The sequence below is a fragment of the Monodelphis domestica genome, chromosome 3 (assembly GCF_027887165.1).
Source record: "Monodelphis domestica isolate mMonDom1 chromosome 3, mMonDom1.pri, whole genome shotgun sequence".
Lineage (NCBI taxonomy): Eukaryota > Metazoa > Chordata > Mammalia > Didelphimorphia > Didelphidae > Monodelphis > Monodelphis domestica.
Window position 1 is genome coordinate 68438982 of NC_077229.1, and position 240229 is coordinate 68679210.

General features: G+C 39.3%; 4 protein-coding genes and 2 pseudogenes across 6 annotated transcripts; all 6 read right to left on the reverse strand.

The window, feature by feature from the left end:
• Positions 1-1377: 1377 nt before the first annotated feature.
• On the reverse strand, positions 1378-11991 carry LOC103104340 (mucin-16-like). 2 transcript variants are annotated; one of them, XM_056820630.1, is made up of 10 exons: positions 11906-11991; positions 10054-10220; positions 9099-9137; positions 7706-7830; positions 7539-7606; positions 7014-7186; positions 6017-6052; positions 3664-3726; positions 2042-2153; positions 1378-1712 (listed from the first exon to the last, which is right to left on the reverse strand). In XM_056820630.1, the coding sequence occupies exons 1-10, from the start codon at positions 11911-11913 to the stop codon at positions 1592-1594; spliced, it is 912 nt and encodes a 303-aa protein (XP_056676608.1). In that variant the 5' UTR covers positions 11914-11991; the 3' UTR covers positions 1378-1591. The 2 variants fall into 2 exon arrangements, with proteins under 2 accessions (XP_056676608.1, XP_056676607.1); XM_056820629.1 differs by lacking the exon at positions 11906-11991 and having other exon boundaries at positions 10054-11833.
• A 1454-nt stretch (positions 11992-13445) lies between these two features.
• LOC103102022 (mucin-16-like) lies at positions 13446-140994 on the reverse strand. Its single transcript, XM_056820605.1, has 22 exons — positions 140858-140994; positions 99452-99579; positions 99262-99329; positions 98001-98173; positions 97265-97300; positions 89915-90028; positions 83248-83375; positions 83087-83133; positions 81401-81573; positions 80653-80685; positions 75172-75843; positions 72421-72548; positions 72234-72301; positions 70956-71125; positions 70199-70237; positions 54247-54354; positions 52463-52590; positions 52276-52343; positions 50996-51165; positions 50192-50230; positions 41124-41237; positions 13446-13479 (listed from the first exon to the last, which is right to left on the reverse strand). Exons 1-22 carry the CDS (start codon positions 140898-140900, stop codon positions 13472-13474), a joined length of 2655 nt encoding a protein of 884 aa, XP_056676583.1. The 5' UTR covers positions 140901-140994; the 3' UTR covers positions 13446-13471.
• LOC130457923 (mucin-16-like) lies at positions 16424-31817 on the reverse strand. The gene is made up of 6 exons (XM_056820672.1): positions 22787-31817; positions 22594-22661; positions 20945-21117; positions 20231-20266; positions 16703-16827; positions 16424-16581 (listed from the first exon to the last, which is right to left on the reverse strand). The coding sequence occupies exons 1-6, from the start codon at positions 22841-22843 to the stop codon at positions 16510-16512; spliced, it is 531 nt and encodes a 176-aa protein (XP_056676650.1). The 5' UTR covers positions 22844-31817; the 3' UTR covers positions 16424-16509.
• LOC100016295 (cathepsin B-like) lies at positions 128859-130398 on the reverse strand (annotated as a pseudogene).
• A 30219-nt stretch (positions 140995-171213) lies between the features above and the next one.
• On the reverse strand, positions 171214-174784 carry LOC130457906 (cathepsin B-like; annotated as a pseudogene).
• Positions 174785-203381: 28597 nt separating this feature from the next.
• Positions 203382-232926, reverse strand: LOC130457901 (mucin-16-like). Of its 2 annotated transcripts, XM_056820637.1 has the most exons (10): positions 232042-232926; positions 230395-230511; positions 225178-225216; positions 213379-213506; positions 213183-213250; positions 211912-212081; positions 211119-211157; positions 210476-210553; positions 208267-208383; positions 203382-203647 (listed from the first exon to the last, which is right to left on the reverse strand). In XM_056820637.1, exons 1-10 carry the CDS (start codon positions 232085-232087, stop codon positions 203415-203417), a joined length of 1035 nt encoding a protein of 344 aa, XP_056676615.1. In that variant the 5' UTR covers positions 232088-232926; the 3' UTR covers positions 203382-203414. The 2 variants fall into 2 exon arrangements, with proteins under 2 accessions (XP_056676615.1, XP_056676616.1); XM_056820638.1 differs by lacking the exon at positions 210476-210553.
• Between the last annotated feature and the right edge of the window lie 7303 nt (positions 232927-240229).

The following is a 240229-nucleotide window of genomic DNA, read 5'->3' on the forward strand; positions in this document are numbered from 1 at the left end:
CTTGGCTCTGGACCCGGAAATTGCAAATTATATTTAACAACATTGAATAGAGGCAGCTAAATGAATCAGTGGATAGAGAGCCAGGTCTTGAGATTTAAAAGTCTTGGGCTCAGGTCTGGCTTCAGACACATCCTTGCTGTGTCTCCCCATTAATCATATAATCCCAAATGATTAGCCTCTTCCTCCCCCCACCTTACAGCTCTTTTTCCTTGGAGGTGATACTTAGTTTCAAGTTTAAGACAAAAGATAAGGGACTTTAAAAAATAAAAGCAAAAGCATTGAATAGAATAGGAAACTGATGTACAAAAAATCAAGCCATTCTCCAATTGATAAATGGACAAGGGACATGGATAGGCAGTTCTCAGATAAAGAAATCAAAACTATTAATAAGCACATGAAGAAGTGTTCTAAATCTCTTATAATCAGAGAGATGCAAATCAAAACAACTCTGAGGTATCACCTCACACCTAGCAGATTGGCTAACATAACAGCAAAGGAAAGTAATGAATGCTAGAGGGGATGTGACAAAGTAGGGACATTAATCCATTGCTGGTGGAGTTGTGAACAGATCCAATCATTCTGGAGGGCAATTTGGAACTATGCCCAAAGGGCGACAAAAGAATATCTACCCTTTCATCCAGCCATAGCACTGCTGGGTCTGTACCCCAAAGAGATAATGGACAAAAACACTTGTACAAAAATATTCATAGCTGCACTCTTTGTGGTGGCCAAAAACGGGAAAACGAGGAGATGCCCATCAATTGGGGAATGGCTGAGCAAATTGTGGTATATGTTGGTGATGAAATACTATTGTGCTTAAAGGAATAATAAAGTGGAGGAGTTCCATGGAGACTGGAACAACCTCCAGGAAGTGATGCAGAGCAAGAGGAGCAGAACCAGGAGAACATTGTACACAGAGACTAATACACTGTGGTATAATCGAACGTAATGGACTTCTCCATTAGTGGTGGTGTAATGTCCCTGAACAATTTGCATGGATCTAGGAGAAAAAAAAAACACCATAAGCAGAGGATAAATTGTGGGAGTAGAAACACCGAGGAAAAGCAACTGCCTGAATACAGCGGTTGAGGGGACATGACAGAGGAGAGACTCTAAATGAAAACTCTAATGCAAATATTATCAACATAGCAATGGGTTCAAACCAAGAAAACATGTAATGCCCAGTGGATTTACGCGTCGGCTATGGGGGGTGGGGGAGGGGGAGGAAAAGAAAATGATCTATGTCTTTAATCAATAATGCTTGGAAATGATCAAATAAAATATTTAAAAAAAAGAATAGGAAACTGAGATGTCTCTGTTTTTGCACCTAAAATACAATAACCCAGAAAATCCCAAATGAAAGAAAATACAGGAAAGTAGATAGGGGTAGGGTTTATTTTCTGTGTTTGGTGTAATAAAAGGGTATTGAGAAGTAATGATTCTTTGAGAGAATATTAAGGTCAGAATCAGAATGGAAATTTAGCAGGAGGAGGGGAAAGTAGCATGAGGATAGAGGAAAAGGCTGGGGATTCTGTTGTGCTCCTCATCATTGAGTAGACTGTCTCTTTCAAGGGAGGAGGAAAAGCCCAGCTTAGTGAAATGCTCTTTTTGCATCCCAATAAACCTTCTCTTGGTCTCTGAATGAGCTTCTTTGGTTTCTCTTGTGTGTGTACAGGCAACTCACTCCAGTTTCTGAGCCATTCTTCAAAGGTCTGGGAAAAAAAATGTTGATGGTGACACAGAAACATAGCAAGAATAATGACAGGAACCCCAGATACAGAGACATAGAAACTGAATAGCCTTCAGGCTGTGGGAAAGGCCTTTGGTTTGCCTGAAGTATGGCTGAATTGCTTCCATTATGTCTATAAATGAGAGCTTAGTTTAAACCAAGATCCCCACTGGATTGAATATTTATCTTAGAAAATTTGTTCTAAACCATACCCCCAAAACAGGAATGAATTTCCTGAGAATACAAGGGTAAGGGGAGATTCACAACAAAGCAGACTTTTTGGGGTATGAGGAAGGGATTGGGCAGACTCACTGCTGCAGGGTTCTTTTGGTGAAGTTGAACTTGTCAGATCCAGAAAGATGTATATCTTCTGTGTACAGCACCTCGGGAATGGTGGTGAAAGCCTGGAAGCTTAAACTAGCAGCTGTGGCCAAAAAGGGAGAGGAATACCAATACTTCAATCCTGGATATCCAGTCAGCACACCCACTAACACCCTGTGTTTGATTGTTCTTTCAGCATTCCATTCCCTCTCCACCTACCCCAGCCCTAGAATGAAAACCTCACATCCTAGACCTGCTGATGCATCCCATAAAGCAGCCTTGCCCAGTCTTCCAATTTCCCCCTTGCTCTATGTCTCTTGAGCTCTAATCCCAGAGTAAAGCATGGCACAATTTCCAGGATATAACCCAGAGATCCAGTGTCTTTGAACCTGTTGTGCTTGAGAAAGCTGTTGGTGCTGGGGATGGAGCTGGAGGGGATGTGACTAAAGGGGACGTGGTTAGCACAGAAGCTATTGGAAAAACAGTTGTAATGAAAGATAGTTAATAGCATCAGCTCTGAATGTTATAAGATGGGAAACTAGCTATGAGACAGGGAGACAAGATATCTCTTGGCTTGGACGGTATTAAAATTGTAAGGAATGTCAGAGGCCATCTTGTCTGTTCTCTATCTGAGGAACAAACCCCTCCACAATGATCTCAACAAATGAACATTCACCAATGCTTTATGGTCCTCAGTGAAGGAGCAGCCACTACTCCTCGAGGCAGCCTATTCCACTTTGGGACAGCACTTACTGTTAGGATGTTTTTCCTAATCTCAAGCCATAATTTACATATTTACAATTTAGATTTCTTGTTCTGGGACATAATGAGAAGCCTAATCTCTGTTCCATGTGACACTCCTACAAAAGCTTGGAAGCAGTTATCATATCTTCCTTTCGTCTTTTCTATAAGTTAGACAACACTAGCTCCTTCACATCATATGATTATGAGGTTCCTCACCAGACTCCTTTGCCTTGGTGGTGAACATGATTTGGAAATCCTAAGTCAAAGGGGGCAGGATCAGTCCTGTGCTCCCCCGCCCCTGACACTACAGGGACCTGGGGGTGAAGGATCCTTGTGGCAAAAACCCATCAGGGCAGGGAATTCCTACCTAAATCAGCTATAGTTTCCTTATTGTTCAAATAGGAACAGAGGGATTTATTCCAAATTCCCACAGAGAACATCCTTCAATGGTAGAAACTAAATTTTCAAAACTTAAATCTCTGGTCTTTATGACTTAGGGCTTCTAGATGATATGCAACCTCAGCTCTGCCCTTTCCTTGTTTGGAAAGTGCCTATTTCTTAGAAAGACATCACCTCTGAAAGGCCTGGGGCCCATTCTTCTTTTAAACAGCATATATTTTGCCCACTTTCCATTTGGGACTAGGCCCCCAGAGGTGCCACATTCATAGCCCACATTGAGGCCCACAAAGTCCTCTGTGTGGCAGAATAAGAATAAAATACAATTGGGAAATATTTAACAAGATAAAGGGATTACAGTAGCTAACATAGGTAATGCTAATCTGTAGTTTTTTAGCCAATATGAAATGCACAGGAATCTGTATCTAGTTTGACCCCACTGCCAGAACACAGAATCAACCTCTCTTCCTTACCTTGGGAGCCTCCAGGCTCTGTGGCCCACAGGGGACAACCAGGTGCTACTGCTGGGTCTGGTGCTAAAACCGGAAAAAAAGGAAAATGTTTCAAGATGGGCAGAAATTTCTTGTACCTAAAAGCAGAGAACTCAGAGCAGTTGTGGATGCTCTGTACAAACTCAGGGCCCTATAGGAGAGGAATTCAATATGCACTAGTTCACCAAATGATTTAATCCATGGGATCCAGTGCCTTTGCTGGATGCCCAAGCTCCTGTGAGGAAGGTTGGCATAAGAAAAGGAGCTGAGGTGCCTGGTCTATGACTGACAGAAATACTTCCAACCTGTGAATCCTCATCCTTATCCTCCTCCTCCTCCTCTGTTCCATAGTGCTGAGGTGAGCTTGTGACTTGCCAGTATCCTTGCTCTCTATCATGCCCCCTTAAGTAAAGATCTAGCCATGTCATGTACTTATTCAGTTAGCTCCAGTGGTTCTCTATCACCTCTAGAATCAAATAGAAGACATTCTGGAGCAAGATGGGCTCTCAGTCTATCAAGTCCAACATCCTCATGTTATAGAAGAGGAAATGGAGACCTAGAGAGTTCTCATGACTTGCCTAAGGCCACAGTGGTCATAAATGTCAGAGGCAGGATTTGATCCCAGATTGGCTGACTCCAGAATCATTTTTGCACCCTTAGCAACTTGGCCCTAAACGACCACCTTTTGCCTTGTGATGCCCTATTCTCCTTCCCACACCCTATGGTCTAGCCAAACAAGACTCTCTCTGTTCCTCACATAGGGTACTATATTTCTCATCTCCATTGTTTTTCATTGACCCCAACTCATGCCTAGAATGCACTGCTCCTCACCTCTTCAATAGAATCTCTCTTTCTTCCTTCAAGACCACCTTGCAAGGGATTCCTTTCTGATTATTACCAACTGCTAACACTCTTCCATCAACCTTGAATTGACTTTTGAATTTGGGCTACATAAGTGTGTGTATCATACACACCCATCAATGCTCATATAGATGTCATCCCTCACAATAAAATGTGAATGCTTTTAGAGAAAGGATTGCTTCCTTTCATTTTGACTCTACACCCCCATCACCTGACAGAGTAGCTGATACATAGTTGGAGCTTAACACATGTTTGTTGAGTAATTTACTGACTTTGAAGATAGTTTATCTTGTCATCTCCATCCAATTTATAGTAAAAGAAGAGGAAATATTAGAGCAAAAGGCCATGGCTCTGAGGCAAGAGGGTCTAGAAAGATCTGGAGTCCCCTTTCCTTAACTAGAGTCTTTTCTTCACAGAATCACCAAATTGTATAATTTCAAAGCTGTAAGGCTGCTCAAAACACATGTGGCTGAAGAACATCCTAGAAAAGTGGTCATTTAACATCCATTAAAAGGCTTCCTGCTGTGTCCGAAGTCTTTCTCACTACTTCCCCAAAGCTGCGAAGGCCACTTCTTGGATTCCTTCCTCATCACTTCTGCAGGATGTCATTCAGGATCAGGGGCTTGGATAATAAGGTCTTTGACTAGCTCACACAGTCACATTGGGGCCTAACTCCACTTGTCAAATAGGGGAATGAACCCAGGATTCAAATGAGTATGAACATACTTATTAACACTGCGTAGGACTGGACTTCATTCATTATAACCCGGAATCCAAAAAGTGGACAACATGGGAGAGTGAGCCCAACGTGGCAAAAGAGAAAAGTAAAGTTCGGGGTGAATGACCCAATGAAACAGAATCCCATTTGTTGGACCTGGTCACTTGGGAGACAGATCTGTTCCATGGAGGAGAGACATCTCTGAAATCCTATGAGAGAATAGGAAGCTTTCAGCATGGGAAAAAGAGAATGAGACAAAGAGACACTAAGTGTATGAAACAATCCACTCTTTTTCTGCTCCGATCTTTAGGAAACTACATGCTCTCCTTATTCTCCTGGCTTAATAGGAAGGTTAGGGTCATAAATATAGAGCTGAAATAGACCTCAGTGGCTGTTTAATACAATTCCTTCCTTCTCCAGATGAGGAAAACTGGGGCTCAAAGAGAATGAGAGGCTTGAAATTAAGGACAGCAGAGTAAATTGGGTGCTGGATTTGGGAGTTTGGAAGACCTGAGTTTGAACTTTGCCTCCTGTACTTGCTAGCTGAAATTAATGTCTCTCGGTCTCAGTTTCCTCATATGGAAAATTCAGAAATCAATAACACCCACCTCCCAGGGTTTTATTGAGGATCAAATGAAATAACATATTAAATAATATATGAATGGTATTATTGTCATTATCACCAGGAAATCCAATCAGTCTTGAAGATGAAGGGTAAAATGAAGTAACTATTCCCTTTCCAATAGAGACACTCACGCATTTTGGTGGGGGCCACGGCCAAATGATTGTAACCTACAGAGAAAGAGAAAGAGATGCACCATGTGAGGAAAGACAAAAATCTGAGGAGAGAAATCTGGGGCCATTAGGATTAGGCAATCAGGTAGTAAAACTATCAGGGCTGGTGCTAGAAGGAAGAAGAAAGGGTCCAGATCAGGAGTCTGTTGCACTTCAAGCAGAACATAAATTTCTACTCCAACAAAGGTCTCCTTGATTGCTTCATTTCCAGATATGGGATGGCTCATTATATCTCAGGGAAAAGATAACTTCTTCCCAGGAAGAAGCATGGAAAAGTCTGGGTCATAACATCATAGAAAATTAGGTAAGCAAAAACAAAGAAATATGGGTCTAAGAATAGAGAGGGGATAGGGGAAAGATGGCCGAGCCAAATGAAATTAGGAAATAATACAAAGAAGTTAATTTGTAGGCATGGTCTACTTACCAGTGAAGGAACATTTATGGAACTATTACTATATGCAAAGGTGTTGGGCTAGGTCACTAAATACTCCAATGGAAATTGATGCTTAAAATACTGAACTACGGGGTGGACAACAGGCCATCCCTTAGGTCAGTCTGTCCCTTCCCTTTTTCAGAGAATGATATGAATCATATTGGGAGAAAGATAAACTATTTCCTCTGCCAGGGCAGGGGAAGATAGAGAAGTCAAGTTGCCGAGAGAGAGAGACAGAGAGAGAGAGAGAGAGAGAGAGAGAGAGAGAGAGAGAGAGAGAGAGAGAGAGAGAGAGAGAGAGAGAGAGAGAGAGAAGGAGGGAGAGAGGGAGGGAGGAAGAGGGAGGGAGAGAATACACTTGCTGAGTCAGGGTTGTTCGTCTTATTTCATTAGGTACCCTGCTTCTGTAGTGGGTTTATATTATAGTGGGGAGAGGAAGAGACAGAGAAAATTTTGGGCAGGATGGCTATTTCCTGAAAATGAAGGAGATATCTCAAGGAGCATATCCTGAATGGGGATACTTACCATTGAGGTAGAGGCTATCCTTCTCTAATGTGTAGGGGCCCAGCCTGGTGATGCTCCAGGTCAGATAGCTCAACTCGCAGTAAATTTTTTCTCTATCTAGGACAGGGCTGGCAGGATCTCTCCGATGGATGCAAGTGAAATGAACTAGGGTTGCTCTTCCCTCCTTCATAGGCCTGGGAAAGGAGAAAAAGGGTCACTGGAAGCCTTTTGAAAGAGGGTCTGAGAAGCTTGGTAACAACTTCTGAAATATGGACAGCCACCCCCATGAAGTCTGAAGCAAACACTGAAATGGTGATGATGGTGAAATGGGGCAACAGCCATAGGTCACACTGGATCTACTTTAGAAAATTTGGGGGGAACTGCCAAAATTTCAAGTCTGAATTCACTATATCGATAAGGGGATGTGGATAAATTCATTTAAGGCCTGGAAAGTCTGCCTGTCCACTAAAGGCTGAGGTCATCTTTCTAGAGGCCACCAATGTATACATGCTTGAGGGCAAGGCCAGTGACTCCCAGAGCTCTCACCTCAGTAAGGTCAATTTGCTTGCAAAATCCTGAGAGCCAAGGCTGCTCTTTTCAAACAAGGAACTGAGCTAGAAAGGAGAGAAGGAAATGGGACTTGTAGATCAACTCCCAATACCCAGGCTAAAGAAGGCAGCTGAGTAAAAGGATGGGAGAGGATCATGTCTTACCAGGCGCTGCAGCACTCTCTCAGTGGAGATGAATATGCTGGAGCCCCTTTCCCCCATGTCTGCTGTGTACCTCATGTTGGTGATGGTGAACTTCAGTGTGAAAGGCTCAAAGTTGGGACCTCCAGCTGCAAAAAAGAGGAGAGAGCTCTGTCTGAGATGTTGCCTGTGCATCATTCAACACATTCAGCAACCACCATTAGGTGTTGTCCTTCGGGAGAAAATGAAGTTTTCTGGCCCTCTTAACACATCCATGAGGGAACCACAAATCTCCAAGACTTTGCACACCCTTTCTAGTCTCCCAGCATCATGACCAAACACAGACTACTGTATAGGAAGGACAGATATCTCCCATGCCTGAGCTTCAGATGTGTAATCCAAAAGGATAATATCTGTAAAGTACTTTGAGAACCTTAAAATCCTAGATAAAAGATAGACAATGATGATCATCATCATCATCATCACCATCATTAAGGACACCTAGCTGAAACTCCAATTTCTTCTTCAAAGGAAAACTGAGCAGAATCTGTTCACTAATGAATCCTTCATGAAATCTCTAGCCATAAATCAGAGGAATATCTCTTGCAATGCAATGCAGAAGAAAGACTATTGGATTTGGAGAAAGGAGATCTGGGTTCCAAACCCAGCCGTCCTGCTTCCTACCTATATGACCTTGAGCCTCTGTTCCTTTCTGGACATTAGTGTCCTCAACTGTCAAATGAGACCAGGAATTGGACTAGATGATCTGAAAGTCTCCTACCAGCTCTAAATCTGTGATCTGAACATCTCTTATCTCTGTCTCACAGTTAAGGGCAGCAAGAGTTTCCAAAGAATGAATGAAAACAGAGGCAGACCATACCTGTGGAAATTGGCAGTGGTGGGGGCCAGCTGGGTGGCTCAGTAAATTGAGAGCCCCGTCTAAAGACAAGAGGTCCTAGGTTCAAATCTGGTCTTGGACACTTCCTAGCATTGTGACCTTGGGCTAATCACTTAACCTCCATTGCCTAGCCTTTACTACTTAGTGATAATACATAGTATTGGTTCTAAGACAGAAGCTAAAAGTTAAAAAAAAAAAAGGAAAAAGAAATTGACAGTGGAGTTGGAGTCAGAGTTGTTAGTGCCACAGCTCAAGAGAAATCGGATATTTAACAATTGTGGACCAAATACCCATATGACATGGAAGGTTTGAGTGTATAAGACACAGGTAAAACTGACTCCATTGGGGCTTGGCCACTGAGTCAACTGGGAAAGACTGAAGTGTAGGAGTCAGAAGACATGATGTCTTCCTCTCTCTTTTACACTGCTGGTTCATCCTCTTCTTCCTAGAATGCTATCAGAACAGGGTCAGGACAGACAAGTGGTGTTCTTTGTTTGTTCCCAGAATGAAAATACTCACCACTTGTGGAGGAGGAAAGATTCATCTGATAGCTGTATCCTGCAGAGAGAGAGAGAGAGAGGGAGGGAGGGAGAGAACAGCCTTGAATGCAAGGAACTGAGATTTCAAGAAAGGATTAAAGAGAAAAAGAGAGAGCATCTGAAGCCCAATAATTTGGAAAAATATGGGTCACTGGCTAAGAGAGATGATTCACAAAGTACCGATATTCCTTATTTTTCCAATTGTGGTTCCAATATATTATAGGATTGGCATAAGAAATTAAGAGGGGATTTGGGGGAGTATTGTGGAAGCTGCAGATAGCACAAGAAGGTAAGCAGATGACACAGAAAAAGTCAAGAAACTCATAAACACATAAAATATATTATATATGGTATAATATCAATATTTTATCTTTTAATGTTTCAATATACACAATTTATATTTTAATGTTAAAATACATCAAAAGTTAAAATTTGTGAAAAGTATGAGGAAGGCAGTAGATGAAACACAAAGGCTGAAAATGTAGGGATATATTTTCACTACTTTTCATTTTCATTAATTAATTTTCCATGAATACAGATAAGGCCACGTAAACACCATATAAAAGAAAAAGGGGAAATTGGACATCTTCTCTGGTACAAACAGAGGACCAAAAATTTTGCACAGATTTTTCAGATCACAGCGTGTTGTGCCTCTAACCACTGCAATGTGAAAGGGATTCCTGGAGTTTCTAGGTCAGGAGGCTATCCACCCACCGAGGGTCCTATTTCTGGGGTCTGATACCGGCTCCCCCTCACACTCTAAACACCTAATAGGAAAACACTTTCTATCAGACCAGGTAAAACCATAGAGGCAAAGCTGCACCCTCAGAGGCATAGAAAGTTTTTTCAATAGGTGAGGGCTTAACAGGAATGGAAGGAAGCAAGCAAGAGAGGTCAAGGAGCTGCCTATGTCCTGGTCAGAGCTGGCTACTCACCATCGAGATAGAGGCTCTTATTGTCCAGGGTATAGGCACCCAGCCTGGTGATACCTTGGGTCTGATTGCTCAGCTCCCAGTAAATCTTCATCCTGTCCAGGCTAGGGGTGGTGGGAGTTTTCCAGTGGCCACACAGGAATTCGGTTGCTGTCCCATTCTGTATGGGCCTGGGAAAGGACACATTGGAGGTAACTGTGAAGGATCTAGCAAACGTAGGCATGCCAAAGACAGCTTCAGTGAGAAGGCACCATGAATGCTCTGCAAAGTCATCCATTTCTTTGTAGAGTTCTAACTTATTGTCAAAAAAGTGGGAGGCCAGACCTGCCATTTTATTGATCTCAGGAGCTGGAGCAGAGGAGGGGGCAGATTTGTCTTGACTAATACAGAGCAGCATCTTCTCTGAAACGTATAGCCTCACACTACCATTACTGGGGACTATGAAATGATTTGCCCAGGATCATATAACCAGTAGGTCACCCAGGTGGGAATCAAACCCTGCTCTTCATGTCTCTTTTTTCAAAAGCCCTTTTCTTCTCTCTTAGAATTGCTACTTAGAATTAGAAGTGGTACTTAAATAAAGTGCCACTTCCAAGGCAGAATAGAGACAAGGGCTAAGAAACTGGGGTGAAGTGACTTGCCCAGGGTCATACAGCTGGGAAGTTGAGGGCCAGATTTGAACCTCCCATCTCTGGACCTGGCTTTCCAAAGCTACCCATGGTCTCTTGACCCTTGAGTCCTGTTCTCTAACCCACTATACCATGCTGCCTCTGAAAGCTTAACAGTGAATGAGATCTACACTGCAACTATTTACCTTTAAATTATCTTTTCAACACATAATACAACTTTTCAATCACTTCTTCTAAAGAGTCCTACACCAGGATTCTGTGTCAGCTATGTGACCCTGGGCAAGTCACTTAACTCCAGTTGCAGAGTCCTTACCAAAATCTTCTGATTTGCAACCAATATTTAGTAGTCATTCCAAGACAGAAAGGAAAGGGGATTTTTGGTTGTTAGTAGCTTTCTCTCCTCTCTGGTAATAAATGAAAATTCCTTAGCCTGACCTTTAAAATCCATGACGAGCTGGCTTCCCTTGCCAAACTGGTGTTCATATTATACACTTGACATTCTAATCAAATTAGGCAATTAAATGTTCTTGCATCTCAGAATTCATTCCCCTTTCTTCAGGATTTTGCTTACAATGACCATTCCTCATGGGATATTTTTGCTGTTGTTGGTCAGTTGTTTCAGTCATGTCTGACTCTTCATGATGCCATCTGAGGCCTTCTTGTAAAAGATGCTGGAATGGTTTGCCATTTCCTTTTCCAGCTCATTTTATATATTTATATATGGGGAGATTGAGACACAGGAGTTAAGTGACTTGTCCAAGGTCACATACCTTGAAAGGTCTGAGGACAGATTTGAACTTGTCATCTACCTGAAGCCTGGTCTGGCATTCCATCCACCACTGTACCAACTAGCTGCCTCTTGAAATACTTTGTTTCCTTCAAGTAAGTGAGTTCAAATGCCACCAAGGGAAAACCTTTGCCAGATCTCCCAGTCATCAGTGTTCTCTCCCTCCTCAGACTCCCATGTGTACACATTGTACCTCCTTTATCCCAACAGAACATAAACTCCTCGATGTCAGAGAGTGTTTTGTTTTTCTATTTCCAGTAGCTAGCAGTCTACTTAGCACCTGATGTGTAGCTGCTAAATGCTTCTTGAACTAAAGAGAGGTCAGATCGCCTCTGTAGCCTTCTTGGCTTTGTGGGGAAGAAGTGGCCATGGGGCCAGTGCATGGGAAAGGACTGCTCCACACATCTTCTGAGTCCCTGACCACCTGGCCCCATCTCACCTCAGCATGGTCAGCCTGCATCCAGAATAGTCAGAGCCAAGGCTACTGTTTTCAAGCAAGGGGCTGAGCTATAAAGGAAAAGAGAGAATGAGTGAGCACCTAGACAGACAGGGGTTTCAGTCCCAGGGAGGAGCAAGGTAGGATAGAGAATGGGAAATCTCACCAGGCGCTGTAGGACTCTTTCAGTGGCGTTGAACTTTTGGGAACCTGGCCGTCCCATGTCTGCTGTGCAGAGCAAGTTGGTGATTATGAAGTTCAGGGTAAAAGACTCCAGGCTAAACCTGCCAGATGCTGTATGGGAAGGAGAGAAACCTTCATGGTTGAGAGTTGGGTATAGAGGATCATGGGATTGTCAGTTTAGATCTGGAATGGCACATCTAACCCCTTGATCTTACAGGTGAGGAAACTGAAGTCCAGGGAGGATTCAGGGATGTGCCCAAGGTCCCATAGCTAGTGTCAAAGGAGAAATTTCAAACTAGATCTTACAGATGGTTATTTTTTCTTTTAGACTTTTAGATGGATGCCCTATTCACTGAAACATTCTGACATCCATCAGCTTACCCAGGGACACCCAATGAAGGTTGGCTTATTCTTTACTGGAAGGAAAACACCAAACTGACTCCCAATGATGCATCTATAAGAAGAGCTCTTTCACTTCCCCACTCCCACCTCCACCACAATTTTGCTCTACAACTCCCACCTCCTCATCTTAAAGTCAGCTTCCCAAGGGACCAATTCAATTAAGACTACCCAAGAAACAGGTCAGAAATATGTGATGGTACCTGAGGAATTGGTCAGTAGTGAAGGAGCTGAGGAAATTCTTGAAGGGATTGTGGTCTGGATAGGAGCTGAAGGGTAGAGAATCAAGAATGAAAACCTTGGAAAAGCTATTTGAATGTCACAGAAAAATTATGTTTGAATATGGAATATGGGGGAAAGGATTCTTGCTGGGCTTGGTAAATAAGTAGTCCATGGAATGTGAGGATTAAAATTCTGAGGGACCACAGGCCATCCCTTGGGTCCTTCTATCCCTTCCCTTTCAAAAAAAAAAAACAGAGTAAATAGGATTGGTAGGAGTATCAATTGTTTCTTCTTCCAGGTCACAGGAAGATAGATAGAGACATGAAGTTGATGAATACTTACTAGAGGTGGAAGATTGTAAGTCATGGTTATAACCTAGAGAAAGCAAGAAATGAGAAGACAAACAGACAGTCAGAGACAGAGAGGGTTCTGATTTAATTGATTCACCTGGTTTCTTTGGGTCCCCTGCTTCTCTGCTGTGCTTACCTTACAGTGGGCAGAGGAAAATGGAGCAAGAATTTGGGCAGAATGTCTATTTTCCAAACAGGGACAAAATCAAGGAGAAGATTCAAGAGTCATGTCCTGAGTGGGCTTACTCACCATTGAGGTAGAGACTGTCCCTGTCGAGTGTATAGGGCCCCAGTCTAGTGATGCCCCCAGTCTGATTGCTGAATTCCCAGTAAACCCTCTCTCTATCCAGGAAGGGACCAGTGGAATCACTCTGATAGAAGCAGATGACACCTACTTCAGTCACTGTCAGATTCTTCAGAGGTCTGGAAAAAGATGCATTGATAGGATCCTTAAAATGATGGAGAATGATTCCATAGGAGACCACTGATGGCCCAGTGCATAAAGCTTTGGGATTAGAATCACAAAAACCTGAGTTCAAATTCAGCACACAGCACTTAATAACCAGGCAGATCTAGTGAGTCACTTAACATTTGATTAACTCAGTTTTCCCATCTGCAAAATGGGGATACTATTAGTACCTTTCTTACAGGGTGGTTGAAATTTGTTCAAATTTGATCAAATGAAAAACTCTTGATGAAAGTGTATACCATTGTATGTGAATGTAGATGCTTATTCCCTCCCTCCTTTAGGCAATTCATATTTTTAGTTATTCATTGAGTGGGTGACTTGTGCTCTGTAAACTCAAGCTTGCAAATATGTGTTTCTGCTCATTTTGTACTAGCTGACATGTTCTAATTTTGGTTTTGGCTCACTAACCCTTTTTGTTAACCCTGCCCTATTTCTTTGGAATGAGGTCATCTAGCTGGATCTGCCTATCTACACTCAGAACTTCTGGTTCCCCTTAACCCATTCATTCATCAGTCCCTTGTAGTCATACTTCTGAAATGATCTGACATGGAAACACTGAAAACTGCTGTTTCCAAGACTAAAATCAATGGTATTTTCTTAGTCCTCTTCTCTCTGTCTCTGTCTCTGTCTCTCTGTCTTTCTCTCTGAATCTTAAAACTGCTCAGAGTCTACCTTAGAACATTTGGTTAAGGCTATTCCCTTATTGAAACAAATGGAGGTACTTGATCAGGAATGTATTGGGAATTTTAACATTATTCCACCCATACTTAGGCATACTTTAGGGGAAAATAAAGTTGTAAAATTCCTTACTGAACAATGAAAAGTCCTCAACTCATACTTAGAGTGAAGCTAAAACCTTAAGCTAGGTCTATTTTTAGATCTAATACAAAAGGGTGCTAAGTACCTATAAAGGTTAAATTAATCACTAAAAGGTCAAGCAACTCAAGAAAGGCAAGCTTAACAAAAGAGGTATGAAGTTTTAGTCTACCCAGAGAAGGTGATAATAAAAGAAGATATGAATTAAGTATGGTCAATCCTGGGGAAAATGTCTACTGTGATTGGTAGATGTGAAAATTTAGGGGACGTGACACAAGAGAAAACGTTCTTTAAAAGGAAGGAGCTCAAGGTGGAGTCTTTTTAGTTGGAGTTCACAGTAGTTGGAGTTTGGAGTTAGTTGGAGGAGCTGGGTCTCTGGACTGTAGTTTTGCTTGGGACAAATCTTGTGGTGAGTGATTAAAGACTGACTCATCTCTGTTAAGGCTCAGACCTAGGCCCTTCGGCCTATGCCCTTCCTACTATTTCCTCTTACTCTGTCTCTCTCCCTTCCCTTAACTCCATAAAACCCAGCTGACTTGGGTATTTTCAAATTTGGGAATTTTTCCCATGGTGACCACTTATTTTTGATTATAATCAAGACACCAAAATTATCTTTACTGATTTGGCAATTCACAGTCTTGAAACCCAACTTTTTCACGGTCGCATCTCTCTGTCTCTCTCTGTGTCTCTCTCTCAGATGAAATCCAATTTTTTTTCATGTTTTGCCTCCCCTATACTTCTAGAGCTTCGAGCATGCTCTGTTTGGCACATAGTAAGTACTTGGGTGCTTTTTAAAAAAAAATTGTTCATTAATTCTTAACTTTGTGCCATCAAGATCCATGTCTTTTTAAAAAACTCTGATTTCCCCCTTCCCTTAGTCATCTCAACACCCTATGGTGACTTCAACATTTCCAATCACTTTACCTATTTTCTCTGCAGGTAGCTCTTTGTTAGTTCAAACAATGAATCCCACAACAAACATTTGTATGATGTAAATTTTCATTTCATGTTTCTGCTGGGCTGACACCAATTACCCTATTTTATAAATAGCTAGCTATATATGAAATAGGATAATTGGTACACTAGCATATTCTTGAATGATACAACTGCTTCATAGCATTCATTATTCACTTTTTGGAACCTAGATGTATAAAGTTAATTCCTATAAAGATAAATCCAAACCTAGTGCCTTTCTAGAGCTTTGGTCTCTCATTGACACTTGCTTGCCTTTCCTCATTTCCTCACTCAGTTGTTACCTATGTTCTCACATCAGATTGTTTTTATTTATTTATCATAGAGCTAGAGCTGGAAGGAACTTTCAAGCTAACCTAATCCAATACATTGACTTTACAGAGGAGGAATCCCAAGCCCAGCAGAGATGAAGTGACTTGCCCATAGTCACGCAGGCATCAGATGACAAGGGTTGGAATTTGAACCCAGATCCACTGATCCTAAATGCAGCAATTTACCTAGTATAAATGTAGGATTCCTACCATAGAATATAAGCTTCTTGGGAGGGAAAGGGACTCTTTTTCATTTTACATAGTCAGAACCTACTAAAGCACTAAAAGAATGCCTCTTGTAGCACCAACATCCAAGAACTGTTCTGAGAAACCAAATGAGATATTAATTATAAAGAAACTAAGCATAGCCCTTAGCAAATAGCAAACTCGATGTAAATGTTAGATAATATAATTTTTTATTATCACTTCCACCTACTGATCTATGACTGAAATGAACACATGAAAGTGTCTCCCTTTGGTCTGTTAAAATTAAATTTGATATAAAAATTTAAAACTACAAATAAATAAATGACTTTTGGCTGAATGAATTGAACAAGAAGATGAAAGAACAAGAATCAGATGTATGGCCTAAAATCTTACATGAGATTAAAAATCTGCCACGGAATCCCTTTGTGACCTTGATATAGTCCCAGCCTTTCTGGACCCAATTTTCTCATGTTGTGAGACAAGATTTTTTACTCAAGCTCACTCTGACTCTTAAATCCAATGGTCTGAGAATAGGAAATGAGATCAGTGTGACTGAATGGGTCAGCTATGAGTGGAACAGTGGATATCCTGACTTGGAAGAAGAATAAGAAGAGGCAGAAAGGGGTGGCTTTATTTAAGTAAGTCTACATAATTGGAGTCCATTAAGGATGCTGGGCCTCACCTTAGGAAAGTCAGTTTGCACCTGGAATAACTGGAACCAAGGCTGCTGTTCTCAAACAAAGGGCCAAGCTAGAAAAGAGAAGAAAAGGGAAGTGAGCTAAGTATTGTCTAGAGGTAAAGGCATGAGGAGCAATGGAAGCTTCTTGAATAGAATAAACACTTTGCAAATCAAAGCAGTGGCAACCCTTACCATATTCTGAAGAATCTTTTCAGTGGACTTGAATTTGATGGAATCCTTCTGCCCCATGTCTTCTGTGTACAGCAGGTTGGTGATGGTGAAGTTCAGGGTGAAAGCCTCTAGACTGGGTCTCCAGGCTGGAGGGAGGCAGGAGGGTTGAAGGTGGGGGTGGAACACAAAGCACAAAAACTCAAAAGCCTGGGTCATGTATCCATAGTTCAACAGAGGCTAAATAGAATGTATGCCTTCCTCATTTCTGCTTCCTAGAACTTTTGGCTTCCTTCATTTCAAATGCCAGGCCACTTCCCTTACTTTTTAGTGTCCTTACCCAATTGCTTTGAACGTATTTTCTATATATTAGCAAATGGATACTTTGTTCCTTTCCCTCAAGAGAATAGAAAAATTCAAGGGCAGAATCTAGGTGATTTTTGCCTCTAGAGTTCCAGCACCGTGGACAGCTCCTGGCACAAACCTGGAGACAGATTCTGGCTGATTGATTTAATGCATACAAAGAACTGCAGAGGTTTGGGAAATACTTTCCTGGAAATGATCTGTGGAAGTAGGGGCAAACTGAGGCTCTGGGTGTTTGTGTGACACCTATGATCTAGGCCACACAGGAGGGAAATATCAGAACTAACAAAGGAACATTGGTTATCTAATGCTGATCTGACTCTGAGTCTCTCCTATATCTCAAACAATTACTAGCTGTTTGACCCTGGGGCAAGGCACTTCACCTCTGCCTCCATTTGCTCAATTGTAAAATGAGCATAATAATAGCACCTTCCTACCAGGGGGGAAAGCTCTTATTCTCCACTTCCAACCCCTTATTCCCCCTGTACCAACATTGCTTCTCAAGGTCAAGAAGAATAGATTACTCTAGACTTGGAAACTAGAAAAGTGGTCCCAAGATAGATACCAGATCAAATCAGAAGTTGAATGATAAGCACTTTTTTCATATCAATGACGGTATCTAGCACTTTCATATTTACAAAGTACTTTACAAATTTTATCTCATTTTTAAATCAATCAACAAACATTTATTAAACGCCTACACTAAGCCAGGCATTGCTCTAGGTATTGAAGACAGGGAGACAAAAATAAAACATTCCTTGACCTCAAAGAGCTTACATTCTATCAGAAGACTTTATACATTGAGTCCTCATGGACTTAGAAATTTGCCTTAGAAAAGGAAAGAACATACTTCACATGTTTAAATTTTAAAACCTTCTCTTTAGTTTGTTTGATTTTTCTGAACCCCCTACCTTCTGACTTAGAATCAGTAGAAAATATTGGTCGCAGAAGAGTGGCAAAGGCTAGCCAACTGGGGTTAAGTAATTTGCCCAGTGAAGCCCAGAGTCACACAACTAGAAAGTATCTGCAGTCAAATTTGAACACAGGATCACCTATCTCCAATCTGGCCCTCTATCCATGGAGTCACATAGCTGTCCCCCTTCTCTAGCTTTTAAAGCCCTCCACAAGTACTATCCCACTCCAGAGAGAGGCCTGTTGAATTCTGAGTGCAGACTGAAGCAGATATTTTATGTTTCTTTTTTATGCTTGAATGCTGAATATAATAATATAATGTTGAAATATATTTTGCATGACTTCATATGGATAATGGGTATCACATTTTTTATCTTTTCAATGGGCAAATAGAGAATTTAGAATAGAATATAATTTTTTAAAAGAAACCTCTGCCTACTTTCCGTTCTTCAATTTCTTTTCTTCTCTTAATAAAAAGCTAACATTTCTAGTACTACGTTGAATAGTAATGATGATAATGGGCATCCTTGCTTCAGTCTTAATCTTCTTGGAAAGCCTTCTAACTTATCTCCATCATAGATGATCCTTGCTGATGGCTTTAGGTAGATATTACTTTTAATTTTGGGGAAATGCCCATTAATTCCTATGCTTTCCAGTGTTTTTTAATAGGATCGAGTTTTGCATTTTGTCTCATTATCTATTGAGATAATCCTGTGACTTTTGTTACTTTTGTTATTGATATAGTCAATTATACTGATAGTTTTCCTAATTTTTAAGCAACCTTGCATTCCTGGCATAAATTCTATCTGGCCATAGTGAATGATCCTTGTGTTATATTGGTGTAGTCTCTTTGCTAGTATATATTTGATTTAAAATTTTACCTCAATATTCATATTAAGGAAATTAATTTGTACTTTACATTCTCTATATTTCATCTTCCGGACTTAGGAATGAGCACCATATTTTTGTCATAAAAAGTATTCATTAAGATTCCTTCTTTGCCTAATTTGCCAAATACTTTACACAATATTGGGATTTATTACTCTTTAAATGTTTTAAGAGAATTCCCTTGTCAATTCATCTAACCCTGGGTTTTTTTTTCCTAAAAGACTTCTTTGATGGTTTGTTCAATTTATTTTTTCCAAGATGGTGTCATTTAAATATTCTATTTCATTCATTTGTTAATCTCAGCAATTTACATTTTTGTAAATATTCATTAATCCAACTAGATTGTAACTTTTCTCATATAATTGGGTAAAACAACTCCTATAATTGCCTTAATTCCCTCTGTATTAGTGGTAGATTCACTCATTTTAGATTTGATACTGATCATTTAATTTAGTACTTTTGCTTTTTAAATAAAATTAGCCAATGCTCTATTTTATTCAGTTTCTCATAAAACCAGTATATCTATACTTGGAAAGCCCTCATTTCTCCCTTTCACTTCAGAGGACCCCCATTCTTCTCTCAAGATGCAGCTCCACCTACTACCCCCTACATTAAACCATTCCTGACTGCCCTCTCAGTATATAAACTCTTTGTCACTAACTACATGGTAGTTATATTTATTCTTTGTTTTTATTCTACCTAGATTTATATCTGGAATAGCTGTCACTCTTGTTGGAATACAGGGTCCATGTGAGAAGAGATCATTACATTCATTGTTAGACCTAACACCTAGGAGTACATCTTTCCTGACTTCTCCCATTTCCTGCTTTATCTTCTTGGGTCCTTTAGTCTTAATTAAACCTTGCCAGGAGAGGAAGTAAACCATCACTCATTTCCTACCTATAATGCCAGAGGATAATGATGCCTAAGCAAGAGATAGTTTTGGATAGAGTGCAATTATTGAAGGAGGGAAAAAGAAAAAAATTTTTAATGAAAACCATTCACCAACATTGCTGAATGAAGGCTATAGAGGAGTGGGCACAAGTCTCCCTGTAATGTTGAGAGATCACTTCTGTGTACCAGGGTTACAAAGACCACAAGGTTTGACTCTAAATACAGATCAAGAAGGTGATAGGGGTTTTCCAAGTCCCATTGGGTATTTTCCCCTTTTTGATCAATTTAGATACGCTTTTAATTAAAAAGAAAAAAACATAGGCAAATAAGTAAAGAAAATCTATACATTGGCCATATCTTACAGAATACCTCATTCTGAACCCCCAACCCACTTTTTCTCCTCTGCCCTACCATACCCCCCCTTCTCCAAAAAGTAAAGAAAATTTTCATTGCAATCTCCCATTAAATAAAGTAATTAAGAAATTAAAAACTTACTGTTTGTGGTGGTGGTTGGTATCTGATGGGTATACCCTGTAGTTGGGAAAGGGAGAAGAAAAATAAGAGAAGGAAAAAAAGAAATTTAGAGGGAAGGAGAGAAGTAGAGATGAATGGGGAGGGAAGCAAAGAAGAACTCAGGGAAACAGATGAAATGAGGTGAAAGGAGAATAGAGCATAATGGAAGAGAATAGGACAGAAGAAAAGTGATTATAAGAGAAGAGGGTAGATAGAGAAAAGAGAAGAGTGAGCAGAATGAGACAAAAGAGGAAGGAGAAAAAATAGTGATTGGTGTGGGGAGAGAGAGAAAGTGGGGTGAGGGAGAGACATAAATATTTGATATGGTAGCTCTATCTGGGAAAAAGCTGAAAGAAGGAATGGAGAGAGGTTCTGGGACCCATAGGGTTGGTAAAATGAAATATGTTTCATCATTCAAGGCACTTCCTTATTCAATTGAAAGGGATACATGGAGTAAATTTAGTTTAAGGAGCCTAAGAAAAACCAAGCCACTTCTAATCTTTAGAAGTAACCACCCCCCGCCATGTCTTTATAGTTTGCCATAACTTTGAGAGCCAGTGCTCCCAGGAGGGGTAGAAAAAAAAACCCATGGAGACAAAGGTGGTCTAAAAGGAAAGGAGAATTTGGAGCAGGTTGGTCAATTTCTAGAAATAGAGCCACTCAGAGAAACAAAGGTGCATGTTCCAATTCACTCACCATCCACATAAAGGCTTTCCTTATGTAGAATGTAGGGTCCCAGCCTTGTTTTTCCATGGGTCTGTTCACTCAGCTCCCAGTAAATCTTCTCTCGGTCCAGGACAGGGGCGGAGGAATCTTCCTGATAAGCACATTCGACATCCACTGCTGTTGCTATCCTATTCTTCATAGACCTGGAAATTGAGGATTTAAACAAGAAGTATTAAACATGGCCCTCCCTGATAGTCACTTGAACCAGACTAAAATGTAGTTCATAGTTCCTCTCTAATCTTAAACTGTTGATGATGAAATATATAAATTTGCATGGTTTTCTGAGTCAATATGTGGGGCACAAGGACTTTGATGTACAATTTAGTGACCTCTGTTTCCTTTTGAGTTTGACACCAATAGTTTAGTTAGTGAAATTTAGTTATTCAGAGAATATTTCATGAGAGAAGTGGCCTACTTTGAAAAAAAGGTTTGGAAAGAATTATAGATTTAGAGTTGAAAAGGACATGGAAGAGATCACAACTAACCTTCCCATTTTAAAGATGAAGAAATTGAGGCTAAAGGAAGTTATGTGACTTGCTGAGAATCATACCACTGGTAATTGTCTGAGAGAGAATTCTTAAATTAATTTTTATTTTAAAATATTTTTCACTGTTTCCATGCTTCATTTTCTTTCCCTCCCTTCTTCAATCTCCCCTCCCAGAGCCAACAAGCCATTCCACTGGTTTGTACAAATTGTTGTCACTTGATGTACAAATTGTTATCACTTGATACCAATTTCCATGTTTTTCTTTGGCATTTCTACTTCCATAGTTCTTTTTCTCAATGTTGTTAGCATTCTTTCCCATAACTCCTTCAAGAGTGTCCTGGATTCTTGAATTGCTACTAGTAGCAAAATCTATTACACTGAATTGTTCCACAATGGTTTACTTTCTGTATACAATGTTCTCTTGGCTCTGCTCATTTCACTCTGCATCAGTTCATTGAGTTTGAGAGAGAATTTGCACTCAGATCTTCCTATTTGCAAGCCTAGCACTCTCATCGGACACAGTGGAATTGGCAGGGATGTGTGAATTCACTCATATCTATGTTTACAAGTGTGTATGGGGTCTGATTATTTTCAGTAATTTCTTTAGAATAGTGGAAAGATCATTGGATTTAAAGTTAAAGGGCCTGTGTTAAAATTCTGGATTTGACAGTATCTTTAACTCTAGAAAAGTCTCCTTGGGTCTTCATTTTTCATCTGTAAATGAAGAAAGTAATCCAGAAGAACTTGAAAGTCCCTTCTAGCTTATAATCTACAATTCTCTAATTCTAGAGAAAGGTAATGTTTATAATTTCTAAGCAGTCCTTTACTAAGCACCACTCGGTACTTCCTAAGTTATTCCATGTATGTGGAACTATAAAGAAAAAGTAAAAACAGTTGCAACATTGTCTTTAGAAAAGTTGTGGGGAAAGGAGCTTTTCTCCACATGAAAAAGGCTAGAAGGAGCCCAGAATTTTTCTAATGGCTTGTTGGTTGGGATATTTTACCCATCTCAGCTTGGGAAAGAAGGAATTACAACAGGGAAGTGGAGGAAGAACCAATCTGGACACGATATAAGTCAGATGGGAATGTGCTAGTTCCTACTATTTGAACCATCAGCTCCCATGACTCTCACCTTAACAAAGTCAGCCTGCATCCAAAATAGTGAGGGCCAAAACTGCTTTTTCTAAACAAGTTGTTGATCTAGAAACAAAAGGAAAGGAAGAAACTGCTGAGTGCCTGGCTAAATAAATAGCAAGCCTGGATACCCAGGGCTGAGGAAGAAAGCTTGGGAGAGAAGAGGTAGAGGAGTGGAGGTAGAGTCTCACCAGAGGTTGCAGGACATCCTCAATGGAGTTGAATTTGCTGGAGCCCCTTTGACCCATGTCTGTTGTGTAGAACAGGTTGAGGATGGTGAATTTGAGGTTGAAAACCTTCAAGTAGGAGCTCTCTGATGCTGTACAAGAGAGAAAGAGAGTCCCATGTCTGAGCCTCAGAAATGTTACATGAATGAGATAAAATGCTTTGTTAACCTTTAAATTTGATTCAAATGTTGATTGTTACAATCATTATCATTACTCTGGCACTATAAAGAACTTGTGAATTTGAAGTCAGAAAACCTGGCTTCAAATCCTTACCCTCCCATGTCCTACCTTTGGGCCTTAGTTTCCTCACATGTAAAATGAAGAGGTTTGTCCACCTTCAAGGGTAAGAACTCATTATTTGAAAAAAATTTTCAAAGAAATCTGAAAATTAATCTGACAAAAACTAGGGATGAACCAACATCTTGCCTGACTTAGAGAAATGAACTTCAAATTAGTAAGATATAAAGGGTGAAATGCTAAAAAACTGAGAGTTATGAGGAAAATTTTAACTTTCAAATTTATCAACAGGTAGACAGTTTATGATCACTTGAGGGATAGAGTATAGATAGCAAGATAAAATGAACTATGTTTTAAAGATGAAATTTAAAAGTCCCCCCTCTCCCAAACAAAATAGCTTAGGTAAAAGAATTAGAAGGAATGAGGTAATAGGGTGGACCTTTGCTTCCAATTCTTCTGAAAAGGGTCTCCTTTCCAGTTTCCACTAATTCAAATTTGTAAGAGTAAAAGCTGAGGGTGGAGACAAGGTGGTGGAGAAGATACAAATCATCATGTGATCTCTATCAAATTACCCTTCACAAAACTGATATAATACAAGTCATTTCCCAATTGATGAATGGTCAAAGGATATGTAAAGGGAATTATCAGGCAAAGTAATTGAAGCTCTCTTTAGACATGCAACTCTAGACATGCAAAAATACTCTAAATCATTATTATTTAGAGAAATGCAAAGTACAACAAATCTGAAGTACCACCTTACAACCTATGAGATTAGCTCTTATGATAGAAAAGTAAAATTACAAAACATGGAGGGGATATGGAAAAGTTGAGACATTAATGCCTCATTGTGGGAACTGTTTCGACCATTCCAGAAAGTAGCTTGGTCTGTGTCCAAAGGCCTATAACAGTACATACTCTTTGAGCCAGTAATGCAATTATTTGGTTTCTATCTCAAGGAGATAAAAAATAAAAAGGGGAAGGATTTGCATATACAAAAATATTGAAAACAGATCTTTTGTGGGGGAAGGAAAAGAATTAGGAAGTGAGGGGATGGGGAAGAATAAAGATGGTGGCTTAGAAGCATCAAAAGTCAAATCCTCTATGAAAACCCATCCATAGCAATGAAAAAAAAGCTCTTTGAGGAGGTCAGAAAACTAAATACAACAACAGGACAGAGTTGGGGTACCCTCCTACTTGATTCAACATAAAAGGTACTCAGAGATGTTGAATTCTCAGTTTAAGGAATAGAAAAAGGAAATTTCCAGGTCCCTTACCCCACCTACTCTGCTGAGAAGTAGGTGGTTGCTGGGATCTCAGAGCAAGGGCTCCAGCTACCACTGCTACCCAAGGTTCAGGGTTATTACCACAGCTGGTGGAGAGGCAGCACTAGAGGAGAAGGGCAGAGAGGAGGGAAGCCTGGTCATAGCCTTCAGTTTCCACTCCTCCATCTGGGGTCCCTGCTTGACCTCAGAGCTCATTGAGCTCTGTAGATCATCTAAACTGGATCAATCCAATCTATAGATAGTGAAGAAAAACTCCAGGGAGACAGAAAAGCTCAACCTCCAACACCACTCCTCCACCACTCAGCACCTATTATGTTAGACCAGCAGTAAGAATCCTGCTGCTGGGGATCCCAAGGAGAAGGCTGCAACTATGACAGAGTAACTTGGTACCACTACAGGAAGCTCAGGATTCTGACCAGGCAGCTGGCAGAAAGGAAGTGAGAAGGACAAGGATAACTATCTTCAGCCTCCACAGCTTCACTTTCACCTTCAGATTATGCTAGCAGCTGGGGAAGATCTGCTCTCAGGGAACATTAATACAACAGGTTAATTCCATCAGCCTCATCCAGTTAATCAGAAGATCAGAGAAGCCCAAATCACAGACCCAGGAAATGAACAGAGCAGCAAGAATATAGCCAATGAGGAGTCAGAAAGAAGGAAAAAATAGAAGTGAAAAAGAAAAAAGAAATTACAAACAACAGTTTCTATTCAGGTAAAGAAGAAAGAACAAATGGTACAGAGGAGGACAAAAGAACATCAAGCAAAACCTCAGGAACTCCAGCAAATTGGACTCACACTTTCAAAGAACTCAAAAAGTAATTAAGAGAGGCTGAAGAAAATTTGGGGAAAATTTTAAAAAGCAAAATAGATCATCTGGAAACAGGTACATGAACTGAAACAAGAAAATAATAATCTTAAAAGCCAGAATTAATCAGCTTGAAAACAAGGCAAAGAAAGTGAAAGATGACCTATAAAGAAAAATAGATGAAAATGAAAAGTATGATAAAAAAAACTAGGGATTAAATTTAGTCTTTAAAAATAAGCATTGAAAAACTAGAAAAAAATACTTCACAAGGCAGCAAGAGTCTATAAAACAAAATCAAAAGAATGGAAAAAATTGAGGAAAATATGATACCATACCTCATTGATAAAACAACAGACAAGGAAACAGATCCAGGAGACCCAATTTAAGAAAAATCAAGACAAAAGGAAAATGATCCAAGAAAACTTCCCTGATATTCTTAAGCAAGAGGGTAAATTAGAGATTGAAAAAATCCACAGATCTTCGCCTGCATTAAATCCCCAAATGACAATACCCAGGAATGGTATAGTCAGGTTCAAGAACTTTTAGACCAGAAAATATACTGCCAACAAAAATATACTACCAACTACTAAAAATAAGCAATCAGATTTCATGGATCTGCAGTCAGGAATACACAGGAGGTAGCAAAACTTTAGACCTCTGAAAACCCTTCCTCACAGAATAAAAACTAAATGCGCCTAGGGGACTGAAAACCAAACCTAACAAAAGGACAGGGCCAAGGAACCCTTCTGCTGGACTCAACTTAAAAGGCACACCCCCCAAAATCCTGAATTCAAGAACACTTGTGTATAAGGGGAAGGAAAAAGGAAGATCCCAGGACCCCAGGAGAACACTGAGCCTCCATCAGTTGCTGGAAGCTCTGGGTGGGCAAGGGTGCTAGTCTGGAGGGAATACCTTGCAGGCAAAGCTGTGCTAGGCTCAGAGAGTTGAACACAGGTGGTGGGGAAGCAGTTGGAAAAGAAGCGCAGAGCAGGTAACCAAGAAATTAGGGGGACTGATTAAAAACAAAATATTGGTATAAAGGTAATAAAAGGCAGGACTAGGAGTGGAAATCAAAATGCTGGTAAATACACAGCTGGTAATCATAACTCTGAATGTGAATGGAATGAAATCACCCATGAAATGCAGGTGAATAGCACAGTGAATTAGAATCCCAAACCCTACCATATGCTGTCTACAAGAAACACAGATGACGAAGGTAGACACACATAGGATAAAAGTAAGAGGATGGAGCCAAATCTATTGGCCATCAACTGTTAAAAAGAAGGCAGGAATTACAAACATAATCTCTGACAAAGCCAAATAAAAAATATATCTAGTTAAAAGAGATAAGGAAGTTAATTACACCCTGATAAAAGGCAGTATAGATAATGAGGAAATATCAGTACTCAAAATGTATGTACCAAATGGCAGAGCATTCAAATTTCTAAAGGAAAAACTAGTGGAGCTCAAAGATAAAAAATAGAAAAACTATATTAGTGGGAGACCTGAAACTTCCTCTATCAGAACTAGATAAATCAAACCAAAAAATAATTAAGAAGAGGTAAGAGAACTGAATGAAATCTTAGAAAAATTAGAGTTAGTAGACATGTGGAGAAAAATAAATAGGGACAAAAAGGAATACACCTTCTTTTCAGCAGCACGTGGTACATTCCTAAAGATTGACCATGTACTAGGGCATAAAAATATTGCAAAGAAGTGTAAAAGAGCAGAAATAATGAATGCAACTTTCTCAGGCCACAATTCAATAAAAATAATAATTAGTAAAAGGTACATGGAGAGGCAAATCAAAAATTAAATGGAAATTAAACAATATAATTCTCAAAAAACTGTTAGTTAAAGAACAAATCATAGAAACAATTAATAAATTCACTGAAGAAAATGACAATGAAGACACGTCCTTTCAATATCTACGGGATGCTGCCGAAGAATTACTCAGGGGGAAATATATATCCTTGAGTTCATATATTAACAAATTCAGGAGGACAGAGGTCAATGAATTGGGCATACAAATTAAAAAACTAGAAAGGGAACAAATTAAAAATCCTCAGATGAAGACTAACTTAGAGAGCCTAAAAATCAAAGGAGAAATTAATAAAATTGAAAGTAAAAGAACTATTGATTTAATAAATAAAACTAGAAGCTGGTACTTTGAAAAAAGAAATAAAATAAACAAAGTACTGGTCAATCTAATTTTAAAAACGAAAGACTAAAACAAAATTGACAAGAGGAAAAGGGAGACATCACCTCTAATAAAAAGGATATTAAGGCAATCATTAAAATTTATTATGCCCAATTATATGGCAATCTAGGTGACATGGATTAATATTTACAAAAATATAAATTGCCTAGACTAACAGATGAATAGACTACCTAAAAAAAAAACCCATATCAAAAAAAGCAATTGAACAAGCTATCAAAGAATTCCCTAAGAAAAAATCCCCAGGAGCAGATGGATTCCCAAACGAATTCTATCAAACATTCAAAGAACAACTAATCCCAATATTAGACAAACTATTTCACAGAATAAACAAAGAAGGAATTCTACCAAATTCTTTTTATGACAGAAATATGGTACTGATTCCAAAGCCAGGCAGATCAAAAACAGAGAAGGAAAACTACAGACTAAAATCTCCTTAATGAATATAGATGCAAAAATCTTAAATAGGATACAAGCAAAAAGACTCCAGCAATTGATCACGAGTTATTCACTATAACCAGTTAAGATTTATACCTGGAATGCAAGGATGGTTCAATATTAGGAAAACCATCCACATAATTGACCATATTAACAAGAAAACCAACAAAAATCACATGATTATTTCAATGGATGGAGAAAAAGGCTTTGTCAAAATACAACACTCATTCCTATTGAAAATACTAGAAAACATAGGAATAGAAGGGCCTTTCCTAAAATAATAAACAGTATATATCTTAAACCATCAACAAATAAACATAATCTGTAATGGGGATAAACCAAAAACCTTCCCAATAAGACCAGGAGTTAAACAAGGATGCCCTTTATCACCTCAATTATTTAACATTGTACTAGAAAAAATAACAGTAGCAATTAAAGTAAAAGAAACTGAAGGTATTAAAATAGGCAACGAGGAGACCAAGCTGTCACTATTTGCCGTTGATATGATGGTCTATTTAAAAAATCCTAAAGAATCAAATAAAAAGCTAGTTGAAATAATCAACAACTTTAGCAAAGTTACAGGACACAAAATAAACCCACATAAGTCATCAGCATTTCTATATATTTCCAACATGTCTCCACAGCAAGAATTAGAAAGAGAAATTCCATTTAAAATCATCCTAGTCAATATAAAATATTTAGGAATCTATCTTCCTAGACAAAAACAGGAACTATATGAACACAATTACAAAACACTCTCCACATAATTAAAACTAGATCTAAATGATTAAAAAACACGGATTGCTCATGGGTAGGATGAGCTAACATAATGAAAATGACCATCCTAACCAAATTAATTTACTTATTTAGTGCCATACCCATTGAACTAACAAAAAAACTTTTTTTTTTACTTAATTATAAAAAACCATAACAAAGTTCATTTGGAAGAACAAAAGATTAAGGATATCCAGAAAAATCATGGGGTAAGTAACCTCAGAAAAAGAGTCTATGATAAACCCAAAGATCCCAGCTTTGGGGACTAAAACCCACTACTTGATAAAAACTACAGGAAAATTGGAAGACAGTATGGGAGAGATTATGTTTGGATCAACATCTCACACCCTCCACCAAGATAAACTCAGAATCGGTAAATAACTTGAATTTAAAGAAGGCAACTATAAGTAATTTAGGTGAATACAGAATAGCATACATTTCAGATCTATTGGAAAGGAAAGATATTAAAACCAAGCAAGAGTTAGAAAAAAATCACAAAATGTAAAATAAATAATTTTTATTACATCAAATTAAAAAGGTTTTGAACAAACAAAACCAATGCAACCAAAATTAGAAGAGAAGCAACAAATTGGGAAACAATCTTCCTAACAAAAACCTTTGGCAAAGGTCTAATTACTCAAATTTATAAAGAGTTAGCTAAATCAATTTTACAAAAAATCAATCCATTCTCCAATTGATAAATGGGCAAGGGACATGAATAGGTAATTTCCAGTTAAAGGAATCAAAACTATTAATAAACACATGAAAAAGTGCTCTAAATCTCTTATAATCATATTGATGCAAATCAAAACATCTCTGAGGTATCACCTCACAACTAGCATATTGGCTAACATGACAGCAATGGAAAGTAATGAATGCTTGAGAGGATATGACAAAGTCAGAACATAAATGAACTGCTGGTAGAGTTGCGAATTGATCCAACCATTCTGGAGGGCAATTTGGAACTATGCTCAAAGGGTGCTAAAAGACTGTCTGCCCTTTGAGCCAGCCATTGCACTGCTAGTTTGGTACTCCAAAGAGATGGTAAGGAAAAAGACCTCTACAGGAATATTCCTAGCTACATTCTTTGTGGTGGCAAATAATTGGAAAATGAGGTGTTTCCCTTCAATTGGGGAATGGCTGAACAAATTCTGGTATATGTTGGTGATGGAGTAGCATAGTGCTCAAAGGTATAATAAACTGGAGGAATTCCAAGGGAACTGGAATGATCTCCAGGAATTGATGCAAAGTGAAAGTAGCAGAACCAGGAGAACATTGTACACAGAGACTGATACACTGTGGTATAATACAATCAAATGTAATGGACTTCTCCATTAGTGGCAATGCAGTGATCCTAAACATCTTGGAGGGATTTACAAGAATGAACACTATCCACATTCAAAGGAATAACTGTGGGAGTAGAAATGCAGAAGTAAAACAACTGCTTGATTACATGGGTTGAGGGGATATGATTTGGGATATAGACTCTAAATGAAAATCCTAATGCAAACATCAACAACATGGAAATAAGTTTTGATCAAGGACAAATGTACTACCCATTGGAACTGTGTGTCAGTTACGGTAAGGGTGAGGGGAGGGAAGGGAAAGAAAGAATATGATTTTTGTAACCAAGGAATAATGTTCTAAATTGACTAAATAAATAAATACATAAATGGGAAAAAAGAAGTATACTTAGAAGGTACAGTGTATAGGATTATATATCAAAACATATTAAAAAACTAGTAAAAAAGAGGTTAATACTAAGAGTAATGGGAATGGAGAAAAAAATTGGTAAACACAAAGTTCAAGAAGAAGCACACGGGGGAGGAGGGGAGAAGATCAATATAATGGAAGGGCTGAAGAGTTTGGTGACAGCTAATAGTTAAATTTACCCTCATTGGAATTGACTCAGAGAGGGAAGAACAATCAGATCCACTGGGGAAGAGAATGGTTTCCTTCCCTATAGAGAAGTAGAAGGGTAATAAATGCACTGGTGGGGAGGGGAGCAATACAAGAGAGAGAGAGGTTCTGGGGTCATTTAAAAGGCACTATAGGAAGAGGAGAATAACAAGAGGGAAGTGGGTGGGAAGGGAAGTAATAATAGGGAGGTTCCAATGGGGGGAAACTGACTAAAAGAGATATGTTGGAGGGGAGGGAAAGAAGGATAAGAGAAAAGGCACAATCGATGGAGGAAATGAAAATGGAGGGGAATATATAGACAGACAGTAATCATAACCATGAATGTGAATGGGATGAACTCACCAATAAAATGGAAGTAGAAAACACGATGGATTAAAAGCCATAATCCTACCTTATGTTCTCTATAAGAAACACACTTGAAGCAGGTAGACATATACAGGTTAAAGGTAAGAGGGTACAGTAGAATTTACTTGGCTACAACTGAGACAAATAAGACAAGAGTAACAATTATGATTTCAGACAAAGCTAAATCAAAAATAGATTGCATTAAAAGAGGAAAGGAAGGTAATTACATTCTGATGAAATGCAGAAGAAATAAAGAAATATCAGTTCTCAACATATATGCACCAAATGGTATAGCATTCAGATTTCTAAAGGAGATAAAGGAGGAAATAGAAGCAAAAACCATACAAGTGGGGGAATTTGACCTTCTCTTTTCAGAACTAGATAAATCAAACCAAAAAATAAATAAGAAGGAAGTAAGGAAAATCAATGAAATGTTTGAAAATTAGAGCTTATAGATATCTGGAGAAAATTAAATAGGGAAAAAGGAATATAGCAACATTTCAATAGCACATAGCACATATACAATCACTGACCATGTACACTAAGGCATAAAAACATTGCAAACAAATGTAGAAAAGCAGAAGGAATGCAATTTTCAGACCCTATTTCAATAAAAAATAATAAGGGCTTATTGAAAGGCAGATTTAAAATTAATTGGAAACTAAATAATCTAATTCTTCAAAAGTGGTGGGTCAAAGAACAAATCAAAGAAACAAGTCCAGACTTCATTGAAGAGAATGACAATGGAGTAACAACATATCAAAATCAGTGGAATGCAACCAAAGGAGTGCTCAGAGGAACATTTATATCCCTGAGTGCATATAACAATATATCAGAGAGGGTAGAGCTCAAAAAAAAAAACTAGAAATAGAATGAATTAAAATCCCCAGATAAAACTAAATTGGAAATACTAAAAATCAAAAAAGAAATTAATAATATTGAAAGTAAAAGAAGTATTGAACTAATAAAAAGACTAGGAGCTTTTACTTTGAAAAAAAACACATTAAATAGATAAAGTAATGAAAGTAATGATTAATCTAATAAAAAAGAAAGAAGAAAATCAAATTAATAATATCAAAGGTGAAAAGGGAGACCTCATCTCCAATGAAGAGGAAATTTAGGCAATTACTAAGAACAATTTTTCCCAATATATGACAATAAACATGACAATCTAGGTGAAAAGGGTGAATATCTACAAAAATATAAATTGCCTAGATGAACAAGAGGATATAGAATACTTAAACAATCCCATCTCAGAAAACAAAATTGAACAAGTCAGCAGGGAACTCCCTTAGTAAAAATCTCCAGGGCCAGATGGATTCACAAATGAATTCTATCAAACATTGAAAGAACAAGTAATCCCAATGCTATACAAAGTAGTTGACAAAATAAGCAAAGAAGGAGTTTTACCAAAGTCCTTTAATGACACAAATATTGTACTGATTTTCCAAACCAGGAAGACTAAAACTGGAAATAGAAAACTACAGACCAATCTCCTTAATGAATATAGATTCAAAAATCTTCAATAAAATACTAGCAAAAAAAAAGTCAAACAAGTTATCACAAGGATTATTCACTATGATCAGTTAGGATTTATACCAGGACTACAAGGATGTTTTTTTTTTTAATTTCATAGTATTTTATTTGATCATTTCCATACATTATTCATTAAAGACAAAGATCATTTTCTTTTCCTCCCCCCCACCCCCCATAGCCGACACATGATTCCAATGGGTATCACATGTGTTCTTGATTAGAACCCATTGCCATGTTGTTAATATTTGCATTAGAGTGTTCGTTTAGAGTCTCTCCTCTGTCATGTCCCCTCAACCGCTGTAGTCAGGCAGTTGCTTTTCCTCGGTGTTTCTACTCCCACAGTTTGTCCTCTGCTTATGGATAATGTTTTTTTCTCCTAGATCCCTGCAGAGATTGTTCAGGGACATTACACCGCCACTAATGGAGAAGTCCATTACGTTCGATTATACCACAGTGTGTTTGTCTCTGTGTACAATGTTCTCCTGGTTCTGCTCCTCTCGCTCTGCATCACTTCCTTGAGGTTGTTCCAGTCTCCATGGAATTCCTCCACTTTATTATTCCTTTTTGCACAATAGTATTCCATCACCAACATATACCATAATTTGTTCAGCCATTCCCCAATTGATGGGAATCCCCTCGTTTTCCAATTTTTGGCCACCACAAAGAGCGCAGCTATGAATATTTTTGTACAAGTCTTTTTGTCCATTATCTCTTTGGGGGTACAGACAAACATTCATAAAATTGACCATATCAACAACCAAACCAACAGAAATCACACAATTATCTCAATAGATGCAGAAAAAGCCTTTGACAAAATGCAACATCCATTCCTATTAGAAACAACAGAAAGTATAGGAATACAGGCGACTTTCCTCAATATAATAAAAAGTATGTATTTAAAAATATCAGCAAGCATCATCTGCAATGGGGATAAATCAGAAGTCTTCCCAATAAGATCAGGAAGGTAGCAAGTTTGCCCATTGTCACCTCCATTATTTAACATTGGAATTGGAGCTCCTGGACAGAACAATCAAGGGTGTGCCTGATTAAATCAAGAACACCTTGAGACCAAAACCCTGAGCCTAAGCCTGGCATTAGATCTGCACCTGACCTGATCAAGTTCAGACTGAGATCAAAAGCTCACATCTAAGCCTGAGGAAAGTCTTTAAGCTATCAGCATATCTCAAGGGTCAATGGAATCAGGAGGGGGAGGGGGCCCTCAGAGTTCTCAGCCCTCAGACCATCTGATAAACTAGTAATAACCCAGAACATAAGTCAAAACTAGCACCAAGAAAGGACTGAAGTTTAAGAGGGCACTTCAACTTCCCAGAAAACAGAACCTACCTATAATTAGATAGGGAAAATGAGCAAACAATCAAAAAAGCCCCTAACTCTAGAGACCTTTTACAGAGACAAAATAACAAGGTACACACAGAAGGGGACAACAAAAATAAAGGAAACAACTTCTTATTTATCCCTTACAAAACTAGTTTTCTATGTTTTTGTTTACATGTTTTCTCCTCCACTGGTTGGTAAGGTCATGGAGTACAGGGATAGGTTTTTTTTTGTTTGTTTGTTTGCTTTACTATTTTTTGATTTTTATAATAGAGGGCATTGTAATATTCAGCATTTTGCACAATGTCTGGCATATAGTAAGTGCTTAATTAATGTTAGTTGATTGATGAAACAAAGGTCAGAGCATCCCTGGATCGATCTGCTAATTTCCTGGGTCTCCCAACTGTATATTTGAAAAATCTGTTTCCCTAAAAAAGAACTACATTTCTTGGGAGCCCACTGGCTTCCTGTCATTTTGGACCTTATAATTTCAGAAAATATACATTGAAATTTTTAATTATATGTAACCAGGAAAATAAAATATCTTTGAATAAAATTATTTTTTAATTAAGAGTTATATTTTTTTTAAAGATAAAAGGCTATTAAGCAGCATGCTCATCTGATGTGGCCTGGCCTCTTAGCAGTGCTGAATGACATACTGATTTTCTCTAATAACACAGGAAGTTTTCTATTGTGAATAGATACCTGAATTCTCCTTGTTCAGACTGGCTTACTACCAGGCTCAATAAGTAAATGAAGAGAGGAAATTCAGTCAGAGCTGAATAAACAGACCTTTGGGAGATTTTATGTTACATGAGTCACTTCCCTTCCCTGAAGTTTTTTGTCCAGAAAATGGCTTGATGGTTTGATTCCATTCCTTCCCTAAGACCATGGAGAGGCATTTGTCCCCTCATCCTCATCACCAGCACACCAGAGCTCCAAATCTGATCTTATCTGCCAGGCCAATTGGCTGCCAGGAGACAAGTATGGACAATGATATCAGAGAGGGCCAGTTTTCTAATTCTGGCCTCTGACCAGTTCCAGGTTCTCTTGGCTATGGGAGTTTTTTGGAACCTCGAGGCCAGAGCATTGTAGGACCAGGTTGCAGGAGTCACAGGACTACAATGTAGGAACCAGTGCATAAACTAGGGATGAACAGGCCTCCCTGGAAGGAGAACAGTACCTCAGAAAGGGCCAGACTTGGAGGTAAACCCCTGGATTTGGTACTCAGAGGGTAGGCCAAATGCAAGAAATCATCAAAGGTCCAAGTGAATTATTGTGCCAAGGAGAATACATAGGTCATGGAAACCTACCTTGAATGGAAAGTCCTACAACTATTATTATCCCCTTTTACAGATGAGAAAGTTGAGTCTCACAGAGACAAAGTGACTTACCCACATCTATGTCATTCACCTTACCTAAAGTTCTTTGTTCAAGAGTGGAGGCTTTGGGTCTATCTCCATTCCTTACCCTTGTCTCCCCTGACATGTGGTCCTCTAACCTTGGTGGCTCTAACCATAGAAGTAACTAAGTGGGAGAGTGGTCAGAGTGATGTGCCTGGAGACAGGAAGACTTGAGTTCAAATCAAACCTTATTAGCTGTGTGATCCTGGGTAAGTCACTTAGCTTTGCTTGCCTCTGTTTCCCCTTCTGCAAAATGGGGCTAAATATAGCACCAAACTCCTAGGGTTATTATGAGGACCAAATGAGATAATATTTCTAAGAAATGCTTTGTTATAGTGCCTGGCATATAGTGGGTGCTATATACATGCTTATTCCCATCCCCTTCCCTTTTCCATAGGCAAGCAGTTGGTAGGTGTAAGAGGTATTTGAGGACAAATTTTCCTAATAAACTGAACTCTATCAATGTACCCATTAGATCAAAGCAATCAATCAATCAATCACCATTAAATAAATGTTTTTATTATGTGCCCAGCCTTACCCTAAATAATGAGAATGTAAATAAAAATTTAAAAACATATTTCCTGCCCTTGGAGAAGTTTCCCAAAAGGAAAGTTCCTCGAAGTGGAAAGAGCCGTAGCCATTTAATGTGAGGTGCTAAGTCTGAACTCTCTATTGGCCATTGAACATACAGCATAATAGAGTGGAAAGAACAATGACTCTAGAATCAGAGGTTCTGGGTTCAAATTCCACATCTGATGCTTTCTAATTTTGTGCATTGGGCATATGCCACTTAACTTCTCTGGGCCTCAGTTTTCCCATATGTAAAATGATGGGGTTCAGTTAGGTGACCATTGAGGGTCCCTTCCAGTCATATCTAATTACCCTGAGCTAATTACTACTTTACTTCTCTAAACCTCAGTATCCACATCAGTAATAAGAGAGGCTATCCATAATACCTGACACTTCAAAGTTTCCTTCCAACTTTGTGCCTATTATTGATTGTATAAAAGACCTTAGCAGTGGGAACCTCACTCCTACCTCTAAAACTCCTCATCTCCAGACTGTACATAGAAAGCAATCAGAGGTTCAGAAGAGCTCTTGAGGATTGATCTCTAAAATAATTTCATGTTTCCTCTGTAAGACGGGGAAACAAGGCCCTAAAAAGGGTAAACCTCCAACACAGAGACAGAGACGAGGTACCTACTTACCTGTGGGCATAATAGTAGACACAGGGGTCAGGGGGCTCCTTATTGGTGCTACTGTGCTTCCTGGCTCCATGGCCTTGGGCATGTGTGACTGGCACCACACCAGCATCACCACCCACAGGAAGAGAGGAGGGGAGAACCCAGAGCTCAGTCAAGTCATTATTAGAGGACTCCCAAAGGAAAGTACATTGTTGCTACTATCTGCTGAGACCAAAAATACATGGCTTCTCTGACTTTTCTCCACAGCATAAATAACCAACTTTTCCCCTTCAAAGCATGGACTCACTGATGGACAACCTCCATATATGTTTGATTTAGTGGAATCAGAATCCCATCAATAAGAAGAGGAGAATCACTTTAGCACAGGGACTGTGAAACTATCCTTTGCATAGAGATGAGGAAGCCTGGAGAGATGACACTAATTCAACAGATATGGTGCCACGAAAAAGTCCCTACAGTGGCCCATTGGAAGGCTATAGACAGGAAGGACCTGGGAGGAAGACCCTTCTCCTTAGAAAGACACAAACTGACCCTCCCTGGACAGACACTCCCCATTTCTTCCAAGGCCACACCCCAATTCCCTCCCTGGGAAGCTTATTTAAAATATGCTTATTTGGGAAGAGGCAGGAAGTGGAAGGCACTTGATCAGAAACAGAGGCTGTCCCTGCCTGGACACTGCTGCCCTCTGTGGTTGTGTCAGGAAGACTGGGAGATGCTGTTGTGCAAACTTCTAGTGTGCTGGCTGGAGGCAGGGTGATAGCTGGAGTTGGTGTTGCCTGTGGGTTTCTCTCTGACTCTAGAGTCAGGCCGGCTGGCCCTTGGTCCTCTAATGAGGTAGCAGTTTCAAGGGAAGCTGTGCTTGTCCAGGCCTTGGGGGTACTTAAGGCAGGAAAGGAGCCTGGCCCTGGGCTCAGAGATTCATGGATGGGATTGTGAGGTTCTGTTCCCAGGGAGGGTCCATCTCCTGTGGTGACAACCAGATTGGGAGAACTGGCTTCTACTTGTGATGAGGATCTGGCTGTCCAGGGTGCTAATCTTGACAGTTTCCACATCGACATCCATGCTGCTAGAAGCAGTGACGCTTGATAGTGGAGAGTTAAAGGTCACAGCAGGGCCAGTGCCTACTGCTAGGGCATCATTGGCCTCCAGGGTAGACATGCTGTGACACTCAAACCCTTGGGCATTTGTCCTTGGTGCCAAAGCAGTGACTTCAGAAGGCATTTTGGAAACAAAAGTAAGTGTGCTGGTGACCATTTCAAGTAATTTCTTAGTTGGCAGAGTGGACAGTGCTTGTTCAGAGCTCAATGCATACTCAGGTCTGGTGGCATGTGTCCTGGTGCTTTCTAAAGGAGAGAACAAGGTGGGAGAGTCTCTGATGGCCTCTGTTCGTGAAATGCTGCCTATGGAAGACTGGCTCTCCCCCAATCCTGAGATGGGAGTGGAAGATGTTATGGTCCTTGCTCTAGTTGCCTCAGTTGCAGTAAAAGTTAATGGGAATCCTGCATCACTCTCCTGTGGGATTTCAATGATGATTAGTGGACCTTGAATTTCAGACAGCTCAGCCTGGAAAACAGCATCCAGACCTATACCCAATCCAATATGAAAAGGACTCACTGTAGTCACTGTTAGCCACAAGTAAGAAGGACTTGTGTCTCTGGGAGTCACAGCCTCAGAACTTTTTGGAATCTCTCCTAGATTTGTAGTAAAAGGAATAGATGATCTTCCTTCAACTCCTGTGTTAATCCTTGGAGGAGCTAAAGTGCTACCTTCTATCACTTTTGCTGTAACAGTATGTTCTCTGATCTTTGTGGTAAAAGTGTTCACAGAAAGTGTTGAGCCTTTTTCTAAGATTTCATGTGGCTCACCATGAGCTGTCGTCCCCAGGACAGCTGAGTCAGCAGAGGTGACCAATGAGCCTCCAGGATGAGTGTCTGAGACCACTGGGGATTTAGGAGTGGTCAGTGGGGCATCTGTGTTATTCTCTACCACTGAACTTGGAAACTTATGGCTAAGAGTGACCACAGGGGAAAAGGGAACAATGTCCGTGATTTTTGTGCTGGAAATTAGATGTTTGGAGTGAGTCCTGGGGGAAGCTGATCTCATGTTCTTGGTCATGGGGGTATCCTTAGATGATGTTATAGTAGTTGAAGAAGAGTGTGTGCTTTGCCATGTAGGAGTGCTATCTGTCCCAGTGATAGTGAGAGCCCCAGCTTCAGCTATGGTTGACAAAATAGGAACTGTGCTTTGTCCAGGGAGAGCCACAGGGCTGCTGGTGGTGGTAAGAAGCAATGCTGAGCCCACTTGAGCATCTGGGCTCATGGAAGCCATGGAGGTATTTCCCATCATCTTGGCTGGGACAGTCTTAGTTGTATTTTCCATGGCCAGTGGGAAGTTTGAGGTCTTCTCTAAGTCTCTAGTTAAGATTTCATAAGCTAAAGTCACCTGTGGAGTTGAGCCAGTATTGGTACCTGACATGTTTGATACACTTCCCATATTAGCAGCTGAAGACCCAGGAGGTCCAGGCAAAGAAGGGGTCAGCAAAGCACCTGTGCTCTCTTCCATTGTGCCCAGTAGATTTTGGTTAGGAGTGATCTCAGGATGGAGAGAGACCCTGTCTGTGACCTTGCTGCTGAAGATGATACTTATGCTGTCAGTCCCAGGAACATTGGAGCTCTTGTCTTCAGCCTTGTAAGTAACCCCTGAAAATGTTACAGGAGATGAAGTGGAGAATTTGGATGGCAACATGGATATAGGATCAAGGTGATTCATGGTAAGATCTGTAGCTTCAGCTGAATTCGAAGACCATGGAACCACTGTTCTTGTACCAAGGAGAGCCCCAGAGATGCTGCTGATAGAGACAGCAGGTGCTGGTGTAGTCAACACCAAGGATGAGTCTGTCTCTTCTCCAATCCTGGTCCCTGTAGTACCTGAGGTGTGGGGTAGAGAGGTATAGACAGATGCCTTTGGGCTGGAGCCCTCCACTGGGCTTGATATGAGGTTAGCAGTGCCCTCAGAAGGATGAAAATTGCCAGGGATGAGTGTACTGATATCTGATTCTGTAGTGCTGCCTGTGGCCAAACTATTCTGTAAATGTCCACTTTCCCTGCTGCTAAATTCAGTCACTGGTGAACCCTCAGGAGGGGTGGGCTTCTTGGGCTCCAGAGTGAGAGGTTCAGCTGGGCTTATCCAGATTCCAAACATGGCAGTGCTTTTCCTACTCTCTAAAGGGGATGAGGGTACAATTCTGGAGTAACTGATCCCTTCACTTAAATTGGCCAGAGAAGTAGAGGCCATGTCAGGTTGAAAAGTTATTCCAGGACCTGTGAAGTAGTGCTCGCTGTGAGTGATACCAGGAGTGTCTAAATTCTCTGGGAAGGTTCTGGACACTGTTTTATCTTCTGTTGGTCCTTCTATAGACAACAATGGGGTGTTTGCATCTTCTCCAGATAATGTTGGAATGGTGCTGGTAGCAGTGGAAGTTAGGGCAGCTGAGCCTGGCTCTAGTGTGGTATGTCTCATTGATGAATCATGATTTGGTATGGTTTCTGTGGCACCTGTGGCTCTTGGAAGTGAAGATAGAGGCACAATGGAGGTGATTTCAGTTCCTGGGGCTGAGTTAGCAGTATTGAAAGAATCAACTGGAGTGGGCCATGGAGAAAGGGGGGTACTGGAACTCTCTCAAGGAGCTATTTCTGCCATAGGTGTGTCTGCAAGGGGTGTACAAAAAATTATTCCAGATAGGGTGATGTTTAAGGGACCACTGGAGCCATGTGGGTTCTACTGGAGTCATGGAGAGTGAGGGCTTTGCAATTGCCATGGTGACTCTAGAGGATATCTCACTTAGAGCTGAGGGTGAGATGGGAGAGGACACAGTTCTCCTGTGACCTGTTCCAGTGGGTGCAGTGAGAAGTGGGTCTTGAGTGGCTGTGGCTCTTGGAGTTGTCTCCATGACATGTATGTCTGTTTCAGTGTCTGAAATAGAATCTCTCCCAGTAGAGCCAGTCACAGGGATACTGGTGGAATCTGTTGGTTCTCTTCCCTAGTCAGATCCACTCACTTTCTTCAGTGTCCCTGAAGTCTCAGTAGAGAATTCTATGACCAAAGTAGTTAGTTAAAGTGTGCCTAAGGGTTGATGGAAGAAGTTTGGGGTTATTTGGACAGATATCCCCAGAGCCTGTGAGGAGTTTGTCCTTCCTGAGAAGAGCACCTTCTCCCTAACAAGCACTTTCAAAATAAAAAGGTCTGTGACAGAGATTATGATCTACTTCTGCTCTAGGGTGCATGGCCACCATGAGAAAGTATTAAATAAGAAGAGACTGAAATCTACATATCATCATCTACATGGATCTCTCCGGTCATCTTGCCCTCAGATGAGATAGGGATCCTGGCTCAGACAAAATGCCTGTTAGATACCTGCTCAGGTTAAATGGAAAATGAAGCAGTAATTTTTTTGTTACTAATCAGGTACCCCATTCAGGGTTTTAGGTGCTGGGCATAGGAAAGCCTGTCCTTCAGTAGTGGACTTTTAGCATAGTAAATTATATGTATACACACTAACTAACACAAGAAATGGACATGAGCTCTTCATCCAAAGGCTGGTATCATGGTATACATCTGGGCAGACAGTAATGGGACAGAGGAAGTTGCCAGGTCTTACAACCTAATCACAAACTCCCCCATCAGTGAGTATCCTGTACTCAGAATATGAAGATGAATCCATATCATATCTCCAAGCTGTAAAACAAGGGCCCAGAGCAAGGATGAATACCAGTATAATAGAAAGAAAATTAATAATTTCTTACCAATGGCACCTACTGTGGATTCATAGGTCAGGAGGCCACTAGTCACTGATGTCATATCTCCTGGTGCTCCATAGTCTGGGATAAGGGTGACGGGTCCTACAGCAATCTCACTCTCTAGAGGAATAAATGAGGGCATATATCTCAGCCGCAGGAGTAGGGGGTACAAAGGACAATATGTTGTCCCTTTATATTCTGAAGGAAACTCCAAAATATGTACCTTCTTTATTTCATCCTTCATCTAGCAGAGAATCTCTCTAGTATTCCCTTTCTCTCATTTTTTTTCAAACTCTCCAAATCTAATGACAGTTTTCCTACTTCCCCATCTGGGAAGGGGCCACTCTCAAGTAAAGCCCTACTCTATAAACATAACTACTGCAATTTTTATGAATATATCCAAATGTCATGTTGTAATTTTTGATCTTTGGAAGAAAAATCTGGTATTCTTTCCTCATTTCCATGACTTTCATAAAGTCCCTGCTAAGAGCTCCTCTGATTCTTACGTGATCCTTCTAAATTTTAGTGCCCTGATTCTCTTAATTATCTCCAACTAATCTTATTTTAGATTGTGTATACATTGTTGTTGGCTTATTGTCTCCCCAATTAGACTGTAAGCTTCTTAAGATTAAGGGTGCCTTTCTTCTTATCCCCTGTGCTCTTCAGAGTGTGGGGAATAAGAGCAGACACAATGAATGGTTATAAACTCACTGACTGACTGATATTGCCTAAGGAAATGTTCCCTATCTTGCTATAATTCTACAGGCTCCATATATGTTAGACTCAATACTAATCACCACAGAAGGGTCCTTGTAGCTCAGGGACCAGCAGAGTGTGCTACTATAGAGAGATGAAGGATCCTGAAAGGCATTCACTCACCCAACAGACCCAACAAGATCTTAAGTGTACCAAAAAAAGAAGCTCTAAGAGGGAAATGGGAGGGAAAGTGATTTCCCCTGAGATATTAAGGTATCCTCCATGGACACATCTGGCCCCCATCCTCCAGGGCTAAAGAGGAAGCCTGCTTCAAACATTCTTCCTTAGGAACAGGATAGAGCTAACAGGTACATGAGCAAAAAGAGAAGTTGTCTCTGCCCTAGCGCTGCTGCCTTCTGTACTGTGGGAGCTGGGCTCAGAGAAACTGATTTCCAACTTTCCTTTGTGCTAGCTGGAGTCAGGATGATAGCGAGAGTTGATGTTTCTCCTGAACTCCTCTGAGACTCTACAGTCAGACTGGCTAACCTGGAGTTCTCCAATGAGGAGGTAGCCCCAGGTGAGCCTGTGCTTGTGGAGGCTGCACAAAAGGTAAAGGGAGGAATGAGGCTTGGCCACATTGAGTTCCTTTTACCAAGGAGTGTTTCACCAATAAGGTGGCTTGTTTCCCCCTGTGATGAGGGCCTGGCAGTCCAGGAAAGTGAGCTTGATTCAGTCTCCATATCCACGCTATAGAGATAATGATGTTTGACAGCAGAAGGATCCTGGTCACCACAGGACTGATCCTCACTATTGGAGCAATGCTGGCTGCCAGGGTAGCTGTGTTCTGATTTTCAGACTCCTGGCCTTGTGTCCCTGGTGCTCAAATAGTGACTTCAGAAAACATTTTGGAAACAATGGTACCTGAGCTGGTCTGTACTCCCATTGAGTTCTCAAGTCACTTAAATTATGCCTCCATTTTCTAAATGACAATGGCGAAACATCCTTTCAAACCTTTTGGGATGCAGCCAAAGCGGTAATCAGAGGCAAATTCATATCCCTGAAAGCTCATATTAACAAACAAGGGAGAGCAGAGATCAATCAATTGGAAATGCAATTGAAAAAACTCGAAAGCGATCAAATTAAAAACCCCCAGCAGAAAACCAAATTAGAAATCCTAAAAATTAAGGGAGAAATTAATAAAATCGAAAGTGATAGAACTATTGATTTAATAAATAAGACAAGAAGCTGGTACTTTGAAAAAACAAACAAAATAGACAAAGTACTGGTCAATCTAATTAAAAAAAGGAAGGAAGAAAAGCAAATTCACAGCATTAAAGATGAAAAGGGGGACAGCACCTCCAATGAGGAGGAAATTAAGGCAATCATTAGAAATTACTTTGCCCAATTATATGGCAATAAATACACCAATTTAGGAGAAATGGATGAATATATACAAAAATACAAACTGCCTAGACTAACAGAAGAGGAAATAGAATTCTTAAATAATCCCATATCAGAAATTGAAATCCATCAAGCCATCAAAGAACTTCCTAAGAAAAAATCCCCAGGGCCTGATGGATTCACCTGTGAATTCTATCAAACATTCAGAGAACAGTTAACCCCAATACTATACAAACTATTTGACATAATAAGCAAAGAGGGAGTTCTACCAAACTCCTTTTACGACACAAACATGGTACTGATTCCAAAACCAGGCAGGTCAAAAACAGAGAAAGAAAACTATAGACCAATCTCCCTAATGAATATAGATGCAAAAATTTTAAATAGGATACTAGCAAAAAGACTCCAGCAAGTGATCAGAAAGATCATTCACCATGATCAAGTAGGATTCATACCAGGGATGCAGGGCTGGTTCAACATTAGGAAAACCATCCACATAATTGACCACATCAACAAGCAAACTAGCAAGAACCACATGATTATCTCAATAGATGCAGAAAAAGCCTTTGATAAAATACAACACCCATTCCTATTAAAAACACTAGAAAGCATAGGAATAGAAGGGTCATTCCTAAAAATAATAAACAGTATATATCTAAAACCAACAGCTAATATCATCTGCAATGGGGATAAACTAGATGCATTCCCAATAAGATCAGGAGTGAAACAAGGATGCCCATTATCACCTCTACTATTTGACATTGTACTAGAAACACTAGCAGTAGCAATTAGAGAAGATAAAGAAATTGAAGGTATCAAAATAGGCAAGGAGGAGACCAAGTTATCACTCTTTGCGGATGACATGATGGTCTACTTAAAGAATCCTAGAGATTCAACCAAAAAGCTAATTGAAATAATCAACAACTTTAGCAAAGTTGCAGGATACAAAATAAACCCACATAAATCATCAGCTTTTCTATATATCTCCAACACAGCTCAGCAGCAAGAACTAGAAAGAGAAATCCCATTCAAAATCACCTTAGACAAAATAAAATACCTAGGAATCTATCTCCCAAGACAAACACAGGAACTATATGAACACAACTACAAAACACTCGCCACACAACTAAAACTAGACTTGAACAATTGGAAAAACATTAACTGCTCATGGATAGGACGAGCCAATATAATAAAAATGACCATCCTACCCAAACTTATTTATCTATTTAGTGCCATACCCATTGAACTACCAAAATACTTCTTCACTGATTTAGAAAAAACCATAACAAAGTTCATTTGGAAGAACAAAAGATCAAGGATATCCAGGGAAATAATGAAAAAAAAACACATATGATGGGGGCCTTGCAGTCCCAGACCTCAAACTATATTACAAAGCAGCAGTCATCAAAACAATTTGGTACTGGCTAAGAAACAGAAAGGAAGATCAGTGGAATAGACTGGGGGAAAACGACCTCAGCAAGACAGTATACGATAAACCCAAAGATCCCAGCTTTTGGGACAAAAATCCACTATTCGATAAAAACTGCTGGGAAAATTGGAAGACAGTGTGGGAGAGACTAGGAATAGATCAACACCTCACACCCTACACCAAGATAAATTCAAAATGGGTGAGTGACTTAAACATAAAGAAGGAAACCATAAGTAAATTGGGTAAACACAGAATAGTATACATGTCAGACCTTTGGGAGGGGAAAGGCTTTAAAACCAAGCAAGATATAGAAAGAATCACAAAATGTAAAATAAATAATTTTGACTACATCAAACTAAAAAGCTTTTGTACAAACAAAACCAATATAACCAAAATCAGAAGGGAAACAACAAATTGGTAAAAAATCTTCATAGAAACCTCTGACAAAGGTTTAATTACTCATATTTATAATGAGCTAAATCAATTGTACAAAAAATCAAGCCATTCTCCAATTGGTAAATGGGCAAGGGACATGGATAGGCAGTTCTCAGATAAGGAAATCAAAACTATTAACAAGCACATGAAGAAGTGTTCTACATCTCTTATAATCAGAGAGATGCAAATCAAAACAACTCTGAGGTATCACCTCACACCTAGCAGATTGGCTAACATAACAGCAAAGGAAAGTAATGAATGCTGGAGGGGATGTGGCAAAGTAGGGACATTAATTCATTGCTGGTGGAGTTGTGAACTGATCCAACCATTCTGGAGGGCAATTTGGAACTATGCCCAAAGGGCGACAAAAGAATATCTACCCTTTGACCCAGCCATAGCACTGCTGGGTCTGTACCCCAAAGAGATAATGGACACAAAGACTTGTACAAAAATATTCATAGCTGCGCTCTTTGTGGTGGCCCAAAACTGGAAAACGATGGGATGCCCATCAATTGGGGAATGGCTGAACAAACTGTGGTATATGTTGGTGATGGAATACTATTGTGCTCAAAGGAATAATGAAGTGGAGAAGTTCCATGGAGACTGGAACAACCTCCAGGAAGTGATGCAGAGCGAGAGGAGCAGAACCAGGAGAACATTGTACACAGAGACTAATACACTGTGGTATAATCGAACGTAATGGACTTCTCCATTAGGGGCGGTGTAATGTCCCTGAACAACTTTCAGGGATCCAGGAGAAAAAAAACACCATTCATAAGCAAAGGATAAACTATGGGAGTGGAAACACCGAGAAAAAGCAACTGCCTGAATACAGAGGTTGAGGGGACATGACAGAGGATAGACTTTAAATGAACACTCTAATGCAAATACTATCAACAAAGCAATGGGTTCAAATCAAGAAAACATCTAATGCCCAGTGGACTTACGCGTCGGCTATGGGGGGTGGGGGGGAGGAAAAGAAAATGATCTATGTCTTTAACGAATAATGCTTGGAAATGATCAAATAAAATATATTTAAAAAAAAAATTATGCCTCCATTTTCTCAATTATAAAATGAGGATAATAATAGCATCTCCCTCCAGAGCCTGGTACATAGTTGATGCTTAATTTATCATTTCTTCTCTACTCCTAACTCTTGTGAATCTTAAAGACTACTCATACTGTACCTTAGAAGATTTTATTGAAACTGTTGCCTTATTGTAACAATGGAGATATTTGGTCTAACAAGAATCAGGAATGTATTGGGTACTTTTAAATTTACTCCACCCTACTCAGACAGTGCCTTAGGGGAAGATAATGTAAACTCCTGATTGAACAATGAAATTCCTTAACTCATACCTTATAGTGAAGCTAAAACTTAAGCTAAGATTATTTTTAGATCTAATACAAAAAGGTTTTAAGTACCTGTAACGGTTAAATTGGTACCTAAAAAGGTCAAGTACCTTACAAAGGACAATCTAAACAAAGATGTGTGAAGGACTCAGAAAATTTAATCTAACCAGAGAAGGTGAAAAACAAAGAAGGGGAAAACTAAGAATGGGCAATCCTGGGAAAAGATGTCTACTGTGATTCATAGACATGAAAATTTAGGGGAGGTGACAAAAGAGAAAATTTCTTTAAAAGGAAGGGATAAAAAGACAATTGAATTCAGTTAAAATTGAATTCAGTTTGGAGAATAATTTCTTTTTGGAGTGGAAGAACCCAGCCTGGAGATGGTCTTGTGGTGAGTAATAAAACTGACTTGCTCTCCCTTAGGCTCAGCCCTAGGCCTTTTTCTACTACTTGGCTCAGCCTAAGCCAATGCAGTATTCATTCTCTCTCTCTCCCTCCCTCTCTCTCCTGAGAGAGAGAGAGAGAGAGAGAGAGAGAGGGAGGGAGAGAGAGAGAGAGAGAGAGAGAGAGAGAGAGAGAGAGAGAGAGAGAGAGAGAGAGAGAGAGAGAGAGAGAGAGAGAGAGATCTCTATCTCTCGCTTTCTCCCCTTAATTCCTTCTCCCTTTATCAATTAAAAACTCAATAAATCCCAGCTGACTTGGGGGTTTTCACATTTGGGATTTTCCCATGGCGACCACTTATTTTAGATTTTAAGTCAAAACACTAAAAATTATCCTTATAACCTTCTCCCCCTACCCTTACCAGCAATGCTTCTCAAATCTGAAAATTCAGTAACCAGAAAAGGAGACCCAGGATAGATAACACATTAAGTCATAAGTTGAAAGGTAAATATATTTTTCATATAATGATGATAAAATGGAACACTTTCAAATGTGCAAAGTACTTTACAAATTTTTTCTCTTGTAAAAAATCAATCAACAGACACTTATTAAGAAGCTATGCTAAGCTAGGCATGGTTCTTGGTATTGAAAACTTGGAGACAAAAATAAAACATACCCTGCCTTCGAGAAGCTTACAATCTACCAAGAGAGTTTATACAATGAGTCCTCATGGACTTAGAAATTTGTCTTAGGAAAGGACAAGAACACAGACTTCACCTGTTTACATTATAAAATCGTCTCTTTAGATTATTATATCAAATCCCTTACCTTCAGCCTAAGCCTGGATACTAAATATAAGTTCTTAAGCAGAAGACTGGAAAGTGCTAGGCAATTGGTATTAAATGATTTGTCCAGTGTCACACAGCTTGCAAATGTCTGAGCTCAGATTTCAATCTAAGATCATCGATTCTCCAGGTCTGGATCTCTTCCACTGAACCAGGCAGCTGACCCAGTCTCTTTAGCTTTTAAGCTCTCCACTAATGCTAACTCCCTCGAGACAGAGAACTGATGAATTCTGAGTACAGACTAAAGCAGATATTTTAATTTTCTTTATTTTGGTTGTTTTTTCTCCCCACAACATGGTTAATGTTGAAATGTTTTGCATGACTTCATATGGATAATGGCTATTATATCTTTTGACTTCTCAATGGGGGAGGGAGGTAAAGGTTTTTTTTTTTTTAATGTTTGCCTAGGTTAATTCCTTCAATTTATTTTTCTTACCTTTATTTTTAAAGCTGTAATTTCTAATATAATATTTAAAAATAGTGATAAAGGGAGTCCTTGCTTCACCCCGAATTTTATTGGAAAGGCTTCTAAGTTATCCCCATTGCAGTTGACACTTGGCTAATGTTTTAAGATACTACTTGGCATTTTAAGGAATTATCATTCATTCCTATTGTTTCTCTTTTTTATTTAACAAGAATATGTGTTGAATCTTTTCAAGGTTTCTTTTTCATCATCTAATGAGATAATCATATATTTTGTATTGATTTCATTATTGATCTAGTCAATTATGCTGATGGTTTTCCTTATATTAAACCAGGCTTGCATTCCTAGTATTAATCCCACCTGGTCGTGGTGAATGATCTTAGTGATATGTTACTGGAGTCTCTTTGTTAGTATTTTATTTAAGATTTTATATCAATATTCATTAAGGAAATGGATCTATAATTTTCTTTGATTTTCCCTTCCTGCATTGGGTATCAGGCACTAAATTTGTGTCATAAGAAGCATTTGGTAACACTCCTTCTTGGACAATTTTGCCAAAAACTTTATATACCATTGGGACTAATTGCCCTTCAAAGATCTGAGAGAATTCCCTTGTGAACCCATATGGCCTTGAGCAGTTCTCTTGGGGAATTCTTTGACAACATGGTCAATTTATTTTTTCTGAAATAGGATCACATAAATATACTATTTCTTCCTTTGTTAATCTGGGAAATTTATATTTTTGTAAATATTTAGACATTTCCACTAGATTATCAGTTTTTTTCTTATATAATTGGGTAAATCATCTGCTAATGATGCTTTAATTTCGTCTTCATTGAGGATGGAAGTCATCCTTTATACTTTTGATACTTGTAATCTGATTTTCTTCTTACTTTTTCAATCAAACTAACCAATGCTCGATGATATATAGAACAGATAGATTTTTTTTTCATGAAACCAACTCTTTGTTCATTAGTTTAGTAGCACTCACACTTTCAATTTTGTCTCTTTTAGTTAGGATTTCCTATTTTGACTTTAGTTAGAGATTTCTGATTAGTTGTTCTTCTATTTTTTTTGGTTCAATGCACAATTTTAGATCTGCCTTTTCTCTATCTTGTTAATGTAAGGCATTCACATTTAACACTCAACCCCGTTCTCCAGGGTCATTGGATGTTATTCTTCCTCCTACAGTATATAATTCTGCTAATATGGCCATCTCCCTTTCCCTGGTATGGGAAACTTCCTCTCCCATGGCTATGTCTTTGCACTCTTTGCACTAGCTATCTTCTCTACCAGGAATGCCATCCTTCCTCACCTCCAACTCAGAGGACCTAGCCCCCACCCCAACCCCCTCTTTTGTCAACATTCAGCACTAGCACCTCCTTTCATGATTCCCTATACTCTTCCTCCCTAACTACCTTGTTAATTCTAATTTATTCTTAGTTGTTATTCAACATGTATTCATCTCTGTAGTTATTGACACCATTGATAAAATACCAGGACATTGTGAGGAGAAATCATTTCATTCTTTGTCATATATGACACCTGGGACTTGGTCTCTCCTGCCTTCTCTCCATTTCCTACTTCATGTCCTTGGATGAGAAATTAGGTGAAAAAACAGAAGAGAAGTTAGGCATTAGGCATTTCCTAACTGTACTGCCAGAGGTAAATGATGACTGAGTAAGAGACATGATTGGAAAGAGTGTAGTTAATGAAGGAGCAGAGGATAAAAACATTATTAATGAAAACCAGTGGCCAACATTCATGAATGAAGGATATGGGTGAGAAGCCCAAGACACTGGAATGCTGGGAGATACCCTCTATATACCAGGCTATAAAGGAGATAGACAGCCTGATTTTTAAATTCCATGGGCTGAATTTTTTTTTCCACTGAAGAATTTAGATATGTTTTAATTGCAAATAAAAACATAGGCCAATGAGGAAATAATGTCTCAACATTAGCCATATTTAATAAGATATCAAATTCTGAAATCCTAAAACTAATTTTTATTCCTGTGCCCTGCACTGCTCCCATCGAAAAGGGTGAAAAATATCTTTCCTGATATTGTCCCCCAAAAAAACCCAGAAAATAAAGAAATTGAAAACTCACTCTTTGTGGATATGATGCCTGGTTGCTTATGGTGATACCCTGTAGTGGGGAATGGTAATAAAAAAAGAACAAAGAAATTCAGAGGGAACAAGTGTTGGAGAGAAGGTAAGGGCAGGGAAGAAAAATGCAAGGAACAGTAGTTGAAAGAAGGGAAGAAGAAAGAAGAACAGGATAGAAAAAAGATAATACGTCAGAAAAGTTATAAAGATAAGAGTGTGGGAAAGATAGAGAATAGAGAAAACAAAAAAGAAAGAGAATATAGAGGGAAAGAACAAAGAAGAAATATAGAAAGTGATAGGTGAGGAGAGACACAGAGTGGGACAGGGGAGAGAGAGAGAGAGAGAGACAGAGACAGAGACAGAGACAGAGACAGAGACAGAGACAGAGACAGAGAGACACAGAGAGACACAGAGACAGAAACAGAGACAGAGAGAGAACACATAAACCTTTGAGTACGGTATCTCTCTGTGGGAAAAAGGTTAATGGTGGAATGGAGAGGAGATGTTTGGGGGACCATAGGGATGGGGAAATGGTGCTTCAACATTCAAGAAGAAGGGATTTATGGCATACTTCTTGGTTCAAGGAGCATAAGAACAAATCAGCCTCTTCTGATCTTTAGAAGTGAGCTCCCTAGGTCTTCCTAGTTTGGCACCACTTTGTGGGCCAGTGCCCAGGAGTGTCATAGTGAAACCAAGTAAAATAGGAGGCTCAAAAGGAGAGAAGAATTTGGGGCAGATGGGTTGTATTCTGGAACAGGCACCACCCAGAGTAAGAGAAGTATATTTCCCAAATCAAGATATTTACCATCCACAAAGAGGCTGTCCCTCTCTATAAGCACATGTTTTAGCCTTCTTCTTTGAATCTGTTCAGTTAGCTCCCAGTAAACCTTCTCTTTGTTCAGGACAGGGTTGGAGGAATCTTCCTGAAAAGTACACAGGACACCCACTCCTGTTGCTGTCCCATTCTTCAGAGACCTGGAAATTGATGTTTCAGACAGGAGGTGTCAAAAACATACAAGAGGTGTCAAACATAGCCCTTCCTGAGGGTCATAGGAACCAGATTAAAGTGTCAGTCCTGATTAAAGTGTAATTCCAATCTGATTTTAATGTGTTAGTTTACTAATTTAAAAGGTAATATATAAATATGTATGGTTTTCAGAGTCAAAATGCAGGCCTTAGGGACCCTGATGTATAATTTAATGGCCTCCTTTTGAGGTTGACACCATTGGTTTCTTTTCTGAAATTTAGTTATTCAGAGGACACTCTAGAGAGAAGTCAACAACTTTGAACAAATGTTTAAAGAGGATTATAAATTTAGAGCTGACAAGGACATTAGAAACCCCAAATTCAGCCCCTTTCTTTTATAGAGGAATGAAATCGAGGCTAAGGCAGGTTATGTGATTTGCACAAGGTCACAAAGTGGTATGTGTCTAAGAGAGAATTTGAACTGTGTTCTTCCTGAATCCATGCTTAGCACTTTATTCACCAAACTGGAGTTGGCAGTGCTCTGTCTATTTACTTATTTTTATGTTTACAAGTATGTATGGGGTCTGATTATCTTCAGTAGTTTCCTTAGAGTAGTAGAAAGAACTTGGACTTAAAGTCAAAGGGCCTGTGTTCAAATTTGGAATTGGACAATTATCTTTGACATTATAAAAGTTATTGAACTATCCTTGGTTCTTCATTTTTCATCTGTAAATGAAGGGAATGGTCTAGATGACCTCTACTGCCCCTTCCAACTTTTAAAATATAATCCTCCGATTCTAGAGAAAATCAATGCTGATATGTGTTTGAATCAATCAATTTCTACCCACTCACTTGGTGCCTGCCATGTTATTCCTTCTCACATGGAGTTTTAAATTTGGAAGACTTATGTGGAAAGAAGTTTTTCTTCACCACATAAAGGATAGGAGGATGCCTGGAATGTTTCTAATGGCTTGCTGGTTGGGGAATTTTATCCATTACATCGTGGGAAAGAAGGAATTGCTATTGGGAAGGAGAAGCAGCAGCAGCCTGGACAAAATCTAAGTCAAATGGGAAAGCGTGGTCTTTGCTATTTGAGTGGACATCTTGCAGGATTCTCACCTCAGCAAGTTCACACTGCATGCAGAATAGTGAGAGCCAAGGTTGCTCATTCCAAATAAGAACTTCAGCTGAAAACAAAAGGGGAGAAAGGAACTTCTGAGAACCTGACTAGACCAAGCCTGGATAATCAGGGCTAAGGAAGGCAGCATGGGGGAGAGAAGGTAGGGGAAGGGGAATGGAGTCTCACCAGAACTTGCAGGACATTCTCAGCAGCCTTAAATGTGTTGGAGCCCCTTTCACCCATGTCTGGTGTATAAAACATGTTGGTGATGGTAAAGTTGAGGGTGAATGTCTTGGAGTAGGAGCTCCCTGCTGCTGTACAGAAGGAAAGATATCACATTGTCTGAGCCTTACAAATGTTATTCAAATGAGAGGAAATGCTTTGTAAACCTTCAAGTTCTATCTAAATGTCAGTTATGATGACCATTATCATCATCATGACTCCAGGGGGCACTCTTCTAGTCCTTCCTCAGTTGGAAACTCAGCAGAATGAACCCACTAATGAAAACCTGAACACATCTCTAGCCATACACACCATTTCTGGAAGCATTAAAATTGTGCCTTTGTAGTCAGAATACCTGGGTTGAAATCATGGCCCTGCCACGTCCTATGTTTTTGCCTTAGTTTTCTCACAAGTAAAATTAGGAGGTTGAATCCAGTTTCAAAGTTAAGAACTGATTACTTGACAAAAATTGCTGGGAATAATGCAAATTAGTCTGGCAGAAATTAGGGATGGCCCAATGTCTTGTATGACATGACAAAGTAAACTCCAAATGGGTACATGAGTTAGATACAAAAGGTGATATAAAACAAATGAGAGTGATGAGGAAAATTGTATCTTTCATGGTAATGGACAAGGGGACAGTTTATGATCACATGAGGGAAAGATAGGAGAGCAAGATAAAAATGGACACTGTTGTTAACTTATGACAAAATAGTTTTTCCCCAAAAACAAAACCAATGTAGGCAAAATGAGGAGGGATTCGGGTAATTGGAGGGAAAAATCTTTGCTTCAAATTCTTTTGATGAGAGACTCATTTCCAATTTCCAATGAATCAGATTTATGAGAGTAACGGTAAAGGACATAGCCAAAGTTGGTGGAGAAGATAGAGATTCCTCATCTAATCTCTACCAAATTCCTCTCCAAAACCCAACATAATGCCTTCAAAATGAATTCTGGAGAAGTATAACACAGAGAAAAGACAAAGAAGTCATTTTCTAGCAGAAACCCACTTTGAAGATCAGCAGGACAGATGATGTGTACAGGGGTCGAGGTGGAAGTAGACAACAATGCACCAGGGCATGTCCCATTAAGCTAGCAGCCTTCTCCATCATTAAGTGTTCATTTTCTGCCCAGTGTAATCCTAAATACTGAGGATACGGATAAAATTTTAAAAAACATTCACTGCCCTTGGAGAGGTCACAGAAGGCACCCTCTGAAGTGGAAAGAGCCTTAGCCATTTAATGTGAAGCACTGGGGCTGAACTCTCTTTTTGCCCTTGAAGTACAGCATAACAGATTAGAAAAGACAATGACTCTGGAATCAGAGGTCCTAGGTTCAAATATCACTTCTGATGCTTTCTACATTTGTGGCCTGGGACATCTTATTTAACTTCTCTGGTCAGGTACCCCATTCAGGGTTTTAGGTTCTGGGCATAGAAAAGCCTGTCCTTCAGTAGCTGACTTTTAGCATAGTAAATTATATGTATACACACAAACTAACGCAAGAAATGGACAAAATCCTCCATGAGCTCTTCATCCAAAGGCTGGTATCATGGCATACATCTGGGCAGACAGTAATGGAATAGAGGAAGTTGCCAGGTCTTACAACCTAATCACAAACTCCCCCATCAGTGAGTGTCCTGTACTCAGAATATGAAGATGAGTCCATATCATATCTCCAAGCTGTAAAACAAGGGCCCAGAGCAAGGATGAATACCAGTATAATAGAAAGAAAAAATAATTTCTTACCAATGGCACCTACTGTGGATTCATAGAGGCTGCTAGTCACTGATGTCATGTCTCCTGGTGCTCCATGGTCTGGGATATGGGTGACAGGTCCTACAGCAATCTCACTCTCTAGAGGAATAAATGAGAACATATATCTCATCTCAGCCTCAGCAGTAGGGGTAGAAAAAACAATATTGTTGTCCCCTTATATTCTGAAGGAAACTCCAAAATATGTACCTTCTTTACTTCATCCTTCATCTAAAGAGAATCTCTCTAGTATTCCCATTCTCTCATTTTTTTTCGAACTCCAAATCTAATGACAGCTTTTTTACTTCCCCATCTGGAAAAAACCTTTCTTTTATCCACCTGTCCCTAAGAGGTATAATCTCCTGTCTCTCTTCCCTTTTATGACTGAAATCCATGAGGAAGCTCTATATAAAAAGTGCTTCCACTTCCCTTCTTCCTATTCTCTTCTTAACTACAGTCCAGTTTTCAACCTCATCACTCAAGTGAAATTGCTCTCTCCAATGTTGTTAACAATCTCTTAATTGCAAAAATCTGTTAATGGCCCTTTCTTCATCCTCATTCTTCGTAATCTCTCTGCAGCTTTTGATACCATTATTTTATTCTCTTTCACTTTTATAACAAAAAACTCTCCTGGTTCTCTAACTTGTATGACCACTGTCTTTGGTCTCATTTGCTGGATTCTTATCTAGGTCATAAATGCTTAATGTAGGTGCCCAACAAGGCTTTGAGCTGGGCCCCTCTCTTCTTTTTCTATAAGATTTCCCTCAGCATTCTCAACCTCACAAGATTTAACCATCATCTCTATATCGATGATTCTCAAATCTGGTCATCCATCCCTTAACCTCTGCCGTGTCCTCCAGTCTTACAACTGCCAATGAACAACTGCGTGTTGGAAATTTTGAACTGGGTGTCTTGTAGATATCTGAGCCTCAACATGTCCAAAAATTAATTCATTGCCTTCCCCTCAAAACCTTCAACTCTTTCTAAGTTCCCTTTGGCTAACCAGGGTATCACTGTCCTCCCAAGTCACCCAGGCTCACAAGTCACGTCATCATTCTTTTAAAAAAAAAAGCCTCATTTCATTCTCTAGTAGAAACTCTAAGACAGAAAGGCAAAGGTTAGGCAACCAGGTCATTCTTGACTGCTCACCCATCATATACAATGTGTTCACAAGATCTATAAATTTTGCTTTCATCACATCTCTCCCATATTCTCTGTCTCTCATATAACCCTGTAACTACTCTGGTATAGGCCTTCCTCACCTCATATCTTAACTATTGCAGTAGTTTTCTATTTGGTCTCCCTGTCCTAAGTCCCATCCAACCCCAGTCCATCTTCCATTCAACTGCAAAATTGCTTTTCCTAAAACCTAGGTCTGACCATGTCATTGTCCTAGTCAATAAAATTCAGTAACTACTTATTGCTTTAAGGATAAAATACAAAACCCCATTTAGCAATCAAAGCCTTCCATGATCTTCTCCTCCTTTTTTCCTATTCTTCTTATACATTATTCCTTCTCCCCCTGAGACATTTGCCTTCTTGCTCTTCCTTGCACTCACTTTGCTATCTCAATTCAACTTTGGCTATACCAAATAGAAAATATTCGTACTAGGTTGCACCCAGTTACATTATATTGATACTGCAACTTCAAGTGGGAGTGGGATTTGGGGAAGGCTCAAGAATGTCTTTTCAAGACATTAGCTCTCTATGGGGAGCAGCCACTCTCAAGTAAAGCTCTGCTCTATAAACACAACTGCTGCAATTTTTATAAATACATCCAAATGTCTTGTTGTAATATTTGATCTTTGGAAGAAAAATCTGGAATACTTTCCTCATTTCCCTAACTTTCTTAAAGTTCCTGATAAGAGCTCCTCTGCTTCTTAGGTGATCCTTCTAAATTCTAATGCCAGCTTCTCTTGATTAGTTCGGATTTATTTTGTTTTTAGATTGTGTGTAAATTGTTGTTCCTGGCATATTGTCTCCCCAATTAGACTATAAGCTTCTTAAGATTAATGGTGTAAACCTTAAAATTTCTTGGACTTATAAATGTTGGAAATTTCACCATTGGGAAATTTCATACTTGGAAAATTTCTTAGTGATAGTCTATTGGAATGTGAACCCCATTGGCATGGGAGGTTCCTCCTCCTCCCTTCTTAAGATTACTTTAGGACAGAAACCTTTTGCTGAACAATGGAAAGGGCTTTGACCTATGCTTAAGCATAGAACAGGAATTTCTTTGAATCATGATTGATTTTAGAATTGATACAATGGAGATACTTGGAATCAATCTCCACCCTACTCAGTCCTAACAGGATTTAGGAAGGGCTGCAGCAAAAGATCAAGATTTAATTATTTGAAAATATGACCTCCAACAGACATGTGCAAAGCCACAGACCTCTGGGCAGTCCTGGGTTAAGCTAGAGCCACCATTGGCACAGGGAAATTGATGGACAGTGATTGGTAGATGTGAGAACTGAGGGGAGGGAACTTGGATGGTTTCCTTAAAGATAGAGGGGTCTGAGGACTGGAGGGTGGTTGGAGAGTTTTGGCTCTGAGTGGTTGGAGAGGTGCTCTGAGAAGCTTGCTCTGAAGGAAGCTGCAGGTGGAGGCCCCGGAGACTGTTTCTCCATTTTGGTCATGTGAGTAATAGGGACTGATCTCCTTTCTTTGCCCCAGCTATCTAAGGGCTTGGGCCTTTGGGCCCAGCCTAAACAGAAGGGGTATTTAAGCCCTATTCCCTTCTCTCCCCTTCTCTCTCTCTCTCTCTCTCTCTCTCTCTCTCTCTCTCTCTCTCTCTCTCTCTCTCTCATACTTTTCTTCCTCCTGTTTGTAATTAAAAACTCCATAAAAGGCTGATGGCTGACTTGAGTTTTCATTTAGGAATTACATAGCTGAATTCCTTGGAGACCTTAAATTAATATATATCAGTCTTTTAAAGTGATTTCCTTGTCACAACGGTGCCTTCCTTCCTATACCCTGTGCTCTGCGGAGTGTGTGGAATCAGAGCAGACACAATGAATGGTTATCAACTCACTGACTGACTGATATTGCCTAAGGAAATGTTCCCTATCTTGCTATAATTCTACAGGCTCCATATATGTTAGACTCAATACTAATCACCACAGAAGGGTCCTTGTAGCTCAGGGACCAGCAGAGTGTGCTACTATAGAGAGATGAAGGATCCTGAAAGGCATTCACTCACCCAACAGACCCAACACGGTCTTAAGTGTACCAAAAAAAGAAGTTCTAATAGGGAAATGGGAGGAAAAGTGATTTCCCTTGAGATGTTAAGTTCTCCTCCGTGGACACATCTGACCTCCATTCTGATTCAAACATTCTTCCTTAGTAACAGGATAGAGCTAACAGGTACATGAGCAAAAAGTGAAGTTGTCCCCACCGTAGCACTGATGCCTTCTGTAGCTGTGGGAGCTGGGCTCAGAGAAACTGATTTCCAACTTTCCTTTGTGCTAGCTGAAGTCAGAATGTGTAGCAGTCCGCCCCCTGGCTATGGGCAAGGGGAAAACAGTATGTGCAGATTGCTCAGTCTTGGGCATGCTCAGTAGTGCTCATGGCTAGGAAGGCCTCTGACCCTTGACCCCAGCTTCTCCCAGGTTAGGCGGGAAAACAGGTTTCTTTGTTCTCACCTGGTTAAGAGAAACCATACCTATGCCTTGTCATTAACCAATGAGAATCATCCCTATGTACTGTGTATATTTGCATATCAAAAACTATATCTAGCCCAGCAAGCTCCGCCTTCGCTCTCTCTGCTCTCTGCTCTCCTTCTCTTTCAGGCTACCTGATGGCTGTCCTTGCAGGAGCTTGGCCTCTGGCCAAGCTCCATCTTTAATCTTTCTCTATTCACCTCTCTGGCCTGCGTGGTATGGATCTCAGGACTGGAAAAGCCTACAGAATTGGTCCTTTGATCAGAGCTTAGCTGTGGCTCATTGATAATTAATAAAGACTCATCCTGACCACCTCATATCTCTATTAGGACTCCGTCACTTCCCTCGTGGTATCAAAACTTCTATCCTGTCTCTATCTTCCCACCTTGTGGCTTCTCTCACCTCTGAGAGAACCAACAAATGGCGCCCAGAGTGTCAGGACCTGCCCCCTGGCACTTTCTCATGGCATTCAAACCTTTTATTTCACACAGCTAATGGGAGAACGCATTCCAGGACACGAGGCTAAAGAGCGTAGGCAGGTGCCGGAGTTCCAGGAAGGTTGCCGATCCTCTGGCCAAGGACGGTAAGTCCTCCTCTGCTTGAGGTGGGTCTCCCCTCTGAACCCTGCTCGACTCTTAATGTCATAGCTTGATGGGGGAGAAATGGAAGTCTCAAGAGCTTAACTGCCGGAGACTGAATCAGGATGAGGGAAGCACATGGTCGGTCAGAGCGGGATTCTTAAACTATCTCTGTGGGGGGAAGTGCAGTTTCCCTCCCCCACCTGGGCCTGCTAGTACAATACTATGCGGAGGCCTCCTCTCTCGGACCTGGATCTCCAGAGGTTAAGAAACACCTGAGGAGTGGTCTGAGGGGGAGGGGAAGGAAAAAGAAAATTTGACCCAGGGAAACCCTCACTAGGGGCGATTGAAAACTTGAAAAATCTCAGTCTGAAACAAACAGTTGCTAGAGCATAGTGAATTTCAAACGAAGCAACTGGGAAAAGACAAAGCAGGAGTTAAAATTTCATCAGGAAAGCAAAGTCAAATTTACCGGCTCCTGAGACAAAAAGCTGAAAGAGCCAGGCTGCTATTCATAGGCAAAACAGTCAGTTTAGCAAAAGCGGGAAAGGCTAGCGAAGAAGCAAGGCAGAAACTGCTGCAGAATGCTAAGGAGTTCTTTCTTAAGCATTTCTTATTTCAAAAGTTTTGCAGGGAGCAAGCTAATCTTTACAAGAAAATCCCTGTACCTTTTCAGGAGAGGTCGGACTCAGATGCATTTGAAAGGCCTATCAGGAAGTGGTTGCTTTAACTCAAAGCAGGGCATTTAAAAGATCAGAATTACTTGGAAAAAACGGATAAAAAAAAATTTTTCTAATAAAACCGTAGGTCTCAGCAAAATTAAGGAATCAAGGCAATAATCCTGAATTAGGTTAAATTCGGAACAGCCTAAGTTGTAAAAAGATATTGCCATTCTGTAACCAAAGGCAGAAGATTTTTTTTTTAAAAAGCAAGCCTCCAAACTCATTTAGCATTTGAAAAAGGTCCTAGGAACTCTTTTGTTTGAGGTCTGGCCAGGTAAAGGCAGGCTTTACCTGGGTGCTTGCAAATGATAAAAAGCACAGTGAAGTAAGATCTGGGAATTTGAATTGTTTTAATTTGGGTTGGATATAGGCAAAATTATAAAGGAATGTCTGCTTATATTTTTTGATAAAGGAAGTTAAAAAAGGAGAATTAAATATCTTTCTCTGACTTTTGTTATATGCCACAGAATATCAGGACTAGAAATGTTTTATCTGTAGAGAAATTTTGGTATAAATCACGAGGTAATTAAAGTGCAAACAGAAAACTTTTAAGGTTTGGGTTTAAATCTAAAGCAGCTTGAATTTTTTTCTCTCTACCAGCCACGTGGCTTGAGCCACGTGGAAGATAGCATCAGAGCAACTGAGGTTGCAAGTTTTATCACTAAGGCTGTAATTGGCTAGAAGAAAAAATTTAATACTAAGATATAATAAGCATGAATTGGAATATGATTTAAAGGAATTTATAAAGCTTTCTAATTTTAACTATGGAGGAATTATTAACACTTTTCTAAACAGGACATAAAGCAACAGGATGAATCTTGAGCAGAGCTTATTCAAACAGCCTTTATGCAGTTCAGAAACTTTTTTACTGGGCATATTACTATACCTGTATCCAGAAAGCAAATGATTTATAACTAGAATAGCTTTTACTATGGAAAATTAAGACACATGCTCAGCAGAGTAAAAGCATGGTTAGAAGGATTCAATCTGTTTACCAGTGGTTAATTATTAAGGTTATCAGGAACTCTGTTACTCAGTACAGTAATTTATGAAGGATTTGAAAGAGGCACTACTATCATGTATTGAAATTGCAGATATTGAAGCTGATCATGATATTGAAAAGAGACCTATGATAATAATGCAAATTCAAAGGTTACTGGCATAATTTGATTTATTTCTGCAGTGAAGATTTGCAGAATTAGCAGATGAAAGTAATGATTTTATTCACAGTATTAAGATCTTTTCAGTTATGAAGCTAAGGGCAGTAGTTCAGAAATAACAACTTCTGTGCAATTGTTTGATAATTCTATGCATATTTGTACAGCATAAGACAATGCTATAATTTCAATAACTGCACACGGTGAAATTTTTCAAAAAGCAAAAATTGTGTGCAGGCAGACAAAGACTTAAGATCCCAGCACACATGGGTCAATTCATAAGTGATTTATAGAATGATATTTTTATGATTATGGGTTTGAAAAAGCAAATATTTAAGCATCTATACATGCTGCTTTGCAAGATCTATGGTACATCTATATCCTGAACAAGCAGGTGATATCGCTTATCAATGCAAACTGCTGTGGATTAATTTCACCCCTGAGGGATATCCATGCATATTTTGGAGCAAAAGGTGCATTTCAGTTTGCTCCTGGCACAAAGGTTGAACTGTGAAAAATGATGGGAGATACTTACTCTCCTGGTTTATGGGTTCAAGCTCAAATGAAGAAGTGAGCAAAGTGATTGCAGATTTTATAAATATCTGTGCACTACTGTCTATTCCAAACAGCTTGGAATAGCAGGGCTTTTAACAGCAATGCAAAGGCTAAATTGCATAGCTCATGGCTTACATGCAAGCTATGGTAAAAAGAGCTCAAAGGAATTCATGAGCCCCAAGGTTCAAAAACTGAAAGTATATATGTTCTGTCACTTTCTAACTTTCTAAGACCCAATGAGGCTTTCATTTGGGGTCGAGGTTTTCTGTTTACTTTCTCAGATATATGGAGTCCATGGAAGATGATTAAGAGCATCTGATGGCAAGAAAATCTGCCCGGAAGAAGGACAGAAGGCAGAGGTGTCTGGCACAGGACACCAGAAAAGCGGCACATGGACTGTAAAGACTGCCCTATAGGCAGGTTTAACACACTATGCACACACACACATGTAATTGTATGAGAAACAATGCACATGCAGAAGAGTATCATTGAGTCACTAACAGATATTCTGTTCTAGGAATATATGGGTATTTGGTAAAAGATCTAACTTTATTACATGCCTGACAATTTTGAATGGTACTGGTACAATGTGTAACTTGAAATCATATTATTGGAATTGTTCCATGTTAGCCAAATTTGATCAAATATCAAAAGGGTATAATTGGGAATATTATGACAGTATAAGGAATGCTGTCCACTTGCAGCACAAATGGGTATTACTATCCAAAATGTAATGATGATTATGATCTTAAAGGGTACATTATATTTGCAAACAACATGTCTCTATTAGAATCAGACTTATCTAGAAGTCAATTTTGTCTAGCTGTGACTGTTCCACTTTCTTAAGGAAAGAGGTGGATATGGTATCACTAATCATCTATCTTTTCTACACCCCAAAAGGAAGATAAGTTAAAGCTTTGTAGTAATCAATATTGAATGTAATGATAAAGATCACATTGTGTGAGATACCTGAATTGGGTTAAATATATCAAGATATTGAGACTGTAAGGGACCCAAGGGGATGATAATGTTGGGTCGAGGTCTCGTTTGTATGTTCACAGATAATGAAAACATCTGGTCACCCACGTCATGCTTCATGCCAGCTGATACAGACCAGGAAGAGAAGCAGATGGAAGGTGATGGCATCAGCTACCTGCATGCCAGCCACAATCCAGGCACGCTGGAGGGACACTTCTCTGGTGACTAATATCACTCTAGAACAATGACATTACACTATTAGAGACATTGGCTATTAGGCCACTGATGGACACTTGTCATGCTAACATCCATTGAGATGGGGTACCCAGAGCAACATCAAGTATGCTAATTCAGAAGGACTAAATCACACTTGTGTCTGTACAAGACACCAGATACATCCCACATGCCAAAGACTTTGCAATGGGATTGAGATGAAATAGCTACAAATTGTCTAGATACTAAAGTATACCTTGTATTTTGTATATGATACAGTCAAAGGGAATTTTGTATGCATTATGAATTGTATGCATTATAAAGCTACCACTTGTATTGTAAGAAATGCTGTTATCAACAAGGGTATAGACCTTGGTATGACTCTCCAAAGAGTAGGAGATAGAAAACGTTCATTCATAGGATAGATCTGATATTTCTGACATCAAAAATGAGGTGCTAAGCAGAAAATGCTGCACAGACAGGTTTAATGGACAGGTGACGCTAATGTTACTCTCAAGAAAGGATGAGAGATCAGGGAAAAGACACTAGGAAATCTTTAATCAGGAACCTGAGTTATTGTAAGAGATCATTGACATCCAGGCAAAGATTATGTTCCTGACAATACCAGGATGGACATTAAGGGCTGACTACCAGAGATGTAGTTAAGTGTTAATACCATTGTTAACCATTACTCCTGATACCCTGTCTTGGTGGGTAATATCTTGATAGGAAAAATGTCTTGCTCTCCTCCAACAATCCCAGAATTCAGACGGCCGCTGGATTCGGGATCTATTGGCTTCCCTTTCATGTACTGGAAGACGTTCTGGTATATGGAAGTAAGACCTCATGAAAAACTGAGGGCTCTAGGTTTGACAATTTCTGTGGACGCGCAGTCATTGTCTCTCCTAGGTGGAAAAAATTATTATTGCACAAAAACATGGAGCAAGGGCAAAGTATAATCTAAGTTTTACTGTTTTGGAGTATGGATTAAAAACATGACACAATAGGCACAGATAAGCTTGTAGAAGAAGCACATTGAATATTATTCACTGACAATTAGGAATGAAAAAGCTATGTCAAATGCTGTAGGTGCAAGAAACTGTAGAAATTGTTTCTACATGGGAAACAACTTAAGCTTCTATTTACCCAAACATTGGTTTGGTGGAAAGAATTTTGCAAATATTGGTAATGGTATAGGCTTGGTTATCATATTGATGGGTTTATTTATACAAGCAGAGATTTAAAATAAGGAAGACATAAGGAATATGCAGTCAGAACTTGAAATATTACTTCATTATCACCATCATGGTTATTTAAGCTACCATTGAGAATGTAAAATGGATGGGAATATTGGTATTTGTTAAAAATTGCACTGTGATTGATGTATTAATGTTTTTGCAAAGCCTGTAATGGTGCAAAATTATGTTCATATACAAGGCGAATTTTGATCTACTTAGATCAGGAATTAGAAATCATTGGGAATGTAAGTTCTGATATTTTACATTGGCTCAGTTTCAAAGATACCACATAGACAGTGAGCCAAGAGAATCTTGTATTAATTTTGGGATCAGGTTCCCAGGATCAATTGTCTGAGATCATTTGACATGTGATAACATGATCCTCCAGAATTGTTAAGAGAGGATGCTTTTCTTTGAAGGGATCTCTCCCAACACACAAACAAAAAGAAAAGGGAGAGGAATCTCATAGAGATCAGTATGTTCATTTGAGAGAACACTTTTGATTCATTTTCAATTATTCAACTTTGATTTTTCTGTAGCACAATTAAGGCCAGAATTTTTAAGTACAAGGAAAGTACTGTTAATGCTCTGATCCAGAATTATGAAGGTGAAAAGATTTCTAGAATTACAGTCACCTAACAGTCGGTGAACATGAGAACATGACAGCAATTGTTAATTTTCAGATGGCCATACTGGAGAGTGATGTCTGATTGCATGTAAGGGGAATCATAATGAATCTTTCATTATGGACCAGACAGCCTCAGCCACGATTATATACTTTCCATGTGAAATGGATGTTTGAGGTTGGGAAATGCAGAGACATGGCGTACTGACACCCTCAGTCGCTGGATGTCCTGGCATCGAGCTACCAACCAGTTTCTTAATGTGGCAGGCATCTGGCAGTGAGCACGGAAAGATCCCCAAGATGTAGTATCAGGACGAGAGAAAGGAAGGACTTATCCTTCATCTCCAGGGATAGTATTTTGCTAACTGTTGAAAAGGCTGACAACTTCTGATAGTCCAGACTGTGAATGGTGGCATGTTTGGTTATTGCACCTGTCATGTGAACCATGGAGTTCTACCTCATTAGACCAGGATCAGTAGCATGGAAATTATTTTCTTAACATTTTTATATCTACTAAGACTGTTGCATTGATCTTGAAATGCAGACAGACAGATAGAAAGATCAGTTTGGGAATTTTTAAGATTGATCACTGAATCAATTTATGCTGATGTTCATTCTTGATTGGGATATCTAAGTCATACAATCAGGATGGGTTTTTCATCTCTGTATCAGAATATGATTATGCACCAGAGTGTTTGTATTTGTTAATGCTGTAATGTTGCTACATTTTGATATTACACTATTCATTTGTGTGTAAAACAAAAAGGGGGAGATGTAGCAGTCCGCCCCCTGGCTATGGGCAAGGGGAAAACAGTATGTGCAGATTGCTCAGTCTTGGGCATGCTCAGTAGTGCTCATGGCTAGGAAGGCCTCTGACCCTTGACCCCAGCTTCTCCCAGGTTAGGCGGGAAAACAGGTTTCTTTGTTCTCACCTGGTTAAGAGAAACCACACCTGCGCCTTGTCATTAACCAATGAGAATCATCCCTATGTACTGTGTATATTTGCATATCAAAAACTATATCTAGCCCAGCAAGCTCCGCCTTTGCTCTCTCTGCTCTCTGCTCTCCTTCTCTTTCAGGCTACCTGATGGCTGTCCTTGCAGGAGCTTGGCCTCTGGCCAAGCTCCATCTTTAATCTTTCTCTATTCACCTCTCTGGCCTGCGTGGTATGGATCTCAGGACTGGAAAAGCCTACGGAATTGGTCCTTTGATCAGAGCTTAGCTGTGGCTCATTGATAATTAATAAAGACTCATCCTGACCACCTCATATCTCTATTAGGACTCCGTCACTTCCCTCGTGGTATCAAAACTTCTATCCTGTCTCTATCTTCCCACCTTGTGGCTTCTCTCACCTCTGAGAGAACCAACAGAATGATAGTGAGACTTGATGTTTTCCTGAATTCCTCTCAGACAACAGTCAGACTGGCTAACCTGGAGTTCTCCAATGAGGACGTAGCCCCAGGTGAGCCTGTGCTTGTGGAGGCTGCACAGAAGGTAAAGGCAGAAATGAGGCTTGGCCACATCGAGTTCCTTTTACCAAGGAGTCTTTCACCAATAGCAGTGGCTTGTTTCTGAGAGTCTGGCAGTCCAGGAAGGTGAACATGATTCAATATCCATATCCATGCTATAGAGGCAGTGATGTTTGACAGCAGAATGATCCTGGTCACCACAGGACTGATCCTCACTATTGGAGCAATGCTGGCTGCCAGGGTAGCTGTGTTCTGATTTTCAGACTCCTGGCCATCTGTCCCTGGTGCTCAAATAGTGACTTCAGAAAACAATTTGGAAACAATGGTACCTGAGCTGGTCTGTACTCCCATTGAGTTCTCAAGTCACTTAAATTATGCCTCCATTTTCTCCATTATAAAATGAGGATAATAATAGCACCTCCCTCCAGAGCCTGGTACCTAGTAGATGCTTAAATTTACCCTTTCTTCTCCTCTCCTCCTAACTCTTGTGAATCTTAAAGACTACTCATACTGTACCTTAGAAGATTTTATTGAAACTGTTGCCTTATTGTAACAATGGAGATATTTGGTCTAACAAGAATCAGGAATATATTGGGAACTTTTAAAATTACTCCACCCTACTCAGACAGTGCCTTAGAGGAAGATAAAGCTGTAAACTCCTGATTGAACAATGAAAGTCCCTAACTCATTCCTTACAGAGAAGCTAAAACTTAAGCTAAGTTTACTTTTAGAAATAATACAAAAAGGTGTTAAGTACCTGTAACGGTTAAATTTGTACCTAAAAAGATCAAGTAACCTACAAAAGGCAAGCTAAACAAAGAGGTGTGAAGGACTCAGAACATTTAATCTAACCAGAGAAGGTGAAAACCAAAGAAGGTGAAAACTAAGAATGGGCAATCCTGGGAAAAAGTGTCTACTGTGATTAAAAATTTAGGGGAGGTGACATAAGAGAAAATTTCTTTAAAAGGAAGGGATAAAAAAACAATTTAATTCAGTTTCGAGAGTAATTTCAGTTTTGAGTGGAAGAACCCAGCTTGGAGGTGGTCTTGTTGTGAGTGATAAAGACTGACTCGCTCTCCCTTAGGCTCAGGCCTAGGCCTTTGTCTACTACTTGGATCAGCCTGAGCTAGGACAGTATTAAATAATTCTCTCTCTCTCCCTCTCTCCCCTTAATTCCTTCTTTCTTCATTAATTAAAATCTTCATGAATCCCAGCTGACTTGAGTATTTTCATATTTGAGAATTTCCCATGGCGACCACTTATTTTGGATTTTAAGTCAAAACACTAAAAATTATCCTTACACCCTTCTTACTCCCCCTTGTACCACCATTGCGCTTCTCAAATCCCAAAATTCAGTAACCAGAAAAGGGGACACAGGATAGATACCACAACAAGTCATAAGTTGAAAGGTAAGCATATTTTTCATATAATGATGATAAAATGTAACACTTTCAGATTTGTGAAGTACCTTACAAATTTTATCTCTTGTAAAAAATCCATCAACAAACACTTATTATCACCTATGCTAAGCCAGTCATGGTTCTTGGTATTGAAAACTTGGAGACAATAATAAAACATACCCTGCCGTCAAGAAGCTTACAATCTACCAGGTGACTTTATGCATTGAGTCCTCATTGACTTAGAAATCTGTCCTAGGTAACCTCCAGGAAGTGATGCAGATGGAGAGGAGCATCACCAGGAAAACATTGTAAACAGAGACTGATACACTGTGGTACAATTGAACGTAATGGACTTCTCCATTAGTGGCAATACAACGTCCCTGAACAATCTGCAGGGTTCTAGGAGAAAAACACTATCCACAAGCAGAGGACAAATTGTGGGAGTAAAAACATGGAGGAAAAGCAACTGCTTGACCACAGGGGTTGAGGGGACATGTCTGAGGAGAGACTCTAAATGAACACTCTAATGCAATTACCAACAACATGGAAATGGGTTCAAATCAAGAACACATGTGATACCCAGTGGAATCGCCCATCAAATATGGGAGAGGTGGGGAGGGTGGAGAAAAGAAAATGATCTTTGTCTCCAATGAATAATGTTTGGAAATGATCAAATAAAATATAGTTTAAAAAAAAAAGAAATTTGTCCTAGGAAAGGAAAAGAACACAGACTTCACCTGTTTACATTATAAAATCCTCTCTATAGATTTTTTACGTCAAATCCCTTACCTTCAGCCTAAATATGGATACTAAATATTAGTTCTTAAGCAGAAGACTGGAAAGTGCTAGGCAATTGGGATTAAATGATTTTCCCAGTGTCACACAGCTTGCAAATGTCTGAGCTCAGATTTCACTCTAAGATCATCGATTCTCCAGGTCTGGATCTCTTCCACTGAACCAGCCAGCTGCCCCAGTCTCTTTAGCTTTTGAGCTCTCCACTAATGCTATCTCCCTCGAGACAGAGAACTGATGAATTCTGAGTACAGACTAAAGCAGATATTTTAATTTTCTTTATTTTGGTTGTTTTTTCTCCCCACAACATGGTTAATGTTGAAATGTTTTGCATGACTTCATATGGATAATGGCTATTATATCTTTTGACTTCTCAATGGGGGAGGGAGGTAAAGGTTTTTTTTTTTTTAATGTTTGCCTAGGTTAATTCCTTCAATTTATTTTTCTTACCTTTATTTTTAAAGCTGTAATTTCTAATATAATATTTAAAAATAGTGATAAAGGGAGTCCTTGCTTCACCCCGAATTTTATTGGAAAGGCTTCTAAGTTATCCCCATTGCAGTTGACACTTGGCTAATGTTTTAAGATACTACTTGGCATTTAAAGGAATTATCATTCATTCCTATTGTTTCTCTTTTTTATTTAACAAGAATATGTGTTGAATCTTTTCAAGGTTTCTTTTTCATCATCTAATGAGATAATCATATATTTTGTATTGATTTCATTATTGATCTAGTCAATTATGCTGATGGTTTTCCTTATATTAAACCAGGCTTGCATTCCTAGTATTAATCCCACCTGGTCATGGTGAATGATCTTAGTGATATGTTACTGGAGTCTCTTTGTTAGTATTTTATTTAAGATTTTTATATCAATATTCATTAAGGAAATGGATCTATAATTTTCTTTGATTTACTCTTCCTGGATTAGGTATCAGGCACTAAATTTGTGTCATAAGAAGCATTTGGTAACACTCCTTCTTGGACAATTTTGCCAAAAACTTTATATACCATTGGGACTAATTGCCCTTCAAAGATCTGAAAGAATTCCCTTGTGAACCCATATGACCTTGAATGGTTCTCTTGGGGAATTCTTTGACAACATGGTCAATTTATTTTTTCTGAAATGGGATCACATAAATATACTATTTCCTCCTTTGTTAATCTGGGGAAATTATATTTTTGTAAATATTTAGCCATTTCCACTAGATTATTACTTTTATTCTTATATAATTGGATAAATGATCTGCTAAAGATGCTTTAATTTCATCTTCATTGAGGATAGAAGTCATCCTTTATACTTTTGATACTGGTAATCTGATTTTCTTCTTACTTTTTCAATCAAATTAATCAAGGCTCTATGCTATATGGAACAGGTGGATTTTTTTTTCATGAAACCAACTTTTTGTTCATTAGTTTAGCAGCAATCTCACTTTCAATTTTATCTCTTTTGACTTTTAGTTAGGATTTCCTATTTTGACTTTAGTTAGAGATTTCTGATTAGTTCTTTTTCTAGTTTTTTTAGTTCAATGCATAAATTTAGATGTGCCTTTTCTCTATCTTATTAATGTAAAGCATTTACATTTAACACTGCAGTCTCAAACCCCTTCTCCAGGGTCATTGGATGTTATTCTTCCTCCTACAGTATATAATTCTGCTAATATGGCCCTCTCCCTTTCCCTGGTATGGGAAACTTCCTCTCCCATAGCTATGTCTTTGCACTAGCTGTCTTCTCAACCAGAAATGCCATCCTTCCTCACCTCCAACTCAGAGGACCTAACCCCCACCCCCAACCCCCTCTTTTGTCAACATTCAGCACTAGCACCTCCTTTCATGATTCCCTATACTCTTCCTCCCTAACTACCTTGTTAATTCTAATTTCTTCTTAGTTTTTATTCAACATATATTCATCTCTGTAGTTATTGACACCATTGATAAAATACCAGGACATTGTGAGGAGAAATCATTTCATTCTTTGTCATATATGACACCTGGGACTGGGTCTCTCCTGCCCTCTCCATTTCCTACTTCATGTCCTTGGATGAGAAATTAGGTGAAAAAACAGAAGAGAAGTTAGGCATTAGGCATTTCCTAACTGTACTGCCAGAGGTAAATGATGACTGAGTAAGAGACATGATTGGAAAGAGTGTAGTTATTGAAGGAGCAGAGAATAAAAACATTATTAATGAAAACCAGTGGCCAACATTCATGAATGAAGGATATGGGTGAGAAGCCCAAGACACTGGAATGCTGGGAGATACCTTCTATATACCAGGCTACAAAGACAAGAAGGAGATAGACAGCCTGATTTCTAAATTCCATGGGCTGATTTTTTTTCCACTGAAGAATTTAGATATGTTTTAATTGCAATTAAATACATAGGCCAATGAGGAAATAATGTCTCAACATCGGCCATATTTAATAAGATATCAAATTCGGAAATCCTAAAACTATTTTTTTATTCCTGTGCCCTACACTGCTCCCATCGAAAAGGGTGAAAAATATCTTTCCTGATATTGTCCCCAAAAAAACAGAAAATAAAGAAATTGAAAACTCACTCTTTGTGGATATGATGCCTGGTTGCTTATGATGATACCCTGTTGCGGCAAGGGGAAAAAAGAACAAAGAAATTCAGAGGGAACAAGAGTTGGAGAGAAGGTAAGGGTAGGGAAGAAAAAGACAAGGAAAAGTAGGTGAAAGGAGGGAAGAGGAAAGGAGAAGAAGTTAGAAAAAAAGAGAATAGGTCAGAAAAGTTATAAAGATAAGAGTTTGGGAAAAATAGAGAATAGAGAAAACAAAAAAAGAAAGAGAAAATAGAGGGAGAGAACAAAGAAGAAATATAGAAAGTGATAGGTGAGGAGAGAAACAGTGTAGGACGGGGAGAGAGAGAAAAAGATAGACACAGAGAGAAAGAGAGACAGAGACAGAGAGACAGAGACAGAGAGAGAACACATAAATCTTTGAGTACGGTATCTCTCTGTGGGAAAAAGGTTAATGATGGAATGGAGAGGAGATGTTTGGGGGACCATAGGGATGGGGAAATGGTGCTTCAACTTTCAAGAAGAAGGGATTTATGGCATACTTCTTGGTTGAAGGAGCATAAGAACAAACCAGCCTCTTCTGATCTTTAGAAGTGAGCTCCCTATGTCTTCCTAGTTTGGCACCACTTTGTGGGCCAGTGCCCAGGAGTGACATAGTGAAACCATGTAAACAAAGGAGGCTCAAAAGGAGAGAATTTGGGGCAGATTAGCTTGTTTTCTGGAACAGGCACCACCCAGAGAAAGAGAAGTACATTTCCCAAATCAAGATATTTACCATCCACAAAGAGGCTGTCCCTCTCTATAAGCACATGTTTTAGCCTTCTTCTTTGAATCTGTTCAGTTAGCTCCCAGTAAACCTTCTCTTTGTTCAGGACAGGGTTGGAGGAATCTTCCTGAAAAGTACACAGGACATCCACTCCTGTTGCTGTCCCATTCTTCAGAGACCTGGAAATTGATGTTTCAGACAAGAGGTGTCAAACATACAAGAGGTGTCAAACATAGCCCTTCCTGAGGGTCATAGGAACCAGATTAAAGTGTCAGTCCTGATTAAAGTGTAATTCCAATCTGATTTTAATGTGTTAGTTTACTAATTTAAAAGGTAATATATAAATATGTATGGTTTTCAGAGTCAAAATGCAGGCCTTAGGGACCCTGATGTATAATTTAATGGCCTCCTTTTGAGGTTGACACCATTGGTTTCGTTTCTGAAATTTAGTTATTCAGAGGACACTCTAGAGAGAAGTCAACAACTTTGAACAAATGTTTAAAGAGGATTGTAATTTTAGAGTTGAAAAGGACATTAGAAGCCATAAAATTCAGCCCCTTCCTTTTATAGAGGAATGCATTGAGGCTAAGGCAGGTTATGTGATTTGCACAAGGTCACAAAGTGGTATGTGTCTAAGAGAGAATTTGAACTGTGTTCTTCCTGAATCCATTCTTAGCACTTTATTCACCAAACTGGAGTTGGCAGTGCTCTGTCTATTTACTTATTTTTATGTTTACAAGTATGTATGGGGTCTGATTATCTTCAGTAGTTTCCTTAGAGTAGTAGAAAGAACTTGGACTTAAAGTCAAAGGGCCTGTGTTCAAATTTGGAATTGGACAATTATCTTTGACATTATAAAAGTTATTGAACTATCCTTGGTTCTTCATTTTTCATCTGTAAATGAAGGGAATGGTCTAGATGACCTCTACTGCCCCTTCCAACTTTTAAAATATAATCCTCCGATTCTAGAGAAAATCAATGCTGATATGTGTTTGAATCAATCAATTTCTACCCACTCACTTGGTGCCTGCCATGTTATTCCTTCTCACATGGAGTTTTAAATTTGGAAGACTTATGTGGAAAGAAGTTTTTCTTCACCACATAAAGGATAGGAGGATGCCTGGAATGTTTCTAATGGCTTGCTGGTTGGGGAATTTTATCCATTACATCGTGGGAAAGAAGGAATTGCTATTGGGAAGAAGAAGCAGCAGCAGCCTGGACAAAATCTAAGTCAAATGGGAAAGTGTGGTCTTTGCTATTTGAGTGGACATCTTGCAGGATTCTCACCTCAGCAAGTTCACACTGCATGCAGAATAGTGAGAGCCAAGGTTGCTCATTCCAAATAAGAACTTCAGCTGAAAACAAAAGGGGAGAAAGGAACTTCTGAGAACCTGACTAGACCAAGCCTGGATAATCAGGGCTAAGGAAGGCAGCATGGGGGAGAGAAGGTAGGGGAAGGGGAATGGAGTCTCACCAGAACTTGCAGGACATTCTCAGCAGCCTTAAATGTGTTGGAGCCCCTTTCACCCATGTCTGGTGTATAAAACATGTTGGTGATGGTAAAGTTGAGGGTGAATGTCTTGGAGTAGGAGCTCCCTGCTGCTGTACAGAAGGAAAGATATCACATTGTCTGAGCCTTACAAATGTTATTCAAATGAGAGGAAATGCTTTGTAAACCTTCAAGTTCTATCTAAATGTCAGTTATGATGACCATTATCATCATCATGACTCCAGGGGGCACTCTTCTAGTCCTTCCTCAGTTGGAAACTCAGCAGAATGAACCCACTAATGAAAACCTGAACACATCTCTAGCCATACACACCATTTCTGGAAGTATTAAAATTGTGCCTTTGTAGTCAGAATACCTGGGTTGAAATCATGGCCCTGCCATGTCCTATGTTTTTGCCTTAGTTTTCTCACAAGTAAAATTAGGAGGTTGAATCCAGTTTCAAAGTTAAGAACTGATTACTTGACAAAAATTGCTGGGAATAATGCAAATTAGTCTGGCAGAAATTAGGGATGGCCCAATGTCTTGTATGACATGACAAAGTAAACTCCAAATGGGTACATGAGTTAGATACAAAAGGTGATATAAAACAAATGAGAGTGATGAGGAAAATTGTATCTTTCATGGTAATGGACAAGGGGACAGTTTATGATCACATGAGGGAAAGATAGGAGAGCAAGATAAAAATGGACACTGTTGTTAACTTATGACAAAATAGTTTTTCCCCAAAAACAAAACCAATGTAGGCAAAATGAGAAGGGATTCAGGTAATTGGAGGGAAAAATCTTTGCTTCAAATTCTTTTGATGAGAGACTCATTTCCAATATCCAATGAATCAGATTTATGAGAGTAACAGTAAAGGACATAGCCAAAGTTGGTGGAGAAGATAGAGATTCCTCATCTAATCTCTACCAAATTCCCCTCCAAAACCCAACATAATGCCTTCAAAATGAATTCTGGAGAAGTATAACACAGAGAAAAGACAAAAGTCATTTTCTAGCAGAAACCCACTTTGAAGATCAGCAGGACAGATGATGTGTACAGGGGTCGAGGTGGAAGTAGACAACAATGCACCAGGGCATGTCCCATTAAGCTAGCAGCCTTCTCCATCATTAAGTGTTCATTATGTGCCCAGTGTAGTCCTAAATACTGAGGATACGGATAAAAGTTTTAAAAAACATTTGCTGCCCTTGGAGAGGTCACAGAAGGCACCCTCTGAAGTGGAAAGAGCCTTAGCCATTTAATGTGAAGCACTAGGGCTGAACTCTCTTTTAGCCCCTGAAGTACAGCATAACAGATTAGAAAAGACAATGACTCTGGAATCAGAGGTCCTGGGTTCAAATATCACTTCTGATGCTTTCTACATTTGTGGCCTGGGACATCTTATATAACTTCTCTGGGCCTCAGTTTTCCCAAATGCAAAATGAAGGGGTTCAGCTAAGTGGCCTTTTAGGGCCCCTTCCAGTCCTATCCAATCATGCTGACACAAACATTTTAAGTTTTCTGGGCCTCAGTTCCCACCTCTGTAAAACAAGAGGCTATACGTAATCCCAGACACTTCTAAGGTTCCTTCCAACTAATTATATGAAAGGTCATAGCATTGGGAAACTCACTCCACATTCTGCAATTCCTATTCTCAAGGCTGGGCATAGAAAGGCATCAGAGGCACAGAGGAGTTCCTACCTGTAGTGCTAGAGGAAGGTGATGGAGTCAGAGATGGTGCTAAAAAAATGGGGGAACAGACAGAAAAACCACAGCAAACTATGAATGAAAACTCTTGACCACATGCATACAGGAATACTACAGGGAAGGGTACAGTCTATGGGATATAGAGGTGATGTGGTTGTCACATGATCTCTTCAGATCAGCCACTGAATCATCTGGTCAGAGGGGGAGGGAAATCCATCCTGACCTCTGGGGGGAGCTGTTCATTTTTGCATCATCAGCCCCTCAGTCTTGCACTAGGCAGACTTATCATGAAAGCTTGGGTCGTCTAGCCATCTACTACTTTGCAACTCTGGGCCCATTATTGAGTCCACCATTCCACTGGCATAGAACTTCCTCTTCCCACACCATGTCTGCTTAAAGAGTATTCACTGTAGTCCAGTAGAAAGAATTTTAGACAAAAGTCAGAAGACCTACAACTTGAATCCTGGCTTGAACACCTTCTGAGTCTTTTTGGTAGGACCTCCAAATGGGTCTCTCTTAGTACTACCCTACTAATCTTGTAGGACTTATATGTGTCAGCTATACTAGGCATGCTAAATGTTAGCTATTATTCATCTGCCCAGGGCAGGTATGAATGAGTTGATAACTCTAGCCCTGGGCATGTTCTCAATCCTATCTACAAAGTACCAGGAGGTGTTTTGTCCACAACTGCCAAATGGGTGTGTAGTCACAATTCCAAACAAAGGCTTATCTTCTCCATCCTGCAAAAGCTCCATCCTTATTATCTGTCTTTCCTGATCAATCTTCCCCATATGGGTAGAAAATATCAGATCTAAGATTTGAACCCAGGTCCTCTGACATGAATGCCTGCTCTTACTACTGCATCACACACCCTTCATGAGTCATTAAGGGAAAAAGGACAAGGTTGACCTCCTCCTTGGACATGTCAGACTCAGAAACCATAACTGTGGTGACTGTTTTACTCTCTATTTTTCACTAAAATATAACCCCATGTTCCAGCAGGGAAGATAATGAAGGAACTATTCTTACCAGTGTGTGCAATAGTGGTCATGGTGGTCCTGGTGGATACTTTATCTGTGGGAATGAGTGGGACAGCTGAGCTGGTGGGCAAATCACTTGTGGACAGAACCACAGCCTCAGCTCCTCTGCTGATGTCCATTGTGGTTGGAGTCTTGGTCAGGGCCAGCCATACCCTTGCAGTAGCCATGGCTGTGGTCTCTGAAGCAGATGTGTCCAGAGAGGTCTTTGGCTTTCGTTCTTCTCTACTGACACGGCAAAGAATTGTGGCTGATTGTAGGCTGATTGTAGAGCACATTGTAGACTGTGCTGGGGGCACATTGGGGCAGGGAAAGACTGTGGTTGATGTTGTCGTGTCAAGACTAGTGAGGTGTGAAGGGACACCTATGGGGCTCCCTCCTCCTGTCCCAGCCCCAAGTGGGGTACAGATTTCGGCAATGAGCGTAGTTTCAGATGGGCTGGTCGCCACTCCAGACCAGGCAAATGGTGCTACCATGAGCTCTGGCAAGGCAGAGGAAGCAGGCACAGTGATTTTTTCCAAGTCAATAGCACAGGCAGTGGTCGGGGCTGCTGTTGTTGCCAGAACAGAGTGTGTTCTTACTGCAGGGCTGGAAATTGTAATGATTATGGTCTGTGATTCTCCAGCTGTGGTCATCATTCTGCCCTCGCTTGCTCTACTGGGCCCTGTGATCAGAAGGGTGGATAAGTGAGTTACAGCATGTTTTGGACTATGGCCCATTTTCCATTAGCCTCGCAATGAAAGGTTTCATCCTTGCCTTCTGTACTTCAGGAATGAGGGCGGAATCAGTCCAATTTACTCTTAATTGATATATCCTTCTAAGGAAGAAGTCTTATTTTGCTTGTGACTTTCCTCCCCAACTAGACCCTCCCTTCTATCATTTTGAAGTCTCTCCATCTCTTTTGTCTATCTCCCCCCATTTCCCTGCTGTGTTGAATGCAAGTGCAAAATTCTGTGCAGGAGGAGCAAAAGAAGTTATATATGTGACTATGTATTTAACTGTCCTTTGTCCATTCATATAAGAATGACTTTCATGTGAGGTCTGCTCCTCCAGCTCCTTCCTCCATATTTGTATATTCTTCTTCAAGAGTACTCCAACTATTAGTTTTTTAAACCCTTACATTCCATCTAGGAGTCAATACTGCTTATTGCCTCCAAAGCAGAAGAGTGGTAAGGGCTAGGCAATGGGGGTTAAGTGACTTGCCCAGGGTCACACAGCTGGGAAGTGACTGAGGCCAGATTGGAAACTAGTACCTCCCTTCTCTAGGCCTGACTCTCTGAGCCACCCAGCTGCCCCCAAGAGTACTCCAATTATGAGAAATTCTAAGTTCTACCTACTTATTCCCTATTTAATCACCAACATATTCCTTTTCCCCCCTCCCTTTTCTCAAGCAACAGGAAAGTGGAAGGGTTTAAACAGTTATAAAGTTGTTAAATTTTCATGGGGGAGAAAAGAATCCTTCAAAACCCTAATTCTTTGAAGGCTCAATGAAGTTTAATGCATATTGTATGCAAAAGGAATACAAAGAAACTGGATTTAGCATTCAAGGCCCAATGTATTTCAATTTAGTTCAATACACATTAATTAAGACATTGTGCTAAACTTCAGAAAGTCTGAATCTAATCTACCTTATCTCATATAACTCTCTTCCATATACTTTCTGATAACTGGATTCCTATTCACACTTCATAACTATCCAGATTTTTCTTGTCTCTGTGTCTTTGCTCACACTATTTTCTATTCATGGAATGACTCATTTCCACCCTCCACTATGAAATGATTATGTTCAACCCATTTTTTAAAATCTCTGTTTTAATGCCATCTCCTCTGTGAAGTCATTCTTGCTGTTTTCTCAACAATTTGGAATTGATTCCAGAGATTAATTTAAATGCAAATTCTATCAGATACTCAAAGAAAAAACAATGCCAATATTACATGAGCAATATCAAAAATAAGTAATCCTATTAAAATTATTGCTATTACATAGTCTTCATACCTACACCAGGGAAAGACAAAGGAATGAAAAGAAAATTTAAGACTACCCTATCCCTAATGAATACAAATGCAACAGTATTGAGTGAAACATTACCAAAAGAAAACAACATACATTCAAATGTTTCAAAGAGTTTCCAGGGGGCAGCTGGGTGGCTCAGTGAATTCAGAGTCAGACCTAGAGATAGGAGGTCCTACATTCAAATCTGGCCTCAGACACTTCCCAGCTGTGTGACCCTAGGCAAGTCACTTGACCCCCATTGCCTAGCCCTTACCACTCTTCTGCCTTGGAGTCAACACAGTATTGACTCCAAGGCAGAAGGTGAGGGTTTTAAAAAAATAAAAAATTTAAAAAAAGAGTTTCCACTGATACTGGAATATATTAAGTCTAGGAATGGGAGGTTGGTTCAAGAAAACTATAAAACTATAAAAATAATACCACAGATTAACAACAAAAATAAAAATCTTATAACAATATATGCACTAAACACTTTCACAGAAAATGGCATATATTTAACAAACATATAATATCCTAAGGAGGAATAGATGTTTCCTTGATATGGTAAAGAGTATTTAGCTAAGACCAAGAACCAACAATATAGAGAGAGAGGAGAAACTTTAAAGGTCTGTCCAATGAAATTAGGGGTAAAATAAGGACATCTATTACCACCATTAATGTTAGAAATAATTCCAGAAATGCTTGCAAGACACAGTTCACACCATGTCTGGCATATAGTAGGTACTTAATTAATGTTTGTTGATTTATTTTTTGATTGATGAAACCAAGGTCAGAGTGAAGAACCAGCTCCTATGCCCTTCCCTGACACCCTGGCCCCTAGACTCCCTTCAGGCAAGTCACCAAAACCTGTATTCCCCTTCCCTGACCCCCTAGAGCCCCTGTAGTCAAGTTACTGAAGAACCAGTGACTATACCCTGGAATGTGCTAGGAACTGATAAGGACCCCAGCCCCAGGAGTTCCTGTTCACTCCCCCTAGCCCAGGAATTCCTCTGCACTCTCTCTACCACAAAAGTGTATAATAAGCCTGCAAGTCCCAGACTCGGGGCCAGCCATTTTTAGTGTTGAGCCCCAAGCTGCAGTTTGGTTAATAAAACTGCCTTCTGTGTGTTATGTTGTTGGTTATCATTTAATGTGAACCTCAAAATTTCTCAGACTTATGAATGTTAGGGGTTTCCCCCATTGGGGAATCTTCTACTTTAAAAAATTCCCTAGCAGATAGTGAGAATTCTACTTGAATGTGAGGGCTCCTTGCTTTGGGAATATCCCTACTCCACCCTACTTAGGACTGCTTTAGGACAGAGAGCTCCTTGAGAACAATGAAAACTACTTTGATCCATGCTTATGGAAGGGACAGGAAGTTCTTTGAGTCATGACTGTTTTAGAATTGATACAGTGGGATACTAAGTACCTATAAAGGTGGGGCAACTTGTAAACTACTTAAACCTAAAAGGGTGATAACTTATTCAGAGGTTTTTTCTAATGAAATTTGTCGACACAGCAGCATTTTTTTCCTGACTTACTAAAGAGATTAAAACTACTCAGCTGTGAATTCAAAATGGGCGGTCCTTTAGAAACATCTACAGTGATTGGTAGATGTAAGGACTTAGGGGAGGTGGCATAGGAGATTTTGCCCGTAAAAATAAGAGCTCAGAGAAGAGCTGGATCTGATTCTGAGGGAGCTCATTTTGAGAAGACTCATTCTGAGGACCTCAATTTCTGACTCTCATTCTGAAGGAGAGCTCCTTGAGGAGCTCCTCTGAGGGGCTCTGTCCCTCTGCGGTAGGAGCTCTGGAGGCTCTTGGGAGAGGCCCTTTGAAACAATCTCTGGCTGGAAGACTCTTTGAGGAAGGACACTGGCCTGGTGTCATTAGAATTCCTTACTTAGACAGATCTTATGGTGAGTTATAAAAAACTGACTCATTTCTCTTTTAAGACTCAGGTCTAGGCCATATTGGCTTGAGGCTCTTCATACTTATTCCTTTCTTACTCTCTCTCTCTCTTTCTTTGATTACTCATTCTATTGTTAATTAAAATCTCTATAAAACCCAATTGACTTGGGTATTTGAATAATTGGGAATATTTCCGTGGCGACCACCTTATATTTGGTTTTAAACCCAAGACACTGTAGTGAAACATATTTCTGTGGTCAAATTTACTCACCCTCTCTTATATCTATCACAATTTATATCTTCCACTATTTTAATCACTATAGTTTAAGACCTCAACCATTTCAAATCTCACATTAATCTTTGGAATCATAACTGGGTACTTCAAGAGCAGCCCTGGATCAATCTGCTAATTTCATGGGTCTCCCAACAGAACATTTGGGGTACAGGAGTCATGACTGGGAATGTACGCTTGAGTTTCCAGGACACTTATAATCAAGAAACAGCAAATGAACACTAAGGTAATTATTAAATCTGCCATTTGTCCAGGCTGGGCTAACATGGGATACAGTCCTTCTGACAGACTTTGAAGAACTTGAAAAATTCTAATTTCAATTGACAAATATTTAGTAGCTTTTGGTTCTGTGCTAGACAGTGTACTGGGCCCTCAACATACAAAAAAAATAAAAGAAATGAAAATGAGGTCTTGCCCTCAAGGATCTTACATTCTATGAGAAGACAGAGCACCTAAGAGGAAAAATATATACATGGTTATTCTAACATCTAAGAAGGACCAGGGAAAGCTCACTGTAAGAGTTGCCACATGAACTGGGTCTTGAAGGAAGCTGAGGATTCTACAAGGCAGAGGAGGAGGGGAAGTGGGAATGTTTTTCAGGAATTTTGGAAATGCCATGCAAAGACACCAACTTAGAAGATAGAATGTCAAATTTAGGGAAAACAAGGAGGATGATGTATCTGTATTCTGGTTTTGTAGAAATATGCAAGAAAAAGCAATTACCCCATGCAATGGTGGAAAAGGGAATACCCAGAGGTGGTTTTTAGATACTCTAGCCCAAGAATTCACTCTCAGCAGCAGCCTGCCTGGCCTTCCTGCTCTGCCAGTCAGTAGACTACTACCCCTCCCTTTCCTCTCTCTACCTATCCAGTGCTCTTATCTAATGGAAATGAAATATTTGAGGAATAGAAGTAGAGACCCAGATGGTTCCTACTGTTGGTTTGGAGAATGATGATGGAACAAGAGAGGTGATTGGAGAAAATGTGGTTACTGAAGTAACTGAGAATAAAATCATCATGAATTAAAGTCATCCATCATGAAGGAAATTGAAGGGTAGGGAAAACTGCTAGGTTCTCTGAGGTACTGTAGAAATAAATCTCTTTTGCTTGTTAGCCTGAATTTTGTACTCAGTCCTGAGCCATGAATATAGAAGGAAGAGAGAAAGTTTCTTCCCTGACTAATTTCATTCCCTTGTGCTTTTTCCCTCCTTCCCAAAGTCCAAGGTGAAATGGGTGATTGTTTTCCTTCTATTTAGGGAGAAATAAAAAAATGAATACTTACTGCTTATGGTCCCAGAATGTTTATCATTATAACCTGTGGAGAAAAGAGACAGACAGACAGACAGACAGACAGAGACAGAGAAAGAAATAGGAGAAGCAATTGATGAGGAGTTTGGGGGAGCACTGGAGCATCACTAGGAGTAGACGGTGCCTAGACTCAGCACCAGGTCTCACTTCATGGTCTCTCTATTTTAGTTTAGTCTTATCCTACATTTCAAGTCATTAAAACTGACAGGAAGAGTAGAAACTACAGAAATCAAATTGGCTCTGTAGAGGGGTGATGGTCTTTACCCTATTTTGTGTCACATACTCCTTGGGAAGTCTGGCAAAGACTATGGATCCTTTCTCAGAATCACATTCCAAATATATAAAACAAAAATGATACAAAGGAAACCCATTCTATATTAAGATTATCTAATTGTTTTTAAATAACTTCATGGACTGGCAGGGATGAGGTGCAATGGATAGAAAGCCAAGACTGGAGATGAGAGGTCTTAGGTTCAAACCTGGTTTGATACTTCCCAGTGGTGTGACTTTAGGCAAATCACATAACCCCAGTTGCCTAGCACTTACTGCTCTTCTGCTTTAAAATGAAATCCAAGACAGAAGGTAATTGTTTAAATGAGTCCCTGGAACCCAGGTTGTGAATTTCTACATCACAGAAAGTGTAAATTTGGCCAATTGACCATTTCTTGAGAAGGGAAGGAGTCAGGGAAATAGAAATGCATGTCTAAAATGAGGCTGCTCACCAATGAGGAAGAGGCTGTCGCTGTTCAGGGTGTAGGGGCCGAGCCTGATGATGCCATAGGTCTGGTTGCTCAGCTCCAAGTAAACCTTCACGTGGTACAGGACAGGCCTGCTGGGGTCTTTATAATGGGCACACACAACATCCACTCCAGTGGCTTCCCCATCCTTCACAGGCCTAGGGGAAGACATTGATAGGGAGCCTGAAAACTCCTGGGAAGGATGCTTTTAGACAAGATCGAGTTAGTTACCCCAAGAATGAGTTATCAGTGCTTCCAGTAAACTCTTTTCTTTCCATAACTGTATGTTCTATGTACTAATGCTGTTTCCTTGGGAGAGTCAGTATTGTAATGTTCCAACATTGTTTTGGAACAGAGTAAGAGGAAAAGAGATTCTTCATGTCTGGGAAAAGACCAAGTAGGTGTTGGGGAAGTGGAGAGAATTAGGCAGTGTTTTATAATACTTTAAAGATAATAAAGGAAATGGCACAGTAGATGGTATGCTGGAATCTGGAATACTGAGGTTCTTCTTGTATGGTTTAGTGGGCAGAGTTGGACTTGGAATCAAGAGGTTGGTGTTTAAATCCATCTCACTAGATTCATTAGTGATGGTTCCACAAATATTTAATCTCTAGTCTTTAAAACAGGGATAAAATTAGAATCTGCCTCACAGGGTGGTTATTTAGGAAGAAATGAGATCATATGTGCATGCTTTGCAGACTTTAAAGCATTTTATATGATCTCCCAAAAGCTTTAATACCTTCAAATCACACTAAGACTTTGGGGATGCCTTGCATGAATGCCTTATTAATTGATTTGGGACTTACCCGGTCACCTAATGAAGTAAGGAATCAAAGTGTCTATTTTTATAGATGAGGAAATAAGCTCAGAGAAGTAAATGGCCTGCCCAATAGAATTAATAGCTACTATTAGGGTGGGATTTCAACCCAAACTCCCCTGACTCCAAGTCAAGACCTTACTCCACTTTATAAGAATGTTTACCAAAAATACCAGAAGAGGAAATGAATTTGAATTTCTAAAATCAGAGCTTTAATTCTTGTTTCTGTCATATCTTTGGGCCTTCAGTTTTGTTTCCCTTAAGATGAAGAAGTTGAACTTGAGTTTCTGTCCAGCTCTATTGTATCTTTCATCTATAAAAGAAAGTGGGGGAGGGGTTGGCCTTGTTGGGCTCTCAGTTCTCTTCCAATAATCATCTCCAGCTTAAGGTCAAGCAGGGGCATCTAATGCTCCTCAAGGATCTGATAGTGTAGTGGATAGAGCACCAAGCCTGGAGTCAAAAAGACCCAGGTTCAAATCTGGTCTTAGACATTTACAACTTTGTGACCCTGGACCAACCCCTTAAGTTCTGTTTGACTCATTTTCTTCAACTGTCAAATGAGCATGTTGATAAAAGGGTATGATCTGTTCCACAGGGTTGTCAGGATCAAATGAGATCATGTTTGTAAAGTGCTTAGCACAATTCCTGATACATGGTAAATGCTCATTCCTTTCCTCTTCCCTTCCAAGATATGTAGTAACATGCATGGATCAATTCCTTGGGAATCCAGCTTAGGAGGTGAGGAAGCAAAAAAGGGCAGAACCAAGCCAGCCCCAGTGGAGATAAGCAGGGACTCTGGACCTTTGGGGTCCAGTCTTTCCAGGGGCTCTCACCTCAGTGAGGTCAGCACTCACCTAGTATAGCTAGAAGCCAGGCTACTGTTCTTGAACAAGCCTCTGAGCTGGAAGACAGAAGAGGGAAAGGGGTGAGTAAATAAATGCATAGAACAGAACAGGATCCCCATCCCTAAGGGCTGAGAAAGGCAACCTCTGACTAGATAGAGGGAGAGACTCACTAGGTGATGGAGGATTCTCTCTGTAGAGCTGAATTTCTCTGAGTATGGCTGTTCCATATCTTCTGTGTACAGAGTGTTGTTTATGGTGAAATTCATAGTAAAAGTTTCCAGTCTTGGTCTCCCACTTGCTATAAGGGAAGGATGAAAAAATCCACACATCTGATCTCTGGGCACACACCTTAACAAAGTAAACACCACTATCCCGTCCATGTCCTGGACCCAAACTTTAACTACTGTCCTTGACTCTTCCCTTTCTCTCACCCCTCTCTGTCAATTGCTTGCCTTGACTCAGTGATTCTATACTCATATCATCTCTCTCATCTGTCCCCTTCTCCCCACTTTATGTGGCTACCACTCTAATCCAACAACCAATACCTACTGTTGCTTGGACTCTTGTTACAACCTAACTGATCTACCAGCTTCCACACTCACCACCATTTCCCATCCACCTTCCACCCAGCTACTGAGATTAAATTGGTGCTGGACCACATTTTATTGATCTTAACTATTTAGCTACCATGCTACCTAAGTACCCCACCCTAATCCTCTTTCCCAGATCAGTGTCTAATACAGTCAGAAGCTAATCATTTGAAATGGAAAACAAAAAAAAACAAGGACTGCCAAACTGTGAATAAAGAGTTTGGAGAAAACATTCTAGGGCCACATTTTCTAAAAGGCATTTGGAGCCCTTGATGAAAAATGCTATGCACAACAAAAAAGAAATTACTGGAGTCTGGTTGCAGAGCAAATAATGCCATCTTCATTTCCTTCAAGTGTTTTTTATTCTTTATCTGACAAGTTTCTTCTGTCATAGCATGAGCAATATGGAAATACGTATTACATGAAAACAGTTGTAGAACCTCTATGAGACTATTTAGTGCCTCCTGGAGGTGGGGAAAAGGAAAGAGAAAGAAAGTCTGAATGCTAAAATATCAGAAAACAATTGTCAAAAATTGTTTCTATACAGGTGGGTCCAATAAAGCAGAGTAGAACAGAGAAGCTCCAATCCAACATGAGAATCATCTCCAACTGATATCAAAATATCACCACAAAATGAATACAGGAGCCAAAGAACCAATAAGGAGACAGGACCAAAAAACTTCCAAGAAAAGCAAAACCTCAAAGGTAGGCAGAGAATATCTGGGACCCTGGGGTGAGAGGATACCTCATTTGGCAAGATTATAGCAAGGAGTGAAGAGCAATTCAGAGGCAAGCTACACATCTCCACCTCACATCTGCTGTCCCAGGTTCAGAACCTAAGATCAAGCGAACATTCAGACCCTGATATCCTGCCTGGGGCAAACAGTGGTCCTAGCCAACTCATGCCCTTGAAATTTCAAACCTAATTAGTCTGGAGTCTCATCCCAGGGAAATATGGGCTGAAATGGGCTCAAAATTGTGTTGACCCAGAATGAAGCCAGGAGTACAAGTATAGGTTTCAGTTTAGGGCATAGTTCACAGTTTTGAGGTGGCTGATCTTTTTGCCTAAAACTCAGGGAAATGCTCCATGACAGGGCAATCAAGGGTGTGCCTGATTGGATCAAGTACAAAATGAGACCAAACACTTGAGACTAAACCTAGGGCTGGAATTTGATCAGACTGCAAAAGCTTACACCTAAGCCTAAGGCAACCTATCAGCATCTCAAGGGTCAATTGGATCAGCAGGGTGGAGGGGGCTCTCAGAGCTCTCAGCACATGAGCTATCACACCATCCTCCAAGAAATGAAATTGTCCAAAACCCAGAAAATAAACTGAGAATATCATGAAGGAAGGACTGAAGTTTAAGAGGGCACCTCAACTTCCCAAAAAATAGAGCCTATTTATAGATAGGGAAAATGAGAAAATCAGCAAAAAAGCACCCAACTCTAAAGAGTTTTTATAGAGACAAAGAGCAAGGTACAGACACAGAAGGGGACAGTGAAAGTAAAGCAAACATACCTAACATCCAAAGGAAAACAATGGATTGAGCACATTCTGGAAGAGCTCGAAAAAGACTTCCCAAAAACTTTAAAAAGCAAAGGAAATGTGGTAAAGAGAAATGAAAGCAATGCAAGAAAATATTTAAAAAGGAGACCCAAAAGTTGCTGAAGGAAAATCAGGCCATAAAGTTAGAATTCAGAAACTAGAAATGAATGATTTCATGAGAAATCAAGAAAAAATAAAGCAGAATCAAAGGAATAAAAAAAAAGAAACAGGAAAACATGAAGCTTCTTATTGAAAAATCAAATGATTTAGAAAATTTATGAGGAGCTAAATCAATTATACAAAAAGTCAAGCCATTCTTCAATTGACAAATGGTCAAGAGATATGAATAGACAGATTTCAGATAAATAAATCAAAACTATCAATAAGTATATTAAAAGTGTTCTAAAACCCTCACAATTAAAGAAATGCACAAAACAACACTGAAGTAACACATTGCACTGAACAGGCTGGCCAATATGACAGTAAAGGAAAATAATAAGTGTTGGAGGGGGTGTGGCAAAATTGGGATGGTAATGCACTGCTGATGGAGTTGTGAATTGATCCAACCATTCTGGAAGGTAATTTGAAACTATGCCCAAAGAGCTTTAAAAAAATGCATACCCTGTGATATAGAAATACCACTACTGGGTTGGTACCCTAAAGAGATAAAAATTAAAAATGTTTGTGCAAAAGTATTCATTGTTGTGTTCTTTGTGACAAAAATTGGAAAATGTAGGGGGTCATCCTTCAATTGGGGAATGGCTGAACAAACTGTGGTATATTATTGTGATAGAATACTACTTATGCTGTAAGGAATGATGAACTGGAGGATTTCTATATCAACTGGAAGAACCTCCAGGAACTTATGAAGAGTGAAATGAGCAGAACCAAGAGAACATTATACACAGAAAGTGAAACATTATGGAACAATCCAATGTAATGGATTTTGCTAATACAAGACAATCCCAATGCCCTCTGCATCAAGAGAAAGAAGTGTGGCAATAGAAACACAGAAGAAAAACAAATGACTAATTATTTGTTTATATGGATATGTGATTGTGGTTTGGGGTTTTATTCTATTACTCTATTGCAAAAATGAATAATATGGAAGTGTTTATCAATGATAACATCTATATAACCTAGTGGAAGTGCTTATTGGATCTGGGATGGGGAAGGAAGAGGGGAGGAAAGAAAATGAAATATCTAAACATGGGAAACATTGTTTAAATAAAATAAATTTGAAAATTGAAATTTTTTTCTACCTATAAGTAAAAAAGATAATTTTTTAAAAATTAAAGTTTATGGCAAGAACTAGGTATTGACTAGTATCTCACACCCTATATCAAGATATAGTCAAAATGGGTATATAATTTAGATATGAGTGATACCATAACTAAATTAGGGAAATCAAATAGTTTACCTTCAAGATCTCCAAAGGAAAAGGGTAGAATTTATGACTAAACAATAAACAGAGAGCATAATCGGATATAAAATAAATAATTTTCAATTGAATTTTTAAAAGCTTTTGTACAAACAAAACTAATGGAACCAAGATTAAAGGGGAACTACAAACTGGGGGAAATTTTTTATAACACATTTCTGTGATAAAGGTCTCATTTCTCAAATTTATAAGAAAACAAGTAATTCCCCAATTTGGCAAATGGTCAAAGGATGTGAAAAAGCAATTTTCAGGTGTAGAAATCAAAGCGATCACTAATCATCTGGGAAAATGTTCTAAATTACTTTAGATTTCAGAAATGCAAGTTAAAACAATCCCAAGGTACCACGTCACACCTATCAAATTGGTCCAGGTGACATTAAAAGACAGTGATAAATTTTGGAGAGTATATGGCAAAATTAGGACACTAATGCATTGTTGTTGGGGTTTCTGAAGTGAGTCAACCATTCTGGAGAGCAATTTGGAAGGAGGCCCTAAGAGCTATAAAATTGGTGCATAGTCCTTAATCCCATAATACCACTACTGGGTCTGTATCTAAACAAGATAATAAAAAGTACAAAAAAAAATTTGTACAAAAAAAGATATTTATAGTTGCTCTTTGTATGGTGGTAAAGAATTGGAAATTGAGGAAATATCTTTCAATTGTGAAGTGGCTAAATGGGTATATGGTGGTAATGGCGTATTATTATGCTATAAGAAATGATATATAGCATAATTTCAGAAAAATAATGGAAGATCTTTATGAACTGATGCAGAGTGAAATCAGCAGAACAAGGAGAATATTGTACACAGTAACAGAAATATTCTAAGGTGATCAACTGTGAAAGACTAAGCTACTCTCAGAAAGACAGCAATCTGGGACAGGTTTGAAGGACTTTGGATAAGGATTATTTTCCACCTCTACAGAAAGCAATATGGGATTCAGTTGCAAATCAAAGCATACTCATTTTCACATTTGTTTATGAACAGTTTTATTTTACGGTTCTGGTTTTATATGAATGTTCTCTTAGTATAATGAACAATACAGACATATGTTTTATATGATAATACATGTATAATCTATTTCAAATTACTTACATCTCCTCCAAGAGGCAGGACAACAGAAGGGAAGGGGAGAGACAATTTTGAAATTATAATTTCAGAAATTGTATATTGAAAATTGTTACTAGATGTAATTGGGAAAATATAATATCTTTGACTTAAATTAGTATTTTATTAAAGTCAAAGTTTTAAAAGACAAAAAGCAACAATCAGAGGCTATTAAGCTACATGACCTGATTTCTTAGCAATGCTGAATGACATACAGCTTCTCTAATAGCATAGGTGATTTTCTATTGGAAATAGATACCTGAACACGCCTTGTTCAGATTGGCTTACTACCAATAAGTTAATTCAAAGAGGAAAAGCAGTCACAGATGAATAAAAGGATGCTCATGGGATGTTATGGTACATGGGACACATTTCCCTTCCTTGAAGTTTCTTGTCCAGAAAATGGCTTGATGGTCTGCCCCCATTCCTCACATAAGATCATCTAGAGGTATTTGTCTCCTCATCCTCATCTCTAACCACACCTACAGCTCCAAACTTGACCTCCTCCACCAAGTTGATGGGCTTCCAGGAGCTATGTGGAGACAATGACATCAGAAAGGTCCAGTTTTCCAGTTCTGACCACTGAATAATTCCAGGATCTCCTGGCTACAGGAGTTCTTGGAAAAACTCAGAGGACATAGCATAGCAGGACCATGTCAAAGGAATCACAGAGCTAATGTGTAGGAACCAATCCATAATCTAGGGACCATGAAGCATCCCTGGATGGAAAACAATGCCTCAGAAAGGATAAGACTTAGAGGTAAATCCCTGGGATTTGGCACTAAAAGAGTGGGCCCAAGTGTGATTCATCATCAAAGGTCCAAGTGAATTATTATGCAAAGGTAAGGAAGAAGGTCATGGAAACTTATGAGAAAGGGAAGTTCCTACAACTATTATCCTCTTTTGCAGATGAGGAAGTCAAGGCTCACAGAGATGTGAGAAGTGACTTGCCCATATCTGCATCATTCACCATACCCAAAGTTCATTGCTCTAGAGCAGAGCCTTTGGGTCTGTCTCCATTCCTGTCAATTGACACTAGGACCTCTGTGGCTTGGACCATAGAAGTAACTAAATGACAAAGTGGAGAGAGTGCTGAGTCTGGAGTCAGGAAGACCCCAGTTCAAGTCTAATCTAAGACCTTATTAGCCATATGATCCTGGGAAGGTCAATCAGTCAGTCATTGCTTGCCACTGTTTTCCTCATCTGAAAAATGGGGCTAACTATAACACCAAACTCTTAGGTTTGTTATATGATTTAAATGAAATATTTCTAAAAAATGCTTAGTCATGATGCCTGTCATATAGTAGGTGCTACATTATGCTTAATCCCTTCCCCTTCTCTTTTCCATAGGAAAACAAAACACTTGGTAGGTCTAAGAGATAAGTTTTGAAGACAATTTTTTCTAATAAACTAGATTTCACCAATGTACCCATTAGATCAAAGCAATCAATCAATCACCATTGATTAAGTGATTATTGTGTTTTCAGCCCTGTCCTAAATACTGAGGATATAAATATAAAAATTTAAAAACAGATTCTCTACCCTTGGAGAGTTCATAGAAGGAACCTTCCCTGAAGTGGAAAGAGCCTTAGCCATTCAGTGGGAGGTGCTAGGCCTGAACTCTCTTCTTGACCTTGAAGTACTACATAATAGAGTGGAAAGAACAATGACTCTGGAAGAAGACATCCTAGATTCAAATCTCACCTCTGATTCTTTCTACTTTTGTGTCCTGGAGCATGCCACTTAACCTATCTGGGCCTCAGTTTTCCCCTATATAAGAGGATGGGTACAGCTAGATGGCCATTGAGCATCCCTTCCAGTCATATCCAATTACCCTGAGCTAATTACTTTACTTCTCTAGGCCTCAGTCTCCATATCTGTAAAATGAGAGGCTATACACAATACCTGATACTTCTTAAGGTTCTTTCCAACTTCATGCCTAAGATTTATTATTTAAAGACCTTAGCAGTGGGAACCTCACTCCTACCTCTAAAACTCCTCTTCTCCAGGCTGTACATAGAAAAGAATCAGAGGTTCAGAAGAGTTCTTGAGGATTGATCTCTAAAATAATTTCATGTTTCCTCTGTAAGACTGGGAAACAAGGCCCTAAAAAGGGTAAACTTCCAACACAGAGACAGAGAGGAGGTACCTTACCTGTGGGAATAATAGTAGACACAGGAGTCAGGGGACTCCTTATCAGTGCTACTGTGAGTCTTGGCGCTCCATGACCTTGGGCTGGTGTGACTGGCCCCACCACAGCATCACCAGCTACAGGAAGAGAGGAGGGGAGAACACAGAGCTCAGTCAAATCCTTATTAGTGGACTCCCAAAGGAAAGAACATTGTTGCTACTAACTGCTGAGACCAAAAATACATGGCTTCTCTGACTTTCTGTCATAGAATGAATAAAAAAAAATTTCCCCTTCAAAGCACTGACTCAGTGATGGACAATCCCTACATAAGTTAGACTGAGTGGAATCAGAATACCCATCAATAAGAAGAGGAGAACCACTTTAGCACAAGGATTGTGAATCTGCCCTTGCAGGGAGATAAAGGAGCCTGGAGAGATGACACTAATTCAACAGATATAGAGCCAAGAAAAAGTCCCTACAGTGGCCCATTGGAAGGCTAAAAAGAGGAAGGACCTAGGAGGAAGACCCTTCTCCTTAGAAAGGCACAAACTGACTCTCCCTGGACAGACACTCCCCATTTCCTCCTAGCCACACCCCAATTCCCTCCCTGGGAAGTTTATTTAGTTGTGCAAACTTCCAGTGTGCTGGCTGGAGGCAGGGTGATAGCTGGAGTTGGTGTTGCCTGTGGGTTTCTCTCAGTCTCTGGAGTCAGGCAGGTTGGCCCTGGGTCCTCCAATGAAGTAGCAGTGTCAAGGGAAGCTGTGCTTGTCCAGGTCATGGGGGGTCTTAAAGCAGGAAAGGAGCCTGGCACTGGGCTCAGAGATTCATGGATGCAATTGTGAGGTTCTCTTCCCAAGGAGGGTCCATCTCCTGTGGTCGAAACCAAATTTGGAAAACTGGCTTCTACTTGTGATGAGGAGCTGACTGACCATGGAGCTAATCTTGACACAGTTTCCACATCTACATCCATACTGTTAAAAGCTGTGCCCCTTGACATTGGAGAATGAAAGGTCACAGCAGGGCCAGTGCCTACTGCTAGGGCATCATTCGCCTCCAGGATAGACATGCTTTGACTGCCAAACACTTGAAGACTCATCCTTGCTGCTGAAGCAGTGACTTCAGAAGTCATTTTGGAAACAAAAGTAAGTGAGCTGGTGCCCATTTCAAATAATGTCTCTGTTGGCAGAGTGGACAGTGCTTGTCCATTGATCAATGGAATCTCAGGACTAGTGGCATGTGTTCCAGTGCCTTCCAAATGAGAGAACAAGGTGGGAGAGTCTCTGATGGCCTCTGTTCCTGAAATGGTGCCTATGGAAGACTGGCTCTCACCCAATCCTGAGCTCAGAGTGGAAGCTGTTATGGTCATTGCTCTAGTCACCTCAATTGCAGTAGAAGAAAATGGGAATCCTGCATCACTCTTCTGGGAGACTTCAGTGATGATTAGTGGACTTTGTACTTCAGACAGCTCAGGCTGGTTAACAGCATCCAGACCTAAACCCAATCCAGTAATGAAAAGAAGTCTCTGTGATCACTGTTGGCCACAGAGAGGAAGGGCTTGTTCCTCTGGGAGTCATAGCCTCAGAAGCATTTGGAATATCTTCTCGATTTGTAGGAAAGGGAATGGATGAGCTTTTTTCAGCTCCTTTATTGATCCTTGAAGTAGCTACCGTGCCACCTTCTACCTCACACCTAGCAGATTGGCTAAGCAAAGGAAAGTAATGAATGCAGGAGGGGGTGTTGCAAAATTGGGACATTAATGCATTGCTGGTGGAGTTGTGAATTGATCCAAACATTCCAGAGGGCAATTTGGAACTATGCCCAAAGGGTGCTAAAAGACTGTCTATCCTTTGATCTAGCCATAGCACTGCTGGGGTTGTACCCCAAAGAGATAATAAGGAAAAAGACATATACAAAAATATTTATAGCTGCGCTTTATGTGGTAGCCAACAATTAGAAAATGAGGGGAAGCCCTTCAATTGGGGAACGGCTGAACAAATTGTGGTATATGTTGGTGATGGAATACTATTGTGCTCAAAGGAATAATAATAACGTGGAAGAATTCCATGGGAACTGGAACAACCTCCAGGAATTGATGCAGAGCGAAGGGAGCAGAACCAGGAGAACTCTATCTCTTTTTTCTGTCTCTCCCTCTTTCCCTGCTGAGTTGAATGCAAAGGCACAATTCTGTGTTGGGGTTTCAGGAGATGGGAATAAGTATTCAACCCTCCTTTGTCTATTCAGAGGAGAGTGAAGTTCAAGTGATGCCTGCTCCCCCAACTCCTTCCATATTTGTATATTCTTCTTCTAGAATACTCCAATGATGAGAAATGGGTTCTACCTACTTATTACTTATTTAATAACCAATATTTTTCCTTCCCTTTTCTCACCCAACAGGAAATTGAAAGGGGTTAAATGGTTATAAAGTTGTTAAATTCTTATGGTGCCAAAAAGAATCCTCACACTTTTTTTCTACAAGTGGAATGAGCCATTCATGTACTCCACTATGAAATGATTAAATTTATCCAATTTTGTTAAAATTGGAGTTTTAATGTCATCTTTCTGTGAAGCCATTCCTGCTATTCTCTCAATAATTTTCTTTAATTTCTAGTGATAAAATTGCAAGTAAATTCTATCAAACCTTCAAAGAAAAAATAAATCCCAATATTACATAAACTATTATCAGAAATATGCAATTCTATTGAAACTATTATTATTACAAAGTCTTGATACCTACAAAAGGGAAAGACAAAGGAAAGGAAAGAAAATTCAAGCCTATGCATACTATCCCTTCTGATACAAAAAAATGCTAAATAAAGAATTAGCAAAATAATTACAGTCACATGTTTAAAAGATGTTCCACTCAGGGGCAGCTGGGTAGCTCAGTGAACTGAAGGTCAAGCATAAAGATGGGAGGTAAATAGCATTTAGCTAAGATGAAGAGTCAGCAATATATATAGCAGAGAAATTTTAAGGGTCTGTCCAATGAAATTCTGAGGAGTAAAATTAGGAAATCTATTAACACCATTAATGTTAGAAATAATTCTAGAAATGGAAGCTACAGTAATACTTTGAAGAAATATGTATTTGGGGGGGGGTGATCAGTATTTGCAGATGATATGATGGCCTGCTTAAAGAACCCTACAGAATCAACTAAAATTAATTTAAACAATTAAAATATTCAACTAAGTCTTGAGATATTTTAAAAAACAGAATAATCCACAATTGTTTGTGTTTTACCAACAAATATCAAGCAGGAAGATATAGAAAAACAAAACCCATTCAAAATAACTATAGAATTATAAAATAGTGTGAATCCATACATTACAAAGTAGAATTATGTGAATAAGCTGGAGGCAAGATGGTAGATTAGCAACAGCTACCCAGCTGAAGCCTCCTAATGTTTCCATCCTAACAATATAAAATAACACCTCAGATCAAATTTGGCAGTGGCAGAGCCAGCAAAAGGTCAAAGTGAAGCATCTTTCTTTCCTTAGAAAATTTAAGAATTTAGCAGAAGAAAAATGTGACTCAGTGGGAGTGGGACAGATCTGTCTGTAACACAAAGACAGTGTCAGCTATTGCTAAAGGGGTCAGACATTCTTTGTTTTTATTCTACCTAGATTTCTCTCTGGAGTTGTTGTCACCCTTGTTAGAATACAGGGTCCCTGTGAGAAAGGATTATTACATTCTTTGTCATACCAGACACCTACATGTGCATTTCTCCCATCCTCTCCCATTTTCTGCTTTATATTTTTTTATATTTACATTTATATTTATACTTATGTCCTATCTTCAGCCCCAGAGGATAATAATGATTGAACAAGAGACAGGGTTCAAGAGTGTAATTATTGAAGTAGGGAAGAATGAAAACATTTTTATTGAAAACATTGGCCATTTCTGGGGGCAGAGTCAAGATGGTGGCTTAGAAGCAGCAAAAGGTCAGACCTCTGAAAACCCTTCCTTTACAGATCACAAATTGATTGCTCCTAAGGGACCGAAAATCAAACCTAAAAACAAGACAGAGCCAAGAAATCCTCAAGCTGGATTCAATACAAAAAGTATGCCCCCCAAAAGCCAGAATTCAAGAACACTTGGGTTTAAGGGGAAGGCAGAAGGAAGGTCCCAGGACACCTCCCCACAACCTAGAGCACTAAGCCTCCAGCAGCAGCAGGAACCTCTGGGCGGGCAAAGGCACTTGTCTGGAGAGTGGACTTTGCGGGCAGGGCTATGCCAGGTTCAGAGCATGGAACACAGGCAGTGGAGAAGGAGCTGGAGAGGGATTTCAGAGCTGGCAGCCTGGTCACAGAGGTGGAGACCCTCCATATTGCTCCAAACTTCCAGGAAGTTTTGGCCTCAGAGCACATCCAGGCCAACCCAGCTAAACTTAATCCCATCAAAATTCTTCAGTCGTCAGAGAAGCCCAAGCTCCAACACCCTTCCCCCACAGACTGCATGGAGAGATCATCTATCAAAGTTCCAAGAGGGGAGACTGACAGAAAACCCCAAAACCAAAAAATCAGAGGATCAAGAGCACAGACAAATACTGGGAGTAAAGAAGGGGTAAATATGAGCAAACAGAAAAGGAAGAAATAAATTACAATAGACAGCTTCTATATAGGCAACAAACAAAGAGCAAATGGGAACAGAGGAGGAGCGATCAGAAAATGATAAATCAGAAATCCAAGTGAATTAGATATAGGCTTTGGAAAAACTCAAAATGAAATTCAAAACACAATTAAGAGAGGCTGAAGACAATTAGGAAAAGAACTTAAAAACTAAGATAAGTCATCTGGAAACAGAAAATAGTGTCCTGAAAGCCAAAATCAACCAGCTTGAAAATGAGGCAAAAGAGATGAAATATGAGGCAAAGAAGATGAGAGATGAGGCAAAGAAGATGAGAGATGAGGCACAGAGGATGGAAGATGACCTCCAAAGAAAATCAGACCAGAAGGAGAAGGATGATTAAAAAGCCAGGGATGAATTTCAGTCTTTAAGAACAAATACAACAACTAGAATTAAGTGACCTCACAAGGCAGCAGGACACTATAAAACCAAACCAAAAGTATGAAAAAATTGAGGAAAATGTGAAGCATCTCATTCACAAAACAGAAGATTGAGAAAATCCTTCAGGGAGAGAAAATTTATGAATCATTATCCTTCAGGGAGAGAAAATTTATGAATCATTGGTCTACCAGAAGACCATGACAAAAGAAAAAGACTGAACGTAATACTACAGGAAATTATTGAAGAACAAGAGGGAAAAGTAGAGATTGAAAGAATACACAGATCACCTCCTCTACTTAATCCCCAACTGACAACACCCAAGAATGTTATAGCCAAATTCAAGAACTATCAGACCAAAGAAAAGATATTACAAGTTGCCAAGAAGAAGTCATTCAGATACCATGGAACCACAGTGAGGATAACACAGGATATGGCTGCATCTACACTGAAGGACTGAAAGGCATGGAATATGATATTCTGGACAGCAAGAGAACTAGGTCTACAACCAAGAATCAACTACCCAGCAAAATTGACTATATTCTTACAGGGGAAAGTATGGTTATACAACAAAGTAGAAGAATTCCAAGAATTTGTAAAGAAAAGATCAGACCTCATCAGAAAATTTGGTGTCCAAGCACAGAACTCAAGAGAATCATCAAAATGTAATTAAAAAAGAGAGAAAAAGAACAACAAACCTTTTTTTAAGAGACTCAATAAGTTAAAATGATATATCCCTATAAGAAAAGAGGTCATTGGTAAATCTTAAAAACTATTGTTATCTCCCTGGAAGCTAGAAGAACGACACTTAGAGGGAACAGTGACAAACTGTATAGGATGAAACAGCAAGACATAAATAGGTATATAGATACATGTATGCATAAATACATACACATGTGTGTATATATATACAAATACAGCTAAAAAGAGGTTAATATTAAAAAAATGGGAAAAGAAACAAAAGGGAATAATAAACTTACATGTCACAAAGAAGCTCATGGTGGGAGGAGGGAAAACATCAATACACTGGAAGGGTAAAAAGGTTGGAGATAGGAAATACTCTAATCTTACGTGCATTGAAATTGACCTAAAGAGGGATTGTTATCCAATGCATTGGGCCAGAGAATAGATTCGTGCCCTATGGGGGAGTAGAAGGGCAACAAACAGACTGGTGGTGAGGGAAGCAGTATAAGGGAGAGAGATGTTGAGGGGTATTTTTAAAAAGACAGTAAAAAATAAGGGGGGAATAAAGAGGGAGAGGGTAGAAAGGGAACTAAAATGAGGGTGGGAACTAATGGGACTGATTAAAAAAATCATTGGTGTAGAAGGAAATAGTGAAAGAAGAAAAGGCAGGACTAGGAGTAGAAATCAAAATGCTGCGAAATACACAGCTGGTACTCATAACTCTGAATGAGAATGGAATGAACTCACCCATAAAATGCTGAAAGGAATAGCATGTCCATGGGGACTGGATAAACCTCCAGGAATTGATGCAAAGTGAGAGGAGTAGAACCAGGAAAACATTATACATAGAGACACCGTGTACAATGTACACTGTGGTACAATCAAATGTAATGGACTTCTCCATTAGTGGCAATGCAATGACCCTGAACAACTCAGAGGAACCTTTGAGGAAAACCAGTATCCACATTCAGAGGAAACACTGTGGGTGTAAAAACACCAAAGAAAAACAATTGCTTGAATACATGGGTCAAAGGGATATGGTTGGGGATATAGAATCTAAATGAACATCCTAGTGCAAACAAAAACATGGAAATAGGTTCTGCAAACACCTGCAAATCCTAGTGCAAACAACAACATGGAAATAGGTTCTGATCAAGGACACAAGTAATACTGAATGAAATTGCAAGTTGCCTGCAGGAAAAGGGTGAGTGGAGGGGAGGAAGGGAAATAAAGTGAGTATTGTAACAAAAAAAATTTTTTTAATTGAATTTAAAAAAAAAGAAAAACATTGGCCAACATTACTGAATGAAGATCATGGAGGATGGGCACAAGTATCCCTGAAATGCTTGGAGATGCCTTCTGTGTACCAAGGTTATAAAGACCACAAGGTTTGACTCTAAATATTGAATAAGAAGGGGATAGAGGTAACCTGCTTTCCAAGTCCTGTTGGGTTAATTTTTTAATTTTTTGAACAATTTAGATATGTTTAGAGTAGCAAAATAACCCACATGCCTAGATGAGTAAAGAAGGTCTCTTTATGTTGGCCATTTCTAAAAGTATACCTTATTCTGAACTCCCAAACCCATTTTTCCCCTCTGTCCTATTCCCCTCCTTCCAAAAAAAGTTCAAAATATACTTTTCATTGTAATCTCCCAGAAAATAGAGAAATTAAGAAATGGAAAACTCACTGTTTGTGGAGGGAGTTGGCATCTGGGGGTTATACCCTATAGTTGGGGAGGAGAGAAGAAAAAGAGAAGGAAGAAAGAAATTCAGAGGGAAGGAGAGGAGAGATTAAGGGGAGGGAAGAGAAAAAGAAGGGAAGGAAGAAGTCAGTGAAACAGATATGAAAGGAGGGGAGAGGAGAGGAGAAGAGAACAGAATGGAAGAGAATTGGACAGAAGAGAAGTGAAGACAAGGGGAGAGGGGAAATAGAGAAAAGAGAAGAATAAAAAAGAGAGAAAATATGAAGGAGAAATGAAATGAGAAGGAAAAGTAATGGTTGAGGGAAGAGGAGAGAGATGAGCAGGGAGGGAGGAAGAGAGAGAGAATACACATAAATCTTTCAGTAGGGTATCTGGGCAAACATTGAAGGAAGCATTGGAGAGATGTTCTGGGGCCCACAGGGTTGGTAAAATGGCACTTTATCATTCAAGGAACTTCCTCAATCAAGAGGGAGATTGATGGCATACATCTTTGTTTAAGGAGCCTAAGAAAAATCCAGCCACTTATGATCTTTAGAAGTAAACCCCCATATCTCTATATTTTGTCGCCACTTTGAAGGCCAGCCTACCAGGAGGGATAGAAAAAAATCATGAAGATGAAGGTGGTCTAAAAGGTAAGAATATTTTGGGGCAGGTGGGTTGTTTTCTGGAAATGGAACCACCTAGAGAAATAAAGATATATGTCCCAATTTAGGCTACTCACCATCCACATAGAGGCTTTCCTCATCTAGAATATAACCTCCGAGCCTTGTTATTCCATTAGTCTGTTGACTCAGCTCTTGGTAAATCTTCTTCTTGTCCAAGACAGAGATGGAGAAAAATTCCTGATAAGAACATATAACCTCCACTCCTGTTGCTTTCCCATTATTCATAGACCTAGAAATTGATGATTTAGACAAGAGATATCAAACATGGCCCTTCCTGAAAAATCACCTGAACAAGACTAAAGTGTAGTAGTTCCTCTCTAATTTTAAAGTGTTGATGATGAAATATATAAATATGGATAGTTTTATGAGTCAATATGCAGGAGCCAGGGATGTTGATGTACAATTTAGTGGCCTCTGTTTCCTTTTGAGTTTGACACCAGTGGTTTAATTAATGAAATTTAGTTATTCAGAAAACACACTTGAAAGAAGTGACCCACTTTGAACAATGGTTTGGAGAGAATTGTAGTTTGAGAGTTGAAAAGGGCATTGGAAGACATCAAAACCAACCTTCTCATTTTAAAGATGAAGAAATTGAGACTAAGACAAGTTATGTGACTTGCTGAAGGTCACACAGCTGCTGAGTCTCAGAGAGAATTTGAACTAAGGTCTTCCTGATCGAAAGCTCAGCACTCTGATCTGCTGCAATGAAATTGGCAGTGCTGTGTAAATTCACTCACATCTATGTTTACAAGTGTGTATGGGATCATATTACTTTCAGTAATTTCTTTAGAGTAGTAGAAAGACCACTGGATTTAAAATCAAAGGGACTGTGTGTTCAAATTCTGGATCTGACAGTATCTATGATCTTGGAAAAGTCACTGGAATCTCCTTGGGTCTTCGTTATTTCATCTATAAATGAAGAGAGTGGTCCTTATGGCCTTACTATCTCTTTAAGCTTCCATTCTATAATCCTATGATTATAGAGACAGTGAATGTTGATATGATCTAATCAATTATTTTCTAAGCACTCTGTTTGTGCCTCCTTTGTTATTTCTTTCACGTGGAGTTATAAAGTTAAAGCGATTAAATTTACAACCTTGTCTTTGGAAGACTTATGGGAAAAGAAGTTTTTCTCCACCAGGGAAAGGGTAGAAGGTGCCCACAATATTTCTAATGGCTTGTTGGTTGGGGGAGGGGTTAATCCTTTACAGCTTGGAAAAGAAGGAATTGTTATTGGGAAGAAGAAGCAGCCTGTGTGTGATCTTTGTCAAATGGGAATGTTATGGTCCCTGCTATTTGAGCTTTCAAGATTCTCACCTCAGCAAGGTCACACTGCATCCAGAATACTGAGAGCCAAGGCTGCTTCTTTCAAACAATACCTTGAACTGGAAACAAAAAGAGAGAAGGGAACTTCTGAGTACTTGTCTAGAGGAAGTCTGTATACCCAGGGATGAGGAAGGCAGCATGGAAGCAAGGAGGAAGAGGGGGAGGGGAGGGTGGGTCTCACCAGGTGCTGCAGGACAAATTCAGCAACACGGAATGTGCTGGAACCCCTTTGACCCATCTTGGTTTTGTAAAACATGTTGGTGATGGTGAAGTTGATGGTGAAGGTCTTCGAGTTGAAGCTCCCTGCTGCTGTACAGAAGGGAAAGATACCCAATTGTCTGAGCCTTACAAATGTTATTCAAATGAGAAAAAATGTTTTGTAAACCTTAAAGATCTATCTAAATGCTAGTTATTGTGGTGAAAATTATCATGATCATGACCATTATTCCAGGTGTCACTGTTCTAGTCCTTCCTCAGAGGAAAACTGAGGATACCTCTACTGTCCTTTTTTCTGGCAGTATTAAAAATTGTGGACTTGGGAGTCAGAAGACTTGTATTCAAATCATGGCCCTGCCATATCCTATGTTTTTGCCTTAGTTTCTTCACATGTAAAATGAGGAGGTTAAATCCAGTTTCAAGAGTAAGAACTCATTACTTGACAAAAATTGCTTGTAATACTGAAAATTAGTCCGGGAGAAACTAGGGATAGACTGATATCTTGCTTGACATAACAAAGTAAACTCCAAATTGGGTATATGAGTTAGCTACCTAAAAGGTGATATAAAGAAATGAGAGTTATCAGGAAAATTGATTCGTTCATTTTAATGGACAGAGGGACAGTTCATGTTCACATGAGGGATAGATAGGACAGCAAGTTTAAATGGACCACGTGTTGCCAACTTAAATTTAGTTTTTCCTCCAAAACAAAACCAATGTAGGTAAAATGAGAAGGGAAATGAGTAACTGGAGAGAAAAAATCTTTGCTTCATATTCTTCTGATAAGGGTCTCATTTCCTATTTCCAATAATTGAAATTTATAAGAATAGAAGCCAAGGGCAGAGCCAAGATGGTGGAGAAGATACACATCCCTCATCTGATCTCTATCAAATTGCACCCAAAAACCTGATACAATGTCCTAAAATGAATTCTGGAAGAGTATGTCACACAAAAAAAGACAAACAAATGATTTTCCAGCACAAAACGACTTTAAAGACCGGCAGGACAGATGATGTGTACAGAGGTGGAGGTGGAAGTAGAGCACAGTGCACCAGGGCAGACCCCATCAAGCCAAAAGGATTTACCCACAACTGAAGCAACAGGAAAGGCTTCTGGAGCATTCATCCCCAGTCAATAAGGGGGTGAGAGATCAGACAGTTGCTCAGAAGGAGATTACAGGAATCCCTTTGTTACAATGCAGGTGATTTTCTTGTTGCATTGCTCATATTCAGAAACAGATCCCAGTCTGTGGGGGAGATCTCAAGGTGGAGGAGTGCTAGCAGACAGGAGTGCTTGTAGCCACAGGGGAGCAGCAGACTCTCCCTGGTCACATTTCAAAGTGGAGGAAAATGACTGGGGTTACTCAGAAGCCAGAATTTAGATCAGAAGGCTATTAAAAACACCTTTGTTTGCAAGATACCACATCTGAAGAACTGAAAGAAGATAGATCCCCAGAGAGTATACTCTGAAGGCAGCTGTACAAAGAACCTGAAACTGAGAACAGTGCTCCATTCACCACAGGTACAGATTCCAAGTTTAACAGTCTCTTTTTATTTTTTTAAATTTTATTTAATTAGTTAATTTAGAATATTTTTCCCTGGTTACATGAATCATGTTCTTTCCCTCACATCCCTCACACCCTCCCTCCTGTAGTCAGCGTGAAATTCCACTGGGTTTTACAGGTGTCCTTGATCAAAACCTATTTCCATATTATTGATGTTTACACTAGGGTGATAATTTAGAGTCTACATCACCAATCATATCCCCATTGACCCATATGGTCAAGCAATTGTTTTTCTTCTGTGCTTCTGCTCCCACAGTTTTTCCTCTGAATGTAGATAATGGTTTTTTTTTTTTCATAAATCCTACCGAATTGTTTTCAATCATTGCATTGCTGGTAATAGAGAAGTCCATAATATTTGATCGTACCACAGTGTATCAGTCTCTGTGTACAATGTTCTCCTGGTTCTGTTCTCCTCACTCTTACATCAATCCTGGAGGTCATACCAGTTCACATGGAATTCCTCCAGTTCACTATTCCTTTGAGCACAATAGCATTCCATCTCCAACATATACCACAATTTGTTCAACTATTCCCAAATGGAGGGCATCCCTTCATTTTCCAATTTTTTTTGCCACCACAAAGAGCTCAGCTATGAATATTCTTGTTCAAGTCTTTTTCCTTATCTCTTTGGGGTATAATCCCAGCAGTGCTATAGCTGGATCAAAGGGCTAACTACCTCTTTTGAAATGAAAAGGAAAGGGGTGGAAATGAGCAAATAACAGAAAAAAAAGAAACACAATAGAGAAAGCTACTTTGGTAACAGAAAAAACAAAACCAATGCTGGTGAACCCAAAATTCGCAATAAAAACAGGGATTGCTCTCAATCCCAAAAAATGAATTAATGGAGGAAGCTCAATAAGAGGTTTAGAAATCAAATAAGAGAAGCTCCAAGAAAATTTGGGAGAAGTAATGAGAGTGATACAGGAAACCATGAAAAATAAAGTCAACACATCCTAGAGAATCAACCAAAAAGCTAAACGAAATTATCAACAACTTTAGCAAAGTTGCAGGATACAAAATAAACCCGCATAAGTCATCAGCATTTCTATACATCTTCAACACAGCTCAGCAGCAAAAACTAGAAAGAGAAATCCCATTCAAAATCACCTTAGACAAAATAAAATACCTAGAAATCTATCTCCCGAGACAAATACAGGAACTATATGAACACAACTACAAAACACTCTCCACACAAATAAAACTAGACTTGAGCAATTGGAAAAGCATTAACTGCTCATGGGTAGGACGAGCCAATATAGTAAAAATGACCATCTTACTCAAACTTATCTATCTATTTAGTGCCATACCCATAGAACTTCCAAAAAATGTCTTTACTGATTTAGAAAAAAAACATAACAAAGTTCATTTGGAATAACAGAGGATCAACGATATCCAGGGAAATAATGAAAAAAAAATACAAAGGAAGGGGGCCTTGCAGTCCCAGATCTCAAACTATATTACAAAGCAGCAGTCATCAAAACAATTTGGTACTGGCTAAGAGACAGAAAGGAGGATCAGTGGAATAGACGTGGGGCAAGTGACCTCAGCAAGACAATATATGATAAACCCAAAGATCCCGGCTTTGGGGTCAAAAATCCACAATTCGATAAAAACTGCTGGGAAAATTGGAAGACAGTATGGGAAAGATTAGATTTGGATCAACACCTCAGACCCTACACCATGATGAATGCAAAATGGGTGAATGACTTGAACATAAAAAGGAAACTATAAGTAAATTAGGCGAACACAGAATAGTATATATGTCAGACCTTTGGGAAGGAAAATACTTTAAAACCACGCAAGACATAGAAAGAGCCACAAAATGTAAAATAAATAATTTTGACTACATCAAATTAAAAAGCTTTTGTACAAACAAAACCAATATAACTAAAATCAGAAGGAAAGCAACAAATTGGGAAGCAATCTACATAAAAACCTCTGACAAAGGTTTAATTACTCAAATTTACAAAGAGCTAAATCAATTGTACAAAAAATCAAGCCATTCTCCAATTGATAAATGGGCAAGGGACATGGATAGGCAGTTCTCAGATAAAGAAATCAAAACTATTAATAAGCACATGAAAAAGTGCTCTACATCTCTTATAATCAGAGAGATGCAAATCAAAACAACTCTGAGGTATCACCTCACACCTAGCAGATTGGCTAACATGACAGCTATGGAAAGTAATGAATGCTGGAGGAGAAGCGGCAAAGTAGGGACACTAATTCATTGCTGGTGGGGTTGTGAGTTGATCCAACCATTCTGGAGGGCAATGTGGAACTATGTCCAAAGGGAGATTGAAGACTGTCTGCCCTCTGATCTAGCCATAGCACTACTGGGTTTGTACCCCAAAGAGATAATGAGGAAAAAGACTTGTACAAGAATATTCATAGCTGCACTCTTTGTGGTGGCCAAAAATTGGAAAATGAGGGGATGCCCATCAATTGGGGAATGGCTGAACAAATTGTGGTATATGTTGGTTATGGAATACTATTGTGCTAAAAGGAATAATAAAGTGGAGGAATTCCATGGAGACTGGAACAACCTCCAGGAAGTGATGCAGAGCAAAAGGAGCAGACCAGGAGAACATTGTACACAGAGACTAATACACTGTGGTACAATCGAAGGTAATGGACTTCTCCATTAGAGTCAATGCAATGTCCCAGAACAACTTGCAGGAATCTAGAAAACACTATCCACAAGCAGAGAATAAATTGTGGGAGTAAAAACACCGATGAAAAGCAACTGCTTGACTACAGGGGCTGAGTGGAAATGACTGAGGAGAGACTCTAAATGAACACCCTAGTGCAAATACCAACAACATGGAAATGGGTTCGAATCAAGAACACATGTGAAACCCAGTGGAATCACGCTTCGGCTATGGGGTGTTGTGGAGGAAAAGAAAATGATCTTATCTCTAATGAATAATGCTTGGAAATGATCAAATAAAATTATTTTTAAAAAAGTCAACACATTGGCAAAGGAGGCAAAAAAATATTGAAGAAATTAATACCTTTAAATCACAATAGGGACTTCCAGGTAAGCATGGCTGCAGAGTAGATGCAGCTTGCTTCCTCTCCTCAGACCCAATGACAAACACAACTGCAAAAAACCCTCCCAAAATAAAAAACAACCATCCTCATAAGAATGGAAAGACCCCACAACAAGGCAAAGCTCTGAAGGTAGGAGGGATTCTGTCACCTCCACAATATAAGGGAACAAAAAGCTCACACACTCTCCCCTCACCCACCAAACATCTGGAGACAGAGTTAAAGTCAGCAGTGTCCAGAATCAACAAGAGAGGGAGGGGTACCCCAGGAATGAACGGGCAGTCCCAGGTGTGGGGACCTGAAAAAGATACGGTCCTTCTCCTGAGAGTACTAACACCTGAAACCCCGGCAGGCAGGCAAGGGGAGTACAGATCTCAGGCACCCAGAACTAGCGTACTGTAGTCACCAAGTCCACGAAGGGATCCCCTGAGGTGAGCAAGAGGCACCTACAGGTCTTGGGAATTAGCTAAGACCACCAAAGCCTTTCACCTGAGAGCACTAACTCCCAAAACCCTGGAAGGCTGGAAAGGGGAGTCCTTGGGCTTGAGGCCTCAAATAGCAGGATAGAACAAACTGAAAAGGAAAACCAGGCTTTAAAGATCAGAATCAGGCAATTGGAAGACAATGATCTTGCAAAAGAGCAAGAATTAATAAATCAAAACCAAAAGACTAAAAAATTAGAAGAGAACATAAAATATCTCACTGACAAGGTGACAGACCTGGAATATAGAGGAAAGAGACAATCTGAGAATAATTGGCCTACCAGAAAAGCCATAAATAAATAGTAATCTTGACATCATAATACAAGATATCATCAAAGAAAACTGCCCAGAGATTCTAGAATAAGGGGGCAATACAGGCATTGAAAGAGTTCATAGAACACCCTCTACACTAAATCCCCAAAAGACAACTCCTAGAAAGTTAGCCAATTTCCAAAGCTTTCAATCAAAAGAAAAAATCTTACAAGAAGCCAGAAAAAGACAACTTAGATATAAAGGAATGCCAATCAGGGACACAGAAGACCTTGCAATTTCCACTCTGAATGACCGTAAAGCATGGAACATGATTTCAGAAAGGCAAGAAAGCTGGGTCTTCAACCAAAAATCAGCTATCCATAAAAACTGACTATATACTTCCAGGGAAAAGTATGGGCATTCAACAAAATAGAAGACTTCCAAGTTTTTGTAAAGAAAAGACCAGAGCTCTGTGGAAAGTTCAACATTCAAACACAAAGAGCAAGGAAAACTTGAGAAGGTAAATATGAAGGAAAGGGAAAAGGAGAAAAATGTTATCTTTTTCTTTTATTCAAACTCTCTTCTATAAGAACTACATTTATATCAAATTATATATATTAATATGTGGGGAAAATGTAATGTGTAACTCAAAAGTTGTATGCATCATTAGAGTAGTTAGAAGAATCACACATAGGGAATGATTGGGGCATTAAGACAATATGGAGAAAAGGGGGTGAAAGAAATAAAAAGGGAGGGTGTGAATCATTGATGGTACTAAGATATACTTCAAGAAATAGAAAAAAACTAAATAGAATAATCTTTCTCACACAAAGATACACATGGAAAGGGGAGGGGAAGGGATTTCCTATAGGGAGGAGAGGAAGAAAGTGCTAACTGGTATTACTTACACCTTACTCTCAGTGAAATCATCTCTGAGAGCTTAGAATATTTAGATCCATTGGCATCTTGAACTTTATCTTATCCAACAAGGTAAGATAGAAGGGGAAATTAAGTAAGGGTGGGGGGAATGAGAATAAAAAGGTAGGGAAGGAGAAGTGGGAGGGGAAGGGAAGAAAAAGGGACGGGCTAGAAAGGGAAGCATATCAAGGGAAGCGACTAGGGGGACTAATCTAAAGTAAATCACTGGTATAAAAGGTTATAGCTAAAGAACAAAGGTCAGAATTAAGGGAGGATATCAAAATGCCAGGGAATCCACAAGTGACAATCATAACTTTGAATGTGAATGGGATGAACTGACCCATAAAACATAGACAAATAGCAGAATGGATTAGAATCCAAAACCCTATCATATGTTGACTTTAGGAAACACATATGAAGCAGGTTGATACTTGCAAGGTTAGAATTGAAGGATGGAGTAAGACCTTCTGGGCCTCAACTGATAGAAAGAAGACAGGAGTTGCAATCATGATATCTGATAAAGCCAAAGCAAAAATAGACCTGATCAAAAGGGATAGGGAAAGTAAATATATTCTGTTAAAAGGGAGTCTACACAATGGGGAATTATCACTAATCAACATGTATGCACCAAATAGCAAAGCACCCAAATTTTTAATGGAAAAACTAGAAGAATTGAAGGAGGAAATAGACAGTAAAACCATATTAGTGGGAGACTTGAAACAACCACTATCAAATGTAGTAAATCAAACCAAAAAATAAATAAGAAAGAGGTAAAATATGTGAATAAAATATTAGAAAAATTAGAGTTAATAGACATATGGAGAAAAATAAATAGGGACAAAAAGGAATACACCTTCTGCTCAGCACCACATGGCACATTCACAAAGATAGATCATACACTAGGTCACAGAAACATGGCATACAAATGCAGAAAAGCAGAAATAATAAATGCAACCTTTTCAGATCATAAGGCAATAACAATAATGATCAGTTAGGGTACATGGAGACCCAAATCAAAAATTAATTGGAAATTAAATAATATGATACTCCAAAATTGGTTAGTTAGAGAAGAAATCATAGAAACAATAATTTCATTGAGGAAAATGACAATGGTGAGACATCCTTTCAAACCTTATGGGATGCAGCCAAAGCAGTACTCAGAGGAAAATTCATATCCTTGAGTGCATATATTAACAAATTAGGGAGAGCAGAGATCAATCAATTGGAAATGCAAATAAAAAAACTTGAAAGCGAACTAATTAAAAACCCCCAGAAGAAAACCAAACTAGAGATGCTAAAAATTAAGGGTGTAGCAGCCCAGCCCATAGACATTATGGGGAAACAAGGAATGTGAGTGAGCACATGGCCATTCTGTGCATGGCAATGAATTTTATTGCCAGCATGGCTGAAGTTTAGGCGCGAAACCTTGCTTTCCTTTGTCCCACTCACCTGAGGAGTATAACCCCACCTTCACCTTGTCATAGGTTGTATTATCCAATAGGGATACCCCAGGTAACTCATCCATATGTATTGAGGTATCATATAACTGTTCAATATGTATTGAGCTGGCAAGACTATAAATAAACAAGCTCCAGTAAGCTCCCCCCACTTGATCAGCATCCCCAGGTTTGGCAAGTAGCATCTTCTCCCCTGTCTCTCTCTCTCTTCTCTATCTTTCTCACTAAGGCCTGGTCTTTAGGCCAGGCCTGCCTTACTTCCTCTCTTTCTCCTAATGCTACCTAGCATTATCTACCTCTTGTAGTTTCTGATCTCCTTTCCATCTGAGCTAGCTTTATCCTCTGACCAGTGCGGTGTTAAATTGAGATCATTGGGTGGTTTCAGCCTGAATAATTACACTCAGTGGTCGGAGCTTAGCTGTGGCTCATATAAATAATATTTGTCTACTGACTCGGTTATTCACATCTCTAAAGTCGGCTCGTTCACGCCCTTCGCGGGATAAAAACTTCTACCCTATCTCTATCCTCTCTTTCTCCCCTTGCAGCCTCTCGCAGGCCGAGAGCGGCACCTGGTGCCCACGTGCCTAGGACCTACACCTGGCACTTTCTCGTGGCGTTCTACCTTTATTTCTCACAGCAATAGGGAGGGCGCGCCCCAGGACGCGAAGGATTTTTTCAGGCTTGGCTGAACGGTGCCAGAAGACGATTCCCTTCGGGTCTGGCCAACAGAAGGTGAGTTGTTCTCAGAGATGGGTTTGACTATTTCCTCCCATGCAGGTTATATACGACTCCTCATGTCGTTAATTGAACAGGGAGGTAGGAAGGTCTCCAAAGTGCAGATCAAAGCCTTGCTACGAGTAATTCAAAAGGCTTTCCCAGCCTTCCCAGCCGCAGGGACGCTAGAAGTTGCGCAATGGGACCGAATTGGACAATCTTTAAAGGACTATCAAAAGGAAGGTAACAGAGTCAGGAAAACGGTATTTAACACCTGGTCAATTATCAGAACTATTCTAGAGGATTTAGCTATTTGAACCTCTAATGCAGGGGAGAAGGAATTGCCACAGACTCAGGAATTAAAAAAGCAGGATTTCACACCCACTGCTCCTGAGGCAACTGATGGGGGAAGGGAAGGAGAGTGTTCAGGATGGTCTAGGGATCCTCCAGAGGCCCCAGGCTATAATTCGAAGGGGAGTAAAACAAAAGAGTCATTTGCAACTCCAAAGCTGTATCCTTCCTTAGACACTCTGACCCCTCCCCCTCCCACTCCTCCCTCAGACTACGGGTTGGCTTCACGAGCCTCCCTCATGGCCACCCCACCCCCACCTTGCTCGCCTGAAGTTTCTAAGCCTTATTCACCCAGGAATGAGCTGATCTCGCCTACTCAAAAAGGCAAGGAGGACATTTCTGCTTTCCCAGTCAGGTATATAGAGGACCCTGAGGATGCCAACAGACGCATTGCTCAGCATAAGCCCATAGACTGTAAGGTCTTGAAAATGCTCAGAAGCAGTGTATTGAAAAACGGGGCAATCGCGCCATTCACATTAGCGCTCCTCAGTAATCTGGCTCAACAGACACTCACACCGGCTGACTGGTACCTGGCAGCCGAGTCCGCCCTCAGCGGAGGTGACTATTTGACCTGGAAACTGAAATTCCATGATCTATGTTCCCTGCAGGCCTCCGAGAACAGGCAGGCAGGAATCAATGTGCCCTTTGAACAATTGGTAGGGCAAGGAGAATTCGAACCTATTGCTAGGCAAATTACAGCGACAGAGCAGGTTTTTAACCAGATAGCCAGCGCTGCCACTAGGGCATGGAGAGCCCTACCCGGGAAGGATTCAGAGAGCCTGTACACAGAGATTATCCAAAAGCAAAACGAATCTTTTGCTGACTTTGTGGATAGGCTCAGTACAGAAGTCCGCAGACATATCCCTCACGAAGATGCAGCTAAGGTTCTCATTAGGGACCTTGCTTTTTTAAATGCTAATGAACAGGCCAGGAGAGCTTTAGCTCCCATTAAAGCTACAGGGACCCTGACAGATTTTTTAAGAGCTTGCCAAGACATAGGCATGGGTGAGACACGAACTATTTTAACAGTACGTGAGCAGCCAAGAATGCCTAAAGGACAATGCCATGCGTGCGGCAGGAGAGGTCACTATCGTAGAGCATGTCCAAATAAAAGATCAGGAAAGACTCCAGATATCTGCCCCAAATGCGAAAAGGGCAGGCACTGGGCTTCTGCGTGCAGAGCTAGCAATAAGCGACGTCTCCCCAAAACAGGGTCTAACACCCAGTTAAACTAGACTTCGGGCTAGCCTTGAGCCCGGGAGTAAATCAGGGCAGAACCGTGAGATATTCTTTTCGATTCCCTATAATTGCAGCCAAAAGCATAGTACTAAAAGAGAAGTCAGAACCTACTCGCATTCCAGCTAGCTTTCGTTTTCCAGTACCTCGCGGTGTTAAAGGGTTAATACTAGGCGACCCTGACCTCATTGCAAAAGGTTTAGAAATCTTTCCTACATTGTTTCAGGATAAGGAGACCAATGGGCTCCACATCCTGGCTGCTGCAAAGCCAGCATTTTGCATTTCAAAGGACACTAATCTAGCCTACCTGACCATATTCCCTGAAGCTGATTTCCCTCTAAAGAGCAAGCTTCAAAAAAGCAGCCTTGACTCCACAGCCCATGGATTGTTTTGGTCTCAAAAAGTGACTCAGGATAGGATGGTAATGTCTTTGTTTGTAGAAGACAGGATTATATCAGGTATCCTGGATTCTGGAGCAGACATCTCGGTGATCTCTGCTACGGATTGGCCAGAATCATGGGAAGTCATTGAACCTCACCAGAAGTTAATAGGCATAGGCACTCCTGAGCACATTCTCCAATCAGCGAATACTTTATCGTGGTCTGATAGTGAGGGACATAGAGGTGTATTTAAACCTTATGTACTAGATATTGCCCAATCTCTTTGGGGCAGAGAGGTGATGTCCGCTATGAACATGACATTGACCACATCGGACAAACTGCACCGGAATTTGTGGGTGCGGCAAGCGTCGCCCCGCTATTTGCTGACCCTATCACATGGTTAAGTTCCAAACCCATTTGGATTAACCAATGGCCGATATCTAAGGAGAAATTAGTACATTTAGAGGCCATAATACAGGAACAATTAAGCTTAGGTCACATACGAGAATCAAACAGTCCCTGGAACACCCCGATTTTTCTGGTGCCAAAGAAGGCAGGGAAGTGGAGGCTAGTCCATGATCTTAGGAAGATCAATGAACAGCTAGTGGACATGGGGACAAGGCAACCAGGATTACCTTCCCCGGGTCCGATTCCCATAAACTGGAAGCTGATAGTTATAGATTTGAAGGATTGTTTTTTCAATATCCACCTGTCCCCACAAGATTGTCACAGATTTGCATTCTCTGTACCCTCAATAAATTATGGTACTCCTTTCAAAAGATTCGAATGGCTCTGCCTTCCACAAGGCTTGCGTGTAAGCAGCTGTTTATGTCAGAAATATGTAGCTCATGCACTAGAAAAGGTTAGACATAAACACGCAAAATATCACATAATCCAATATGTGGATGACATTCTGTTAGCAGCGCCATCTAGTGGCGAAGTGGAGATATTGCTCGCAGATGCCACCAAAGCTTTAATGGTGGCAAATCTGGTGATCTCTAAGGAAAAGATTCAAACCACGCCCCCTTACAAGTACCTAGGAACGCTAGTGTATGATCAAGAGATCTGACCACAGAAAATTGAGATTCGTAGAGATTCCCTGAATACGTTGAATGATTTCCAGAAGTTGTTAGGTGATATTAATTGGCTCAGACCTTTTCTAAAAATCTCTACAGGACAGTTGGAAAACCTGTATGCCACTTTAAAGGGAGATGCTGCGTTATCATCCCCTAGAACACTTTCTCCCAAAGCGGAGGAGGAGTTAAAGGTAGTGGAAGAAGCGGTGTCAAAAGCCAGATTGTATAGAATTGATCCATCATTACCTTTAATAGCATCTGTTCTACAGACAAGGTATACTCCCACAGGTGCTTTGCATCAGGGTCAACACATCATAGAATGGATTCACTTAGCCAATCAACAAACTAAATCCCTCACTAGCTATATAGAACTTATCATTTTACTGATAACTCAGATCAGAAAAAGGGCAAGACAGTTAACTGGCGTAGATCCTAGTACAATTCATGTGCCAATAACAAGAGAGCAAGTTCAGAATTTATTTGCACAGTCTTTGCCATGGCAAATTGCTTTTGCAGATTATACAGGACAGATAGATAATCACATTCCTGCTAATAAGATACTGCAGTTTGTAAAATTGACTCCTATTATTTTTCCAAGAATGACATCCATGCATCCCCTTGTAGATGCTGTGAACGTTTTTACAGATGCATCAAAACAGGGGAGAGCAGGAGCTGTAGTCCAGGATAGCACAATGTTGTTAGACACTACTTATGGCTCTCCACAAAAAGCTGAATTAGCTGCAGTTCGCAGTGTACTAAGGGATGTAGTACAACCTTGTAATATAATCTGTGATTCATTATATGTGGTTAATTTGGTTAATTCGCTGGAAACAGCAAAGATTAAACCTGTACCTGATGAGGAGTTATATCTCTTGTTCCATACCACCCAGATGGTGATATGGCAGAGGCAGAACAAAATTTTTATAACGCATATTTGTTCGCATACTAACCTCCCTGGTCCTCTCTCGGAGGGAAACGCTAAGGTGGATACCTTAGTGGCATCTGCTTTTCAAGATGCAGTTAGATCACATTCTTTATTGCACCAAAATGCGAAATCTCTCAAATGCCAATTTGACATTACTAAAAGACAGGCACAGGAGATAATCCAGCAATGCAGCTCGTGTGCCCAGTTCTCCTCTACACCTCTTCCCCCAGGAGCTAATCCCCGAGGACTCAAAGCTAACCAGCTTTGGCAGATGGATGTGACTCAATATGCTCCTTTTGGAAGGTGGAAGTATGTGCATGTGACAATTGACACATACTCAAGGGTCATATGGGCCACGGCACAAACGGGAGAAAAAGTTTCTCATGTCATTGCACACTTGCTGGAAGCATTTGCGCATTTGGGCATTCCAAGTCAGATAAAAACTGACAATGGTACTGCATACACCAGCAAAAGGTTTGCAGAATTTTGCAAACTGTGGAATATAAACCACAAAACTGGAATTCCAGGTAACTCCACTGGTCAAGCAATAGTGGAGAGAGCTAACAGGACTCTCAAGAACCAGATACAAAAACAAAAAGGAGAATACCTGACAATTTATGAGGGTGATATCTCTAAACCCAAACCTATTATCCCTGACAAACTGTTAAGGATGGTGCTTTTAACTCTCAATCATTTCTCCATCCCAGAAGGGCTGAATGCTACACCTATGCAGACGCATTTTGAGTGTCATGATACAATGGACACGGTGCAGCAGCCCTGGGTTTTTTGGAGATTGCCAGGAGACAAAGATTACAGAGGTCCGAACAGACTAATAACAATGGGTCGAGGCTATGCTTGTGTTTCCACAGATGATGGAGAAATCTGGACTCCCAGTAAGCACCTCAAACCGTGGAAGGGACCGCTTCCAGATGCAAGGGGAGCAGAGGAACAGGCTCACCAGTCTAGCACCGCACCGGCTGCCCGAGACCAGGACGAGAAGCAGACGAGCATCGCTGCTGTCTCCAGTCAGCTACCTGATGGTCAAGCGCAGGGCACCGGGATCGAAGGCAACACTGGTGAATGCACGCACTCTGAACACTGACATTACATTTACTCTGATGACATTCACTATTTTGACTTTGCTGAACATCTGTCATGCTGAAGTCTACTGGTCCATCGTGCCCAAACCTCCTATTTTGAGAATGTTAACTTGGATGGACAAGCCCCCTCTGGTATATGTTAACAACACAGACTGGCTACCACACCCTATTCTAGCCAAACGTGTTCCTCTAGAGTCTGAAGGGGCTCTGTACAATTATTCAGGATCTACTGTGTATCCTCCATTTTGTATATCTTTTAGAAATTCGTTTATTGGTAATTCTTTCTGTGTACCACGCAGGCATCAAGCGTGGATTGTCAAAAATGCCACTGACAACAGTTATGTAGGGGTTGGCATGGGTGTGATAGGAATGGGAGATGAGTTAGCACATAAGACGTTCCAATCTAAACACCCTGCTAACAAGTACCTATGTCCAAATCAGATAGGTACGGTACAAAAAGAGTTGCCATGGACAGAGTGTTCTGTCCGAGTTCCCAGAAAGGTTAAGATGCCGGCAACCACAGACTTTAACATTTACAATTGGGCACCCAGGTTACGCTGTGGTCGCTCTGAACAACTGACACGATTAGACAAATACACTGACTATGAGAAATGGCACATGCCATGTCAGAATTTTCAGAAAATTGAGGACTTACTAGAAGTGGATATGGCTGGTTCTAGACTTGCTATTGAGGCAGGTCCAATACAGAACACACAGTGGAAGATAGTGGCTGCCACGCAGCCAATATACAAGTTTAAGGTCAAGGTGAAAATCTCAGGACTTGATCTTGAGTATGAAAGTCACATCAATGTCACTGCATGTGTTTTTTCTCCTTATGTAATGCTAGTGGGTAACAACCTTCGAATTTTTAAAAATGACCACGGTCTATATGAGATCAACTGCACAAAATGTCGACTACATCAATGCCTTAGTCCTAAAAACCAAGATTCATATGTTGCTATCATGTATCATCCACCTTTAATGTGGGTACCTGTCAACTTGACAGAGACGTGGGCATCTACGCCTACTGTGCACATTGTTCAAAAGGCATTAACATGGTTATACACAGGTCCAAGAGAATGGTCTTGGAGATTATAGGAGCCGTAGTCTCAGTAATTGCCATGATCACATCACTAACCACGGCAACATTGGCATTAACTTCCTCTATCCAGAACCATGAGTTCATACAGGAAGTGGTGTCTAACTCTTCCAAATGATGGCACACTCAGCAGAGTATTGACTTAGCTTACAGAGATGAGCTGGACAGTTTAAAAGATGCTGTGTTTTGGTTAGGTAAAGAGGTTGAAGCTTTACACACAAGAATTACTTATCCCTGTCATTACAATCAAACGGGTTATTGTATTACTCCGTTGCCATATGATAATGTGTCATATGAATGGCAACTGGTCGTTCAGCACATCAAGGGTGCTTGGGGAAGTCATAACAGCACCTTGGACATTATTAAGTTGCAACAGCAGATCAACAGATTAGACCAAATTGTATATGAGAATGAAGCTGCAAATATAGCTGCAAATTGGGAAGCAACTTTATCTTCCCTAGATCCCCAAAATTGGTTTGGTAGAGCTAACTTAACCAGCATTGGTACTATCATTTTATTCATATTATTGGCTATTGGTTTGATTATACTTTGCAGCAGAAGCTGTAAAAACAGAGCCTACATTCGAGGCATACTGCCAGAATTGGCATGGTCTTATCACACTAGGCAATTGGTGCCTGAAAATGTTGATTTGAACACAACCGTTTTATGAAAGACCAGAGTATCATGATATTTTACATTCCAATCTTTGCTATATACTGAGAATGTGAAGGCATGTTTGCTATGTCACATGTCTGTCCCTCCTGAATTGTTCAGAGAGGATGTTTTTCTTTAAAGGGATCTCTCCCATCACACAATCAAAAAGAAAAGGGAGAGGAATCTTATAGAGATCAGTATTTCTAAGAAATCTTACAGAGATCAGTATTTTGCTCTAAGATCAGTATTTATATTTTAGAGGACACTTTTTAAGGTCACTCTTGATTGATCAACCTTGATTTTTTATTTTACACTATTAAGGACAGAACTTTGAGTATAAAGAAGGTACTGTTAATGCTCTGATCCAAATTATGAAGGTGCAAAGATTTCTAGAATTACAGTCACCTTACGGTCAGTAAACATGAGAACATGACAGAAATTGTTAATTTTCAGTTGACCATTCTGGAGAGTGATGTCTGATTGCATGCAACGGGAATCATGATGAATCTTTCATTATGGACCAGACAGCCTAAGCCACGGTGGTGCATTTTCCATGTGAAATGGATGCTTGAGGTTGGGGAATGCAGAGACATAGTGCACTGACGCCCTCAGTCACTGGAGGTCCTGGCATCGTCCTTCCAACCAGTTTCTTAGGTGGCAGGCATCTGGCAGTGAGAGCGAATAGATCCCAAAGATGCAGAATCAGTTCGAGAGAAGGAAAGCATTTATCCTTCGGGTCCAGAGGAGGTCAGTTTTGCTAATCATGATGAGATCTGACAGCTTCTCATGGTCCTGACTGGTGAAGAGTGACGTGGTTAACTGAAGCACCTATCTTGTCAGACAGAGAACTTCTACCTCATGAAACCAGGATCAGTGTTATGGAAATTATTTTTCTTTTTGACATTTTTATATCTTATATAATTATTTTGTTAAGCACATAGATAGAAAGAAGGTTCACACTTGATTTTTATATTTGAGTTTTATAATCTGGTTTGATTTTCTCACTTTGAATTGTTATGATTGTGCACCAGTGTGTTTATATTTAGCGTGTGTTGAGTTACATTTTGATATTACTCTATTCATTTGTGTGTCAAACAAAAAGGGGGAGATGTAGCAGCCCAGCCCATAGACATTATGGGGAAACAAGGAATGTGAGTGAGCACATGGCCATTCTGTGCATGGCAATGAATTTTATTGCCAGCATGGCTGAAGTTTAGGCACGAAACCTTGCTTTCCTTTGTCCCACTCACCTGAGGAGTATAACCCCACCTTCACCTTGTCATAGGTTGTATTATCCAATAGGGATACCCCAGGTAACTCATCCATATGTATTGAGGTATCATATAACTGTTCAATATGTATTGAGCTGGCAAGACTATAAATAAACAAGCTCCAGTAAGCTCCCCCCACTTGATCAGCATCCCCAGGTTTGGCAAGTAGCATCTTCTCCCCTGTCTCTCTCTCTCTTCTCTATCTTTCTCACTAAGGCCTGGTCTTTAGGCCAGGCCTGCCTTACTTCCTCTCTTTCTCCTAATGCTACCTAGCATTATCTACCTCTTGTAGTTTCTGATCTCCTTTCCATCTGAGCTAGCTTTATCCTCTGACCAGTGCGGTGTTAAATTGAGATCATTGGGTGGTTTCAGCCTGAATAATTACACTCAGTGGTCGGAGCTTAGCTGTGGCTCATATAAATAATATTTGTCTACTGACTCGGTTATTCACATCTCTAAAGTCGGCTCGTTCACGCCCTTCGCGGGATAAAAACTTCTACCCTATCTCTATCCTCTCTTTCTCCCCTTGCAGCCTCTCGCAGGCCGAGAGCGGCACCGGGAGAAATTAATAAAATCAAAAGTGATAGAACTATCAAACTAATAAACAAGACTAGAAGCTGGTACTATGAAAAAAATAGACAAATTTGACAAAGTGCTGGTCAATCTAATTTAAAAAAGGATAGAAGAAAGGCAAATTAACAGCATCAAAGATGAAAACGGGGACCTCACCTTCAATGAAGAGGAAATTAAGGCAATCATTAAAAACTACTTTGCCCAACTATATGGCAATAAATAAACCAACCTAGGTGGTATGGATGAATATTTACAAAAATATAAATTGCCTAGACTAACAGAAGAAGAAATAGAATTCTTAAATAATCCCGTATCAGAAAAAGATATATGTTCTACTGGTTCTGCTCCTCTCACTCTGCATCACTTCCTGGAGGTTGTTCCAGTCTCCATGGAATTCCTCCACTTTATTATTCCTTTTTGCACAATAGTATTCCATCACCAACATATACCACAATTTCCTCAGCCATTCCCCAATTGAAGGGAGTCCCCTCATTTCCCAATTTTTTCTACCACAAAGAGAGCAGCTATAAATATTTTTGTACATGTCTTTTCCCTTATCATCTCTTTGGTTTACAAACCCAGCAGTGCTTTGACTGGATCAAAGGGCAGAAAGTCTTTTAGCACCCTTTGGGCATAGTTCCAGATTGCCCTCCAGAATGGTTGGATCAATTCACAACTCCATCAGCAATGAATTAATGTCCTGACTTTGCCACAACCCCTCCAGCATTCATTACTTTCCTTCACTGTCATCTTAGCCAATCTAATAGATGTGAGGTGATACCTCAGAGTTGTTTTGATTTGCATTTCTCTGATTATAAGAGATTTAGAACACTTTTTCATTTGTTTATTAATAGTTTTGATTTCTTTAACTGAAAATTGCCTATTCATGTCCCTTGCCTGTTTATCGATTGGAAAATGGCTTGATTTTTTGTACAATTGGTTTAGCTCTTTATAAATTTGGGTAATTCAACCTTTGTCAGAGGTTTTTGTAATGGAGATTGTTTCCCAATTTATTGCTTCCCTTCATGTGCCAATCAAGCACAAGGTCAAAGAGACCAACCAATCCTGGTGGGATTGATGTAATTTTCAGCCTAGACAAAGAGGACTTGAACGTGTTTGGGGTTTGAGGTTGCGGCTGTTTAACATGTGCTAAAGGCTGGTCTTCCTTGTTCCCCATTCTACCAAGTATCTCATCCTTGGCTCCTATAATCTGGTCCCTTTTCTGTCTTTCATAGTGTGGTAACTTTCTGTAGTCCTGGCTACTGACTGGGTAAATGTATCATTGCTTAGATCATTTTAATTGCGCCCTTATTCAAGGATCTGTTATAGATTTATTTTTCTTTTTACTTGGAATTTTACACATATAAGATACTTTGATAGTCTATATTTTCATACAGTATTTTCTTTTATTTGGATTTTTCTGATATCTTTTTTAATTTCTCTTGCCAATTGATTCATATACCTCATACCTCAGCCATGCATCCCTAAGTGATCATGTATTTTTCAATCACCCTCTTAAAGGGGGAATGTAAAAAATATGATTATTTAATTTACAAAGTTTAAATTCGTCTTGAGAAAAAGTTTAGGTAAAGGAAGATGCTACCTCTCTGAATCCAGAAACTGAACTATTGGAGAACACACCATGAAGAAGCCTCCAACTTCCGGTTAAGATGGCAGCTTAGAGAAAGCTAAAGTTCAGATCTCCGGAAAACCCTTCCCAACCGATCTCAAACTATAAGCTCCTAAGGCGCCGAAATTCAAAACGATTAACAGCATAGACCCTGGGAACCCTCCTGGACCTGGACCCGGATCAAAAGGTACGGCCCCCCTCAAAAGCCAGAACCCGAGATCACTCGGACCTAAGGGGTAGGAGCACAGAGTCCAAGGCTCCCGGAAGCCGCAGCCCTGCTGGGCTCAGGGAGCAGGGTCCTCGGAACAACAACCCTCAGGGCCTTCTATCCGAGTCCCAGTGAAAGTCACTGCCCTCGGAGCTCCCCACCGCAGAGAGCAGGCTTGTCTGAAACAATAGCAACCCTCAGGGCGGGCAAGACAGCCTCACGGGCTGGATCCTGCTATCCAAGTCTCTGCGAAAGTCCCTGCCCTCGGAGCTCTGGGAAGCCGAAGCCAATCACCCCCAAGGCCGACAAAACAGCCTCACGGCCAGCTATTCTGAAGGCAACTTCCGGAAAGCAACCCGACCCAGAGAGCCGGGGGAGAGTGTGGCCTCCTGGTCCGACCCTTCCACTCCAGTTCCAGTGAGGCATACTCAATTTAACCCAGGGAAACCTCATAGAACCGACAATCTGCCCAGGACTAAAGCCTCTGAACACCAGACAGAGATAAGAAAAGCTAATCCTCCACATTCAGAGATGGCAAACTCCACAGAAGCACAGAAGCCCCAAAATACCAAGAAAAATAAGAAGAAAGGGGCGACTTTGGACACATTCTATGGAGCCAAAATACAAAATACAGAGCAGATAGAAGAAGACCTACAAGAAAATGCTCCAAAATCTTCCAAAGGAAATGGAAACTCTCCACAAACCCATGAAGAATTTGAATCAGAAATGACCAAAAAGATGGAAACCTTCTGGGAGGAAAAGTGGGAAATAATGCAAAAGAAATTCACGCATCTACAAAACCAGTTTGACCAAACTGTAAAAGAAAACCAGGCATTAAAGCAAGAACTAATAAGGCAAAGCCAAAACACCAAGAAATTAGAAGAGAACATAAAATATCTCACCGACAAGGTGATAGATCTGGAAAATAGAGGGAGAAGAGATAATTTAAGAATAATTGGACTACCAGAAAAGCCAGAAATAAACACCAAACTCGATATGGTGATACAAGATATAATCAAAGAAAATTGCCCAGAGATTCTAGAACAAGGGGGCAATACAGCCACTGACAGAGCTCACAGAACACCTTCTACACTAAACCCCCAAAAGACAACTCCCAGGAATGTAATTGCCAAATTCCAAAGCTATCAAACAAAAGAAAAAATCCTACAGGAAGCCAGAAAAAGACAATTTAGATATAAAGGAATGCCAATCAGGGTCACCCAAGACCTTGCAAGTTCTACTCTGAATGATCGTAAGGCATGGAACATGATCTTCAGAAAGGCAAGAGAGCTGGGTCTCCAACCAAGAATCAGCTACCCAGCAAAACTGACTATATACTTCCAAGGGAAAGTATGGGCATTCAACAAAATAGAAGATTTCCAACTTTTTGCAAAGAAAAGACCAGAGCTCTGTGGAAAGTTAGATATCAAAAATCAAAGAGCAAGGAATACCTGAAAAGGTAAATATTAAGGAAAGGGGGAAAATGTTATCTTCTTCTTTTACTCAAACACTCTTCTATAAGGACTACATTTATATCAATCTATGTATACCAACATGTGGGGAAAATGTAATATATAAATAGGGGGTAAAGAAAGACCAAATAGAATAATCATTCTCACACAAAGATTCACATGGGAAGGGGAGAGGAAGAAAACTCCTATAAGAAGGAGAGGAAGAGGGGGGGTACTTAAACCTCAATCTCAGGGAAATCAACTCTGAGAGGGAAAAACATCCAGATCCATTGGGATCTTGAATTCTATCTTACCCAACAAGGGTAGGGAGAAGGGAAAACCAAAGGGGGGAGGGAGGGAGGGAGAACAAAAAGGGAGGGAAAGAAAGGGGGAGGGGGGAAAAGGGAGGGACTAAAAAGGGAAACATCAAGGGAGGGGACAAGGGGGACTGATTCAAAGTAAATCACTGGACTAAAAGGTAGAGCCAAAGAAGAAAAGGTTAGAATTAGGGAAAGCTATCAAAATGCCAGGGAGTCCACAAATGACAATCATAATTTTGAATGTGAATGGGATGAACTCACCCATAAAACGTTGACGAATAGCAGAATGGATTAGAATCCAAAACCCTACCATATGTTGTCTTCAAGAAACACACATGAGGCGGGTTGACACCCACAAGGTCAGAATTAAAGGAAGGAGTAAGACCTTCTGGGCCTCAACTGATAGAAAGAAGGCAGGAGTGGTAATCATGATATCTGATAAAGCCAATGCAAAAATAGACCTGATCAAAAGGGATAGGGAAGGTAATTATATTTTGTTAAAAGGGACTCTAGACAATGAGGAAATATCATTAATCAACATGTATGCACCAAATAATATAGCACCCAAATTTCTAATGGAGAAACTAGGAGAATTGAAGGAAGAAATAGACAATAAAACCATACTAGTGGGAGACTTAAACCAACCATTATCAAATTTAGATAAATCAAATCAAAAAATAAATAAGAAAGAGGTAAAAGAAGTGAATGAAATCTTAGAAAAATTAGAATTAGTTGAGATATGGAGAAAAATAAATAGGGATAAAAAGGAATACACCTTCTTCTCAGCACCACATGGCACATTCACAAAAATTGACCATACATTAGGTCACAGAAACATAGCACACAAATGCAGAAAAGCAGAAATAATGAATGCAGCCTTCTCAGATCACAAGGCAATAAAAATAATGATTAGTAATGGTACATGGAAAACCAAATCTAAAACCAATTGGAAATTGGAATACACTGTGGTATAATCGAATGTAATGGACTTCTCCATTAGTGGCGGTGTAATGTCCCTGAACATCTTGCAGGGATCCAGGAGAAAAAACACCATTCATAAGCAAAGGATAAACTATGGGAGTGGAAACACCGAGGAAAAGCAACTGCCTGAATACAGAGGTTGAGGGGACATGACAGAGGAGAGACTCTAAATGAACACTCTAATGCAAATACTATCAACAAAGCAATGGGTTCAAATCAAGAAAACATCTAATGCCCAGTGGACTTACGCGTCGGCTATGGGGGGTGGGGGAGAGGAAAAGAAAATGATCTATGTCTTTAACGAATAATGCTTGGAAATGATCAAATAAAATATATTTAAAAAAAAAAAGAAGAAGCCTCCAGATCACAAGCTGCACAAAAATGAACTTTGGGTGTAGTTGATTGAACATTTATTTGTATGTATACTTTCATGCCAGAAAGGGGACTGCCCCCTAACTGGCTCTTTGTCAATGTGTCCAGCAGTTATTGGTTTTGTTCCTCTCCTCATTCTCAAATTATTGTAATCTTTAAGTTGATTATGTTTTCATGATCCTTTTTGGGGAAACCTTTCCCAATTAGAATCAAATGGTGAAATGTAAAAATGGACTTGAATACAGAACTTCAATCCAAAGAATTGGTCCTTGGTCCACTTCCCCAGGATGCTTTGTAATGTCACTGAATTCTCACCTGGGCAGAGATGGAGAAGGAGTATTTAACCTGATTGGAAAGGCTTTTGTGGCCCTTTCCTGTTTCCGCTTGCAAGCAGACACAGCTCTTTTCATAATGTAGGTGAGGGTGTCTAGGCCGGGCCTAGACACGTGCTTTCTTATCCTGTATTTTCTTTAATCATTAATCTTCAATAAAACTCTAAAAATATAATAGTCCTTGCAGAGAGAAACTAATTTCTACCTGCCTCAGCTTCCCCAAATTTTAATCTTTACACTTCTAATTTTGGATGCATTAGTTTTGTTTGTAGAAAAGCTTTTTAATTTGATGTAATCAAAATGATTGATTTTACATTTTGTGATTTTTTTCTAGCTTTTGCTTGGTTTTAACATCTTTCCTTTCCCAAAGATCTGACAAGTATACTATTCTGTGTTTGCCTAATTTGCTTATAGTTTCCTTCTTTATATTCAGTTCATTCATCCATTCTGAGTTTATTTTGGTGTAGGGTGTCACACTACCAGAAATTACCAAAGAAAACTCATGAGATATCCTCAGACACAAAAATAAAATTGAAATTGAAAAAATTCACAGATCACTTCTAGAAAGAAATATTCAAATGACAATTTCCAAGAACGTAATAAATTCAAGAGCCACCAAGCTAAAAAGAAAATACTGTAAGCAGCCATAAAAAAATTCAAATATCATGAAACTGAAATCGGGATTACACAGGATCTAGCAGCTTCTACACTGAAGGATAGAGTGTTATGGAATAGGATATTCAGGAAGGCAAAAGATCTGTATTTATAACCCAGAGTCACCTATACAGCAAAACTGAGTATATTCTTTCAGGGGGAGAATGGAAATTCAATAATATAGCAGATTTCCAAGCATTCCTGAGGAATAAGTCAGACCAAAATAAAAAAATTTATGCCCAAACATGAGGCAGAAGAGAAGCCCAAAATGGTAAATAAAAAAGAGAAAATTGAATGGACTCATTAAGGTCAAAATGTTTATATGTCTAAATGGAAAGAGAATATCTGTAATTGTCAAAAAGTATTCTTTGTAGTAGAGAATATGGAAGAAACTAAGTTAGAAAGAGGGTGAGGGATTGTCCAGGGGCCCGTTGGGCATCGTGGCCTGGGCCAAGAGCAGGCCTACTGCAGTGCTCTGGAGGGAAGCCATGCCAGGGGTTGGGGACCCTTCAAGGCCGCCTCCACCTCTGCCTGGGCCACGGCCCGGCCAGCCTTGCCGCCTCTGCAGCCACCGCCGCTGTTACCGCCGCTCCCACCGCCCGGCTTGTTCTTCCTGCGCTTGGCTTAGCTCTTGGTGTCAGCTGGACTCATCCTCTGCGAGGCTGGGCTATAAGGAGCTGTGGCTGCTGAGGAGGCAAAGTCTACAGGCTGGCAGAGACAGTGTTCAGGTTCTGCCTCCATTGGGATTGCTCCCTCAAGAGGACTGAGTGGGCCTGAGCCAGTGGTTGGGCAGCTTTGCCGCTATACCTAGGGCTTTTGGACTACCCAGACCCAGCTATTGGTCAGTTATTACGTCGGCCATCAGTGTCCATAGTGGTCAGGGTGTCCCGTTCCTTCTCCTCGGAGAGGCTTACCCTCAGGGATGTCCACACAGATCAGCATGAAGCAGGGGAGCTTGCAGAGGAGTGCTCCTCTTCTCAGGGTTCTTGGGAGGAAGGTCTAGCCCAGGTGGGAGAGATGCAGTGACCAAAGCAGAGCAATGGTTCAGCCTACTAGCTCCCTACTGCTCTGTCTCTCATACTAGATAGATGGCAAGGATGGATTTATATCATAACAGAAATAAAAAAGATGGAACAACTCTCCTGTAAGAATTCCACTGAGCAATCAAGACAGACAGTACACGGGGAGGATTCTGTTGTGTTTGATTGGTTTTAAGAGGAAAGAAAAAGCAGAATGAAGGATTGCCATAGAGAAGAAATGGGGAAGAACCTGCTGTTTCTCATAGCTAGGATACAGGAGAAGAAGAGATACAAAAAGCATAAAAAAGTGGGGAAAGCCTCTGGTCTGACCCAGAAAAAGAAGTGTCAAGCACACACACACATCCAGAGCTTTGTATAGAAGTAAATTAAACTCAAGCAGGAAACAGGTGGGGACAAGAAAAAAGAGAGAAGGATTAAAGAAGGAGCTAAAGCTGAAGGGGAGCAGGGGCCCTATTCTAGGGCAAAAAGAATTCTAATGCTTGTGGCTACAGGAGAATAGAGCTATTCCTAGGTAAAAACCATAGCATATACCAAGTGAGCGATGACTGATGAAAGACCACCCCACCTGGGAAGCTCCCAAAACTTATGGACCACAAGACTGCTTCTGAAAATAGTAGCACAAAAAACCCTGAAGTTTGGGATGCTGCCTCCCCCAACTACAGGTGAGAAGAACCCAACTTTACCATAAAATTTAAAGTCGAAAAATAGGCTGCAAAAATGAATTAACAACAAAAGAACTTGGTCATAAAAAGCTACTCCGATAACAGGGAAGATCAAGCTATAAACTCAAGAATTCAGCAATGTGAAAATAGATACAAGCAAAGTCTCAAAGAAAAATGTAAACTAGTCAAACCCCCCCCCAAAAAAAAGAGAAAGATAAATGTAGAAGAAAATTTTGGGCAAAAAAAAAAAGAGTGACACAGGTAAAGTAAGAAAAGAAAATTAACAATTTGGTAAGAGAGGCACAAAAAATATTGAAGAGAAGAATATATTAAAAACCAGAATCTGCCAAATAGTAAAAAAAAAAAGTCATCAGAATTTATTGAAGAAAAAACTACTTAAAACACAGTATTGACAAACAGGAATAGGATATGCAAAACCTCACTAAAGAAAATAATTTCTTAAAAATTAGAATTGAGCAAATGGAAGCTGATGATTCTATGAGATATCAATAAAAAATAAAACAAAATTGAATGGGGAAAAATAAAATTTGGAATATGTCAGTGGAAAAACAACTGATCCTGAAAAAAGATCTGAGGAGACATAATCTTGGAATTTTTGGATGAACTGAAATGAAAGCCATGACATAAAAAGAGCCTAAATATCATATTTCAAATTTTTTTTTCAAAGACAACTACCCTGAGATCTTAGAATCAAAAGGGTAAAATAGAAATTGAAAAAATCTACCCATCATGTCTTAAAGTAGATCCTGAAATGAAAATTCCTGAGGATATCAAACCAAATTCCAGAATTCCCAGGGATCAAGGAAAAATTTGGTAAGCAGCCAGAAAGAAACTAATTCAATATTCTGGAGCCATAGCCAAGATCACACAAGATTTAGCAGCTGCCATATAACAAAAGAAGAGAGCTTGAAATGACATTCTGGAAGGCAAAGGAGCTAGGATTACAATCAAGAGTGACTTATACAGAAAAATTGAGTACCACCTTTTTGGGGGAAAAAGGAGGCTTAAAAGACTATTTAATGAAATAGAGACGTTTCAAGGCATGAAAAGGTAAGCATGACAGAAATCATAAGGGACTGAATATGGTTAAACTGTTTATATTCCTATATGGAAAGATGACACATGTTACTCCTAAGAATTTTATCTTTCTTAGGACATTTAGAAGGATTCTACATAGACGAGCCACAAGTATGATTATTTTTGTTGGAATGATATAAAAAAAAGTGAGAGAAAGAAAGATGCACCGACTTTCTATAAGAATACTATCCACCTCCCTGGGGGCAGCTGGGGAACTCAGTGAATTGAGAGCCAAGCCTAGAGATGGGAGGTCCTAGGTTCAAATCTGGCCTCAAAACACTTGCCAGCTATGTAACCCTGGGCAAGTCACTTGACCCCCATTGCCTACCCCCCTTACCACTCTTCTGCCTTGGAGCAGCCAATACACAGTATTGACCTTCCTAAAAATATAAAAGTTGAAGCAAGAATGTCCATTATCATCACTATTATTCAGTATTGTGTTAGAAATATTATATCAGTGATTTTTTAAATTAAATGAATAAGAATAGGCAACGAGGAAACAAAACTATCACACCATGCAGACAACATGATGGTATACTTCGAGAGCCCTAAAGATTCCAATACACTGTATTGACTCCAAGAAGGAAGAAAAAAAAAGAATACTAGCCACTTTGAGAGAATCCACTGGAGTCTGAATGCAGATCAATTGTACTCTTCATCACTGTATTTTATTTGTGTTTTAATTTTATATAGTATCTTCTCACAAGAGTGACTAATGTGGAGATCAGATTGCTTTACCATCTCAGGAATGGGGCAGCTAGGGAGGGAGGGAGACAATTTGGATCTTGTAATTTTGGAGAACTTATGTTCTTATGCTAGAGACCTTATGCTATGGAGAACTTATGCTAGAAAACTTCTAAAAATATAAAAGGTGAAGCAAGAATGTACATTATCATCACTATTATTCAATATTGTGTTAGAAATATTATATCAGTAAGATTTTTTAAAATTAAAATAATAAGAATAGGCAAGAAGGAAAGAAAACTATCATACCATGCAGTCAATATGATGGTATACTTTGAGAGCCCTAAAGATTCCACTAAAAAACTAGTTAAAATAATAGCTTTATCAAAGTTGCAAGATATTAAAAACCCATAAGTTATCAGCATTTCCATATTTTATTGACAAAATCCCACAGGTAGAGATAGAGCACTTCCATTTAAAAAAACTGCAGACAAAATTGGGATATTAATGCACTGCTGGTGGAGTTGTGAATTGATCCAACCATTCTGGAGGGCAATCTGGAACTATGCCCAAAGGGTGCTAAAAGACTGTCTGCCCTTTGATCCAGCCATAGCACTGCTGGGTTTGTACCCCAAAGAGATAATGAGGGAAAAGACTTGTACAAAAATATTCATAGCTGTGCTCTTTCTGGTGCCAAAAAAATGGGAAATGAGGGGATGCCCTTCAATTGGGGAATGGCTGAACAAATTGTGGTATATGTTGGTGATGGAATACTATTGTGCTAAAAGGAATAATAAACTGGAGGGATTCCATGTGAACTGGAACAACTTCCAGGAATTGAAGCAGAGTGAGAGGAGCAAAACCAGGAGAACATTGTACACAGAGACTGATCCACTGTGTGAATGTAATGGACTTCTCCATTAGTGGCAAGGCAGTGATCCTGAACAACTTGGAGGGATCTATGAGAAAGAACACTATCCACATTCAGAGGGAAACTGTGGGAGTAGAAACACAGAAGAAAAACAACTCCTTGATACATGGGTCAAGGGGATATGACTGGGGATGTAGACTCTGAGTGAACATTCTAGTGCAAACATCAATAACATGGAAATAGGTTTTGATCAAGGACACATGTAATAACCAGTGTAATTGCACGTCGGCTAAGGGAAGGGTGGGGAGGAAGGAGATCGAGGGAAAGAATATGATTCTTGTAACCAAGGAATAATTTCTAAATTGACTAAATAAAAAGAGAAAGAAAACAAAAAGAGGATGAGGAAGCAAACTGATTATCATGATATCATGATATGTAAACGTGATATGAAATGATATGTATGTATGATAGGAAATGTACAAAAAATTAGGGGGTGAAAGAGATGATTACACTGAGAGGAAAGGGAAGGGATTGAGAATGTGAAAACTATATAACATAAAGCAGAGGATCAGAGTGAAAGGGAATAGAGCAGCATCTAAAGGGAATAATAAGATGGTGGGAAATACAGTAATTAGGATGCTGAATGTGAATGGGATGAACTAATTAATAAAAATATACTAAGGAAAACAGAATATTGATGAACATGTTGATTAAATAAGATATTTGATAAAGAGATCTCTGAGGGGACAAGCAGTTTGTGAGACCAGAATTTACAAGAAAGAACACAAGAAAAGTTCTGTCAGTTGGTGATGTCCTCTCACTGGGTCTCTGACTGGGTCACTCACTCACTGGGTTTCAGTTACTGAGCTTGCTTTCTTTGACTGCTGTTGGAGACAGGCCTCTCTGACTTTACTCTCGGCTGGTGAAAGGGAAGAGACTTCTTTTTTTTTGTGGCTTTTTTACGAGAAATCTTTTATTGGCACAAGGGTCCTGGATTCCATTTAGTCACTAAAATCAACACTGAGATTAAATTGCATGATAGGGTAAAGCAGTGATTTCCCAAGAACAACAAAATCTTGTTTCTCCTGTGGACAGAACCATAATCCTGCTCCTTCTCGACTGTCCCCCAAGAACATCAGAAGAGGGATTACTGCTTTTCTTTTAAAACCACAGGCACAGGTTTCTATTGAGTAAAAGGGATCCTGGCTACTCTTTTGTATGATCAATCAAGGTACATTAAACAAAAATAGAGAAATCTATTTTTTTATCACCACAGAAAAGACCCAAGGGCATGTGCAATACTGCAAAGCTTTAATAGCTTCGGGCTAACTGGCACTAAAAGTGGAGTGGCACTAAGGAGAAGTAAGCATAGTATAGGATTTTTACCAGTGAGAACTGGGACAAAATAGGATTCTAACATTTTGTGGCCCATCCCACAACTCTACCTCCCTCTACCCCTAACAAGTGGGAGCCAAGTCAATTTCTGAGAATTTCTTTGCCTCCTTCCTAAGTCAAAATATTAAAAAAACAAAACAAAAAACCCATCCCTATTCCTGTGGGAGAAAACACTCCTCCCCCCACTCCTTCAATCATTGTTGGTTCCTGGACTTCAGGTTCCTAAAAGATGAATGTTGAGGGGAATTGTAGGAGTCAAGATAACAGGAATTGGGAGACACCCCTGGAAAAAAGGCCTTTTTAAAAGAAAGCATCCTGGGTCTCAAGTGTATTACACAGCCTGTTTACCAGCAGTGCTATGTGCTATTCACAGAGTTACTTAAACTGAAATGGCATGCATTATTAGTTGGAGTCAGATCAAGAAATATTCATCTATGTTATTATCAATGGAGCTGGCTGACCCCACAAGAATTTAGCTCAACCAAATTTTCAAAGCCCAATGATTTATCTAAATCCTCTCCTTAAACTTCCTTTTTAAACAAAAGATAAATAAAAGAGCATCTCTCCAAACTTAAGTCTTTTAAAAGTATTCATTTGCCCACATTCACCTTCTTCCCATTCCCAAGATTTTTTTTCTTTTTTGAAAGATTAAAAGTCACAAAGGGCTATTGATAGTTAGACAAATAGCAGCAGGTTACATCTTCTTTCAATATTGATCCGTTCTGGGAATTCCAGCCACAATTTCAGATTCTATCCCACAGTGATTCTTTCCACGGAGGAATTTAAAGAAGCCATTATCACCCCAGTCAATATTCCAGGAGTTGGCAGCCAGCCAGTAACGGATTCCATTTTCCACACCCCAGCCAGGATTTGAATGGCGTGACCTCCAAGCATCTCTCCAGCAACGTGCTGGTATACTCCAGACTTGTAGTGTAGGAAGTCTTCATACACACTAAAAGCTCCCTCCACAGGGCCATTCTTGTAGATCTCAGCCATGATCTCCTGCTCACTTGAAGGTACCCTATAGGGGGTTGATCTGTAGTTTTTGTCATCCTTGTACTGAGTAGAATAGCCCTCTTCACACTTCTTCCTGCACGTGGGGGTGTCGCCCTCTTCTCCAGTACAGGCAGAATGGGAGCCATTCACATGGTGCTCACATGGAGGGATGGAATAAGGTCAGCAGCCCACATGGGAATCATAGAGACCACCAGATACAAGGCCTTTCTTAGTCCAGAAATTCCAAGCTCCAGCAGGAAAACCGCCATTACAGCCATCCCCACATTCAGATCCACAGCAGCTAAGCAGATCCTCAGCAGACACTTCTACATTAGCATTTCCATTACTGTGTACACAGATCCTGTCAGAAATAGCTTCCACAGCTCCAAATGCCCAGCAAGATCCACAGGAACCCTGGTCTCTTATTTCCTTGATAGTAGGGCAGTTTGGCCATTGTTCCCAGGCATCAAAGTTTTCTGGTAGCTTCATATTATCAGCCATTATCATTCTCTAAGGTAGTAGCTTGGCTCCACCCATGAAGGTACCACAGAGTTTCTTTATGTAGCTCATGTCTGCATTAAGGAAGTTGTGCGCAGCCTGCCATGCAGTGTTGAGCTTGTTGATGTGGTTGACCATTTCATCTGATAGAGGAGGAAAGGATAATCTGCTCTTGGCACTGGTCAGTACGACCAGGCAACACAGGGTGGCCAAGAACCGCCACATTTTGAGGAACGGACTCCTAATTTACCCTTCCTTCCAATGCCGCTCAGAAGCTCTCAGAAAACAACTAGACCACACCACCGCACCTCACTGGAAGAGACCTCTGAAACCCATTTGAAGAGGGTTTCTACTTTCCTCATAAAGAGGAGTCCTATCTAAGAAGAAGCTTGTAGATCTGCTTTGCTGGATAACAGTTTTGGAGAAGGAGAAAGATTGAAGCTGTTTGTCTGGTACCTGCAGTTTCAGTGAACTGAACCTTAGGTGGCACCAAAAGGCAAAAGTCAGCCAGCCAGCAACTGTGTTAAATGAAGCAGTTTGCAGGGCAGCCTCATTAAGCAACACGTGGCTGAATTGTTTTAACATTGGATTTATTCCTGGACTCTTCTTAAGCCTACCATCCCTCTATATATCCAAGGGATGTTGGCATATGTATTTTTGATGACAGTTTTGACTCTTATGGTCCTTGAGGTTATATCCTATCTACCCTTTGGAATATTAATGCTAGTATCCATGGTTATGATGCTGAAAGTTCTCTTATCCATCTGTAACTATTGAAAAGTCATGAATGAATCAAAATTAGAAAACAGTGGGCTTAAACCGAGGGTTAATTATCTGGAGACCAAGACGAAAAGAATTAAAATGTAATATAACTAGTTGGCTAAGACACAGGGGCAATGGAATTAGACAGAAATTGAGGTAACCAAATGGGACAAGAAACTCAAGCATTAGAAAACAATCCTGCCCTTATGTTTCCACTCAGGGAGGTGCCAATGATAACCGCAGAGATTGGGATCCTCAATATAAGAGTTCACAAGAGATTTACCCGAGCATATTTAGAGTCTTTTAAATCATCATATCATCAATAACCCTAACCCAAGCTATGATGAAAAACCAATGGCCATGGTAAAACAATTTAAGAAGAAAGTAAAGATCCAACCTATCTGGACTTTGACATGTTAATGGATGAATTGTTATCAAAAAGGGAAAAACAGAAAATCATTGGGGATATACATAGGAATCCTAGTTTAGCTGACTGGTTTTCCCAGGACCCCCTTTGGGAAGATAATTCTTTTGTGGGTTACAAAAATTTAATTACTGCTAGAGAGGCCATTATCCAGACGATGAAGGATAATTCAAAGAGACCAGAGTTGTGGTCAAAGTTTGAAAGATTGAGACAAGACATATGAAAGACCCCATCTACTTTCCTGAACAGGGTGATAGATTCTGCTGAGAAATGAATTGGATAAAGATGTAAACCATATAAGCAACTGTCCAAATGGGGATGAGATGGGACTGGATAAACTTAGGTGTGTAGCTTCTGACATTTTTCAGGATAACAAAGATAGACAAGCTGAGATAAAGAATAATATCCTAGATAATTTAGCAAAAGAAATCAAAGATCTGATACTTAAATTAAAAACTAATGAAGTGCAAGATTGAGCAGTGGCTGCACTTAAGAGTATTACAGAGCACCTAGAATAGCATATTATAAATTCTAGAGAATGTAGACAAACCCCTCACTGCTATTTTGTAATAAACCTGGTCACTTAATGAAACTCAGTCATTTTAGGGGATAGGTTTTTAGACAATTCAAGAAATTATAATGTGAGAAAGCAAGGCAACAGATTTGATGGGTTCAATGGTTATGGAGACTTTGATTTTTAAAATGGGTTTAACACTGGGTATTATAGTGGGTATCAGTATGCAAAACCTAATTACTCTGTGTATGAACATAAGGGTAGCTTCAGGTGTTTTGACACAGTGTTTGGGACAACATCACTGACCTGTAGTTTATTATTCTGGCCAAGTAGATCCCATAGCTGCAGGTGCTCAGCCATGAGTTGGGGTGTGGAAGAGACAGCAATGCTAATTACCAAAGATACAGACCTGGTGCTAGGATGCCTACTCAGAATTTTTTGTCCACATGAACTCAAAGCACTTATGTTAAAACACAGCACACAAAATCACATCAGTATCCCAATCCATTCAGAAAAGTCTTTGACAAATACAATACCTATTACTACTTAAAAAGCCAGTAGGACATAAAGGAAGAGAAGGGGCTTTCCTCAAAATAATAAACAGTATTTGTTTCTAACCACCAACAGGTATCATCTGAAATTGGGATAAGTTATGAGCCTTCCCAATAAATTTAGGAGTGAAGCAAGGATGCCCATCATTACTACCATTATTTAATACCATACTAGAAAGTACTAACTGCATCAATTAGAGGAGAAAAAAAGAAATCAAAAGTTGTAGGCTGTGATAAAACTAAACTATCACTCTTTGCAAATGATATGATGGTATACTTAGAGAACCCAAGAAAATCAATTAAAAACCTGGTGGAAATGATAACTTTAGCAAAGTTTCAGGAAACAAAATAAAGCACATGAATCATCATCATTTCTTTTTATATCCAAAAAAATTCATCAGCAAGAATTAGAAAGAGAAATTCTATTAAAAATCACTCTAGATAATGTAAAATATTTGGGAATCTATATGCCAAGACAAACTCAAGAATTAAACAAAAACAACTAAAAGACACTTTATATACAATTAAAACTAGATCTAAACAATTGCAAAAATATTAATTGTTCAAGGGTAGGATAAGATAATATAATAAATCGACTATTCCATCAAAACTAATTTACTTATTCAGTGCCATAGCTATCAATCTATCAAAAAATATATAATATTAGAAAAAATGATAACGAAGTTCATTTGTAAAAACAAAAGATCAACAATATTAAGGGAATGAATGAAAAAAATGTGAAGGATGGAGTCCTAGCAGTATCAGATCTTAAACTGTATTATAAAGTGGTGATCATCAAGTATAGTACTTGTGAACCTTAAAAATTCTCAGACCCTACTTCATAAGGTTTGGTTAAGACCATTCCTCATTTTAAATAATGAAGGAACTTAGATCAGGAATGTGAAACCTCTACTCCACCCCTACTTAAGCCTGCTTTAGGAGAAGAAACTCCTTGCTGAAAAATGAAAAATACTTAAACCCATACTTATAGTAAAGCAAAAGTTCTTAATCTGTGCCTATTTTTAGATCTAATACAAAAGGGTGCTAAGTACCTATAAAGGTCAGGCAACTTGTGAATTTACAAGGAGCAAAGAGGTGAGAAACTTACTCGGAGGTTTTTCAGGGGTGAACTTAATCAAAAGTTCAAACCTTCTTAGGTGTGAATTAAGAATTGTCTATCCTTTGGAAAATGTCTACTGTGATTGGTAGATGTGAGAACTTAGGGGAGGTGACATAAGAGAAAATTCTCTTAGTCTTGGGTGAGTCTCAGAGTCTCAGAGATTCTCTCTCTGGAGATGGCAGCTGGCCAAAACTGAACTGGTGTCTCTCTGAACACTAGAATCTTTGGATGGACAAATCTTGTGGTGAGTGGATAAAAGACTGACTGATCTCTCTCTTAGGGCTTGGGCCTGGGCTGGCCTGGGCTGACCTATCTTTTCCCATTATTTCCTTTTTCTCTCTCTCCCCCTTTCTTTAATTCCTCATTTGTATGAATTAAAATCTCTATAGAACCCAGCTGACTTGGGTATATTTAATAATTGGGAATTTTTCCCTGGCGACCACCTTATATTTGATTTAAAAACAAGACACTCTTGAAACCATAATTTCTGTGGTCACAATTTAAGCCAAACACTTTTTTATCTGCCACAATTTAAGTCTTCCACTATTTTAATTATTACATACTGCTTAAGAGATAGAAGGGGGATCAATGGCATAGTCTTGGGGTAAATGGCCTCAGGAAGATAGTTTTTGATGAACCCAATGATCCCAGCTTTTGAGACAATAATACACTATTTGTTAAAAGTGCTGGGGAAATTGGAAAACAGTATGAGACAGATTAGTGTGAGATGAATATCTCATACCCTATACCAGGATAATTTCCATAAAGAAGGAAATTATAAGTAAATTAGGTGAACACAGAATAGTATATCTGTTAGATCTGTGGGAAATTGAATTTAAGACCAAGCAAAAGATAGAGAACATGGCAAAATATAGAATGAATAATCTTGATTACTTTAAATTTAAAAGATTTTGTACAAATAAAATCAATCCAACCAAAATTGGAAGGGAAGCTATAAATTTGGGGGAAATTTTACAACAAAATTCTCTGACAAAGGCCTAATTTCTTAACGTTATGAGGAGCTAAGTCAATTGTAAAAAAAGAAAAAAAAAACAAGTCATTCCCCAATTGACAAATGGTCAAGTGACACAGATAGATTTAAGATAAAAAAAAAGTCAAAACTATCAATAAATACATGGAATAGTGTTTAAAATCCCACATAATTAGAGAAATGCAAATCAAAAATGAGGTACCACATCATACCTAACAGATTGGCAAATATAACAGTAAAGGAAAATAATAAATGTTGGAGGGGATGTGGCAAAATTGGGAAATTAATGCACTACTGGTAGAGTTGTGAATTGATCAAATCATTCTAGAAGACAATTTGGAACTATGCCCAAAGAGCTTCAAAAAAATGCATACCCTGTGATCCAGCAATACCACTACTAGAATCGTACCCTAAAGAGATAATAATGAAAAATATTTGTGCAAAAGTATTCATAGTTGTGCTCTTTGTGGTGGCAAATAATTGTAAAATGGGGGGGGGTAACGTGACCTTCAATTGGGGAATCGCTGAACAAATTGTGGTTTATGATGGTGATAGAATACTACACTGGACTGTAAGGAATGATAAACCAAAGGAATTCTATATCAAAGAAGAACTCCAGGAACTGTAGAAGAACTCCAGGAACTGATGCAGAGTGAAGTGAACAGAACCAAAAGAACATTATACACAGAAAATGAAACATTGTGAAACAATCCAATATAATGGACTTTGCTATTACAAGACAATCCCAATTCCCCTCTACATCGAGAGAAAGAACTGTGGGAGTAGAAACCCAGAAGAAAAACAAATGACAATCATTTGTTTATATAGATATACAATTGGAGGTTTGTATTTTAAAAGAGTATTCTATTCCAAAAATGAATAATATGGAAGTGGTATCAGGGATAACATCTATATAACCCAGTGGAAGTGCTTATTAGATTTGGGATGGGGGAAGGAAGAGGGGAAGGAAAGAAAATGAAATACGTAAACAGAGAAATATTTTTAAAATAAAATTAATATGAAAAATTGAAAAAAATTTTCTACTTATAACTAAAAATGATTTTTATAAATTAAAGTTTATGGCAGGAACTAGGTATTGACCAATATCTTATACCCTATAGCAAGATAAGATCAAAATGAGTATGTGATTTATATATAATGAGTGATACCATAACTAAATTTGGGGAACATAGAATAGTTTATCTTCCAGATCTATGAAGAAGGGAAGAATTTAAGACTGTAAGAGTAATGTGCAAAGAGGATGAGAAATGGAATGTTGAAGAGGACATGATTGATGGGTAAAGACTGTTGGAAGCAGAGTAACATGGCTGTAGAACAGGGATGGGGAAGAATGCCAGTGAAAAAAGGTGGGTTTTGAGACTTGATCTTGAGGTGAGAAGAGGTTTTCTTGCCTTGCTGGTGATCAGCCAACAGCCAGCTAAAAGATAGCCAGGAGTATCAGCTTTGGGACTTCTCAAGAAGAAATTTATACCTGCCTGACAGCAGAAGAGAGATTCAGATCCCATTGGACCTGTAGAGGCCTCAGACTCAACAGTACCCCACAGTCTAATAGCACCTGCCTTATCTTGCCTTCATCCCAAGATGAAGTTTATCTTAAGGAGACACTGGGAAGGGGAGGTGAATTTCTGGTTTGCCCAAGGTATCCAGAAAGAAGGAACACTTAGGCTTTAGATATAGGGACACCACTAATCTCCACCTGAACTGCCCACTTCCAGATACCTTGTATTTATTAAACCAATTTAAGCCACAGTCACATTGGAAGAAAGGGATTTATTCAAGGATCTTTGAGGAAGCTAATTCACAGAGGTTAGTGAACAGCCATTGCAAAAAAAAAAAAAATTCTGATCAGGACTACCCACTGAGTCATGAACTGAGGAGAGGCTTACAATTCTAAAAGACTGTGTTTATTAATTCTGGGGTAACCCTCTTATCACTCAATATGGGAAACCTTCCCCTAACTTACTTATACCATGTGAGATTTAAAATAAGTTGTAGCCTTAAACTGTGGCATTTAAAATGTGGAGAGACAAGGAAAAACATTATGACTGCTCAAAATATGTTTTCCTACAGTGTCCTGTTTTAAATCAACTATAAGGTGGTCACCAGGGAATATATTCCCAATTTATTCAAATACCCGAGTCAACTGGGTTTACAGAGATTTTAATTAATAATACAATGAGTAATCAAAGAAAGAGAGAAAAAGGAAATAAGTATGAAGGGCCTTAAGCCAACATGGCCTAGACCTGAGTCTTAAGAGAGAAAGATCAGTCAGTCAGTCCTTTAACACTCACCACAAGGTCTGTCTAAGCAAGGATTCTAGTGACACCAGGCCAGCTCCATCTCAGCTGACTTCACCAGAGAGAATTCCAAAGGGCCTCTCTCCAGAGCCTCCAGAGGGACAGAGTCCCCTCAGAGGAGCTCCAGCCAGATCTCCTTAGAGATGGTCCTCCAAGAGCTTCCCTTCTCCAGAGCCTCTCTCAAGAGATTCTTCCCAAGCGATCCTCATCAGAGATCCTCCAAAAGGATTTCTCCAAAATGATATATCCTCAAGAGATTCTGCTTTTTCTTATATAGGGGTTTTTCTCCCATGTCACCTCCCCTAAGTCCCTACATCTACCAATCACTGTAGATGCTTTCCAAAGGACTGCCCATCTAAATTCCTGCTAAGTTGACCAATCTCCTCAGTAAGTCTGAATCAGAACAAAATGCTGCTGTGTCGACTAATCTCCTCAGTAAGTCTGAACCAGAGAAAACACAGCTGAGTCAACTAATCTCATCAAGAGAAAACTTGCCCAACCCTTTTAGGTACCTAGCATCCCATTGTATCAATTCTAAAAACAGGCCTGGCTCAAAGAACTCCTTGCATTATTATAAGCATGGGTCCAAGTACTTTCATTGTTTAGCAAGGAGTTTTCTCTCCTAAAGCAGTCTTAAGTATGGGTAGAATAGGGGTCCTCCCATAGCAAGGAGTTTTCTCCCCTAAAGCAGCCTTAAGTACGGTTGGAGTAGAAGTCCTCCCATTTCTGATCCTGGCGAGTTCTCACGTCAAAATGGAGAATGTTTCTCAGTAGGGAATTTGTTCCAATTAAGAATTCCCTGATGGGGAAATTTTTAACATTCACAAGTCTGAGAGATTTCAAGATTTACAACCAGCACATCACCCAGGGTCACCATTTCCAAGAGATATTCCTCAGCTATCATAGACCAGGAGAAGAGAGTGAGAGAGTACAACAAGAGCCATTCCACCTTGACTACTACCTTTCCTCACTCATCTCTCTTTAACAGCTCTCTTCAGATCAATTATTACTAGGCAAACAATAACCATGACAAGTGTAACAATCCACACCTGTGTATACACAAGGGAAATAATTAATCTGTAAGGATTGTCTTAGGAAAGAGCATGCTCAGACCTGCCCATGGCAAGAAAGGCATTGACCTTTGATCCCAGCATTCCTAAGGTTTAGGCACAAACTCAGGATTCTTTGTGCTCACCTGACTGAGACAATCCATGCCTCTGCCTTGTGGTAATTTACAACTGAACCAATGGCAATCCACTGTGTCTTCATTAATATGTATTAAGTCCCTTTGCATCACAATGGTAATAAATACAAGCATCTGACAGAGAAACAGCCCTTATTATCTTCTTCACCTGTCCCTCTCCTTCCTGGAGCTTAGCCTCTGGCTAAGAACAGCTTTCTCATGGAATTTCCTCTATCTCTGTGAAACACCTTTCCTTCTTAATCTCCTATCCTCTAGCCAGAGTGGTCCCTACTTAGAGCATGGGCTCTAAGGGATCAGTGGCTTTTCTCTCAGCTGATCTCAATACTCATTCCTAATTCCCGTGTTGTTGATTTAAGGTTATCTAACTGCCTCATGTCCTTTGAAGTTAGGTAGCTGGAGCTTGATCTGTGCAGCTTGCTCATTGGTAATATTGTATTGGTGTCTGCCTCCATTCTTATCCATCCCCTGGGCTTCAGCCCTTCCCCCAAGGGTCAATCCTCTATCTTTCCTTTCTTGTAAGGGCTGCTGGACAGCACCTTACAACAAGAAGAAACAAGAAACAGAAACTATTATAAGATATAACATGAATAATTTTGAATGGAATTTAAAGGGGAGATGCTTTGATCTGCATTTGATCAACTGTGAAAGTTGTAGCTACTCTCAGAAAGAGAGCAATCTGGGACAGCTCTGAAGGACTTTTGACCAAGAATGTTTTACACCTCTAGAGAAAGAAATGTGGGAGTCAGTTGCAGATCAAAGCATATTCCCTTTCACATTATTTTATGTACAGTTTATGTGGCTCTGGTTTTATATGAGTGTTCTCTTATAAAAATGACGAATATGGAATTATGTTTTACATGATAATACATGTATAATCCATTTCAAATTACTTACCATCTCTCCAAGAGGGGGACAGAAGGGAAGGGGGGAGAAAATTTGGACCTAATAATTTCAGAAAACATATATTGAAAATGGTTACTAGGTTTAATTAGGAAAATATCATATCTTTAAATTAAATTATTTTAAAGTTAATTTTTAAAAGATGAAAAGCATCATAGACTATTAAGCAACATGCCAATCAGATATGGCTTGATTTCTCATCAGCAATGCTGAATGACATACAGCTTCTCTAATAACATAGGTGATTTTCTAGTGGAAATAGGTGTCTGAACAAGGATTATTAAACAAGAGCAATATAAATTAAGAGGGGAATATCAGTCACAATTTAATAAAAGGATGCTTTAGGGATTTTATGGTACATGGGACACACTTCCCCTTCCTTGAAGTTTCTTATCCAGGAAATGGCTTGATGGTCTCCCTCCAATCCTCACCTAAGATTATCTAAAGCAGTGGTTCTCAACCTTTCTAATGCCATGACTCCGTAATACAATTCCTCATGTTGCAGTCATCCAAAAATTATTTTGGTGGCTACTTCAAAACTATAATTTTGCTACAGTTATGATTCAGAATGCAAATACCTGATATGCATTATGTATTCTCATTGCTACATATTGAGAGGTTGAGAACTGCTGATCTAGAGACACTTGTCTCCTCATCTTCATCTCCATCATATCTAGAACTCCAAACATGACCTTGTCCACCAGGCTGATGGGCTGCCAGGAGCCATGTGGAGACAATAACATCAGAGAGGTCCAGTTTTTCAGTTCTGACCTCTGACCAATTCTAGGATCTCCTGGCTACAGAAGCTCGTGGAAACACTCAGAGGCCATACTAGAGTAGGACCAGTTCACAGGAATCACAGAGCTAATGTGTAGGAATCAATCCATAAACTCGTGACCAAGAAGCATCCCTGGTTGAAGAACAATGTCTCAGAAAGGACAAAAGTTAGAGGTAAATGACTGGATTCAGAATTTAATGGGTGGGCCAAGTGCAATCAATCACCAAAGGTCCAAGTGAATTATTAAGCTAAGATTAGGGAGGTGGTCATGAAATCATGCCTCAAAGGGAAGGTCCTAGAACCATTCTTTTCCTCTTGGCAAGTCAAGGCTGATAGAAATAAAGTGTTCTGCCCATATCTGCATCATCCACCTTCCCCAAGTTCACTGCTAAAGAGCAGAGCCTTTGGATCTGTCTCCATTCCTGACTCTTGACACCGGAAACTCTGTGGCTCGGACCATAAAAGTAATTAGGTGGCATAGTGGAGATAGTGCTTAGCCTGGAGTCAGGAAGACCTGAGTTCAAATTTGACGTAAGAACTCATTAGCTGTATGACCCTGGGAAAATCAAGCAGTCATTGCTTGCCTCTGTTTTTCTCATCTGAAAAATGGGGCTAACTATAAAACCCAACACTTAGGGTTGTTATGTGAATCAAATGAGATACTATTTCTATAAAAATAGTCACAGTGCCTGGCACATAGTAGGCATTACATAATTGCTCATTCCATTCCCCTTCACTTCTCCATAGGCAAGTTCAGTTGGTAGGTGTATAAGATACATTTTGAAGACAAATTTTTTTAATAAACTGAATCTCACAAATCTACTCATAAATTAGATCAAAGCAATCAATTAGTTGCCATCAACTAAGTGTTTATTATGTGTTCAGCCCTATCCTAAATACTGGAGATGTAAATAAAAATTTAAAAACACATCTCTACCCTTGGAGAGTTCATAGAAGGAACCTTCCCCAAAGTGGAAGCCATTCAATGTGAGGTGTCAGGGCTGACTTTTCCTGTTGACCTTGAATTACAGCATAATAGAGTCCTGGGTTCAAATCTCACCTCTGATGCTTTCTACTTTTGTGTCATGAGGCATGTCACTTAACTTCTCTGCAGCTCACTTTTCCCATATGTAAAATGATGGGGTCCAGCTAGATGGCTATTGAGGGTCCCTTCCAGGCATATCCAGTCACCCTGAGATAATTACTTTACTTCTCCAGGCCTCAGTATCCACATCAGTAAAATGAGAGGCTATCCATAATACCTGATACTTCAAAGTTTCCTTCCAACTTTATACCTATGGTTGATTATATAAAAGACCTTAGCAGTGGGAACCTCACTCCTACCTCTAAAACTCCTCTTCTCCAGGCTGTACAAAGAAAGCAATCAGAGGTTCAGAAGAGTTCTTGAGGATTGATCTCTAAAATAATTTCATGTTTCCTCTGTAAGACTGGGAAACAAGGCCCTAAAAAGGATAAACCTCCAACACAAAGACAGAGAGGAGGTACCTACTTACCTGTGGGAATAACAGTAGACACAGGGGTCAGGGGGCTCCTCATCAGTGCTCCTGTGCTTCCTGGTCCTTCATGGCCTTGGGCATGTGTGACTGGCACCACACCAGCATCACCTCCTACAGGAAGAGAGAAGGGGAGACCAGAGCTCAGTCAAGTCATTATTAGAGGACTCCCAAAGGAAAGTACATTGTTGCTACTATCTGCTGAGACCAAAAATACATGGCTTCTCTGACTTTTCTCCACAGGATGAATAACCAAGTTTCCCCCTTCAAAGCACGGACTCACTGATGGACAACCTCCATATATGTTTGATTTAGTGGAATCAGAATCCATCAATAAGAAGAGGAGAATCACTTTAGCACAGGGATTGTGAAACTATCCTTGCATGGAGTTGAGGAAGCCTGGAGAGATGACACTAATTCAACAGATATGGAGCCAAGAAAAAGTCCCTACAGTGGCCCATTGGAAGGCTATAGACAGGAAGGACCTGGGAGGAAGACCCTTCTCCTTAGAAAGGCACAAACTGACCCTCCCTGGACAGACACTCCCCATTTCCTCCAAGGCCACACCCCAATTCCCTCCCTGGGAAGCTTATTTAAAATATGCTTATTTGGGAAGAGGCAGGAAGTGGAAGGCACTTGATCAGAAACAGAGGCTGTGCCTGCCTTGACACTGCTGCCCTCTGTGGTTGTGTCAGGAGGACTGGGAGATGCTGTTGTGCAAACTTCCTGTGTGCTGGCTGGAGGCAGGGTGATAGCTGGAGTTGGTGTTGCCTGTGGGTTTCTCTCAGTCTATGGAGTCAGGCCGGCTGGCCCTGGGTCCTCCAATGAAGTAGCAGCCTCAAGGGAAGCTGTGCTTGTGCAGGCTGTGGGAGTACTTAAGGCAGGAAAGGAGCCTGGCCCTGGGCTCAGAGATTCGTGGATAGGAGTGTGAGGTTCTGTTCCCAGGGAGGGTCCATCTCCTGTGGTGACATTATGGGGGGGGGGAGTTTGGAGCCATTTGGACAGAGTTCCCCAGAGCCTGTGAGGATTTTGAACGTCCCGAGTCCCCAACCCCTCACGTTAGCACCTTGTCCTTGACAAGCACTTGCAAAACAAAAAGACTGACAGAAATTAGGATCTACTTTTGCTCCAGGGTGCATGGCCACCATGAGAAAGTATTAAATAAGAAGAGACTGATATGTAGATGGATCTGTCCTGTCATCTGGCCCTCAGATGAGATAGGGATCCAGGCTCAGACAAACTGCCTGACGGATACCTGCTCAGGTTAAATGGAAAATGAAGCAGTAATCATTTGTTAAGAATCAGCTACTCCATTCAGGGTTTTAGGTGCTGGGCATAGAAAAGCCTGTCCTCCAGTAGCTGACTTTTATCATAGTAAATTATATGTATACACACAAACTAACACAAGAAATGGACAAAATCCTCCATGAGCTCTTCATCCAAAGGATGACATCTGGGCAGACAATAATGGGACAGAGGAAGTTGCCGGGTCTTACCACCTAATCACAAACTTTCCTGTTCTCGGACGATGAAGATGAGTCCATATCATATTTGAAAGCTGGAAAACAAGGGCCCAGAGCAAGGATGAATACCAGTATAATAGAAAGAAAAGAAATATTTTCTTACCCATGGCACCTGCAGTAGATTCACTGGTCACTGATGTCATGTCTCTTGCTGATCCGTGGTCTCGGATATGGGTGAAGGGCCCTACACCAATCTCACTCGCTAGAAGAATAAATGAGAACATAAATCTCAGACACAGGACTGGGGGTAGAAAGGACAAGATTATATTTTATATATATATATATTATATTTATATATATTTTATATTTTATATATTATATCCCTTATAATTTGAAGGAAACTCCAAAATATCTGCTCTCTTTTCTTCATCGTTCATCGAACAGAGAATCTCTCTAGTATTCCCATTCTCTCATTTTTTTTAAAAACTCTTCTAATCTAATGACAGATTTCCTACTTCCCCATCTGGAAAAAACCTTCCTTTTATCCACCTGTCCCTGAGAGCTATAATCTCCTGTCTCTCTTCCCTTTAGTGACTGAAATCCTTGAGGAAGCTCTCTATAAAAGGTGCTTCGACTTTCCTTCTTTCTACACTCGTTTTAACTACAGTCTGGTTTTCAACCTCATCGCTCAAGTGAAATTGCTCTCTCCAATGTTGTTAACAATCTCTTAATTGCAAAAATCTCTTAATGGCCCTTTCTTCATCCTCATTCTTCTGAAGCTTTCTGCAGTCTTTGATATCATCAACCCATTCTCTTTCATTTTCATAACACAACTCTCGTGGTTCTCCTTTAACTTGTATGACTACTCTCTTTGGTCTCATTTGCTGGATTCTTATCTAGGTCGTAAAAGCTTAATGTAGGTGACCTACAAGACTTTGAGCTGGGCCCCTCTCTTCTTCTATGAGATTTCACTCAATATTCTACTAAACTCAGAAGATTTAACCATCATCTATATATTGATGATTCTCAAATCTGGTCATCCATCCCTTAATCTCTGTCATGACCTCCAGTCTTATGACTCCTATTGAACAAACTGCCTTTTGGAAATTTTGAACTGGGTTTCTTGTAGACATCTGAGCCTCAACATGTCCAAATCTTAACTCATTGCCTTCCCCTCAAAACCTTCAACTCTTTCTAAGAGTCCAAGGCTCCCGGAAGCCTCAGCCCTGCTGGGCTCAGAGAGCAGGGTCCTCGGAACAACAACCCTCAGGGCCTTCTATCCGAGTCCCAGTGAAAGTCACTGCCCTCGGAGCTCCCCCGGCAGAGAGCAGGGTCGAAACAACAGCAACCCTCAGGGCCTTCTATCCGAGTCCCAGTGAAAGTCACTGCCCTCGGAGCTCCCCACCGCAGAGAGCAGGCTTGTCTGAAACAACAGCAACCCTCAGGGCGGGCAAGACAGCCTCACGGGCTGGATCCTGCTATCCAAATCTCAGTGAAAGTCACTGCCCTCGGAGCTCCCGCTGCAGAGAGCAGGCTTGTCTGAAACAATAGCAACCCTCAGGGTGGGCAAGACAGCCTCATGGGCTGGATCCTGCTATCCAAGTCTCAGCGAAAGTCCCTGCCCTCGGAGCTCTGGGAAGCCGAAGCCAATCCCCCCCAGGCCTACGAAACAGCCTCACGGCCAGCTATTCTGAAGGCAACTTCCGGAAAGCAACCCGACCCAGAGAGCCGGGGGAGAGTGTGGCCTCCTGGTCCGACCCTTCCACTCCAGTTCCAGTGAGGCATACTCAATTTAACCCAGGGAAACCTCATAGAACCGACAATCTGCCCAGGACTAAAGCCTCTGAACACCAGACAGAGATAAGAAAAGCTAATCCTCCACATTCAGAGATGGCAAACTCCACAGAAGCACAGAAGCCCCAAAATACCAAGAAAAATAAGAAGAAAGGGGCGACTTTGGACACATTCTATGGAGCCAAAATACAAAATAAAGAGCAGATAGAAGAAGACCTACAAGAAAATGCTCCAAAATCTTCCAAAGGAAATGGAAACTCTCCACAAACCCATGAAGAATTTGAATCAGAAATGACCAAAAAGATGGAAGCCTTCTGGGAGGAAAAGTGGGAAATAATGCAAAAGAAATTCACGCATCTACAAAACCAGTTTGACCAAACTGTAAAAGAAAACCAGGCTTTAAAGCAAGAACTAATAAAGCAATGCGAAAACACCAAGAAATTAGAAGAGAACATAAAATATCTCACCGACAAGGTGATAGATCTGGAAAATAGAGGGAGAAGAGATAATTTAAGAATAATTGGACTCCCAGAAAAGCCAGAAATAAACACCAAACTCGATATGGTGATACAAGATATAATCAAAGAAAATTGCCCAGAGATTCTAGAACAAGGGGGCAATACAGCCACTGACAGAGCTCACAGAACACCTTCTACACTAAACCCCCAAAAGACAACTCCCAGGAATGTAATTGCCAAATTCCAAAGCTATCAAACAAAAGAAAAAATCCTACAGGAAGCCAGAAAAAGACAATTTAGATATAAAGGAATGCCAATCAGGGTCACACAAGACCTTGCAAGTTCTACTCTGAATGATCGTAAGGCATGGAACATGATCTTCAGAAAGGCAAGAGAGCTGGGTCTCCAACCAAGAATCAACTACCCAGCAAAACTGACTATATACTTCCAAGGGAAAGTATGGGCATTCAACAAAATAGAAGATTTCCAACTTTTTGCAAAGAAAAGACCAGAGCTCTGTGGAAAGTTTGATACCGAAAATCAAAGAGCAAGGAATACCTGAAAAGGTAAATATTAAGGAAAGGGGAAAAATGTTATCTTCTTCTTTTACTCAAACACTCTTCTATAAGGACTACATTTATATCAATCTATGTATACCAACATGTGGGGAAAATGTAATATATAAATAGGGGGTAAAGAAAGACCAAATAGAATAATCATTCTCACACAAAGATTCACATGGGAAGGGGAGGGGAAGAAAACTCCTATAAGAAGGAGAGGAAGAGGGGGGGGGTTACTTAAACCTCAATCTCAGGGAAATCAACTCTGAGAGGGAAAAACATCCAGATCTATTGGGATCTTGAATTCTATCTTACCCAACAAGGGTAGGGAGAAGGGAAAACCAAAGGGGGGAGGGAGGGAGGGAGAACAAAAAGGGAGGGAAAGAAAGGGGGAGGGGGGAAAAGGGAGGGACTAAAACGGGAAACATCAAGGGAGGGGACAAGGGGGACTTATTCAAAGTAAATCACTGGACTAAAAGGTAGAGCCAAAGAAGAAAAGGTTAGAATTAGGGAAGGCTATCAAAATGCCAGGGAGTCCACAAATGACAATCATAATTTTGAATGTGAATGGGATGAACTCACCCATAAAACGTTGACGAATAGCAGAATGGATTAGAATCCAAAACCCTACCATATGTTGTCTTCAAGAAACACACATGAGGCGGGTTGACACCCACAAGGTCAGAATTAAAGGAAGGAGTAAGACCTTCTGGGCCTCAACTGATAGAAAGAAGGCAGGAGTGGTAATCATGATATCTGATAAAGCCAATGCAAAAATAGACCTGATCAAAAGGGATAGGGAAGGTAATTATATTTTGTTAAAAGGGACTCTAGACAATGAGGAAATATCATTAATCAACATGTATGCACCAAATAATATAGCACCCAAATTTCTAATGGAGAAACTAGGAGAATTGAAGGAAGAAATAGACAATAAAACCATACTAGTGGGAGACTTAAACCAACCATTATCACATTTAGATAAATCAAATCAAAAAATAAATAAGAAAGAGGTAAAAGAAGTGAATGAAATCTTAGAAAAATTAGAATTAATAGACATATGGAGAAAAATAAATAGGGATAAAAAGGAATACACCTTCTTCTCAGCACCACATGGCACATTCACAAAAATTGACCATACATTAGGTCACAGAAACATAGCACACAAATGCAGAAAAGCAGAAATAATGAATGCAGCCTTCTCAGATCACAAGGCAATAAAAATAATGATTAGTAATGGTACATGGAAAACCAAATCTAAAACCAATTGGAAATTAAACAATATGATACTCCAAAACCGTTTAGTTAAAGAAGAAATCATAGAAACAATAATTTCATCGAGGAAAATGACAATGGCGAAACATCCTTTCAAACCTTTTGGGATGCAGCCAAAGCGGTAATCAGAGGTAAATTCATATCCCTGAATGCTTATATTAACAAACAAGGGAGAGCAGAGATCAATCAATTGGAAATGCAAATGAAAAAACTCGAAAGCAATCAAATTAAAACCCCCCAGCAGAAAACCAAACTAGAAATCCTAAAAATTAAGGGAGAAATTAATAAAATCGAAAGTGATAGAACTATTGATTTAATAAATAAGACAAGAAGCTGGTACTTTGAAAAAACAAACAAAATAGACAAAGTACTGGTCAATCTAATTAAAAAAAGGAAGGAAGAAAAGCAAATTCACAGCATTAAAGATGAAAAGGGGGACAGCACCTCTGATGAAGATGAAATGAAGGCAATCATTAGAAATTACTTTGCCCAATTAGATGGCAATAAATACACCAATTTAGGAGAAATGGATGAATATATACAAAAGTACAAACTGCCTAGACTAACAGAAGAGGAAATAGAATTCTTAAATAATCCCATATCAGAAATTGAAATCCAACAAGCCATCAAAGAACTTCCTAAGAAAAAATCCCCAGGGCCTGATGGATTCACCTGTGAATTCTATCAAACATTCAGAGAACAGTTAATCCCAATACTATACAAACTATTTGACATAATAAGCACAGAGGGAGTTCTACCAAACTCCTTTTACGACACAAACATGGTACTGAATCCAAAACCAGGCAGGTCAAAAACAGAGAGAGAAAACTATAGGCCAATTACCCTAATGAATATAGATGCAAAAATCTTAAATAGGATACTAGCAAAAAGAGTCCAGCAAGTGATCAGAAGGATCATTCACCATGATCAAGTAGGATTCATACCAGGGATGCAGGGCTGGTTCAACATTAGGAAAACCATCCACATAATTGACCACATCAACAAGCAAACTAGCAAGAACCACATGATTATCTCAATAGATGCAGAAAAAGCCTTTGATAAAATACAACACCCATTCCTATTAAAAACACTAGAAAGCATAGGAATAGAAGGGTCATTCCTAAAAATAACAAACAGTATATATCTAAAACCAACAGCTAATATCATCTGCAATGGGGATAAACTAGATGCATTCCCAATAAGATCAGGAGTGAAACAAGGATGCCCATTATCACCTCTACTATTTGACATTGTACTAGAAACACTAGCAGTAGCAATTAGAGAAGATAAAGGAATTGAAGGCATCAAAATAGGCAAAGAGGAGACCAAGTTATCACTCTTTGCGGATGACATGATGGTCTACTTAAAGAATCCTAGAGATTCAACCAAAAAGCTAGTTGAAATAATCAACAACTTTAGCAAAGTTGCAGGATACAAAATAAACCCACACAAATCATCAGCTTTTCTATATATCTCCAACACAGCTCAGCAGCAAGAACTAGAAAGAGAAATCCCATTCAAAATCACCTTAGACAAAATAAAATACCTAGGAATCTACCTCCCAAGACAAACACAGGAACTATATGAACACAACTACAAAACACTCACCACACAACTAAAACTAGACTTGAGCAAATGGAAAAACATTAACTGCTCATGAATAGGACGAGCCAATATAATAAAAATGACCATCCTACCCAAACTTATGTATCTATTTAGTGCCATACCCATTGAACTACCAAAATACTTCTTCACTGATTTAGAAAAAACCATAACAAAGTTCATTTGGAAGAACAAAAGATCAAGGATATCCAGGGAAATAATGAAAAAAAACACATATGATGGGGGCCTTGCAGTCCCTGACCTAAAACTATATTACCAAGCAGCAGTCATCAAAACAATTTGGTACTGGCTAAGAGACAGAAAGGAAGATCAGTGGAATAGACTGGGGGAAAGCGACCTCAGCAAGACAGTATACGATAAACCCAAAGATCCCAGCTTTTGGGACAAAAATCCACTATTCGATAAAAACTGCTGGGAAAATTGGAAGACAGTGTGGGAGAGACTAGGAATAGATCAACACCTCACACCCTACACCAAGATAAATTCAAAATGGGTGAGTGACTTAAACATAAAGAAGGAAACCATAAGTAAATTGGGTAAACACAGAATAGTATACATGTCAGACCTTTGGGAGGGGAAAGGCCTTAAAAGCAAGCAAGATATAGAAAGAATCACAAAATGTAAAATAAATAATTTTGACTACATCAAACTAAAAAGCTTTTGTACAAACAAAACCAATATAACTAAAATCAGAAGGGAAACAACAAATTGGGGAAAAATCTTCATAGAAACCTCTGACAAAGGTTTAATTACTCATATTTATAATGAGCTAAATCAATTGTACAAAAAATCAAGCCATTCTCCAATTGATAAATGGGCAAGGGAAATGGATAGGCAGTTCTCAGATAAAGAAATCAAAACTATTAACAAGCACATGAAGAAGTGTTCTACATCTCTTATAATCAGAGAGATGCAAATCAAAACAACTCTGAGGTATCACCTCACACCTAGCAGATTGGCTAACATAACAGCAAAGGAAAGTAATGAATGCTGGAGGGGGTGTGGCAAAATAGGGACATTAATTCATTGCTGGTGGAGCTGTGAACTGATCCAACCATTCTGGAGGGCAATGTGGAACTATGCCCAAAGGGCGACAAAAGAATATCTACCCTTTGACCCAGCCATAGCACTGCTGGGTCTGTACCCCAAAGAGATAATGGACACAAAGACTTGTACAAAAATATTCATAGCTGCGCTCTTTGTGGTGGCCCAAAACTGGAAAATGAGGGGATGCCCATCAATTGGGGAATGGCTGAACAAACTGTGGTATATGTTGGTGATGGAGTACTATTGTGCTAAAAGGAATAATAAAGTGGAGAAGTTCCATGGAGACTGGAACAACCTCCAGGAAGTGATGCAGAGCGAGAGGAGCAGAACCAGGAGAACATTGTACACAGAGACTAATACACTGTGGTATAATCGAATGTAATGGACTTCTCCATTAGTGGCGGTGTAATGTCCCTGAACATCTTGCAGGGATCCAGGAGAAAAAACACCATTCATAAGCAAAGGATAAACTATGGGAGTGGAAACACCGAGGAAAAGCAACTGCCTGAATATAGAGGTTGAGGGGACATGACAGAGGATAGACTCTAAATGAACACTCTAATGCAAATACTATCAACAAAGCAATGGGTTCAAATCAAGAAAACATCTAATGCCCAGTGGACTTACGCGTCGGCTATGGGGGGTGGGGGAGAGGAAAAGAAAATGATCTAGTCTTTAACGAATAATGCTTGGAAATGATCAAATAAAATATATTTTGAAAAAAAATATGCCAGGAGTCCTAAAGAGCAAAATGGAAAGGTAGAAAACTGTAGAGGAAGGACACATGAGGGATAGAGTAGACATAAAATGGATATTAGAGAGGTCGCAAGGGAAAGAAACTCCAACCAAGGTAGCTTACAACTTGAAATCAGATGTATTCTGACAGGAACAACAGAATAGTAGATATCAGACCATTCACAGTAGAAAGGGTAATTAACGGGAATTTGATTTGGGGAATAAAAATACATATAGCAGCAGGATATATATCCAATTCCTTGTCTTGTCGAATAAGTCCTATGGCCAGGATGATTTTATAAGAAAAAAGTCAACATTTTAATAGGGGGGAAAAAACCAAATTCTTACCCTTAAAAAATGAATTTAAAATGACAATATAGGGAAGCATTGTTAGTTTCTCTGAAAAAGATGTGAAGTTTTTAATGTCAAATATGCTATTGTGAGAACTCATTTTAGGGTACAAGTTGGACTAGATGGTAGTTGGGGTCCCTTCCAATTTTGAAATCAGTACTTTTGTTAACATTTAAGTGAATATTCATATAGATTCTTCAAATTCTGTCCACTTTACATCTTGACCTCACCTTTTTCAGTCCTCAAAATGTGATGATTTTATGTCACTCTCTGCCTTTACAAAGGCCAGACAGAAAATTCATCTACTTGAGCATTGCTTCTTTATGTTTTATGAAATAACAGTTAAATAAATTGCATAATTTAACCCAACACTACCTAGTATTTGTAGAATTACTTAATATTTGTAATGAATGCTACAAATTTTTTTCCTATTCCCTTTTTTGTAACCTAAATAAAGCTTGCTAGTTCTTCATAAAATGGCTAATACAAGTTGTATAGTTACTCAATTTGATGAAAAAATCATATTAATGAGGGACAATGACATAACAGAAAGATATACTAAATTTGCAATTAACACTTTTGAGTTTGAACCCTGGCTCTGATGCTTAATAGTTGTGTGGCCATGAAAAAGTCACTTTTAATCTCTCTGAATTTCAGTCTCATCTGTAAAATGGAAAGAGTATATAATACTTTTAGTTTCTACCTCACAGTATTGTTAGAAGGTCCTAAGGTTTATAAAGCATTATCAAAACAAGTTACTATTGCTATGTAGTGACATCCTGATGATTTTGTAAATTCAGAAATTATTCAGGATAATCTAAAAAAAAATGATATGATGGTATACTTAGAGAACCCAAGAAAATCAATTAAAAACCTGGTGGAAATGATAATTTTAGCAAAGTTTCAGGAAACAAAATAAAGCACATGAATCATCATCATTTCTTTTTATATCCAAAAAAATTCATCAGCAAGAATTAGAAAGAGAAATTCTATTAAAAATCACTCTAGATAATGTAAAATATTTGGGAATCTATATGCCAAGACAAACTCAAGAATTAAACAAAAACAACTAAAAAACACTTTATATACAATTAAAACTAGATCTAAACAATTGCAAAAATATTAATTGTTCAAGGGTAGGATAAGATAATATAATAAAACGACTATTCCATCAAAACTAATTTACTTATTCAGTGCCATAGCTATCAATCTATCAAAAAATATATAATATTAGAAAAAATGATAACGAAGTTCATTTGTAAAAACAAAAGATCAACAATATTAAGGGAATGAATGAAAAAAATGTGAAGGATGGAGTCCTAGCAGTATCAGATCTTAAACTGTATTATAAAGTGGTGATCATCAAGTATAGTACTTGTGAACCTTAAAAATTCTCAGACCCTACTTCATAAGGTTTGGTTAAGACCATTCCTCATTTTAAATAATGAAGGAACTTAGATCAGGAATGTGAAACCTCTACTCCACCCCTACTTAAGCCTGCTTTAGGGGAAGAAACTCCTTGCTGAAAAATGAAAAATACTTAAACCCATACTTATAGTAAAGCAAAAGTTCTTAATCTGTGCCTATTTTTAGATCTAATACAAAAGGGTGCTAAGTACCTATAAAGGTCAGGCAACTTGTGAATTTACAAGGAGCAAAGAGGTGAGAAACTTACTCGGAGGTTTTTCAGGGGTGAACTTAATCAAAAGTTCAAACCTTCTTAGGTGTGAATTAAGAATTGTCTATCCTTTGGAAAATGTCTACTGTGATTGGTAGATGTGAGAACTTAGGGGAGGTGACATAAGAGAAAATTCTCTTAGTCTTGGATGAGTCTCAGAGTCTCAGAGATTCTCTCTCTGGAGATGGCAGCTGGCCAAAACTGAACTGGTGTCTCTCTGAACACTAGAATCTTTGGATGGACAAATCTTGTGGTGAGTGGATAAAAGACTGACTGATCTCTCTCTTAGGGCTTGGGCCTGGGCTGGCCTGGGCTGACCTATCTTTTCCCATTATTTCCTTTTTCTCTCTCTCCCCCTTTCTTTAATTCCTCATTTGTATGAATTAAAATCTCTATAGAACCCAGCTGACTTGGGTATATTTAATAATTGGGAATTTTTCCCTGGCGACCACCTTATATTTGATTTAAAAACAAGACACTCTTGAAACCATAATTTCTGTGGTCACAATTTAAGCCAAACACTTTTTTATCTGCCACAATTTAAGTCTTCCACTATTTTAATTATTACATACTGCTTAAGTGATAGAAGGGGGATCAATGGCATAGTCTTGGGGTAAATGGCCTCAGGAAGATAGTTTTTGATGAACCCAATGATCCCAGCTTTTGAGACAATAATACACTATTTGTTAAAAGTGCTGGGGAAATTGGAAAACAGTATGAGACAGATTAGTGTGAGATGAATATCTCATACCCTATACCAGGATAATTTCCATAAAGAAGGAAATTATAAGTAAATTAGGTGAACACAGAATAGTATATCTGTTAGATCTGTGGGAAATTGAATTTAAGACCAAGCAAAAGATAGAGAACATGGCAAAATATAGAATGAATAATCTTGATTACTTTAAATTTAAAAGATTTTGTACAAATAAAATCAATCCAACCAAAATTGGAAGGGAAGCTATAAATTTGGGGGAAATTTTACAACAAAATTCTCTGACAAAGGCCTAATTTCTTAACGTTATGAGGAGCTAAGTCAATTGTAAAAAAAGAAAAAAAAAACAAGTCATTCCCCAATTGACAAATGGTCAAGTGACACAGATAGATTTAAGATAAAAAAAAAGTCAAAACTATCAATAAATACATGGAATAGTGTTTAAAATCCCACATAATTAGAGAAATGCAAATCAAAAATGAGGTACCACATCATACCTAACAGATTGGCAAATATAACAGTAAAGGAAAATAATAAATGTTGGAGGGGATGTGGCAAAATTGGGAAATTAATGCACTACTGGTAGAGTTGTGAATTGATCAAATCATTCTAGAAGACAATTTGGAACTATGCCCAAAGAGCTTCAAAAAAATGCATACCCTGTGATCCAGCAATACCACTACTAGAATCGTACCCTAAAGAGATAATAATGAAAAATATTTGTGCAAAAGTATTCATAGTTGTGCTCTTTGTGGTGGCAAATAATTGTAAAATGGGGGGGGGGTAAGGTGACCTTCAATTGGGGAATCGCTGAACAAATTGTGGTTTATGATGGTGATAGAATACTACACTGGACTGTAAGGAATGATGAACCAAAGGAATTCTATATCAAAGAAGAACTCCAGGAACTGTAGAAGAACTCCAGGAACTGATGCAGAGTGAAGTGAACAGAACCAAAAGAACATTATACACAGAAAATGAAACATTGTGAAACAATCCAATATAATGGACTTTGCTATTACAAGACAATCCCAATTCCCCTCTACATTGAGAGAAAGAACTGTGGGAGTAGAAACCCAGAAGAAAAACAAATGACAATCATTTGTTTATATAGATATACAATTGGAGGTTTGTATTTTAAAAGAGTATTCTATTCCAAAAATGAATAATATGGAAGTGGTATCAGTGATAACATCTATATAACCCAGTGGAAGTGCTTATTAGATTTGGGATGGGGGAAGGAAGAGGGGAAGGAAAGAAAATGAAATACGTAAACAGAGAAATATTTTTAAAATAAAATTAATATGAAAAATTGAAAAAAATTTTCTACTTATAACTAAAAATGATTTTTATAAATTAAAGTTTATGGCAGGAACTAGGTATTGACCAATATCTTACACCCTATAGCAAGATAAGATCAAAATGAGTATGTGATTTATATATAATGAGTGATACCATAACTAAATTTGGGGAACATAGAATAGTTTATCTTCCAGATCTATGAAGAAGGGAAGAATTTAAGACTGTAAGAGTAATGTGCAAAGAGGATGAGAAATGGAATGTTGAAGAGGACATGATTGATGGGCAAAGACTGTTGGAAGCAGAGTAACATGGCTGTAGAACAGGGATGGGGAAGAATGCCAGTGAAAAAAGGTGGGTTTTGAGACTTGATCTTGAGGTGAGAAGAGGTTTTCTTGCCTTGCTGGTGATCAGCCAACAGCCAGCTAAGTGTTTATTATGTGTTCAGCCCTATCCTAAATACTGGAGATGTAAATAAAAATTTAAAAACACATCTCTACCCTTGGAGAGTTCATAGAAGGAACCTTCCCCAAAGTGGAAGCCATTCAATGTGAGGTGTCAGGGCTGACTTTTCCTGTTGACCTTGAATTACAGCATAATAGAGTCCTGGGTTCAAATCTCACCTCTGATGCTTTCTACTTTTGTGTCATGAGGCATGTCACTTAACTTCTCTGCACCTCACTTTTCCCATATGTAAAATGATGGGGTCCAGCTAGATGGCTATTGAGGGTCCCTTCCAGGCATATCCGGTCACCCTGAGATAATTACTTTACTTCTCCAGGCCTCAGTATCCACATCAGTAAAATGAGAGGCTATCCATAATACCTGATACTTCAAAGTTTCCTTCCAACTTTATACCTATGGTTGATTATATAAAAGACCTTAGCAGTGGGAACCTCACTCCTACCTCTAAAACTCCTCTTCTCCAGGCTGTACAAAGAAAGCAATCAGAGGTTCAGAAGAGTTCTTGAGGATTGATCTCTAAAATAATTTCATGTTTCCTCTGTAAGACTGGGAAACAAGGCCCTAAAAAGGATAAACCTACAACACAAAGACAGAGAGGAGGTACCTACTTACCTGTGGGAATAACAGTAGACACAGGGGTCAGGGGGCTCCTCATCAGTGCTCCTGTGCTTCCTGGTCCTTCATGGCCTTGGGCATGTGTGACTGGCACCACACCAGCATCACCTCCTACAGGAAGACAGAAGGGGAGACCAGAGCTCAGTCAAGTCATTATTAGAGGACTCCCAAAGGAAAGTACATTGTTGCTACTATCTGCTGAGACCAAAAATACATGGCTTCTCTGACTTTTCTCCACAGGATGAATAACCAAGTTTCCCCCTTCAAAGCACGGACTCACTGATGGACAACCTCCATATATGTTTGATTTAGTGGAATCAGAATCCATCAATAAGAAGAGGAGAATCACTTTAACACAGGGATTGTGAAACTATCCTTGCATGGAGTTGAGGAAGCCTGGAGAGATGACACTAATTCAACAGATATGGAGCCAAGAAAAAGTCCCTACAGTGGCCCATTGGAAGGCTATAGACAGGAAGGACCTGGGAGGAAGACCCTTCTCCTTAGAAAGGCACAAACTGACCCTCCCTGGACAGACACTCCCCATTTCCTCCAAGGCCACACCCCAATTCCCTCCCTGGGAAGCTTATTTAAAATATGCTTATTTGGGAAGAGGCAGGAAGTGGAAGGCACTTGATCAGAAACAGAGGCTGTGCCTGCCTTGACACTGCTGCCCTCTGTGGTTGTGTCAGGAGGACTGGGAGATGCTGTTGTGCAAACTTCCTGTGTGCTGGCTGGAGGCAGGGTAATAGCTGGAGTTGGTGTTGCCTGTGGGTTTCTCTCAGTCTATGGAGTCAGGCCGGCTGGCCCTGGGTCCTCCAATGAAGTAGCAGCCTCAAGGGAAGCTGTGCTTGTGCAGGCTGTGGGAGTACTTAAGGCAGGAAAGGAGCCTGGCCCTGGGCTCAGAGATTCGTGGATAGGAGTGTGAGGTTCTGTTCCCAGGGAGGGTCCATCTCCTGTGGTGACATTATGGGGGGGGGGAGTTTGGAGCCATTTGGACAGAGTTCCCCAGAGCCTGTGAGGATTTTGAACGTCCCGAGTCCCCAACCCCTCACGTTAGCACCTTGTCCTTGACAAGCACTTGCAAAACAAAAAGACTGACAGAAATTAGGATCTACTTTTGCTCCAGGGTGCATGGCCACCATGAGAAAGTATTAAATAAGAAGAGACTGATATGTAGATGGATCTGTCCTGTCATCTGGCCCTCAGATGAGATAGGGATCCAGGCTCAGACAAACTGCCTGACGGATACCTGCTCAGGTTAAATGGAAAATGAAGCAGTAATCATTTGTTAAGAATCAGCTACTCCATTCAGGGTTTTAGGTGCTGGGCATAGAAAAGCCTGTCCTCCAGTAGCTGACTTTTATCATAGTAAATTATATGTATACACACAAACTAACACAAGAAATGGACAAAATCCTCCATGAGCTCTTCATCCAAAGGCTGACATCTGGGCAGACAATAATGGGCCAGAGGAAGTTGCCGGGTCTTACCACCTAATCACAAACTTTCCTGTTCTCGGACGATGAAGATGAGTCCATATCATATTTGAAAGCTGGAAAACAAGGGCCCAGAGCAAGGATGAATACCAGTATAATAGAAAGAAAAGAAATATTTTCTTACCCATGGCACCTGCAGTAGATTCACTGGTCACTGATGTCATGTCTCTTGCTGATCCGTGGTCTCGGATATGGGTGAAGGGCCCTACACCAATCTCACTCGCTAGAAGAATAAATGAGAACATAAATCTCAGACACAGGACTGGGGGTAGAAAGGACAAGATTATATTTTATATATATATATTATATTTATATATATTTTATATTTTATATATTATATCCCTTATATTTTGTAGGAAACTCCAAAATATCTGCTCTCTTTTCTTCATCGTTCATCGAACAGAGAATCTCTCTAGTATTCCCATTCTCTCATTTTTTTTAAAAACTCTTCTAATCTAATGACAGATTTCCTACTTCCCCATCTGGAAAAAACCTTCCTTTTATCCACCTGTCCCTGAGAGCTATAATCTCCTGTCTCTCTTCCCTTTAGTGACTGAAATCCTTGAGGAAGCTCTCTATAAAAGGTGCTTCGACTTTCCTTCTTTCTACACTCGTTTTAACTACAGTCTGGTTTTCAACCTCATCGCTCAAGTGAAATTACTCTCTCCAATGTTGTTAACAATCTCTTAATTGCAAAAATCTCTTAATGGCCCTTTCTTCATCCTCATTCTTCTGAAGCTTTCTGCAGTCTTTGATATCATCAACCCATTCTCTTTCATTTTCATAACACAACTCTCGTGGTTCTCCTTTAACTTGTATGACTACTCTCTTTGGTCTCATTTGCTGGATTCTTATCTAGGTCGTAAAAGCTTAATGTAGGTGACCTACAAGACTTTGAGCTGGGCCCCTCTCTTCTTCTATGAGATTTCACTCAATATTCTACTAAACTCAGAAGATTTAACCATCATCTATATATTGATGATTCTCAAATCTGGTCATCCATCCCTTAATCTCTGTCATGACCTCCAGTCTTATGACTCCTATTGAACAAACTGCCTTTTGGAAATTTTGAACTGGGTTTCTTGTAGACATCTGAGCCTCAACATGTCCAAATCTTAACTCATTGCCTTCCCCTCAAAACCTTCAACTCTTTCTAAGAGTCCAAGGCTCCCGGAAGCCTCAGCCCTGCTGGGCTCAGAGAGCAGGGTCCTCGGAACAACAACCCTCAGGGCCTTCTATCCGAGTCCCAGTGAAAGTCACTGCCCTCGGAGCTCCCCCGGCAGAGAGCAGGGTCGAAACAACAGCAACCCTCAGGGCCTTCTATCCGAGTCCCAGTGAAAGTCACTGCCCTCGGAGCTCCCCACCGCAGAGAGCAGGCTTGTCTGAAACAACAGCAACCCTCAGGGCGGGCAAGACAGCCTCACGGGCTGGATCCTGCTATCCAAATCTCAGTGAAAGTCACTGCCCTCGGAGCTCCCGCTGCAGAGAGCAGGCTTGTCTGAAACAATAGCAACCCTCAGGGTGGGCAAGACAGCCTCATGGGCTGGATCCTGCTATCCAAGTCTCAGCGAAAGTCCCTGCCCTCGGAGCTCTGGGAAGCCGAAGCCAATCCCCCCCAGGCCTACGAAACAGCCTCACGGCCAGCTATTCTGAAGGCAACTTCCGGAAAGCAACCCGACCCAGAGAGCCGGGGGAGAGTGTGGCCTCCTGGTCCGACCCTTCCACTCCAGTTCCAGTGAGGCATACTCAATTTAACCCAGGGAAACCTCATAGAACCGACAATCTGCCCAGGACTAAAGCCTCTGAACACCAGACAGAGATAAGAAAAGCTAATCCTCCACATTCAGAGATGGCAAACTCCACAGAAGCACAGAAGCCCCAAAATACCAAGAAAAATAAGAAGAAAGGGGCGACTTTGGACACATTCTATGGAGCCAAAATACAAAATAAAGAGCAGATAGAAGAAGACCTACAAGAAAATGCTCCAAAATCTTCCAAAGGAAATGGAAACTCTCCACAAACCCATGAAGAATTTGAATCAGAAATGACCAAAAAGATGGAAGCCTTCTGGGAGGAAAAGTGGGAAATAATGCAAAAGAAATTCACGCATCTACAAAACCAGTTTGACCAAACTGTAAAAGAAAACCAGGCTTTAAAGCAAGAACTAATAAAGCAATGCGAAAACACCAAGAAATTAGAAGAGAACATAAAATATCTCACCGACAAGGTGATAGATCTGGAAAATAGAGGGAGAAGAGATAATTTAAGAATAATTGGACTCCCAGAAAAGCCAGAAATAAACACCAAACTCGATATGGTGATACAAGATATAATCAAAGAAAATTGCCCAGAGATTCTAGAACAAGGGGGCAATACAGCCACTGACAGAGCTCACAGAACACCTTCTACACTAAACCCCCAAAAGACAACTCCCAGGAATGTAATTGCCAAATTCCAAAGCTATCAAACAAAAGAAAAAATCCTACAGGAAGCCAGAAAAAGACAATTTAGATATAAAGGAATGCCAATCAGGGTCACACAAGACCTTGCAAGTTCTACTCTGAATGATCGTAAGGCATGGAACATGATCTTCAGAAAGGCAAGAGAGCTGGGTCTCCAACCAAGAATCAACTACCCAGCAAAACTGACTATATACTTCCAAGGGAAAGTATGGGCATTCAACAAAATAGAAGATTTCCAACTTTTTGCAAAGAAAAGACCAGAGCTCTGTGGAAAGTTTGATACCGAAAATCAAAGAGCAAGGAATACCTGAAAAGGTAAATATTAAGGAAAGGGGAAAAATGTTATCTTCTTCTTTTACTCAAACACTCTTCTATAAGGACTACATTTATATCAATCTATGTATACCAACATGTGGGGAAAATGTAATATATAAATAGGGGGTAAAGAAAGACCAAATAGAATAATCATTCTCACACAAAGATTCACATGGGAAGGGGAGGGGAAGAAAACTCCTATAAGAAGGAGAGGAAGAGGGGGGGGGGGTTACTTAAACCTCAATCTCAGGGAAATCAACTCTGAGAGGGAAAAACATCCAGATCCATTGGGATCTTGAATTCTATCTTACCCAACAAGGGTAGGGAGAAGGGAAAACCAAAGGGGGGAGGGAGGGAGGGAGAACAAAAAGGGAGGGAAAGAAAGGGGGAGGGGGAAAAGGGAGGGACTAAAACGGGAAACATCAAGGGAGGGGACAAGGGGGACTTATTCAAAGTAAATCACTGGACTAAAAGGTAGAGCCAAAGAAGAAAAGGTTAGAATTAGGGAAGGCTATCAAAATGCCAGGGAGTCCACAAATGACAATCATAATTTTGAATGTGAATGGGATGAACTCACCCATAAAACGTTGACGAATAGCAGAATGGATTAGAATCCAAAACCCTACCATATGTTGTCTTCAAGAAACACACATGAGGCGGGTTGACACCCACAAGGTCAGAATTAAAGGAAGGAGTAAGACCTTCTGGGCCTCAACTGATAGAAAGAAGGCAGGAGTGGTAATCATGATATCTGATAAAGCCAATGCAAAAATAGACCTGATCAAAAGGGATAGGGAAGGTAATTATATTTTGTTAAAAGGGACTCTAGACAATGAGGAAATATCATTAATCAACATGTATGCACCAAATAATATAGCACCCAAATTTCTAATGGAGAAACTAGGAGAATTGAAGGAAGAAATAGACAATAAAACCATACTAGTGGGAGACTTAAACCAACCATTATCAAATTTAGATAAATCAAATCAAAAAATAAATAAGAAAGAGGTAAAAGAAGTGAATGAAATCTTAGAAAAATTAGAATTAATAGACATATGGAGAAAAATAAATAGGGATAAAAAGGAATACACCTTCTTCTCAGCACCACATGGCACATTCACAAAAATTGACCATACATTAGGTCACAGAAACATAGCACACAAATGCAGAAAAGCAGAAATAATGAATGCAGCCTTCTCAGATCACAAGGCAATAAAAATAATGATTAGTAATGGTACATGGAAAACCAAATCTAAAACCAATTGGAAATTAAACAATATGATACTCCAAAACCGTTTAGTTAAAGAAGAAATCATAGAAACAATAATTTCATCGAGGAAAATGACAATGGCGAAACATCCTTTCAAACCTTTTGGGATGCAGCCAAAGCGGTAATCAGAGGTAAATTCATATCCCTGAATGCTTATATTAACAAACAAGGGAGAGCAGAGATCAATCAATTGGAAATGCAAATGAAAAAACTCGAAAGCAATCAAATTAAAACCCCCCAGCAGAAAACCAAACTAGAAATCCTAAAAATTAAGGGAGAAATTAATAAAATCGAAAGTGATAGAACTATTGATTTAATAAATAAGACAAGAAGCTGGTACTTTGAAAAAACAAACAAAATAGACAAAGTACTGGTCAATCTAATTAAAAAAAGGAAGGAAGAAAAGCAAATTCACAGCATTAAAGATGAAAAGGGGGACAGCACCTCTGATGAAGATGAAATGAAGGCAATCATTAGAAATTACTTTGCCCAATTAGATGGCAATAAATACACCAATTTAGGAGAAATGGATGAATATATACAAAAGTACAAACTGCCTAGACTAACAGAAGAGGAAATAGAATTCTTAAATAATCCCATATCAGAAATTGAAATCCAACAAGCCATCAAAGAACTTCCTAAGAAAAAATCCCCAGGGCCTGATGGATTCACCTGTGAATTCTATCAAACATTCAGAGAACAGTTAATCCCAATACTATACAAACTATTTGACATAATAAGCACAGAGGGAGTTCTACCAAACTCCTTTTACGACACAAACATGGTACTGAATCCAAAACCAGGCAGGTCAAAAACAGAGAGAGAAAACTATAGGCCAATCACCCTAATGAATATAGATGCAAAAATCTTAAATAGGATACTAGCAAAAAGAGTCCAGCAAGTGATAAGAAGGATCATTCACCATGATCAAGTAGGATTCATACCAGGGATGCAGGGCTGGTTCAACATTAGGAAAACCATCCACATAATTGACCACATCAACAAGCAAACTAGCAAGAACCACATGATTATCTCAATAGATGCAGAAAAAGCCTTTGATAAAATACAACACCCATTCCTATTAAAAACACTAGAAAGCATAGGAATAGAAGGGTCATTCCTAAAAATAACAAACAGTATATATCTAAAACCAACAGCTAATATCATCTGCAATGGGGATAAACTAGATGCATTCCCAATAAGATCAGGAGTGAAACAAGGATGCCCATTATCACCTCTACTATTTGACATTGTACTAGAAATACTAGCAGTAGCAATTAGAGAAGATAAAGGAATTGAAGGCATCAAAATAGGCAAAGAGGAGACCAAGTTATCACTCTTTGCGGATGACATGATGGTCTACTTAAAGAATCCTAGAGATTCAACCAAAAAGCTAATTGAAATAATCAACAACTTTAGCAAAGTTGCAGGATACAAAATAAACCCACACAAATCATCAGCATTTCTATATATCTCCAACACAGCTCAGCAGCAAGAACTAGAAAGAGAAATCCCATTCAAAATCACCTTAGACAAAATAAAATACCTAGGAATCTACCTCCCAAGACAAACACAGGAACTATATGAACACAACTACAAAACACTCACCACACAACTAAAACTAGACTTGAGCAAATGGAAAAACATTAACTGCTCATGAATAGGACGAGCCAATATAATAAAAATGACCATCCTACCCAAACTTATGTATCTATTTAGTGCCATACCCATTGAACTACCAAAATACTTCTTCACTGATTTAGAAAAAACCATAACAAAGTTCATTTGGAAGAACAAAAGATCAAGGATATCCAGGGAAATAATGAAAAAAAACACATATGATGGGGGCCTTGCAGTCCCTGACCTAAAACTATATTACCAAGCAGCAGTCATCAAAACAATTTGGTACTGGCTAAGAGACAGAAAGGAAGATCAGTGGAATAGACTGGGGGAAAGCGACCTCAGCAAGACAGTATACGATAAACCCAAAGATCCCAGCTTTTGGGACAAAAATCCACTATTCGATAAAAACTGCTGGGAAAATTGGAAGACAGTGTGGGAGAGACTAGGAATAGATCAACACCTCACACCCTACACCAAGATAAATTCAAAATGGGTGAGTGACTTAAACATAAAGAAGGAAACCATAAGTAAATTGGGTAAACACAGAATAGTATACATGTCAGACCTTTGGGAGGGGAAAGGCCTTAAAAGCAAGCAAGATATAGAAAGAATCACAAAATGTAAAATAAATAATTTTGACTACATCAAACTAAAAAGCTTTTGTACAAACAAAACCAATATAACTAAAATCAGAAGGGAAACAACAAATTGGGGAAAAATCTTCATAGAAACCTCTGACAAAGGTTTAATTACTCATATTTATAATGAGCTAAATCAATTGTACAAAAAATCAAGCCATTCTCCAATTGATAAATGGGCAAGGGAAATGGATAGGCAGTTCTCAGATAAAGAAATCAAAACTATTAACAAGCACATGAAGAAGTGTTCTACATCTCTTATAATCAGAGAGATGCAAATCAAAACAACTCTGAGGTATCACCTCACACCTAGCAGATTGGCTAACATAACAGCAAAGGAAAGTAATGAATGCTGGAGGGGGTGTGGCAAAATAGGGACATTAATTCATTGCTGGTGGAGCTGTGAACTGATCCAACCATTCTGGAGGGCAATTTGGAACTATGCCCAAAGGGCGACAAAAGAATATCTACCCTTTGACCCAGCCATAGCACTGCTGGGTCTGTACCCCAAAGAGATAATGGACACAAAGACTTGTACAAAAATATTCATAGCTGCGCTCTTTGTGGTGGCCCAAAACTGGAAAATGAGGGGATGCCCATCAATTGGGGAATGGCTGAACAAACTGTGGTATATGTTGGTGATGGAGTACTGTTGTGCTAAAAGGAATAATAAAGTGGAGAAGTTCCATGGAGACTGGAACAACCTCCAGGAAGTGATGCAGAGCGAGAGGAGCAGAACCAGGAGAACATTGTACACAGAGACTAATACACTGTGGTATAATCGAATGTAATGGACTTCTCCATTAGTGGCGGTGTAATGTCCCTGAACATCTTGCAGGGATCCAGGAGAAAAAACACCATTCATAAGCAAAGGATAAACTATGGGAGTGGAAACACCGAGGAAAAGCAACTGCCTGAATATAGAGGTTGAGGGGACATGACAGAGGATAGACTCTAAATGAACACTCTAATGCAAATACTATCAACAAAGCAATGGGTTCAAATCAAGAAAACATCTAATGCCCAGTGGACTTACGCGTCGGCTATGGGGGGTGGGGGAGAGGAAAAGAAAATGATCTATGTCTTTAACGAATAATGCTTGGAAATGATCAAATAAAATGTATTTAAAAAAAAAGAAGAAGCCTCCAGATCACAAGCTGCACAAAAATGAACTTTGGGTGTAGTTGATTGAACATTTATTTGTATGTATACTTTCATGCCAGAAAGGGGACTGCCCCCTAACTGGCTCTTTGTCAATGTGTCCAGCAGTTATTGGTTTTGTTCCTCTCCTCATTCTCAAATTATTGTAATCTTTAAGTTGATTATGTTTTCATGATCCTTTTTGGGGAAACCTTTCCCAATTAGAATCAAATGGTGAAATGTAAAAATGGACTTGAATACAGAACTTCAATCCAAAGAATTGGTCCTTGGTCCACTTCCCCAGGATGCTTTGTAATGTCACTGAATTCTCACCTGGGCAGAGATGGAGAAGGAGTATTTAACCTGATTGGAAAGGCTTTTGTGGCCCTTTCCTGTTTCTGCTTGCAAGCAGACACAGCTCTTTTCATAATGTAGGTGAGGGTGTCTAGGCTGGGCCTAGACACGTGCTTTCTTATCCTGTATTTTCTTTAATCCTTAATCTTCAATAAAACTCTAAAAATATAATAGTCCTTGCAGAGAGAAACTAATTTCTACCTGCCTCAGCTTCCCCAAATTTTAATCTTTACACTTCTAATTTTGGATGCATTAGTTTTGTTTGTAGAAAAGCTTTTTAATTTGATGTAATCAAAATGATTGATTTTACATTTTGTGATTTTTTTCTAGCTTTTGCTTGGTTTTAACATCTTTCCTTTCCCAAAGATCTGACAAGTATACTATTCTGTGTTTGCCTAATTTGCTTATAGTTTCCTTCTTTATATTCAGTTCATTCATCCATTCTGAGTTTATTTTGGTGTAGGGTGTCACACTACCAGAAATTACCAAAGAAAACTCATGAGATATCCTCAGACACAAAAATAAAATTGAAATTGAAAAAATTCACAGATCACTTCTAGAAAGAAATGCGCAAATGACAATTTCCAAGAATGTAATAAATTCAAGAGCCACCAAGCTAAAATGAAAATACTGTAAGCAGCCATAAAAAAAAATTCAAATATCATGAAACTGAAATCGGGATTACACAGGATCTAGCAGCTTCTACACTGAAGGATAGAATGTTATGGAATAGGATATTCAGGAAGGCAAAAGATCTGTGTTTATAACCCAGAGTCACCTATACAGCAAAACTGAGTATATTCTTTCAGGGGGAGAATGGAAATTCAATAATATAGCAGATTTCCAAGCATTCCTGAGGAATAAGTCAGACCAAAATAAAAAAATTTATGCCCAAACATGAGGCAGAAGAGAAGCCCAAAATGGTAAATAAAAAAGAGAAAATTGAATGGACTCATTAAGGTCAAAATGTTTATATGTCTAAATGGAAAGAGAATATCTGTAATTGTCAAAAAGTATTCTTTGTAGTAGAGAATATGGAAGAAACTAAGTTAGAAAGAGGGTGAGGGATTGTCCAGGGGCCCGTTGGGCATCGTGGCCTGGGCCAAGAGCAGGCCTACTGCAGTGCTCTGGAGGGAAGCCATGCCAGGGGTTGGGGACCCTTCAAGGCCGCCTCCACCTCTGCCTGGGCCATGGCCCGGCCAGCCTTGCCGCCTCTGCAGCCACCGCCGCTGTTACCGCTGCTCCCACCGCCCGGCTTGTTCTTCCTGCGCTTGGCTTAACTCTTGGTGTCAGCTGGACTCATCCTCTGCGAGGCAGGGCTATAAGGAGCTGTGGCTGCTGAGGAGGCAAAGTCTACAGGCTGGCAGAGACAGTGTTCAGGTTCTGCCTCCATTGGGATTGCTCCCTCAAGAGGACTGAGTGGGCCTGAGCCAGTGGTCTGGGCAGCTTTGCCGCTATACCTAGGGCTTTTGGACTACCCAGACCCAGCTATTGGTCAGTTATTACGTCGGCCATCAGTGTCCATAGTGGTCAGGATGTCCCGTTCCTTCTCCTCGGAGAGGCTTACCCTCAGGGATGTCCACACAGATCAGCATGAAGCAGGGGAGCTTGCAGAGGAGTGCTCCTCTTCTCAGGGTTCTTGGGAGGAAGGTCTAGCCCAGGTGGGAGAGATGCAGTGACCAAAGCAGAGCAATGGTTCAGCCTACTAGCTCCCTACTGCTCTGTCTCTCATACTAGATAGATGGCAAGGATGGATTTATATCATAACAGAAATAAAAAAGATGGAACAACTCTCCTGTAAGAATTCCACTGAGCAATCAAGACAGACAGTACACGGGGAGGATTCTGTTGTGTTTGATTGGTTTTAAGAGGAAAGAAAAAGCAGAATGAAGGATTGCCATAGAGAAGAAATGGGGAAGAACCTGCTGTTTCTCATAGCTAGGATACAGGAGAAGAAGAGATACAAAAAGCATAAAAAAAGTGGGGAAAGCCTCTGGTCTGACCCAGAAAAAGAAGTGTCAAGCACACACACACATCCAGAGCTTTGTATAGAAGTAAATTAAACTCAAGCAGGAAACAGGTGGGGACAAGAAAAAAGAGAGAAGGATTAAAGAAGGAGCTAAAGCTGAAGGGGAGCAGGGGCCCTATTGTAGGGCAAAAAGAATTCTAATGCTTGTGGCTACAGGAGAATAGAGCTATTCCTAGGTAAAAACCATAGCATATACCAAGTGAGCGATGACTGATGAAAGACCACCCCACCTGGGAAGCTCCCAAAACTTATGGACCACAAGACTGCTTCTGAAAATAGTAGCACAAAAAACCCTGAAGTTTGGGATGCTGCCTCCCCCACCTACAGGTGAGAAGAACCCAACTTTACCATAAAATTTAAAGTCGAAAAATAGGCTGCAAAAATGAATTAACAACAAAAGAACTTGGTCATAAAAAGCTACTCCGATAACAGGGAAGATCAAGCTATAAACTGAAGAATTCAGCAATGTGAAAATAGATACAAGCAAAGTCTCAAAGAAAAATGTAAACTAGTCAAACCCCCCCCCAAAAAAAAGAAAAAGATAAATGTAGAAGAAAATTTTGGGCAAAAAAAAAAGAGTGACACAGGTAAAGTAAGAAAAGAAAATTAACAATTTGGTAAGAGAGGCACAAAAAATATTGAAGAGAAGAATATATTAAAAACCAGAATCTGCCAAATAGTAAAAAAAAAAGTCATCAGAATTTATTGAAGAAAAAACTACTTAAAACACAGTATTGACAAACTGGAATAGGATATGCAAAACCTCACTGAAGAAAATAATTTCTTAAAAATTAGAATTGAGCAAATGGAAGCTGATGATTCTATGAGATATCAATAAAAAATAAAACAAAATTGAATGGGGAAAAATTAAATTTGGAATATGTCAGTGGAAAAACAACTGATCCTGAAAAAAGATCTGAGGAGACATAATCTTGGAATTTTTGGATGAACTGAAATGAAAGCCATGACATAAAAAGAGCCTAAATATCATATTTCAAATTTTTTTTCAAAGACAACTACCCTGAGATCTTAGAATCAAAAGGGTAAAATAGAAATTGAAAAAATCTACCCATCATGTCTTAAAGTAGATCCTGAAATGAAAATTCCTGAGGATATTAAACCAAATTCCAGAATTCCCAGGGATCAAGGAAAAATTTGGTAAGCAGCCAGAAAGAAACTAATTCAATATTCTGGAGCCATAGCCAAGATCACACAAGATTTAGCAGCTGCCATATAACAAAAGAAGAGAGCTTGAAATGACATTCTGGAAGGCAAAGGAGCTAGGATTACAATCAAGAGTGACTTATACAGAAAAATTGAGTACCACCTTTTTGGGGGAAAAAGGAGGCTTAAAAGACTATTTAATGAAATAGAGACGTTTCAAGGCATGAAAAGGTAAGCATGACAGAAATCATAAGGGACTGAATATGGTTAAACTGTTTATATTCCTATATGGAAAGATGACACATGTTACTCCTAAGAATTTTATCTTTCTTAGGACATTTAGAAGGATTCTACATAGACGAGCCACAAGTATGATTATTTTTGTTGGAATGATATAAAAAAAAGTGAGAGAAAGAAAGATGCACCGACTTTCTATAAGAATACTATCCACCTCCCTGGGGGCAGCTGGGGAACTCAGTGGATTGAGAGCCAAGCCTAGAGATGGGAGGTCCTAGGTTCAAATCTGGCCTCAAAACACTTGCCAGCTATGTAACCCTGGGCAAGTCACTTGACCCCCATTGCCTACCCCCCTTACCACTCTTCTGCCTTGGAGCCAATACACAGTATTGACCTTCCTAAAAATATAAAAGTTGAAGCAAGAATGTCCATTATCATCACTATTATTCAGTATTGTGTTAGAAATATATCAGTGATTTTTTAAATTAAATGAATAAGAATAGGCAACGAGGAAACAAAACTATCACACCATGCAGACAACATGATGGTATACTTCGAGAGCCCTAAAGATTCCAATACACTGTATTGACTCCAAGATGGAAGGTAAGGGTTTAAAAAAAAAAGAATACTAGCCACTTTGAGAGAATCCACTGGAGTGTGAATGCAGATCAATTGTACTCTTCATCACTGTATTTTATTTGTGTTTTAATTTTATATAGTATCTTCTCACAAGAGTGACTAATGTGGAGATCAGATTGCTTTACCATCTCAGGAATGGGGCAGCTAGGGAGGGAGGGAGACAATTTGGATCTTGTAATTTTGGAGAACTTATGTTCTTATGCTAGAGACATTATGCTATGGAGAACTTATGCTAGAAAACTTGTAAAAATATAAAAGGTGAAGCAAGAATGTACATTATCATCACTATTATTCAATATTGTGTTAGAAATATTATATCAGTAAGATTTTTTAAAATTAAAATAATAAGAATAGGCAACAAGGAAAGAAAACTATCATACCATGCAGACAGTATGATGGTATACTTTGAGAGCCCTAAAGATTCCATTAAAAAACTAGTTAAAATAAAAGCTTTATCAAAGTTGCAAGATATTAAAAACCCATAAGTTATCAGCATTTCCATATTTTATTGACAAAATCCTACAGGTAGAGATAGAGCACTTCCATTTAAAATAACTGCAGACAAAATTGGGATATTAATGCACTGCTGGTGGAGTTGTGAATTGATCCAACCATTCTGGAGGGCAATCTGGAACTATGCCCAAAGGGTGCTAAAAGACTGTCTGCCCTTTGATCCAGCCATAGTACTGCTGGGTTTGTACCCCAAAGAGATAATGGAGAAAAAGACTCGTACAAAAATATTCATAGCTGTGCTCTTTGTGGTGGCCCAAAACTGGAAAACGAGGGGATGCCCTTCAATTGGGGAATGGCTGAACAAATTGTGGTATATGTTGGTGATGGAATACTATTGTGCTAAAAGGAATAATAAACTGGAGGGATTCCATGTGAACTGGAACAACTTCCAGGAATTGAAGCAGAGTGAGAGGAGCAAAACCAGGAGAACATTGTACCCAGAGACTGATCCACTGTGTGAATGTAATGGACTTCTCCATTAGTGGCAAGGCAGTGATCCTGAACAACTTAGAGGGATCTATGAGAAAGAACACTATCCACATTCAGAGGGAAAACTGCGGGAGTAGAAACACAGAAGAAAAACAACTCCTTGATACATGGGTCAAGGGGATATGACTGGGGATGTAGACTCTGAGTGAACATTCTAGTGCAAACATCAACAACATGGAAATAGGTTTTGATCAAGGACACATGTAATAACCAGTGTAATTGCACGTCGGCTAAGGGAAGGGCGGGGGAAGGAGATTGAGGGAAAGAATATGATTCTTGTAACCAAGGAATAATTTCTAAATTGACTAAATAAAAAGAGAAAGAAAACAAAAAGAGGATGAGGAAGCAAACTGATTATGATGATATCATGATATGTAAATGTGATATGAAATGATATGTATGTATGATAGGAAATGTACAAAAAATTAGGGGGTGAAAGAGATGATTACACTGAGAGGAAAGGGAAGGGATTGAGAATGTGAGAACTATATAACATAAAGCAGAGGATCAGAGTGAAAGGGAATAGAGCAGCATCTAAAGGGAATAATAAGATGGTGGGAAATACAGTAATTAGGATGCTGAATGTGAATGGGATGAACTAATTAATAAAAATATACTAAGGAAAACAGAATATTGATGAACATGTTGATTAAATAAGATATTTGATAAAGAGATCTCTGAGGGGACAAGCAGTTTGTGAGACCAGAATTTACAAGAAAGAACACAAGAAAAGTTCTGTCAGTTGGTGATGTCCTCTCACTGGGTCTCTGACTGGGTCACTCACTCACTGGGTTTCAGTTACTGAGCTTGCTTTCTTTGACTGCTGTTGGAGACAGGCCTTTCTGACTTTACCCTCGGCTGGTGAAAGGGAAGAGACTTCTTTTTTTTTTGGCTTTTTTAGGAGAAATCTTTTATTGGCACAAGGGTCCTGGATTCCATTTAGTCACTAAAATCAACACTGAGATTAAATTGCATGATAGGGTAAAGCAGTGATTTCCCAAGAACAACAAAATCTTGTTTCTCCTGTGGACAGAACCATAATCCTGCTCCTTCTCGACTGTCCCCCAAGAACATCAGAAGAGGGATTACTGCTTTTCTTTTAAAACCACAGGCACAGGTTTCTATTGAGTAAAAGGGATCCTGGCTACTCTTTTGTATGATCAATCAAGGTACATTAAACAAAAATAGAGAAATCTATTTTTTTTATCACCACAGAAAAGACCCAAGGGCATGTGCAATACTGCAAAGCTTTAATAGCTTCAGGCTAACTGGCACTAAAAGTGGAGTGGCACTAAGGAGAAGTAAGCATAGTATAGGATTTTTACCAGTGAGAACTGGGACAAAATAGGATTCTAACATTTTGTGGCCCATCCCACAACTCTACCTCCCTCTACCCCTAACAAGTGGGAGCCAAGTCAATTTCTGAGAATTTCTTTGCCTCCTTCCTAAGTCAAAATATTAAAAAAAACAAAACAAAAAACCCATCCCTATTCCTGTGGGAGAAAACACTCCTCCCCCCACTCCTTCAATCATTGTTGGTTCCTGGACTTCAGGTTCCTAAAAGATGAATGTTGAGGGGAATTGTAGGAGTCAAGATAACAGGAATTGGGAGACACCCCTGGAAAAAAGGCCTTTTTAAAAGAAAGCATCCTGGGTCTCAAGTGTATTACACAGCCTGTTTACCAGCAGTGCTATGTGCTATTCACAGAGTTACTTAAACTGAAATGGCATGCATTATTAATTGGAGTCAGATCAAGAAATATTCATCTATGTTATTATCAATGGAGCTGGCTGACCCCACAAGAATTTAGCTCAACCAAATTTTCAAAGCCCAATGATTTATCTAAATCCTCTCCTTAAACTTCCTTTTTAAACAAAAGATAAATAAAAGAGCATCTCTCCAAACTTAAGTCTTTTAAAAGTATTCATTTGCCCACATTCACCTTCTTCCCATTCCCAAGATTTTTTTTCTTTTTTGAAAGATTAAAAGTCACAAAGGGCTATTGATAGTTAGACAAATAGCAGCAGGTTACATCTTCTTTCAATATTGATCCGTTCTGGGAATTCCAGCCACAATTTCAGATTCTATCCCACAGTGATTCTTTCCACGGAGGAATTTAAAGAAGCCATTATCACCCCAGTCAATATTCCAGGAGTTGGCAGCCAGCCAGTAACGGATTCCATTTTCCACACCCCAGCCAGGATTTGAATGGCGTGACCTCCAAGCATCTCTCCAGCAACGTGCTGGTATACTCCAGACTTGTAGTGTAGGAAGTCTTCATACACACTAAAAGCTCCCTCCACAGGGCCATTCTTGTAGATCTCAGCCATGATCTCCTGCTCACTTGAAGGTACCCTATAGGGGGTTGATCTGTAGTTTTTGTCATCCTTGTACTGAGTAGAATAGCCCTCTTCACACTTCTTCCTGCACGTGGGGGTGTCGCCCTCTTCTCCAGTACAGGCAGAATGGGAGCCATTCACATGGTGCTCACATGGAGGGATGGAATAAGGTCAGCAGCCCACATGGGAATCATAGAGACCACCAGATACAAGGCCTTTCTTAGTCCAGAAATTCCAAGCTCCAGCAGGAAAACCGCCATTACAGCCATCCCCACATTCAGATCCACAGCAGCTAAGGAGATCCTCAGCAGACACTTCTACATTAGCATTTCCATTACTGTGTACACAGATCCTGTCAGAAACAGCTTCCACAGCTCCAAATGCCCAGCAAGATCCACAGGAACCCTGGTCTCTTATTTCCTTGATAGTAGGGCAGTTTGGCCATTGTTCCCAGGCATCAAAGTTTTCTGGTAGCTTCATATTATCAGCCATTATCATTCTCTAAGGTAGTAGCTTGGCTCCACCCATGAAGGTACCACAGAGTTTCTTTATGTAGCTCATGTCTCCATTAAGGAAGTTGTGCGCAGCCTGCCATGCAGTGTTGAGCTTGTTGATGTGGTTGACCATTTCATCTGATAGAGGAGGAAAGGATAATCTGCTCTTGGAACTGGTCAGTACGACCAGGCAACACAGGGTGGCCAAGAACCGCCACATTTTGAGGAACGGACTCCTAATTTACCCTTCCTTCCAATGCCGCTCAGAAGCTCTCAGAAAACAACTAGACCACACCACCGCACCTCACTGGAAGAGACCTCTGAAACCCATTTGAAGAGGGTTTCTACTTTCCTCATAAAGAGGAGTCCTATCTAAGAAGAAGCTTGTAGATCTGCTTTGCTGGATAACAGTTTTGGAGAAGGAGAAAGATTGAAGCTGTTTGTCTGGTACCTGCAGTTTCAGTGAACTGAACCTTAGGTGGCACCAAAAGGCAAAAGTCAGCCAGCCAGCAACTGTGTTAAATGAAGCAGTTTACAGGGCAGCCTCATTAAGCAACACGTGGCTGAATTGTTTTAACATTGGATTTATTCCTGGACTCTTCTTAAGTCTACCATCCCTCTATATATCCAAGGGATGTTGGCATATGGATTTTTGATGACAGTTTTGACTCTTATGGTCCTTTAGGTTATATCCTATCTACCCTTCAGAATATTAATGCTAGTATCCATGGTTATGATGCTGAAAGTTCTCTTATCCATCTGTAACTATTGAAAAGTCATGAATGAGACAAAATTAGAAAACAGTGGGCTTAAACTGAGGGTTAATTATCTGGAGACCAAGAGGAAAAGAATTAAAATGTAATATAACTAGTTGGCTAAGACACAGGGGCAATGGAATTAGACAGAAATTGAGGTAACCAAGTGGGACAAGAAACTCAAGCATTAGAAAACAATCCTGCCCTTATGTTTCCACTCAGGGAGGTGCCAATGATAACCGCAGAGATTGGGATCCTCAATATAAGAGTTCACAAGAGATTTACCCAAGCATATTTAGAGTCTTTTAAATCATCATATCATCAATAACCCTAACCCAAGCTATGATGAAAAACCAATGGCCATGGTAAAACAATTTAAGAAGAAAGTAAAGATCCAACCTATCTGGACTTTGACATGTTAATGGATGAATTGTTATCAAAAAGGGAAAAACAGAAAATCATTGGGGATATACATAGGAATCCTAGTTTAGCTGACTGGTTTTCCCAGGACCCCCATTGGGAAGATAATTCTTTTGTGGGTTACAAAAATTTAATTACTGCTAGAGAGGCCATTATCCAGACGATGAAGGATAATTCAAAGAGACCAGAGTTGTGGTCAAAGTTTGAAAGATTGAGACAAGACATATGAAAGACCCCATCTACTTTCCTGAACAGGGTGATAGATTCTGCTGAGAAATGAATTGGATAAAGATGTAAACCATATAAGCAACTGTCCAAATTGGGATGAGATGGGACTGGATAAACTTAGGTGTGTAGCTTCTGACATTTTTCAGGATAACAAAGATAGACAAGCTGAGATAAAGAATAATATCCTAGATAATTTAGCAAAAGAAATCAAAGATCTGATACTTAAATTAAAAACTAATGAAGTGCAAGATTGAGCAGTGGCTGCACTTAAGAGTATTACAGAGCACCTAGAATAGCATATTATAAATTCTAGAGAATGTAGACAAACCCCTCACTGCTATTTTGTAATAAACCTGGTCACTTAATGAAACTCAGTCATTTTAGGGGATAGGTTTTTAGACAATTCAAGAAATTATAATGTGAGAAAGCAAGGCAACAGATTTGATGGGTTCAATGGTTATGGAGACTTTGATTTTTAAAATGGGTTTAACACTGGGTATTATAGTGGGTATCAGTATGCAAAACCTAATTACTCTGTGTATGAACATAAGGGTAGCTTCAGGTGTTTTGACACAGTGTTTGGGACAACATCACTGACCTGTAGTTTATTATTCTGGCCAAGTAGATCCCATAGCTGCAGGTGCTCAGCCATGAGTTGGGGTGTGGAAGAGACAGCAATGCTAATTACCAAAGATACAGACCTGGTGCTAGGATGCCTACTCAGAATTTTTTGTCCACATGAACTCAAAGCACTTATGTTAAAACACAGCACACAAAATCACATCAGTATCCCAATCCATTCAGAAAAGTCTTTGACAAATACAATACCTATTACTACTTAAAAAGCCAGTAGGACATAAAGGAAGAGAAGGGGCTTTCCTCAAAATAATAAACAGTATTTGTTTCTAACCACCAACAGGTATCATCTGAAATTGGGATAAGTTATGAGCCTTCCCAATAAATTTAGGAGTGAAGCAAGGATGCCCATCATTACTACCATTATTTAATACCATACTAGAAAGTACTAACTGCATCAATTAGAGGAGAAAAAAAGAAATCAAAAGTTGTAGGCTGTGATAAAACTAAACTATCACTCTTTGCAAATGATATGATGGTATACTTAGAGAACCCAAGAAAATCAATTAAAAACCTGGTGGAAATGATAATTTTAGCAAAGTTTCAGGAAACAAAATAAAGCACATGAATCATCATCATTTCTTTTTATATCCAAAAAAATTTATCAGCAAGAATTAGAAAGAGAAATTCTATTAAAAATCACTCTAGATAAGGTAAAATATTTGGGAATCTATATGCCAAGACAAACTCAAGAATTAAACAAAAACAACTAAAAAACACTTTATATACAATTAAAACTAGATCTAAACAATTGCAAAAATATTAATTGTTCAAGGGTAGGATAAGATAATATAATAAAACGACTATTCCATCAAAACTAATTTACTTATTCAGTGCCATAGCTATCAATCTATCAAAAAATATATAATATTAGAAAAAATGATAACGAAGTTCATTTGTAAAAACAAAAGATCAACAATATTAAGGGAATGAATGAAAAAAATGTGAAGGATGGAGTCCTAGCAGTATCAGATCTTAAACTGTATTATAAAGTGGTGATCATCAAGTATAGTACTTGTGAACCTTAAAAATTCTCAGACCCTACTTCATAAGGTTTGGTTAAGACCATTCCTCATTTTAAATAATGAAGGAACTTAGATCAGGAATGTGAAACCTCTACTCCACCCCTACTTAAGCCTGCTTTAGGGGAAGAAACTCCTTGCTGAAAAATGAAAAAAACTTATTAAGTAAAGCAAAAGTTCTTAATCTGTGCCTATTTTTAGATCTAATACAAAAGGGTGCTAAGTACCTATAAAGGTCAGGCAACTTGTGAATTTACAAGGAGCAAAGAGGTGAGAAACTTACTCGGAGGTTTTTCAGGTGTGAACTTAATCAAAAGTTCAAACCTTCTTAGGTGTGAATTAAGAATTGTCTATCCTTTGGAAAATGTCTACTGTGATTGGTAGATGTGAGAACTTAGGGGAGGTGACATAAGAGAAAATTCTCTTTAAAAGTAGACGAAAAGATGACTCTTGGGTGAGTCTCAGAGTTTCAGAGATTCTCTCTCTGGAGATGGCAGCTGGCCAAAACTGAACTGGTGTCTCTCGGAACACTAGAATCTTTGGATGGACAAATCTTGTAGTGAGTGGATAAAAGACTGACTGATCTCTCTCTTAGGGCTTGGGCCTGGGCTGACCTATCTTTTCCCATTATTTCCTTTTTCTCTCTCTCCCCCTTTCTTTAATTCCTCATTTGTATGAATTAAAATCTCTATAGAACCCAGCTGACTTGGGTATATTTAATAATTGGGAATTTTTCCCTGGCGACCACCTTATATTTGATTTAAAAACAAGACACTCTTGAAACCATAATTTCTGTGGTCACAATTTAAGCCAAACACTTTTTTATCTGCCACAATTTAAGTCTTCCACTATTTTAATTATTACATACTGCTTAAGTGATAGAAGGGGGATCAATGGCATAGTCTTGGGGTAAATGGCCTCAGGAAGATAGTTTTTGATGAACCCAATGATCCCAGCTTTTGAGACAATAATACACTATTTGTTAAAAGTGCTGGGGAAATTGGAAAACAGTATGAGACAGATTAGTGTGAGATGAATATCTCATACCCTATACCAGGATAATTTCCATAAAGAAGGAAATTATAAGTAAATTAGGTGAACACAGAATAGTATATCTGTTAGATCTGTGGGAAATTGAATTTAAGACCAAGCAAAAGATAGAGAACATGGCAAAATATAGAATGAATAATCTTGATTACTTTAAATTTAAAAGATTTTGTACAAATAAAATCAATCCAACCAAAATTGGAAGGGAAGCTATAAATTTGGGGGAAATTTTACAACAAAATTCTCTGACAAAGGCCTAATTTCTTAACGTTATGAGGAGCTAAGTCAATTGTAAAAAAAGAAAAAAAAAACAAGTCATTCCCCAATTGACAAATGGTCAAGTGACACAGATAGATTTAAGATAAAAAAAAAGTCAAAACTATCAATAAATACATGGAATAGTGTTTAAAATCCCACATAATTAGAGAAATGCAAATCAAAAATGAGGTACCACATCATACCTAACAGATTGGCAAATATAACAGTAAAGGAAAATAATAAATGTTGGAGGGGATGTGGCAAAATTGGGAAATTAATGCACTACTGGTAGAGTTGTGAATTTATCAAATCATTCTAGAAGACAATTTGGAACTATGCCCAAAGAGCTTCAAAAAAATGCATACCCTGTGATCCAGCAATACCACTACTAGAATCGTACCCTAAAGAGATAATAATGAAAAATATTTGTGCAAAAGTATTCATAGTTGTGCTCTTTGTGGTGGCAAATAATTGTAAAATGGGGGGGGGGGGTAACGTGACCTTCAATTGGGGAATCGCTGAACAAATTGTGGTTTATGATGGTGATAGAATACTTCACTGGACTGTAAGGAATGATGAACCAAAGGAATTCTATATCAAAGAAGAACTCCAGGAACTGTAGAAGAACTCCAGGAACTGATGCAGAGTGAAGTGAACAGAACCAAAAGAACATTATACACAGAAAATGAAACATTGTGAAACAATCCAATATAATGGACTTTGCTATTACAAGACAATCCCAATTCCCCTCTACATCGAGAGAAAGAACTGTGGGAGTAGAAACCCAGAAGAAAAACAAATGACAATCATTTGTTTATATAGATATACAATTGGAGGTTTGTATTTTAAAAGAGTATTCTATTCCAAAAATGAATAATATGGAAGTGGTATCAGTGATAACATCTATATAACCCAGTGGAAGTGCTTATTAGATTTGGGATGGGGAAAGGAAGAGGGGAAGGAAAGAAAATGAAATACGTAAACAGAGAAATATTTTTAAAATAAAATTAATATGAAAAATTGAAAAAAATTTTCTACTTATAACTAAAAATGATTTTTATAAATTAAAGTTTATGGCAGGAACTAGGTATTGACCAATATCTTACACCCTATAGCAAGATAAGATCAAAATGAGTATGTGATTTATATATAATGAGTGATACCATAACTAAATTTGGGGAACATAGAATAGTTTATCTTCCAGATCTATGAAGAAGGGAAGAATTTAAGACTGTAAGAGTAATGTGCAAAGAGGATGAGAAATGGAATGTTGAAGAGGACATGATTGATGGGTAAAGACTGTTGGAAGCAGAGTAACATGGCTGTAGAACAGGGATGGGGAAGAATGCCAGTGAAAAAAGGTGGGTTTTGAGACTTGATCTTGAGGTGAGAAGAGGTTTTCTTGCCTTGCTGGTGATCAGCCAACAGCCAGCTAAAAGATAGCCAGGAGTATCAGCTTTGGGACTTCTCAAGAAGAAATTTATACCTGCCTGACAGCGGAAGAGAGATTCAGATCCCATTGGACCTGTAGAGGCCTCAGACTCAACAGTACCCCACAGTCTAATAGCACCTGCCTTATCTTGCCTTCATCCCAAGATGAAGTTTATCTTAAGGAGACACTGGGAAGGGGAGGTGAATTTCTGGTTTGCCCAAGGTATCCAGAAAGAAGGAACACTTAGGCTTTAGATATAGGGACACCACTAATCTCCACCTGAACTGCCCACTTCCAGATATCTTGTATTTATTAAACCAATTTAAACCACAGTCAAATTGGAAGAAAGGGATTTATTCAAGGATCTTTGAGGAAGCTAATTCACAGAGGTTAGTGAACAGCCATTGCAAAAAAAAAAAATTCTGATCAGGACTACCCACTGAGTCATGAACTGAGGAGAGGCTTACAATTCTAAAAGACTGTGTTTATTAATTCTGGGGTAACCCTCTTATCACTCAATATGGGAAACCTTCCCCTAACTTACTTATACCATGTGAGATTTAAAATAAGTTGTAGCCTTAAACTGTGGCATTTAAAATGTGGAGAGACAAGGAAAAACATTATGACTGCTCAAAATATGTTTTCCTACAGTGTCCTGTTTTAAATCAACTATAAGGTGGTCACCAGGGAATATATTCCCAATTATTCAAATACCCGAGTCAACTGGGTTTACAGAGATTTTAATTAATAATACAATGAGTAATCAAAGAAAGATAGAAAAAGGAAATAAGTATGAAGGGCCTTAAGCCAACATGGCCTAGACCTGAGTCTTAAGAGAGAAAGATCAGTCAGTCAGTCCTTTAACACTCACCACAAGGTCTGTCTAAGCAAGGATTCTAGTGACACCAGGCCAGCTCCATCTCAGCTGACTTCACCAGAGAGAATTCCAAAGGGCCTCTCTCCAGAGCCTCCAGAGGGACAGAGTCCCCTCAGAGGAGCTCCAGCCAGATCTCCTTAGAGATGGTCCTCCAAGAGCTTCCCTTCTCCAGAGCCTCTCTCAAGAGATTCTTCCCAAGCGATCCTCATCAGAGATCCTCCAAAAGGATTTCTCCAAAATGATATATCCTCAAGAGATTCTGCTTTTTCTTATATAGGGGTTTTTCTCCCATGTCACCTCCCCTAAGTCCCTACATCTACCAATCACTGTAGATGCTTTCCAAAGGACTGCCCATCTAAATTCCTGCTAAGTTGACCAATCTCCTCAGTAAGTCTGAATCAGAACAAAATGCTGCTGTGTCGACTAATCTCCTCAGTAAGTCTGAACCAGAGAAAACACAGCTGAGTCAACTAATCTCATCAAGAGAAAACTTGCCCAACCCTTTTAGGTACCTAGCATCCCATTGTATCAATTCTAAAAACAGGCCTGGCTCAAAGAACTCCTTGCATTATTATAAGCATGGGTCCAAGTACTTTCATTGTTTAGCAAGGAGTTTTCTCTCCTAAAGCAGTCTTAAGTATGGGTAGAATAGGGGTCCTCCCATAGCAAGGAGTTTTCTCCCCTAAAGCAGCCTTAAGTACGGTTGGAGTAGAAGTCCTCCCATTTCTGATCCTGGCGAGTTCTCACGTCAAAATGGAGAATGTTTCTCAGTAGGGAATTTGTTCCAATTAAGAATTCCCTGATGGGGAAATTTTTAACATTCACAAGTCTGAGAGATTTCAAGATTTACAACCAGGACATCACCCAGGGTCACCATTTCCAAGAGATATTCCTCAGCTATCATAGACCAGGAGAAGAGAGTGAGAGAGTACAACAAGAGCCATTCCACCTTGACTACTACCTTTCCTCACTCATCTCTCTTTAACAGCTCTCTTCAGATCAATAATTACTAGGCAAACAATAACCATGACAAGTGTAACAATCCACACCTGTGTATACACAAGGGAAATAATTAATCTGTAAGGATTGTCTTAGGAAAGAGCATGCTCAGACCTGCCCATGGCAAGAAAGGCATTGACCTTTGATCCCAGCATTCCTAAGGTTTAGGCACAAACTCAGGATTCTTTGTGCTCACCTGACTGAGACAATCCATGCCTCTGCCTTGTGGTAATTTACAACTGAACCAATGGCAATCCACTGTGTCTTCATTAATATGTATTAAGTCCCTTTGCATCACAATGGTAATAAATACAAGCAGCTGACAGAGAAACAGCCCTTATTATCTTCTTCACCTGTCCCTCTCCTTCCTGGAGCTTAGCCTCTGGCTAAGAACAGCTTTCTCATGGAATGTCCTCTATCTCTGTGAAACACCTTTCCTTCTTAATCTCCTATCCTCTAGCCAGAGTGGTCCCTACTTAGAGCATGGGCTCTAAGGGATCAGTGGCTTTTCTCTCAGCTGATCTCAATACTCATTCCTAATTCCCGTGTTGTTGATTTAAGGTTATCTAACTGCCTCATGTCCTTTGAAGTTAGGTAGCTGGAGCTTGATCTGTGCAGCTTGCTCATTGGTAATATTGCATTGGTGTCTGCCTCCATTCTTATCCATCCCCTGGGCTTCAGCCCTTCCCCCAAGGGTCAATCTTCTATCTTTCCTTTCTTGTAAGGGCTGCTGGACAGCACCTTACAACAAGAAGAAACAAGAAACAGAAACTATTATAAGATATAACATGAATAATTTTGAATGGAATTTAAAGGGGAGATGCTTTGATCTGCATTTGATCAACTGTGAAAGTTGTAGCTACTCTCAGAAAGAGAGCAATCTGGGACAGCTCTGAAGGACTTTTGACCAAGAATGTTTTACACCTCTAGAGAAAGAAATGTGGGAGTCAGTTGCAGATCAAAGCATATTCCCTTTCACATTATTTTATGTACAGTTTATGTGGCTCTGGTTTTATATGAGTGTTCTCTTATAAAAATGACGAATATGGAATTATGTTTTACATGATAATACATGTATAATCCATTTCAAATTACTTACCATCTCTCCAAGAGGGGGACAGAAGGGAAGGGGGGAGAAAATTTGGACCTAATAATTTCAGAAAACATATATTGAAAATGGTTACTAGGTTTAATTAGGAAAATATCATAACTTTAAATTAAATTATTTTAAAGTTAATTTTTAAAAGATGAAAAGCATCATAGACTATTAAGCAACATGCCAATCAGATATGGCTTGATTTCTCATCAGCAATGCTGAATGACATACAGCTTCTCTAATAACATAGGTGATTTTCTAGTGGAAATAGGTGTCTGAACAAGGATTATTAAACAAGAGCAATATAAATTAAGAGGGGAATATCAGTCACAATTTAATAAAAGGATGCTTTAGGGATTTTATGGTACATGGGACACACTTCCCCTTCCTTGAAGTTTCTTATCCAGGAAATGGCTTGATGGTCTCCCTCCAATCCTCACCTAAGATTATCTAAAGCAGTGGTTCTCAACCTTTCTAATGCCATGACTCCGTAATACAATTCCTCATGTTGCAGTCATCCAAAAATTATTTTGGTGGCTACTTCAAAACTATAATTTTGCTACAGTTATGATTCAGAATGCAAATACCTGATATGCATTATGTATTCTCATTGCTACATATTGAGAAGTTGAGAACTGCTGATCTAGAGACACTTGTCTCCTCATCTTCATCTCCATCATATCTAGAACTCCAAACATGACCTTGTCCACCAGGCTGATGGGCTGCCAGGAGCCATGTGGAGACAATAACATCAGAGAGGTCCAGTTTTTCAGTTCTGACCTCTGACCAATTCTAGGATCTCCTGGCTACAGAAGCTCGTGGAAACACTCAGAGGCCATACTAGAGTAGGACCAGTTCACAGGAATCACAGAGCTAATGTGTAGGAATCAATCCATAAACTCGTGACCAAGAAGCATCCCTGGTTGAAGAACAATGTCTCAGAAAGGACAAAAGTTAGAGGTAAATGACTGGATTCAGCATTTAATGGGTGGGCCAAGTGCAATCAATCACCAAAGGTCCAAGTGAATTATTAAGCTAAGATTAGGGAGGTGGTCATGAAATCATGCCTCAAAGGGAAGGTCCTAGAACCATTCTTTTCCTCTTGGCAAGTCAAGGCTGATAGAAGTAAAGTGTTCTGCCCATATCTGCATCATCCACCTTCCCCAAGTTCACTGCTAAAGAGCAGAGCCTTTGGATCTGTCTCCATTCCTGACTCTTGACACCGGAAACTCTGTGGCTCGGACCATAAAAGTAATTAGGTGGCATAGTGGAGATAGTGCTTAGCCTGGAGTCAGGAAGACCTGAGTTCAAATTTGACCTAAGAACTCATTAGCTGTATGACCCTGGGAAAATCAAGCAGTCATTGCTTGCCTCTGTTTTTCTCATCTGAAAAATGGGGCTAACTATAAAACCCAACACTTAGGGTTGTTATGTGAATCAAATGAGATACTATTTCTATAAAAATAGTCACAGTGCCTGGCACATAGTAGGCATTACATAATTGCTCATTCCATTCCCCTTCACTTCTCCATAGGCAAGTTCAGTTGGTAGGTGTATAAGATACATTTTGAAGACAAATTTTTTTAATAAACTGAATCTCACAAATCTACTCATAAATTAGATCAAAGCAATCAATTAGTTGCCATCAACTAAGTGTTTATTATGTGTTCAGCCCTATCCTAAATACTGGAGATGTAAATAAAAATTTAAAAACACATCTCTACCCTTGGAGAGTTCATAGAAGGAACCTTCCCCAAAGTGGAAGCCATTCAATGTGAGGTGTCAGGGCTGACTTTTCCTGTTGACCTTGAATTACAGCATAATAGAGTCCTGGGTTCAAATCTCACCTCTGATGCTTTCTACTTTTGTGTCATGAGGCATGTCACTTAACTTCTCTGCACCTCACTTTTCCCATATGTAAAATGATGGGGTCCAGCTAGATGGCTATTGAGGGTCCCTTCCAGGCATATCCGGTCACCCTGAGATAATTACTTTACTTCTCCAGGCCTCAGTATCCACATCAGTAAAATGAGAGGCTATCCATAATACCTGATACTTCAAAGTTTCCTTCCAACTTTATACCTATGGTTGATTATATAAAAGACCTTAGCAGTGGGAACCTCACTCCTACCTCTAAAACTCCTCTTCTCCAGGCTGTACAAAGAAAGCAATCAGAGGTTCAGAAGAGTTCTTGAGGATTGATCTCTAAAATAATTTCATGTTTCCTCTGTAAGACTGGGAAACAAGGCCCTAAAAAGGATAAACCTCCAACACAAAGACAGAGAGGAGGTACCTACTTACCTGTGGGAATAACAGTAGACACAGGGGTCAGGGGGCTCCTCATCAGTGCTCCTGTGCTTCCTGGTCCTTCATGGCCTTGGGCATGTGTGACTGGCACCACACCAGCATCACCTCCTACAGGAAGACAGAAGGGGAGACCAGAGCTCAGTCAAGTCATTATTAGAGGACTCCCAAAGGAAAGTACATTGTTGCTACTATCTGCTGAGACCAAAAATACATGGCTTCTCTGACTTTTCTCCACAGGATGAATAACCAAGTTTCCCCCTTCAAAGCACGGACTCACTGATGGACAACCTCCATATATGTTTGATTTAGTGGAATCAGAATCCATCAATAAGAAGAGGAGAATCACTTTAGCACAGGGATTGTGAAACTATCCTTGCATGGAGTTGAGGAAGCCTGGAGAGATGACACTAATTCAACAGATATGGAGCCAAGAAAAAGTCCCTACAGTGGCCCATTGGAAGGCTATAGACAGGAAGGACCTGGGAGGAAGACCCTTCTCCTTAGAAAGGCACAAACTGACCCTCCCTGGACAGACACTCCCCATTTCCTCCAAGGCCACACCCCAATTCCCTCCCTGGGAAGCTTATTTAAAATATGCTTATTTGGGAAGAGGCAGGAAGTGGAAGGCACTTGATCAGAAACAGAGGCTGTGCCTGCCTTGACACTGCTGCCCTCTGTGGTTGTGTCAGGAGGACTGGGAGATGCTGTTGTGCAAACTTCCTGTGTGCTGGCTGGAGGCAGGGTAATAGCTGGAGTTGGTGTTGCCTGTGGGTTTCTCTCAGTCTATGGAGTCAGGCCGGCTGGCCCTGGGTCCTCCAATGAAGTAGCAGCCTCAAGGGAAGCTGTGCTTGTGCAGGCTGTGGGAGTACTTAAGGCAGGAAAGGAGCCTGGCCCTGGGCTCAGAGATTCGTGGATAGGAGTGTGAGGTTCTGTTCCCAGGGAGGGTCCATCTCCTGTGGTGACATTATGGGGGGGGGGAGTTTGGAGCCATTTGGACAGAGTTCCCCAGAGCCTGTGAGGATTTTGAACATCCCGAGTCCCCAACCCCTCACGTTAGCACCTTGTCCTTGACAAGCACTTGCAAAACAAAAAGACTGACAGAAATTAGGATCTACTTTTGCTCCAGGGTGGGTGGCCACCATGAGAAAGTATTAAATAAGAAGAGACTGATATGTAGATGGATCTGTCCTGTCATCTGGCCCTCAGATGAGATAGGGATCCAGGCTCAGACAAACTGCCTGACGGATACCTGCTCAGGTTAAATGGAAAATGAAGCAGTAATCATTTGTTAAGAATCAGCTACTCCATTCAGGGTTTTAGGTGCTGGGCATAGAAAAGCCTGTCCTCCAGTAGCTGACTTTTATCATAGTAAATTATATGTATACACACAAACTAACACAAGAAATGGACAAAATCCTCCATGAGCTCTTCATCCAAAGACTGACATCTGGGCAGACAATAATGGGACAGAGGAAGTTGCCGGGTCTTACCACCTAATCACAAACTTTCCTGTTCTCGGACTATGAAGATGAGTCCATATCATATTTGAAAGCTGGAAAACAAGGGCCCAGAGCAAGGATGAATACCAGTATAATAGAAAGAAAAGAAATATTTTCTTACCCATGGCACCTGCAGTAGATTCACTGGTCACTGATGTCATGTCTCTTGCTGATCCGTGGTCTCGGATATGGGTGAAGGGCCCTACACCAATCTCACTCGCTAGAAGAATAAATGAGAACATAAATCTCAGACACAGGACTGGGGGTAGAAAGGGCAAGATTATATTTTATATATATATTATATTTATATATATTTTATATTTTATATATTATATCCCTTATATTTTGAAGGAAACTCCAAAATATCTGCTCTCTTTTCTTCATCGTTCATCGAACAGAGAATCTCTCTAGTATTCCCATTCTCTCATTTTTTTTAAAAACTCTTCTAATCTAATGACAGATTTCCTACTTCCCCATCTGGAAAAAACCTTCCTTTTATCCACCTGTCCCTGAGAGCTATAATCTCCTGTCTCTCTTCCCTTTAGTGACTGAAATCCTTGAGGAAGCTCTCTATAAAAGGTGCTTCCACTTTCCTTCTTTCTACTCTCGTTTTAACTACAGTCTGGTTTTCAACCTCATCGCTCAAGTGAAATTGCTCTCTCCAATGTTGTTAACAATCTCTTAATTGCAAAAATCTCTTAATGGCCCTTTCTTCATCCTCATTCTTCTGAAGCTTTCTGCAGTCTTTGATATCATCAACCCATTCTCTTTCATTTTCATAACACAACTCTCGTGGTTCTCCTTTAACTTGTATGACTACTCTCTTTGGTCTCATTTGCTGGATTCTTATCTAGGTCGTAAATGCTTAATGTAGGTGACCTACAAGACTTTGAGCTGGGCCCCTCTCTTCTTCTATGAGATTTCACTCAATATTCTACTAAACTCAGAAGATTTAACCATCATCTATATATTGATGATTCTCAAATCTGGTCATCCATCCCTTAATTTCTGTCATGACCTCCAGTCTTATGACTCCTATTGAACAAACTGCCTTTTGGAAATTTTGAACTGGGTTTCTTATAGACATCTGAGCCTCAACATGTCCAAATCTTAACTCATTGCCTTCCCCTCAAAACCTTCAACTCTTTCTAAGAGTCCAAGGCTCCCGGAAGCCTCAGCCCTGCTGGGCTCAGAGAGCAGGGTCCTCGGAACAACAACCCTCAGGGCCTTCTATCCGAGTCCCAGTGAAAGTCACTGCCCTCGGAGCTCCCCCGGCAGAGAGCAGGATCGAAACAACAGCAACCCTCAGGGCCTTCTATCCGAGTCCCAGTGAAAGTCACTGCCCTCGGAGCTCCCCACCGCAGAGAGCAGGCTTGTCTGAAACAACAGCAACCCTCAGGGCGGGCAAGACAGCCTCACGGGCTGGATCCTGCTATCCAAATCTCAGTGAAAGTCACTGCCCTCGGAGCTCCCGCTGCAGAGAGCAGGCTTGTCTGAAACAATAGCAACCCTCAGGGTGGGCAAGACAGCCTCATGGGCTGGATCCTGCTATCCAAGTCTCAGCGAACGTCCCAGCCCTCGGAGCTCTGGGAAGCCGAAGCCAATCCCCCCAGGCCGACGAAACAGCCTCACGGCCAGCTATTCTGAAGGCAACTTCCGGAAAGCAACCCGACCCAGAGAGCCGGGGGAGAGTGTGGCCTCCTGGTCCGACCCTTCCACTCCAGTTCCAGTGAGGCATACTCAATTTAACCCAGGGAAACCTCATAGAACCGACAATCTGCCCAGGACTAAAGCCTCTGAACACCAGACAGAGATAAGAAAAGCTAATCCTCCACATTCAGAGATGGCAAACTCCACAGAAGCACAGAAGCCCCAAAATACCAAGAAAAATAAGAAGAAAGGGGCAACTTTGGACACATTCTATGGAGCCAAAATACAAAATAAAGAGCAGATAGAAGAAGACCTACAAGAAAATGCTCCAAAATCTTCCAAAGGAAATGGAAACTCTCCACAAACCCATGAAGAATTTGAATCAGAAATGACCAAAAAGATGGAAGCCTTCTGGGAGGAAAAGTGGGAAATAATGCAAAAGAAATTCACGCATCTACAAAACCAGTTTGACCAAACTGTAAAAGAAAACCAGGCTTTAAAGCAAGAACTAATAAAGCAATGCGAAAACACCAAGAAATTAGAAGAGAACATAAAATATCTCACTGACAAGGTGATAGATCTAAAAAATAGAGGGAGAAGAGATAATTTAAGAATAATTGGACTCCCAGAAAAGCCAGAAATAAACACCAAACTCGATATGGTGATACAAGATATAATCAAAGAAAATTGCCCAGAGATTCTAGAACAAGGGGGCAATACAGCCACTGACAGAGCTCACAGAACACCTTCTACACTAAACCCCCAAAAGACAACTCCCAGGAATGTAATTGCCAAATTCCAAAGCTATCAAACAAAAGAAAAAATCCTACAGGAAGCCAGAAAAAGACAATTTAGATATAAAGGAATGCCAATCAGGGTCACACAAGACCTTGCATGTTCTACTCTGAATGATTGTAAGGCATGGAACATGATCTTCAGAAAGGCAAGAGAGCTGGGTCTCCAACCAAGAATCAACTACCCAGCAAAACTGACTATATACTTCCAAGGGAAAGTATGGGCATTCAACAAAATAGAAGATTTCCAACTTTTTGCAAAGAAAAGACCAGAGCTCTGTGGAAAGTTTGATACCGAAAATCAAAGAGCAAGGAATACCTGAAAAGGTAAATATTAAGGAAAGGGGAAAAATGTTATCTTCTTCTTTTACTCAAACTCTCTTCTATAAGGACTACATTTATATCAATCTATGTATACCAACATGTGGGGAAAATGTAATATATAAATAGGGGGTAAAGAAAGACCAAATAGAATAATCATTCTCACACAAAGATTCACATGGGAAGGGGAGGGGAAGAAAACTCCTATAAGAAGGAGAGGAAGAGGGGGGGGGGTTACTTAAACCTCAATCTCAGGGAAATCAACTCTGAGAGGGAAAAACATCCAGATCCATTGGGATCTTGAATTCTATCTTACCCAACAAGGGTAGGGAGAAGGGAAAACCAAAGGGGGGAGGGAGGGAGGGAGAACAAAAAGGGAGGGAAAGAAAGGGGGAGGGGGGAAAAGGGAGGGACTAAAACGGGAAACATCAAGGGAGGGGACAAGGGGGACTTATTCAAAGTAAATCACTGGACTAAAAGGTAGAGCCAAAGAAGAAAAGGTTAGAATTAGGGAAGGCTATCAAAATGCCAGGGAGTCCACAAATGACAATCATAATTTTGAATGTGAATGGGATGAACTCACCCATAAAATGTTGACGAATAGCAGAATGGATTAGAATCCAAAACCCTACCATATGTTGTCTTCAAGAAACACACATGAGGCGGGTTGACACCCACAAGGTCAGAATTAAAGGAAGGAGTAAGACCTTCTGGGCCTCAACTGATAGAAAGAAGGCAGGAGTGGTAATCATGATATCTGATAAAGCCAATGCAAAAATAGACCTGATCAAAAGGGATAGGGAAGGTAATTATATTTTGTTAAAAGGGACTCTAGACAATGAGGAAATATCATTAATCAACATGTATGCACCAAATAATATAGCACCCAAATTTCTAATGGAGAAACTAGGAGAATTGAAGGAAGAAATAGACAATAAAACCATACTAGTGGGAGACTTAAACCAACCATTATCAAATTTAGATAAATCAAATCAAAAAATAAATAAGAAAGAGGTAAAAGAAGTGAATGAAATCTTAGAAAAATTAGAATTAATAGACATATGGAGAAAAATAAATAGGGATAAAAAGGAATACACCTTCTTCTCAGCACCACATGGCACATTCACAAAAATTGACCATACATTAGGTCACAGAAACATAGCACACAAATGCAGAAAAGCAGAAATAATGAATGCAGCCTTCTCAGATCACAAGGCAATAAAAATAATGATTAGTAATGGTACATGGAAAACCAAATCTAAAACCAATTGGAAATTAAACAATATGATACTCCAAAACCGTTTAGTTAAAGAAGAAATCATAGAAACAATAATTTCATCGAGGAAAATGACAATGGCGAAACATCCTTTCAAACCTTTTGGGATGCAGCCAAAGCGGTAATCAGAGGTAAATTCATATCCCTGAATGCTTATATTAACAAACAAGGGAGAGCAGAGATCAATCAATTGGAAATGCAAATGAAAAAACTCGAAAGCAATCAAATTAAAACCCCCCAGCAGAAAACCAAACTAGAAATCCTAAAAATTAAGGGAGAAATTAATAAAATCGAAAGTGATAGAACTATTGATTTAATAAATAAGACAAGAAGCTGGTACTTTGAAAAAACAAACAAAATAGACAAAGTACTGGTCAATCTAATTAAAAAAAGGAAGGAAGAAAAGCAAATTCACAGCATTAAAGATGAAAAGGGGGACAGCACCTCTGATGAAGATGAAATGAAGGCAATCATTAGAAATTACTTTGCCCAATTAGATGGCAATAAATACACCAATTTAGGAGAAATGGATGAATATATACAAAAGTACAAACTGCCTAGACTAACAGAAGAGGAAATAGAATTCTTAAATAATCCCATATCAGAAATTGAAATCCAACAAGCCATCAAAGAACTTCCTAAGAAAAAATCCCCAGGGCCTGATGGATTCACCTGTGAATTCTATCAAACATTCAGAGAACAGTTAATCCCAATACTATACAAACTATTTGACATAATAAGCACAGAGGGAGTTCTACCAAACTCCTTTTACAACACAAACATGGTACTTAATCCAAAACCAGGCAGGTCAAAAACAGAGAGAGAAAACTATAGGCCAATTACCCTAATGAATATAGATGCAAAAATCTTAAATAGGATACTAGCAAAAAGAGTCCAGCAAGTGATCAGAAGGATCATTCACCATGATCAAGTAGGATTCATACCAGGGATGCAGGGCTGGTTCAACATTAGGAAAACCATCCACATAATTGACCACATCAACAAGCAAACTAGCAAGAACCACATGATTATCTCAATAGATGCAGAAAAAGCCTTTGATAAAATACAACACCCATTCCTATTAAAAACACTAGAAAGCATAGGAATAGAAGGGTCATTCCTAAAAATAACAAACAGTATATATCTAAAACCAACAGCTAATATCATCTGCAATGGGGATAAACTAGATGCATTCCCAATAAGATCAGGAGTGAAACAAGGATGCCCATTATCACCTCTACTATTTGACATTGTACTAGAAACACTAGCAGTAGCAATTAGAGAAGATAAAGGAATTGAAGGCATCAAAATAGGCAAAGAGGAGACCAAGTTATCACTCTTTGCGGATGACATGATGGTCTACTTAAAGAATCCTAGAGATTCAACCAAAAAGCTAATTGAAATAATCAACAACTTTAGCAAAGTTGCAGGATACAAAATAAACCCACACAAATCATCAGCTTTTCTATATATCTCCAACACAGCTCAGCAGCAAGAACTAGAAAGAGAAATCCCATTCAAAATCACCTTAGACAAAATAAAATACCTAGGAATCTACCTCCAAAGACAAACACAGGAACTATATGAACACAACTACAAAACACTCACCACACAACTAAAACTAGACTTGAGCAAATGGAAAAACATTAACTGCTCATGAATAGGACGAGCCAATATAATAAAAATGACCATCCTACCCAAACTTATTTATCTATTTAGTGCCATACCCATTGAACTACCAAAATACTTCTTCACTGATTTAGAAAAAACCATAACAAAGTTCATTTGGAAGAACAAAAGATCAAGGATATCCAGGGAAATAATGAAAAAAAACACATATGATGGGGGCCTTGCAGTCCCTGACCTAAAACTATATTACAAAGCAGCAGTCATCAAAACAATTTGGTACTGGCTAAGAAACAGAAAGGAAGATCAGTGGAATAGACTGGGGGAAAGCGACCTCAGCAAGACAGTATACGATAAACCCAAAGATCCCAGCTTTTGGGACAAAAATCCACTATTCGATAAAAACTGCTGGGAAAATTGGAAGACAGTGTGGGAGAGACTAGGAATAGATCAACACCTCACACCCTACACCAAGATAAATTCAAAATAGGTGAGTGACTTAAACATAAAGAAGGAAACCATAAGTAAATTGGGTAAACACATAATAGTATACATGTCAGACCTTTGGGAGGGGAAAGGCCTTAAAAGCAAGCAAGATATAGAAAGAATCACAAAATGTAAAATAAATAATTTTGACTACATCAAACTAAAAAGCTTTTGTACAAACAAAACCAATATAACTAAAATCAGAAGGGAAACAACAAATTGGGAAAAAATCTTCATAGAAACCTCTGACAAAGGTTTAATTACTCATATTTATAATGAGCTAAATCAATTGTACAAAAAATCAAGCCATTCTCCAATTGATAAATGGGCAAGGGAAATGGATAGGCAGTTCTCAGATAAAGAAATCAAAACTATTAACAAGCACATGAAGAAGTGTTCTACATCTCTTATAATCAGAGAGATGCAAATCAAAACAACTCTGAGGTATCACCTCACACCTAGCAGATTGGCTAACATAACAGCAAAGGAAAGTAATGAATGCTGGAGGGGGTGTGGCAAAATAGGGACATTAATTCATTGCTGGTGGAGCTGTGAACTGATCCAACCATTCTGGAGGGCAATTTGGAACTATGCCCAAAGGGCGACAAAAGAATATCTACCCTTTGACCCAGCCATAGCACTGCTGGGTCTGTACCCCAAAGAGATAATGGACACAAAGACTTGTACAAAAATATTCATAGCTGCGCTCTTTGTGGTGGCCCAAAACTGGAAAATGAGGGGATGCCCATCAATTGGGGAATGGCTGAACAAACTGTGGTATATGTTGGTGATGGAGTACTATTGTGCTAAAAGGAATAATAAAGTGGAGAAGTTCCATGGAGACTGGAACAACCTCCAGGAAGTGATGCAGAGCGAGAGGAGCAGAACCAGGAGAACATTGTACACAGAGACTAATACACTGTGGTATAATCGAATGTAATGGACTTCTCCATTAGTGGCGGTGTAATGTCCCTGAACATCTTGCAGGGATCCAGGAGAAAAAACACCATTCATAAGCAAAGGATAAACTATGGGAGTGGAAACACCGAGGAAAAGCAACTGCCTGAATATAGAGGTTGAGGGGACATGACAGAGGATAGACTCTAAATGAACACTCTAATGCAAATACTATCAACAAAGCAATGGGTTCAAATCAAGAAAACATCTAATGCCCAGTGGACTTACGCGTCGGCTATGGGGGGTGGGGGAGAGGAAAAGAAAATGATCTATGTCTTTAACGAATAATGCTTGGAAATGATCAAATAAAATATATTTAAAAAAAAATATGCCAGGAGTCCTAAAGAGCAAAATGGAAAGGTAGAAAACTGTAGAGGAAGGACACATGAGGGATAGAGTAGACATAAAATGGATATTAGAGAGGTCGCAAGGGAAAGAAACTCCAACCAAGGTAGCTTACAACTTGAAATCAGATGTATTCTGACAGGAACAACAGAATAGTAGATATCAGACCATTCACAGTAGAAAGGGTAATTAACGGGAATTTGATTTGGGGAATAAAAATACATATAGCAGCAGGATATATATCCAATTCCTTGTCTTGTCGAATAAGTCCTATGGCCAGGATGATTTTATAAGAAAAAAGTCAACATTTTAATAGGGGGGAAAAAACCAAAATCTTACCCTTAAAAAATGAATTTAAAATGACAATATAGGGAAGCATTGTTAGTTTCTCTGAAAAAGATGTGAAGTTTTTAATGTCAAATATGCTATTGTGAGAATTCATTTTAGGGTACAAGTTGGACTAGATGGTAGTTGGGGTCCCTTCCAATTTTGAAATCAGTACTTTTGTTAACATTTAAGTGAATATTCATATAGATTCTTCAAATTCTGTCCACTTTGCATCTTGACCTCACCTTTTTCAGTCCTCAAAATGTGATGATTTTATGTCACTCTCTGCCTTTACAAAGGCCAGACAGAAAATTCATCTACTTGAGCATTGCTTCTTTATGTTTTATGAAATAACAGTTAAATAAATTGCATAATTTAACCCAACACTACCTAGTATTTGTAGAATTACTTAATATTTGTAATGAATGCTACAAATTTTTTTCCTATTCCCTTTTTTGTAACCTAAATAAAGCTTGCTAGTTCTTCATAAAATGGCTAATACAAGTTGTATAGTTACTCAATTTGATGAAAAAATCATATTAATGAGGGACAATGACATAACAGAAAGATATACTAAATTTGGAATTAACACTTTTGAGTTTGAACCCTGGCTCTGATGCTTAATAGTTGTGTGGCCATGAAAAAGTCACTTTTAATCTCTCTGAATTTCAGTCTCATCTGTAAAATGGAAAGAGTATATAATACTTTTACTTTCTACCTCACAGTATTGTTAGAAGGTCCTAAGGTTTATAAAGCATTATCAAAACAAGTTACTATTGCTATGTAGTGACATCCTGATGATTTTGTAAATTCAGAAATTATTCAGGATAATCTAAAAAAAAATGATATGATGGTATACTTAGAGAACCCAAGAAAATCAATTAAAAACCTGGTGGAAATGATAATTTTAGCAAAGTTTCAGGAAACAAAATAAAGCACATGAATCATCATCATTTCTTTTTATATCCAAAAAAATTCATCAGCAAGAATTAGAAAGAGAAATTCTATTAAAAATCACTCTAGATAATGTAAAATATTTGGGAATCTATATGCCAAGACAAACTCAAGAATTAAACAAAAACAACTAAAAAACACTTTATATACAATTAAAACTAGATCTAAACAATTGCAAAAATATTAATTGTTCAAGGGTAGGATAAGATAATATAATAAAACGACTATTCCATCAAAACTAATTTACTTATTCAGTGCCATAGCTATCAATCTATCAAAAATATATAATATTAGAAAAAATGATAACGAAGTTCATTTGTAAAAACAAAAGATCAACAATATTAAGGGAATGAATGAAAAAAATGTGAAGGATGGAGTCCTAGCAGTATCAGATCTTAAACTGTATTATAAAGTGGTGATCATCAAGTATAGTACTTGTGAACCTTAAAAATTCTCAGACCCTACTTCATAAGGTTTGGTTAAGACCATTCCTCATTTTAAATAATGAAGGAACTTAGATCAGGAATGTGAAACCTCTACTCCACCCCTACTTAAGCCTGCTTTAGGGGAAGAAACTCCTTGCTGAAAAATGAAAAATACTTAAACCCATACTTATAGTAAAGCAAAAGTTCTTAATCTGTGCCTATTTTTAGATCTAATACAAAAGGGTGCTAAGTACCTATAAAGGTCAGGCAACTTGTGAATTTACAAGGAGCAAAGAGGTGAGAAACTTACTCGGAGGTTTTTCAGGTGTGAACTTAATCAAAAGTTCAAACCTTCTTAGGTGTGAATTAAGAATTGTCTATCCTTTGGAAAATGTCTACTGTGATTGGTAGATGTGAGAACTTAGGGGAGGTGACATAAGAGAAAATTCTCTTAGTCTTGGGTGAGTCTCAGAGTCTCAGAGATTCTCTCTCTGGAGATGGCAGCTGGCCAAAACTGAACTGGTGTCTCTCTGAACACTAGAATCTTTGGATGGACAAATCTTGTGGTGAGTGGATAAAAGACTGACTGATCTCTCTCTTAGGGCTTGGGCCTGGGCTGGCCTGGGCTGACCTATCTTTTCCCATTATTTCCTTTTTCTCTCTCTCCCCCTTTCTTTAATTCCTCATTTGTATGAATTAAAATCTCTATAGAACCCAGCTGACTTGGGTATATTTAATAATTGGGAATTTTTCCCTGGCGACCACCTTATATTTGATTTAAAAACAAGACACTCTTGAAACCATAATTTCTGTGGTCACAATTTAAGCCAAACACTTTTTTATCTGCCACAATTTAAGTCTTCCACTATTTTAATTATTACATACTGCTTAAGTGATAGAAGGGGGATCAATGGCATAGTCTTGGGGTAAATGGCCTCAGGAAGATAGTTTTTGATGAACCCAATGATCCCAGCTTTTGAGACAATAATACACTATTTGTTAAAAGTGCTGGGGAAATTGGAAAACAGTATGAGACAGATTAGTGTGAGATGAATATCTCATACCCTATACCAGGATAATTTCCATAAAGAAGGAAATTATAAGTAAATTAGGTGAACACAGAATAGTATATCTGTTAGATCTGTGGGAAATTGAATTTAAGACCAAGCAAAAGATAGAGAACATGGCAAAATATAGAATGAATAATCTTGATTACTTTAAATTTAAAAGATTTTGTACAAATAAAATCAATCCAACCAAAATTGGAAGGGAAGCTATAAATTTGGGGGAAATTTTACAACAAAATTCTCTGACAAAGGCCTAATTTCTTAACGTTATGAGGAGCTAAGTCAATTGTAAAAAAAGAAAAAAAAAACAAGTCATTCCCCAATTGACAAATGGTCAAGTGACACAGATAGATTTAAGATAAAAAAAAAGTCAAAACTATCAATAAATACATGGAATAGTGTTTAAAATCCCACATAATTAGAGAAATGCAAATCAAAAATGAGGTACCACATCATACCTAACAGATTGGCAAATATAACAGTAAAGGAAAATAATTAATGTTGGAGGGGATGTGGCAAAATTGGGAAATTAATTCACTACTGGTAGAGTTGTGAATTGATCAAATCATTCTAGAAGGCAATTTGGAACTATGCCCAAAGAGCTTCAAAAAAAATGCATACCCTGTGATCCAGCAATACCACTACTAGAATCGTACCCTAAAGAGATAATAATGAAAAATATTTGTGCAAAAGTATTCATAGTTGTGCTCTTTGTGGTGGCAAATAATTGTAAAATGGGGGGGGGGTAACGTGACCTTCAATTGGGGAATCGCTGAACAAATTGTGGTTTATGATGGTGATAGAATACTACACTGGACTGTAAGGAATGATGAACCAAAGGAATTCTATATCAAAGAAGAACTCCAGGAACTGTAGAAGAACTCCAGGAACTGATGCAGAGTGAAGTGAACAGAACCAAAAGAACATTATACACAGAAAATGAAACATTGTGAAACAATCCAATATAATGGACTTTGCTATTACAAGACAATCCCAATTCCCCTCTACATCGAGAGAAAGAACTGTGGGAGTAGAAACCCAGAAGAAAAACAAATGACAATCATTTGTTTATATAGATATACAATTGGAGGTTTGTATTTTAAAAGAGTATTCTATTCCAAAAATGAATAATATGGAAGTGGTATCAGTGATAACATCTATATAACCCAGTGGAAGTGCTTATTAGATTTGGGATGGGGGAAGGAAGAGGGGAAGGAAAGAAAATGAAATACGTAAACAGAGAAATATTTTTAAAATAAAATTAATATGAAAAATTGAAAAAAATTTTCTACTTATAACTAAAAATGATTTTTATAAATTAAAGTTTATGGCAGGAACTAGGTATTGACCAATATCTTACACCCTATAGCAAGATAAGATCAAAATGAGTATGTGATTTATATATAATGAGTGATACCATAACTAAATTTGGGGAACATAGAATAGTTTATCTTCCAGATCTATGAAGAAGGGAAGAATTTAAGACTGTAAGAGTAATGTGCAAAGAGGATGAGAAATGGAATGTTGAAGAGGACATGATTGATGGGTAAAGACTGTTGGAAGCAGAGTAACATGGCTGTAGAACAGGGATGGGGAAGAATGCCAGTGAAAAAAGGTGGGTTTTGAGACTTGATCTTGAGGTGAGAAGAGGTTTTCTTGCCTTGCTGGTGATCAGCCAACAGCCAGCTAAAAGATAGCCAGGAGTATCAGCTTTGGGACTTCTCAAGAAGAAATTTATACCTGCCTGACAGCGGAAGAGAGATTCAGATCCCATTGGACCTGTAGAGGCCTCAGACTCAACAGTACCCCACAGTCTAATAGCACCTGCCTTATCTTGCCTTCATCCCAAGATGAAGTTTATCTTAAGGAGACACTGGGAAGGGGAGGTGAATTTCTGGTTTGCCCAAGGTATCCAGAAAGAAGGAACACTTAGGCTTTAGATATAGGGACACCACTAATCTCCACCTGAACTGCCCACTTCCAGATATCTTGTATTTATTAAACCAATTTAAACCACAGTCAAATTGGAAGAAAGGGATTTATTCAAGGATCTTTGAGGAAGCTAATTCACAGAGGTTAGTGAACAGCCATTGCAAAAAAAAAAAAAATTCTGATCAGGACTACCCACTGAGTCATGAACTGAGGAGAGGCTTACAATTCTAAAAGACTGTGTTTATTAATTCTGGGGTAACCCTCTTATCACTCAATATGGGAAACCTTCCCCTAACTTACTTATACCATGTGAGATTTAAAATAAGTTGTAGCCTTAAACTGTGGCATTTAAAATGTGGAGAGACAAGGAAAAACATTATGACTGCTCAAAATATGTTTTCCTACAGTGTCCTGTTTTAAATCAACTATAAGGTGGTCACCAGGGAATATATTCCCAATTATTCAAATACCCGAGTCAACTGGGTTTACAGAGATTTTAATTAATAATACAATGAGTAATCAAAGAAAGAGAGAAAAAGGAAATAAGTATGAAGGGCCTTAAGCCAACATGGCCTAGACCTGAGTCTTGAGAGAGAAAGATCAGTCAGTCAGTCCTTTAACACTCACCACAAGGTCTGTCTAAGCAAGGATTCTAGTGACACCAGGCCAGCTCCATCTCAGCTGACTTCACCAGAGAGAATTCCAAAGGGCCTCTCTCCAGAGCCTCCAGAGGGACAGAGTCCCCTCAGAGGAGCTCCAGCCAGATCTCCTTAGAGATGGTCCTCCAAGAGCTTCCCTTCTCCAGAGCCTCTCTCAAGAGATTCTTCCCAAGCGATCCTCATCAGAGATCCTCCAAAAGGATTTCTCCAAAATGATATATCCTCAAGAGATTCTGCTTTTTCTTATATAGGGGTTTTTCTCCCATGTCACCTCCCCTAAGTCCCTACATCTACCAATCACTGTAGATGCTTTCCAAAGGACTGCCCATCTAAATTCCTGCTAAGTTGACCAATCTCCTCAGTAAGTCTGAATCAGAACAAAATGCTGCTCTGTCGACTAATCTCCTCAGTAAGTCTGAACCAGAGAAAACACAGCTGAGTCAACTAATCTCATCAAGAGAAAACTTGCCCAACCCTTTTAGGTACCTAGCATCCCATTGTATCAATTCTAAAAACAGGCCTGGCTCAAAGAACTCCTTGCATTATTATAAGCATGGGTCCAAGTACTTTCATTGTTTAGCAAGGAGTTTTCTCTCCTAAAGCAGTCTTAAGTATGGGTAGAATAGGGGTCCTCCCATAGCAAGGAGTTTTCTCCCCTAAAGCAGCCTTAAGTACGGTTGGAGTAGAAGTCCTCCCATTTCTGATCCTGGCGAGTTCTCACGTCAAAATGGAGAATGTTTCTCAGTAGGGAATTTGTTCCAATTAAGAATTCCCTGATGGGGAAATTTTTAACATTCACAAGTCTGAGAGATTTCAAGATTTACAACCAGCACATCACCCAGGGTCACCATTTCCAAGAGATATTCCTCAGCTATCATAGACCAGGAGAAGAGAGTGAGAGAGTACAACAAGAGCCATTCCACCTTGACTACTACCTTTCCTCACTCATCTCTCTTTAACAGCTCTCTTCAGATCAATTATTACTAGGCAAACAATAACCATGACAAGTGTAACAATCCACACCTGTGTATACACAAGGGAAATAATTAATCTGTAAGGATTGTCTTAGGAAAGAGCATGCTCAGACCTGCCCATGGCAAGAAAGGCATTGACCTTTGATCCCAGCATTCCTAAGGTTTAGGCACAAACTCAGGATTCTTTGTGCTCACCTGACTGAGACAATCCATGCCTCTGCCTTGTGGTAATTTACAACTGAACCAATGGCAATCCACTGTGTCTTCATTAATATGTATTAAGTCCCTTTGCATCACAATGGTAATAAATACAAGCAGCTGACAGAGAAACAGCCCTTATTATCTTCTTCACCTGTCCCTCTCCTTCCTGGAGCTTAGCCTCTGGCTAAGAACAGCTTTCTCATGGAATGTCCTCTATCTCTGTGAAACACCTTTCCTTCTTAATCTCCTATCCTCTAGCCAGAGTGGTCCCTACTTAGAGCATGGGCTCTAAGGGATCAGTGGCTTTTCTCTCAGCTGATCTCAATACTCATTCCTAATTCCCGTGTTGTTGATTTAAGGTTATCTAACTGCCTCATGTCCTTTGAAGTTAGGTAGCTGGAGCTTGATCTGTGCAGCTTGCTCATTGGTAATATTGCATTGGTGTCTGCCTCCATTCTTATCCATCCCCTGGGCTTCAGCCCTTCCCCCAAGGGTCAATCTTCTATCTTTCCTTTCTTGTAAGGGCTGCTGGACAGCACCTTACAACAAGAAGAAACAAGAAACAGAAACTATTATAAGATATAACATGAATAATTTTGAATGGAATTTAAAGGGGAGATGCTTTGATCTGCATTTGATCAACTGTGAAAGTTGTAGCTACTCTCAGAAAGAGAGCAATCTGGGACAGCTCTGAAGGACTTTTGACCAAGAATGTTTTACACCTCTAGAGAAAGAAATGTGGGAGTCAGTTGCAGATCAAAGCATATTCCCTTTCACATTATTTTATGTACAGTTTATGTGGCTCTGGTTTTATATGAGTGTTCTCTTATAAAAATGACGAATATGGAATTATGTTTTACATGATAATACATGTATAATCCATTTCAAATTACTTACCATCTCTCCAAGAGGGGGACAGAAGGGAAGGGGGGAGAAAATTTGGACCTAATAATTTCAGAAAACATATATTGAAAATGGTTACTAGGTTTAATTAGGAAAATATCATATCTTTAAATTAAATTATTTTAAAGTTAATTTTTAAAAGATGAAAAGCATCATAGACTATTAAGCAACATGCCAATCAGATATGGCTTGATTTCTCATCAGCAATGCTGAATGACATACAGCTTCTCTAATAACATAGGTGATTTTCTAGTGGAAATAGGTGTCTGAACAAGGATTATTAAACAAGAGCAATATAAATTAAGAGGGGAATATCAGTCACAATTTAATAAAAGGATGCTTTAGGGATTTTATGGTACATGGGACACACTTCCCCTTCCTTGAAGTTTCTTATCCAGGAAATGGCTTGATGGTCTCCCTCCAATCCTCACCTAAGATTATCTAAAGCAGTGGTTCTCAACCTTTCTAATGCCATGACTCCGTAATACAATTCCTCATGTTGCAGTCATCCAAAAATTATTTTGGTGGCTACTTCAAAACTATAATTTTGCTACAGTTATGATTCAGAATGCAAATACCTGATATGCATTATGTATTCTCATTGCTACATATTGAGAAGTTGAGAACTGCTGATCTAGAGACACTTGTCTCCTCATCTTCATCTCCATCATATCTAGAACTCCAAACATGACCTTGTCCACCAGGCTGATGGGCTGCCAGGAGCCATGTGGAGACAATAACATCAGAGAGGTCCAGTTTTTCAGTTCTGACCTCTGACCAATTCTAGGATCTCCTGGCTACAGAAGCTCGTGGAAACACTCAGAGGCCATACTAGAGTAGGACCAGTTCACAGGAATCACAGAGCTAATGTGTAGGAATCAATCCATAAACTCGTGACCAAGAAGCATCCCTGGTTGAAGAACAATGTCTCAGAAAGGACAAAAGTTAGAGGTAAATGACTGGATTCAGCATTTAATGGGTGGGCCAAGTGCAATCAATCACCAAAGGTCCAAGTGAATTATTAAGCTAAGATTAGGGAGGTGGTCATGAAATCATGCCTCAAAGGGAAGGTCCTAGAACCATTCTTTTCCTCTTGGCAAGTCAAGGCTGATAGAAATAAAGTGTTCTGCCCATATCTGCATCATCCACCTTCCCCAAGTTCACTGCTAAAGAGCAGAGCCTTTGGATCTGTCTCCATTCCTGACTCTTGACACCGGAAACTCTGTGGCTCGGACCATAAAAGTAATTAGGTGGCATAGTGGAGATAGTGCTTAGCCTGGAGTCAGGAAGACCTGAGTTCAAATTTGACCTAAGAACTCATTAGCTGTATGACACTGGGAAAATCAAGCAGTCATTGCTTGCCTCTGTTTTTCTCATCTGAAAAATGGGGCTAACTATAAAACCCAACACTTAGGGTTGTTATGTGAATCATAACAATGTGAATCAAATGAGATACTATTTCTATAAAAATAGTCACAGTGCCTGGCACATAGTAGGCATTACATAATTGCTCATTCCATTCCCCTTCACTTCTCCATAGGCAAGTTCAGTTGGTAGGTGTATAAGATACATTTTGAAGACAAATTTTTTTAATAAACTGAATCTCACAAATCTACTCATAAATTAGATCAAAGCAATCAATTAGTTGCCATCAACTAAGTGTTTATTATGTGTTCAGCCCTATCCTAAATACTGGAGATGTAAATAAAAATTTAAAAACACATCTCTACCCTTGGAGAGTTCATAGAAGGAACCTTCCCCAAAGTGGAAGCCATTCAATGTGAGGTGTCAGGGCTGACTTTTCCTGTTGACCTTGAATTACAGCATAATAGAGTCCTGGGTTCAAATCTCACCTCTGATGCTTTCTACTTTTGTGTCATGAGGCATGTCACTTAACTTCTCTGCACCTCACTTTTCCCATATGTAAAATGATGGGGTCCAGCTAGATGGCTATTGAGGGTCCCTTCCAGGCATATCCGGTCACCCTGAGATAATTACTTTACTTCTCCAGGCCTCAGTATCCACATCAGTAAAATGAGAGGCTATCCATAATACCTGATACTTCAAAGTTTCCTTCCAACTTTATACCTATGGTTGATTATATAAAAGACCTTAGCAGTGGGAACCTCACTCCTACCTCTAAAACTCCTCTTCTCCAGGCTGTACAAAGAAAGCAATCAGAGGTTCAGAAGAGTTCTTGAGGATTGATCTCTAAAATAATTTCATGTTTCCTCTGTAAGACTGGGAAACAAGGCCCTAAAAAGGATAAACCTCCAACACAAAGACAGAGAGGAGGTACCTACTTACCTGTGGGAATAACAGTAGACACAGGGGTCAGGGGGCTCCTCATCAGTGCTCCTGTGCTTCCTGGTCCTTCATGGCCTTGGGCATGTGTGACTGGCACCACACCAGCATCACCTCCTACAGGAAGAGAGAAGGGGAGACCAGAGCTCAGTCAAGTCATTATTAGAGGACTCCCAAAGGAAAGTACATTGTTGCTACTATCTGCTGAGACCAAAAATACATGGCTTCTCTGACTTTTCTCCACAGGATGAATAACCAAGTTTCCCCCTTCAAAGCACGGACTCACTGATGGACAACCTCCATATATGTTTGATTTAGTGGAATCAGAATCCATCAATAAGAAGAGGAGAATCACTTTAGCACAGGGATTGTGAAACTATCCTTGCATGGAGTTGAGGAAGCCTGGAGAGATGACACTAATTCAACAGATATGGAGCCAAGAAAAAGTCCCTACAGTGGCCCATTGGAAGGCTATAGACAGGAAGGACCTGGGAGGAAGACCCTTCTCCTTAGAAAGGCACAAACTGACCCTCCCTGGACAGACACTCCCCATTTCCTCCAAGGCCACACCCCAATTCCCTCCCTGGGAAGCTTATTTAAAATATGCTTATTTGGGAAGAGGCAGGAAGTGGAAGGCACTTGATCAGAAACAGAGGCTGTGCCTGCCTTGACACTGCTGCCCTCTGTGGTTGTGTCAGGAGGACTGGGAGATGCTGTTGTGCAAACTTCCTGTGTGCTGGCTGGAGGCAGGGTAATAGCTGGAGTTGGTGTTGCCTGTGGGTTTCTCTCAGTCTATGGAGTCAGGCCGGCTGGCCCTGGGTCCTCCAATGAAGTAGCAGCGTCAAGGGAAGCTGTGCTTGTGCAGGCTGTGGGAGTACTTAAGGCAGGAAAGGAGCCTGGCCCTGGGCTCAGAGATTCGTGGATAGGAGTGTGAGGTTCTGTTCCCAGGGAGGGTCCATCTCCTGTGGTGACATTATGGGGGGGGGGGAGTTTGGAGCCATTTGGACAGAGTTCCCCAGAGCCTGTGAGGATTTTGAACATCCCGAGTCCCCAACCCCTCACGTTAGCACCTTGTCCTTGACAAGCACTTGCAAAACAAAAAGACTGACAGAAATTAGGATCTACTTTTGCTCCAGGGTGCATGGCCACCATGAGAAAGTATTAAATAAGAAGAGACTGATATGTAGATGGATCTGTCCTGTCATCTTGCCCTCAGATGAGATAGGGATCCAGGCTCAGACAAACTGCCTGACGGATACCTGCTCAGGTTAAATGGAAAATGAAGCAGTAATCATTTGTTAAGAATCAGCTACTCCATTCAGGGTTTTAGGTGCTGGGCATAGGAAAGCCTGTCCTCCAGTAGCTGACTTTTATCATAGTAAATTATATGTATACACACAAACTAACACAAGAAATGGACAAAATCCTCCATGAGCTCTTCATCCAAAGGATGACATCTGGGCAGACAATAATGGGACAGAGGAAGTTGCCGGGTCTTACCACCTAATCACAAACTTTCCTGTTCTCGGACTATGAAGATGAGTCCATATCATATTTGAAAGCTGGAAAACAAGGGCCCAGAGCAAGGATGAATACCAGTATAATAGAAAGAAAAGAAATATTTTCTTACCCATGGCACCTGCAGTAGATTCACTGGTCACTGATGTCATGTCTCTTGCTGATCCGTGGTCTCGGATATGGGTGAAGGGCCCTACACCAATCTCACTCGCTAGAAGAATAAATGAGAACATAAATCTCAGACACAGGACTGGGGGTAGAAAGGGCAAGATTATATTTTATATATATATATTATATTTATATATATTTTATATTTTATATATTATATCCCTTATATTTTGAAGGAAACTCCAAAATATCTGCTCTCTTTTCTTCATCGTTCATCGAACAGAGAATCTCTCTAGTATTCCCATTCTCTCATTTTTTTTAAAAACTCTTCTAATCTAATGACAGATTTCCTACTTCCCCATCTGGAAAAAACCTTCCTTTTATCCACCTGTCCCTGAGAGCTATAATCTCCTGTCTCTCTTCCCTTTAGTGACTGAAATCCTTGAGGAAGCTCTCTATAAAAGGTGCTTCCACTTTCCTTCTTTCTACTCTCGTTTTAACTACAGTCTGGTTTTCAACCTCATCGCTCAAGTGAAATTGCTCTCTCCAATGTTGTTAACAATCTCTTAATTGCAAAAATCTCTTAATGGCCCTTTCTTCATCCTCATTCTTCTGAAGCTTTCTGCAGTCTTTGATATCATCAACCCATTCTCTTTCATTTTCATAACACAACTCTCGTGGTTCTCCTTTAACTTGTATGACTACTCTCTTTGGTCTCATTTGCTGGATTCTTATCTAGGTCATAAATGCTTAATGTAGGTGACCTACAAGACTTTGAGCTGGGCCCCTCTCTTCTTCTATGAGATTTCACTCAATATTCTACTAAACTCAGAAGATTTAACCATCATCTATATATTGATGATTCTCAAATCTGGTCATCCATCCCTTAATCTCTGTCATGACCTCCAGTCTTATGACTCCTATTGAACAAACTGCCTTTTGGAAATTTTGAACTGGGTTTCTTGTAGACATCTGAGCCTCAACATGTCCAAATCTTAACTCATTGCCTTCCCCTCAAAACCTTCAACTCTTTCTAAGTTCCCTTTGGCTGTCTAGGGTATCACGGTCCTCCCAAGCCATCCAAGCTCACAAGCCAAGTAATCATTATTTTTAAAAAGTCTTACTTTCTTCTTTAGTAGAAACTCTAAGTCAGAAAGGCAAAGGCTAGGCAACCAGGTCATTCATGACTGTTTAACCTCTCACCCACCATATCTAATGTGTTGACAAGATCTATAGGTTATGCTTTCATCACATCTCTCCCATATTCTCTGTCTCTCATATAACCCTGTAAGTACACTGGTATAGGCCTCCCTTACCTCATGCCTTAACAATTGTAGTAGTTTTCTATTTGGTCTCCCTATCCTAAGTGCCATCCAACTCCAGTCCATCTTCCATTCAACTGCGAAAGTGCTTTTCCTAAAACCTAGGTCTGACCATGTCATCGTCCTACTCAGTAAACTTCAAAAACTCCCTATTGCTTTAAAGATAAAATAAAAACCCCATTTAGCAATCAATGTGCTTCTTAACCTTCCCCTTTTTTACTATTCTCCTTAGATTTTATTCCTCCTCCTCCTATAACATTCACCTTTCCTTGCACTGACTTTGCTATCTCAATTCAACTTTGGCCATACCAAATTGAAAATATGGCCACTAGGTTGCACCCAATTACTTGGGAGTGGGGTTTGGGGGAGGATAGAGAATGTCTTTTCAAGACATTAGCTCACAATACAGAGGGGCCACTCTCAAGTAATGCTCTGCTCTGTAAACACAACTGCTGCAATTTTTTATGAATATATATATATATATATCCAAATGTCATGTTGTAATATTTGATCTTTGGAAGAAAAATCTGGAATACTTTCCTCATTTCCCTGAGTTTCTTCAAGTCCCTGCTAAGAGCTCCTCTGCTTCTTAGGTGATCCTTCTAAATTCTAGTGCCCTACTTCTCTTGATTATTTCCAATTGATCTTGTTTTTAGATTGTGTGCACATTGTTGTTGTTGGCATATTGTCTCTCCAATTAGACTGTAAGCTTCTTAAGACTAAGGGTGCCTTTCTTCCTATCCCCTGTGCTTTGCAGAGTGTGGGGAAACAGAGCAGAAACAATGAATGGTTATCAACTCACTGACACTGACATTGCCTAAGGAAATTTTCCCTGTGTAGCTATTATTCTACAGGCTCCATATATGTTAGACTCAATACTAATCACCACAGAAGGGTCCTTGTAGCTCAAGGACCAGCAGAGTGTGCAACTATAGAGAGATGAGGGATCCTGAAATGCATTTACTCACCCAACTGACACAACAAGGTCTTAAGTGTACCAAAAAAAAGAAGAAGAAGAAGAAGAAGAAGCTCTAAGAGGGAAATGGAAGGGAAAGTGATTTCCCCTGAGATGTTAAGCTCTCCTCCCTGGACACATCTGACCCCCATCCTGCAGGGCTAAAGAGGAAGCCTGCTTCAAACATTCTTCCTTAGGAACAGGATAGAGCTAACAGGCACATGAGCAAAAAGAGAAGTTGTCTCTGCCCTAGCGCTGCTGCCTTCTGTACTGTGGGAGCTGGCTCAGAGAAGCTGATGTCCAGCTTTCCTTTGTGCTAGCTGGAGTCAGGATGATAGCGAGAGTTGATGTTTCTCCTGAACTCCTCTCAGACTCTACAGTCAGGCTGGCTAACCTGGGGTTCTCCAATGAGGAGGTAGCCCCAGGTGAGCCTGTGCTTGTGGAGGCTGCCCAAAAGGTAAAGGCAGAATGAGGCTTGGCCACATCGAGTTCCTTTCACCAAGGACTCTTTCACCAATAGCAGTGGCTTGTTTCCCCCTGTGATGAGTGCCTGGCAGTCCAGGAAGGTGAACTTGATTCAGTCTCCATATCCATGCTATAGAAGCAGTGATGTTTGACAGCAGAAGATCCTGGTCACCACAGCACTGATCTTCACTACTGAAGCAATGCTGGCCTCCAGGGTAGCTGTGTTCTGATTTTCAGAATCCTGGCCAGCTGTCCCTGGTGCTCAAACAGTGACTTCAGAAAACATTTTGGAAACAAAGGTACCTAAGCTAGTCTGTACTTCCATTGAGTTCTCAAGTCACTTAAATTCTGCCTCATTTTCTCAATTATAAAATGAGGATAATAATAGCACCTCCCTCCAGAACTTGGTACTTAGTTGATGCTTAATTTATCCTTTCTTCTCTACTCCTAACTCCTCTTACTCCCCACTCCCCCTGTACCACCATTGCTTCTCAGATCTCAAAACTCAGTAACCAATAAAGGGGGCCCAGGATAGACACCACATCAAGGCATAAGATGAAAGGTAAGCATGAATATATTGATGATAATACAATGTAACACTTTCAGATTTGCAAAGTACTTTTTTATCTTTTTACTTATTTTATTTTATTTTATATATATAACATATATAAATATATTTATAAAAAATTTTATTTTATTTATTTTTTATCAAAGTACAAATTTTATCTTATTTGTATAAAGTCAATCAACAAACACTTATTAAGCACCTATGCTAAGCCAGGCATGGTTCTTAGTATTGAAAACTTGGAGTCAAAAATAAAACATCCCCTGCCCTGGAGAAGCTTACAGTCTACCAGGAGCGTTTGTTTAAACAATGAGTCCTCATGGACTTAGAAATTAGTCCTAGGAAAGGAAAAGAACACAGACTTTACCTGTTTACATTTTAAAATCCTCTCTTTAGATTTTTATATCAACTCCCTTGCCTTCTCCTTATTCGAGCCGATTCAGGCAATTGGGATTAAATGATTTTCCCAGTGTCACACAGCTTGCAAATATCTGAGGTCAGATTTCACTCTAAGATTATCGATTCTCCAGGTCTGGATCTCTTCCACTGAACCAGCCAGCTGCCCCAGTCTCTTTAGCTTTTAAGCTCTCCACTAATGCTATCCCCCCCTCCAGACAGAGAACTGATGAATTCTGAGTGCAGACTAAAGTAGATATTTTAATTTCTTTATTTTAGTTGGGTTTTTCCCCACAACATAGTTAATGTTGAAATGTTTTGCATGACTTCACATGGATAATGAATATCATATCTCTTACCTTCTCAATGGGGGAGGGAGGTAAAAGTTGTTTTATTTTAAACCTTTGCCTAGTTTAATTCCTTCAATTTCTTTTTCTCCCCTCATTCCCAAACCTATAATTCCTAAAATGATATTAAACAATAGTGATGATAGAGAACATCCTTGCTTCACCCCTAATTTTATTGGGAAAGCTTCTAAGTTATCCCCATTACAGATGACCTTTGCTGATGGTTTTAGGTACTATTTGTCACTTATTTTTTTATTTGTTTATTACATTGGAGGGGACAGGTATAAAATTTATGTATCATATATAATATGTGATACATATTATGAATTTATATGTTTTATAAATTAACAAAATTATTTTTAGAAGAGCTATTCCCCCGTTGAGAAATAATAAAAGAAAATGAATAGGCTATTATATGTATACACCCAAACAAACAAAAGGCAAAATCCCCCATGAGATCTTCATCCAAAGGCTGCTATCACAGCCTATGTTAGGGCAGAAAGTAATAGGCCAGAGGAAATTGTCAAATCTTACAACCTAATGACAAACTTCCCCCATCAGTGATTGTCCTGTTCTCAGACTATGAAGATGACTCCATATCTCAAAATTGAAAACAAGTGCCCAAAGCAAGGATAAAAACCAGTATAATGTAAAGAAAATACATTTTCTTACCTATAGCATATACAGTGGATTCCCGGATCAGGAGGCCACTAGTCAGTGATGTCATGATTTTTCCTGGTTCTCCATGGTCGGCGATATGGGTGACAGCTCCTACACCAGCCTCACTTCCTAGAAGAATAAATCACAACATATATCTCAGCCACAGGAGTGGGCATAGAAAGAAAAATATGTTATCCCTATATATTCTGAAGGAAATGCCAAAATATGTGCTCTCTTTCCTTCATCCTTCACCCAGCAGAGAATCTCTCTAGTATTCCCATTGTTTCATTTTGTTTTCAAACTCTCCTCATCTACTGGCAGCTTTCCTTCAACCCCAAATGAAAAACAGCCTTCATTTTATCCACCTGTACCTGATAGCTATAATTTCCCATCTCTCTTCCCGTTTGTGACTGAAATTTTTGAAAATGCTACCTATAAAAGGTGCTTCTACTTCCCTTCATCTTACTCTCTTTTTTTAACTACAGTCTGGTTTTCAACTTCATCATTCAAATGAAATTGCAAAAATCTCTTAATGACCTTCTTCTTAATCTTCATTCTTCTTAAGCTCTCTGCACTCCTTGATACCTAATTATCTAATTTTGATAACAAAACTCTCCTGGTTGTCCTAGGACTTCTCTAATTATCCTGTTTTAGTCTCATTTGCTGGATTCTTACTTAATTAAGTCCTTAGTGTAGGTGCCCTATAAAGTTTTGAACTGGGCCCTTCTTCTCTTCTTCTATGGGATTTCACTCAGTGCTCATAAACTCACATAAATTTATCTATCATCTCTTTTCTGATGAGTCTCAAATCAGGTCATCCATCCTTAATCTTTGTGGTGACCTCCAGATTTACAACTCCTATGGGACAAATGCCTGTTGGAAATTTTGAATGGGGCATCTTGAAGAAATCTTAAACTCAACATGTCCAAAACTCCCTCAAAACTTTCTGACTCTTTCTAAACTTCCCAGTGGCTATCCAGGGTATCACTCTCCTCCCAAATCACCCAGGCTCACAAGCCTGGTCATCATTCTTTTCAAATAAAACCCTTACTTTCTGCTTTATTAGCAAATCTAAGACAGAAGGGCAAGGACTAGACAGCTAGGTCATTCCTGACTGCTCACCCTCCAACCCACCATATCCAATCTGTTGACAAGATCTATAGATTTTGCTTTCATCACATTTCTCCTAAATTCCCTGTCTCTTATACTTCCTTCATCACCTTATGCCTCAACTACTGCAGGAGTTTTCTGGTCCCTGTCCCAAGTCCCATCCCATTCCACTTGCTCCTCCATTCAATGGCCAAAGTGATTTTCCTAAAACCCATATCTAATCATGTCATTGTCCTATTCAAGAAACTCTAATAAGTCCCAATTGCTTCAAGGATAAAATACAAAATCCCATTTGCATTTCTGTAAATATTCATCCATTTCCACTAGATAGTCACTAGAATACTCTTATTTTCATATACTTGTGTAAAATAGCTACTATTGAATACTTTAATTTCCTCTTCATGTATGGTGAAGTCATGTTTCATAAACTTTTCATACTGGTAGTTTGATTTTCTTCTTTACCTTTTGAATCAAATTAACCAAAGTTCTATGCTATATGGAGCAGGTGTTTTGTTTGTTTGTTTCATAAAACCAAATCCTAGTTTATTAGTTCAGTAGCTCTCTTATTTTCAATTTCATCAATTTCTCCTTTGATTTTTAGGATTTCCAATTTGAACTTTATTAAGAGATTTCTGATTTCTTCTTTTTATACTTGTTTTAGTTGCATGAACAAAGATCTGATTTTCTCTATCTTATTAATATAAGGCATTTACATTTTATATCACAGCCTCAACCCATCTCTCTCTTCAAGGTAATTGGATGTTGTTCCTCCTCTTACTTTGTATAATTTTAATATGTCCTCCATTTGTTGGCTATGGGAGACTTCATCTCCCATAGCTATGACATTGCACCAGCTATCTTCTATACCTGTAATGCTCTCCCCTTCCTCCCCTCCAACTCAGAGACACCCCCCCTTTAAAGGTCAAGATTGAGCTCCAGCACCACCTTCTACATGAAACCTTTCATGATTTCCCACATTCTTCCTCCCTACCTGCCTTGTTAATTGTATTTGTTCTCAGTTTATAATCAACATAGATTCATCTCTGTAGTTGTTAGCCTTGTTAGAATACATGGACCTTGGAAGAAGGTATTATTTCATTCTTTGTCATACCTGACACCTGAGAATGTGTCTCTCCTGCCCTCTCCAATTCCTGTTTCATGTCTTTATGGGTTTTAGATTTAATTGAACCTTTCCAGGGAAGAAAAACCAGAAGATAAGTTAAGAATAGTTTATTCCTACCTGTAATGCCAGAGGATCATGAGAACTGAGCAAGACACTAAGGTTTGAGAGAGTGTAATAATTGAAGAAGCAGAGGATAAAAACATTATTAATGAAAACTATTGGGCAACTTTGGTGAATGAAGAATATAAGGAAGAGCCACAAGACTCTCTGGAATGTTGGGAGATCCCCTCATTGTATCAGATTAGAAAAACCACAAGGTCTGACTCTTAATTTTGAACAAGAAAGAGATAGGGACAGCCTGCTTTCCCAGGCCCCTGGGATAATTTTCCCTTTTGAACTATTTATATATATTTTGAGTAGCAAAAAGAAAATAGAAAAATGAGTAAATGGAGTCTAAACTTTAGCCATATCTAATAGTGTATCTAATTCTGAATCCCTACAACACTTTTAATCCTCTGCCTTATATTACTCCCTTACAAAAAGATAAAAAATCTTTCATTGTAGTGTCCCATTAAAGAGAGAGAGATATAAATATAGATATAAATAGACAATAAAGAAATCTAAAACTTACTCTTTGTGGATCTGATTCCTGGGAGCTTATGTTGATACCCTGTAGTTTCAGAATGGAAAAGAAAAGAAGAAAGAAAAATTCAGAGGGAACAAGTGTTGGAGATAAGGTGAGGGCAGGGAAGGACAAGGCAAGGAACAGCAGATGAAAGGAGGGAAGACAAGAAGAGAATAGCAGAGGAAAAAAAGAGAATAGGACAGAAGAGACATAAACACAAGATTTTGGGAAAGATACAGAAAAGAAAGGCCAAAAAAGAAAGAAAAGAAAGGGAGAAAAGATAGAAGAAATATATAAAGTTGACAGAGAGAGAGAGAGAGAGAGAGAGAGAGAGAGAGAGAGAGAGAGAGAGAGAGAGAGAGAGAGAGAGAGAGAGAGAGAGAGAGGGGGAGAGAAGGAGAGAGAGGGAAGGAAAGATAGAGGTGGGAGAGGGAGGAAGAGAGTTTGAGTAGGGTATCTCTCTTTGTGGGCAAAGGGTTAAAGGAGTAATGGAGAGGAGTTGGTTTGGGGCCCATAGGGGGGAAATGGTGATTCAGCATTCAAGAAGGGATTCATGGCATACTTCATTGTTGAAGGAGTCTAAAAACAATCAAGTCTCTTCTGATCTTGAGAAGTGAGCTCCCCATGTCTTCATAGTTTGTCACCACTTTGAGGGCCAGGGCTCCCAGGAGTGAGAGAGAAACCATGAAAACAAAGGAGACCCAAAAGGAAAGAAGAATTTGGGGCAGGTGAGTTGTTTTCTGGAAAGGGAACCACCCAGAGAAAGAGAGGCATATATCCCAAAAGTCAAGCTATTTACCATTCACAATGAGGCTATCATTGTCTATAACCAGGTGTTTTAGCTTTCTTGTACAGAGCTGTTCAGTCAGCTCCCAGTAAACCACCTTTTTGTCCAGGACATGGTTGGAGGAGTCCTTCTTGAAACTGCAGACTATATCCACTCCGGTTGCTATCCTGTTCCTCAGAGACCTGGAAATTAATGGTTCAGACAAGTGGTTTCAAACAGTACTTCCTAGGAGTCACATGAGCTATATTAAGGGTAGTTCCAAACTGATTTTAATGTGCTAGCTTATTAATTTAAAAAGTTATATATGTATGTATGTATGCATGTATGTATATGTTTTTCTGAGCCAAAATGCAGGCAATAGGGACCGTGATGATGTATAATTTAGTGGCTTCAGAAATTTCCTTTTGAGTTGGACACCACTGGTTTAGTTTCTGAAATTAGTTATTCAGAGAACACTCTTGAGAGAAGTGGCTGACTTGGAATAAAGGTTTAGAGATGATTGTAGATTTAAAGTTGAAAAGGACATGGGAAGCCATCAAATATAGCCCTCTCAGTTTATAGAGGAAAGAAATGGAGGCTAAGGCAGATTATGTGACTTGCATAGCATCACACATCTGGTAAGTGAGAGAAAATTTGAACTTGTTCTTTCTGATTCCACACTTAGCACTTTATCCACAACAAGGAAATTGGCAGCGCTCTGTAACATCACTCATTTGTATGTTTACAAGTGTCTGTGGGGTCCGATTATTTTCAGTATTTCTTTAGAGTAGTGGAAAGAACAATGAATTTAAAATCAAAGATCAAGTGTTCAAATTCTGACTATTTTTGACCTGGGGAAAGTTATTGGGATCTCCTTGGGTCTTCATTTTTTCATCTGTAAATGAAGAGAATGGTCCAGATAACCTCTACTGTCCCTTCCAGCTTGGTGCCTATATGATTCTAGAGAAAGGTAATGTTGATATGTATTAATCAATCATTTTCTAAGCACTCATTTGGTGCCTCCTATGTTATTCCTTTCATGTGGCGTTATAAAGTGAAAACAGTTGCAAACTTATCTATGGAAAGCGTAATGGGGAAAGGATATTTTTCTACCTGAGAAAGAGTATAAGGAGTGTAAAATATTTTAAAGGCTTCTTGGTTGGAAGATTTTATCCATTACAGCTTGGGAAAGAAGGAATTTCTATTAAGAAGCAGAAGAAGAAACCAGCCTGGGCATCATCTGAGTGAAATGGAAATTGCTGGTCCCTAATATCTGAGCTGATGATGTCTTGAAGGATTCTCACCTCAGTGAAAGGTCACTGCATCCAGAATACTGAGAGCCAATCCTGCTGCTTCCAAACAATACCTTGAGCTGGAAACAAAAGAAGAGAAGGGAACTTCTGTGTGCCTGGCTAGGGCAAGCCTAAATACACAGGGCTAAGGAAGGTAGCATGGGACAGAGGACAGAGGAGGTAGAAGGGAATGGCAGTAGAATCTCACCAAGATTTGCAGGATATGCTCAGCAGCCTTGAATGTTCTGGAGTCCTTTTGATTCATCTTTGTTGTGTAAAACATGTTGGTAATAGTGAAGCTGAGTGTGAAGTTCTTGTAGTAAGAGCTCCATGATACTGTACAAAAGGAAAGGTATCCCATTGGCTGAGCCTTGCAAATGTTATTCAAATGAGAGAAAATGCTTTGTAAATCTTCAAGTTCTATCTAAAAGCTAGTTATTGTGAAGATCATTACAATGATCATCATCATTATTCCAGGTGACACTGTTCAAGTCCTTCCTCAGAGGAAAACTCAGCAAAATGAACCCACTAATGAAATTTTGAGGATCCCTCCAGCCATACACAATTTTTCTAGCAGTGTTAAAATTGTGGACTTGGAGTTAGAAGACTGAGGGAAGCTGACAAATCCTCACTGTCTGACAAAGTCACAGTTTGGGAGATGGGGGCTGGCAAGGCAGCTCCCTGAAAATGAGGCCCCCACTGATCCCTCTCAGTGACTTCACTCTCTCTCCAACTTCCCTCACTACAATGGTCTTGTTAAGATTACTGTCTCCTCCCTAATACAGGAGAAATAATATGAGAGCAAATACCTATAGGATTAACACACATATATCCCATACATAATCCCCCAGATTATTACCCTAAAAGTTTACATTCACAGAATTAAAACCTAAAGATCATTACCCCCCTTCCTTTTCCTCTCCACAGAGTTACATTCACTTCTATTACAAGCCAGGCAATCCAAGAACATCAATAGCCTTCAAGACACACTCCACTGCAGATAGAAACCAAGCAACATTGCCAGGTGCTTTAAAGTAACACAAAAAATTGAACATGTAAATTGAAGGAAACCCCAAATCTGGTCTGTCTCAAATTAACCTTCTAATCATGTACCTAGCTACAAAATGTTTTGTTATCCATCTCCTAAGTAATTGTGATTGATTGTGGAAGCTGAACAAAAGTAACAATGATTATCCTTAGGTCAGGGAGAACTAACATCTAGGATCACCCTGTTCTGATGTCATTCATCTATAGCAACAATGTTTCATTGAGTATTTACTTAAGCTTGGCATTTGCTGTTAAGTTCCATGGAAAAATATGTATAAAATGGAGTGTGTGCCAAAGAAGTATGTAATCACTAACCTATATAATAAACAAGCCTCCATGCTATAGCAGAATGCTATGTGACTCCTGGGCATGTGCGACTGAGCACATAGCGTGTCTCATCTCTATTACTCAACTGATTCATTACACAAAGAAGGAGTAACACCTCACCCTCTGAAAGACCGCTGGACGTATCTCAAAATAAGACCTAGATTCAAATTGTGGCCCTGCCATGTGCTATGTTTTTGCCTTAGTTTCCTCACAAGTAAAATGAGGAGGTTAATCCATTTTCAAGGTTAAGAACTGATTACTTAAAAAAATTGCTGAAAATACTGAAAATTAGTTTTGCAGAAACTAGGGATGAACCAATATTCTTGCATCACATAACAAAATACCTTCCAAATGGGTACATGACTTAGATACAAAAGGTGATATAAAACAAATGAGAGTAATGGGGAAAATTTCAACTTACATATTAATGGACGGGGAGAGTTCATGATCACATGAGGGATAAATAGGTCAGAAAGATAAAATGGACAATGTTGCTTACATGAAATTAAGTTGCTTTCCCCTCAAAACAAAACCAATGTAGTAAAATTAGAAGGGAATCAGGTATTTGAGGAGAAAAAGTCTTTGCACTTGGCTTTTATTTTTATAAATTTGGATTAGAAATGAGACCCTGATCAGAAGAATTTGAAGCGAATCCAAGTTGATTGAAGATATAGAGATCTCTCATCTGATCTCTATCAAATTACCCTTTAAAATCCTGATAAAATGCCTTACAATGAATTCTGGAGCAGTATTATAACACACACAAAAAAGATGACTGATTTTCCAGCACAAAACAACTTAGAAAAGCTAGCAGGACAGATGGAATGGACTGTGGTAGAGGTGGAAGTGGAACACATTTTGCACCAGGGCAGGCCCACCAAGCCAGCAGGCCTTGACCACAACTGAAGTAACAGGAAAGACTTCTGGAGCATTAAGTCCCAGATAATAAATGGGTGGGGGGGATCAGAAAATTGCTTAGAAGATTACATGGGTCCCTTTACTCACTCTTACGGCAATTCTTGTTACATTGCTCATATTCAGATCCCAGTCTGTGGGAGAGATTCTCTGGGTGGAGAAGGGCTAGCAGAGACCAGTGCTTGTAGCCACAGGAGAGCAGCAGACTCTCCCTGGTCACAGTTCCAAGGGAGGAAAGAGTGCTTAGGGTTACTCACAAAGCAGAATATAGACCAGAAGGGTACTAAACAAACCATTGCTTTCATGATACCAAATGTGAAGGGCTGAAAGCAGATTGATCCCTAGAGTTAACTCTGAGGGCAGCTGTACAAAGAACCTTAAACTTGGAGCAGTACTCAACTCTACCACAGGTACAGATTCAATTTTAACTCTCATTTTAAAAATGGAAAGGAAAGAGCTGGAAATGAGCAAAAAGATGAAAAAGAAATTCAACACAGAGAGCTATTTTGGTGACAAAGAAAACCAAAACAGAAAAGTAGAAGACTACAAAAATCAATGCCACTGCATGCAAACTTTCCAATAAAAATAAGGATTTTCAATAAAAATAAGGATCAAGCCAAAAAACAAATTAATGGAAGAAGCTCAAAAAGAGCTTTAATGATCCATTAGGAGAGGTAGAAGAAAATTCAGGAGAAGTGATGACAGTGATACAGGAAATTCATGTAAAAAGTCAACACCTTATAAAAGGAGGCACAAACAATATTGAAGAAATGAACATCTTTCAAGTCAGAATATATGAAGTGGTAAAAGACATTTTATAAAAATTCAATGAAGAGATGAACTCTTTCAAAAAGTAGAATTGGCCATATGGGACAAGATACACAAAAATACACTGAAGAAGAATTTCTTGAAAGGCAAAATTAGCACTAGGGGAAAAAAGAGGTATGAAAATTTGCTGAGGAAAACAACTTTAGATAGTAAAATGGGCCAAAGGGAATATGAACTACAAAACCTCACTCAAGAAAATTATCTTCTGTTGTCCATCAATGGGAAAATTGCTGAACAAATTGTGGCATCTGATGGTGATGGTATTGTGTTGAAACAAATTGTTGAACTGAAGGAATTCCATGTGAATCAGAAAGACACCTTCAGAAATTGATGCAGAGAGAAATGAGCAGAAGCAGGAGAACATGGTAATCAGAGACTGATTCATTGTGCCATAATCAAATGTAATGGACTTCTCTACTAGTAGCAATGCAATGTTCTAGGACAATCTATAGGAACTTATAAGAGAATGCTACCTACATCCAGAGAAAGAGGAGTGATTACAGAAATGCTTAAGAAAAACTTATGATTGATCAAATGGTCTGATTGACAAAATGATTGAGGATTTTGACTTTTGCACTTTATTTTTTTTTCATTGAAATGAAAAAAAAATTCATTTAATTAATTAATTTAGAAGATTTTCCCATGGTTACATGGTTCATGTTCTTTCCCTCCCCTCCTCCTCCCCCATAGCCAACACACAATACCATTGGGTTTTACTTGTGTCATTGATTTATCAAGGAAAGATAAGGACTGCAAAATGATTCTAAGTCACACGTATCAAGGAAAGATATATTGATGAAGACCTGTTTCCGAATTTTAATTGCACTCTGGTGATTGTTTGGAGTCTACATCCCCAGTCATATCCCCAATGACCCATGTGATCAAGCAGATGTTTTTCTTCTGTGTTTCTATTCCCACAGTTCCTCCTCTGAATGTGTATAGCTATCTTTCCCAAAAGTTCCTCAGAATTGTCTTGGATCATTGCATTATTGCAAATAGAGAAGTCCATTGCATTCAATTGTACCACAGTGTATCAGTCTCTCTGTATAATGTTCTCCTGGTTCTGCTCCTTTCACTCTGCATTAGTTCCTGGAGGTTGTTCAGGTCACATGGAATCCTTCCAGTTCATAATTCTTTATAGCACAATAGTATTCCATCAACAACAGATACCACAATTTCTTAAACCATTCCCCATTTGAAGGGCACACCTTTCATTTTCCAGTTTTTTGCCACCACAATGAGCACAGCTATAATTATTTTTGTACAAGTTTTTTCCCTTTGATATCTTTGGGGTAGTATAAACGCAAGGGTGATATGGCTGGATCAAAGGGAAGACAGTCTTTTAAAACCCTTTGGGCATAGTTCCAAATTGCCATCCAAAATGGTTGGATCAATTCACAACTCTACCAGTAATGTATTAATGTCCCAATTTTACCACATCCCCTCCAACATTTGTTATTTTCCTTTGCTAATGTTAGCTAATCTGCTAGGTGTGAGGTGATACCTCAGACTTGTTTTGATTTGCATTTCTCTTATTATGAGAGATTTAGAACATTTGTTCATGTGCTTATTGACAGTTTTGATTTCTTTATCTGAAAATTGTCTATTCATGTCCCTTCCCTTGCCCATTTATCAATTGCAGAATGGCTTGATTTTTTGTACAATTGATTTAGCTCTTTATATATTTGAGTAATTAGACTTTTGTCAGTGGTTTCTTATAAAAAATTTTCCCACTTTTTGCTTCCCATCTAATTTTGGTTGCATTGGTTTGTTTGAACAAACCCTTTTTAATTTAATGTAATCAAAGTTATTTATTTTACATTTTGTGATTTTTGATTGGTCTTAAATTATTTCCTTTCCCAAAGACTGGCAAGTATACTATTCTGTGTTCAACTAATTTATTTATAGTTTCCTTCTTTATATTCAAGTCATTCACCCATTCTGTGTTTATCTTGGTGTGGGGTGTGAGACACTGATCTAAACCTAATCTCTCCCATACTGTTTTCCCATTTTCCCAGCAGGTTTTGTCAAATAGTGCATTTTTGTTCCAAAAGCTGGGACCTTTGAGTTCATCATAGACTGTCTTCCTGAGGTCACTTACCCCAAGCCTATTCCGCTGATCCTCTCTCCTTCTGTCTGTTAGCCAGTACCATATTGTTTTGATGACCATTGCTTTATAGTATAAGTTTAAGATCTGGTACTGCTAGGCAACCTTCCTTCACATTTTTTTCATTATTTCCCTTGATATTCTTGATCTTTTGTTCTTCCAAATGAACTTTGTCATAGTTTTTTCCTAATTCAGTAAAAAGGTTTCTTGGTAGTGTGATAGGTATGGCACTAAATAAGTAAATTAATTTGGGTAGAATGATAATTTTTATTGTTTGCTAATCCTACCCATAAGCAATTAATATTTTTCCAATTTTTTAGATCTAGTTTTAGTTTGGTGGAAAGTATTTTGTAGTTGTGTTTGTATAATTCCTCTCTTTATCTTTGCAAATAGATTCCTAAGTATTTTATATTGTCTAGGGTGATTTTAAATGGAATTTCTCTTTCTATCATCTGCTGCTTGGGTGTGTTGGAAATATGTAGAAATGCTGATGATTTATGTGGGTTCCTTTTGTATCTTGCAACTTTTCTAAAATTCTTGATTTTTCCATCAGCTTTTTAGTGGATTCTCTAGGATGCTTTAAGTAGACAATCATATCATCTGCAAAGAGTGATAGCTTGTTCTCCCCACTGCCTATTTTAATAAATTTCTTTTTCTTCTTTAATTTCTATAGCTAGTGTTTCTAGTACAATGTTAAATAATAGAGGTTATAAAGGGCACATCCTTGTTTCACTATTTTTATTATTGGGAATGATTCTAATTTGTCCTCATTGCAAATGATGCTTACTAATTGTTTTGGATATATATATATGTGTGTGTGTGTGTGAGTGTGTGTGGATATATATATATATATATATATATATATATATATACTGTTTATTATTTTTAGGAAAAGTCCTTCTATTCCTATACTTTCTAGTGTTTTCAATAGGAAAAACTGTTGTATTTTGTCAAAAGCTTTTTCTGCATCTATTGAGATAATCATGTTACTTTTGTTGCTTTGCTTGTTGATATGGTCAATTATATGAATAGTTTTCCTAATACTGAAACATCCTTGCATTCCTGGTATAAATCCCACCTGATCATAATGAATAACCCTCATGCCTTGCTAGATTCTTTTTCCCAATATTCTATTTAAGATTTTTGCATCTATATTCATTAGGGCGACTGGTCTGTAGATTTCTTTCTCTGGTTTTAATCTACCTGACTTTGGAAATCAGTCCCATATTTTTGTCATGAAAGGAATTTGGTAGAACTCCTTTTACTTGCTTATTATGTTAAATATTTTCAATAGTATTGGGATTGGTTGTTCTCTGAATGTTTGATAGGATTCATCTGTGAATCCATCTGGTCCTGTGGATTTTTTCTCAGGGAGTTCTTTGATTGCTTGCTTATTCAATTTCTTTTTCTGATATGGGATTATTTAAGCATTCTATGCTTTCTTCTGTTAATCAAGGCAATTTATATTTTTGTAAATATTCATTTATATCACCTAGATTTCCATATCTATATTGCCATACATTTGAGCAAAATAGATTTTAGTGATTGCCTTAATTGCCTCTTCATTAGAGGTGTTATCTCCCTGCTCTATCTCTGCACCCAAGGTTCACAAACTTCAGTCTTCTAGAGTCCTAAATGTCTAGCTGCTCTCTGGGGTTAGAAGTCCCTGGTGGTCATACTTAGCTACCAAGGAGCTAGAGTTGTCTCTGATTATGGCTTGCTGGCTGTGACTCTAGCATTTCAATACTAAGTTCTACTGTGGTGTCCCTTCTTTCATCTGAACTTGTTTTTTTGAGGTATTCTATATTGGTTGGTGGTTTGGAGAGTAAAAGTCCTGTTTAGACACAGCCGCCATCTTAACCCAGAAGTCCTGCTTTTGACTTTAAAAAATCACTTTATTAGTAATTGGGAAATAGGTTTTGAACAACAATAAATGTATAATGCAGTGAAATTGCTCTTCAGCTCTGGGAGGTGGGAAGTAGAAGGAGAGGGGAAGAACATGAATCATGCAACAGTGAAAAAATAGTCTTAATTAATTAATTAAAAATAAAAATGGAAAAAATCAGACATTAAAAATGAGAATTACGAAAGTGGAAGATAATGTCTCCATGAGATATCAAGAAATAATCAAAGAAAATCAAAAAATGAAAAAAAAGCATATTTGAAATGTTTCCTTCATTTGAAAAACTCTTATATGGGAAATAAATCTAGAAGAGATAATCTAAGGATTATGGAGTTATGTTAATTTCATGTTAAAAAAAGAGGTTAGGCATTATCTTTAAAGAAATTATCAAGGAAAACTGCTCCAATATTGCAGAATCAGAGGGCAAAAGAGAAATCAAAACAATTCATCAATTACCTCCTAAAAGCAAGTCCAAAAGGACCCTAGGATAGTATAGCCACATTCCAGAAATCCCAGGTCAAAGAGAAAATACCATGAAACAAGAAGAAACAATTCAAATACCATAGAACCATGATCAGGATAATCAATATTTTTCCAGCTTCTACATTAAAGGATCATAATGGATGGAATGTGAAATTCCAAAGGGCAAAGAGCTAGGACTTCAATCAAGGATCACTTAACCAGTAAAAATTAGCATAATGTTTCAGAGGGGGGAAATCGATAGTCCATGAAATAGAGGTCTTTCAAAAATTCTTGATGAAAAGATCAGAACTAAATGGGAAATGACTCTCAAACACAATATTCAAGAGAAGCCTAAAAGGCTAAACAGGAAAAAGAAATCAAAAGACTTTCAATAAGATTAAACTGCATACAACCATGCATGAGAAGATGATTCTTATAAAGTATCTGGTCATTATTAGGGAACTTAGAAGGAACATACATAGACAGATGGCAAGGGTATGGGTTGAATATGATGGGATGTTACAAAATAAAATAGTATAAAATAGAAATATGAGACAAGGGTAATGCATTGGGAGGAAGAAGAAGAGTAAAATAAAAAGGGCTCAATTATTTCACATAAAAGAGACAAGAAAGAGCTTTTTGCAGTGGAGGGGAAGAGAGCAGAGATTGGGAAGGAGGTCTCATTTCATTGGCTCAATGAGAGAAGAATACCCACAATCACTTGTGTATTAAAAATCTATTTACCCTGAATTAAAGAAGGAAGTGAAGGGAGTAAGAGAAGGGGTTAAGAGAACTGATAGAAAAAGAGGGCAAATTGGGGAAAGTGGAGGCCAGAACCTAAACAGGAGTAAATAAGATGGAGAGTGTTTTATTCACTAATCATAATGAAGCAAAAAAAAAAAGTTTACACAGCTCTCTAATAAGAGACTCATTTCTCAAATACGTAGAGAAATGAGTAGAATATACAAGAATACAAATCTTTCCCAAAATGATAAATGGTCAAAGGAGATGAAGAGGGAATTCTTAAAGTAATTAATGTTCTCTTTAGATGTGCAAAATATGCTCTAAACCACTATAATATAGAGTATTGCATATTAAAACAACTCTAAGTTGTCACTCTACAGCTCATCAGAGATTGGCTATTATGAAAGAAAAGGAAAATGACAAAACTTGGAGGGGATATGGAAAAATTGAGACACTAATGCCCTGTAGTGGAACTTGTGAACTTATTCATCCATTCTGAATGCTAGAGGGGATGTGGCAAAGTTGGGACACTAATGCATTGCTGGTGGAGTTATGAATTGATCCAACCATTCTGGAGGGCAATTTGGAACTATGACCAAGGGGCACTAAAAGACTGTCTGCCCTTTGATCACTGCTGGAGTGTGTACCCCAAAGAGATAAAAGGGAAAAATACTTGTACAAGAATATTCATAGCTGGGCTTTTTATTGTGGCAAAAAAAAATTGGAAAATGAGGAAATACCCTTCATTTGAGGGAATGACTGAACCAATTGTGGTATCTGTTGCTGATGGAATACTATTGTGTTCAAAGGAATAATGAACTGGAGGAGTTCCATGGGAACTGGAATGACCTCCAGGAATTGATGTAGAGTGAAAAGAGCAGAACCAGGAGAACATTGTACACAGAGACCCATACACTGTGCTACAATCGAATGTAATGGACTTCTCCATTAGTGGCAAAGTAGTGATCCTGAACAACTTGGAGGGATCTACGAGAAAGAACACTATCCACATTCAGAGTAAAATCTGTGGGAATAGAAATACAGAAGAAAAACAACTACTTGATTACATGGGTCGAAGGGATATGATTGGGCATGAAGATTCTAAATGAACATCCTAATGCAAACACCAACAACATGGAAATAGGTTTTTATCAAGGACACATGTAATATTCAGTGGAATTGCATGTCGACTATGGGAAGGTTGGGTTGAGGGAAAGCAGGGAAAGAATATGATTCTTGTAACCAAGGAATAATGTTCTAAATTGACTAAATAAATAATTTACAAAAAAAAAAGATATTGGCTATTATGGAAGAAAAGGAAAATGTAAAACTTGGAGGGCAAATGGAAAAGTTGAGACACTAATGCCCTTTTGTGGAATTTTTGAAGTTATTTATCCATTCTGGAGAGCAATTTGGACTTATGCCCAAAGGCATAGGCCTAACAGTACATACTCTTTGAGCCAGTAATACCATTATTAGGTTTGTTTACCAAAGAGATTAAAAGGGGGGGAAGCAAGGGGTTATATGTGCAAAAATATTTAAAGCAGCTCTTTAGGGGGATGTGGGGGGATATATATTTGGCAAGTGAAAGGATATCCATCAATTGGGGAATGACAAAGTTGTAATATATGATTATTATGGAATACTATTGTGATATAAGAAATGAAAAGGAGGAACTCAGAAAAACCTGGAAAGATTTACAGGAATTAAAGCATAGTATAATAAACAGAACCAGGAGGACATTGAACACAGGGACAGGAATGCAGTACAATGAACAGACCTATGAATAACAGTTTTTTCTCAGGAATATAATGATCCAAAACTATGCCTCAGGACTCGTGATTTTTTTAAATGCCATCTGCTTCCAGGGAAAAAGAATTGATGAATTCTAAATCCAGAAGAAAGCAAGATTGTTTTCACCTTCTAATTTTTTTATTTCAGTTTCATTTCATAAAAGGTCTAATATAGGAAACTTTTATATGTTTACATATGTTAGATCTACATAATATTTGCTTACCATTTCAAAATGGGTGAGTGGGTGGGGGAATTTGTGACTCAATGATCCTTAAAAATTTTGGAAACTGTTGTTACATATAATAGAAAAATTTAATGTTGAAAAAATCAAAATGATTCTCCAATAATAGTCAAAGTTTATGAATAGGGAGGTCTCAATGAAGAAACTCAAGTAAACAATATCTATGTGTACAAATTACCCAAATCACTGATAATTATAGAAATAAAAATTAAAACAATTTTGGTGTTTCACATAAGCCCATACAATTGGAAAAGCTGGAAAAAAGGAAAAGGACCAATATTGGTAATGGAGAAAATGGGCTACTGATACACTGTTGGTAGAGCAGATCTGCACATTGGACTCAAATTTTAAGAAAGTAAACTAGAACTATGCCATGAAACTATGCATATAGCCTTTGGCTGAAAAATATCATTACTAGGTTTACATCCCAAAGAGTACAAAAAAAAAAAGAACCAGATATCCTAAGGAAAAAATACCAAACCTTTTTAATGTGGCAAAGAATGGAAATGAGGGGATACTAAAGAATGGAAGTTGAGGAGATACTCTCATAAGTAAGGGAATGACTGGACAAGTTCTCATGTTCATGAGTGTGATGAAATATTATTTTGCTATAATAAATTATTGAAGAGTAGCAGAGAGCTCCACTTCTAGAGTTATGAGGTCTTGGGTTCAAATCTGGCATGAAATTCTTCCTGGCTGTGTGACTCTGGATAAGTCACTTGACCCCAGTTGCCTAGCTTGTAACATTCTTTCTGCCTTGGAATGGATACTTAGTACCAGTTTTCAGACAGAAAAGCATGGCTTTCTTGAAAATAAATTTTGAGATATTTTCAGAAAAACCTGGGGAGACTTGTGAGCAGCACCAGAAGAACAATGTATACAATAACAACATCGTAAAAATAAATAACTTTAAAAGATTTAAGAATTCTGATCACTACCATGACTAATCAGAATACCAGAGAATCATTGATGAAGCATACGTTTGAACAGATTGGTGTTGGATTCAGGGGGCAGACTAGGATATATATTTTGGAAACAGCTAATGAAATAAATTTTTATAGATTATAGGTATTTCTTATAGTAATAATTTAAGGGGAGGTAGAAAAGACAGCTTTTTACATTGGAAATTTATTATTTAATTTTATCATGAGGAGTAGATTGAACTAGATAGCCTGGAAGTTCACTTCGAGATCTAAGTCTGTGATGTTATGAGTCTAGGACCAGTAGCTAGCTTTCAACTTCATAATTAAATGCAGCAAAATTTACCAGCAGTCATCAAAAATGCAAATGGCTGCTTCCTGCAGTGAGAGGAACTGAGGATGAAGTCAGAGAGAATGCTAAAGTGATGGTTTTTCTCTGAGGCACTGAGGAAGAAAGATCGTGAATGAAAACTATGGACCAGGTAAGCATGGTATGATTATAGGGAGAGGCTATAAAATACAAGGGAAACTATCTCTGTTTCACATGGTCACAGGGTGACATGTGGGGATTGAAATATGAGAAAGGAACCAGGATTTTCTGGTGTCTTTCTCTCTCTTTGGCCCTCCTATCCCAGCTTCTCTTTCCTAAGATGCTATTGGAACAAGATCAGGATGTACAAATTGTATCCTCTGTTTAGTGCCAGGATAAGAATACTCACTGTTTCTGAAGCAAGGGAAGCTGATTTGGTGTTTATAGCCTGTAGGGAGAGAAAACAGCCATGAGTGGAGAGACTATGGTTAGGAGAGAAACAGAAGAAAATAAATCTACCTATGATCCAATACTTAGGTAGTGCAGTGGACAGAGAACTTAACTTAGTCAGAAAGACCTGAGTTCAAAATTAGCCTCAGACATTTTAGTTCTGGTACTCTGGGCAAGTCACTTGACCCTGACTGCCTCAGGTTCTTCATCATAAAAACGGGGGTTATAAGAGCACCTACCTCTCCAAAGGTTGTTGCGAGGATGGAATGAGATGTTTGTCAAGCACTTGGCAGAGAGACTGATTCAAAGTAAGCATTATATAGACGTTAGTTATTATTATTAGAGCTGCAAGAGACCTCCTAGACGATTAAATCCAAGTCTAAGAGCTTAGAAAGCTAGGTGTCAGGTTCTAAGAGAGATCACTTAATGGGACACATATCTGAGGTCCAACCTCTGTTTCCTTGGCCTGTTTTCCTGAGCCTCGTGTCTCCTTATCAAACAAATCCACAAGTATTCAGTGCTTAAATCTATAGATGCAAAGAGGAAAATGACACAATCCTTGGCCTCAAAGACTGCTTTCCATGGAGGGTGACAGTGTGCACAATACACTAATATGTTTGTGCTGCATAAAAACGAGGGTATGAGATTGCATAGTTAATGGCTGGCCTCTGTGCCTATGTTACCCATAGAATATTGGCTGTCCCATAGTCCTGGCATCAGAGTGGAAGCTGACCTTGAACTAGTTCCCCTGCACTCAAGTACAGGATGAGAAAAGAATAGGGATTCTATGTCCCTCCCCTGTCAGTTTTGGTGACTAATGGAATTTGAGTTATAGATAGTTCCAGCCTGGTTCACAGCAGCTGGATTTGTACCTGATTCAGCATAGGCAGGGGTCACTGTGTTTAGCATAGTCCACCTGGACAAAGGGCCCGTCTCTCCAGAGTTGTGGCCTTAAACTCTTTGGGATATCCCCTGGAATTGTACTAGGAGGCAGGACTGAATTCACTTCAGGTGATGAGCTGAGCAATGAAATTGCTGAGGATAGGTACTGTTTGTCACCTTGACAGTAAAAGTTCTGGCTGTGGCCTCTGTGGGTAAGGGGATTAAGAGAGATTTTCTCTGATTCTTTATGTTGGCCACCATGGGCTGTGGTTGTCAAGGGATGCTATTTAACAGAGGTGACTAATAGGGATTTTTCTGCAGAACAGTGGTTAAGGACACCTTGGGGTCTTCAGAAAAAGAATTGGTTAAGGGGTGACTTGTGCTGCTTTCTGACTCAGTGCTTGGAGCTCGAGTGACAGGGCTCATAGGAGAAAGGATTATGTCTGACTTTGCTGCTAAGAGACAGAGTTGTCTGTTTGTTACTAGTGGCAGTTTCAGCAGATCTCATGTTCTTTTGCCATGGGCATAACTGGAAGAGGCTACAGGAGTTGGAGGGAAAAGAGTGTCATGTGCCAAGTAGGACTGAAGTTGTGAGAGACTTGTGACTTCTGAGCCTTAGGGCCAGAGAGCACCCATTCTTCCTTCAGAAAATGCTGGGGAGCTGCTGCTGGTGGAGATAGCTGGTATTTCACTGGTTGATGTCAAGTTTGAGACAGACTCTGCTATGATCCTAGTTCTTGTAGTAACTGAGATTTGGACTAAAGTGGGGTAAACATCCGGCTCTGGGTTGGACCCTTTCACAGGACTTGCCATGAAGACAGCCAGTCAAGCTCCTCTGAGGGAGACTGTCCAGATGTGAGTGTGCTGAGCTGTGAAACACCTAAACTACCAGCTCTATGGCCTCCCATCCTGGGGTACTGGGGGAGAAGGAGGAAACACCAGTGAGCTGTCCATTGTCCCTGGTTCTGAATTCAGTCACTGGTGCAACAGAGGGAGTACCCCTCTTAGGAAGTGTGGACTCAAGGGGTTTCATTGAAAAAGGTCCAATTGGGCTTATCTGAGCTCCAATCATGGCAGTGTTCATCATACCCCTAACAAAGGGTGAAGGGACAGTCCTGGACTAGTTGGTTCCTTTGCTTAGGCTAGGCAAAAAGTGGAGCCCCTTTCTGACTGTGGGTCTGTGGACTACATGCATTCTGAGTGATTCCAGGAGCATCTGTGTTCTCTGAAAAAAATGCTGAACACTGTTTCTACCATCACTTGGTCCTTCTCTAGACAGAAAAGGGCTTGTTTCTCCACCAGCAGATGTTGAGATAAGCCTGACTCTGTTACTGTCTGGGCATCCTGCTTCTCTGGAGTGGTTTACCTTGCAAGGGCCATCCTCAGACTCAGTTTCCTTTACTTTGAAATAAGGCATTAGTGCTAGATAAATCCGAGGGGCCCCTTCAAGTTCTAGATATCAGATCCCATGAGGGTAACCAGAATGAAGAAACATCTCAACACCATATCCACTAAGTATCTGTTGAAGGAACTGATTTCAGAGAAGTAATGGCTCAGAGGGAACATGATGGTTGTTTTCTAAGTATTTGAATGATTTTTCTTTGGAAGTGTTTTCTTGGAAACCCTTTTTTGGTTTGTTTCCCAGGGGAAGAACAAAAGCAATAAATGCAAAAGAACAAAGAGAAATTAACGTTGAGTATCAGGAAATCACTTTCTACCACTGAGCACTGCCCCCAAATGAGAGGCTGCCCCAGAAAGTAGTGGGTTCTCCTATATGTAAAATCTTACTGAAAAAGTTAGAAATGCTGCACTGGGGATGCTTGTTGGATAGTCTGGAGTGGAGATTCTGCAGTTGTGGGTGGGACTCACTCCAGTCTCTTCCAAGTACCTGCTTTTCATTCCATAATCCTTGGGGACTTGAAAGCTATGGCCAAACCAATTCTCAAGAAGCCCATTCCTCTGAGATTCTAAAGATGAACCAGTGAATTATTGCCACACAGCAGAAAATGAAACCTCAAGAATTGTAAACCCCCGGCAGAGGAGGGATAGAGGAGAACTCTAATGCAACATGGACAGTAGACTCAGGAGCTAGAAGTCCATTTGTCTAGGCTGGGACAGACTCTACCCAAAACTCCTGATGGTGGCTTGCTAGGTCCCATAGAAAAACAGGCCATTATCTTTGGCAGTTGGCTACCAGCCTCCAATTCTCATTAGAAATTTACCAATCATAGAAAAGATTCTGAAGGGATATGGTTTATTCTTACCAATATCCTTGTTTCATCCCAAATGAAGTCTAAAGAAGACACAGGTGAGAACAGGGAATGCAATAGATGATCAGGCTTAATTAAGGGCTCCTATCCTGGCCTACTTTGGTTGGTCAAACCCAAAATATTTCTCCCAGGGGAAAGAGGAAGCCCTATATAATATGCTCGGGAAGAGAGATCAAAAGAAAAATTATTGCCACAAAGGCTTGAAGCCAAATGCCCTTCACAAAGGTATCTTCACTGCAGTCTCTGGAGGTGATTTCACTGGGTTTTCTCCAAAGAGTAGGAAGGAATCACTCTCCAGGAGAGGAAGCAAAGAGGAAGCATCTACTAACCTGTATGGTTAAGGGCATGTTTTTAACCCTTACATTCTTCTGCCTTGGAAACAATACATACTATATATACAAAAGAGGGGTAAGGACTAGGCAATGAGGATTAAATGCCTTGTACAGGGTCACACATTCAGGAAACATCTGAGGCCAGATTAGAACTGAGGGTGTCTGAGTGCTAGAAAGCTGTTTCTAGGTTGCTACAGGACCTCCTGCTGCTCTTTGGTTTAGCATTTGTGTGGTGCACATCACATCAGCTACTCTGTCTGCAGGAAGGAATGAGGGAGGGGTCCAGGGATCTGTCATGATTAACTCATAGTGTGTGCAACGTAGCAAATGCATGGTACTCACTTCACAGCCTAAGATTGTATGCATTCTGTTATTAATATGTACTCTGCCTCCAGGGAAAGTTACAAAACTGTATCTCAGATTTGGATATCCCAGGACCAATAGGACTATTCAGTTTTCACCAACAAGCAGTGGAACCACACAGACCACTTAGGCAGGCTACCCTCCTGGAGAGTGATCTGAGGGAGACAAGACTGATTTAAGAGACATAACTTGGAAATCCAAGCCCCAAAGTAGCCCAAAATAGGCACCCAGAGAGGAAAAAGCCAGGGGAGAGATTTCACCCAGGAGACAGCAGAGTAAAATCGAAGGAGCTCAAGAAATAGAAGGTAGTATATTATACCTGGGCTAAATTCCTAACCGAGATACTTACTCCTGCTGTGACTTTGGGCAAACCTGATCTGTAAAAGGGGGTCTTTGAACTAAATAATCCTGATGTTCCCCTCCAGACTTATATATTTTCTAACCCTCTGATCTTCTGCAATGTATAATCTCCTGAAGGACATTACAGAGCTAATAATGATGTTTCAATAACACAATATGACAACCACTGTGCTAAAGACTACTATTATTTGATTATTTCATCATATTTGTTCATAAATTAACCCTGGGAGGTATGTGCTATCCCCATATCATAGATGAGGAAACTGAGGCAGGCAGCAATTAAGGGACTCTGATTTGATCAGGGTCATGCAGCTCTAATAAGAGTTTGAGGCTGAATGGAATAGTTTTCCTAACTCCAAGCTCACCATTGCCTATTATAAGTAAATTTGTTTGTGCTCAAACTGATACAAATAAACAGGTGGTATTCTGGTTGAAGATTCAAGTTATTATCCCGGGGGAAAATATAGAAAAGATATTCAACTTTGATGTAATGGAAAAGAAATGGACATTCAAGGAATAGCAGGTAGATCCAACAGACCAGTTGGAGAAGTAATCATAATATTCCGATGATCAAAAAACCCTTAGTGATGGATGAACTACGACGTTCAATTCAAATATTAGGAGTCTTACTACAAAGCCTATACAGAGCATATACTGAAGAAGGCTTCTGAGAAAAACAAACCGTAATCTTTTTCCAGTGTACTCTGGTCCCTGTGGTTAAAACTTTTAACAACATTCTTCTTCTATCTATTTCATTCTAACATTTTGAAAAATAAAGAGACTTCAGATCACATATTTTTCCTCCTACTACCTTCAGATATTCAACTGTATCAACCATGTAAGTAATATAAGCTGAAGGAAAAGCAGTACAAATAATGGTGAAATGGAAAGCCCTTAAAAGAGGAAGGATGACCTGGGAGGAAAGAATTTCTGTCAAACAGAGAAAGCAAAAAGGAGGCTTTTACTGACCTGAAGTATTGTTGGCAGTTATAGTGGACACCGAGGAGTCATCTGATGGGGCAACGGTACCATCAGGCAAAGAGGTGTCAAATTTTTTTCTTCCAGAAGCCAGTCTTCTGTTTAAATCTGTGGGAAAAGGAAGTCAGTCATAAAGTCAATCAAATAACACTTATTAACATTTATTGACTTGAGTACCCTCATGAGGAAGGCAAAGTACAAAAAATGTTTAGAAAGATTCAAAATTCAAAATATACTGCCTGTCTCTTCTCTCTCTCCTTTACTTCCTTATCTTGGCTCCATAGGTCCCTTTTTTCTCAAAGTCAGTCGGATGACTTAAATACACTGCCCAAAATAATGACAGTCAATTTGAGTCAATAGGAAGGGAGGAGTGGAGAAGGAGAAAAGATAAGATGAAAAAAAGTAAGGAGGGAAAGAAGCTATTTTGAGTGCCAAATGACGCCCTTCCAGACAGTCTGAAAGGGAACTGGAGTGAACATGACAGAATATCCTAAAAACCCTGAAGTCAGGCCCACCAATACAGATTATGAAAGAAGACAGTCAGGAGTGATTCCCATGGACTAACAAGATCCCCAACAGGAGTTGAGGCTTCCTTGTGAATCCACTGGAGGTGGTGGGAACAAGACCTGTCTGCAATGTGTTCTTACTCCCTCCTGGGCTCCACAGTCCACCTCCTCAAATCCTCTTCCTCTGGATGACTCCCCTTGGCAGACTAGTACATGTCAACTACTGACAAATGTTCACTCTCCTCAAATAGCCTCCTAGACAAGCAGCGGGCAAACTGTTACTTCTCCTACATCTTCCAAAGGATAAAAAAGGCCATCTATTTTCAATCAAGAAAAAATAGATACTTAGGAGAAAGCTCCAAAGAGAGAAACTGAGGAAGAAAGAACAAAAATGTTCCCAGAAATGGAAATTCAAGTGCAAATCACCAAGACCCAAGAAGAGCACTGTAAATATCCATGAGATGGAGAACTCTCAGAAAGAAGAAACCAAAACTGGGTCCCATGTACATTTGTCCAGCAGAGGAAGCAGAGATTGACTCTTACAAACCTGAAGTACTAGCACTGGTAATGGGCACCATGGACTCACTGGCTGGAGATATGGCATCTTCATGTCAGGTTAGGTCTGCCAGTGGCAGTGTTGAGACCTAGGCTGTTGCTCATACATTTAAAGAAGGGAAGTCAGTCAATCCCTCATCCAGCACACACTTATTGAGAATTACTGCACACCAGGCAGAGCCCATTTAGATAAGGATGAAAGAAGTCCATACAAAAAAATCTGAGTATCTTTGATCAGTCTATCCCTTTTCTCAACTGCCCCAAGGCACTTACCACAGCCCAATTTTAACTCCTATGTAAAGCCTTTCACCAAAATGAGGAAAGGAAGGGTCATTTGAGGCCCAAGGAAGACAAGACTCCACTGAAGAAGAGTGTGAGAAACTAAATTGACTATTAGAATCCAAAATTCCCCAGGGGAAGCTCTATCAGAAAATGGAATGTCTTCATGTTAAATATATATGGTTTCTTCCTACCTTAAAGCAGAAAGTAATCAACCTCCCCAACTCAAACATGACCCTGATCTTCCCAAGAAGAAAAAGAGTTCATGAAGGACCATGGACTGAACCAAAGACTTTACCTGTTTTTCTCTGTTTCCTATAATGGTGCGTACAATTTGCACCCATCGTTCAGGGGAGAAAATGAATAGAGGTAAGGGTTGATGGGGACCTTAGTCCAAGGTAACCCAACTGAGCTCAGTTAATTCCTTTTATAGGGGCCTTTATTGTGATGTCAGTTTCAACTGTATATTGATTCCATGTTACCATGGAAATGGGAACTTTGTTGATAGAGACTGAGTCAGATGAAAATAGTAAATGTTGGGCTGATGCCTTCCCTTGAAGAAGAGATCCTTTTGTGGAAGGAGTTGAATGGACTAGTTTCAGGATATCTGGTAGTGTTAGGTTCCCACCCTGTGGTTGTGGCTTCACTAGGGGTGCCCATGGGGGGAAAGGAAAAAGAGATCCCTTTTGGGCGGATGTCTGAGGAAGGATCAGAGTCTAGCATACCTTTAGACTCGACTGATGTGGAATGATGTGGGAGAAAGTTAGTGTCCACAGACTCTCTTGAAGAAGCTTCAGTAGTTCTGGGGATAGGGTGGTCCTTAAAGAAAAGAAATGATTGTTTGTGGAGCCTCTGGACATTATTTCCCTGTAGCACAATTCATAGTGGGAGTTGGTGGATTGAGCAGAGAGCATTGTGAAATATGAGATGGATAATTTTGAGTACATTAATTTGAAAAGATTTTGTAGAAATAAAATAAATTCTGTCAAGATTAGAAGGAAAGCAGAAAATTGGGTAGACATTTTTATACACTCAAATGTCAAGCATATAGAGATCTTTGCTGTGTGTTTATAAGAAACACAGCCATCCCCAAATTGGTAAATGGCCCAAAGTTATAAATAGACAAGTTTTGGATGGAGAAATCAAAGCCATATATAGTTATATGAAAAAAGTGCTCCAAGTCACTAGTGATTAGAGAAATGCCAACTTCTGAGATATTATTTCATATCCATCAGATTGGCTAAACTGACCAAAGGGCAATTATTGGAAGGGATGTGGAAAAAAAGAACACAAATACACTGTTGGTGGAGCTGTAAACCAGCCAATCCATCCATTGTGAAGTTATTCCTGACCGACACATACAGAGTTATAAAATTGTATAGATTCAGGAATCCCATAATTGTGTCTGTTTTCCAAGAAGATCAGAGGAAAGGGAAAAGAATTCATATATTCTAAGAGATTTATAGTGGTTCACTTTGTGGTGTCAAAGAATTGGCAACTGAAGCGATGCCCATTAATTGGGAATTGGCTATACCAATTGTGGTAAATGAGTATGATTGAACACTTCTATGCTGCAAGTAGTGATGAACTGGCAAATTTCTAAGGAACTGGGAAAGAACTACACAGGCTAATGAACAGTGAAATGATTAGAACCAAGAGAACACTATACACAATGACAGAATTAATACTAGAGGAATAAATTGTGAATGTTACCTCCAGTGTGTAAACTGAAATGTGAAAACACTAAAGAATTTCATTGTATGAACATACTGATTTCCCATATAATACTTTCTGTGAAACATATAGGGTAGGGAAGAGCAGGGATACTTGTGTTCAGAACTTATTATTTAGATGTGAAGAAAAGTAAGTTAAACATAGCAGAGATTTGTAACTTCATATATGAACAATCTTGTTCTTTCTGTATAGATATGTTTGTTTCATTGAGTTTTTTAATCTATTGAAATAAAATTTTAAAAAGAAAAGCAATGGGCAAAATATTGCTTCTCCTACATCTTCCAAAGGAAGAGTCCAAATTCACAATCTCAAAGGAATAGAAATTGGAAAAGACATGTGATACCCAATGGAATCGCGTGTGGGCTATGGGAGAGGTGGTGGGAGGGTGGGGAAGAAAAGAAAATGATCTTTGTTTCCAATGAATAGTGTTTGGAAATGACCAAATAAAAATTAAAAAAGAAAAAAAGAAATTAAAAAAAAAAGAAATTGGAAAAGGTTTCAAATAGAGAAATCGAGGAAGATAGAATTAAATATTGTGAGAAATAAAATTTCCTAGGGCCCAAGAATTATCCATGAAATCGAGACCTTCCAAAGAAGGAAAGAGAAACCAAGCATTCGTGAAGATTTGTCCAGTACAAGGGGGACAGAAGAGACTTTTCCTAACTCGAAACACTGACAGTAGTGGTAGGCACTAGGGCTGATTGGCTGTTAACTTTGGTATCTTCAAGTAAGGATTAGCCTGTAATGGGGGTGCCAGCACCCAAATGCTAATTGATGCTCGCAAAAAAGGAAATTGCTCATTCCTTCCATCAGTATATATTTTCTGAGTATTTACTGTATGCCAGGCAGGGAGTCCTCTCAGATATGAAGCAGCATAAAAAGACCTATGATCTCCCACAGGTTCATGCATAATCTCTGTGTCTTTGGTTATTTCATCCCTTCCTTAAAGAACCTCCAGAATTACACTCATTACACAGCCCAATTCTGCATCACACCAAAGTATTTGACCAGAATGTAAAATTGCAATTTCTGCCCAAAGGCGAGGGTCATTTTAACCCCAAAGACCACAAGGCTACCCTCATGGCCAGTGTGGGGAACTAGAGTGCTCAACAGAGGTCAGGGATCTTGAGTGGATGGAAATAGAGGGCCTGAGGGGGAACTATCCAGGAAGGACATGGTTTCCTGTTAAAGACACAGGGATTTTTCAAACCTCAAGACACAAATGAATCAACCTCCCCCACCTCAAATCTGACACTCCAGAAAGGAGGGGGGAGGTCACAAATACTCATGAATAGGACTGAAATGGAAGCATCAAGGCCCGAAGCAGAGATGAGGGAGGGATGCCTGCTTCTGAATGTGGACCCTGAGGGGGAAGAGGCAGATGTCCACTGGGTCTCCTTGTCCATTGAGGATGATGTAAATAACTAATTTCCTTTGTTCTCCTATCTCCCTTGTTCTGCTTTCTTTCCTTTGTTCTGCTCTGAGCCAGTGTGGGTAAAAAATGTTGTTGGGGCCCCAGAGAATGGGGTCATCCCAGGAGAAGAGGTGCTACTCTAGGATGTGGTGTAGTTGAACATAGGAGAAGAGTCTAAGGTGAGGTTGGACAGCAAATGCAGCTTGCCAGAGGTACCTGCCTCTAGGGAATGAACAAAGAAAAGGCTAGCTGCCTCAGTCAAGGTGGTGACCAAGATGAGAATGCTGTTGTCTGATGTCATTAGATACCTGAGCATAAATCTAGATAAACTTGTTCATGAGTCAGTATGTGTGCGGAAGAAAACTAGCGTCTCTTGTCAGGGGAGAGCTGAAGGGCAGGCCAGTCCCTGATGGTTGTCCCCTAGCCTTGGGGCCTCTTCCCCAGTAGCTGAGCCAATGTGAACACAACACTCTGAATTGGTGGCGGGCCTAGAGATTGAGACATCTGTCCTGAGATTCATGGGGCATAGAAATGTGGTCTTGTGAGAAGATCCACTTTGCTTCTCAGATGTAAACATGGGGAAAATGAAAGAAGAGCTGACCCCCATGCCTGGGGAAAGAGTAGAATCTGACCTGGCATCTCCTATTCTGAGTGTAGGAATTAAATTTTAATGCTTTGACTAAAACATATGAAAATTATAAATAATTTGGTGGTCACCAATTTAAAGTAGTATTGCTCAAAGTTGAAATGACTTTTAATAGCTTTTATTTACAAAAGAGGTTGAGTGAAAGTAAATACAGAAAGGTAGAGAAGACATTTAGCCTATCTATCTGAATATTACTCCAGGGTTTGACTCAGCCAGGACTTGTTGACCTTTGGTTGGGATAAAACCCTCTCCAGAAGGCAGGAAAGGACAACCAGCCATTCACTCACCCAAATTCCCTCCAAGAAGAGGGTCAATACTAAGAACTGAACAAAATCTCCACTATTGTCCTAATCGTGTTTACTGCTGGTTCTAAGAAGACAGGAGACAGGGAGATCTTATTCTTCCTTCAGAGGATGGATGGTCACATTTTTCCAAATGTAATGTCACTTCTGAGAGAGCCAAGACAATCCCAAGGCTCCATTAAGGGAGCTCTTATGCTACAAGGGCAGAACTCAAAAGGGAGAAAAGCTTTGGGGAGGCAGCAGAGGGGATTCCTGCTCTTGGAGGAAGGTCAGGCTAGGCAGCATATGGACCTCCTTCTAATTCTTCCCATTCAGTTTCCATCTCAGAATGAGAGCCCAGATCTATATCCACAAGCAGAGAAGGTAGTTAGGTTAGGTCAAGTTAGGTGGTGAGAGGTTCCATTCTTTCCTTTGCTCTAGTGAGAAATGAACTCTTTGGGTTTAGAGCTGGAAAAGGTGTTGTGGTTCATCTAGTTAAACTCTCTCATTTGATAGAATAAGAAACTAAGGATCTGAGTAAATAACATTCCCAAGTTCACTTAGGTAGTAACAGAGTCAAGATATGAGTCCATTTCCTCTGATTCTAAATCCAACATTCCTTACACACCCCTTGTAATTCCAGTTTCGCAACTCTCCTGTCACAGTGTTCAGAAGCAGTTTCATGAGGTCTTCTTTGAGTCCATCCCATAACAAGAGTCCTGTGCCCATCTTGGTTCGCTTATCACCATGCCCAGCTTCCTATGAGAGGGACCTTGTTGGAGATAATATCTAACTGGTTACTTTTCTCCTATTTCTGCTTTGTGCAAATTTGTAACTAAATACAGTTCTTTAGTTCTACAAATATGGCTCTCTGTCTCATTCCATCTGTTAGACTATGGTCCAGCAGAACTGAAATTATATCTAAAATAAGGGTTTTTAACACAGTCCATTGGGTTTAAGGGGTCTATCGACCCTTATATAGATTTCAGGGAGGCGCGATCATCAACTTGAATGGGAAAAAATAAAAAACATTTTTTATTACTATGTAACCTCTTGGTTTTTGAGAATCCTTTTGGTAATGGTATATTTTTTCTTTTATGCACTTAAAAACATTATTCTGTTTCACCAGACTGCTAGAAGGGTCTATAACACAAAAAAGGTGAAGAGTAGAAATAGCCTCTCATATCCAGTATTGTGAATACAAGTATTTAACAAATGATTGTTGAGCAAATAAGTAGGTTAAATGAAGCTTCCTCCCCTCTCCAGCAACTAGGAAGTATTCTCCATTACTTAAAAGTTGGACTAGATGCCTTCTGAGTTCCCTTTCATTTTTATTATTCTTTGTGAACTGGGACTTGGAGTTAGAGACCCCATAATCTATTTCTGACATTTGCTAGCTGAGTGATCTTGAAAGTAAATCCTTCCCCTACTTGAATCTCAATTTGTTCTCTGAGAAATTTAATAGGTCCCTTCTGAAGGTCCCTACCAGTTCAAATAACTATAGACTGCCACTTGGCCAGGAATTTCCAAAAGAGAGAACTTTCACTAAAGTTCCTAACAGTAGATCCTTTGCAGTCAGCTGATGCAGAGAATAAGATTACTAGACTGGTAGTCAGGGAAACCTGTGTTCAAATCCTCTTTCCCTGGGATAAATACTTAAATTTTCTCACTTTCTTCATCTGTAAAATATAGATAACAGCCCCTTCAGTGAACATGGTTATGGGAATTGAACAAACTAAATTAGAGATTTTTGATGAGTTGAAAAGTGGTCAAGAATGGATTCTGGGATACAGGGCTTATGCCTATGGGCATTCTGTCTTTAAAGAAGACAAGAGGTCAAGATGGAGGCCTAGAAGGAGCAGAAGTTCAGACCTCTGAATACCCTTCCTAACCGATCACAAACTGAATGCTCCCAGAGGACTGAAAAACAAACCTAACAACAAGACAGAGCCACGGAACCCTCCTGCTGGACTTAATTCAAAGGGTACGCCCCCCAAAAAACCAGAATCTGAGAATACTCAGGTTTAAGGGGAAGACAAAAGGACCGTTCCAGGACCCATCCACTCTCCCACCCAGAGCGCTGAGACTCCAGCATCAGCGGGAACTTCTGGGTGGGCAAAGGTGTTGGTCTGAAGGGCTTACCTTGCGAGCAGGGATGTACCAAGTTCAGAGCATCCAATACAGAAAAAGGAGAAGGAGCTAGAGAGGGAGCACAGACCTGGCAGCCTGGTCCGAGCTGTGGAGATCCTCCATATTGTTCCAGCCTTCCAGGAAATTTTGGACTCAGAGCACACCCAGCCCAACTAAGCTGAACTTAATCCCATCAAAAGTCTCCAGAACTGAGGGAAGCCCAGGATCCACACCCATCCTCACTGACTGCTGTACTTTAATCTAATCAAAAGCCTCCAGAGGACAGGGAAGCTCAAATCCCAACAAATTTCCAACAGAGACTACACCGAGAGATCTCCTGTTAAAACTCCAAGAGAGGAGACAGACAGAAGCCCCCAAAACCAAAAATATTAAAGGAACAAGTGCACAAACAAATAGGGGGGGGGGAAGAAGGGATGAATTTTAGCAAAAAACAGAAAAGGGAGAAAGAAACTATGATAGACAGCTTCTACTCAGCAAACGGAACAGAGGAGGAGAAATCAGCAAACCATAAATCAGAAATCCCAGCAAATTGGATACAGGCTATGAAGAACTCAAAACACAATTAAGAGAGCCTGAATACAATTGGGGAAAGAACTTAAAAATTAAGATGTGTAATTGGGAAACAGAGGCACTTGAACTAAAACAAGAAAATAACGTCTTGAAAGCCAAAATCAACAAGCTAGAAAATGAGGCAAAGGAGATGAAAGATGAGGTAAAGAGGATGAGAGACAACCTTCAAAGAAAATCAGACCAGAAGGAAAAGGATGACAAAAAAAAAACAGGGATGGCATCCAGTCTTTAAGAACCAGAATACAAAAACTGGAATTATGTGACCTCACAAGGCAGCAGGGCACTATAAAACAAAACGAAAAGAATTAAAAAATTGAGGAAAACATGAAGCATCTCATTCACAAAACAGATGATTTAGAAAATCATTTGAGAAGAGACAATTTAAGAATCATTGGTCTACCAGAAGACCATGACAAAAGAAAAAGCCTGGACATAATACTACAGGAAATTATTCAGGAAAACAGCCCCGATATCCTAGAACAAGAGGGGAAAGTGGAGATTGAAAGGATGCACAGATCACCTCCTGTATTTAATCCCCAACTGACAACACCCAGGAATATTATAGCCAAATTCAAAAACTATCAGACCAAAGAAAAAATATTACAAGCTGCCAAGAAGAACCCATTCAGATACCATGGAAACACAGTGAGGATAACACAGGATATGGCTGCATACACACAGAAGGACCGAAAGGCAAGAAATAGGATATTCTGGAAAGAAAGGGAACTAGGTCTACAACCAAGAATCAAATAGCCATCAAAACTGACTATATTCTTACAGGGGAAAGTTCAACACAATAGAAGAATTCCAAGCATTCATAAAGAAAAGACCAGACCTGAACAGAAAATTTGATGTCCAAGCACAGAACTCAAGAGAATCATCTTGAGTTAGGTAATTAAAAAAAGTAATAAAAAAGGGAAAAAAACAAAACAACAACAAAAAATGTTTAAGAGACTCAATAAGTAAAAATGGTATGTATCCCTATAAGAAAAAAGGTCATTGGTAACTCTTAAAAACTGTTGCTATCACCTGGGTAGCTAGAAGAATTACACTTAGAGGGAACAATGACAAACTGTATAGGATGAAAGGACAAGACATAAATAGGTATACAGATATATGCATGCATAAATACATATACATGTGTCTGTGAATATATATATATATGCATATATATATACAACCAGAGCTGAAAAAAAAGAGGTTAATACTAAAAGAAATGGGAAAAGAAATAATTGGAGGAAAATTTATATGTCACAAAGAAGCTCATGGCGGGAGGGGGAGAACATCGATACACTGGAAGGGTAAAGAGGTTGGAGATAGGAAATACTCAACTCTTACGTGCTTTGAAACTGACCCAAAGAGCAAAGAACAATCCAATCCATTGGGGCAGAGAATAGATTTGCATCCTATAGAGGAGTAGAAGGGTAAAAAATGGACTTGTGGGGAGGGAAGCAGTACAAACGAGAGAGAAGTTTGGGGGGGGGGATTGCCCCCTAACTGGATTTTTGTCAATTATTGGTTTGGGTGTTTTTTCCCCTCATCCTCAAATTGTTCTAATCTTTAAATTGACTATGTTTTTATGATCCTTTGGGGAAGTCCTTCTTCAGAAGAGGATCAAACGAGGGTATGTAAAAATAGACTTGAATCCAGGACTTCAATCCCCAGAAGTCCTTGATCCACTTCCCCAGAA

Excerpts from the sequence above, each read along its gene's own strand:
- LOC103104340 (XM_056820629.1), bottom strand. The coding sequence starts at position 10,447 with ATGCTGCTCTGTATTAGTCAAGACAAATCTGCCCCCTCCTCTGCTCCA. Across the intron at positions 9,138-10,053 it reads TAAGAGCCTCTATCTCGATG|GATACAGCTATCAGATGAAT; the intron begins GTGAGTAGCCAG and ends CTCTCTCTGCAG. Across the intron at positions 6,053-7,013 it reads GGATAGCCTCTACCTCAATG|GTTACAATCATTTGGCCGTG; the intron begins GTAAGTATCCCC and ends CTTTCTCTGTAG.
- LOC130457923 (XM_056820672.1), bottom strand. The coding sequence starts at position 22,843 with ATGGGTCAAAGGGGCTCCAGCAAATTCAACTCCATTGAGGATGTCCTG. Across the intron at positions 16,828-20,230 it reads ACCAACCACCACCACAAACA|CCTGGAGACCCAGTCTAGAG; the intron begins GTAAGTTTTTAA and ends GCCTCCCTCCAG. Across the intron at positions 16,582-16,702 it reads AAAAGATTCTTCAGAATATG|CTTGGCCCTTTGTTTGAGAA; the intron begins GTAAGGGTTGCC and ends TCTCTTTTCTAG.
- LOC103102022 (XM_056820605.1), bottom strand. The coding sequence starts at position 140,900 with ATGAGGAGCCCCCTGACCCCTGTGTCTACTGTTATTCCCACAG. Across the intron at positions 83,134-83,247 it reads AGAGAATCCTCCATCACCTA|CTCAGAGGCTTGTTCAAGAA; the intron begins GTGAGTCTCTCC and ends TCTGTCTTCCAG. Across the intron at positions 54,355-70,198 it reads AGGCATCATATCCACAAAGA|AGAGTGAGATTGCTGTAGGA; the intron begins GTGAGTTTTCAA and ends TTATTCCTCTAG.
- LOC130457901 (XM_056820637.1), bottom strand. The coding sequence starts at position 232,087 with ATGGGTGCAAATTGTACGCACCATTATAGGAAACAGAGAAAAACAG. Across the intron at positions 211,158-211,911 it reads TGATAGCCTCATTGTGAATG|GGTATCAACATAAGCTCCCA; the intron begins GTAAATAGCTTG and ends CTGAAACTACAG. Across the intron at positions 208,384-210,475 it reads GACACATTCTCAGGTGTCAG|GAAGTGAGGCTGGTGTAGGA; the intron begins GTATGACAAAGA and ends TTATTCTTCTAG.